The sequence below is a fragment of the Lynx rufus genome, unplaced genomic scaffold, assembly GCF_022079265.1.
Source record: "Lynx rufus isolate CCGP_SWC_20201006 ecotype Redwood Valley unplaced genomic scaffold, mLynRuf1.p SCAF_18, whole genome shotgun sequence".
In the NCBI taxonomy this organism is placed as follows: Eukaryota; Metazoa; Chordata; class Mammalia; order Carnivora; family Felidae; genus Lynx; species Lynx rufus.
The window spans coordinates 982,550-1,220,100 of record NW_025814832.1 but is presented as its reverse complement, the minus strand read 5'-3'; the positions used below and the strand labels follow the sequence as shown (position 1 = coordinate 1,220,100).

The window sequence follows — 237,551 nt, the reverse complement described above, 5'->3', positions numbered from 1 at the left end:
CCTGTCTTCCCTGAAGAAACCCCTGAGAAAGAAGCAGAAAGGCCAACACTGTCCTGCTTCTTAGTGCCTCTCTGTCCCTCTAAGGGCAGTATTCCTGGACTGTGTACTGTGTCGGTCTCCGGCAGGCCCATGGGTTCTGATGAACCATCAACTCATCAATGATTTCGACTGTCAACTCTGAGGAAATAACCCCTCAACTTCATGATGTACTGGTAAGAAGGATGAAAGATATGTTTAGTATCCCCCCAAAATGTGTGGTATGAAGGAGCTTGAAAACTTGGGCTCTCATACTAGCTCTGTTACTTACCATTTGAGTAATTCTGGGCAAATCTCAACCTCTCTGAGCTCTAATTTCTCCTTGGTGAAATGTGAAAAGTAACATTTGCTTTGCCAACAGGATCATTGTGAGGTTGTCAGGAGGAGAGGGTGAACGTATTTTGTGAAGGGCATGCACGCGGCATTGTTATGATCACATCCCATTGTTTTTCTCCTTGATCTTATCAAGATAGATCCTGGGACTTTGGCTTTTCATCAGCCAAAGCAAACAGTCCCGCCCCAGATGTTTGTCTGAGGGGTGGCCCTGCCTCATGGGAACTTCCGGCTTTGCCCCAAGACGCACTTCTTATAGAGTCCTGCACTGGGCTCTGCACAAGCTCCCAGCTGGGCATGGAAGACCTGGCCTCTAGGGCTGTCCTCAGGACACTTGCAACATCTTTGGCTGGACAACTATCCACATGTAGAACAACAAAAGATGTGTACAAAGCACCCATAAAACAACTGAAAGGGATGGGCCAGCAGAGCTGAGAGAGCACCATGTGAAGACAGAGCTAGGGCCTGGACTTGGGACAAGAGTACTTGGGGTGCCTCCTCAAGGAGGGTAACAATCATAAAGCCAGTATGCAGAGTAATACTGAGCAAAACTGACTGCGTGGCACTCTACCTTAGGTTGTAGGGAGACCCAGACATGTTATGAGATATGGAGATAATGACATTGGAATGATCATGTTGATAACAATGAACATTCATTAAGCACTTTCTATGTGCCAGGCAACCTACTAAATGCTGCTTAAAAATTGTTTTTATTGTTTTCAAAATTAAACTTTTTTTTTTCAAAGTAAACTCTACCCCTGACGGGTCTCAAACTCATGACCCCAACATCAAGAGTTGCCTGCTTTATGGACTGAGCCATCCAGGCACCCCTCAAAGTTAAAGTTGTAATGAAGTCTAAGGAAACTAAAATGTATTAAAAAAAAGGAGCACCTGCCTATTATGGTCGGTAGAGTGAGTGACTCTTGATCTTGGAGCTGTGAGTTTGAGCCCCACACTGGGAGTAGAGCTTACTTTAAAAAACCCCAAATCTTAAAAGCCTAAAAAAATGTGGACATCTCACCTCAGAAGTAACCATCTCACCTCAGGGTTTTGAGCTGAGCACTTTACCTACATAAACTCATTTAAACTGTAGAGAAATCTTATTGGAAAGATTTATCCCCATTTGCAGGTGGAGAAAACAAAACTCAAGAGAGGTTAAATTTAACACCACCCATGTGGTAAGCAGTGGAATGAGGCGGGACTCAAACTCTAGCCCAGTCAAGCCGGAGGTGACTTCCTGAGGTCTCTCAGTGAAGGGGATGGAGTCAGCTCTGGAAGAAGACACCCATAGTGGTCACGAGTTTTAGAGGAAGCTGCTAACCAGTTCAAAGAGTGAGGTGTGGGTAGCAGAGAAGGCCTAGAAGTTCCCTTCATCTCTTCATGACACCTTGGGATTCTGACTTTCTGAGTTCTGTTTGGGTAACAGCTCTGTATATGGGTCAGTGTCCTGGCAGGGAACAGACGGCACATTTAAAATGGATCATTTGAAAAGAGTTAAGGGACTATTTACAAAGCTGTGGACAGAGGTTAAGAGACAAGAGATAGAGCCATTACCATCCCTAGCACTGGAGGGACAAGAGAAGGGGAACTCAGAAAGGATGGATTTGGGGGCATCTGGGTGGCTCAGTTGTTTAAGCATCTGACTCTTGATTTCAGCTCAGGTCATGATCTCATGGTCTGAGGGTCTGATATCGAGCCCCGCATCAGGCTCTGTGCTGACAGCCTGGGATTCTTTCTCTCCTTCTTCCCCTGCCCCTCCCCTGCTCACGCTCTCAATTCTCTCTCAAGAAGAAGAAGAAGAAGAAGAAGAAGAAGAAGAAGAAGAAGAAAGGGAAGGAGAAGAAGAAGAAAAGAACTGAAGGATATGGGGAGAGTGCTGCCTAGCAGGAGCTGTAGCTTTCCTTAAATGGAATCCACTGACCCCCAGTGACCTGGAAGGGAGGAAGCTGAGGAATAAGTAGACTGACTTCACTCACCTCCTGCCTCCCAATACCCTGCTGGTGACTTTTTCAGCCAATTCCAATCAGCAGCCGGGAGTTAAGGGAGGCCATTGACATTGCCTGTACAGGTTGACTCCCCGGTGCCCAAGCAGGATGGAGAAAGATGGAGAAAGGTTCTGGATGGATGAGATATCTGGCACAGCCTTCCTTACCAGCTTGGGTCTTATTTGCTGTTCTTTGCCAGGCCACTGCCCACTGAGTGCCCTAGCACTGGTAGGAACCAACACCGCCTCTCCACGCAACAAGGCTGCAGGGGTAGCTCTTTTCTTCAAAGACTCTGATCATACTGTCCTTGCCTCCTGAGTTAAGAGCTTGGAGCCCCAAAGACCACCCAGCCTGGGTCCCTTAGAATTCTGTAGCCACAGGGATGGTGTGTGGGGAGTTCTGACATAGGAAAGCCAGCCAAAGGTCATGTGGGTAAGCCTCTTAGCCCACCTTCTCAATGAAAGATCAAACTGGAGCGAGGCTCCATTTTCTTCAGCGGTGAAATGTCTGATTTTGATAAAATGGTCCCTAAAGTCTCAGCCCTGAATTTCAGTCTTTGATTATTCTTTTTTTTAAATGTTTATTTATTATTTTGAGAGAGAGAGGGGGGGAAGGAGGGGCAGAGAGAGAGGGAGACACAGAAACCGAAGCGGGCTCCAGGCTCTGAGCTGTCAGCACAGAGCCCGATGCGGGGCTTGAACTCACAGACAGTGAGCTGAAGTTGGACATTTAACCAACTGAACCACCCAGGCGCCCCCTAAGTCTTCGATTATTCCTAAACCACTAGCATGGCAACAGGAATGAACCGTGTGTGTGTGTGTGTGTGTGTGTGTGTGTGTGTGTGTGTGTGTGTACCGGGCCACAATTTTGCCTCAGACACATCCCCTCTGCCTCAATCTTGCCTACATCTTCCTCCATCTAGGGCAGAGAGCTCAGGAGCTCACCCGATAGGTATCATTGAGGGGAACCCCAGGAGTTCTCCTACCTGTATCTCAAATCCATCCATTTTAGATCACTTTCCATGATCTTGGGCTACTAGCTCCCAAACTCTTTGGTGATCTGGTGTAACTGTGGCTCCTTTTTTCCTTTATTTTTCCCTAGCTTTATATTAGTTTTATCACACATGATGCTCCTCATTTTGCCTTATATGTACCACTTCCTACAGCCAGTTCTTTTCAATATGTTTTATTAGAGAAGTAGTAGAATTACACTTTAGAAAGATTGGGAAATAAGTACAGTAACAAAAAATGTGCCTGTAATCATATGGTCTTAATGCAACTACTGTCACTTTTGTGAATTATCTTCTAGTGTTTTCATACCCATGATGACTCACCTACTTGTTTTCATGCCATAACTGTCTGATATTTTCCACCACATTGGATCATAACTTTTCTTTCATGTTTCTAAAGGGTCTTTATTGTTTTGGAACCTCTTAAAGATAGTTGGCTATTTGTACTTAATTTTTGCCTTTTATTTGTTAGAAATAAATTATTACTTTAAAATGACTTTTTAGAGGGGCGCCTGGGTGGCTCAGTCATTTAAGCTTCCAACTCTTGACTTGGGCTCGGGTCTTGATCTCACAGTTCATGGGATGGAGCCCCTCGTCAGGCTCTGTGCTGACCATGCAGAGCCTACTTGGGATTCTCTCTCTCTCTCTTCTCTCTCTGCCCTTTCCCTGTGCATGCTCTCTCTCTCTCTCAAAATAAATACATAAACTTAAAACAAATAGGACATGTTGATGCTTAAAAAACCAAAAACCTCCTCCTCAACTTCTCTGTCCAAAGTTTTCCATCATTAACAAGTTCTATGTGTACACGCGCGCACACACACACACACACACACACAGTTTGTTATTTTTAAGACACTGATATCATCATATAGCACCATATCCTGCTTTGCATTTTGCTGTTTTCACTTGGAAATATCCTAAAGGTCAGGAAATGTTTTCATTTGCTACTCAATGCCTATGTATTTAAAAAAATTATGTTTTCTCATCATTCACTGTAGAATAATTAGGAATTCTAGATAAGCAAATATGTGAAAACAAATTTGTCCATTTATATCTCCCAGTCATAACAACTTTTAACATTTGGCATTACAAATTTTTTTTAATGTTCACTTATTTTTGAGACAGAGAGGGAGAGAGAGAGAGAGAGAGAGAGAGAGAGAGGAAGGGAGGGGCAGAGAGAGAGGGAGACACAGAATCTGAAGCAGGCTCCAGGCTCTGAGCTGTCAGCACAGAGCCCGACGTGGGGCTCAAACTCATGAACTGCAAGATTTACAGTACAGTGCATCCATTTTCTTATTGTTTGATAATCAGGTGGTTTTTACTTTTTAATGTTCTTTTTTTTTCTTTTTTTTTCTTCAGGGGAAAGCGCAAACGCAGTCCCCCACTACCACAAATCATGCACTCGAGTTTCCCACATTTGAGGAAATCTCAGGGGTCAGCACATCCCGAGTGCAAGGGGTCAGCACATCCCGAGTGCCCTGGGAAAACCACCTTCCTGATCATGGTATCTCCCCTGCCAGGTAAATATTACTTTTTAATGTTCTTAAACAGTAATGTGATGAATGTCCTGGTAGCTTAATCATTTGAAAAGTGACTTTCATGGGCTCTGCACTGACAGCAGAGAGCCTGCTTGGGATTCTCTCTCCCCCTCTCTGTCCTTCCCCTGCTCATGTGCAGTCTCTCTCTTTCTCTCTCCCTTAAAATAAATAAATGAACTTAAATTGACTTTGATTGCATTTTTTCTTATTGTACCTATTTATTTAGAAAAATAAGAATAGATGGATAAGAAAAAGAATAAAATAAAAATCATTATGACTTCACCTACCCATACATAAATCACCTTTTTTTCATTGTAGTGACACAATTTATTTATTATTTTATTTTATTATATTTTTATTTATTTACTTTCTATAATTTATGTATTTTTTATAATTTACATCCAAGCTAGCACATGGTGCAACGATGATTTCAGGAGTAGATTCCTTATGCCCCTTACCCATTTAGCCCATCCCCCTTCCCACAACTTCTCCGGCAACCCTCTGTTTGTTCTCTATATTTAAGAGTCTCTTATGTTTTGTTCCCCTCCCTGTTTTTATATTATTTTTGCTTCCTTTCCCTTATGTTCATCTGTTTTATATCCATAAATCACCTTTTTATTTGTTCTTATAGTTCTTATAGATGTTTCTAACAAATATATTAATATACTGGTTCTTTATGGTAACTTCTTTTTATCTTAAAAAAATTTTTTTAAATGTTTTATTCATTTTTGAGACAGAAAGAAACAGAGCGTGAGCAGGGGAGGGACAGAGAGAGAGCAAGACACAGAATCCGAAGCAGGCTCCAGGCTCTGAGCTGTCAGCACAGAGCCCGACGTGGGGTTTGAACTCACAAACTGCGAGATCATGACCTGAGCCGAAGTTGGACGCTCAGCCGACTGAGCCACCCAGGCTCCCCTCTTTTTATCTTTTTTTGAGAGAGAGAGGCAAAGGGGGAGAGAGGGAGAGAGAGAGAGAGAGAGAGAGAGAGACAGAGAGAGAGAGAGAGAGAGAACAAGAGAGAATCTCAAGCATGGAGAATTTTAGCATGGAGCCTGACTCAGGGCTCATGACACTGGGATCATGACCTGAGCTGAAATCAAGAGTCAGACGTTCAACCAACTGAGCCACTCAGGTGCCCTGATTTTTTCCTTTTAAAATATACATTGATTTTTTTATGTCAGTAAAAGTTTTCCTTAGTAGCTATATAATATCCCATCATATGGACACGCTTCTTAATTAACCTCCTTTTGAACTTTTGTGTTGTTTCTAGTTTTTCTCTACTGTAAACAATGCTGCCATGGACAGTCTTCTACAGAGGATCTTTTTTCCCCACCCACATTTTTAATTATCTCCTTAGGATGGATTCCAAAAAGAGAAATTATTGAGTTAAGAGACATGTACACTTGATGGCTTTTGATCATGCCGTCAAGTTGTCATGTTCCATAGTTGGACCAACTTGTACTCCTACTTCAGTCATGATTAGGACTGCCCTTCTCCATACAAACCCTGAGTGGGATAATTAAAAATAACAACAACCAGCTGTTCCAAATCTGACAAGTAAAAATGGTATCGGATTTAAATTTTTGAGTACGTAATTTCTAGCAGGATTCAATTTTTATATGCATCCACTAGCTATTTATATATCTTCCCTGAATTGTCTGTTCATGTCAACTTATTTTCCTACCAGAATGTTCATCATTCCTAATTGTTTTGTAATAAAAACTGTCAATATTTTAGTTTTCGATTGTAGTAAGGTACACATAATACAAAATCTGCTATCTTAACTGTTTTTAAATGTACAGTTCCGTGTTCAGTCACACTGTTGTGCAAACATCACCACTACCAATTTCCATAATTGTTTTCATCTTGCAAAACTGAATCTCTCTGTCCGTTAAACACTAACTTCCCATTCTTCCCCTCTTCAGCCCAAGACCCTAGCAACCACCACTCTACTCTCTGTCTCTATAAATGTGACTACTTTAGGTACCCCATATAAGTGGAATCATACAGTATTGTATTTTTGTGACTGGTTGCTTTCACTTAGCATAATGTCCTCAAGCATCATCCCTGCTGTAGCACATGTCAGAATTTCCTTCCTTTTTAAGGCTGAACACTATTCCATTATATGTCTATACCACATTTTGCTTATCTATTCATCCATCCATGGAAACTTGGGTTGTTTCCATCCCTCCACTATTGTGAACAATGCTGCTAATTATGAACGCATACAGGCATTTATTTTATTTTATTATTTTATTTTATTTTATTTTATTTTATTTTATTTTATTCTATTTTATTAACGCTTATTTAGTTTTGAGAGAGACGGAGCGCGAGTGGAGGAGGGGCAGAGAGAGGGAGACACAGAATCCGAAGCAGGCTCCAGGCTCTGAGCTGTCAGCACAGAACCCGACATGGGGCTTGAACTCACAAACAGTGAGATCATGACCTGAGCTGAAGTTGGACGCTTAACTGACTGAGCCATCCTGGTACCCCTATAGGCATATATATTAAAAACACTTAAATTTGGGGGCGCCTGGGTGGCTCAGTCGGTTAAGCATCCGACTTCGGCTCAGGTCATGATCTCACGGTCTGTGAGTTCGAGCCCCGCATCGGGCTCTGTGCTCACAGCTCAGAGCCTGGAGCCTGCTTCGGATTCTGTGTCTCCCTCTCTCTCTCTGCCCCTCCCCCGTTCATGCTCTGTCTCTCTCTGTCTTAAAAATAAATAAACATTAAAAAAAGAAAATATTAAAAATGAAAATATATATAAAAAACACTTAAATTTGACATTTTGCCTTTAAATTTTGCTTATTGTATTTTTGTGATTTGCTAAGGTTAAATATTTTTATTTTAGTCAAACCATTGATCTCTTTCTTTATAGCATCTGACATTGATATCAAGCTTAAAAAATCCATCCCTGGGGTGTCTGAGTGGCTCAGTCGGTTAAGCGTCAGACTCTAGATCTTGGCTCAGGTCATGACCTCATGGGTTGGTGAGACTGAGCCCGCTCAGAGTCCATGCTGCCAGCGGAGAGCCTGCTTGGGATTCTCTCTCTCCATCTCTCTCTGCCTTTACCCTACTCTCTCTCTCTCTCAAAATAAATAAATAAACTGAAAAATTATCCATCCCCACTTTAATACACAATGATGATACTATATATTTTTTTCTGGTCCTTTATATATATTAATACACACATTTATAATTCATTTGAACTATATTTTATGATTTGAAATAGAGACTTTACCCCCCATAAATGGTTAACTAATTGTCCCATCACTATTTCCCCCACCACTTTGAAATACATATGTCACACACACACCTTTGGGGATGTTTCTAGACCTTCTATTTGTTTCCTTGGTTTCTCTGTTAATTATGCTGGGGAAACTTAAAGAAGGAATGCTCAAAGGCAATTGCTAGGTTCATAGTACACTTGAAGGTCAAAGGCAAGCTGCCCACTTACCTTGTCTGTATTTCCTTCCCTGTTTTCTTTTACGTGATGCTTCTGTGTCGGTTACATTCTTCATCCCCTGTTGCTTCCTGTCACTTCTTCAGACAAGGCTGACAGTCCCTAAGAGGTAGGCAAGCTCCCAGGATCTTCACACTGGAGGCCGGGTGTTTTCCTCTCTGCCTGTTTCCCTCCTACACAGGCTGTGCGTTGTCCTGGTATAGGAGGCAGATGAATTAGGACGTGACATGTGCAGGCAGCCTCTACATTTATAAACATTTCTGAAACTCAGCTCTTTCAAACTAGCTTGAGAAGCATGCTTTTACCATGTTGTGGGCCAGACTGGTCTCTGCTCAACTCCAGGAATGAGGATCTCCAGGGGCGGAAGTAGCTTGAAGCCTGCGTGGAGCTGGTCCTGGAGCGGGGCAGCCTGCGGGCCAATGCCCTACTGTTTTAACTACTGTCACTTTATGTTGTGTGTGTGTGTGTGTGTGTGTGTGTGTGCGCGCGAACTACTGTCCCTTTAAAATATTTTAGTAATCTGTAGGGCACACCAGTTTTATGTGTGCAGAGTAATTTAATTTTTTATGCATAACTTTCTGGGAAGGTAGAGCAGGTGTCATACACGAGAGAGGCCTCGTCACGGCGATCCCGGTTTCCCTCGCAGAACTCTGAGAACCTGACTCCTCGCGCAGTGCTCCAAAGAAACCCGGCTCTTGGGCTCCGGCGGGCTGTGGCCTCCGCCGCTGCGGCGCAGGAGTGCGCAGCTCCAGCCCGAGTCGGCTCCAGGGGCGGGGCCGCGGGGCCGCACGGCCGGGGCTCCAGGCCGGGGCGCGTCTCGCCCGCCCCGCCCGCCGGGACCCGCGCCGCGCCCAGCGCCCCGCGCCCGAGAGCGCGCCCTCGGCACTGGCCTGCGGCAGCGGGAATCGCCTCCGCCCAGCGGCCCGCGGCGGGCAGGGAGCGGGCGGGCGGCCGGGCGGCCGGACGAGGCATGGCGGGCCGCCGGGCGCCGGGGGAGAAGCGCTGGCAGCTGGTGCGCTGGTGAGTGGTCGCCGGGGGCGGAGAGGGGCGCGGGGCCTGGTGCGGACGGGAACCCGCGCGCCCTGCGCCCCGAGGTCCGGCTGGGCGCGGGAAGGAATGGGGCGCCGGCCCAAAGTTTCTTCTCGAGCTGAGGCGGCGGGGCCGGGTTTACGGAGCGGCGCAAGGATTGCCCGCTCATAAGGATCCCGCGTCCCCGCGCGGGGTCTTTGCGGCTCTCCAGAGAGATGGGCGCTGGGACCGGGGACCCTGACCCTGACGTTAGGCTTTGGAGGGACCACGCTCTTCCTTCCACAGGCTCATAGGCAGGGTTTTCCTCCTTCCCTTTCCCCCACCTCTGCTTTCCGATTTGTGCAATGGGGGGTCCCCTGCCTGCCTCCATTTCCGCTGCTTTGGTCGGGTCGCGGAATTGGGCCCCAGGGGGCACAACGCACAGCCCTCAGCTCCCCTGTTCAAGGAGATGCCCCTGTCCACCTACACAGGGATCTCTGAGGGGGCGGCATTGGGGTTGGGGGCTTGGAGATGGGGGCGTCGGAGGTGAGGAACGAGATCCCTGTGTAGGTGGGTGGTTGCCCCTACCCTCACCGCAGTCCTGCCTAGGTCTTTGGGTATCAGGTTACCTGACTGCAGGCTGAGCGGGTTTCAGACGCATCACCGGGAGTCACCCGGGTTGGGCCTGTGTCCGAATGTTGACGGCTGCTGCTTCAGCCAGAGGCCCGACCTCTGCTTAGCGGGCGTTAGAATGCAAGGCAGCCTGCTCAGCCCACCCCTGCTCTGGGGAGGACTCGAGAAACAAAGGAGCGTGTCTGGCCGGGACCCTCCTCACCCCACATCATCCCACCCGCATCAGGACCAGGGCCATCTCTGAAGTAACGTTCTGACACATGGCACCCGGTATGTTTTGTAGCAGGAATACAAATAGCAATAATGTCACCAGCAATAACAACCTGGGCGTCCTAAACGCTTCCTGCTGGCTCCAGGACCCAGGTGTTGCAGTGACTCTTCACAGTGATACTCAGAGGAAGGTATTAGCACCCTCATTTCACAGATGAGGAAACTGAAGCTTGGAGAAGGAAAGTGGTTAGTCAAGACCACCCAGCAAACAAGCCCACGAGTCAGGGTTTGTATGCAGTTCTTGCCCAGGGGGTTAACCGCTCCTCTGTTTTGCTTATTTTCTGGATCACCCGTCCCACCCAGCCTGGCCATACATCCAAATTCACCTTGTCAGAAAATCCTAGCAGGTCCGGACGGGAGGGGGGCATTGGGTTTCCAGCCTGCTCAGGCCACCTCTGCTCGGGGAGGATTCTAAAAATCAAAGTCCAAATAGTCAAGATTATTATTTGGCAGTTTAATTTTCAAATGAAACCCCAATACATAAATCAAAGTAGAGTTAATCTGTTTGAAGAGTTGGTGGAAAGCTGGCAGTTACCCAGTGTCCTCTCCCTGGGAAAGAGGCACCACTCTAGAATTCCAGGGCCTCCCAGATCAGTTTGCTTAGTTTAATTCTTTCCCTGCTTCACCCAGGAGGAAATAGGAAGTTTAAAAGGGGCAGAGCTTGGGGGTGCCTGGGTGGCTCAGTCGGTTAAGCGGCCAACTTCGGCTCAGGTCATGATCTCATGGTCCGTGAGTTCAAGACCCGCGTCGGGCTCTGTGGTGACAGCTCAGAGCCTGGAGCCTGTTTCAGATTCTGTGTCTCCCTCTCTCTGACCCTCCCCTGTTCATGCTCTGTCTCTCTCTGTCTCAAAAATAAATAAACGTTAAAAAAAATTAAAAAAAAATAAATAAAAGGGGCAGAGCTTGGATTCCTGCTCTAAATCTCTTTGCTTCTCTGCCTTGGTACTGCTTGGTTGGGTTGGATCTTGGGCTGAACCTGATGATGCATTAATTATTGATTATTGTTAGTGCCCTAGTTAGGTTTTGGGTTGCCTTTCACCCCCAGGTAAAAGCTCATTGCCGTGAAAAGTTCCTGAAGATATGATTTGAATGGTCGTGCATCTTGGCAGGGAGCAAGCACTCTTAGGGGAAGACACACTCTGATCATCATGGCACGCTCCCAATATGGCCAGCCTTGGCCCCTGGTCCCAGGATTGAGTTAGTTTGCTCCACTCAAATAGGTTTAAGAGAAAAAGGGGATTTATTGGCTCAGAGAACTGAGAAGTCCAGGGACTTTTCACGTTTCAGGCACAACTGCTCTTAGGTGCTCAAATGTCACCAAATAATGCTCTATGCTCTTTGTTCCTCTGCTTTCCTCTGTTTTGCTTTTTTTCCCTTGTGGAGGGAAGTTGGCTATCAGCAGCTGTAGGCAGCTCTCAGGTTAGCAACCCTCATGGAAAAAGCTCTCCTTTCTCAGTAGTTCCAGCCAGAGTCTCAGGATGTCATTTCATTGGCCTGACTTTCCTTGCATGACCATCCCTGAGCCAATCACTGTCGGCAGGGAGATGGACTGCTCACATTAGCCGGGCTGGGTCGTGTGCCCACTTAGGGCACTGAGGGCTGGGGTCAGCTCTACCCCAACCACAGAATTTTGAGTGGTAGAGAGGGTGATGAATGGTTAATTATTGGGCAACAAAAACTCATGCAAACCCACAATAATGTTGAAAAGCAAACTAGAAACTGGATAGCAATATTTACACAAAACAGGCTAAATGTTAATATGTTAAATATAAGAAGTGCTCTTTTTAATTTATTTATAAATTTAACAAAAAAAAAAAAAAAAGAAAAGAAGAGAGGGAGAGAGAGAAAACACCACAGACTGGGTGGCTTAAACAATAGATATTTATTTTCTCAGAAGTCCAAGATCAGGGTGCCAGCATGGTCAGGCTCTGGTGAGAGCCCTCTTCCTGGCTCCCAGATGGCTGCCTTCTCACTGTGTCCTCAACATGATGAGAGAGCACACAAGCTCTCTGGTGTCTTTTCTTCTAAGGACTCGGATCCTATTGGATCAGGACCCTACTCAACCTTAGTTCCACAAAATTCCTATCCTTCATATAGTTTATTGGGGGGAAGGGCCTCAATATATGAATTTGAGGCAGGGGTGAGGGGATGGGGATGGGGACACAAACAGTCCATAATGCTTACCTAGAAAAACTTGGGAGTCTAAATAGTGAATGATTCAGACTCAACACCTGGAAGCTGGTGGATGCTGCTCAAGGTCTCACTGGGGGAATAACGTCTGAACATGAGCCAAGGGAGTCAACTTTGGAGCCCAAGTGTGGGACACCACTGCAGAAACAGCAGATAACAGAACAAAGACCTTCCCGCTGCAGTTTACTTGTCCATGGGGCTGTGCAGGACTGGCATTCAACAGTGCCACCTTGTGGTGCAGGGAGGAAGAGCAATAGAGAGCTGCTGACTATAGTTCTCTCTACATCTGGTATTTCAGAAGCAGAACTAAGTAAGGCTCTGGGGTTTTTGGAGCATTCAAAAGCAAGATATTAAACCTTATAATAACAGAGGTTAAGGAGGATTCAAACAACTAATTAGAAAAAAAAGAGATACAAACACATTCATATCCTAAGCTATTGGTATAGTCTTGTACCAGTTCCATAGGAAATAAATGCATCTGTAGAGCTGTTGAACAACTTGGTAATAAAATTTTTTCTGCTGTTCAGATTGGTTAATCTTTCCGTGTGTTCACGGGACATAAGAGTATAGACACACCTAAATAACCACAGAATATGGGGTGAGACTTTAGTGGTTCTTTAAAAAAATAAGATGCTTCAAATGCTTTTTAAAAATGAAAAGGTGGAATCACCGTTTAAGGTCTAACTGCGGTAAATTACCAAGTTCAGATTTGTGGGAGAATTAGAATCTTTTGAGAATTAGGATATTTAAAAAACCATATCAATAATCTGTTGAAATGTACGCTTTAAAAAAATAGTGGCTTAAATTGATATTACTGCTCAGTTTTTTTTTTTAAATTTTAAAAATGTTTATTTATTTTTGAGAGAAAGACACACAGAGCACAAGCTAGGAGGGGCAGAGAGAGAGGGAGACAGAGAATCCGGAGCAGGACCCAGGCTCTGAGCTGTCGGCACAGAGCCTGACGTGGGGCTCAAACTCACAAACCATGAGATCATGACCTGAGCTGAAGTCAGACGCTTAGCCCACTGAGCCACCCAGGCACCCCGTACTGCATACTTGTTAGGCTCACCAAATGCTGGAATATTTGTGACGCCAACCACTGGTGAGGATGAGGAGTAACAGGGAACCTCAAAAATTGCTGGTGGGAATGCAAGATGGGTACTTTGGAAGATGGTTTGGTGGTTTGTTACAAAATTAAGCATAGTCTTTTTTTTTTTTTTTTTTTGCCTGAGAATCAACTTTTTATTTTTATTTTTTTCCTTTTCTTTTTTTTAATTTTATTTTTAATTTTTTTAAAATTTACACCCAAATTAGTTAGCATATAGTGCAACAATGATTTCAGGAGTAGATTCCTTAGTGTCCTTTCCCCATTTAGCCCATCCTTCCTCCCACAACCCCTCCAGCAACCCCCTGTTTGTTCTCCACATTTATGAGTCTCTTCTGTTTTGTCTCCCTCCCTGTTTTAAAATTATTTTTGCTTCTCTTCCCTTATGTTCATCTGTTTTGTCTCTTAAAGTCCTCATATGAGTGAAGTCATATGATTTTGTCTTTCTCTAACTGACTAATTTCACTTAGCATAATATCCTCCAGTTCCATCCACGTAGTTGCAAATGGCAAGATTTCATTCTTTTTGATTGCCGACTAATACTCCATTGTGTGTGTGTGTGTGTGTGTGTGTGTGTGTGTGTATACACACACACACACACACACCACATTTTCTTTATCCATTCATCTATCGATGGACATTTGGACTCTTTCCATACTTTGGCTATTGTTGATAGTGCTGCTATAAACATGGGGGTGCATGTGTCCCTTCGAAATAGCACACCTGTATCCCTTGGATAAATGCCTAGTAGTGCAATTGCTGGGTTGTAGGTAGTTCGATTTTTAGTTTTTTGAGGAACCTCCATACTGTTTTCCAGAGTGGCTGCACCAGCTTGCATTCCCAAAGCGTAGTCTTACCGTATGATCGAACAATCACACTCCTCAGTATTTACCCAGAGGAGCTGAAAACTTATGTCCACACAAATACCTGTACATGGATCTTTATATCATCTTTATTCATAGTTGCTAAAACTTGGCTTCAACCAGGGTGTTCTTCAGTAGGTGAATGGATAAATGAACTGGTACAGCCAGACAATAGAACATCATTCTGCACTAAGGAGATATGAGCCATCAAGCCATGAAAAGACGTGGAGGGACCATAAATACATATAACTAAGGGAAAGCAGCTGCATGCTTTATGATTCCAACTCTGTGACATTCTAAGGCAAAACTGAAGAGACAGTAAAAAGATGAGTGGCTACCTGCGGTTTTGTGTGTGCAGTGTGGGTGGGTGGGGGGATGAGTGGCAGAGCACAGAGGATTTTTAGGGCAGTGAAAATACTCTGCATGATATTATAATGATCGGTATATATAAAAAAAATCCTCATGTTCATTTACCTTTTCAGAATAGCCCTCTTCCATTGGACTTTCCTCCAAACTCTCCATAAAGTACCAAAAATGAAATGAGAATTTGCTTGGGTTTATCAGCACAGGTTGTTAAATATGTATGCTTTTCAGCATTCCCATTATGTCTGAGGGCCTGTGCTGGGCCCTGCCCAGTTTCTGATGGTGGGGCCTTAGAGTCGGGGAGGGAGCTAAGCTTTGAGGCTAAGGCTGTGTAAGTCATTGAGAGGTGGTGCTGTGCGCACGGGCAATGTTCTTTGTACTGGCTGCAGAGTATTCCACTATAAATTGGACCATAATTTCTCTACCCAGCTTCTGTTGATGACCTTTTATGGTATTTTGAACATTTTGATATTAGACACTTTAAACCTATTCCGTAAAAACATGTGCAGAGGTAATGGTTGCATATACTTTTCAAAGTAAAATTTCAGGGGCACCTGGGTGGCTCCGTGGGTTAAGCATCCAGCTTCAGCTGAGGTGATGATCTCACAGTTCAGGAGTCCAAGCCCCCCATCGGGCTCTGTGCTGACAGCTCAGAGCTTGGAGCCTGCTTCCGATTCTGTCTCCCTCTCTCTCTGCCCCTCCCCCAGTTGTGCTCTGTCTCGCTCTCTCTCTCAAAAGTAAACGGTAAAAAGAAAAAAAATTAAAAAAAGTGAAATTACAGAATAGAAGCATGTACACATTGTGAAAGATCCTGCCAAGCTGACCTCCAAAGAAACTGCCATTTTATATTATCTGCAGTGATGTGTGAGATCCCACTTTCCGCACAACTTTGCTCACACTGGGAATTAACAGACTTTTAAGTCTTGGCTGGTCTCACCAGTGAAAGAATATTCTCTCTTGTTTTTGTACTTTTCATTGCTTTAAAATTCCTTTTTTTTTTCATGTTTATTGGCCTTTTGTGTTTCTACTCTTGTAAACATTCATTTCCTTGGCCCTTTTTTCCCCTTCTACTGGTTTGCTCATTAAATAATTTTTTTCATGTTGATCTGTAAAAGCTCTTTGTTTATCATGGGAATTAGGTTTTTTTTTTTTTGGCAAGTTTTATATTTTATTTATTTTTTATTTAAATTTTTTTTTTAACGTTTATTTATTTTTGAGACAGAGAGAGACAGAGCATGAACGGGGGAGGGTCAGAGAGAGGGAGACACAGAATCTGAAGCAGGCTCCAGGCTCTGAGCTGTCAGCACAGAGCCTGACGCGGGTCTTGAACTCACGGACCGCAAGACCATGACCTGAGCCGAAGTTGGCCGCTTAACCGACTGAGCCACCCAGGCGCCCCTGCAAGTTTTATATTTTAGCACAATTTTAGATTTACAGAAAAATTGAAAAGATGTACCGAGAGTTCCCATACACCCTACACTCAGTTTCCCCTGAGCATCTTACATGAGTGTGATACATTGTTACACTAATGAACCAATATTGATAGTATTATGAACTAAAATCCATAAATTATTCAGATTCCTTAGTTTTCCCTTAAGGTCCTTTTTCTGTTCTAGGGCCCCATCTGGACACTGCATTACCTTTACTTGTCATGTCTCCTTAAGCTCCTGTTGGCTGGGACAGTTTCTCAGACTCTCCTTGTTTTTGATGACCTTGGCAATTTTGGGAAGTACTGATCTTTTTGTAGAACGTCCTTCAATTGGAATTTGACTGATAGTTTTCTCATGATTAGAGAAAAACCTTCATAATTAGGGGTTATGAGTTTCTGGGAGAAGGACCACAGGGATGGGGTGCCATTTCATCACGTCGTATTAAGGGTACATACAATCAACATGATTTATCACTGTGGACATTGACTTTGGTCACCTGGCTGAGCTAGTGTTTGCTGGGCTTCGCTGCTGGAAGGTTACTGTTTCCCCTCCCCCTTCCCATAGAGTACGCTGGAAGGAAGTTACTATGTGAAGTTCACATTTAAGTAGAGTGGAGTTGTAGTCTGTTCCCTGGAGGGCTGAGTTTTTATGTATATTGTTTGGAATTCTTCTGCATGGAAGATTTGCCTCTTTCCCCCATTTATTTATTTATTTATTTATTTATTTATTTATTTATTAATCGTTTATGTCAGTGCACTCATGGATTTTTTTAATAAGATCTTTATTAAAATAGAATGCACATATCCTACAACTCACCCACTGAATGTGTAAAATTCAATGGTTTTTAGTATTTCACAGAATTGTGCAACCCTCACTATAGTCAGTTTTTAGAACATTTTCATCTCCCCGGAAAGAAACCCTCCAGCCATTAGCATTTCTCCATCATCTCCATCCCCTTCCAACTCCCGTCTCACCCCTTCTACCCACTCCCAGCCTTAAGCAACATGAATCTAGTTTCTGTTTCTATGGATTTGCTTATTCTGGACATTTCACATAAATGGAATCATACAGTCTGTGGTCTTTTGTGACTGGCTTCTTTCGCTTAGCCTCACGTCGGCAAGGCTCAGATTTCAATAGCTGCCTGACCTACCCGGGTGTTGAACTGAAAAAATAGGCTTAACCTGTAAGGTGCCTGACCTCTTTCTCTTTTGGTGATGGGTCACATCCTCTTGAAGGTGTCACCCCACCGCCACCACCCGGGGCCTGTTTCTCCCAGCCACTCTTACCCTTCCTCCTCTCATTCCCTTCCACTTGTCCCTGACTGTGCCCAGGGCTCTTGACTCTTACTCTCCCAGGGATAATCTGAGAAGCTGGTTCTTGCTCAAGTTTGAGCAACGGTTGAAAGTGACTTACAGGGTTGAGCCTCTGCAGTATTTAATCTCCTCCAGGATTCAGTTCAACAGAATTTCAGGTACATGGCAGCTTAATAGGGGATATATGTGGGGATGGGAGTGTTCTGTTTTTGCTTCTATTCAGTCAGTGTGGTCCAATACAGCAAATACGCTAAGTTAACAAATTGGATTCGTTAATAGAGATAATCCGTGTCCGAGCATTCTGTGAAGGAAGCTCCCCAAGGATGTAATGAGTCGATCACTGTTGCTGTTGTGACTTTGGCAGGCTTGGCTTTGGGGAGAGGATGTTACGGGAATTTCAGAGATGATCAGACACAGTCTTTACACTTAGCAGGAGACAGACAGGCACATAAATAATGCAGGTACAGGTGGGCAGAGAGCAGTGTTGTGATCGAGGTTAAGCAGGGCCTCCCTGGAGCCCTGGATCTTGCATTCTGGTTAGAGGACCGGGGACAGATCCTTAGAGGCAGTGTGGTGTGAGGAGTTGAGGCAAGGTGGGCAGGTCTGGGTTAGAGATGGAGGGAGGGCAGTTAAAGTCAGAGCACAGCCTGAGCCAAGGCTCTGAGGTAAGAACAGCCAGGACGGGGGCGCCTGTCGGTTAAGCGTCTGACTTTGGCTCAGGTCATGATCTCACAGTTCATGGGTTCGAGCCCCGCGTCGGGCTCTGTGCTGACAGCTCAGAGCCTGGAGCCTGCTTTGGATTCTGTGTCTCCCTCTCTCTCTGCCCCTCCCCTGCTCTCTCTCTCTCTCTCTCTCTCTCAAACAAATAAACATTAAAAAAAAAAAAAAAGAACAGGCAGGACATGTTTGGAGAAGAACAAACAGATGAAGAACGCGGAGGCCCATACATGTAAATGTGGGGGCGGTGGCATGATACAGTAGGAAAGACTGGAAGAGAACAAAGTGGGGGAGAGATTGGGCTCTTGGGTGAACAGTTTGGAAGATACCTGAATGCATTGGGGAGGCACTAACATTTTTGGGCGGGGAAAGAGCTAACAAGGTCTGTGTCGGGAAGTGGGGGCTGGTATGGGGGAGGGAGAGACCCTATGTACGTGGAAGGGACTGGTTAGGAGGACACTGGATGCCATGAGCTGACAAGGAAGGCCAGCCTCTGCTGCTTCCTGCATGTGTGACCTTGGGCAAGTTCACTTCTCTCCCCTGGCCTCTTCTTCCTTATCTCTAAAATGGGATCAACCCATTCCAAGGTTTTTTTTTTTTTAATTTTAAAAATTAATTTATTTCTTTTGAGGGAGGGAGGGAGAGAGAGAGAGAGAGAGAGAGAGAGAGAGAGAGAAATCCCACATGAACAGGGAAGGGACTGAGAGAGAGGGAGGACAGAATCCCAAGCAGGCTCCATGCTTTCAGTGCAGAGTCTGACACGGGGCTTGATCCCATGAACCTGAGATCATGACCTGAGCCCAGATCAAGTTGGATGCTTAACCCACTGAGCCACCCAGCTGCCCCCATTCCAAGGGGTTTGATGTGAGGCTTAGAGGGTGTGGGTTTGTCTGTCGTACGTAAAGCATGTAAGACCTGTGACTTGGTGACGGCCGATGAGGATAGTGGGGAGGGAAGGCGATAAAGACGATCACGTGACGAGGACTTCCCGAACATTTTTCATTTAATCTTTGCAACAACCCTTTAAAGTGGGTGTTATTGTTACTCCCATTTTATAGACGAGGCATCTGGGACTCGTGGTAGCTGAGGTGGTTTGTATTCCACATAGAGGCTCAGGCGAGTGGTGGGTGAGGAGAGAGCTTGGGTGGGGATGGGTCCTGAGTGGGTCTACTTCTCCCTCTGCCTGGGGACCTGTGTGTGCTTGGTGGGGTCAAGGACAGCCCTGTCATGGTCTATCAGCCTGGAAGTGAGGGGACGTCACCGAGGAGCCCAAGGGTGGGGAAAGGCACAGAAACTTGTCATCGGAATAGGATGGGATTAATCAGGGTGGGCTTCCTGGAGGAACCAAGTTTTGAACAGGTTTTATAAGAGGGGAGTCATCTTGGGGCAGGAAGCGTATCACCAAGGAAGGTCATGTTCCAAACTGATGTCATGATCTTCCCTCCCAAATCTGTTCTTGTTTAGTGCCAACTGCCTTCACAAACCCGGAACTGGGAACAACTGTGCTGCCTGTCCCCCACTTCACCCTTGTCCAGCCCGCCACCAGGCCCAGCCAACACTGCCTCCTTAGCTCACTGAAGGGTCCTCCCTCCGTTTCCAACACTGTGTCCCTGTACAAGCCACCACGGTCCCATCTGGACCTGACAGCCCTGCCATTTTCCACCCACCAGCCTGGATGATCTTCCCCAAATGCCCAACGGATCGTGTTGAAGAGAATGAAAGGAGACAGATGCTCTGATGTGGGAGGTCCAGGAGCAATACGAGCCCTCTGCTCTCCAGCACCCTGCCTTCTGGGGTCTCCCCTCCCCCAGCGAATAGCCTGTGTCCCATTCACTGGGCAGAATCACAGCAGCTGCACAATTGAGGTTTTTTTTTTTTTTTTTTTTTTTTTTTTTTTTTTAGAGGTGGGGAGAGACAGAGAGAGAGGGAATGGCTCCACCCAGTGTGGAGCCAGACCCGGAGCTCGATCCCACAATGGTGAGATCATCACCTGATCAGAAATCAAGAATTGGACCCTTGACTGACTGAGCCACCCAGGTGCCCCATGGTTGTTTTTTCATAGCACTTGGTGTAGTTTGTAGTTTCTCTCTCCCCCTCTCTCTCATACACACACACCCCATCTGGAATATGCCATACCTCTTCTGTATGAAAACGTACGTTGTTAAAAGTCACTCTCCCATGCCTGCATTTACCAAGTTCTCCCTCCTCCCCACTGAGGTAACTATTCTTATTAGCTCTTGTGTTTTCAGAGTTTCTACATATAAAGATAAACAGGGGCGCCTGGGTGGCTCAGTCGGTTGAGCGTCCGACTTCAGCTCAGGTCACGATCTCGCGGTCCGTGAGTTCGAGCCCCGCGTCAGGCTCTGGGCTGATGGCTCGGAGCCTGGAGCCTGTTTCCGATTCTGTGTCTCCCTCTCTCTCTGACCCTCCCCCGTTCATGCTCTGTCTCTCTCTGTCTCAAAAATAAATAAGCTTAAAAAAAATTTTAAAGATAAACAAATATGAATTCATATTTTATTCCCTCCCCACTTTTAACATAAATTATACATACTGCTATTTCTTTTTTTTTAAACTTTATTTATTAGAGAGAGAGAGAGAGAGGGAGAGCAGGGCAGAAAGAGAGGGAGAGAGAGAATCTGAAGCAGGCTCTGCACTCAGCAAGGAGCCAGATGCGGGACTCAAACTCATGAACCGTGAGATCATGACCTGAGCAGAAGATGCTTAACCACCTGAGCCACCCAGGTGCCCCCATACTGCTATTTCTGCACTTGATTTTGTCCTCTTCACCAGTATCTTGGGGCTCAGCTCATGATCTCACAGTTTGTGAGTTTGGGCCCTGCATTGGGCTCTGCCTGGACATCTCGGAGCCTGCTTGGTATTCTGTCTGTCTCTCTCTCTCTGCCCCTCCCCTCCTTATGTTCTCTCTCTCAAAATAAATACAAAAAAAAGTTAAAGAAAAAAAAGAAAATGTGGCGTCTCTGTGCAGCAAAAGAATTAAAAAATGCAACCTATAGGGCGCCTGGGTGGCTCAGTTGGTTAAATGTCCGATTTCAGCTCAGGTCATGGTCTTGCGATTCATCAGTTCGAGCCCCGCGTCGGGCTCTCTGCTGACAGCTTGGAGCCTGAAGCTTGCTTCAGATTCTGTGTCTCCCCCTCTCTCTTTCTTCCTCTCCCCCCACTCATGCTCTCTCTCTCTCTTTTTATTCTTGAGAGAGAGAGAGAGAGAGAGAGAGAGAGAGAGAGAGGCAGAGCGTGAACAGGGGAGGAGCAGAGAGAGACAGAGACACGGAATCTGAAGCAGGCTCCATGCTCTGAGCTGTCAGCGCAGAGCCTGACGCGGGGCTCAAACTCATGAACTGTGAGATCATGACCTGAGCCAAAATCGGATGCTTAACCAACTGAGTCACCCAGGTGCCCTCCCCACCTAGTTTTTTAAATGCAATCTATGGAATGAGAGAAAATATAAAAAGAAAAACAATGTACCTTGAAGATCTTTGCATGATAGTGCACAGCGGACGCCCTCATTTTTAATGACTGCACACTTTTTAAAAAATTTTTAATTTTTGAGAGACAGAGAGAGGCAGAGTATGAGCAGAGGAGGGGCATATATATATATATATATATATATATATATATATATATATATAAAATTTATTTATTTATTTTGAGAAAGAGAGAGAGATGGAGAGAGGAGCAGAAACAGGGAGAGACAGAATCCCAAGCAGGCTCCTACTATCAGCACAGAGCCGGATGGGGGGGCTTGATCCCAGGAACTGTGAGATCACGATCTGAGCCAAGATCAAGAGTTGTACGCTTAACTGACTGAGCCACTCGGGCACCCCGAGACAGCTAACTTTTATAAAGCTTTTCCATCTCTTAAGTTGAAGCCCCATAGCTCCTTCCTCTTCAGGGTATTCTAACAGTGGCCTTCTGGAAATAAAGCTTTCTGGCAGATGAACAGGGGGGAGATTTGGGGACAGGTGCCCTTTATCTGTCTTTTTCCAGCAAGCAGAGTCAACTTCCCCAAGAAGCTCTGTGGAGCCCTGCCTGCCCATCTCCTCACTCTCTCCTGTCCTGCCTGCAGGTACGTGCAGGAAGGTCGGTTCCGAATCGAGGAGAGGACACTGACGGCCTTCCAGTGGCTCTACAGCCCTCAGCAGCATCGCATCCTCAGCCGCGCTGACCTTGAGTCTCCCTCCAGGTAAAGGGACCACAGCCCTTGCCCTCACTCTGTGGCTGGGTCCAACCCCCCATCCCCGCCCCCAAAGGTGATACTTAGTGCAGCCAGCTCTACACTGGTCCATAAATCTGCAGTGGGGAACCACTGTCCTCAGTGGTAGAGAAGCCTCCCAGGGTTCTGGAAGGAGTTTGTCAGCCTGGGTGCTTGTTCAGCCTAGAAGGCACTGAGTGATTTCAGGCAGCTCACTGCCTCTGCTTTCTCCTCTGTAAAATGGGCATGATCCTGCATTCCCTGTCTTCTATCAGGAAGATCATGAGTCTCAAGTGAAATGATGTCTGCAGAGATTCCTAAGGCCTGGGGTCAGTGGGTTCCTGAGAGTGGTGGGCAATTTGCTGGGCTGCCTCCCCACCCCATCTCTGACCTGGGTGGGTGGAACCAGCCCTGCCTCCCTTGTCTCTTCCTTCCCCTTGTCAGGGCATCCAGCCAGGAGCCTGACTCTCGGCCAATAGGGCTTTTCCTGGTCCAGATTCCTGCTCCCAGGCCCCTGCCCACTCTTCACCGCACTGTGGACAGGTGTGACCAGCATTAGCAGTCTCAGCAGAGATCCTGGGTAGCCCTGCTGCAGCCTCACCCCTACCCAAGGCCTCTGGGAGACCCGATCCTGAGCCTTTCTTCCACTTTCCCCCTCAAGACCTCTTTGCGCTAGCTCCTTAATTCGCAGGACCCTCACAGTCAAGGGTGAGCAGGCCTCACCTCCCAGGGGTGGTTTAAGTGAAAGAGGAGTGGAGGTGATGTCTTTGGGGGGGCCTATCATGGGCTGGCTAACAAGAGAACAGGGGTGATGCTGTACGGCTGCTCTCCAGCCACCCCAGGAATAAGATTTAGTCCATGGAGACTTTGCCTCCCAGATATCTGCCAGGAATCCTATTCAGCTAAGTGCATCTGCTCCTTCTCGTCTCCTCGAGATTTCAGAAGGTTCAGGAAACAGTGAGGTGGCTGGGTACTCTGGATCTAGATCTGATACTCTGTAGGAAGAATTAATTGGATGATGATGTGAGAGTGACAGGAGCCCTGGGAAAGGGGAACTCTTGGTAGTCAGGGAACGGATAGTCAGACAAGTGCCCTGGACACCAGAGGGTGGATTTCAAATAATGTAGAGGAAAGACAGAACGTCCTCTAGAGCTTGAGGCAAGGCTGTTGGGAAGGGTGCCAAAATGAAATTCTGAGTGTGTCACTGTGAATGTTTGCAGGGAAAAAGAAAGAGGCTGGTGTGGCTGCCCTGGGAGCGTGCTAGTGACACGTGGACATGAAGGGCACATGGTCGGATTCACTTGTAGGCAACACGCAAAACCCTATCGCGTGCCATTCGCCATCTGACATGGGGTAGCTTCTCCCTCACCTTCTCACCTTTCCTTCAAAGCTCTTGCCGCCATCTGACATGATCTTCTTTGTCTGTTTGTTCCTTGTCCATGACCCCATCCCCCGGAATGTAAGCTTTATGGGGGCAGGGCCTTTTTCGGCTTGTTCTCCAACCCTATCCTGACGTCCTGTTTCAATCTTTTTCTTAATGCTTATTTTTGAGAGAGAAAGAGAGACGGAGCATGAGCAGGGAAGGGGCACAGAGAGAGGGAGACACAGAATCTGAAGCAGGCTCCAGGCTCTGAGCTGTCAGCACAGAGCCCCACGCGGGGCTTGAACCCACAAACCACGAGGTCATGACCTGAGCCGAAGGCGGACGCTTAACTGACTGAGCCACCCAGGCGCCCCCTTGACGTCCTGTTTCAGAGAAGGAGTTCATTAAACAGGCACTGGGGGGATGACAAATGAGCGCTATGCAGGCTCTGAGCCTGCAGGAAGGCTGGGAGAGGCCAGCCCCATGGCAGGTGGGCCAGCTGCACCTGCCCAAGGTAATAGCAAGGGAGGAAGTGGAGGGTGGGAGCGCCTGCCCATGCAGGTGGTCTGAAGCTGACAGAGCTGCTCCATCTGCTGAGCCAAAGAACAAGAATTCATTTGAGAGTCACAGGAGTAGAGCTGAGTCCTGGGAGGAGGGCAACAGTCATAAGACAGTATGAAGCCATTTGAAATAAATTCAGCTTTCATACTTGGGAAGCCTGCACCCCAGGGGCGTTGAAGAGGAGGCTGTCATACTCTGTGATTATACTAATTTTTGTGACAGAATATTAATAGTTAATTTTTTGAGTGCTTATTATGTGTCATGTTGTAAATGCTTTATAAGAATAAATTGGTTTTGTCTTCCTGACAATGCTAGGCTTTAAGTACCATTGTTCTCCCCATATTTCGGATGACAAAACTGAGGCACAGGGGTTAAATAACAGGTAGCAATTTGCAGTGCCTATAACCACTATGCACACTGCCTCTCAGAGAATAAGGCATGTGTCCCAAGGCAGGAGCTAGCTAAGGTAATTTCTATCTTTGCCAAGAGGAATTAAATCCAGAAACCATAAATAAGGAACTCGGCATCTGTCCTGGTCACATGTCAGAGTCTGTTTTTATTATTTATTTGTTTTTATTATTTATTTTTATTTAAAAATTTTAAATGTTTATTTTAAGAGAGAGAAAAAGAGAACACATGCGCATGTGCACATGCGAGCACACAAGCAGTGGGGGGGGGGGAGAGAGAGAGAGAGAGAGAGAGAGAGAGAGAGAGAGAGAAGCCCAAGCAGGCTCCGAGATGTCAGCATAGGACCTGATGTGGGGCTTGAACTCAAGAAAGGTGAGATGGCCTGAGTTGAAACCAAAACCAAAACTCAGACACTTAACTGACTGAGCCACCCAGGTGCCCCCCTCCCTGAGTCTGGTTTTTTTTTTTTTAATTTATTTTTATTTTTTTTTTGGGACAGAGAGAGACAGAGCATGAACGGGGGAGGGGCAGAGAGAGAGGGAGACACAGAATCGGAAACAGGCTCCAGGCTCCGAGCCATCAGCCCAGAGCCCGACGCGGGGCTCGAACTCACGGACCGCGAGATCGTGACCTGGCTGAAGTCGGACGCTTAACCGACTGCGCCACCCAGGCGCCCCCTGAGTCTGGTTTTAGAGAGATAGTTTGGGGGCAGCTGGGTCTCTCAGTTAGGTAAGCATCCGACTTCAGCTCAGGTCATGATCTCATGGTCCATGGGTTCGAGCTGCGTGTCGGGCTCTGTGCTGACCTACTTCGGATTCTGTGTCTCCCTCTCTCTCTGCCCTCACCCGCTTGCAGTCTGTTTGTCTGTCTGTCTCTCTCTCAAAAATAAATAAACATTTACAAAAATTATTAGAGAGATGGTTTGGTGGCTCTTGGAAGAAGAAGAGCAAATGAATTCCCTGGGAACCCATCCCGCTGGGGGAAGCTTATTCACTTTTCTGATTAGTTTTCTAGACTAGAAAGTAGGTTGGGTGGTGGAGTAGAAGACTGTAGTTCTGTGTTTGATGAGTGGGTTGCCATTGGCTGAGTCCTGCTCCACGTGTTACGAGTGGGTTGGTGAGGAAGGATGTGGAGAGGTGGTGACATTGCTGATGGCACGAACCCCAGGCACCATCCCAGCAGGCAAGATGGCAGAACTGGGACCCAAAATGCCCTGGAGGTTGGATTCTAGGTCCAAGGCTAGTAGGTACAGTTTAATAGGGATGAAGGAGAAATCCGTTTTGGCCTCCAATCTTGTCTATACTTGGGAGGGAGACATGGGAATCATGGTTCCAATTGACTAGAAGCTTGGATATGGCCCCATGATTTAGGTTTTAAGAAAATGCTTGCATCTGGGGGCTGCAAGAGCTCAGGGTAGAGTCCAGGGCAGGGGAGGGAATGTCCTGCTGTTCTGAGTCTCAGATGCTAGGAACAAGATTCCTTCATTTGTTCATTTGTTTGGTGGACAGCGACTGAGCATCTCCTCTGGTAACACTGTGCCCCATATTACCCTGGAATGGCCGAGCATGTTGCATCTCAGGGTGATGGATAAAACTGCTGAAGGGACTCAGCCCCTAGGCTGGCCACCTCTGCCTTCCTTTCTTCTTTCCACCTTGCTCTCGGTCAGGCGCTGGTGTTACAGGGCCTCGTCCCAAGGCAGAGAAGGATCCTGCCTCCATAGGGTACATGTTCTAGAGGGAAAAGCAGACCATAGACACACAGAGAGAATTTCTTAAGATGCTCAGTATACTGAAGGTGCTAAAACAGGGCATCGAGATAGGGTGACCAGTAGGTGTGTAGGGACTTTGGAAGAGGTGGAAGTGCTCTTTGAGAAGGGGACATTTGAGCTGAGTCCTGAAGGACACAAGGGGGCAGCCATATGGAGAAGCTGCTGGGGAATGGGGGGAAGGGGACACAGGAGACGGGATGGAAGAGTATTGCAGAAGGAACAGCAAGGACAAGGCCCTAGGTATATTCCAGAAGCAGAAAGCCATTATGGCTAGAGCAGAGTGATGCCATCCATGGTCAACAGACAGGAGGGGAGGCAGATTTCCATAAAACTGAAGAAATGGCTTTCTAGCCCTTAGATTCGCCTCAGGACGGCGTGGGCTGCCCCCTGAGGGAGTGAGCTTCTCATCAGTGAGGTGTACAAGCCATATTCCAGCCGCTTCCTGGTGTGGAGGTTACCCAGGAAAAGACTCAGGCATCCCAACCCCTTCAAGTTCAGGAGCATCCTTGGTTTGGCAAGAAGCTGGGAGGATGTCTGCGGAGTGAATGAAAGAAAGCTCCAGCCTGCGGATACAAAGCAGGGGCATTTCAGGGGTTTGGCAGTCCTAGAGGCCTTCTACTTCGGGGGCCAGGTAACACCATACCTCCCCCCTACATCCACTCCACGCAGAACTGGAGAGAGCCCCAGAGTGTCCACCTCCGTAGCCCAGGAACCCATGGTGGATCTTTCCACACCTCCCTTCGCCACCGCCCCGCGGCCCCATCCTCCAGAAACTTCTGCAGGCTGGTGGGCTGTTCCCTCTTCTCCCCCGGGTCCCTCGGGCGCGCGTGCCCCGCCTCGCGCCTTTGTTCCCGAGGAGCCGCCTGGGGCAGTTTCCTAGCGCCGGCGACGAGAGCTTCCCGGCCGCGGGCTCAGCGCTCGGGCCCCGGCGCGTCCCCAGTCCCCGCAGCGGGGCCGCGGCGTCGCAGGCGGCGGGAGGGCGGTGGGAGGGGGCGGGGGCGGGGGCGCGCGGCCCGGGCGGCGGGGGGCGCGCCCGCCAGGTGCGCGGGCGGCGGCGGCGGCGGCGGCGGCGGGGCGGAGGGCACAGCTTTGTGCGTTCGCGGCCGCCGGCCGGCCGTGCGCGTGTGCGCGCCGCGGTGACGGCGCACGCGGCTGGGCGGGCTGCGAGGGAAGCCCGCCGCCGGGAGGGGGCCCGGGTCCGGATGGCGATGGGAGGACGCTGCCGTTGCGGGCGCACGGGCGGGGTGAGCCGCCGCCGCTGACTGTTGACATTCGGTCCACGTCGAGGAGTGAGCTCTGCGCCGTGCGTCGGAGAAGGTCAGTGGGTCCGGGGCTGGGTGGTGATTCTATGCATAAACAGCCTGGATCAGGGCGCGAGTCCCGGGTGTGACTGAACGCGGAATCGGGGCGTATGTTGTGAGTGTAAATGCGTGTGTTCGCAAGGAGAAAGACAGCCCGTACGTGTGTGAGCTCTGTGCTGTGATCCCACAGGGTAATTAAGCGTAATGGGTTGTGTTTCGGAGATGGGGTGACTGTCCTCAGCAATCCATGCGGGTGGGGCATTGCGCACACACATCATGTATCAGGGTGTGTGTGTGTGTGCGTGAGTGAGATGTTGCTCAGACCCTGTCAAAGTCTCTGGCTAGAGAAGCTGACCGAGGTGGAGGTCAGAGGTGGGGTGTTTACAGGTGGTGGTAGAAGGAAACAGCCGGAACCCCAGGAGGACCTGTGACTAGGCTGGTTTTGTTTGTCTGTTTGTTTTGCCAAAAGGCCATAAACCCCACCCCATCCTCACTCCAACCTGTGCCTGTTGCGGAGAGGGGAGCTAGGATGACGGGGTGCTGGCAGAGAGGCCTTAATGGACCTCCTGGGCAGGGCCAGCCACCAGCCTGCTGCTCATTTCTGGAGGCCCTGGGTGAGTGAGTGAGGGGGGAGTCAGCCTTGGGTGGGGTTCCAGGGCAGGTGTGTGTTCAGGGGACCTCAGAACTGTGCAGAGTCCACTTGGCTTTGCCACCACCAGATACTGCGTGTCTGGACCTGGGAGCTGGCTGGGGGGACATCCTTCTTTCTCCTCATGTTTCCTGCAGCTCCCTCCACACCCTTAACAAGCCAAAGGGCATTTACATGCAAGTGGGGTTTGGGCTCTGAATGCCTGGGATCTGCCTCTGTTGAGTGGCCCCCTTCAGAGCAGCCTCCTTAGGGAATAATAGGGTTGTCCTGGGCTGGGCGCCAGGGCTCTTGGGTTCTTTTCATGATTTGTGATCCTGTGGCTGTACCTTAAGCTCGACAGGCCTCAGTTTCCCATGGAGAGGGAAGAACCCCCTCCCCCCCCCCCACCGTTTTTGCTGCAGGGTAAGGAGAGCTCAAACAGCTGTGTGTGGGGGCGGGGGCAGGGGGATAGGGGTGGGTTGGGTAGGGAAGCTGGGAGTGACTCAGGGCGTGTGAGGTCCCAAAAGTGATTTCCCCCAGGAAAGTCCCATCATATCTTTGTGACTTGGGTAGAAGTTGGGGGAGGCTCTGTCCTCACCTCCAAGGAGGTGTATGGGGTTTTCCGAGTCCAGGGGTGGGGCAGGGTGGCTGTCTGCTAGATCTGGCTGCTCAGGTTTCAAGAAACTACCTCAGGTCCCCTCTCCTTTCCAAGATGTTGAACAGTGGGGGTGAGCTTGGGGACCTGCTTGGGGGCTGGGATGGGGGACTGGAGCTGACGAGCCACAGAAGTTTCTGGGTAGAGGCAGACGCTAAACGTGGGTAGGACCAGGGCACATCTGGCTGGGATTCCTGCTCAACCCAGGGTGTTGAGGCAATTTGGTAGAGGTGGCTTCAGTTTCAGAGAGGACGTACCTGCTGCAGGTGCCCTCATACCCTCTGCTCCCTGTTTCCCATACCTCGTCTGGATCAAGTGTGGCTGAGCCACTGTGGTTCAGAATGACTTCAGCCTTGAGGAAAAGGGCCCCCTGGTGTGGATGGGCCCCCTGGTGGTGGCAGCATCTGGTTAAGCATAAAGGCTCTGTTGTTACTCAGACCTGGGTTTGAGTCCCAGCACCACCACTCTCTGTCTCCACCTGTGTTCCCCCAAAGCAGAGGCTGAGAGAAAGACTTGTATGTGGTGGTTTATTTGAGAAGTGGTCTTGGGGAACAAGGGTGGGGCAAAGGGCACGAAGGGGAAAAGACGAAAGATGGCTGGCTGGCTGATTCAGTGGAGCATGAAACTCTTGATCCCGGAGTCATGAATTCAAGACCCACGTTGGGCATGGTGCTTACTTTAAAAAAAAAAAAAAAAAAAAAGACAAGGATACATTATTTTTATTACCACCACTCTGCCCTGGGCAGTCTCCTGAGGAGCCTTAGGGAATGCGTTTCAGAACTGCCCTGCTGGGGAGAGAAATAGGGAAGCGTTCATCCGTCAGCTCTGTTCCCCACTGGACAGAGTGGTTTGGTGGACATTAACTCCCACCTGCTTGCAGGCTGCCCACGCGTGAGGCCCCAGTGGGTTCTCGTGGGCGCCCCACACTGCACCTCAAAGAAGGCCCCACGCCGCCCTAGGTGAAGTTTTGCCGGGTGGACCCAATGCCGCTGCTCAAAGTCTGCGGGGAGCTGGTCGTTGCTGACGTGGCTGGAGTAAGAAGTGGGGCAGAGAGGGCTGAAGTGGCATACGTCCAGCGCACCGCCTGACCTTGCGCAAATTACCTAACTTCTCAGAGCTTCAGTTTCCGTATCAGGGGTTGTAAATGTTAAATGAGACATTTATGAAAATTTTGAACATGGCGATGGGCCCTTAAACATTGTATTTCTGTATAATCGGGAAGACAGCACATTGTGGGTGGCTCGGATATTCATTCACTCAAGTGGAGGAGGAGGCAGGATTCAGTGACTTCTAATGACAGCCCCCCTCACCTTTGGCCGTAGGACCTGAGGCTCCAGGGCCAGACATTTGAGCTGGTCAGTTCCTCCTGGAGCTGTGGCCCAGTCTTCCACATCCCCTGAAACGTTGTGTTTCACGTTCTGTGAATTCGAGCCAGCAGTGCCTTGCCCCTGGGCGGGCTGCTCTTGCTTGTCTCTGGCAGTGAGGGGGGGGGTGGGTGGCGAGGGGAGCGGTGCTTGAAAGAGTAGTGGCGGAAGGGCGGGTGCTGGCATTTGGAGTTGGCAGATGGTTGTGGGCATTGGTCTGGGCCCCTGTCGGTGGGGAGGGAGTTCAGCGCAGGAGGTGGAGGAGGGCGAGAGAAAACGGAGGGCAGGAAGGGAAGGGAGAGTGGCCAAGAATGAGGAGGAACCACGGGCAAGGTAGGGCAAGGTGGGCAGCCTGGGTGGCTGGGGTGGCAGGGACAGGCTGGGCCCCTGGGAGAGTGATGGGGTGGCATGAGAGAAGGGGACGACCGTGTTTGAGGATGAGGTGGGGGTCCAAGGGCGTAGGCCCGGCCGGCTTCGTATGTCAGAGTACAGCATCGAGACTCGGGATCCTCGTTCTCCCTTTCTCCGGAGTGGCTACCAGCCCCTCCCAGGCCACCACCTGCTTTGGAGGGGAGATGCTGACTGCAAACACTTGGTCCTGTCGAGGATGTGCCTCTGCCGAGGCCTGTACCATGGTGGCCCTGGCCTCCCTACCCTCTGCCATCTCCAAGCAATGTGCTACCCCCTCAGGAGAGGTCACACCGTGGGGAAGTTGTCTAGCCGCCTCCTGCTCATGCACAGCCAGCTCAGGCTGGCAATAAAAGGTCACTGTGCCTGTCTGTTGCCTGTAGGCAAGGTCACACCAGCCTAGGCTGGTGCTGTTCAGCAGCCACTGTCTTCATTTACAGCCATTTCAAGATTCCTCTGACCTCTGCAATTTGGGACTCTTTTTGTTTTTAATAATTTTAGTAAAAAAACAGTGATGTCTATCCATCTCCTCCCTTTTTAAAGAGGAATTCTAAATGGAGTCAGATGACACTCTTCTGGTTCACACCTCTGTTTCAGTGCTTTGGTGCTTCTCCAGTGGGAAGTTCTGCTTCATGTCTGATCTTAGCCTGCCATGCTGCACTTAGTTTTTATTTTTATTTTTTTTCTTTTGCTCTGCCTGCCACAACCCTTCAGGGCTCCTTTCAACCTGCTCAAGATGTAAAGCAGCCATGGGGGCTCCCAAGGCAGATGGGACACCAAGGCAAGGCTTGTGCTTTTGGGGGACCTGGCCTGAAACCAGGCTGTGCTGAGTCCCTGGCCCTGCCCATGATAAGGTCTTGACTTGCAGCTTGCTCTGAGGGCCAGGTGGTTTCCCACCCCCTTCCCTAGGTCAGATCCAGGGCTGGCAGCCTCCTTCTGGATTATGCTGGGTGTGCCGACTGGGCCCTGAAAGGTCTGGGCCAGCAGATGGCAGCAGGCATGGGCACCTGGGGGACCCTGCTGACTAGATGACTGGTAGTGAGCAAGAGCAGGAGGGGAGTGACAGGCCGCCAGGCACAGTGAGATGTGCCTGTACATGTGTGCACATCTGTGGAGGGTGCACATCTGTGGAGGGTGTGGGTCCTCTGAGTATGTCCTGTGTGCATTGTTGTGTGCTGTTTGCTGGTGTTCTTTCCTCTGGGGATGTGTGTTGGCCACCCGCTAGGTGCTTTCCAGAGTCCTAAAGGGTGTGCCTGTCTGATGGCAGGTGATACTTGACCCCACTGGGATTTCCTGGCCCTACCTGGGGCCCCTGAGTCTTCTGCCCTCCCCAGTTCTGCCTTCTCTCCAAGCTTCCTGTCCCTGTCCCTCCCTCCCTCTGTTTTGAGGAAGTTGCCTCTCCCGCACTGGCTGTGTGGGTGCCCACTGCCTTTGGGGCAGGGCCTGGGGAGAGATAACCAGGGCCCCATCCTTTGAACTCTGAGCTCAGGGTGGCAGGTGGGTAAGCCCTAGTTTGAGGATATGAGTCAGGAATGGCCACAGGGGGTGGGCAGAAGCTTGGCTGTATGTGTCAGTGTGCTTCAGGGAAGTATGTGTGCACCCCTTACACTTGACTACCCCCTCAGAGGCCTGGGTATCAGTGCAGCCATGGGAGGGGCCCCCAACCCCCACTGTCCATGCTCTCTTCCCCGGTAGCTGTGGCTAGCAGTTTGCAACAGGGAGAAGAGTGGTCTCTGGGGGCTCTGGGCATTCCGCTTGGGGACCTTGGCCTCAAGTAATTCCTGTCACCACAGTCGCTTGTATATATGGAGTTCCTCCTGTGCCAGGCCCTGGACTGCACACTGTGCATGTATTAGCTCATGGCTCCTCAGAGCAATTCTGTGAGGTGGGTTCTGGAAGCATCCCCATTTTATGAGGAAGTGGAGGCTCAGAGAGGCTGGGTCACTTCCACAAGATCACACAGCTAGTAAGTAGTGGAGCCAGGATGTAACCCAGGTCTGTTCTTGATAGTTGCTGCCATTCTGTTCACTCTTCACAAAGCTGGATTTTCACATCCTTGCTGTTTCCCCTGCAGGGAGGCTGTCCCAGATCATGCTCTCCAGACAGGGCTCCCCACCCACCTGGTCGCCTTTGGATCATATCAACCTGTCGTAAATACCTGTGTAAAGTTGTCCCTCTTTTATCTTTCACCTCCTCCCTCCCAGGCCCCCCAGGGCAGGGATCTGTCTTGTTCATCGATATATCCTCAGCATTAGCAGAGAGCTTGGAACACAGTATGGATGTAAATTGCTTTTCTGACACCAGTTCTATTGTGTGTGTGTGTTAAGGGGGGGACGTGGTTTTTCCCACACGTGTAACCAAACAATTTTTGGACACCAATAGGGTGTCTGAGAATTCAGCTCAATTCTGATGCGATTTACCTGGAGATCACATCAGATTCCACTGGTGAGGATTCAGTCGGACAAGGTACTAGTCCCAAGCCCAGGTTGTTACCAGCGCTTCTGACCGACTGGCTATAAATCAGAGGTTCCCAGGACCTCCTCCTCCTCCCCCCGTTGGGGCAATTTGCTAGAGCGTCTCACAGCACTCAGAGAAACCTTTTACTTACCAGATCACTGGTTTATCATGAAAGGATGTAACTCAGGAGCAGGCAGATGGAAGAGGTGTGTGGGGCAGCATGTGGGGAGAGGGCGCCACTGTCCCCATTCTTCCACCAGCCTGGAAGCACTCCCAACCCGGTCCTGTGTGTTTTTATGGAGGCTTCATTACATAGCCCCAATTGATTAAATCATTAGCCATTGGCGATTGAATCAACCCCAGCCCCTCTTCCCTCTTTGGAGGTCTGAGAGAGAGGTCCGGCCTTCTAATCATGTGATTGGTTCTCTTGGCAACCGGCCTCCACCCCTAGGTGCTTCTAAAAGTCACCTCATTCACATAACAAGACACCTTATCAGGCTCCGCACTTCTGAAACTACAAGGGTTTGGGGAGCTGTGAGCCAGGAACTGTAGCTGAAGACCAAATGTGTATTTCCTATGAATCACAATATCCCAGGGTGCAATAAACAAGCACTGAGTGAATGAATGAATGAATGAATGAATGAATGAGTGAATATATGAAGATATGTGTGACTCAAGGCCCAAGCTCCAAACCCCTCCTCTGTTGCTGTCTCTCACACAGCAGACACCATGGCAGAGTGGCTCGGGGCACAGGCTCTGGAGCCAGCTCACTGGGTTCCAGCTCTGGCTCTATCACCCGCTATTCCGGTTATTTCTACTGCGTAATAAACTGCCCAGAAGCTTATGGCTTAAAACAGTGGTGACATTTATTTTGCTCAGGAATTTGCAGTTTGGGCGGGGCCTGGCAGGGATACTTCTGTCTGCTCTGCGGTCATCCTCTGGGGTGTTTCAAAGACTAGGGGATGGAATGGTCTGAAGGCTCGGTGGCTCATGTCTGGCATTTAAAGCTGGCTGTTGGCTTGAGGACTCAGTCCCTCACCACAGGGGCCTCTCCCTTTGCTCTGTCTTCTTGTCACCCAGGCCATCTCCCTGTGTGCTAGTTCGGGCTTCCTTACAGCATGGTGGTTGGATTAAGGGGCAAGGACCCCAAGAGAGAGCCAGCAGAAGCTAGTTTACCTTTTCTTTTTAATTAAAAAAAATTTTTGTTTTAAATTTTTTATATTTGAGAGAGAGTGAGAGAGCGAGCATGAGCAGGGGAGGGGCAGAGAGATGGAGACAGAATCTGAAGCAGGCTTCAGGCTCTGAGCTGTCAGCACAGAGCCTGATGCGGGGCTCGATCTCACTGTGAGATCATGACCTGAGCCAAAGTCGGACACTTAACCCACCAAGCCACCCAGGAACCCCTGTTTTACCTTTTCTTATCCAGCCTTGGAAACGATGCGGCATTGCTTCTGCCTGACTCACAGATCCACACAGATCCAGGAGGGCACGGAGATTCCATCTCTCAGTAGAGGGGTGTCCGTGTCACCTGGTAACAAGAGCATGTGGGACGCGGGATATATTATGGGATGGTGTGGCTGTCTTTGGAAAGTATAATAAATCTGCCACAGTTCCTTCCTAGGAGCGTGACCTTGAGCAAATTACTTAGTCTCTCTGTGCCCGATTTTTCCATCTGTCAAATGGGACAACGTTAGTATGTACTTCACTGGGTTGTTTCTTTAGCAGTGACTGTAGTCCCACCTACAGATCTCCCGGCCTCAGGTGAGGCGTTGGTGCAGGCTTTCACCAAGCTACAGGATCCAGCTCCAATTTCCCACCACTTGCATGGAATACGGGAGGCACCTCACTGTTCAGAGCCCTTTTGAGGTGGGGCTAGTAATGGGGAGAGAAGAGGGGACCTTGATGGAGTGTCTCCATTATTATGTCATTGTAAGTTAGCCTTGCTCCCTTCAAAGGGGCAAGGGACAAGTTTTGATGGAGATGTAACAAGGCTGGGACCCCAGCAGGATTTCTCTGTGCCTGGGAGGGCACACCCTGCTAGGGCCCCCATCTTCATTCAGGGGAGTCACGAGAGATGAATCATGAACATGTTGTGTTTGAGCTGCAGGGCTTTAAAAAAAAAAAGTGTTTAAGGGAGCTCCTTGCCTCTTCTCTGTCCTCCCAGCCTGCCTCCACCTGAGTCACTGTTCATCTGCCAGAAGGATCGCTCTCTTGCCCAGCTTGCCAAGGTTTGCTCATCCTGGCCCAGCTTGGGGCTGCTCCTTGGCTGGGCATGGGTGGGGGCCCAGCCTGGTGGTAGCTCACATCTAGTGCTGCCCTCATTCTCTATAGGAATGGCAGACTTGTTAAAAGCAGGGCCTCTGGTTTGAATTCTGCCATTGTCACCTACCAGCCCTGTGACCTTGGGCAAGTTCCTTAACCTCTCTGTGACTCCATTTCCTCACCGGAATAGAGGACACAGTTGAGGCCAGGATTAAATAAAGTAAAAAGTATGACATAACTGGTTCGTGGGAGATTCTTGAGAAATGGGTACAGTTATTTGTTACAGATGAAAAAAATGCAGAGGGCGTTAAAGTGGTTTCTCCATAGCTATTATTCAATGTCAGAACCAGGGCTGGAACCCACGGTTGTTGCTGATCTCCTGCAAGACATAGAAGTCCCCCACACGTGTCCCCCAATCCCTTATGCCAGGGGAAAGTATGGCTACCGTTCTAGAAATACAAGCAAGATGCTCTCTTTTCTTTTTCTTTTTTTAAAGTTTTATTTATTTATTTAGAGAGAGTGTGTATGTGAGCAGGAGAGCGACAGAGAGAGAGAAAGAGAGAGCATCCCAAGCAGGCCCCACACTGTCAGCGCAGAGCCTGATGTGGGGCTCGAACTCACAAACCGTGAGATCATGACCAGAGCCGAAATCAAAAGTTGGGACACAGCCGACTGAGCCACCCAGGCGCCCCAACACGCTCCCTTTTCTTCTTTGTGGTACCCAAAGTTGCCTGCAGAGGGTGCTGATGCCCACATTCCAGCCCATTCAGGAGAGGCTCTGCAGTAGGGGAGGGTCGGGAGTGACCCAGCTGGATGGAGTGAGAGCTAAGAGCTGGCTCCGTGATCTCCTTTAGCAAGATCTCCTTCAGACAGCTCCTAGTGCCCAAGACTTCCACAGGAAGCTCCAGGGACACCGAAGGTAATGGGAGTGTTGTAGTGGATGTGCTACCAGTGTTTCTCACTGGGCCAGAGTCATCAGGGGAGTTTGTTAAACATGCAGGTTCCCTGGACCCTCCCCAGAACAATGGAGTCAGAATTTGAGCAGTTGCATTGGCTAACACACCTATAGGTCTATGCCAGGCATTCCTCTGAAGGCTTCATGCATATTAGCTCATTTACCCCTCCCAACAGTCCGCTGAGGTAGATACTATTATTATCCCCATTTTATAGATGAGGGGTGTGGTCTGAGGCACAGAGAAGTTGAGGGACTTGCCCAAGGTCACACTGCTGGTAAGCAGCAGGGCTGGGGTTTGAACCCATGTTAGTTTAAACTGCAGGTGACTCTCACACCCAGTGCATTTGAAAACCACTAATATATAACCCTGGGCCTGTCCCCTTTTTTATCTCTTTTTGCTTCCTATTATTTGTTATTATTTTAAGTAGTGTTTATTGTGCTTTTCTAATTATAGAAGTAAGACTTGCTTATTTCAGAAAACAGAAAAGAAGAAAAGAAGAAAAAAATCATGATCCTTAATCTCACCCCTTAATAATATGGCCCTGAACATAATATTTAACCTATTTTATTCCACTCAGAAATATGCCGTAAGTGTCTTCCCTTGTCATTACATGTACTTCTATACCTACTTTATATTGGCGGGAACGTACTCTGTTGTTGGGAGATGCTATCTTTCTTGAACCTACCCTGTTGGTAATTTAGGTCATTTCCATTGTTCCGTAGTTATGGCAACAATGAGCTGGAGACTCTGGAAAGTACAACTTGTCGCATGGCTCTGATTTTTTTTCTTCTTGGGATGGTGTGGAATTGAGAACAGGGTTGCCAGGTCAAAAAGCATGCATATGAAAAAAACAAACCTCTGTATTGAAGGAAAATGTACATGTAGAGAAGTGCACAGATTTTAAGTGTAGGGGTGAATGTCCATAAACTTGACTCACCCGTCTAAAACCAACACCCAGTTCCAAAAACAGGCCTTGATGTGTACTTCGGAAGCCCCCTTGACGTGCATGTAAGGATTCTGATTTGTGTTGTTAAATTTCCTCCGGCAAAGTTGTATGTTGGTCTCCTCTGAGGTTTCTCAAGATTAAAGCACAAACTCTTTGCCTAAAAGCAGAATGGATGGAAGAACCATCTGGAGTCAGACAGGGAGAGAGAGATCTTGGCCTGCCCTTTCTGGGGCAAGACCTACTTCCCTTCAGGGTAGAAGAGATGGTCCCAGGACTTGGATCAGTGTCAGTGTGAGCCCCCGATAGTTTAAGGTTTTAAAGAAATGAGGCTTTGTAGCTGCTACCATTTCTGCTCTTGTTTGTTTGTTTATTTTTTAATTTTTATTAAAAAAACTTTTTTTTTTAGTGTTTATTTATTTTTGAGAGACAGAGACAGGATGCGAGTGGGTTGGGGCAGAGAGAGAGGGAGGCACAGAATCTGAAGCAGGCTCCAGGCTCTGAGCTGTCAGCACAGAGCCTGATGCAGGGTTCGAACTCACGAGCTATGAGATCAAGACCTGAGCCGAAGTCAGACGCTCAACCGACTGTGCCACCCAGGTGCCCCTGTTTGTTTATTTTTAAGAGCAAACCATTCATAGATTTAACATATTTTTCTTTAAATTATAACATGTTAATGGTTAAAAAAAATCAAGCAGCACACAGGACGTAAAGTGAAAGGTCCCCTCCCCCAAATTTCTAGTTCTGGTCCCTTCTTCAGAGGTAAACAGTCTTGGACCATTGCTTATATTCCATTCCAGAAATTGTCTAGGCATGCATAAGAATTTACGTATTTATTTAAACTAATGAGATCCTGTTAGATGAACTGTTCTTTTTTTTTTTCTTAAACTCTTTTTTTAGGTTATCTTTATATAGTAACACACATAAATTCTGCCTTCTTTTCAGTGGCTCCATTGTATCCCATTGTATGCTTTTTCTCCAGTATGGTGATGGTCATTCATGTTTTGTATTTGCTGTTTCAGACAGCGATAAAACTAACATCTGTATGCAAGGATCTTGTCAACTGGTGTGAGTTTATATGTGGACTAAGTCTCTAAAGACAAAATTGTTGGCCCGAAGGGTGTGTGCACTTGAAATTTTAATAGATACTGCCAAATCTCTACAGTAATGATGGGAGTGCCTGTTACCTTATATCCACATACGATTTTTTGGGTTTCTTTTAACCTTTACTATCTGATGGGCAAAAGTGATACCTTGTCGTTATTTAAGAGATTTAAAAAAAAACTTTGTTTTTTTACACTTACTTATTTTTGAGAGACAGAGAGAGACAGAGCACAAGTGGGGGAGGGGCAGACAGAGAAGGAGACACGGAATCCGAAGCAGGCTCCAGGCTCCGAGCTGACAGCACAGAGCCCGATGCGGGGCTCAAACCCACAGACCGCGAGATCATCACCTGAGCTGAAGTCGGACGCCCAACCGACTGAGCCACCCAGGAGCCCCAAGAAATTTTAAGCTGTGATACATTTGATAGCTTTTTAGTGTCCAGCCAGGTTCTGCTTGCAGTTCTCTTGGTAGGCTGGCAGCACTGAGCAGATCAGAATAAACCACATGGTCATGGCTCAGGGTCATGCTCTTGGAGTCTGCTTTTCACTAGCACTGCTCTTGCAATTTTTTTTGTCATCATCTTGCTTTTCAGAACTCATGCAATGGGAAATTCAGTCTGGCCCTAGAGATAGCGCACGTGGGGAAGTGATCAGTGCACCGTAAATCAAAGGGCAGATGTTAGATGTCATTTTGTCTCGATCCCCAAGTGTGGATTCCTAACTGATGCATGTTTGCTGGCTCTGAATGCCATTGCACCCTGTTTTCTGGAGACCAGAATGCCCTTCTCTGCCGCTGTTCATTGTCCTCACCTGGCTTATGAAGGAAGCAGGGGTGAATGTTACCTCTCCTTTGAGGAATGTTCCACCGAAGCCCCCCAAAAAGCCTGTGACCTGCTCAAGGTGGTTTAGTGGTGGAGGTGGGAGGAGAGCTGAGCCCCACCCCGCATGCTGGTAGTTCATGCTTCGTGTGGAGCGGGGGCGGATCTAGGCCAAATGATCTAGTGCCGGCTTCTCCAGGGGCATCTGTTTCCGGAGCTTCCTGTAACTGCTCGTCCCCAAGCCTGGGAAAGGAGCTTGTCTCCTCTTTCAGCTCCCACTAGCGGCTGTGAGGACAGAGCTGTCCAAGCAGAGGAAACCACACGGTCTCTCCCTTCCCTCCCGCCCCGGAGGGCCTGCAGATCGGGTGGAGGGGCAGGGGCTTGGGCTTCCTCCTCCTCCCACTCCAGCCGGCTTTCTCAACTCTACATTCCTCTAAAGCCCAGAGAGCTGGGTGGGTTCCCTGGAGCTCTGTCCTGAGCTTGGGGCTCTGGCTGGGACTTGTTCCCCAGCTGGACCAGGAACACCCACAGGCCTCCCCCACAGAAGCCAGGGCCTTGTGATTTGGTGACCCAGAGTTGGCTCTGTGGACGGGGCAAGGAGCGACCTCAGGACAGAAGGAGCCGGTCTAGCCTGGTGTTGGAAAGACTTGGGCACTCGTCTTTCCGACTTCATCCTTGTCTTCTCTTAGCTGTTGAGCTGTGCTTTTCTTTCAGGTGCTTAGGCTCCCTTGTCTGTAACATGGGCCCTGTGTGAATGGGGCATTTGTGCGGGTTCCAAAGGGGCAGTTTGATCTGGGGACCGGCACTTGCCGATGCAGACCATTTTATAGAACAGTGACTGTTAACTTGGTCTCTGGAATCAGACCTAGCTCTGCCACCATTGTGCCGGGCAAATTTTGTCAAGTTCCTTCACCTTTCTGTGCCTCAGCGTCCTCCTCTGTAAAATGAGGATAACAGTGTTACCATCTCAGAGGTGGTCGTGAGATCGAAAGGAGCTAAGCGGTGAGGTCGGCGCTGGCCCATAGTACGCTCACGGATACAGGCGCTGCCCTTGGCTCCTCTGTACCCATAGCTTGTCTCCACTCTGACTGCTCCGTAATCTGAGTCAGCGGAGGTCAGGGAGGAAGCTGGGCTGTGCTTGGTGGGGGTAGAAGGGCTGGGCCTGGCTCACAGGGTGCTTCTCTTTTCTCTTGACTCACAGTCCTTCCCAGAGAGCATTCAGACCCCTCGCTGCCCACCCCCACATGGAAGAGGAACTGAGGGGTCAGAGCAGGGGCGACAGGAAGCTGAGCGGGACCGGAGGAGGGGGCGGAATTGTAATAGATAATAATTATAATAGCTCCCATAATGGTGTGGGAGTCCTGTGCTAAGTGTTTACATTTATTTATAATCTTGTGAGCTTGGTGGCAGCCACCATATCATAGAGGAGTACACTGAGGCCTCGGAGGTTAGGTTATGTGTTGGCAGTCACATGGCTCCAAAGCTTGGGAGACTGGCGCTGAGGAAAAGAGAGTGGAAGCTTGCTCTAGAATGCCTCTCACCTCCCTCTAGAGCTCAGAGAGTAAAACATAAGCCATTTGGGAACCTCCCTCTCTTCCTCCAGGCCCTCACTCTGAGGATTGAGGAAGGCATGGGTCCATCTGGACTCTCCAAGGTTCCCAGATCTTAGTGGCTTCAGGGACATCCGGGATGCTGTGAGTCCTGCGCCCCTTCCTGCTGACACAGCCAGGCTATTGCCGCTCCTTGGCCAAGGATCTGAGTGTTGCATTACTCCTTGTCTTTTGTGTTACTATGCAAGAGACCAGAACTCCAGGTGGGAGATTCCAGCCTCTAGGTGGCAGCAGCTGGGACCTTGAAATGCTCCTCCCTGCCTGTTCCCCGGGGCGCCCTGCCGACCTCCAGATGCTGGCACCTGGGCCTGCATCCCTACTGGGTTGTGGCCTCCTACCTGGGTGTTCACCTGGGTATCTCTGTAGATTGAGAGGACCGGCATGAGAGCATCTCTCAGCGGCCTCTTCCCCTAGAATACGATGATGGACCACAGGAAAACAGGGTCACACGTGTGGACAGATAAGACTAGATGATGGGTACTCGGAAGTGCCCCAGCTTATTGGTATAACCCCACTTCATTGTCTCACACACTAAATCACGTGCTCCCATGATGGGTTCACTGTGAACTCCCTCTAATTGATGAAAAACTAAGTAATTTGCAACAGGAAATGTGTTGTTGGTTACCCGCATGACGGCCAGGCCCGTCTGCTTGGCCTGGAGTCAGAGTTGGTGAGGCAGCAGGCTGAGCAGCCACGGGTGTTTCTGACCTTCACTCTTACACACATCAGGCTCTCCCTCTTAGTTGGGACTTCCTCAGTGGAGAGTGAGAGAAATTCAATTCTATTTAAAAATTTTTAAAAAATATTTATTTAAGAAAGAGAGAGAGAGAGAGAGAGAGAGAGAGCGCGAGCGTGCAAGCTAGCAAGCATGAGTGGGGGAGGGGCAGGCAGAGAGGGAGACGCAGAATCTGTAACTGGCTCCAGGCTCTGAGCTGTCAGTGCAGAGCCTGACCCAGGGCTTGAACCCACGAATTGGGAGATCATGACCTGAGCCGAATCCGAGAGTCAGATGCCGAATGGACAGAGCCACCCAGGCACCCCGCCGGGAGATTTGATGATGTCCTGAAGACCTGACCTCTTCACTGGGTGGCAGTTCTTGCCCCTGCCCTCCTCTGTGTGGTGCTTCCATCCTGTGGTTTAGCAACCTAGGCAGGAGAAGGGGTGTGCTCTGGGAGTGAGTCTTGTTGGGTCCACTGACTTCTCCTGCCCCACTCCTGAGCTAGTTACTGTGGTTGCCCTGGTTGGTCAGGCTGGCCAGGTACTCCCTCTGGGGGTGGATGGAGCACAGAACTGTTTTACTCAGAGGGAGGCCAAGTGGATGCAGGGCGAGTAGGACACAAGGCGTCCATGGTGCCTGTTGAGCATCTGTGGGGTGGGTGCAGTGTGGGGAGAGGTCTGGGCACGGAGTGGACATCCAGCGGGAAGCCAGTGGTCTGACGCAAGCCCAGAGGGTGAACCACAGCATCCTTCCTTTCCTGGTGAAGGTGGGGGCGGAGGATTCGGCCTGAACTGAGGACCACCAGGCTTCTGCCGAGAGGCCTGCTGCCTTAGAGGAAAGGACCCCACCCTTGCCACTCCCAGACCTGAACTGAGCCTGCAGCCCATCCAGCGTGCCGCCGGCCGCCCATGCAGCCTTCCCTGCTTCAGCGGAGTCAAGAAAATAGAAATGCCTGTGCCCTTCGTCCATGACCTGGGGTGGCCCTCTGTTCCCACAACACAGATCCAGTGCCCAGAGTGGCAGTGGACCCCAACCAGGAAACTGTGGGGAGGGTGGGCCAGTGAGAGAGGCCAGTGGCAGCAGCCACGGTAGCTTTATTTCCCTTCCTCCACTGCTTGGGGGAGCAGGGCAGGGGCCTGGTCCCCACCTGTGTCCCCCCGACCTAGTCTGTGGTAGCATATGTGCCACACCCCTCCATGGGCTGTCATTAGTGAGCACCTACTGTATACCTGGCATGGTCGGCATTGGTGCATGCAGAGATGAGGGCTAGCTTTTTCTCCCCGCTAGAAAGAAACACACTTGCACACACATGCCACCTTCCCACTGCTGACCTCTGCTTGGGCACTTGAGGGCGTCTGAGAAGCACAGATCTGTGACTGTGCGTGTGTACATGTGAACGTACCTTGAGGGCGTGTGTGCAGTCTGAGTGTGTGCACGTGGGTCTGTGTCCACGTGTGAGCCTGTGTCACGGGGAGTTGTGTGTATATGAGATGTATGTGCAGGTATCTCTGTTGAGTCTATATGAACCGGCATGTGGATGTGCGGTACCTGTGCGCATGTGTGTGTGGGTGTGTAACGACACTTATGTGAGCATGCCTGTGCACCTGTGGGTCCTGTGCATCTATATGTGCACACGTGCGTGTGCCCCTGTGCTCATGGCAGTGCACGTGTACTCGTGTCCACAAGTGTGCGGGTGTCCTTACCTGTGTGGGGCTGATTTATCTGGTGCGTGCTGAGCCATGGTGGAGCAGGAAGGCAGAGGTCCCATCCTGGGCAGCTGCAGGGAGTGGGTGTGAGGAGCCATCTGAAGGGCTCCCCAGCCTTCCAGCAAGCTCTTTCCCTCACGGGTACGTCTGTGGGACTCCTCCGGCCTCTTTTGGGTTCTGAGAAGCCAGGGCTGTGTGGGACCGAGCTGCCAACTCGGGCTGTGGTGCAATCTGCCAGCCGAGCCCCTTCCGGAGCTGCGGGTTCCTCTGGGCATGGGGAAGCTGCCCTCTGCGACCTCCCCTGCCTCCTTGGTGCCTCCTGGAGGGCAGGACACACCTCCCAGCCCCGCGGCCTCGCCCACAGGAAGTGCTGGGGTTGGGGGCAGGCAGTGGGGGAGGTGCCACACCCAGTGTCCCGCCCTACGCCTGTGGCCCTGCTGACCCCACTGCACTGTCACCTTTTTGCCAACAGTCCTGAGGACATCGCTGGGTTCCGGGGCCCCACGGCCACAGCCATGTTTCGCAGGAAGCGCAGTGTCTCCTTTGGGGGCTTTGGATGGTGGGTGACAGATGGGACGGCGGTTGAAGGGATGGGAGCGAACCTAGCCGCGACGTCTTGCATCTGCTGGGGCTGCCTGTGTGAGCAGAGGGCTCAGGTTGTGCCTGAGATCCGGGTGGGTAGGAGGGTGCATTGCAGATACCGTGGCCGGATGGAGGTGGCCGGGGTATCAGACATTAAGCTTTCCCTCACTCACCCTGGAGTAGGATCTAGGGAGTCCGGAGGGTTGGAGCCGGAGCCAGTGTGAACGAGGCTGCGTGGCTGTGGCTGAATGTTGTGTCTGTGCCTGTTCCCATGTGTGTGTGGCATGTCTGCAGCTCCCAGTCTGTACAGCCAGGTATGAAGTGTGTGCCTGGCTGGGTGGGTGTGCTGTGTGTGTGACCACGTGTGCACTCGGCGCTTCTGAGCAGGTGTGTATGCACGTCTGGGCTTCTCTCGCTTTGAGTGCCCTTGTCTGGGCAGGTGTGCCACACACTCCTCCTGTGTCCGCTTTGTACGTGATGTTGTGATGGGGCGTCTCCTGCACAGGGGACCTCTGGGCTCAGTCCTCTCCATGGCAAAGGTGGAGAAGGCAGGGCACACCCATCTGCACAGGTCCCACCCCCCGCCCGGCCAGCCAATCCCGGCTCTGTCCCAGCCGGAGCAGCTGGGTTCGCGCTTCTCCCCTGGACCTCTGGGCCACCTTTTGCCACTAAGCTTCTGTCTGGGACAAGGGAGAAGCTCTTTCCTCCCTAGGGGGCCAGAAAACGGGGAGACCAAGGTCAAAGACTTGTCTATGGTTACCAGCTGCTGGCAGCTTCTCCTCAGCTGGGGAACGGGGTCAAGTGGTTTTCATTATCGGTTTCCTTTCAGCTTGTGGACCTGGGGCCTTGTCAAAGATTCCTGCTGCTGCGGGGAGGGTGGCCAGGGGTGCCCTGGTGTGGAGGCTGGCGGGCTAATTGGGGGGACACAGAGGCGAGGGACAGAGGGAGGGGGCCCAGGGTCTGGGAGGAGGTGGGTTCTGCTCCTCTGGCTGTTTACGCTTCTGTGTGTGTGCGGCTTTTGACTTCCCTTTTCCTCCTCTCTGGAGGCTCTTTGCCATCCACCCTCTGGCAGGAGGGGTTGTGGGTGCTCCATGTTTGGCAGTTGGGGACAGCGAGGATGACATGATGCTACAGGTGGCACAGTGTGGCCTAGTTCCTGCTCACAGGCCCTCCCTGATGGCGGGGCCAAGGGGTTCCTGTCCCGAGGGTGAGGTCTGGGTCCAAATCACCTAGTGTGCTTCCCAGTCAGGCTGGCTGGGATCGCTACAGGACAGGGCCCAGGCCATGAGAGGGTACCTCTGAGACCCACCCTCCTCTGGAAGGTGTGGAGCAGAACGAGGAACTGTGTGTGGCACGTTGTACGTGCTCAGTACACGCTTATGGAAGGACTAAGTGAAGTGTTTCTTGCCCACGACAGGCATTGGGTAGGGGCTCATTGAGTCTGAGGGGGCGCAGGGCTTCCTGGTGGGCTTGGCGGGTTAGAGCAGCCGTCATCTGGAGATGGCTGCCAGCTGGGAGGCTTGGAGACTAAAGTGCAGATTCCTGGAGCCCTGGTCCACTCCACACCGCGAACAGAATCTCAGGGGCCGGTATTTTGGAAGCTCCTTTGGATGCCAGGGTGGATAGCTAGTGGCATCAGCGGCAGACAAGGTGAAGAGAGAGAATGGGGTGGGGAGGAGAGAGAAGGCGCCAGGGAGAACCTTGGGAGTTTGGCTTTCTGAAAGAGAAAACCTCGGTTTCACGGCTACTGCCCTATCTCCTGTCTTGGCCCTGCAAAGGCCACAGGCCCTGCCCTCCCATGGCCACACCCTAGCGTGGGAACCCTGTGGATAGATTGCCGGGTAGGTGTGGATGTGGGTGCTGGGCCAGGGGTTGCTGTGACCCACTGGGTGCTGTGCCGGTTGGGTTGAGAGGGCGCCACACCAGAAGTCTGGGTTCTACTGCTGGCTCCACCTTGGCCTGTTGAGGAACTCAGACGGGACACTTCCCCTCTCTGGGTCTCAGTTTCCCCATGTGTACGTGGGGGATTTCCACCTTATGCACAGGATGTCGTAAGAACTAAAAAGGATTCCTTGAGAAAATATAAAATGTAAAGGCTTGTTGTTGGGGTCATAGTTAGGTAGCTCCGTAGCTCTGGGTTACAAATATTACAGCAGAATGGGAGGCTCTGCCTCCTGGATTCACCCTCCCCGCTCTGGTGGGCTGAATGGGAGAGGAGGCATGTCTGCATGCTAGAGGGTTTGGGGGCCCCATGAGACCCTTCAGGACCAGTTGTGGAGGCTCCGTGGAAGGGGCCCAGGATGCAGTGGGGAAGAAGCTGGGAGGGACCTGGGCCAGGAGCTTTGGGGTGTGGCTTGTTTTGCTGCTGGAAACTGAGATCCAAAGGTGCTGGGAGTTTACTCAGAGTGAAAGGATCCCACCTCCCAGCTCAGGGGCTTGGTGCTGACTTATGACAGCTCCGTGTCCTCCCTGTGTGGCCCCTGACACTGCTCCCATCCCCGTGCTGCCCTGGGAGTCGTGTGCAAGGAAGCTTGTGGCAAAGCTGAACATACAGGATAGGGCGGCTGAAAGATCTTTCCAGGGTTTCGAGCATCCTGGACGTGGTAGTGATTTGGGTGGCACTGATGGTGATGGTGACACAGGGGATGGTGGTGACACTGAGGGTAATGGTGACCTTTATAGTGATGGTGACACTGATGGTGATGCTGACATGGGGGTGTGGCGACACCGATGGTGATGGTGACAGTGGTGGTGTTGATGACATGGGGGTGGTGGTGGTGACACCGGTGGTTGTGACCCCTAAACAAGAGGAGATGCTGACAGTGGGAATCTCGCCCACCTTTCTGTCTGGAGAGAGGAAGGGGCCTCTTTTACCAGCCACGAGGGCTGGCATATGCACGGGGTAAAAATAGAAGCTTAGCAGCACTGCCTTGTCTTCCAGCAAGGGTGGGGTGGAGGAGCTGGCTGCCAGGACAGCCTGCTGTGCGTGTGATCTTCCCTGCTCTGAGCTCCGTGCCTGACAATTCCCACTTGTCCGTGCACCCTGGAGCCTGCTCTTGGGTTCTGTCTCAGGAGTGGGGTCTGCCTCCTTGCATGGACTGGCAGCTCCTAGAACAGGAGGGCCCTTGTTGCTGGGGTGCTGGGGTGCTGGTATCTTTCCAAAGCAGAAGCCTGGGAAATGTCGATGTGTTGAAGGTCCAGCTGCGGTGACTGATGCAGCTGGCTTGCAAATGCCTCTTGTGGAGTGGGGGCAATGAAGGGAGATGCTATATACAAAGGGATCTCTGGGTTTGGAGTCGGAACCTGGATTCAGACTGGGCCAGTGATGTTATCCTCCCGAGCCTCTGTTTCCTCATTTCTAAAATGGGAAGAATAACAGTACCTGCCTTGTAGGGTTATATGTGGCTCCAGCCCTCCCAGAGCTCACAGTCCTCTCTTCTTGGGCTGGAGGAGAGCTTCCGGCTGGAGCGGCTGTCCCCTCCAGGGCCCTGCCGGTCTGGTGGTCTAGACTGGCTAAGGGACCTGCCCTTCATTTGCTAGTTGGCAGCCTTCAGCCTCGGCACTGACCAAAGCCCTTGCTTTTCTCTTGGCAGGATCGACAAGACCATGCTGGCGAGCCTGAAGGTCAAGTAAGTAGCCACTTCCTGTTATGTAGCGATCAGAGATGATGGCAGGCCAGAGCTCCTGTGGGCCCCTCGTTTCCCCTGAGTTGTGGGGAACCAGAGTGGGGCTGTAGCATTTGTCAGATTCTCCGTCTCAGTGTTACGGGCTTTGGACTGGAGAGGTTGGACAGGGCTCTTGATTCCTGGGGTGTCTGGAGAAAAGCATGCTGGGATGGAAGCAGCAGGTGCCAGGTTGATGGTAATGCATACGGTGGTGTCTTTTAGGCCATAACTTGGACGTGAGAAAGATAATTTTATTTCCTATCCCCTTGATTATTATGTGAAGTCCCCGATCCATCAGTCTTTCTGACATTCCTACCTACCTGGAAAATTGTGCCACATAGTTCTAAAGCCTCATGAAACACCCCAGTGTGCATGTGGTCAGTTGGCCACTGAGTCATCTGTTACCAGACAAATGTCATCCTGATGAGCCCAGCCCTGCGGCTCTCTGAGGCTTCAACACCAGATTCGGGGGCTGGGAGTTGTCTGCCGCGGTTTGCCATATGTCTGCCCGTCTGTCTGGGAAGCCCTGCGCAGACACACCTCTCTCCCAGAACCTCCACCTGCTCCTCCCTCACCGTCGTTGCTCCTTTTCCATGTGTATTTCTCCCCAGCCATTGTGTTTGCATCCTGATTCCCCTCCCCGCTTCAGACTTTGAAAAAGTCATTCCATCTTCTTCCCTCCCTGGGCAATGAGTACTGACCAACCACCTGCTCCAATTGAGTGAATTGAAAAGGAGGGAAATTCTAGGAGGAAAAAATAGCATTGGTCACTAGCCCAAAATATTATCCTGCCATATGTGAGTTCGCTGGTGCGTGAGAAATTCCTCCAATGAGTGTCCTCCCTCAGAGGCAGCTCCTCCCCTCCCGCCTGTGACACCCCATCTCAGCTGAAAGGTTTTCCAGGCCGGCCTCCCTCTGCCATGCCATCTAGTTGCTAGCACTGGCTGTGTATGCCCTGGGTACAGGTCCCCGGGCAAAGCACAGCCGGTCTTGAGCGTCGGCAGATAGGGGTGAGAATAAGAGGCTTCCCACTTTGGTCTGTTTTGCTCAGAACGGTGAGGGTAAGCATTTAGCAGGGCCGGGATGAGTGGCAGACAGTCCCTGCCTTCTGAGAGCTTTCTGCCGTGGGAGTAGTCTTGGAAGACTGCCAGGAGGAGGCAGCTTCTCTAGCAGCTCTTAAAGATGGGGTGGGACAATAGGTGCACCTGGGCCTATGCCGGTTGGCGTGGGGTGTGCATCAGTGTGGCTCAGTGTTCAGGGCAAATCGTCACTCATGGGCAAGGCATTTAACTTCTCCAGACTTCAGTTTTTGCATCCTTTGTCTGAAGTCTAATTTTCCGAGAGCTTCTTATCTGCATATTGAATGAGAATTAGGCACGAAGCAGGGTTACTAAGCGGGGGTGGAGTGGTGGGAATGTTTCTTTTGGTGTTGTTTTGGGATGTTTAGTTCAATTTCACAGGCATTTATTGAGAGGCTGTTTAACGGGTAAAGATGATGTGTGTAACCTGGAAGGGAACTAGTTTCAAGGTGTAGTGAAGGGCTGGGGGCACTGGCCAGTGTTGGGATTGGGTATCTGGGGAACAGTTTGAGGGCTTTGGTCCTGGGGAGGTAGTGCTGAGCTGGCTGTTTGGGATGGTGTGTAGCACTGTGTTCTTACTTGTACTTGGTTAATATTCTTCTGATTGCAAGAAAGAAAAACTCAGTGTAATATGGTTAAGCAAAAGAGAATACAGAAAAGATCCCAGGGTGTCTCAGGGAACCCAGGGGAGAAAGTGGAGCTAGAGTTCAGGAGGGGTTGAGCTGGAACTGGAGAGCCTCCCCAACAAGATTCCTGCTGGCTTCCTTGCAGTAACTGCTAAACTGATCCTAAAATTCATACAGAAATTTAAGGGTTGTCTTTTCTTTCTTTTTTTGAAGATTATTTACTTATTTTGAGAGAGAGAAAAAGTCGGGGGGAAAGCGTACAAGCGGGGGAGGCACAAGAGAGAGAGAGAGGGAGGGAGAGAGAATCCCAAGCAGGCTCTGTGCTGTCAGCGCAGAGCCTGATGTGGGGCTTGATCCCAAGAAATGTGAGACTTTGACCTGAGCTGAGATCAAGAGTCAGACGCTGAACTGGCTGAGCCACCCAGGCACCCCTAAACTTATGGGTAGTCTTGAAAAAGAAGAACAAATTTTGAGGACTATACTTCCTGATTTTGAAATTTTCTACAAGGCTACAGTAATCAAGACCATTTGGTACTGGTGTAAGGATAGCCGTATAGATCAATGAAACAGAATTCAGAGTGCAGAAATAAATCCCTCACTTTTTTTTAAACCCCTCACTTTTGTGGTCAGTTGATTTTTCAACAAGTGTGCCAAGACAATTCAATAGAGAAAAATAGTCTTTCAACAAATGGTGCTGGTACAGCTATATCTACATCCAAAAGAATGAAATGGAACCCCTCTCTCATACCATATGTAAAAATTAACTTCAAATGGATCAAAGACCTAAATGTAAGAGCTAAACCTATAAAACTCTTAGAAGAAAACATAGGAGTAAATCTTTGTGACTTCAAATAAGGCAGTGGTTTCTTAGATATGACACCAAAAGCATAAGCAACAACAACAAATTGATAAATTGAACTTCATCCAAATCAAAAACTTCTGTGTTACAAAGGACACCATCAAGAAAGTGAAATGTCAATCCACAGAGTGGGAGAAAATATTTGCAAATCATATCTGATAAGGGACTTTTATCTAAAATACATAAAGAGCTCTCAACAATACAAAGACAACACAATTAGGAAATGTGCAAAGGATCTGAATAGACATTTCTCCAAAGAGGATACGTAAATGGACAATAAGCACGTGAAAAGGTGTTCAGCATCATTAGCCATCAGGGAAATATACACGAAAGCCACAGTGAGATACTACCTCACACCCATTAGAATGACTATAATCAGAAAGAAGATAATGGCAGGTATTGGTGTGGATGGGGAGAAACTGGAACCCTTGTTCACTGCTGCCTGCTGGGAATGTAAAATGGTGCAGCTGCTTTGGAAAACAATCTGGCAGTTTCTCAAAAGGTTAAACACAGAGTTACCATATGACCAGCAATTCCTCTCTTAAGTACATACCGAAGAGAAATGAAAATATATGTTGTTCATGTAGAAACTTGTAACACGAATGTTCATAGCGGCATGATTAATAATAGCCCAAAGTGGAGACAACCCAAATGTTTATCAACAGATGGATGGGTAAACAAAACGTGACACATCGATACAATGGCATACCATTTGGCCATCAAAAGAAACCAAGTACTGACACATGTTACAACATAGATGAACTTTGGAAACATTATGCTAAGTGAAAGTCACAACCACATATTGTGTGATTCCATTTATATGAGAAGTCTAGAGTAAGCAAATCCATAGAGACAGAAAATAGATTCGTGGTTTCCTAGGGCTGGGGAGGTTGTTAGGGGGAGTGAATGCTAAAGGATGCAGGTGTCTTTGTGGGGTGATGTAAATGTCCGAGGACCAGATAGTGGTGATGGTGGCACAACCTTGCGAATATACTAAAGCCATTGAATCGTGTACTTTAAAATGATGAATTGTATCATGTGTAAATTACATCTCAATAAAACTGTTGAAAAAGAGAGAGAATCTTACTGGCCCAGCTTGGGTCAGTTGTGTACCCCTGGTCCAATCAGTTTAGCTGGAGACATGAAGTTTTATGATAAAATATGGCTGCTGTGGTCACCTCTCTATGTGGGAGGGGTTAGTTCCCACGAAGAAAGGTGGCTTGTGGGCTGGACAGACACCATACGAGCTTTAAGCTAGCCACCCCCGCTACCCTGGGGACTAAAAGGGAGTTCAGTCCTTGTTTTTTCATTTGTCTTCCTCCCCTCCATTGATAGTACCTAATGTGGAGATCTGCCTAGATGCCCAGGATATGGCTCTGCTCGCTGATATGTCCATTAGATTAACATTTTTAAAGTTTATTGATTTATTTTGAGAGCGAGAGCAAGCAGGGTAGGGGCATTGAGAGAGGGAGAGAGAGAGAATCCCAAGTAGAATCTGCACTGTCAGCACAGAGCCTGATGTGGGGCTCGAACTCAAAAGTGAGACCATGACCTGACCCGAAATCAAGAGTCAGACGCTTAACCGACTGAGCCACCCAGGCGCCCCGCTGGTATGTCCCTTGGGAAGCCAACTACATGGGCTACAGCTCTCCTAGGCACCAGGGTGCCACCCTCCTTCTGCCTCCGCTGGGCGAGACCTCTTTCTCTCTACTAGTGTAGTCCGTTGACTTTGCTGAGCAGCAGACACCCCTGCGCTGTGGCCTGTGCTCCCAGTTGCTTTAGCTCTTTCTCTGGGGACCTAGCACTCTCCACACAAAGACAGTCAGCCGCGTATCTCCTGGAGGTGTCCCTGAGCCACCCAGCTCTGAAGGTGGGGGTTCTGGCCTCGCCACTGCTGAGCACTTACGGTGTGCTAAGTTGAAATGGCACAGTTTCCCTGAGGTTTCACAACCGCCTCCTGAAGCAGCTGCCGTCGCTCTCGGCGTGGTACAGCTGAGAAGATGGAGGCAGGACACTTGGTTAAGGTCATCGGTGAAGAAATCACGGGGCTGGGGTTTGAATCCCGGTCTGTACTTCATGGCTGGTTTCGTCCAGGCTGGAGCTGAGTCGTTCTCAGCACCTCCCTTGGCCATGTTGCTTTCTCACTCTTTTTACCCCCGCTCTGCTCGGGGGCCGTGCACCTAATCTGGGTGGCACAGAATATGCACCTCTGCCTTCACACCACATGCCCTTGCTGCAGGCCCAGGTCGAGTGGCATCTCTGGTGCCTGAATGATGAGGACTCTCACCGGCAAGGTGCAGGGGGCACGGAGCCACATGGGAACAGCGGAGAGGGAGGTGGTGGCCGTGCACACGGGAGGAGTTGGGAGGGCCAGGTTATAGCCCCAGGCTAACAGATGGGCAAATGGTTAACTTCTCCAAGACTCAGCTTCCCCATCTGTCAGACGGGATGGTTGGGCTACTGTCTAACCTGCTCTCTTGTAGCTTTGACATTCTAGGAGTTTACCTTCATGACCTTTGTCCTTTTGTATTTCTCTGAGGACCTCGATGATGGGAGGTACTCGCTGTTGAAAAAGTGAATGCATACATGCATGAACGAATGTCTTTGAAAACAGGGGCTCTGCACACTTCGTCTCTGGCACCCTAGAATCTAACATCGTGTTTGGCACATAGCAGGTTCTCAATCTAGATTTGGTGAATGATTCAGTTATGGGTCATTATGGTTAGCCTATCATGTGCAGGTGGAGGGAAGGAGAGAAAGAGGCAGAATCAGCAGATGGGGCCGAGGCCAGCTTAGGATAAGGTTATAAGAATCCTTCAGTACCACCAAGATGTTCTAGAACCTTCTGGGGACTGACCCTTCGTCAACTGCAGTAGTTGAGCCATAGACTAGATTCCCCCAGAGGAGAGCCCAGGCTGGCAAATCTAGGATTTGCTCATGGAGGTCCTTGAAGCAGCATCCAGGAGGTGAGGAGCTGAGCTGGGAGCCTCAGATAACCTTCCTCCATTCCTTTTTGCTGCCCCTGCCCCCCCCCTCACAGACCCCTGTTTCTTTGCTAAAGAAAGAGATGGGCATGCACACATGTGTGGGTACGTGTGTGTGTGTGTGTTTCTGCTGCACAGGCTGGTAAGCCATGCTCCAGCCATCTGAGATGACTGTCATACACAGTGACTGGCCATAATGGGACTGGGTGAGCATAGGGATGATTCAGTGCAGCCTGTCTCCACTGCTGGGGGCACATTAGCAAGCACACTCCTGATGGTGGGGAAATCTAGAACCCATTGCCTTGTAGGAAACAGAGTCCAACTTTCTTTTTTTATACAATTTTTTATGTTTATTTATTTTTGAGAGAGAGAGAGAGAGAGAGGGGTGGGGGGGGGGAGAGGGAGCAGGGAAGGGGCAGAGTGAGAGGGAGACACAGGATCCAAAGCAGGCTCCAGGCTCTGAGCTGTCAGCACAGAGCCCGACGGGGGGCTCGGCCCCACAAACTGTGAAATCATGACTGATGCTTAACTGACTGAGCCACCCAGGTGCCCCCCAAATCCTCCTTTCTAACTGATGGTCCCAGTTCTTGGTCACTAGAAATGGCTTCTCTGAATAGAGAGAAAGCATGTGATGAAGCCTGGAGGTGACTGTGTCCTCTTGTTTCTTCCTCAAGAGAGGGAGGGAGAGGGCCTGGAGGAGCATCTTCCCAGCAGCCCGGCCAAGAGCAGCATTTCAGCTGTCCTGTGGTTTGGCCAGAAGATACCACACGGCCATCCCTACTCTAGGTTCAGATTTCACCAGCTAAGAATTCAACATTTTATTAGAAGCAGGGTGACCACACAGGCCGGAGCAGACGCAGCGTATCTTCTCTTGGCCCCTAGGGTCCTTGATGGCAGCTGCTGGAGCCATGGCTCACGCAGGATGGGGGCTGTAAACTCAGGGCTTCGATCTCCAGTCAGTGAGAATTACACACAAAATCTAGGTGGTTACCTTTACAGACATCTGCTTCTCCTGGTTCTTGTGGTAGTGTTGGCAAGGCCACATGCTCATGTTGGGGAGAGAGCAGAGTCAGGGCCCAGGTGTCAGTGCATCAAGTCTCTGCCTCCAGCTTTCCAGCCTTCCTTCCAGAAAGCCTATGGCTCCACAGTCCACCCTTGATTCCAATTTCGTGGCTTTTTTCATGCATTGGCCGAAGGCCATGATCACCAGTTAATTTCCCCATTTTCCACCAGGACTTTGCTTACAGTGGATTACAAGAATCCTTCAGGAACCACTAAGATGTTCTAGAACCTTCTGGGGCTGCCCCCTTAGTCACTTCCTCTTACACACCCAGGGAATGTGCTGAGAGTATGCTGGGTTGTTAAGGGCAGGGGAGCTTGCTGTTCTGGGGGTTTGAATGCTGCATCAGTTCAGCTCATAATTACTGGGCACCCCCATTCCAAGCCCGGTGCCAGGCCCTGGGGTTGGTGGGAAAACAGAGATGAAAAAGACATGGTCTCTGCTCGTGAAAGCTTACAGCCCTGGAGGCAGGCAGATGTATAGTCAGACAACTGCAGGGGAGTGTGAGGAGGGCTGGCAGAGATGTCCTCTGAGAAGATGGAAGGGGTTTCCTGCAGACTTGGTGATGCCTGAGCCGTATCCGAGGGTGAGTAAGGTCAGTCCACAGAAGAGAGAGGCAGCAACAGTGCACAGACAGTGAGGTGAGAAACGCAGCGGGTGGGAGGGATCTGGGGGCGGTTACTACCACCAGATGGAATACTGGTGTGGGAGTATGGGGGCAGGCTGGGCAGCCTCTGGCAGTATGGGACAGCTGTGTGGAGGGCTGAGCTGTCTTCTCTGGGTGACCGGAGCCACTGCAGGGTTTTAAGGGGAGTAGGACCCAGATTTGAGTCAGAGGGTCCTCTGGCTGTCCTCTGCTGACTCACTGGAGAGGTTGGAGGCTGGGGCGGGGACAGTGGGGTTGGAGAGAGTGGACAGTTTGGAGAGTTATCGAAGAGGTGGTCTTCCCAGCCTGGATTGGTTTCGATGTGGGAGGTGAGAGCAAGGGAGGGGTCAAGGTGAAGACTTTCAAGTTTCTGGGTGAGCCCTTGGGTGGATGTTGGCCCCATTTATGGAGATGGGGGAGTAAGGCTCTGAATACATGATCCCTACTCTCCCCTCCCCCCTCTCCCCTCTCCATGTGGCCAGTTTAGATCCTGACCCTCATATCTACACTCCCCCCCGCCCCTGACCATAGAGGGGACAGAGGAGAGGAGCAACATGGGAAGGGTTGCAAGAGATGGTCTGTGGCCAGGAAACAGGCCAGGAAGTGCCCTCTCCCTGACCTTGCAGGCAGGCCTGGCAGTGACCTGGGCTGTGACCCCCAACCCTGCTCAGCTCCTAGGGTGCCTTTGGCAGGCGAGCTCCAGGTAAGCACCGGCTGGCGCCACTGCCCTTGTAATCAGCAGCTGGCTGGACCACGCATGCAGGGCACCCACTTCCCGACACCCTGTGGTCCTGAGCCTGAGCACAGTGTAGGCGTGTGTGGGTGTGTGTAGGTGTGTGTGTGCGCTTGCCTGTGCAGGTGGACATGAGCTTTGAGGGCCCATGTGGGTGACTGTGTGGTGCCTTTTTTGGCTTTAGCGAGTTCCTATGGTAACCACGAACATGTCTCTTTTGGGATCTGGAGTCTCAGGGCGTGAGTGGCTACAGGGAGAAGCAAGGCGGGCGGGTGTTCAGCTGGCAATTGGGCTGTGGCCTGATTTCATTGCCAGACACTGAGGATGCACCTGGAGGTGCCATTTGCCAGGCAGCAAGGTCTGCAAACTCCAGGGATTTGTGTGTTCCTGGCCCTCATCCCGGCTGGTCCCCGCCATGCCTAGGAAGCCCTGGTGAGTCCCTGTTCTGGATTCTTCGTGGACAGGCAGCTTCCTGGGTCTTGACCAGGTCCGGTGGGTGTCTCCTGTTGGGCAAACAGGGAGCTAGCTGGAAGCTCTGGCCAGTGGGCACTGGGCATCGGGCCCTTCTGAGATGGGTATGAGACTATGGGCAGGAGGGGTTTTGCTTATTCCTGGGGCCCTGTGGGGGTGTTTGCCAAGTGGCTGGGGAGCTGAGTGGTCCTTACTGATCCCATGGGACAGGGCTAAGTGTGTTACTGTGGGGGACCAGGGCAGGGAAACGGGAGAGTGGAATGCAGATGGGCAGCCTGGGGCCCACCAGCCTGGGCCCAGCTCTTCTTGGGGGAGCCTCCTCACCCCATTCAGCTCCCTGAAAGGGTCCTTCAGTCCTCAGGTCCCTGGCCATGTACTTGAGCTTCTTCACAGGTCTCCCCAGACTTAGAGGCCTGCTGGCCTGACTCGATGAGAAGACTCAGAATCCCATGGGGAGGAGGCCCTAGGGCTTTGCTTGGCTCACCAAGGGCTGGATTTGGCCAGGGCTGGGGAAGAATTGCTCTTATGGGCTTTGAAGAGAGGCTCTGACTCCCCACATTGTCCTTCCCACGTGCTTCCTGTCCATACATTGTGGACCCCGGGGTGTGTCAGGACCCCCGCTGCCCTCAGAGAGGCTCCTGCTGGACAGGGTGCCTGGGAATGTGGGGGGTGCTTGCTTCTATTTCCTTCCTTCTGCTGTCCCCTGTGGTGCTGGGAGCAGGGAGTGGGGATGGGAGTGTGGGGAGAGGATGTAGAGGGCCCTCTCCCAGGAGCTAGCTGTTCCCTCTCCCTCTGAGGGGGCCCTGGTGAGGCTCTGCTGGGATGGGGGCTGTGCAGCAGGGGTTGCTAGGTCTGGCTGTGTGGTTGTGGGGTTGCTGAAGAGCAAGGGGAGCAAGGAAGTGGACGTTCTGTGCTTTTTCCAGACCATCTAGGCCCTTCTTTTCTGGAAGGCAGAGTCCAGAGCCTGATCCCCAACAGCTTGCCCTGGGAGCATTGGGAGGTGTGGGAGCCTTTAAGGGAGATCTCCAGATCTCTGGAGCCCTTGAATCTCAGAACTTGAAATAAAAAAGTCAAATGAGCCACTACATAAATTCATTGTGCCCCTGAAACTAGTCACTGAACCTGAGCTTGGTTACCTCCAGCAACAGGGAGCTCATTACTTTGTAAGGATGCCTATTCTATTACAATACAGTTCTGATTGTTCAAAGATGACCATTCTTTTCATCTGGAATCTCTGTAGCTGCCATTCCTTGGTTTCTCATCCCTCCCCAAACAAGGCTAATCCCTTGTTTTCCTGACATTCCTTTAGATTTTGGAAGGTGGTTCTTGTTCCCAGTGTTCTTTTCCCCCCCGGCTGGTCATCCCTGGCCCCTTCAGCTGTAGTTGGGATTTCTCACTGCCTGGGGTAATCTGTGTTGGAAAGAATCAGGTTTTCTCTAGGCTTCATCTCAAAGCCTGGTCAGAAGGGTTGACCTGGGCAGCCTGCAGGAGCCCAGTGGACATGAGGGTGGGCAACTAGAGGTCATGGGCATCAGCCTCCTTGTTTACAGATCAGTATGTCAGGTCCCAAGTGGGGATGTTCCTAGCTTGAGGTGGGGGGTGGGGGACCAGGACAGAGCTGTCTGGCTCTGTGCAGCACCTGGCTCCTTTCCTCCTCCCCTAGCAGCCCCTCCATCATCACCGCTTTCTGGCTTAGCACGTTGTCTTGTCTCTTCTTTCTGAAGATAGGCCTGATGGCTGCAGGGATCTGGCAGGGCCGAAGACAACCACAGGAAGGGGTCTGGGGGCACATATCAGCGTCTGTGGGGATGCTTGCCTGTCTCGCCAGATCTTCCACTGTCCAAGAGAAGCTGGAAATCTGGAATTTTAGGAAAAGTCTTGAGAGCTAACTCAAGCCATGTGTGGCCTGCCCTGTAGGCCAGGTTCAGCGCAGAGGGTCACCAGTGGGCCACTTATGATCTGGGGCTGTCATCCCTCTCGGGTTCCAGCTCCCTGTGTCCCCATGGCTGACTCCCTAGTCCCTGTCCCAGGTCACCCCCTCCCAGGTGCTCTCATCTCTGCCTTCAGCCGCTGACTGATCACTTCCTGCTCTGTCCCCAGACCACACTCACTCTCAATTAACCTTTTCTGTCTTCCAATCCAGTTCTTTCTCTGTCACCGGGTTGTGAAGTCCCTGAGTCACGGGGCCCTCTCCCGCCCTCCTCCTGGTTCAGGCCCATTATCTCCTGTCCAGACAGTTGACAAAGGCTCTCTAATTAACCTCCTCCTCAGGCCTCTGCCAGCTCTGACTAATCCATCATGCCAAAGTCGTCTCTAGCTCTGCCCTCTGTGTGCCCGTGGCAGGCTTTGTTAGTGCTGACTGCACATAGTCTAGTTCCTGGGAGCCTGGTGTGGGGACCATCCCCGCCCCAAGCTGGTGGGGGGCTGGGCGGTTTTTGGTTGTGTTGACTTTCCAGTGTCCTCTCTTTCTGGCATTAGCATCCACTAACGGTCTCTGGTCCATAGCAGATAATTTGATCCTCCTCTCCCTCAAGGCAGTGGTTCCCAGATGTTTTGCACTTTGCTATCACCTGGGAGGCTTTAAAAGATTCTCATGCCCAGGTCACACCCAGTTCCAGAGTTGGAAATCAGAACGTCTGGGGTGGGTGGGTCCCATCATCAGTATTTTTTTTTTTTTTTAAAGATTTCCAGGTGATTCTTTTTTTTTTCATTCTTTTTTTTAGTGTTTATTTATTTTTGAGAGAGAGAAAGAGACAGACAGTGTGAGCAGGGGAGGGGCAGAGAGAGAGGGAGACACAGAATCTGAAGCAGGCTCTGGGCTCTGAGCTGTCAGCACCGAGCCTGATGCGGGGCTGGAACTCACGAACTGTGAGATCATGACCTGAGCCAAAGTCGGACGCTCAACCGACTGAGCCACCTAGGTGCCCTGATTTCCAGGTAATTCTAATGTGCAATAGTTTCTGGGAACCCCAGTCCCAAGGGATGAGCAGTGTGCTGATTGTCAATGGTTCAGGTCAGGTTGGATGTTAAAATGGGCTCCAGGTGGGTGGGTCACTCTAGGTTAAGGTTTCTGTTGACATTTGGGGCTGGATAAATCTTTGTTTCGGGGGCTGTCCTGTGCGTTGTAGATGTTGAGCAGCGTCTCTGGCCTTTGCTTACGAGACACTAGCAACCTGCCCCCTAGGAGTGACAGTCAAAAATGTGTCCGGGCATTGCTGAGTTTTCAGAGGGGAGGGAGTAGAAGCTTCCCCTCCCCAAAGAGGACCACTGCTCCAGGCCGAGCTGGGCTCACTTCACAGCATTGCAAGGTGTGCACGGAGGAAAAGGCTGCCAACCAGTGAACCCCGTCTTAGTGGTTATTCCGTGTGCTTCAGAGTCAGGCAGCCTATGTTTTAAATCCGGACTCCACCATCTGGATGAACTTGGGCAAGTTATTTAACTTCTCTGTGTCTCAGCACATTTCTAGGGTTTGGTGGGTTCCTCCCCCCCCCCCCTTTTCTTACAACCGTGCCTCCTCTTGATCTTCAGCTCCAAGCCAGACGGTGTGACTTGCTGTTTTCTGGCACTTTTTCGCCTTGATGCCTTTACTTCTTTGCTTATGTTGTTCCCTTAGCAGGAAATGCCTTTACTTCTTCCTGCTCTGCGGTGGTCCAGTGGTTTCTGCCTGCGTCCCTCTCCCCTTGAAATCTGAGGCTGTGGGAGCCTCTGGGGTGCCCAGCCCAGCTCCGTCACAGTTTGTTGTTTAGGTGAGGTGGTTGACCCCTCCCTGCCTCGGGCTGGGCTGTGAACCAGCAGGGTACCACAGTGTCATCTTCCGTCCCACGCCCTCCTCATTCTTCGAGGGTGGAGTGGGCGGAAATCCGTGCCTGGCAGGCCGCAAAGCCACATTACTGACTTCTGGAGCCCTGCCCTGAGGGGTGTGTGTGTGTGTGTGTGTGTGTGTGTGTGCGCGCGTGCGCATGCAACGGCAGCCATTGCCACTTTCCTGGTTGCCTTGCTGCCGGTAGACACATCTGGAATTGAGGGTCTCTGGGCTACAGGCTTTTCCAGGTGCGTTTCTGGGCCCAGAAAGAGGACTTGAAGGGACCTCACCCTGCCATGCCCTGTCCAGACCCTCCTGCCAGCTCAGCATAGGCTGGATCAGGGGTGCCCACCCCTGGCTGCTGTGCAGACCCACCCTGGGGAATCTGCTTCCTTAGGCCTGAGTGGGGCCTGGTAGACCTGGGCCTCATCAGGGCCAGAGGTGCTCCTTCTGGTGCAGCTGTGTTTGTGGCTCTTTGGGAACCAGTGACATTTAAAGCTCTTCTCCCCGTAATCTAGATTCAGTGGTTAGGTTCATGTGCTCTGGGTGACCTTGGGCAAGCCATACAACCTCTCTGTGCCTCATTTATGTGGGGATCACAAATGTGGGTCCTATTGTGTGGTTCCAAGGAGATGATCCAGGCACCCTGGAGCACCCTGCCCGGTACATAGCGGTTGGTACATGTTACCTGCCACAGTATTTCCGATATTAGTAATAATAGTCCTGGGCTGTGTGGACACAGGTGCCCGTGTGATATGCCCGCGTGCGTGCAGGCATACCCACAGGGGCAAACTGGACCCATATGCACCCAGACCCAGGCCTGCTGCTGACAGGTATGGGCAAGTGGTATCACTGCAGGCACATGGATGGACACACCTTCAGTAGGAAACCCACCAGGAGCGCAGACGTGTGTGTGTGTGTGTGTGTGTGTGTGTGTGTGTGTGTATGAGGCCCGGATGGTCGAGCTTTTGTTTTATTCATACTCTGACATTATTCCTGGAGTTAGCAGCACCTGGGCTGAGCTCTGGGAGCCCAAGGGGCCCTGTTTCCATAGCAACCATGATGCAGTAAAAGTAGGAGGGGGAGGGAAGAGATGGAAGGCCCTGAGCCAGCTGGGAGGGGTGTCCTGCCTGCAAGGGCCTTGCCTTCCACACCCTCTGCCATCCGGAGGTTCTGGTTTTGTTGGTTTGATTTTTTTTAAGTTTATTTCTTCATTCTGAGAGAGAGAATGCGTGCGCATGCACCAGAGAGGGGCAGAGAGAGAGACAGAGAGAGTCCCAAGCAGGTTCCATGCTCTCAGTGCAGAGCCTGATGCAGAGCTTGATCTCATGAACCGTGAGATCATGACCTGAGACGAAATCAAGAGTCGGATGCTTAACTGACTGAGACAATTCAGGCGCCCCGTGCTTGTTTGATTTTTTACAATAATGACATGGCCACCTCAGAGTACTGATGACCCGAACCTGACAGCTGTTAACATTTTGTTGCATTTTCACCAAACCTTATTAGACGTTGTGGTAAAATAAGGGTGCCTGCAAGGCTCAGTCTGTTGAGTGGCTGACTCTTGATTTCGGCTCAGGTCATGACCTGGCGGTTCGTGGGATTGAGCCCCGCCTCGGGCTCTGCGCTGACAGTGTGGAGCCTGCTTGGGATTCTCTTCTCTCTCTCTCTCTCTTCCCCTCCTCCCACTTGTGTTCTCTCTCTCAAAATAAATAAATAAACCTTTAAAAAACTGTGGTAAAATATACATAATATGAGATTTATTATTGTAACCATTTTTAAGGATAGCACTAAGTGACATTGAGTATATTTATAATGTACAACCCCCACCACTCACCATTTCTAGAACTTTTTCATTATCCCAAACTGAAACTCTGCACCCATCGAACACTAACTCTCCACTCCTCTCGCCCTCCCTCCAGCCCATGGCAACCACAGCAATCTACTTTCTGACTTTATGAATGTGGTCACTCTAAGTGGCCCTAGGTGAGTGTATCTGTACAGCATTGGCCCTTTTGTGTATGGCTTCTTTCGCTAGTGAAATGTCTTCAAGATTCATCCATGTTGTAGCGTGTCAGAATTTCCTTCCTCTTTAAGATTGAAGACTATTGTATGTATATTTTGTTTAGCCACATTTTGTTTATCCATTCATCTATGGATGAACACGTGGACCTTTTGGCCGATACGCTGCCATGAACAGGAGTCTCCAAATACCTGTTTGAGTCCCTGCTTTCAGTTCTTTCGGGTATATACCCGGAAGGTGAATTGTTGGATCATATGGTAATTCTATTTTAAACTTTTTGAGCTTTTTTTTTCTTTTTAAAGAAAAGAAATGACATCATAAAGTCAAATTCCTGTAATCATTCCTTCTTGGCCCCATTGCCTTGTCCCCCCCATCCATAGAGGCGAGTACTACCAGGAACGTGGTGTGTTTTTTCTCAGTCAGTGTTTTTAGCACTGTCACATCCATGGATAGGCATCTAGAGACATTATATACTTTTTCCTGTGTATTAAGAATCCACATGCATGATGTCCTTTCAAGCTTACGTGAATGTATCCTGGCCATGTTCTGGCCTCGGGCTGCTGGGGTACAGGTCTTGGCTCTGCCACTTACCAGCTTGTGAGACTCCAGGCAGGTGACTTAATTTCTCTGTGCCTAGTTTAGTCGTCTTAAAATGGGAATAATAGTAAAACCGAAAACCTTGCGGATTCCGTAAGCTTACGTACGCCAAGGGCTTAGAACGGCGTTCGTTGTTACCACTACAGTTCTGCATTTATGCCTCACTGCCATGTGGCATTTTTTGGGTACAAACATGTCATATCTTTTGTTTCCCCCTTTTATGTCCTGTTGGTGGGCTCTTGGGTCATTTCCATTTTCTTATATTGGAGACAGTACTGTAATGACTGTCCCCTCGTGTGACCCTCTGTGCATTTCTGTGAGGCTGGGTGTGTGTGTGGGGGGTTACCAGGAGGCAGGGCTGTTGGGTTGCAGCTCTTCCAGAGGTAGTCATACTGCCCTCAAGAGAGGTTTTATGTTCATGTCTTCTGCCCATTAATCGGATTATTTGTTTTTTGGGTGTTGGGTTGTATAAATTATTTTTGTATGTTTTTAATTTTATTTTTATTTTTTATTTTAAGTAGGCTGCATGCCCAATGTGGGGCTTGAACTCATGACTCCGAGATTAAGAGTCGTGTACTCTACCGACTGAGCCAGCTAGTTACCCCTATCTATAAGTTCTTTCTATATTCTGGATTCTGACCCTTTATTGGAAATATCATTTGCAAATATCTTCTCCCATTCAGTAGGTTGCCTTTTAGTTTTGTTGATTGTTTCCTTCACTGTGCAGAAGCCTTTTATTTTGATATAACACTGTAGGTTAACTATACTAGAATTTAAAGTAAAAAGAAAGACAGGTTTTATGATTTTACTTATGTGTGGAATCTACAAAACAAGGCAAACAAATAAAAAGCAGAAACAGACCATAAATACAGAGAACAAACTGTCAGAGGGGTGGAGAGTGGGAGGTATGGGCTTGCAGTTACGGAATGAGTAGGTCAGGGGTAAAAGGTACAGCATAAGGAATATAATCAGTTAGTAGTGTTGTGTGGTTTCAGATGGCAGCTGCACTTGTGAGCATATAGCATAATGTATACACTCAATCAATCACTATTGTACAGCTGAAGGTAATGTAACATTGTATTCCCTCCCCTCCCCTCCCCTCCCTTCCCCTCCCCTCCCTTCCCCTTCCCCTTCCTTCCCTTCCCTTCCCTTCCCTTCCCTTCCCTTCCCTTCCCTTCCCTCCCCTTCCCTCTCCTTCCCTTCCCTTCCCTTCCCTCCCCTTCCCTCTCCTCCCCCCCCCTCCCCTTCCCTCTCCTCCCCTCCCTTCCCCTCCTCTTCCCTCCCCTTCCCTCTCCTCCCCTCCCCTCCCCTCCCCTCCGCTCCCCTCCCCTTCTCTCTCCTCTCCTCCCCTCCCCTCCCCTCCCCTTCCCTTCCCTTCCCAAGGAGGTTTTACCATTAACACTCCTGTCAGGGGTATATGTGGATTCAATCCCCAAATCCTCATTGATATTTAACTTTTGCATTTATTTGATTGACAGAGTACATTTTATTTTATTCTCTATTACATCAGCACTACCGTAACTCTGAGTAAGTGAACAAAAGCCCCCATGGCCTCCTTGGGTCTTCTTTTCTCTGCATAGTGTAACAAGTATTTCCCCATATCAGTACAGTCTTTTTTTCCTTAAAAATTTTTTTTAATGTTTTTATTTATTTTTGAGACAGAGACAGAGCATGAACAGGGGAGGGGCGGAGAGAGAGGGAGACAGAATCTGAAACAGGCTCCAGGCTCTGAGCTGTCAGCACAGAGCCCGACGCGGGGCTCGAACTCAGGGACTGTGAGATTATGACCTGAGCTGAAGTCGGATGCTCAACCGACTGAGCCACCCAGGCGTCCTTTTTTAAAAATAGCCTTTTTCTTGATTATAAAAATAGTACATGCTCACTGTAGAAGATTTATAAATGCATACAAATATTGGGATGGGAAAATAAAAATCCATGCCCTGCCACCTGAAATGTTATTAGTTTGATGTTTCTTTTTAGTCTTTTTGTGCTTTTTAGCTTCCTTTTAAAAGTTATTATGTAATTACATTTTTGACACAATTAAATACTCTTTAAAAACATGGTTAAAAATATTGCATAACAATCCTATTATGATGTTTCATAATTTATTTAATCATTGCTTTATATTTTAGATATTAAGGTTGTCTTATACATTTTTAACTATTAATAAATAATGCTGCAAAAACATCCTTGAATATAAATCTTTGTGTCTTTGATTACTTTTTGGACTACCACTAAAGGTAACATATTTTCACAGATTGTTTCAAATTTTATTTTTTGGGAAAATATTTCTTAATGACTCTTGCCTGTTTTTCTGTTGGGATATTCATATATTTCCTGCTGACTCATTAGATCTCTTTGGTAAATAAAGTTGTGAACGCTTTGTCATTCATATTTTTATTTCCAAATAATCTTTCTCAGTTTACCCTTTGCCCTTAAATTTTATTCTTGTTTTTTAGTACGAAAGTTTAAAATTTTAAGATAGTAAAATCTGTCAAACTTTTCATTTGTGACTTCTTTGTTACTTTTATGCTTAGAAAGACCTTCTCCATCCAGAAAGTTGATGGTGCCATTTATTTATTTATTTATTTATTTATTTATTTATTTATTTCCTTTTCACATTAACTCTTTTCTTTTCACATTAATTCTTTAATCCATTTGGAATTTAGTTGGGATAAGATGAGAGATTAAATTATAATTTTATTTTCCCAAATAATCGGATATGTCATACCAGCTCTAGACTTCAATTTTTCACTTTCATTACTAAATTCTTATGTATCCAAAGTTATCTTTCTGGGTTTCTGTGTGATTCCTATGGCCTGTCTGTTGAATCTTATACTAGTTCAGAGGTGAAAAAGAGCGAGGTTTGCTCAAGTGAACGAGTGAGGCTGGAGCATTGGAAGAGGAATCAGGTCGAAAGCCTGGGTGGTCAGGCTTCAGAGTGTGCATTCAATTAGTTTAGCTACAGGGAGATAGTTGGAGGCTTTAAGTGGAGGCCTGGAGCTTTATAGGAAGGTCACTGTGACCGCCTGGGGAGACCCTGAGGGACTCCTTTGGAGCTGATGGACGCGAACCCACAATGGGTCAAGAGAAAGATGAAGGCGGGGGCGCCCGGGTGGCTCTGTCGGTTAAGCGTCTGACTTCAGCTCAGGTCATGATCTCACGGTTCTTGAGTTCAAGCCCCGCATCGGGCTCTGTGCTGACAGCTCGGAGCCTGGAGGCTGCTTTGGATTCTGTGTCTCCCTCCCTCTCTGCTCCTCCCCTACTCACACTCTGCCTCTCTCTCAAAAATAAATAAACATTAAAAAAATAAAAAAAAGAAAGATGAAGGCAGCTTCAGGTGTGTTCTCGAAATGGATGGCTAGCTGCAAGGTGCTACAGGGTGGGATCTGCAAGATGCGGAGGCTGGCTGGACTTGGTTGGAAGGAAAGGGGGGAGCCATGGCGCATGTCCTGGCGTGGCATCTGGATGACCCAGATAATTGTTCTATTAGTCAGGGATTGTTTTTTTTTTTTTTTTCAGTTTATAAAAACTTACATGATGATGGCTTAATATAAAGCTATATAGAATGAATAATAATTTAGCAAACATTGTGTGCTTATTCTGTGCAGCTGCACTGTAGGAGATGCTTTTATATGCATTATCTTGATCTTTACCCAGTCCTTAGGAGATTTGTACTCTGATTCCTATTTCACAGGCGAGGAAAATTATCCTCAGAGAGGCTGTCACTTGCCTAAGGTCACACAACTGGCAATCTGAGAACAGAACCAGGTTTATGTGTCTCTAAGTCCAAGCTTCTCTTTGCTCTTTGGAGGCTCTTCAGTCACGTGGGGCCCTAACTCTTCCAGGATTGGGATGTGCAGCATCCTAGAAGCATGGCGCACTGGCAACCCCGGGGACCCACTAGCAAGCCCAGGGGCCTGGTTCCTCTTGTCTTTCAGTAGCAGGTGTCCTTGCTTCCTTCTGCCTTCTTTGAGTGCCTCATGTACTTATATGCCCTAGGAGAGGAGATCCGATTGGTCGGTTGGTCATCATCTGATTGGTTAGGACCCTTTGGACATGGCCAGAGTCAAACCAGCCTTTGTGAAAAGGACTGCCTTGGTTCTTGTGGCTGGGAGGCCCAGGGAGTTGGTCTGTCTGGTTTGGGCATAGCTGGATACCAGGGCTCAGACAGTTCTTCAGACTAGTGTTGTCCTGTGTGTGGCAGTTTAAAATTAAATTAATTAAGAGGCGCCTGGGTGGCTCAGTCGGTTGAGCGTCCGACCTTGGCTCAGGTCATAATCTAAAGGTTTGTGGTTCGGGCCCCACGTGGGGCTCTGTGCTGACAGCTCAGAGCCTGGAGCCTGCTTCGGGTTCTGTGTCTCCCTCTCTTGCTCTGCCTCTCCCCCATCCATGGTCTGTCTCTGTCTCTCAAGAATAAATAAAAGTTAAAAAAATAAAAAAATAATTAAAATAAGTACAGTTAAAAATTCAGTTCCGTATTTGCACTAGCCACATTTCCAGTGCTCAATAAGCACATGTGGCTATTGGCTGCTGTACTGGATAGCACAGGTACGGAACATTTCCATCATTACAGAAAGTTCTGTTAGGCAGCTCTGGTTGAGACAGAAGGCTAGACTTCCCTTGGAGGTTTTCCAAGGGTTGAACAAGCCCAGAGGTTGTATAGCCTGTGACTTGTCACCTGCTGCAGTTATGTTCCTGGACTCCCAGGCCAGGTGTCTGAGCTTCACAAATCCAGTGCCACTAGGTGGCGCCAAGGAGGTGGCCAGGAGCAGTTTTCTTTGGCAGGAGGGAGTTGGCACACAGCTCCTGTCTCCTTGGGCCCGGGGACAGGAGCAGAGAGAAGCAGTTGATGTCCAGTTCATTAAGCCCACCTCAATAAGTCATGGGCTCCTGCATTCACACTCAGACACGCACACACAGGTACATGCATTTAGACAGGACCTCGCATGGAGTCATACACAGTCCCATCCACTCTCGGAAACACAATCCCTGAAAAGCACAGCATGTTTGATGCCACATTTCATTATAACAGCAATAAAAATAGCTACTGGTTCCAGAGCACTGGCTTCCTTCCTCATTTCGTCCTCACAACCGTCCCATGAAGTGGTTCTTCCCGTTCTTTCCTTTTTAAAATGGAAGAAGCCAAGGCTCAGGGTGGTAAAGTGACCTGCCCCAGTCATATAGGTGGCACAGGATGGAGCGGGATTCAACCAGGGTTGTCTGCCTCCGTAGGCTTTGTCATCCTCTTCTCTTGATCATGCTTAGTTCTGAGCGCAGGCCCGAAGGCAGACCCAGTGTCATGCTCAGACACAGGTTCGGGCATGGAAGGACGGAACTGTGCTCTGCACTCACACAGACACACATCGATGCTGCTGGTCCCACCAAGGGCACATGGAGTAATGGAGGGAGTTCATACTGGGAGGGAATGATGGTTGCTGCCTTCCAGGAGTATCAGGCACAGGTTCTAGAGTGTGCAGTAGACAGGGGTGGTTGTGCCTGGTTCCAGAGTATTTGGATGTTGTGGGGATGGAGGATGGGGGTAGGGCTGGCGTCCTGATACCTGGCCCCTGGCACTTTCTCTGTTCACGCCTGAACCCGGACTTCGAGGTACTGTTGTGGAAGCCGCATCAGCCAGGGGCTTGGATGTACTTCCTCTTTCCCTTCTGACCAAGTTGATTTCTGGGCTTATGGGTATAAGAGGGCTCTGTCTGTTCTAAGACAGCTTTGCCTTTCGCGTTTTGGTCTCCTGCTCTGGGAGAGTTCCTTGGAGTGAACTGGGACCCGGGCTTTGTCAGAGACGACAGCAGGTCCTGCCTCCCGAATGATGTGGGTTCAGGAATTTGTAAGTGTCTGAGAAAGAAAAGCTGTTGGGATGCTAATCCAGTCAAAAACCCGTGTTTGCCTTTATCTTTTTCTTGATGCTTCACAGTCTGCTCTTAGTCAACTGCAAGTCCTGAGCAGGTGCCATTGTACCTGCTGTGGTGGGTCTTGAGCATAGAGAATAATGTGGGCTGGCTGTGCACCACACACTTCCCCTTGGGTTAGCTGTCCAGAACTCACAGCTCACATACCCATTGAGTCAAGGTCAGAAGAGGCAGCCATGTCCCTGAGTGGCTGTGTAATAAATAAGGCAGTTGGAAAGAGTACAAAACAATACTAGAACAATTATTGATTAGACAGAGTGGGGAAACCACACAATTGAAATGGGAAACAGTGCATTGCAAATTCTGTATACAGTGCAGACGTAAGGAGGGTCAGCTACGGAAGAGGAAGAGGAGGTAGGTGTAGATGCCTGTGGCGATTCTGAAAGGTACACCTGGAAGCTTTGAGGCATGCCTCTGTATAGTGTCTAGTTTCTTTTTTATTATTTTTTAACTTTTTAATGTTTGTTTACTTTTGAGAGAGAGGGAGAGAACGTGAGTGCACGCAAGCAGGGGAGGGGGCAGAGAGAGAGACAGAATCCTAGCAGGCTCCAGGCTCTGAGCTGTCAACACAGAGCCCGATGCGGGGTTCGAACTCATGGACCCCGAGATCATGACCTGAGCTGAAGTCAGACGCTTAACTGACTGAGCCACCCAGGCACCCCATGTACAATGTCTAATTTAACCTACATGCCCTTTAAACGTAGACTTGTCAGTAGTCTTTCCCTCACCTGACATGGCAGGGTCCTTTGGCTCACAGGAGGGGGAAGGAGGGGAGAAGAGGAGAAACTTGGCTCATATAACTGGGTCAGAATTGGCACAGAGAAAGCAGGAACGCGGGGTGTTCATGCCTTAGGGCTGTAAACAGCACTGAGGTCTGATGCAGGAGAGAGAGAGGTGTTTGTTCAGCTCATGAATATTCACTGGGGACCTGCTTTGTGCCAGGCATTGATTTGGGTGATGGGGATCCTGGTTCTATCCCTCCCTAATGAGGTTCCTTGGATAAACCCCCAAATCCTCTCTGAGCTTCTGTTTTCCCATCTGGAAAGTGAAGATAATGAGAGTCCCTACCTCATAGGGATATTCGAGGACTGAATGAATTCACATGGAAAGTGCCAGCACAGCCTTTAGTGCTCATGTCCGTAGCCATTACTGAAGACACTGAGAGTGGTTAGGTGATCCTGGTCCCTGTGCCCAAGGAGCTCACATGTATGGGAGGAGAGAGACATTTAATAGCCAACTGCAAAGTGTGAGGCAATGCCAGTAAAGATGTGGGAGGAGCAGTGAATTCTTCCTTGTGGAATCAGGGAAGGCTTCCTAAAGGAGGCAACATTTGAAAGTTGAAAAGGAATCCCCCAGGAGGGGGATTATAGGGGGTGTTTCCGACTGAGGGCACAACAAGGCAAAGAGCCCAGGGTGGGCGAGTATATGGAGCTGTTTGAGAAACAGTGAGTCAGGTACTGGGGCAGGAGTGGGGTATGCTCAGGGAAGGTCTCCAGTATGGTGCTGAGGAGGTGGTGAGTGCCTGGGTGAGTGGCAGAGAGAGTCCCTGGGAAGGCAGCTTTGGCAGTCCTGGGAAGGGATCTGGGAGGTGAGGAACCTTGTTCCTGAGGAACCTGGAGGTGGGGGTGGGGGCTGGGGCTGGAGGGGAGGGGCCCGGCCATGGCCATGTGTAGGGGATCTTCAGATGAGGTGTGTGGTCCATGTGAGCAGTGTGACAGGAGAGCCCCATAGAAATGGGGGTTTCATGCCTAGAGAATTTGCAGACGAGGGTCACTGCACTGGGCATGCAGGAGGGAAACCCAGTTTGCAGGGGAAGATAATGACTGTGGGCTTGAATGGGGAGGAGCTTGTGGGTCATCCCTGTGGAGTTTGAAGCTGGGTTCTTGAGCTCAGCGTAGCTCAGCTGAGTGAATATTCAACCATTCATTCAAAAATGCTTGTTGCCAAGGCCTGTTCTGAGTACAGGTCATGCAAAAGTGGACTGTTAAGATCCAGACAGGCCTCGTGGTACTTTCTAATGAGGGAGGAAGACAAGAACCCAGGTAGTTTCAGATAATTCCCAGTCCTGGGAAGGAAACACGGTAGTGAGGTGATTAGAGGGCATGACAGGGGGCTACTTTAGGTGAGTAGTCAGGAATAGCCCCTCCATAGGAGTGACATTTAAGTGGAGACCCAAAGGAAGAGAAGGAGCCAGCCACGGGGATATCTGGGGGAAGAACATTCCAGGAAGTGGGAACAGAACGCGTGTGTTGAGGACGGACAGGCTTGGCAGGTGCAAAGATGCTGAAGGAGGGTCAGGAGTGGGATGAGACTTGTCTGGCTTGTCTGGGCGGTGGCAAATTGGAAACACACAGTTCTCCCCTGTGCCAGCAGATGGTGCTGTTGGCACAGGCTGCCTGCTCTCTGGGTGGCAGGCCAGGCAGATGGGGAACAGGTGCCTTGACCTCAGGTTTATAACCTGGGATGTGTGCTTTTGCTGTCTGGGGAGATGAGGTTCATGTGAGAGGGAGCCCTGGCCAGGGCCAGAAGAGCAGGTGACGGTTTCCTGACTGCTGTGCTCCCTCTGCTGTGCTCTTTTCAGTGTTTCTTTGCTCATCTCCTCTGTTGGGGATTGTTCCGTCCCTGTTTCTTGGTATCTGTGTCTTTCCCATCTCTCTTGGCTTCTCTGTTTTGCTCTCTCCCAGTCTCTTCTCCTCCCCTGTCCCATTGCTCCCTGGTGAAGCTGGTTCCTGTCTCAGAGATTAATTACTTGCTTTCCTGATGTAGCTCAGATAGAGGGAGTGGTGAATTAGGGTCAGGAAGGCACTGTGTTTTATCTCTGTGCCTACCCCTGTTTTTGGGGCTTCAGTTCTCCATGAAAGGAAAGGCCAGAGCTTGGGTAGTGACCCCCATCAACAGAGAATATTTCTGGGGACCCTTTACTCCAGGACCCCTTGGGCCCACCTCCCGGTACTTTGCCCAGTGCACCTGTATCACCTCCTTTGAGCAGCAACCTTACGTCATCCCTGACAGTGGGAACGTGGGCTAAGAAGGGAGAACTGGACAGCAGAACAGTTGGCATGAAACAGAAAAAGAGCTCGATATAGACTGTTAGGAAAAGGTCATTTTAGTCGACAGAGATAAAGCATCTACCCCACCTCACATTTAGGACATGCCCTTTGAGTGATTTCTCCGTGGAGACTGAACTGTCCCCAACCTGGTGTTGCCCTCTTGGCTGTCATCTGTCAGGATTAAGGCTGTTGGGTGAGCACAGTGCCGAAGAGCTTGGTTTCTTAAAGCCTCCTGCCCAGTGGGAAGTCCAGCTCTGTGCCTTAGGTCGAGACCCTGGGCACATTGCTTAACCTTTCTGTCTCTCAGCTTTTACATCTGTAAAATGGGAGTAATACCATAAAGGTGGTCCTGAGGGTTATTTGAGTCAACAAGTGTAAAGTGCCTCCGACAGTACGCATAGCAAATTAAGTGAAATTGCTTGTTATAATAACATTTATTAATAATAATGTGTGTATACTTATAGTACATTAGTGAATAGTTGAGATTAATATAATAACAGCAATAAATCGGTAATGTGTCATTAGTATAATATATAGAGCTTTCTGGTCTGTCTGGAAAATAGGACTGAGACATTTGCTTCCAGAAAACCTCACCTTCCCATCTTGTGCTTATATACAAAAATCATTATCCATGCGTGCAGGTCTGTGTATTTACTGGAAAGGTAACATGACATAACGTTAAAGAAAACATGAGAAGGAGCGCCTGGGTGGCTCAGTCGGTAGAGCATGCGACTCTTAATCTCAGGCTCGTGAGTTCAAGCCCCACGTTGGGCGTGGAGCCTACTTAAAAAAATAATAAAAAAAATAAAAGAACTGAAAGAAAACACAGAAAAGTGAAGCAGAAGGCTCCTGTAGTTAATCTTCTCTCCCTAACAGAAATTTTTTCCGGGTTTGCATTGACATAGGCCAGTGGTTATCAAAGCGGACCCCTGGGATACTTGTTAAAAATCGGATTCCTCGCCTTTGCCTCAGACTCGTTGAATTGGGATTTGGGGGGACCTGCAGCTCTCACGAGGCCAGTGACTTAGGCACACAGGGTGTGGGGCTCCTCCCCCTGGGAACCCTGAGTGTCAGTGCTTTCACCTGTGCTGTCAGCCATCCTGGTCACCGGAAGGCTGGTCACCAGCCCTCAATTGTCATTGTCCTGAGACCCATGTTTGGGACGGGTGTGGAGGAGCGTCCCGAGGGAGGCAGCCCATGGACTGCCCAGCAGCCTGGTCTCCAGGGCATCAATACGTGAACTGATCGCTTATTAGTGAGCATTTAGGTTGCTTCAAATTCTCTGTCCCCAGAAATGCCCATGGCACAACCATTTTGGTGCGTGTAGTTTCTTGCATGTTCAGAACTTATTTCCTTAGGATATATATTCCCAAGGATGGAATAACTGACCCAAAGGGTCTGGACCTCTGTTTTTATGACCGTTGCTGAGTGTTTCCACGATGCTGTCTAGAGTATCGTGGTTATCCTGGCTGGTGCTACGTAGTTAGTCATAAATATCTTTCGAATGGGAGATGTATTTACATGTATTTGGTTTAAAAACCAAATTGACACAAGAATATATATGGTGAGAAGTTTTGCTCTTACTCCAGGTGCACCTAGTCGCCTCCTTCCTGAATCCACTTAAGAGGTTCTTTCCCACGCTTCTGTTTATATTTTCTATATAATATGAACGTATATTCTTCGTACCCCTATTTTGTACATAAAAGGTAGTATTTGACACAACACTGGTTTACAGTCTTGCTTTTTTTTTCTTTTTTAAAGTTTATTGATTTATTTTGAGAGAGAGAGCACCCACAAATAGGGGAGGGGCAGAGAGAGAGAGAGAGAGAGAGAGAGAGAGAGAGAGAGAATCCCAAGTGCGCTGTTAGCATGGAGCCCGATGCGGGGCTCCATCTCATGAACCGTAAGATTGTGACGTGAGCTGAAAACAAGAGTCAGACACTTAAGCATCTGAGCCACCCAGGTGTTCCTGCGTCTTGCTTTTCTCACTGCAGCATATATCTTGTAGGTCTTTCCATAGCCTTCCATTGAAAGCTTCTTATCCCTCCTCCTCCTCCTCCTCCTCCTCCTCCTCCTCCTCCTCGCCCTCCTCCTCGTCCTCCTCCTCCTCCTTTTCTTATAACTGTGTGGTATTTCACTGTGTGGATTTACTTTTAGAAATTGGTGATTCTTCTTAGAAGCTTAATTTTATATTACACAAGTAATATAAGAACACATTAAAGAAAAGCCCAGACCATTACTCTGCTGTCCGGATCCTGTCTCACCTCTCTGCCCCTCTCCTGCTCATATGCAACCACATGCTCTCTCACTTGAAAATAATAAAAACAAAATCAAAAACAACCCCGGATAAATTAAACGTAAAATCTCCTGTTGCCAGCAATGCCACTCTCTTCCTCTCTTCCCCAGAGTAGCCGCTTTTCAGAATTTGGTACATGTTTTTTTACATATTAAATATTTTTATGTGCATCTTTTAAAAAAAATTTTTATTTATTTTTTAGAGAGAGAGAGAGAGAAAGTGTGAGTGGAGGAGGGGCAGAGAGCGAGGGAGACACAGAATTTGAAGCAGGCTCCAGGCTCCCAGCTGTCAGCACAGAGCTCAATGTGGGGCTCAACTCATGAACTGTGAGGTCATGACCTGAGCCGAAGTCGGACGCTCAACCGACTGAGCCACCCAGGTGCTCCTATGTGCATCTTAAGTAACCATAGATGTTCGTACATATAGACTTAGCTCTTTCTTGTATTTTGTTGTATAGTAGCTAGTTTGTGACTATATCACATCCTACTTACCTGTTTTGTCTCTAAATGTGAGAAATGTTTCTACTATTTTTTTTACTCTTACAGAAGGTGCTCCAGTGAACATTCTTGTACTTGTCTCTGGACACACCTGGGAATGTTTCTCTAGACCTGACCAAATCTTAGCTGGGGGTAGGCCAAATACTGCTGAGGGTAGGGCAGGTGACTTATTTTAAGCATACTGCTAGATTGCTGCCAGCTTCTACACCCACCGTTGGTAGGTTTTACTTGTCGCCAGTTTGTTGGGTTAGGCATCCTCTTTGTTATGACTGCATGTCTCTGGCTCACCCTCCAGTGTCTCTCCAGATGTTGGTTGCCCTCCATACCCGCCGCGCAGAGCAGCACAGTCCTGTCTCAGTCAGCGGACTGTTGCCTTCTGCAGTTCCTGCACCTGCCTGAGATCTTTGCAGGAAGGTCTTTTGCTGAGAACGTCCTCCACCTCTCTCTGTTCAGAAGCCCCAGGAATCCAGAAAGCTTTAGTGACGAGAGATGGCTAGCAAGTTGATGTGAACCTGAATGCAGTGACCTCCCAGCCAAGTTCAGGGGCGCTGGCCTTCGCTTTTCATTCCTTCACAGTTAGAAGGCACCAGTCCTGCCCTGTGGGTTCTTCGGGGAAGCTGAAGCCATAGCTCGGAGCCCGGATGCATTTCCTTTGCTGATTAAGCTGGGAGGCCAGTCCAGGGGTGTTGTCTGCCTATCTTAAGGTCACGTTCTAAGCACTGGGTCCCCTGAGAGGCCTAGAATCGTGCAACTGGGGAGAAAGGGGGTGACCTAGGAGACAGCTCGTGTCATCTCTGCCTTAGAAGAAGGACCTTCTCATCTTGGCCCTGTCTTCAGTTCTTAACCCCTTCACTATACTGTCCCATCCATCCAAATGCTCCTGCAGCATCTTGTGGGTGTATGTAGAAGCTTCAGTCCTCATCTTACCCCTGAGAAAACAGACTAGGGAAGGGACCTACAGATAATGAGAGGACAGATCTGGTCCGGAAGCTGGTTCTGCTGACTCTGGCCCAGTGCTCTTTGCACACCAGTCTGCTGTGTTGTAGAACGCATGCATGCATGTGTGTATACACGTGGTTGCTGCACATGCACACATATGTATGTGAAGATTTTTTTAAACTTATTTTTTATTGAGAGAGAGAGAGAGAGAGAGATTGAGGATCCCAAGCAGGCTCCACCCTGCCAGTGCAGAGCCCGACCAAATGTGAGATCATGACCTGAGCCCAAATCAAATATCGGACACTCTGGGGTGCCTGGGTGGCTCAGTTGGTTAAGTGGCCGACTTTGGCTCAGGTCATGATCTCACGGTCCGTGAGTTCGAGCCCCGCATCGGGCTCTGTGCTGACAGCTCAGAGCCTGGAGCCTGTTTCAGATTCTGTGTCTCCCTCTCTCTGACCCTCCCCTGTTCATGCTCTGTCTCTCTCTGTCTCAAAAATAAATAAACGTTAAAAAAAAGAATTAAAAAAAAAATCAGACGCTCAACCCACTGAGCCACCCAGGCGCCCCTGTGTGTGCAGATTTGAGGGCAGGGATAGGCAAGGGTGATGTGGATATTTTTTTTTTTTCAACATTTTGTTTAGAAGATTACCAGTCTATGCAAAGATCAGAAGAATAGTACAGTGAGCACCTGTATTCACCCCAGTTCTCCAGTTATTTACATTTGACAGTTGTTGTCTTTCTCTCTTTCTCTGCGTAATGAGGGTGAGAGGCAGAGACAAGTTGCAGACGTCATGACACCTTACATCTAAATACTCACCTAAAAACTCCCTGAAATAATACCATTCTCTGACATAAGCACAATACTATCATCACATGTAAACAAATTAATATTAACTTAATATATAGTCCATATCTAAATGTTTCCAGTTCTGAGTTTGAATATGGACTGCATATTAGGTTATATTATTGACCACTTCTTTTTCTTATTTTTTTATTCTTTAGAGAGAGAGACAGCACAGATGGAAGAGAGGGGCAGAGAGAGAGAGAGAGAGAGAGAGAGAGAGAGAATCTCAAGCAAGCTGTGTGTTCAATGCAGAGCCCAACATGGGGCTCAATCCCATGACCTTGGGAGCATGACCTGAACTGAAATGCAGAATTGGACGCTCCACTGACTGAGCCACCCAGGCACCCCTATCATTGACTTATTATTAATGGTCACTTACTGCATTTTGTTGTGACATCTTTTTAGTCTCTTTAAATATAGAACAGCAGACTTGGCAAGTTGTTTTATAGAATGTCCCACATTTTGGATTTGTCTGAATGTCCCCCACTCCCCTATTTTTTTTTCTTTTTACATTTTCCTTGAATAGTCCTTGATTTTATTGAAAAAAGATGACATGAGTGAACTGCGTGCTGACAGCAGAGGGAAGGGAGATATTTCTGTTTTATCTGCAGGGTCAGAATTGTGCCCATCTGCTTTCCCCTTGGTAGGGTCAAGAGGACTCTGCACAGACTGTCCCCAAGAGTGTCACTCATTGGGTGGGTTGGTGCATCCACGTGTGTCTGTATTGGAGAAGCAGCTCCAGGGGTTCCTCCTGGGAAGGCTTCTCCATGGCCCACCTTGCGGATACTCCCCTGGGGTGAGGGAGTGATGTGGCCTTCTTACTTTGCCTCCTCATGTGTTTCCTTACCTGTTAACTACAGATCTACGTTAATTAACTAGGTTATGAATTTCAAAAATCTAACTCAGATTGGCTTAAGAAAAAAAAACACACACAAAAAGGAAAAGCAAATAAGAAAACCATCTTGTAATGGATACCTTTACGAAAACTTGGCTTCAGGAATGGCTGTATCCAGGTGGGTCAGAAAATAGACAATCTGCTTGTCCCCATCTCTTGGCTCTGGTTTCCTCTACATTCACTTCATTCCTAGGCAACTTTCCTCTCATAAGACAGCCACCAACTTTGGAAACCCCAGGGGTTGGTAAGCTTCTTCTTCCTATGGAGCCAGCAAAAAAAATCAGGTGTTCACTCTGGACCAACTAGGTTTATGTGTCCATGCCTGAAGCAGTCACTGTGGCCTAGGGAGTGGAATACATGAATTGGTCAGGCCTGGCCCACATACCCACCTCAGAGTTCGGGATGGGTAGGTTGAGGGAGATAATCCCACCTGAATCACAAAAAGCAACAGTGGTGTCAAAGTGTTTTCCAAGGGAAAATCAATGTCTGTCAACCAGAAGAAGGGCCTGGGTACTGAGCAGGCAGAATGCTGGTGATAGGCATGGGGAGCCTCTGCCCTGTCATCTCATCTCCTGGGCTCTCCAGTACTCTTCATTTTGGATTTTGTGGGAGTCAGCGTCTATAGGGGGTGGGTCAGTATCCATTCGTGGCTAGGTCCCAGCTCTGCTTCTCAGTAGCCATGTAATCCTGGACAGAAGTAGTAACCTCTCTGGTCTTAGTTTACCCATCTAGCAAATGGGGAGGATATTAATATCCTTTCCGTGTAGAGCTGCGGGTATCCAGGGGAATAACAGGTGTGAAAACGCCTGCACCCAAGGGAATGGTGTTCATTACCCTCTGAGGTGGTTCTCCTGCTTGGAGTGGGCAACGCCTGCCCTCAAAACTTTCCTGAACAGCTGAGATGGTGGCCAGCCCCAGGCCATAGGCCCCTCAGGATGGGTGGGGTGATTTTCTCCACAGAGGACCATGGCGCTGTCCCACAAGGGGACCACGGCGCTGTCCCACAAGGGGACCATCCAAGCCCTTTGCTCATTCTCCGAGTTCCAGATGAAATAAGGAGGAAGGTGGGCATACGTGGAATGGCGCAGCTGTTCCAAAATTGGAACTGGGAAGGGTGACATTGGGTGGTACAAGGATACAGATTGCCTGACACTGGTCACCAGAGAGAAAGCCGTTCTCTTTTCAGTTCTCTTTCAGTGTTCCTTACAACCTCAAGGAGATAATCTAAGCTACGTGCTAAAATTTTTTTAATTAAAAAAAAATTTTTTTTGAAAGGGAGAGAGAGAGCGAGGTCATGAGCGGGGGAGGGGCGGAGAGACAGGGGACAGAGGATCAGAGGCAGGCTCCATGCTGACAGCAGTGAGCCTGATGTAGGGTTCAACCCAAGAACCACGAGATTATGACCTGAGCCGAAGTCAGATGCTCAACTGACTGAGCCGCCCAGGTGCCTTTGTTGAAATATTTTCCTTTGTAGTTCTTTTTTTTTTTTTTTTAATGTTTGTTTATTTTGAGAGAGAGAGAGCGAGCTAGAGCGAGCAAGTGGGAGATGGGCAGAGAAAGAGGGAGAGAAAATTTCAAGCAGGTTCCGAGCCGTCAGCACGGAGCCTGCCACAGGGCCTGAACTCCTGAACCGTGAGATTATGACCTGAGCCGAAATCAAGAGTCGGATGTTTAACGGACTGAACCGCCCAGGCGCTCCTCCTTTTGTGGTTCTTAACTAGCGGGGCATTCCACTGCACCACTGTTGATGTCATCTATGATGTCATGAGGGTGGCAGCCATCAACATTACAGCCCACAGATTGGGCAGTCCCCAGGCTCGCCCTAATGGTTCCATAGCCTTCTCTGGCTGAAGATTGATGCCACGTCTGTTGGGCGATGTTGACAGCCTCATCAAAAGTGATATTCCCACTGTGCTTAATGTTTTTCTGCTTCTTTCTGTCTCTTGGCGGATCCTTGAGGGCTTTGATCATCAGGGCAGAGGCAGAACGTATCACTTCAGTCTGGGCCTGTCTGTTCTGAATCATTTCACTGCACTTCTCAGACCCTTCCAATCATTGGTTGCCTTGGTGATGTCATCACCAACCCTTTTTGGAGACAGATCCAGGAGGCTGATTTTTGGGGCCACGGCAGATGGACATGGCACCGACTTCCCCACCGGTGTGTTACAGGTATACGGCTTTGATCCCATTGGGGTCGAACTTAGGCGGCAAAGTGGAGGCGGCTGGTGTCGCATGAACCTGGATTCAGGACAACCAGAGACACTTGCACCTTCGCCGCCTCTGAGCTGAAAGCCAAAAACCATCGTATTTACTTTTTTAAAAATAGACTTTGGGACAGTTTCCGATTTACCAGAAAATTGAGAGTTCTCATTTACCCCGTAACACCATTTCCCCTATTATTAATATCTTGGGTTAGTGTGGTACATTTGTTATAATTAATGAACCAATATTGATATATTATTAATTTAAAATTTGAGAGAGATAAAGAGACAGCGTGTCGGGGGGAGGGGCAGAGAGAGAGAGAGAGAGAGAGAGAGAGAGAGAGAGTGAGAGAGAGAATCTTAAGCAGACTCTTTGCTCAGTGTGGAGTCTGAAGTGGGACTCCCTCCCACGACCCTGGGATCATGACCTGAGCTGAAATCAAGATTCGGACCTCAACCCACTGAGCCACTCAGGCGCCCCTATATATTATTATTAACTGAAGTCCATAGGTTATTCAGATTTATCTTAGTTTTCCCTAATGTCCTTTTTCCTGTTCTAGCATCCCTTCCGGATACTATATTACATTTAGTCGTCATGTCTCCTTAGGTTCCTCTTGGTTATAGTAGTTTCTCAGACTTTGCTTGATTTTTGAGAGTTTTCAGGAATACAGGTTGGGTAGATTCTAGGGTGTCCCTAGGAAAAAAAATTGGGATTTGCTGGATGTTTTTCTCACGATTAAACTGTGGTTACAAGTTTTGGGGAGGTAGACTGCCATTTTCATCACAACATATCAAAGACACATGCTGTCAACGTGATTTATCACTGTTTTTCTTTTTTAAAAATTTTAATTCCGGTATAATCAACATACAGTGTTATATTAGTTTCAGGTATACAATATAGTGATTCAACAGTTCTATATGTTACTCAGTGCTCATCATGATAAGTGTACTCTTAATCCCCTTTATCTACTTCACTCATCTCCTTGCCCACCTCCCCTCTGGTAACCAATTTGTTCTGTATAATTAGGAGTCTGTTTCTTGGTTTCTCTCTTTTTCTCATTTGTTTTGTTTCTTAAATTCCATTTATGAGTGAAATCATATGGATTTGTCTTTCTCTGATTTATTTCACTTAGCATTTTACCCTCTGGATCGACCCGTGTTGTTGCAAATGGCAAGATTTCATTCTTTTTTAGGGCTGAATATTATTCCATTGTATCTACCACATCTTTTTCATCCATTCATCTCTCTGTGGACACTTAGGTAGCTTCCATATCTTGGCTGTTGTAGATAATGCTGCAGTAAACACAGGGGTGCATATATCCCTTTGAATTAGAGTTTTCATACTGTTTGGGTAAATATCCAGTAGTAGAATTACTGGATTGTATGATAATTCTATTTTGAATTAAAAAAAAATTTTTTTTAACGTTTATTTATTTTGAGACAGAGAGAGAGACAGAGCATGAATGGGGGAGGGGCAGAGAGAGAGGGAGACACAGAACCGGAAGCAGGCTCCAGGCTCTGAGCCATCAGCCCAGAGCCCAACATGGGGCTCGAACTCACGGAACGTGAGATTGTGACCTGAGCTGAAGTCGGACGCTTAACCGACGGAGCCACCCAGGCGCCCCTATTTTGAATTTTTTGAGGAACCTCCATACTCTTTTTCCACAGTGGCTGCACCAGTTTGGAGTCCCACCAATAGTGCATGAGGATTCCTTTTTCTCCACATCCTCACCAACACTTGCGGTTTCTTGTGTTTTTTGGTTTTAGCTGTTCTGTTCTGACAGGTGTGAGGTGGTATCTCATTGTGGTTTTGATTTTCATTTCCCTGATGATGGTTGATGTTGAGCATCTTTTTGTGTGTCTATTGGCTATCTGGATGTCTTCTTTGGAGAAATGTCTGTTCATGTCTTCTGCCTATTTCCTAATTGGATTATTTGTCTTTATGGTGTTGAGTTGTATAAGTTCTTTATATGTTTTGGATACTAACCCCTAATTGAGTATGTCATTTATAATACCTTTTCCCTTTCCGTAGGTTATCTTTTTATTTTGTTGATGGCTTCCTTTGCTGTGTAGAAGCTTTTTAAAAAAATTTTCTTTAATGTTTATTTTATTTTTGAGAGAGAGAGAGAGAGAGAGACAGAGCGTGAGCAGGGGAGGGGCAAAGAACGAGGGAGACACAGAATCCGAAGCAGGCTCCAGGCTCTGAGCTGTCAGTACAGAGCCTGACATGGGGCTCCAGCCCACAAGCCCCTGATCATGACCTGAGCTGAAGTCGGATGCTTAACTGACTGAGCCACCCAGGCACCCTGCTGTGTAGAAGCTTTTAATTTTGACATGGTCCCAATAGTTTATTTTTGCTTTTGTTTCACTTGCTTTAGGAGATAGATCTAGAAAAGTGTTGCTGTGACCTATGTCAGAGAAATTATTGCCTGTGTTCTCTTCTAGGATTGTTATAGTTTCTTGTCCCACATTTAGGTCTTTAATCCATTTTGAATGTATTTTTGTGTATGGTGTAAAAGTCCAGTTTCATTCTTTTGCATGTTGCTGTCCAGTTTCCCAACACCATTTGTTGAAGAGACTGTCTTTTGCCATTGCATATTCTTGCCTCCTTTATTGAAGATTAATTGACCATATAATCATGGGCTTATTTTTGGGTTCTCTGTTCCATTGATCTGTGTTTATTTTTGTGCCAGTACCATACTGTTTTGATGACTACTGCTTTGTAGTATATCTTGAAATCTGAGATTGTGATACTTCCGGTTTTGCTCTTCTTTTTCAAGATTGCTTTGGCTATTTGGGGTCGTTTGTGGTTCCATAGAAATTTTAGGATTCCTTTTTCTAGTTCTATGAAAAATGCTATTGGTATAAAAAAGATTTTGGGGGGTGTCTGGGTGGCACAGTTCGTGAAGCATCTGACTTCGGCTCAGGTCACAATCTCGAGTTTTTTTAATGTTTTTACTTTTTGAGAGAGAGAGAGAGCAAGCAAGCATGAGCGGGGAGGGGCAGAGAGAGAGAGAGGGAGAATCTGAAGCAGGCTCCAGGCTCTGAGCTGTCAGCACAGGTCCCTACGTGGGGCTCGAACTCACCAAGGGTGAGATCATGATCTGAAGTCGGACGCTTAACCCACTGAGCCACCCAGGCACCCTTGCTGTTGGTATTTTTGATAGGGATTGCATTAAAATCTGTAGATTGCTTTGAGTCGTTTGGACATTTTAACGATTTTTGTTCTCCAATCCTTGAGCATGGAATACCTTTCTATTTGTTTGTGTCGTCAGTTAACATTACTTATCACTGTTAATGCTGGCCATGATCACCTGGCAGAAGTAGTATTTGTCAAGGTTCTCCTCTGTAAAGTCACTCTTTACCCTCCCCGCCCCCATCCACAGTGTACTTTTTGGAAGGAAGTCACTATGCACAGCTCACACCTAAGGAGTAGGGTATTATATGTCCTTTATAGTTACTTCTGCTTCTGGGAAACAGTTATATCCAATTATGGTATTAGTATAAAGTCTTTTACAAATACTAATTTAAAAAGTAAGTTGGTTTCAAGAAAAGTATTAAGTAGATAAAAGTAATGAGAGGTATGTGAACGTTTCCAAAATCAGAAGAGCCATCCTTGAATGATGTTAGAGAAACTCTGGAGGTAGGAAGATATTGAGAGTATGATCTGGTAAGATACACAGGCCTCCTCATCTGTTCCCAAAGTCTCCTTAAGACAGAACTGGAAGCAGGTGTATATTCATGGGCAGTGACAGATGTGACTTCTGAGAAGTCCCAGCCCCAGCCCGGAAGAGCTACAGCTTCTCCAGGGCATGGGCACGGTGACTCCTTGGGGCACGACCTTTCCCGTCTCCCTTCTCTCCTGGCCCTCCTGCCCCCACCACATTTCTTAAAGCCCCCAGAGACTTGGGGGAGGGGCGGGGGGCCTGTGGCAGCACCCTGTACAGTTGGGCTCTGAACAGGTGTGACTGTCAAACCTCTCCCCAGCCTGAGGTCAGGAAGGCCCTGCTGTGAACATTCACTCCACAACCGGGTGGGGTGGTGGTGGTATTCGTATCCTTCCCGTTTTCACAGTTGGGGGAGGGACCTGTCTAGGTCGGCAGCTGGTCAGGGCCAACACTGAACAAACTCAGTCTGAATTTGGGGCCCACGTTTGGGTAACAGGTAGGGATTTGACTTCCCACGCTTGGGTGTGAAAGAAGTTACAGGTTTATTTTTCTAAAAATACTTAAAAAAAATCCCTCTGGGGTTGGCAGGAAATACAGTATTTTTGGAGCCCTCCCCTCCCTAGGGTTGTCTAAAAGCTGGGGTGGCTTTCAGGTGCTGTGAAAGAGACCTTGGAGTTGGAGCCACTGCTTTGCAGTTGCTAGACTCACAAGGCAGCACTAAGTTGGGGCAGGGCCCTAAGGAGACATCCTTTTAGCCACCCCTCCTGAGTTTTTGCACCTCATCTGAGTTTGTGAGGGGGGGAAGGGTGGGTTTCCATCCCTGGGACCTCAGGGCTCTGCCTTCCCCTATAGCCAAACCAGCTTTGTCAAGTCAAAAGCCTAAATAAAGGTCTTCTGGAGCCAAGGAAGCTCAGACTCCAGGATGCAGGATCCTCCTGGCGGGGTACCCTTCCTTACTTCCTTCTTAAACCCCTTCTTTTCCCCTTCCTCCCCTCCTTCCTCTGTTCCAATAATGTTTCCTGAGCGTTAGAGTGTGTCAGATGCCATTCTGGGTGCAGGGTGGGGTGAGGGGAAATGGTGGCGATGTCTGAGACATACACAGTGTCTGCCTCTCCAGGGTTTACATGCCGCTGGGACAAAAAGACCAAAAAACAAGTAAACAGACAAATCAATTAAAAAAAAAAAAAAACCAGCCAGATGCACAGTAACCGAGGGATGTGCTCTAGGTGAGTGCTCAAGGACGGCCTCTCTGGGGAGGGGGCATTCTTTTGGGGCAGATCAGCAGCTGAGAAAGCAGCTCTGTTAATTTCCCCATTGGATCCTTCGGTTACATTACACTCTCAATTAATTGTCCTGCCTGCACTTACTCTGGTGCATCTCCCTGCCTTGCGGGGACCGAGTGGGTTGCAACTGTTTCTGCTCCAGACCCCTGTTCTCCCAGCATCATGAAGGGAGTCATTCTCATATCTGACATGGGGCCACACGAAGGTCACTGACGGCTTTGCCTGAAGACTATCCTAGGACATGCTTCCCTACATGTTCCCTGCCATGACAGGCTTGATGGATGGTGTTCACACAAAGCTGGCTCTTGAGCTCGGGTCCCCATAACCTTGAAACTGCTCTAATCTATTAAGAAGAAGGGAATAATTGGGAAACTTTGGTCCTTCAGTTATTAGCTGCAACCCATCATTTGTGACCCATGCAGCCCCTGATCCTGCCTTGTGACTGACTGAGTGAAGGGGGCTGGGGCGGGGGGGGAGGGGGAAATGGATGGAAGCAAAGAATTTAGAGCCTCGGGTAAAAGGAACACGGCCGGTGCCCTGTTTTGAAAGCTGCTCTGGGACTTGGGGGGGTGAGGGTGAAGAGGGTGGGAACTAAGTGAGGTTCTCCTTAAGGGTGAAGGGGTGTTGAGTATCAAAAGAGCTTAGATGACAACAGGAGTAACAGGCTAGGCAGCTGGAAGGACTTTCCCAACGGAAAGAGTGGAAGGGCCCCAGAAAGCTGGCCTGGTAGAAAGTGTGCCAAGTGCAGACACAGCTGCTCAGCGGGACCCTCAGGGCTGGGCCCCAGTGGGGAGTGGGGGCGAAGCTCAGGGAATCTGTTTCAGCAAGGAAGATCAGCTTCGTGTTTGTCTTTCAACGTTTATTTATTTTTGGGACAGAGAGAGACAGAGCATGAACGGGGGAGGGGCAGAGAGAGGGAGACACAGAATCGGAAACAGGCTCCAGGCTCTGAGCAGTCAGCACAGAGCCCGACGCGGGGCTCGAACTCACGGACCGCGAGATCGTGACCTGGCTGAAGTCGGACGCTTAACCGACTGCGCCACCCAGGCGCCCCTTCGTGTTTGTCTTTGAGGCTAAGAGGACTTAATGTCAGAGTGGGAAAGAGCTGTTAACACGTCAGTGAGTTCCAGTCCTGGGTCCATTGTGAGGGAGCCGCCTTTCAGCTGAGCAGAAAAGCTTTGATTACACCCACCAATTGGGGCAATTTCCTCTAGAAAGGAGTATCCATCCCGGAGAAGCAAGAGATTAGTTCAGACAACAGAAACAAAAAGTGAAGATTTATCAGGAATCATGTAGACGGGGCCATAACCTATGAATTTTCTGGTTGACCGGGCGCGTGAGCTGTCTGCAGTCTGCACAGGGATCCTCCTGTTGTTGACCCAGAGGTGAAGTTGGTGCCCCTGCCTGGTCTGGTACCAGCTTGCACACTGTGCTTGGGCTGTCATCCCTGTACACGCACACGTGCACACACACACACACACACCCTGGTGGAGCGTGCAGGGAATGCAGACTGCGTGGGCACCTAAATTCTAGCATGAACCGAGGGTGTCTGTGTGTGTATCAGTTAAACAGTTGCCTGCTTGTACATAGCAGTGCCTCGGTCTTCTTAAAGACTCTTGCATCTGGTTGGGGCGCCTGGGTGGCGCAGTCGGTTAAGCGTCCGACTTCAGCCAGGTCACGATCTCGCGGTCCGTGAGTTCGAGCCCCGCGTCGGGCTCTGTGCTGACTGCTCAGAGCCTGGAGCCTGTTTCCGATTCTGTGTCTCCCTCTCTCTCTGCCCCTCCCCCGTTCATGCTCTGTCTCTCTCTGTCGCAAAAATAAATGAACGTTGAAAAAAAAAATTAAAAAAAAAAAGACTCTTGCATCTGGCAAATGAGTGCAAGTCAGAAGCAAAAACGGAGCCAAAGAGAGGTTCTAGAGTAAGTGTCAAAACATTTTAAAAAAATTAAAAAAAAAAGGGGCGCCTGGGTGGCTCAATCGGTTAAACGTGTCTGACTTCAGCTCCGGTCTTGATCTCACAGTCGTGAGTTCGAGCTCTGTGTTGGGCTCTGTGCTGACAGCTCAGAGCCCAGAGCCTGCTTTGGATTCTGTGTCTCCCTGTCTCTCCTCCTCTCCCCTGTTCGTTCTCTGTCTCTCTCCCCCTCTCTCTCAAAAATAAGTAAACATTAAAAAAAAATTAAAGTAAGGGTCAGAAAGAACACTCCTCAGGTGCTCACTGTTAGAAATAAGCCCATGGACCAATCAAAGGAGGGGCGTAGAGACTCGGAGCACAGTGAAGTGAGGCTTTAATCAATGTTCTTGCAGAAGCGGGTATCTGATGGACAGGCACACTCAGGGCAGTTACAGCAGACAGTTTATCTCCCAGCATGCAAATCCCTCCCCCGGTTCTTCATTGACTGAGTACTATGCCCATGTCAGGCAAAAAGTAGTCTGATTGGAACAAAGGTACATTTCCTGAGGTGATGCAGAGACTTTCAGTCCCTCCTTCCTTTGTTCTTTGGTGCATGCTCATTGCAAAGCCGCAAAAATAAGCCTGCAAAAATATGTCCTTGAAGCAGAAAGGGGAAGAAGAACCAGAAAGGAAGTGTCTAAGGGTTTGGGACTCCATTGTGTGTGTGTCGGGGAGTGATTTGTACCTATTTCCAATAGGTTGTAAACCTATTGTTAATTAGACAGCACAGCTTTTATTTGCTATTTCTCAGAATGAATCATCTCCCTTACTTCTCACACTCACACTCATCCTAATTTTTGTCAAGCTTAGTTATTTGCTTTCCCTGTGAACAGTCTCCAGGCGAGGACTCAAAGCAGTACAGTGCAGGGCACCGGGGTGGCTCTGTTGGTTGAGCGTCAGACTTTCGGTTTTGGCTCAGGTCATGATCCCAGGGGTGTGGGATTGAGCCCCATGTCGGGCTCAGTACTGAGCATGGAACCTGCTTAAGATTGATTCTCCCTTTCTCTCTGTCTCTGTCTCTTTCTCCCCTGCCTCTCTCCCCCACTTACAAGCTCTCTTTCTCTCTTGAAAATAAAATAAAAAATTGGGGCACCTAGGTGGCCCTGTTGGTTAAGCATCTGACTTGGGCTCAGGTCATGATCTCACGGTTTGTGAGTTCAAGCCCCACATGTGGCTGTCTGTTGTCAGCACCGAGCCAGCTTTGGATCCTCTGTCCCACTCTCTCTCTGCCCTTCCCACACTCACATGTACTCTCTCTCTCAAAAAAAGAAAAAATAAAAAAATAAAATTAATGCGTAGTCCTTATAAATTTGTAAATAGAAAAATACAAAGACAATAATAAAAACCATCATACCGGGGCGCTTGAGTGGCTCAGTTGGTTAAGTGTCCGACTCTTGATTTTGGCTCAGGTCATGACCTCATGGTTCATGAGATTGAACTCTGCCTCGGGCTCTGTGCTAGTGATGTGGAGCCTGCTTGAGATTCTGTCTCTCCCTCCCTCTCCTGCCCCCCCTGCACTCAATAAATAAACATTAAAAAAACCCCATCATACTCCCAGAGATAATCAATTAATCTTTATTTCCCGCCCACTATGAACATTTTCTTTTACTATTTTGTTACGGACAATGTCAAGCACATACAAAGTAAATAGAATAGTACCCCCAGCAGTTATCAACATTTTGCCCTCTTCTTGGTCATTGAGACCTCTCTATATTTTTGCTGTTCTCTCTGTATTTTACCACTCTATTATTATTGATGTTACTATTTTTTTTTAATATTTATTTTTGAGAGAGAGTGAGAGCATGTGCGTGCTCGTGGACACAGGGGGAAAAGCAAAGACAGAGGGAGACAGAGAATCCCAAGCAGACTCCATCCATGCTGCCAGTGCAGAGCCCAACACGGGGCTCAACCCCACAAACCATGAGATCATGACCTGAGCTGAAATGGAGTCAGACCCTTAACCGACTGAGCCACCCAGGCGCCCCTATTGCTGTTACTATTAATTTCAGTTTTTTGGGGGTAAAATTTACACATGTTGAAATGCACAAATTTCAATTATACATTTTGGACAAATGGATTCCACCACCCTATCCTGATATAGAACATTTCTGTCTCCAGAAAATCTCTTACCCCCAGAGGCAACTACTGTCCTAATTTTGGCACCTTAGATTGTTTTAGAGCTTCATATAAATGGAATCATACATTTTTTTTGGTACCTAGCTTTTTTAACTCAGCATAATGTTTTAGAAATTCATCCATGTTGTTGTATGTATTGGTATTCTGTTCCTTTTTATTACTAAGTGGTATTCCATGGTGTGAATATTTCACAGTTTGTAGATGGACTGTCCGTTTTGAAGTTTATGTCTTTATCTTCTAAAAAAAACTTTTAATGCTTTTTTTTAAAATTTATTTTTTGAAGGAGAGAGAGAGACAGAGCATGAGCGGGGGAGGTGCAGAGAGAGAGGGAGACACAGAATTTGAAGCAGGCTCCAGGCTCTATGCTGTCAGCACAGAGCCTGACACGGGGCTCGGACCCACGGACCGTGAGATCATGACCTGAGCCGAAGTCAGACGCTCAACCGACTGAGCCACCCAGGTGCCCCTAAAAAAAACTTTTAAAAGTTTATTCATTTATTTTGAGAGAGACAGAGACAACACAAGTTGGGGAGGGGCAGCGAGAGAGGGAGAGAGAGAGAATCCCAAGCAGGCTCTGTGCTGCCAGCACAGAGCCGAACTCGGGACTCAGACTCACGAAACCGTGAGATCATGACCTGAGCTGAAACCAAGAGTCGGACGCTTAACTGACTGAGCCACCCAGGCACACCAGTGTTTATTTATTTTTGAGAGAGAGAGAGAAAGGCAGGGAGGCAGGTAGAGAGAGAGGGAGACAGAGAATCTGAAGCAGGCTCTGTGCCGCCAGCCTGACATGGGGCTGGAACCCACGAACTGTGAGATCATGACCCGAGTGGAAGTCAGATGCTCAACCGATTGAGTCACCCAGGCACCCTGAAGTTTATGTATTTACTTGTAAGTAATCTCTACACCCAAGGTAGGGCTCGAACTCACAACCCAGAGATCAAGAGTCGCATGCTCTTCAGATTGAGCCAGCCAGGCACCCCGGACTGTCCATTTTGAATAAAGCTACTATGAACATTTTCATACAGGTCTTTGTGAGAACTATGTATGCTCTTTAATTCTTGCAGGAACCCTAAGAGGGTGGCACTGTTGTTATTCCCATTTTACAGATGACAGAACTGAGGCTCAGGTTAAATTTCTAGCCCACGGCCACACAGATAATAAAAGGTGTAGATTTTTCTGACTACGAGGACTTTGAGTTTTTATTCCTGCACTGTGGTATCTTTGTGCCATAGCTGTTTGGGGTCATTAATTATAGGGACAGATGAGCCCTCACCTTAGTGGATTGTTCAAAACTGAGTTTTAGCACAATACAGTGGTTACTATTGATAATAATGGCTCTGAGTCACCAAGAAAAGGTTATATTAAACGTGTTTTTAAAAAGGACAAAAGTCTTAAGACTTTTAGAGAAATTTCCGGTCAAGGTTATTACAATAAAAGCAAACCAGCAAACAACAAGTTTTGCTACTCAAAGCTATAGTTGTCTGGAAGTCTCAGTTAGGTGTAATACGTCATTTCCCAAGGAAGCCAGAGACAGAAGGCGTGACTGGGTATATAAAATAGTATATAAATAATACATGTATAAGAAACCACTCTGTTCTTTGTGGATTCAAACAGAATAGGTTTTTGGAGCGTCTGCCGGTTCTTGCTTGGAAAGATGTTGCTAAGCAGTGTTGCTAATATTATGGAAGGACAGCTTTCCTCCTTCTTTTCCACTCAGCCCCAGAAAACCCTAGAGCGGAAGTGGCTTCAGTGGTGGCCACAGCTGGGGAGGCTTGGTAATCTGTGAGGTGGGGACCAGGGGACCCCGGGTGTGAGAGGAGTGTGCCGCAGGCTACCCACTCCTCGTCCTCGTCCGCTCCTGATTCTCTGGAGTGACCCTTGGGCAGCCTCCATGAAAAATTTGCTTCTTCATGTTCATCAGAAGTATCACACACAGAAGAATCCTTTGAATGTTTCTACTGTGGGAAAAATTACTGTCATGCCACTTCGGTTCATGGGTTCAAATTCCATAAATGAACCCAAAAGAAGTATTTTAAATACCGTCGGTAACCCAAAGAATAAAGAACTTTCCTCATGCTTCTACCTGCCTTTTACCCCCCTTTCTGTAACCCCTGAACAAAAAAATCAGCAAAGGTCTGATTGACATCACGCGTGGCAGGCTCTAGGTACCAAATGATGTGCAGCCTGAGGGCTGGATCCCCGCCACTGAGTGGGATCTGTGGGTTTCCTCAGGCATGGTTTCCTTTCCCCGAAGCTTGGAAATGCCACACAAGTCACCAAGATCCGTTTCCAAAATCTGAGCCAGTTTCTAGGCAGATCCTCTGTTTTGTATGAAATGTGTGGCTCCAGGAAAGTGTGGCTGCGCCAGGGCTTCCACGGCTGGTCTTTGAGGCCTCCCAGCCTGGCCAGAGGATTACCTGTTGCTGTCACTGAAGGACCCTGTAGGGGTGACATGGGCCCTTTTAAGGGGCTGCTAGTGGGCTCTGAGAAGGGATGTTAGTAGTTGGGAGGAGAGTGTGTGTTAGGTGTTGGCTAAGACCCCTACTGCATCTCTTTTCCAAGTAGAAATGGCTTCCACACCTCAAATGACCTTCCCAGTCTTTCCCTCCTACCCTTCCTCTCTCTTTCCCTCTGTTGCTTTCCCTCTTGCCCCGCCCTCCAAATCCCCTTTCCTCTTCTGTTTTTGTCCTGTGGTGGTATCCCAGAGACGCAACTGTAACAAGGCCCAGCAGGGGGCGCTGGTGTACCTGCTAAGGATGAATGGCATCCCTTTGCCTAAAGAGCACAGGTGTGAGTGCTCTCTCTGCAGAAGTGAGACTTGAGAGGGGCTTCGGAGCGATGTCTCGAAGCTGCTGTATATATGGGTGCGCCCCAAAGGCATAAGAGAGTGGGGGTGCTGGCTTGTCCTGAGCAGGTCTAAGGTTGTGTGATCTGTAGGGAGGAAGGGGACGCTGTCCCCTGCAGAAGGGGAGGGGCAAGTCATCTGAAACAAGTCTGGTTTTCATGAAAGGCCCCACCCTGCTGGCTCCAAAGCCGCCTATCTGCTCCCGGTTCTAGCCAAGAAAGGTTGCAGTCATTTTGCAGAGCCCTGGAGGCACCAGAGCCGGAGGTGGAGTGTGGCACTGGCTGATCAGTGGGGCTGATTCCCAGGTTCACACGGATGTGTCTCCTGGAGCGGGTTCCCAGGCACAGAAGGCCCTTTTCTTCAGGACCAAGCATGCGTGTCTGTCTGTCTCACCCCACTGGCCCCTTAGGAACGGGCTGTGCAGCTGTCTGCCCTCTGTTCATGATTAACTTCTCTGTCGTGTCCTCCCCCTACTCCCACCCAGGCCTCCTCAGCCTTTGGGTTTCCCCAGATTGGGGCAGAGACCCAGGTTGGCAGCTGCCTGGCACTTTGTTCCCAGGGGCTGCAGGCTTGGGGGTGAGGTGGGGGTGGGCTGGAACAGACCTTTGAGGTCCTGTGAGCTGGGACACTGCTGGGAATAAACTGCTGAGTGGTGGAGATCGGGGAGGCTCCTTCTCTGCCCTGACTTCCAGTGCTGCGATCTGGGTGTCCATCCTCCTCTGCTCACCCCAGAGTGCCCCAAGGATGTGGCCTTAGAAGACCTCTGAGTCACTAATGTGAAGATTGTTTCCTTTCAGTTCTCTTTGCAACTTTGTGATTTCTTTAAGGACCACGTCTTTGTTCGGAGCAAGCATGTGGCCAACACCTGACACTTGCCTATTTTTCTCTTTTAACGAAGGTGCTTCAAGCTCAGAGCCTTTGTCAGGCAATGGTATTGAGCTAGAATTGAATAAGTTTGTATTTATTTTCATGGCATGAATGACAAGTGATAATAGATTTTCATTTAGGGTGGTAATGTTTTCTTTTAAAATTGATCAGGTAAAAAAGCGAGTTGATCTAATTAAAGCAAAATAATAACTAAATAACAGGGTATATGTATGATATTGAGTCAAAAAAATTGTGAAGGTGGTATGTGAATGGCCTAATCTGTGGTTTCATGTGTGTTAGCCCTGTTTGTTTTGGGCAAGGATGGTCTTCTATTTCTCACTTACCCTAGTCTCTCTGCACAAAGTATTTAATGAATGTTGGTGGAATGGGGAAGTCTAGCATAAATGGCCACTGCATTGTCTGCCATGGATGGGTTTCCGTATGCTTTGCTGTTTTGGTGTGGGGCATGGGCCGAAGGAAGGGCTCCCTCACCCTCGGGGAACTTCTGCCTCTAGGGCCTCAGAAATCAGATCAAGGTTTGGTCTTTTAGGGACAACCTTGCATTTTCAGCCACATCGGGGCTGGCAACATTGTGGTTGCAGAGGACCTGAGAATGCCTGGAACCCTAGAACAAGAGGGACAACTTGGTGCAAAGATTTTTTGCCTTCATCGCATCCCAGTGGCCCTGTTGCCCACTGATGCACTTGACCTGAAATAGCTCCCAGGCAGTGGCGGATGGGCCGGAGCCACCCATACTCACCTGCCTGGGAAGGGGTCAGGCCTTGCACTGAGATGCAGCTTTCTTCTGTGTGTGGGTGGATAGAGCACACACCCTATGCTGGGCTGGACCTATGGCTGGTGCCCCCAGCGCCCGCAGTGCCCTCTAGCTGAAATAGTCCATCAGCTAACGTGTCAGCTTGGTGTTCTGCCAGAGCCGAAGCCCTGAGCTGCGTGTGCTTGTGCTCTGCCCTCTTCCCCACTGAGGACACTCATTTCCCCATTCTTCCAGACTGATTCTCAGGTCCCCACTGGTGTTCTCCCAGCAGCAGGCCTAGCTTCGGTCCCAGGGGTGGGGCCTGGGTCACTCACTCTCTGGCTATAAATAGATGTCCAGGGCTATCTCTGTGATGCCCCACCAGCCAGGCAGGCCCAGGAGGGCCGAGGCCATCGCTAATGGATGCTTCATAAATAAAACAGGCACATTTTGGCACCACCCTGGTGCTTCTTCCTGTCCACTCCAACTCCAATGCCAGCAAGATACTGTGCCCACTGGAGAGGCAGGGTTGAGGCCTCAGGCCCAGGAATTCATTTGTAGCCCTGTCTCTCTCCAGCCAAGTCCCCTTCCCTGCCTGATTCTCTGTGCTTGCGTGAACACCAGACTATATTAAAAATAAAAACAAAACAACAAAACCTGCAACAAGGCAACTTGCCTCAGGGACCTTTCTGGCCCCAACAGGGCTGTGTCCCAAGAAGGACTAATGGCTTATTTTAATTCCCTCCAGCCCTCTGCCCGAAGTGAGAAGGGGCTAGGCTTCCAGGCAGTGCTTGGAAGTGAGTGAGTGGGGCTTTGGAGCTGCTCCGGCCTGCCCATATAAGGGACTCGGCCACGGCCCTTTCCCTGCGGCTGACCAGTGACCTTCTGTCTTTCGGTTCGGAAGCGAAGATGAAGCTTGCATGGGGTGTGCAGGAGACAGGGAAGAACTGTCGCGGGGTGTGCGGGGGGGCCAGGTGCTGGTGGGGTGTGGGCGCCCCTGGCAACCTGGGACGCGAGGCAGAGTGTAGCGGCTTTGACATTGATCATTGACCCCGTTTTGTGTCAAACTTCCAGGGCCGGGGAAACAAAGGTTAACCGAGGGACAGACCCCAGCCCAGGTAGGCGCCGATGCTGGATAGCCCCCTCCAGCCTCCCGCGACAGTCCTTTCCCCGGACTTGGGGAAAGGTAGGAGGTAGCATCCCGCTGGGTCAGACCGCCCGGGGGCCTCTCTCAGGCCGGGAGGGCGGGCACGGGGTGCGGGATGCCCTCTCTAACCGGTCCTGGGCCGGGGGAGGCCCGCGGCGGTCCCCGTGTACGGAGGCGGTTTCGAACGGACTGAGGACGCGCGTTTGGTCTCGGTGCATGTTTTTTCTCCCTGTGTTTTAAAGACAGTGACAGCATTGGAGAAGTATCCCGGCGGGCCGGGCTGGGAGAGCGCGTCAGCCGCCTTTGCCTGGGGAGGGAGCCCGGGGCCCCGCCAGCGGGGGCGGGGACGGGGGAGCGCAGAGGAGGGGACGGAGAGGGAGCGGCGAGAGAAGGGCGGGGGGCCCGGCTGCCCGCCCGGAGGGGAGGGGAGGGAGCCGGGGCGCGGAGCGGAGGGCGGTCGCGGCGCCGAGCCCCCGGGGGCGCTGAGCGCGAGCGGGCCGCCTGAACCACCCGCAGCCCGGGCGCCCGGGCCGGGGCACGGGAGGCGGGACCGGGGCGGGGTCCCGGCGCGGGCGGCGCGTCGGAGCCGGAGCCGGAGCCGGAGCCGGAGCCCCGGAGCCGCCCGTCCGGGCCGCGCCCGGAGCGAGCCTTGGAAATGCCTGCGCTGGGGGAGCGGGTGCCGGCTGCCCGGCGGGCTCCGAGGAGACGCTGAAGGTCGCCGGGAAGTGAGCGCCCGGTCACCTGACCCCCGGGGCGCACCTAGGCGGGGCGGGGCCCATGAGAGGCGGGCGGCCGGGGGCCGGGGCGCGGGCGCAGGGGCTGGGAGCGGGCGGCGCGGAGCGCGCGGAGCCGGGCCGACGGGGGCGCGCGGCGGGCGGGCGAGGGCGCGGCCGGGCACCGCCGGCGGCCTCGCCATGTCCCAGCCTGCGGGGAGGATGCATTGCCGAAAGGCAGGGATCCGCGCCGCCGTGGTGCTCATCGGACTCCTGCACAAATCCAGAAAACAGAATAAAGAGAAAAGGTAAAGCCTGGCAGTGCCGCCTCCCCTTTCTTCCACTCTCATGCTAAATCCCCGTTTTCTTTAGGGTGGACTTTTACAAAAGGGCTTTTGGCCCTGAGTTGGTTGGGAAAAACCTCTGCTCCGTGCGCCGTCGGGGGAGCGACTCAGGAGCGTCGCCCTGGACACTGGCTGTTGGGGGAAAGCCCAAGCAGGACATTGGCTGGGTCGGAGGGCGTCTGGGAGGGCCCTTCGGGCTCCATCATCCACAGAGGGGCACCCAGTATTTCGTCCCCATTCCCGGCATTGGGCGCCCTTCCGGAAGCCTGCAGTGAGTAGCACTGATCCGACCCGGGCGACAGCCCCTGGCTGAGCCCAAGTATCTCACCGCGCCATTTGGTTCTCTTGCAACTTGGCTGAGCCCACGAGGTGCCCGCCAGGCCAGGATCTGCTTGCCTTTTGCGCACAGTGCCGGCAGGCCAGGAGCAAGTTTGGAGGTTGCTTGACAGCCTCCTCCCCCCCCCCTTCTTTGGATTTTTCTCTTTGACTCGTCACCTTTCTTGAGTTTACTAATTGTTTGCTCCTGGATGTTGAAAATAGTTCTCTCGAGCTATTTCAGAGATACTCTGGATGACCTATGGGTTAAGAGGTGGCGTTTGGGGCAAAGGAGCTTCTGGGGCAGCTTCCTGGGCTCCAGTCCCTTGCTGCAGGCTTGATGCCCGCAAGACCTCAGGGAGGTGCTTACACAGTCTGGCACAGACTCCCTCCACTGTCCAAAGCTTCCCAGCAACTGGGGGTCATCAGAACTGACTGTCCATAGGAGTGTTGTGAGAATTTGGGGTGGCTCCAGTGGCTCTGCGGAGGAGTTTGGAGGGGTTAGTGCTGTGCTCTGCCGTTAGCCAAGGGGTGAGACAAGGGCAGTGGAGCCAGAGACACCTGGGTGGTGACAGGTGACCCTTGGGCTTGCCCAGAAGCCGGGTGTGCCTTGGGGTGGTGGTGGTGGGGGGCAATGGATTGGAGCACTCCCAGGAGCTGGCATTGGTTGCCCCCGTGATGTGGTTGACTCCTGTCCCTCTTGCCCCCCTTCCTACGATTCAGTCTAATTGGATGTTTCCCACAGGATAAGGTAGCTGTCCAGTGAGATGACTTTAGGTGGGCAGGCATGAGATAACATTGAGTCACCTAGTGAGAAGGATCTTCCCTTTTCAGTTCTCTACTAATCCGTGTGATTTCTTTAAGGGGAAACTTTCAGGTTGGTGCTAGTCTGGCTTTAACACCTTTTTAACACTTGCTAATCTCTGTTTCATAACAAAGGGAAAGCAGACCTCTGGCTCTGGGCCTCTAAGTGGGGAACAGTGCCTGCCTACAATTTAGGTTGTTTCTGTGCTATTTATTTTTAGGCTTCGCTCCCAGTTATGGTCAGTGGTACTGATTTTCTTCTTTGTGGTGGTGATATACGGCATCACTTTAAATTAAATGTATTAAGTCATAAGAACGAGTCCGTTTAATAGAAACAGCTATAGTACAAAGGGTATAGAATGTGGCAGAAATCCTGCAAGCGATGTAGGGAATGGCTGGTGTCTGGGATAAACCTGTCTAGCAGAAAAAGCTACCAGTGGGACTCTGGAGCCCAGTGCTCTAGGTCTGGGCCCCATTTCCCCCTACTTTGGTTCTCTTCCATTCCCTGTCTTTCAGCATTTTATATGTAATGGGGGGATGAATAAGCCAGCCTTCTAAAGTCAGAGGGATGCGGGATGGCTGTTCTGAGACAAGGGAGTCTGTTTGGAGGAATGAGAAGGATGATGTGCTTGATAGACAGGCAGCTGCATCAGACCATCAGGCCAGTTCCTATTTCTGAGTATAGAGCATGTGGTAGGGTGGAAAAGTGACTGCATGGTCCCCGCTTATCCACTGACGGTGACGTGTAGTATAGATGTAATCTCCCTGAGCCTGTTTCTGTGTCCATGCAAAAGGCTTAAGTGAGATAATGTGGGTGAAGGTGCATCTCAAAGGTATGAAGTGCTCCATGAGGATGAAGGGGTTTGAGCAGAACCGTTCCCATTTGCTTCTCTCTGGGCTTGTGCTCCTGGAAACCAAGGTAAGATGTCTGGTGGTGACAGCCCCACCAGTAGTCAAGGGCAGCCATGCATGGGCCCGGGGCAGGGGGGGGGTGGGCAGCCAGGTGCAGTGAGGCACAGGGAAGGACTGGCCAGGGGTGAGGATGCCTTAGGCTCATGGTATCTTGTCCTTCCTCTTGGATGCACTGTGCCCTTCCCTGCAATGCAGCAGACGTTGAGGCCCTCCCAGCCCTCGCCTTCGTCCTATTCTGCTGTTGCTTCTGTCATCCTGATTGCTTTGGCCACAGACTTAACTTACCCAAGGAGAGAGAGGGATTGATTTCGTGTTGGTGCTAAATGACCTTTGTTTCCCTTGCTGTAATCTGGAGTTTCTTTGTCTTTAAGCATCTGAAATCAGTGCAGTGCTCGCTATTGAACCTTGCTCTGTGGGCACCAGCCATGGGGGTGGGGGTGGGGGTGGGGTGGGCAGGGGGTGCGCTGGAACAGGCTGCAGCTGCCAACCTCTTATGTGCTCCCCAGACTCCAGGCTGGGTGTTTAATTGCTGAGTCCCTGATTCCTCTCTGCTCTCATCTAAGACCCCTTCTTCATCCTTCCCAGAAGGCTTGATCCATCCATCCATCGATCTTCCTAGCACCTTTAATTGACAGACTCATGCAGATAACACTCCTGGCTGTTGGCCTTAAGGGGTAGAGTGGTCCTGTGTGGCCTTGCAGTGATGGCCCCATCGTCTTTGTCATCTTCCTGCCCTCTGCAAGCTACCTGGAAATGTATTGCATATTGGGGGCAGCAGGTGCACCAGGGAAGAGGGTAATGACATAGGTATCCCAAATGGGCCCAGAACCAGGAGACTCCAGGTTACTCTTGGTAGGTCCCGAGAACTATGTTGAAAGCCCAGCCTCAGTTTGCCTCCTGGAGAAGTGGCTGTGGTGCTCATCAACCTTGACTTGACAACTCTCTATGGGGGTTGTGGGATAACCTGGAGGTTCTGCCTTTCTGACCATCTTCCAGGGACTCCATCCCCTGGGATCCTGCAAAGGCAATGGTGTGTTTTCGAGGGGTACTGATTTGAGCATGGTTCCAACGAGGCACCTGAATGAAGCCTTTCTTGCAGATGGCGTTTTTGGAGATCATTGTAGTGGAGAGCATCTTTAAAGTGCTTTGATTTTCAGATCCTGCTTTCTTGTGGTTGTGGCAGATCAGGGTAAGGTCCAGAGCACTGCCTTGGTCATAGAAGTGGATGGGCGGGGGGAATGCTTTCCTCTGAGGGGGAAAACAGGTATCTCTGATGGGAAGGATTAAGGTAGAAAAATAGAATCAAAATATATATGTTCCAAATGGTATGGATAAAGTTGTGTGGACTTGGGAGTGATATTCTGAACTGGAGAGAGGTCAGTTAGCATAAATGAAAAGGCATCTACTTCTGATGGGGGGGTAGTTATTTTGAGACAACTCCCACCATGGGGTTTGTGAGGAGGAAAACAGGAATTCCCTCATTATTCAGCAGACCACTCATGGCAGGCTCTGGGAGGCATAACAGGGAATCTAATGAATTTGATCCCTCTGTTGTGGGGTGTAATGTCTAGTGGGTTATTCCTGCTTAGGTTATTAGAGAAAAAGTTCTTCCCGAGATTGCTTTGGTACCACATATACTAAAACTGGACCGATACAGAGAAGATTAGCATGGCCTCCGCACAAGAAGTTCATACCTAGCTTTTTTTTTTTTTTTTTAACTTTTTATTGTGGGAATTTTCATGCATGCACAAAAGTAGAGAGAAAAGTAATACGATACCCATTTTGAGCCATCATGAACTCATGGCCAATCTTGTTTCATTTATTTGCCCCCCCTCCCAATCCCCCACAAGATTATTTTGAAATAAATCCCATCATGGTATCATTTCATTCTTAATTATTTCAGTATACATCTTAAAGATAAGAATTCTTGTAAGGAAATAGGGGTGCCTGGGTGGCTCAGTCGGTTGAGCGTCTGACTTTGGCTCAGGTCATGATCTCGTGGTCTGTGAGTTCAAGCCCCGTGTTGGTCTCTGTGCTGACAGCTAGGAGCCTGGAGCCTGCTTCAGATTCTTTGTCTCCCTCTCTCTCTCTCTCTGCCTCTCCCCTGCTCATGCTCTCTCTCTCAAAAATAAATAAACATTAAAAAAATTAAAAATTCTTGCAAGAAAACAAACACTACTATTATTGTATTCCCTAAGTTAACAGTAATTTCTTAAAAAAATTTTTATAATGTTTATTTTTGAAAGAGAGAGGGCGTGCATGCAAGTGGGGAGGGGCAGAGAGAGAGGGAGACACAGAATCCGAAGCAGGCTCCAGGCTCTGAGCTGTCAGCATGGAGCCCTATGTGGGGCTTGAACCCATGCACTGGCCAGATCATGACCTGAGCTGAAGTCGGATGCTTAACCAACTGAGCCACCCAGATGCCCCATCCAACAGTGATTCCTTAGTATCATATTGAATTAGTGCTCAGATTCCCCTATTTGTCTCATAAAAGTTTTTCAAAAATTTTTTGAGTCAGGATTGAAAAAATCCAGTGTAATTGGTGATATATCACTCTATAAGTTTTCTCTTCCAACTTGTTTTTCTTTATAATTTCTTTTTTTGGGGGGTTTTTAAAATATATTTATTTTTATTTTTGAGAAAGAGAGAGAGAGAGAGAGAGAGAAAGAGAAAGCAGAGAGAGAGGGAGACAGAGGATCCGAAGTGGGCTCCAAGTGGTCAGTGCAGAGCCTGATGCGGGGCTCTAACTCTTGAACCATGAGATCATGACCTGAGCTGAAGTTGGACGCTTAACCAACTGAGCCACCTAGGCACCACATCTTTATAATTTCTTTATTGGAGAAACTTAATTATTTTGGGGAGTCAGGATTTCGTGGATGGTATCTCCTGGTGTCATTTAACATGTTCTGCTGTTCCCTATGATACTGTAAGTCGATATTGAGTTTTAGAGGTTCTATCACATTTGTTTGTTTGTTTTTTGGGCAAGACCGCGCTTTGGAGTTTGTCTAATTGTCTGTTTTAGTGACGTTGGCAGCTGTTAATTGATTTTGTCTTTGGAGTTTGAAGGCTGGTGTGGAGGGTACTGTGTCTGCCATGGGAGAGTGTGTGACAGACCCACGAGCTGGCTGGATTTGGGGTCTGAGCCTGTGGAGTGTGTGGGAGTCCTGGCCTTGGAGTCCCAAAGTCCCAGAGCTGGAAGGGGCACAGGCGGGAGCCGATCTGCTCCCTGGCCCCAGAACAGATGGCTGCTTGTTCTCTTCTCAGGAGGTGGCTGGGTCCTGCCCTTTGTGGAAGGGCCTGTTACTTGCCCTCTCTTGTCTGATGTTTGAATGCCACTTGGTTGGCTGTTATTGCTTTAAAGAACAAACATCTCCCTTTACCAGCTTCCCATTTTAAGACTCACTGAGTGTGTGAGAAGTTAGACTCGTAGAGTTAAGGGAGAGAATTTGAGGCAGAAATCAGGTGGTTTTTTTTTTTTTAATGTTTAATTTTGAGAGAGAGAGCAAGCACGGGAGGGGCAGAGAGAGGGAGACAGAGAGTCTGAAACAGGCTGTCAGTGCAAAGCCCAACATGGGGCTCAAACTCAGGAACGGTGAGATCATGACTTGAGTCGAATTTGAATGCTCAACTGTTTGAGCCATCCAGACATCCCAAGGTTTTTAATTCCTTTGGAGCCACTGTTTTAATCTCCCATTTGGTGTCCCTGCTTCTTGTCCTCCTTATCCATTCTTATGGTGGCCAGAGTGGAGTTTTAAAACTTCAAGTAAAATCAAGTCTCTCAAGGTAGAAATCTCTCCATAGGCTTCTCATTATAATTTAAATGAAGTCCAAACTCTGAAGCTGGGCCTGCATCCCCTGCCTGGTTCTCTGATCTCACTACCAGTTTCCCTCTCACTCACGGCGGTCACTGTATTTCTGCTGCAAAGGCCTTTCTGTTTCTGGAACATGCCATGCTTGTTCCTACCTCAGGCCCTTTACACATGCTGTTTATGGTGATTTAATTGAGTGGTGCTTCCTCATTGTTGGGTGTCAGCTCAAATGTCATCTCTCTTTTTTTATATTTATTTTTGGGAGAGCACAAGTGGGGGAGGGGCAGAAAGAGGGGGACAGAGGATTCAAAGTGGGCTCTGTGCTGTCAGCAGCGAGCCCAATGTGGGGCTTGAACTCATGAACCGTGAGATCATGATCTGAGCCAAAGTTGGATGCTCAACTGACTGAGCCACCCAGGTGCCCCAAATGTCATCTCTTCTAAAAGGACTCCCCTGACCTTCCAATCTAAGCAGCTTACTCCAGCCATTATTGCTTTACTCTGATTTATTTCCTCCATGGCACTTATCATTAACTGATATTATGTAATAAACAATTTATTGACTATTCCCAGTCCTAGAATATGAGCTCTCTAACAGCAGGGACTTTGCCTTTTTCACCCCGGGGCCCCCATTGCCCCAATCGGAGGTGCTTAGTAAGTATTTGTGTATGAATGAATGGGTGCTTACGAGACTCACTGACTCCCCAGAAGAAATATGCCCATTGCCTATTCCCCGGGGTCCTCGTAGGACTGCAGTGTGCCCTCTGACACAGATTTCAAGATGCCTTCTCTTGGCTGAGATTGGGGAATGTCCTCTTCCCTCTCCTTCATTTCCCTTGGGAAGAGCGTTTGAACATAAATGTAACATTATGTGCACAGGAGGAGTGTTGTTACTCCTCTTTTCCTGCCCCTGCGTGGTTTGGGGACCCACAGATGCGAGGGTCCAGCCTCAGTCCTGAAGCTGGGTCCGGGCCCCGGGCCTGTCCTGACACTGAGTTCCTAGATCTCGGGTGCTGGAGCTGCTGTGTGGTAGGCAGAGGAGGGCTCCCTTCATTCATGCCAGAGAGGGGCCAGTGGGTGTCTGAATTAGTGAACACCCGCCATTAGTGAATATATATTTTTTCTAAATGCAGCTTTATCTCTTTGGAGCCCGTGTGGTACACAGATGGCTGGTTACCAGGATGTTGCCAAATACAGGGCCTGCCAAGCCCGTTTGGTTACACCAACGAAAATCACTTCTGTGCAGACGGGGGCTGCTGAAGGGCTCAGGAAATGTCTCAGTCGTTTTAAGCAGATGAGGCCCTCTTGCCCTCCCTACCCCACGTCCGCCCCACAAACTGAGTTTCCTTCCCTCTTGAATCCATAAAAAGTAAATGAGGTAGGCAAGATGATCTCAGGTGGACAAATGCTTTTTATTTTAATTGCTATTTTTAAAAAAAGTGAGTTCTGGCAAGTGATACTGGTTTTCCATGTATGATGGTTACATAACATTTTTAAAAAGTAAATTTGTTTAAGTAAAAAATTGCGATCAATTTGAAGAAAAGTGTTAAGAAAAGTAACAGTCAGGTGGTACATGGATCTGGGAGAAAATTGAGAAGATGCTGTGGAAATGCCTGCCGTTTGGGGAGCGCTGTTGGAAGGAAGCGGGCACATTTCTCAAATGTTCAAGTGGGCCCAAAACACCAGGGTCCTGGGGTGGTTGAAGGTTGAATGGTTGTAGCAAGCCAACATCTTTTGAGGCTTACTGTAGGCTAGGCTTACCTACCTGTCTTAATTGTACGAGTTATTCTCTTTATTTTCCGGCAGAGGGACAGAGGCTCAGAGTTTGAGGAGCAGGCTGGGGCCAGAATCAGAGGTGGAGGAACAGGGATTTTAACCCTGGTCTGTTGAGGTCCAGAGGCGGTGGTCTTCACTGCTGTGTTATTTGGAACCCGGGATGAGCACTACCGCAGTGCCTGGCTTCGGAGAGGTGCCTAACACGCACTGCCACGGCTGTTACTGTGAATGCATGCAAGTGTAACATACATACAGTGAGTGTACAGATCTCAGGGCACGGCTCAGTTAATTTCCACATATGTATTCACCTGTAGAGATACCACCCACGTGAAGCCGCCGAACTTCCCTGCACCCCAGCAGGCTCCTTCTTGCGTCCCCACAGTCCGCTTGTAATTAATGTGGAGTTAGGTCCATTGCCTTGTATGTGGGGTACCTGGGTAGCCTGGACACCCAGAATAAAGGGAAGAGCATATTTAGGATTTCCTGAGTTGGGATTTCTAAGTGGGGCGTCCTAGTTCAGCCCCGAAGAAGAAGGTGTCAGAGAATCCACTCTGATTTCTAGGGATGAGTAAGCTTGGTTTCACCTTCTCCTCCCCTTCTAGACACACTCAGTGGGAACCTGGAGCCGATGCTGTGTTTATTCACTGCCCTTGGAGCAAGGGTGGGTTGAAAAATTGTCACTTGCTTTTAAGCTTATCAGTTATGAACACACTGTTTCATGAAGGCTGGAACTCTAGCCAAGTCCTTCCCGGAGCCCTCCGGTGGGGGGGTGGGGGCGGTGCTGACCCTGCCAGGCCTCAGGGTTAGTCCACTTCTCCAAAGGCAGAAGGGAGCCCCTCTGTTGATTAGAGCCCCCCTCCCCTGCTTTTCTCTTTCTTTACTGTGAGGATCTTGACCAGCCACACTGAATGAGTGTGGTGGAGTCGGGGGGCTGGCTGTTGTCGTAAGTGTTTACTCTCAGGGTATGACGACTTGAAACGGCCCCCACACAAGGTACGACTCTCACCTGGTTTACAGGACAGATCCCTCCGAGGGGTGGAGTCAGGACCTCCCCTCATTTCTCACCGTCACGTGCTCTAAAACCACACTGTCTTGTCTACAGATAGCGGGACTGCACCCGTCAGGGACTCCACCCTGACGCCTGGAAGTTTGCCAGGTGCCTGAGGTAGAGGTTGGAAATGGCCCCTGCAGATTCCTTGAATCCTCATGAAGCCTCTACTGTGTGCCAGACACTGTTCTCGATGCTGGGGATACAGCAGGGCACAGCGCGGGTGCAAAGCCCCGCCCATTCTCCAGGGGCTCTGTTAGGCCCACATGTGTTTTTCCCTTTGAAGCTGATATTTTAAAATTGGAAGGTTCCATGTTGCACATTTTTTTTTTTTCAGTCTTCTCTGGAGAAATCAGAAGCTTTGGCAACATTGGTGGGCCTGCCTTCCTGCATCACAGCTAAACTGGCAGCAGCCTGCTCAGTATAGGGCTGGTCCCTTTCTGCTCACCTTTGTACCCATCCCTGGCCACACCTGTGCTACCTCCTCCACAGCTGAGGGATTCGATGTAGAGTGGGGGAGGCGGGAGGCTCAGGGGTGGGGGGCGGCTGGGGGCCATGTCCCAGCCCTGCATGCCCTTTGGGCTTCCTTTGGATTTGGGCAGGTCCAGTGTGATTGGAAATGAGGGTTCCTGCAGGAGATGGGCTGCAGAAAGGCCACTGTTCATTGTCTTAAATGTTCCTCCCCACCTTTCCCTCCCTAATTATCCCCAAATAAAGTGACAGCAATTATGGGAGGCTATGTATTACAGTGTAAAAACTCAGGAATCCTAAGAGAAGGGACTGGACCGGGAGCTCATGTTGCCTCTGCTCTGGGCATGGCACTAGGCTGGCACTGTGGGCCCACTTGTCGCATTTCATTCTTTGCAACACCCTTACTATCATCATCTCCGTTTTTCATAGAGAAGAAAGCTGAGGTTCCAAAGGGGTGACATCTCCAGTGTCACTCAGCTTGTACAGCAGAGCTGGGATTCCAGTCCAGAACTGCCTGATGCCAAATTCTATGCCTCTTCTCCTGTCACCAGTTTCACGGTGACCGTGGCTGAGTTACTTGACCCCTCCGCCCTTGACTTTCGCGGTGTATGAAGTGGACGGTGATACAGCTCAGGTGCACGAAATGCATTCCAGGTGTATGAAAATGCTTCAAAACGTGAAGAACTGTAGCACCTTCACACATTCTCATTAGTTTTTAAGGAAAAGACTGGATTGGTCTCTTGGGCAGCTGGGCACCTTTTGAATACTGGGCCTGAGCTGGGGCAAGGGAGGGGGCAGTGGAGCCCAGAGGGGGGAACTGATTTACCAGGCTTCACATAAGCTGAAAGGGCTCCTGGCTGCTGTCCCCACTAATTAGAACAGAGATTTCTGCTTCTCTATGAGAACGGGAAGGTCTGGGCTGGAGCCCGCGTTACCTGTTCCATCTGTATTTTAATAGAACATTTATTTTAATAGGATTTAATCTTGAGATGCAAAGATGGAAACAGAAACAGCGTGTAAATCAAGAGGTAACCAAAACAGGCTGTCTGAAAACTAGATCTTCAAAGGTGCCAGGAAGAGCTTTTGAGTGTGACATCAACAAAGGCCAGTTACTGATAGCTGAGAAGGTCCCTCAAGGGCATGACCGTGGAGAGGCAGGACACAGCCCGTGTTGCAAGTGATGGGAGCAGGGACACCTGGCTTCCACATTGCAGTTCCTCTGACCTTCCTTCCCCTTTTCTGGAAAGTGCCCCCACCTCCCCCCCCCCCCCCTGCAGCATTCACCCTGTCTTTCTCTTCCATGAGTACACAAACACAGGCAGCAGTCCTGATTATAAATGGATTGTGTTCCAAGCATTCATTTGTGCTGTTTCAAGTCACTTCCATCAATGTTTGTGGAAGGCCAGGTGTGTGCCAGGCATGGGACAACAGGATCCTGGAGGAGAATAAGATACTGTCCTTGCCTTAAGCTGCCTGTGCTCCAAGTAGAGACCAGACGTGTAGTGTGAACCCCATACAGAAGATGGTGGGTGCTGGAGGAGATGGTGGCCTCCATCCTGGAGGTCAAAAGAAGGAGGGACCACCCCAAGGAAGGCTTCATGGAGTTGGTGGCGTTTGAGGTGGGCCAGGGAGACTGGACAAAATTTCTGAAGGGAGAGATGGAGTAGGGAAGTACATTCTAGTTAAATGGGACAGGGTACACAAAGGAATGGAGGTAAGGAGAGCGGCGGACACGTTCAGAACTCAGTTGGACTGTGGTGTGGATTTCACATTGGGCAGTAGTGGGAAATGAGGCTGTCAGGGTCACCTCAGGCCATTTTTGTTGGTGTTAAATGCCAAGGAGTGAAGGGCAGGTTAGGCTTCTCTGTTCCCTGACTCCCCCAAACTCACATCGCAGTTTGGTGCCCTAGTTAGCTCAGAAACATAATTAGTATTACAGTTGAAATGGAGCTCTGTAACCTTTGTTTTATTGTAATGCTATTTATTGGGGTTTCGGGCTAGAGGGTCTTCCTATTGGAGGAGTGGTAGGTGGTACCTCCCAAATGACTCTTGATTGGCAGTTTAGCTAAGTGACTCAGGAATCTTTTGGTTGCAGGTGACAGACCCCAATTCTAATGAACTTGAAAGAGAAATGTATTGGTTTAGGTAATTGGAAAGTTCAAGGGGGACAGATTCAGGTATGGCCTGATCCAGGGCTAGAATAGTATTCTGGACACTGGTTCTCTCTTCCCGTGTCTAAGCTATGCTTTCTTTTGGGTTGGCTGCATCCTCAGGTTGTCCACAAAGAAAGATGATGGCTATTCCAGGCTTACATTCTGCCAGTGTAGCAATACCACCCAACAGGAAGAGCAAGTCTGTTTTCTGATGATTTTCGAGGGAGTCCCAGGGACCACTCATACTGGACACGGTGGGTCACGTGCCCACCTCTGAACTTTGGCCAGAGGGATGAGCTATGCTGATGATCCAATTCTAGGTGCCCCCACCTTGTTCTAGGGGTGGAGTCACCTGGACTGAGAAAATAGGAGGGTGGGTCACCTAAGGAAATTTGGTATGTTGCTGTCAGTAGACCAGGGAATGGAAGCTGGACAGGAGAAAACAGCAGCTGTCTGCTCTCCTGGCCCCGGTGGTTTAGTTGGTGTTGGTCTCTGTTCAGTCTTGTCTACTTTGCTGGTGGCTGCAGAGGCTGGTACTCTCCCAGATGCAGGTATGCCCCCTTCTGCCTCTGCTGGGTGAGGTGTTCTCTCTTCTTCCCTGATGCAGCATATTGGACCCCCCAGCCTTACTAAGCACGCTCCTTGGGCACCCCCTTCCCAGAGTCTATCCTGGACATTGGGGCAGTCCAGTGCGTGACTGTGTCAGACCTTGCTTGGGGTCGGCCCTCAACTCTGGGGTTCAGTGATACTTCCCCATCCTCTTTTGCTGGTGCGCTGTGGGGCTTATTTGCCTCTCCACCCAGAAAGTCTGGATTCCTTTCATTTAGATTGCTCCTTCCTCTGACCATCTAGCCATGGATGCTCTTGGTCACAAGGTCCTGTCTGAGAGTGGGGCAGGCTCTGTATGATCCATCCCCCTGCGGGAAGCTCAGGCCCAGCGGAGATCTCAGGGGTATGAGAGGTGGGGACCCCTAGACAGCAAGGAAGTAACTGCAGCAGGGCAGAGGGGCAGCCTGAAGCCCCACAGAAAAACCCAGGGAAAGTAGCACCATGTGTGATCCTGAATGTACATGGTGTTCAAACAGTGGCCCTCAGTTTCCCTATCTGTGAAATGGGACTAGTTCTAATGAATGACTTATTTTCACTTGTTCTTTAACTGGAATTATTTGTGTAAGCAAAGCTCTTATTCAGCAATTCCACTTCTAGGTGCATATGCCCAAAATAACTGAAAGCAGGCACTCAAACGGATATCTGCACACCCATGTTCATAGCAACATTATTCAGAACAGCCAAAAGTGGAAGCAACTCAGGTGTCCTTCAGCAGGTGACTAGATAAACAAAATGTGGTATATCCATACAAGATATTATTCAGTCATAAAATGGAATGGAATTCCGATACAACGTGGATGAACCTGAACACATTATGCTAAGTCACTAAGCCAGAAGGACAGAAATTTGCTTGATCTCACTTATGTGAGGTACTGAGAATAGGTAAAAGCAGAAAGCCAGAAAGTAGAATAGAGTTAACAGGGTTTGGGGTGGTGGTGGGGAAGAGTTATTGTTCAGTGGATCAGAATTTCTGTTTGGGATGATGGAAAAGATTCTGGAAATGGACAGCTGTGATGCTTGCATAATACTGAAAGCCTCTGGATTGCACACTTGAAAATGGCTAGAGGGGTAAGAGAACAAACATCTTATTCAGACCCTCATATGTAAAAAAAAGATAAAAGAGAGTGTTTCTCTGGTTGAAGATGGGGTGACCAGGTTGGGGGAGCTCTAGTCCTGTCTCCATGAGCACTGAAATACATTTGGGGCCAGAGTGCCTTGGGGAAGCCACAGCCCACCCTTCTCTACAGGTTCTGAAGTTGACGGTCCCCAAGACCTCTCTCTTGTCCAAGCCCATCCCCCTCCTCCAATGGTCATGTGTTGATGGGAAGGTCAGCTCAGGGAGAAGGCTGTGGAGAGACTGGGCCACCTTGTGTGAGCTCTCTTTTTATCCCAGCATTTTCCTTTCCTGTAGCTGTGGACTCCTGGACAGGCATTTGTCAGTGTCTTGTGGGGTTCTCCTTGGAGGCCAAGGGGACTGGTAGTGGGTGGGTGGGGACTTCTGGGGGCTCAGCATGGATTCCGGTAGGAGTGTGGAGAGAAGAGTCTTGACTCTGAGCTGACCTTTGGGCACAGATCAGAGCCTGTGGCCACACGACAGAAGGCTTGGGTTTGGTGCCCACAACATGGATGCCTTCGGTGACTGCCAGCCAGACGCGAGCTGGGCAGCAGCCATTCCAGGGGGTGCTGTCCATGGAGAGCAGGCTTCAGGGTGGACATCTCTGCTGTTCCTGACCACCACACAGGCTTAGAACCTTCTTCTGAGCGTTTTCTGGGCTGCTTCTTGCCAATCTGATTTTTTTAAAAGAAATGTTTATTATATTTTTAAAATCCATGTTCCTTGCAGAAAATTTGGAAAACACAGAAAAGTACAAAGACTAAAATAAAAATCATCTGCAATCCCAGATGGGGGATTGCAGAGATAACCACTATTAACATTTAATATATTTTTTTCTGGTCTTTTTCCCTCTAAACACATACCCTCCCACACAGTGTATTTACATCTGCATCTACATCTGTTTCTATATATTATAACAAACTAGGGATTATACTTTAGATATAATGTATTAGGACTCTTGGGGGCAAATGTCAGAAGCCCAGGTTGAATTAAACAAACAAAGTAGGGGGATGTATTGGCTGTCATAACCCATTTGTAGAAAGGGCTGGGCCTCAGGGACAGCTGGATCCAGGACCTTGAGCAATCTCTCTTCCTCTCTGTCTCTTGTGTCTGTGTCTCTTTTTTGTGTTGGCTTCATTCTCTTGGGCCATCTCTACCTCTGATGTTGAAACCATGGTTACAGACCACTGTGGGTTTAACATTTTAACGCTTTTTCCTCCAGAGAGGGGAAAAAAAATCTCCTTTCCACCAGCTCCATTTAGACAAACCCCAAGGAGTTCCAATTGGTTTGGATCACACGCCCATCTGTGCATTAATCTCTACATGGGTGTTGGGTGGGGATTTATGCTTGGCCCAGCCTGAGTCAGGCCTCATCCCTGTGGCTGGTGTGGGTATTGTGAGCATAAGAGTCCTTTCCATTGGGAGAAGAGCAGATCCCTAAAGTAAAGGTGGGGAGTTTCATTATCAGATGAAGGGGTAAAAGTGACTTGGGCCAGGCAGAAACCATAGACAAAAGTTGCTTTGGCATTGGTTCCAGCCCTGGGCCGGGGGGTGGGGGGTAGCACAGTGTTTTGAGTGAGCACGTGGGCCCTCATTCACATACCCATTTAATGAAAGATCAATTGATAGCATCCCATGAGCAGTACAGTTTGGCCACACCCATCACCATTACGCATATGTATAGTCCCTTTGACCCAGGGAACCCCCTTTGAGAATTTATCCCGCATCTATATTTGCACATGCGTGGAACGATATAGTACAAGGTCATTCACTGCAATATTGTTTGAAACAGCAAAACGCTGGAAACAAGCAAATGCCTATCAGTAGAGAACTGGGCACCTGGATTCATGCCCTGGAATGCCATGTGACTTAAAAAGGAATAGGGAAGCTTTCTAGGGTCCAATGTAAAGTTCTCCCAAGATATTCTGAGTAAAGAAAAGCAAGGTGCAGGATGGAGTGTACAATATATGCTGTTTTTTTTTTTTTGTATAAAAAAGGGTGAAAATAGGACTCCATCTTTGTGTTGGCTTATGTTTGCATAAAGAAACTGCAGAAGGATGTGTAGAAACCATTGCATGAGGTGGCTGGGGAGCTGCACGGGGACAAGGATAAGACAATGCCTTTCACCATATGTATATATGTGTATATATATATATATATGTGTGTGTGTGTGTGTGTGTGTGTGTATGTATATATAAACATTTTAACTGTTTATTTATTTATTTTGAGAGAGAGAGATAGTGAGCAGGGGAGGGTCAGACACACACACACACACACACACACACACACACACACACACACAGAATCCCAAACAGGCTCCACACTGTCAGCGCGGAGCCTGATGGTGGGGCTTGAACTCACAAACTGTGAGATCATGGCCTGAGCTGAAATCAAGAATCTGATGCTTAACCAACCAAGCCACCCAGGCGCCCCTCACCGTATACCTTCTAATACATTTCGCTTTTGAACTACATTAATGTATTATTAAAAAATCAACAGATCATTTCCTTTTGGAGTGATCAACAAGTTTGGGAGTCAGAAATCCTGTGTCAGTGTCTGTTGCACACAGTGCAAATGTACCTAAAGCTGCTGAATTGTAGTGTTTAAAAAAGATTTTTTTTTTAGTGTTTATTTCTTTGAGAGAGAGAGACAGAGAGAGAGAGAGTGCAAGTGGGGGAGGGGAAGAGAGAGAGGGAGACACAGAATCCAAAACAGGCTCCAGGCTCTGAGCTATCAGCACAGAACCTGATGTGGGGCTTGAACCTATGAACTGTGAGATCATGATCTGAGCCTAAGTCGGACGCTTAACCGACTGAGCTGCCCAGGCGCCCCTGAACTGTATTCTTTAAAATGGTCAAAATAGTACATTTTGTGTATGTTTTACCACCATTTTAGGAGTGAAAAAAAGTCAGCAGACCGAAAAAAAAGTGGAAAAACCAGAAAAATAACCAACCAGAAAAACTCCATGGAATGTGAGCTCTGAAGTCAAGTGGCCTGAGTTCAAATCCTGCCTTTGCGATTTTGTAGCCCTGGGACTGTGCATAAATTGTTTAATTTCTCAGAGATTCAGGATAGGCATTTGTGAAGTGTGGATAATAAAAGAATCTGTATTCTGAGGGTGAATGAGAGGTTGGGATGAAGTGTGGTGCCCAGGAAACATGGGCCTCCCTGTGAGTTTAGCTCTGCAGGAAAGGAGGATGGCCACAGGAGCCTTACCACCTCCCCTCTCGCTAGGTGGGACCTTTGCATTTTAATGAAGACTCTTGAAGACTGAAAACATCCTAGACTCAAAGGGAGGAATGGTCGGAATTTCAGAAAAATTTATAGCTCCTTTCTGGGGACAATGAGTTCTTATCATTTTCCAGGGAGAGTTTAACTTTCACCTTGGCCTCCCCCTTTGGCCCCCAGGTGGTTGAGCTGGAAGCTGGAGAACAAATGACCTGCCCGCGGAAAGGGGGTGAGCCAGGAGAAGGGAGAAAGGACAGCCGAGGTTCAGACCTGAGATGGACGGAGCCTGAGCTAGCTGAGAGGTCCAAGCGGGAAGGTTTGAAGCTGGAGAAAATGAGGAATTCATTGCAGACAAATGAGCCCCGACCTCCCTCAGCCCTTTATCTACCTCTAGCTATTGCTGTCTCCGCTCTCCTTTACAGCAGAACTTCCAGAAGACCACCTCTGGCTTTGCTCCCCACGACACCACATGGCTGCCTTTCTGCCCTCAGCTCAGAGTCATTTGACACAGCTCAGTGGTCCCTCCTTCTTAGAATGCTTTCTCCGTTTTGCTGGTGAAAGCTCCCGCTCCCGCTTCCCCTCTGTCTCCTGGCAAGTTCACCGCCTCCTCCTTCCCTGACTTCCAATGCATTGTGGAATTCTCTGTCTCCCTCCTGGTGTTCACCTGGGTGTCTGAAAGTCATTCCAGATGTAGCAGGTCCACAGTGAAATTCCTGTGCTCTCTCTAGCCCCCTACTCATTCCTTAGGTAGCCTTCACCATCTCACTTGTTTAGCCCAAATTCTTGGACTCACCCTTGACTTCTCTGTATTCTTATGGCCCACATTCAATCTCGCCCTGGGTTACTGAGGTGACTTTGTATTTTTTTATTTGTATTTATTTATTTTTAAAGTTTATTTACTTATTTTGAGAGAGAGAGAGAGAGAGAGCGAGAGCGAGAATGCAAGCAGGGGAGGGGGCAGAGAGAGAGAGAGAGAGAGAGAATCCCAGACAGACTCCATGCTGCCAGCACAGAGCCCGATGTGGGGCCCAAACTCACGAACCGTGAGATCATGACCTGAGCCGAAATCAAGAGTCAGATGCTTAACTGACTGAGCCACCCAGATGCCTCAAGGTGACTTTTTCACTGGCCTCCCTGCTCCCTGCCACTCTTTGCCCCCTTACGGTTCTTCAACACTGCAGTCTGAATGATCCTTTGAATCTGTCAGATCACATCTGTTCTGCTTACAACTGTGCCTTCTATGGCTTCCTGTTTCCTCATAGTAGAAGCCAAAGTTCTTACCATGGCCACGGGCCCTACATGATCTGTTCCCTGTGATTTCTTTCTTCCTTCCCTTCCTTCCTTCCTTCCTTCCTTCCTTCCTTCCTTCCTTCCTTCCTTTCCTTTTCCTTCCTTCCTTCCTTCCTTCCTTCCTTCCTTTCCTTTTCCTTCCTTCCTTCCTTCCTTCCTTCCTTCCTTCCTTCCTTCCTTCTTTCCTTCCTTCTCCTTCCTTCCTTCCTTCCTTCCTTCCTTCCTTCCTTCCTTCTTTCCTTCCTTCCCCTTCCTTCCTTCCTTCCTTCCTTCCTTCCTTCCTTCCTTCTTCTTTCTTTCTTTCTTTCTTTCTTTCTTTCTTTCTTTCTTTCTTTCTTTCTTTCTTTCTTCTGCCCATGATTTCTCTGCCCTCAGCCCCTGTTCTTTATTCTGGGCTCTGTCTGCACTGGCCACACTGGCCTCTTTGTGACTTCTTGACTAATTAAGGTATGCTTCTACTTAAGGACCGTTGCCCTTGCTGTTCTGTCTACATGGAATGCTTTTCCCTAGACACCCTCACCACTTGCTTCCTCACTCCCTTCAGGTCTTCTCTCAGATGTCATCTTCTCATCGAGGTCTTCTCTGAGGACCCTGTTTAAATTTGCAAACTGTTCTCTGCTTTATTTTTCTTCGTGGCATTTGCCATCACTTGATATACCTCATACTTAAACTTTTTATGTTATTAGGTGTTGATTATCTCTTTCCTCCACTAGAATATGAGCTCCAAGAGGGCAGAGGTTTTTGTCTGTTTTGTTCACTGTTCTCTCTCCGTGGCCTGGAACGGTGCCTGGCACATAGAAGATGCTCAGCAGGAATGAACGAATCACATTTGGTTTTCATAGGGAGGGTAATAGGATGACATTTCAAGGCTTTATGTGGTTCATATGATCAGATTTACATTTTGAAGGGTCGCTGGAGCTCCTGGGGAGAAATCATTGGAGTGGGACAAGAGTGGGATTGTGGAGATTGGTTAGGAAGATATCAGTGGCTTCGGGATGCTGGTGGAGGGGGATGGAAGGACATCGACGGACCTGGGAAAAATGTAGCAGGTAGAATGAAGGGATCATTGATTGTTGGAGCTGCGCTTCTCAAACTTTACTGTCTGTGCACGTCACCTGGGCATCTTGTCAAATTGCAGATTCCCATTGGCAGGTCTGGGGTAGGCCTGAGAAACTGCATTTAGACCAGCTTCCAGGGGACGTCCTGCTGCTGGTCCACGACACAGCTTGAGTAGTAGGGGTTGGATGTCAGGCATAAGGCAGGAGGAAGAGTCAGGGTGCTCAGTGCCTTTATTTGGGAGACAGAACTTGGGAGGAGGAACAGGTTGGGGGAAATGGGGTCACTTCTGGGCATGTTGATTTTGAGGTGCTGTGAGATCCCAAGTGTAGATGTTCAGTTGGCAGTGGGGTCTGTAGCTGACAGGAGAGAGGCCCGAGCAGGAGACAGACAATTGGGCGTCCTCATAGGGACAGCAAACGCAGCCCCAGTGTGGGTGAGACTGAGTGGGGAGAGGGTGCATTGAAGGTGGTCAGGGCTGTGGGGACCCCTACTCTCTGGAAGTTGTATTATTGCCATGAAAGATGGATTGCCAAGGCAAGGGCATTGGGTTAAGATACCTGATTGGATGTGGGGCAGATGTTTTTCTTCATTAGGCTCATTCAATACTGTCCTGACCTTGGGGGTTTAATAGCATCACAAAGAAAATGTGCAGGAGCCTTTTTCCTGAAGGCAGTGGCCAGTCCAGGGCACATGGAGGAAGCCAGACAGCTCTGGTTCTCAAGAAGGCAGGACATCCTCCAGTTTTGGTGCAGCTGTCCTGATGGGCCTGTCCTGGAACTTTGGGGGTTCTGCTGCCTTGGACCCCCAGCGTGGACTTTGGTGAACCTAGTCTCAGATCCCACTTAGCCAGGCGAACTGGAGCAAGGCACTGCACCTCTCTGGACCTGCATGATGGGGTAATAATAGCCATGGTTGTGAGGGTCAGTGAGATGTTGTGTATAACATGCCGAACCCAGAGGCTATAGAGTTGTAATAGTTCTCTCCAGAGGGTGTGCACAGTCAGGATGGGCACTGGACTTGCCCACTCCCTCCCTCCCCGCTCCCCTGCACGCGCCTGGCTTGGCCCCACTTCCAAACACTTCTCACGTTCATGGTCCTGCTTCCTCCTCCAGCCCTCTCCTTGGCTTGAGCCCTCTCCTGCCATTTAGATCAGTCCCCATGATCTCTCTTGCTCTGAATCACACCCCCACTGGTGCCCATACGTTCAAGCCGGTCTCTCATCCATTCACTTTTCCATTCTGAGCCTGGCTGTAAACCCCCTGGGGGTGTTGTCCATCTGTTCATCCATGTCCCCCATTGCACTTTGGTCCTTGAGGCTGGGTAGGTGCTGAGGACCCAGTGGGGATGAGGCAGGCCTGATCCCTCCCCTTACGGAGCGCTCAGTCGGGTGGGGAAGACAGGGATCCAGCGGGTGGTTGCGGTGGAGGGGCTGGGTGCTGTGACACGGGAGGCTGTGCTGTGGCAGCAGACAGCACAGGGGGCCTGACCCAGGGTGGGCATGCCATCTCCAGGAAGGGAGATTTTGGCAAGTCTGGAGAGGGGGTGTGGGCAAGGAGAAAGGTCTGGACGGAGGGCTGTGGTGGGAGTGACAGGTGGCTCAGTAGAGGAACGGACAGGTTTTGTGGGCTGGGGGGGCAGGTGAGGAGGGGACGTGAGAGGGATGAGATGAGGTTGGGTGGGTCCAAGACAAGGGGCTCTTGAGGGCATGTTAAAGAGTCGGGTTTGGTCCTAATGGTGGAGGGGAGCCATTGAAAGGAGGGTGCCGCCATTTACTTTGCACTAATTTTCCACTTTCATTTCTGTTCATTGTGGTGGATACACATAAAACTTACATTTTAGCCATTTTGATGTGTACAGTTCGGTGGCATTATTTTTTATCACCAAACAGAAAGTCTGTCCCCAGTAGCAGTCTCTCCCTTTCCCCTCTACACCCCTAACCACCCACCGATCTGCCCTCTGTCTCCAGATTTGCTTATTCTGGACATTTCACTTAGATGGAATCCTATAATATGTGGTCTTCTGTGATGGGCCTCTCTCACCTGGCATCGTGTTTTCTCTGTCTTTTAGCCTATGTTAGTACATCGTTCCTTTAAAAACATTTTTTTTTAAGTTTATTCATTTTGAGAGAGAGAGCGAGTGTGTGCATGTGAGCGGGGGAGAGGCAGAGAGAGAGGGAGAGAAAGAATCCCAAGCAGGCCGTGCACTGTCAGTGCAGACCCCAAAGTGGGGCTCGATCTCACGATCACGAGATCACGACCTGAGCTGACATCAAGAATCGGACGCTTAACCAACTGAGGCACCCAGGCGCCCCAGTACATCATTCCTTTTAAAGGCTTATTATACTAATGTCCTTTTAAAGGACATAGCGTATTTTATTTATCCATTCATCTGTGGTTGGTCGTTTGGGTCATTTGCACATTTTGGCTATTGTGAGTAGTGTTACTGGGAGCATTTGTGCACAAGTTTTTGTTTGAACCTGTGTTTTCACTTCTTCGGGGTATGTTCCTAGGAGTGGAATTGCTGGTTCGTGTGCTGACTCCGTGTTTAACTCTCGGAGGATATGCTCCCCGTTGTTTCCCAAAGAGGCTGCGCGGTTACACATTCCCACCGGCATTGTATAGGGTTCCAGTTTTTTCACGTCCTTGCCAACACTTGTTATTTAGTATTATTTTTTAAAATTATGGTTATCCTAGTGGGTGTGATCAGCTTTTCACTTTAGAAAGATCCTTGTGTCTGGAGCATAGATTGAGGGGTGTGGTGGACGGAGATGGGTTAGGATGGGGTGGCCGTTGTCCAGGTGAGAGATTGATAGGTGACCAGGTGACAGTGGGGTGGAGAGAAGAGATCAATTTGGGAGGTTGTGAGGACTCAGTGAGATGCACTGAGGCCTTGGGTGGGGAAGAGGGGGTCAGGCGTGACTTATTCACATCATGTCCCTGCAGGCTAGCTCTGCGCCAGCACATGATGGGTGCTTTATAAATACTCACTGAACACTAGATTCCCGAGGAGGAGAAATGGGACCTTTGGAGCTCTTTGTGCTCTTACGGATGGCCCTTCCCATGGCTGTGCCTGATATAATCCTCGGGCTTGGAGGGGAGGGTGAAGAGAGGTCTCAGGTAGCCCCTCTTCTGAGGGAGGCGCAGGGTTACGGAGCCCCCTGATCTGGATCACCTCCATCCTTCTTCATTTCCAGGTCTCCAGGAGACCACGTGGGTGGGGCTGGGGAGCTGGAGAGAATGGCTTTTTGGGGGAGGGTGTGAACCTGTGGGGACCAGTCCAGGACTGGACTGGCAGCTCTGAGGACGTGGAGCCTTTTCTGGGGTCCCCAGCTTCAGGGTAAAAGCACTTCCTGTGTATAGGTCACGCCACGCGAAATTCCCCGCTGCTCCTCCAGGGACACCCAGGGAGAGCTCACAGGTTTCCTCCATTCTTGACGCTTCCGTCAGGGTTCCGGAGGACCCAGAAAGACCTGGCCCAGCCCTTTGTGCGGTTCTCGTTGACGTTCTTGCCATAGGCCCCGCCTCTGGGTGTACCTGACCTACTGGGGTTTCTCCAGCTCTGCAGCCTTTTAATGATGGATTTTGGCCTAGATAGGGAGGGAAGTGTCTTTCGATCTAAAAGCTTGCAGCAGCTTCCCTTTTCTTTCTCCTCTCTCCTCCCTTTTCTCTCTTTTCTCTCTCCCTTTTCATCCTCTGCCCCTCTGCTGGGTTCCCCTGCCCCCAACCCCCTTCTGTAAATCTGTAAAACAAACACCTTAAAAAAAATCCCATTCATCTGTTCCGTGTGCAGCTCTAAGCAGGATAAAGCCTCTGCCTCCCTTGGGAGCTGGCTTTTGAGCTTTGGGCATTAGCTCTGTTTGTGTGGCTTGGGACAACTGGAGGAGAATCCCAGAGCACTGCCGTGTGGCCCGGGGCCTTGTCAGGCTTCAGAGGCTCTGACCCAGATACGTGGCTGGGTGGCCCTCTGCTCACCTTCCGGTCCAGAGAGGGACCGAGAAAGGACAGGCAGGGGGGGAGACCTGTAACCTTTGAGCGGTGGCAAAGCCAGACGGGCTGCTGCAGTCACCCCTGGCCTGTGGGCTTCTTGGCCGACTGGACCTCTGCCTGCTCTCCTCTCTCCAGGGAGAGCGTGGGGACTGGAGGTCAGATTTGCTGTGGGGCGGGGGGGCACCTCCGCCCAATGATGGCTCATTGTGTTCCCAGCTACCCAGGTGAACCTTGCAGCAGCAGCAGGTGCTACCCTAACAAGCACACGGCCATGTCCTTGGCCATGTCCTTTGCTCTGCTGAGGGAATTTATTGTTCAGCACCGTGGGAGGTGTGGGGGGATGCAAGGAGCACACTAGGTGCCCTCCTCAGGAGCTTGGAGTTTGCACTGCAAGTGAGAACCTTGCTCACAGGGCTGGACCCTGATGGAACAGGGAAGGTGAAGTTCAGTCAGTCCATGCTTTGCTGCCCAAAGGCGGAGGGGGCAGGGGGTGGTGGTGGTGCAAGAGGGGCTGCAGCTGTCTTCGCTTTTATTCTTTGCTTCGGTGGCATGTTCATTCACTCGGTGCATGAACGGGATAGCTCGGACCGCAGATTGTGGAGTCAGACTTCTTGAGTTTAGAGTTCTGGGTTCCCTCCAAGAACTGGCTGTGTTTCCCAAGCCTCAGCTGACTCATTTATGTAGATGAAAACATCTCCTTGTCCTGATCATCCTCACAGAATTGTGCTTGGCAGAGAAGGTGATAAGAAACCTCATCAGTGTAATTATTATGCAAATGTAAGGTCTTAGTTTTTGAGGGCCTGCAGTGAAGGAATGTGGCCCTGGGCCCCGTGGGCGTGGGCGTGGGCGGGCTGACGAAGTGGCCCCTGCCTTCAGAGCGCATATAGCCAGCCATGCCGGCCTGCAACTAGACACATTTCATGGAGGATCTGGCTGGAAGGTTCTTATCATGTTTTCTCATGGGGCACTGGCCCAGCATGGCCCTCAAGCTCTTCAATTCATTCAACAAATAGTGACTGAGTGGCCACGGGAGCCAGGCAATGTTTAGGCGCACGCTGGAGGCCAGCAAGGGGCCCGGGTGCCCCCCAAGTCTTGAAGCTGTGCCCGGCTCCTCCAGCAGAAGGAGGCTCTGTGTCCTCTACATCCTGCCACACGCTCTCAGGCTCTGAGTCCACGGGCTTCAGCGGCGCTCATTGGCTGGATGATTTTTGTGGCTGGCCTAGGTGTGGCCTCTTCCTGTCTGTCACTCTTTGGTCTGGCCAGCTGGGGCAGAGAGTAGATCTGGGAGGGGGTGACAGAGTCCCTGGGCAGGGGCCTTTAATTCTCAGTGGCCCCAGCTGCCTGTGGAGGCCGACCTCGTGCCTCCTGGGGAGAATAATGCCATTTCCGTGGACAGACCCTTCCAGTGTTACTGACGTTGATGCATCAGCTTGTCACTTAAGTGACCAGGGCAGCTGGAAATGATGCAGCAGGGGGGCCAAAGCAGCAGCCTCTCCTCAGCCCCGATTCCCTGTGGCAGGTGCTGGGCCTGCTCCCTGAGGCCTCGCGTGCTCTGACTTGATGGGTTGCAGGAAGCAGATGTGGCAAGGCCCTTCCCCACACCCAGACTCCTTCATTAGATGCCTCTGGATTCTTTGAATTTTTTTCCCCCAATGAGTATGTAATGATATTTATAATAAAAATGTACAATTCAGAAATAGAGTGATGGCCTCTCACTCAGTGATGTCCTTTTTAAAAAAAATATTTATTTTTGAAAGAGCACAAGTGGGGAAGGGGCAGAGAGAGGGGGACAGAGGATCTGAAGCCGGCTCTATGCTGACAGCAGTGAGCCTGATGCGGGGCTCGAACCCACGAACTGCAGGATCTTAACCCGAGCTGAAGTTAGATGCTCAACCGACTGAGCCGCCCAGGTGCCCCTCAGTAATGTCCTTTGAAATAATCCAGGATAGGTTATTTGTATTTAAAAGATATTTCTGTAGGGAGTTAGCAAATGAAAAGCAGCTTTCTCTTGAAAAAAACCCAAGAACCAAAATAACTCATGTCAGGCTCTCTTCCCAAGCAGCATATCTTTTGGGCATCACGTTGGTCTAGGAGGAAACCCTCAAGGCTCTTGAACTACCCTTTTCCCAACAGAGTTTAGCCAATGATTCCAGTGTCTGAGCCGCCAGCTCTCAGAGACCAGGGCTACTGCGGTGGGGAGCCATTTAGAACTTGCCACCCAGGGTCCCTTAGAATCCTAGCTTTGCCACTTACTTGCTGTAGGACCTTCCACTTAACCTCTCTAAGCCTCAGTTTTTTTATGTGTAAAATGGGAGCATGGTTCTGTACCTCCCTCATAGGGTTGTAGAAAAGATTAAATGAAATAATGCTTGTCAAGAGCTTTACATTGTACTACATGAATATTAGCTAGGATTATGATGAGGATGAGGAAATACGGATATTTTTATTATCTTTACCATCCATGTCCAGAGGAGTAATCCAAGATCAAGGGAGTGACATGAGCTTAGACCAAACTAGCAGGGAATGGGTTTACTCTGCCTCTGCCTCTTGAGCAGGAAGTTGAGGTCAAAGTAACAATCTGGCCTACTCAGCCAAATTGCAGTGGAGGTAACACTGGCCTGTCCCATGCTGCTCTTTTAGCCCTCCAGCTCTGAGGGTCTGTGAGCTCCTCATTTTGTTAATCCACCTTTTAGTTCATTCAGTACCGGTCACTATGCTGGGGGCTGGCCTGGCAGGCAGGGTTCATGTCAGAGACCAGGGAAGCGGCCTGGACAGAGGCAGCCCATCAAGGCCCTCTGTTCTCACTGAGTCAGGAGGTGAGCCTGGCCAGGGGAGTGAGTTTCTGCTCATTACTTGGAGATCTTGGTTATCCAGTGTGCTCTGGGTTGCCACGTTTTTTTTCTGAACCTTCCAGTCATACCACACTGCAAGGATCATGCCTGTTTTCCAGTGTGTTCCTGGAGGCATGCATAGTTATCTTGTCCTTCCTTTCCTAATGTCCCGGGGAAAGAAGCTAATGCTAGGAGGAGGCAAGAGGGCTGATATCACAGGTTTGGTTCATCGGCATTAGGTTCTGGAGGTTGGATTGGAGCATGCTGGTAAGGTGAGATCGCAGCCCTGACCCCCTGGGCTGAGTCAGCTATGCTTGGTTGCTTGGCTGCAGGTGGACCCCTTGCCCTGGCCATTCATCTCCCAGTGATGTACCATGGTCACACACAGGAAAGGGCGAGAATGAAAAGGGGCCACGTGCTCTGTCTCAGTGTTGGAAAACGGCTCTAAGCATTTGTCTTTCGAATGAACGAAGCTTTCAGACATCGGGAATAGCATTATTAATTGAAAAGACTACATATTTACCCTGAAATTCTGTGGTCTGTCTCCACCGAGACTCAGTTGTTTGAGCCAGTGATGAAACTCTATAACTGGCATGTTCCTCAGTAATAACATATTCAGAAGAGTTAAGAGTTTTAAGAGGCAGAGTCTGGGAGTGTGGTGGAGTGACAGCTTAGCGAGGTGAGCCCAAGTCCGGAAGATAGTTGGGTGGTTCCTTAATATGGATGGTTTAACACACACCTATGCTGGGCATGAGGATGTGGGGCTTTTTCTCTCCTGGGGTCTACTAGGAATTCTGCCAAGACTTGGGATCACGTAGTAAGCAGTGTATCCTTATGTTAGCCTCATTTTTTGGTTCAATAGTCGAGCTTTACTTACTATGATTGTGTAAGAATTGCTTATTGTTGAGCCAAGGAGGGCACTATAATTATGTTTCCTTTCTTGTAGAAGCTTTTATTTTTCCCAGAGTTAGTGATTAATGCGTTTCTTCCATTAGCATAGTTTTCTGTGTACTTATTTTTGTTTTTCTGTTTTACTATTTTTATTTATTGTCATAATTCCTTGAGTAGTCTTTTTTTTTTCCTACCAAGAGTTTGCACCTATTAGATATCCTGTCTGTCAGTTCCATTCTTTTCATCAGGAGGCTTCACTTCCAGAGCCCTCTATCCTCTACTGTTCCTGTTATGGTAAAAGGATAGCCATTTTATTAGGCACAAAATCTGTAGGTTAGAATTTCAGGTAGGGCACATCAAAGGTGGATGGCTCATCTCTGCTTCACAATGCCTGAGACCTCATCCTGGATGGCTCAGATGGCTGGAGATGGCTGGGATGCTCAGCTGGTGCCATACGTCTGGGGCCTCAGTTCTGGCTTGGTTCCTAGGTTTCTCTTGTCGCATCTGCTGCGGCTGAAATGTCCAAAATGGTTTCTTCACGTATGTGGTGTGGACTGGATGTCTGGAACATCTGGAATTTGGCTGGTATCTGTATCTCCATGTGGCTGGCCATAGGACGATAGTCTCAGGATAGTTGGACTTCTTACATGCTGGCTGTTTTCCCTAGAGTAAATGTTCCTAGAGATCGAGGTGGAAGCTTCAAGCGTTCCTGTGACTCAGCCTTGGAAGAAGTTAAGTAATGTTATTTCTGTCCCATTCTGTTGGTCCAAACTGAGTTACAGGGCCAGCACAGGTTCAAGGCAAGGGGAGGTACACGGGCATCCGCATCAAGAGATATGCTCATCAGGAAGCCAACTTTGGAGACTAGCTACCACAACTCTCTTTCTTATCCGTTACTTCTTCCTGGAACCATTTTTGGTCAGATATTGGATCCTCTCATGTTTTTATCTTTATCTTTTCTTTTTCATTTTCCACATCTTTGTCTTCTTGTTCTTTTTTGGGAACTTTGACTTAGTCTTCACATCATGTTTTTATTTTCTAAGATCTCTTTCTCTCCTGATCATTCCATTTTTTTATAGCATTCTCTCCTTGTGTCATGGATACAAAATCTTGTCTTATCTCTCTGGGGATATTACTTTATAGTAGCGTTTTGGGGTCCCCATTGGTTCCTTGCATTGTCTGTTACCTTCGGGTTCCTCTTGATTATTTTGACATCTCTCCCTGATGCTGGAGTCTTTCCTCAAATGTCTGGCCATCCTTGGCTGTCTCTCTGTACCCAAGAGTGAGGCACTAGGAACTGGATTGGGAACTGTGTGCTTGGGCTGGCGTGCCACCTGGGAGCTTCCATGCAGGGTGATGATTAGGTAGCAGACTGCCCTTTCCATTGGAGTCCAGATGTCTTTTCTCAGGGATTGTTGCTCAGTTTCTTATGGTGGTGAGGGTTGGGAAGGTCATCTGGCTGCTGAGGAAGTGACAGGTTGGGAGGCTGTCCAAAGGCTCCGCGTCTTAAGTATCAAACACTCTGCTGGGGTGATTCCAGCCCATCTTCCAGGCACAAGCCATCTTTTGTAGGCTGGATTTTCCTCTTCTGTTACATTTGCTCTTGTCATTTCACACTTAAAAAAAAAACTGTTATTTTAAGGGGCTTCAGAAGAAGCAAAATAAATGCAGGTAATCAGTCTGATATGTTCATCATGGAAGTTTCAACAGAGACAGATATAGTCTGTCTCTACTTCTATGTTCGTATCCATATCCATATTTTTATATCTATCTCTCCTAAAAGAAGTGAGAGAGAACTACTTAAAAATTACTTTTTGTTAGGGCACCTGGGTGGCTCAGTCAGTTAAGCATCCAACTTTGGCTCAGGTCATGATCTCATGATTCGTGGGTTCGAGCCCTGTGTCAGGCTCTGTGCTGACAGCTCAGAGCCTGGAGCCTGCTTCAGATTATGTATCTCCCTCTGTCTCTCTGCGCCTCCCCTGCTCACGCTCTGTCTCTCTGTGTCTTTCAAGAATAAACAAACATTAAAAAAAATATTTTTTGTTGTGATGCATGCCATACATCTAAACTGAATTATGCAGTAAGCACCCACGTACTTGGCATCCAGGTCATGAAATACTAACAGGCTGGGAAAATGCTGATATTCTGTGCTTTTGTGGCTCCATGGTTTGTGATTGTGGTTCTGAAGCTATCTGAGGCCGTGACCCTGTGAGCTGGCCATCTTTGCCCTGACCATGATGTGGCTCCTTCAACTGAGGCCAGACGGTGCCAAGCAGAGTGGCTGAGCGCTGAGGCTGAGCACGTGAGGGAAGCTGTTTCCAGGTGATACGGCGCGTTTAGGCTGGATGACACGCGTACCCGCACCTCTCTTCTCCTCACTCCTGACTCTCTGCTAAGGCTTCTGTACTTTACTGATCCCTCCTGGGTTTCCCAGGACCCCCTGACTTGCGGTGTGTCCAGAATGAACGCTTTATCATCTGCCTTTCGCAAACCTAGTTCTTCTCCTCAGATGTGTCATGTTCGAAGCACCCATCACTTGGTTTTCTGACACCCAGCCTTTTAGCTTCTCTTCTTCCTACTGTATCACTAAGTGACCTTTTTTTTTTTAAAGTTTATTTATTTTTGAGAGAGAGAGCGATCGAGCGAGCATGGGGGGAGGGGCAAAAAGAGAGGGGGGCTGAGGATCTGTGCTGACATCAGACAGCCCAATGTGGGGCTCGAATTCACAAACCGTGAAATCATGACCTGAGCTGAAGTCAGAAGCTTAACTGACTGAGCCACCCAGGTGTCCCCCAACACCCAAATTTCTGACTCCGTGACTCTTGGGCCCACACCACACCCCTCAGGGTCTGCACTTACTCATGTGTGAGCCGTACGGCGTCAGTCAGTCCTAAAAGTTGTCTGTTGGGTAAGGCTTTTCCCAGGAGTGTGGAGATGTGCCTGTGTGTGTAGGCTGGTCCATCAGCTCTGAGATGTAATACAGGAGGCTCACTTGTCCCTAACCGGGGGCCATAGCCGGGTCTCCAGGGCGGGGTCACCCTCCTGTCCTGTTCCTCCTGAGGCCTGTCCTTTCTCTTACCCCTGGCCCAGTCGAGGGATTCAGGGCCCTCTGTGCCATCCTCACCCAACACATCTGGAGAGAAGCCAGCGTGTTCTTTGAAGCTACAGGCACCAAGTATCACCCAGAACTCCCCTTGGTCCCATGTGTAGCCCCCTTTCATTGCCCAGGGTATGGCGTATTCACCTCCTGTGCTGCCCTGGGTTCTGCTGTCAGTGCATTCCTTATGGGGGACTCACAGACCCCGTGGATGGACCCCTGATGCTCATGCCTTTTTTTTTTTTTTTTTTTTAATAAGCTCTATGCCCAACATGGGGTTTGAACTTATGACTCCGAGATCAAGAGTTGCATGCTCTGGGACACCTGGCTGGCCCGGTTGGTAGACCGTGCAACTCTTGGTCTTGGGGTCTTGGGGTCATGAGTTCAAGCCCCACGTTGGCTGTGGAGATTTGTTTTAAATATCTTAAAAAAATAAAAAGAGTTGCATGCTCTACCAACTGAGCCAGCCAGGCACCCCGACATTCATGCTTTATAAATATGTGTCTCTAAACCAGCTGTGCCTCCTGATAGGTTCTTCCTGAGACGTGACCTGTTCACTTTTTGCACACTCGTGCTGAGGTGATTTGGGAACTGGGCTCTCTGGAGAACAGGAGAGAGGCTGCCTGTGGGATTTGGGCACCTCCCCTTGCCTCTCCAGGCCTCGATGTCCTTGTCTGTGTGATTAGGCTGTTGAATGGTTTCTAATGGTTTCTCCCAGGGCTGCTGGTCTGTGTCCATGAACCCCAGGATTGGGTGTGCATGGCGGGGGCGGGGGCTTGCCATTTTGCATCGTTGGGGAATTTTGAGTCATCAAAGGTCCAGAGTTGGGGTCCGAATCTCCAGGAACCAATTAGAGTGTGCACGGGGATGGGACATGACACCAGAGTCAACCGTGCCAGATGCTTCCAGGTGAGCAGTGCCTGCTCTTCTCAAGGGGAACCGGTGGGGCACTGGGACTCACTCCCTTCGCCTGCTGGCACCTCTCACTCCCGAATCCTGTGCCCCCTTGTGGCCCCTCGCCTCCCCGCCAGCCCCATGGGGCTCTGTTCTTCTCCACTTCCACATCGGCCCCAGCACAGGACCCCCTCACCTCTCCGTCTGTCCCTTTGGGGCTTGGAATCAAGCCATGTGCATGTGCCAAGAGCCTGGTGGCCCCCACACAGTGGCTGGGCTCTCCTGTCCCTGCCTCCTAAGCTTAGGGTCCAAAGTACGTGGGCATCCGAGTTCCCCCAGGTTCGAAGCTGTCCCTGCCTCCTCTCTGTGCTCGGATTCACTTTCTGCCTTGACCCCCCTCCCCTGCACCCACTCCCTTCCCCCTCATTTGATGGCCACCTTGGCAACAACGACAGTGGCCAGGTATCATGTTTTTGCTGTGTACCAGGCACTGTGCTAAGTGCTTTACAAGCTTATTCAGGCCACTGGTGAGGTGGGTATAGTTACGCCATTTTACAGATGTGGAAACTGAGGGGCATGGAGATGAAGTGACCTGACCAGGGTCACATAGCTAATCGGTAGGGCTGGAATTCAAATCCAGGCTTGTTGGGCCATAAAGCCGGTGCTTTTGATCTTACTGTACACACTGCCCACCTGCCTTGCTTGAGGCCAGAGCCTGGTTCTCTCTACTCCATCCAGACTGCTGCCCGGGTGACCGGCCATGCCTGCACGGAGCCTCTCAAGGTGCTTCCAACCATGGGGATGCCCCAGCACTGCTTGCTGCTAGAATGAGGGTTATGTGATTGTGTGCTGGGTCTGGGGTCTCTGTAGCCGGCAAGGCAGACTCCTCTGGGTATGGACCCTCAGCCTGCACCCAGCCTGGTGTCCCCTGCTCATCCGTCCCCCTGTCCCGCCTTACCCAGGGACCACATAAGTATCTGCCACCATAAAAACTGTCAAGACACTAGCCCTCGAGGAGTTGAACACAATTTTCTGAGTCCTGTTCGGGGAACGGGCGTTGGGAGTTAGCCCGCCCATTCTGCAGATGAGAAAGCAGAGAGACTGAGACTTTGAGGTTCAGCTCGTCAGGCTTCTAATTCTTCTTTCCTCTCATTGTGTCTGATTCTTACGATGATTTCTCATGAATCTTTTATATTATGTTATTTCCTATTGTTTATGGTTTAGTTGGTTGTATAGGATGGGGAAATGGGATCAGCTAGAACTCAGAAGATCTCTCCAAATCAGTGACAGTGCAGGTACTCCTGAGGGCTGGGAGTGGGGACGAAGGGCGTGGCTGGGATCCCAGTCAGTGTCTGAAGCATTGCCGCACAGCCAGAGCTTGCACAGCCCGGGGTCCTGCGGGCACCAAAGGGCAGCCGGAGAGGAGAGTAAGCAGAAGTGACAGAACTAGAGTCCAGTTAGCCCCTTCTCTCTTGTTCGTTTTTAAAAATTCAGTTTTAATTTACATGCCATAACATTCACCCTTTTATACCCAATGCTTTTTAGTGTATTGACAAAGTTGTGCAACTATCACCAGCATGTAGTTCCAGAACATTTCTATCACTTTGGAAAGAAACTCCCCATTCCTCTCCATTCTCTGTCTGCCCCTGGTGACTGCTAGTCTGCTTTCTGTCTCTGGATTTGCCTGTTTTGGACATTTCACGTAAATGGAATCATATAACATGTGGCCTCTTGTGTCTGGCGTCTTTTCACGTAGCGTAATGTTTCCGAAGTTCATCCACGCTGTGGCATAGGTCAGTACTTTGTTCCTTTTTATGGCTGAATAATACTCCATCCACAGACCACATTTTGTTTATTCATTCACTGCGTGCGGACACTGGGTTCTTTCCACCTTTTGGCTGTTGTGAATGGTATGCCTCATTCCTTTTTGGTTGCGTTTTCCCGGGAAGCTTCTTATAGTGGCCAACTGTCTGCATTCCTCTAGCTTGGCTATTTGGAAAACGGGAGAAAACCCAGCCAAGCATGGCTGGGTGGCTGGGGACCTGGTGGGGTGAGGGATGCAGAGGGGGTTTATGGGTTTGGGAGAACTCTCTTCCAGAGGAAGACTTAAACCTGGCCCCAGAGCCATCTGCTGATAGGTGAAAGGTTTTCCTGTTGTTGATTATTAACCAGTAGTTATGGTCCTGAGAGTAGTTCCCTGGGGCTAGCATGGGTGCTTATTTGAGATGCCAGAAATGTTTTCAGAGACATTAAACAGTCCTGGACCCTCACTTCTCTCTCTCTACTTGGAGACCAGATCACCATTTTCTGGGTTATAAGTAACAACAAATATGATGAAAATAACAATAGTCTACGTTTGTATAGGATTTTATGTTTTATTTCACGGCCATTACATTTAATTCCTCAGAACATCATCACCCCCATCTTTGCAGATGTGGAGAAGTGAGGTAACCTACCCAAGGTCATGCAGTGGGGTGGTGGGTGGAGCCAGACTGGAACCTGGGAGTCCCTTGATCCCTAGTATAGGGCACTTTCATAGAAGTGTGGGGGACATGGCGGCTGCGGTGGCCTCAAATGGTCTAGGGTAGAGAAATCGAAGCTGGATAGGGAGGAGCTGGAGGCCAGGGTACTGTAAGTAGGGCCCCCACCTGGGGTGTGTCCAGTGCCCTGTGAACAGTCCCATCTGGTGACCCATCTCCTGGCTTTCTCAGCTTCTCCCAAAGGCTCTCTGATCACTTCCTCCAGAGGTTTGCATTTGGCTAAAGCCAGCCAGGCCCTCTCCCAGCTGCCCCAGGATCGCCCATGCTTCTGGGGAAGGAATCCCAGAGCCGAGACCCTCAGTGGCAGATGGTTTTGGGGCAGAGGGATGCTGAGTGGGTAGCACCTCCAGGACCCCCGGGGGCTGGAGGAGGCCCCTGACCCTCCCATTCATGCGTGTTTTACCACCTTTCTCTTTTAGCTGTCTGTATGATCATCTTCCTCCCTTGTCTGCCACCTCTCTGTTCTCCCCGGCACCCCCCCGCCCCGTGGGTCCCATGTCATCAGAGCTGTGTATGAGCATTCAGCTGGCTTGGCCAGTGAGGCAGTTTCAGACTCAGTGCTGTGATAATGTCAGGATCGCCGTGGGTCACAAGAAAGTTGGTATAAGTAATAGTAAGGATACCACTCTGCTAATAATTTGCCTTATGCTTCTAATAAATGAGAGCAGACTGAAGGTTATCTCTTGGTGTAATCGTGTCACTTTCACCGGCTTATGTATCATTTGTTTGCCAGTTCTCTCGGCTGGAATGGCGCTGAGCACCGAAGTTCTTACTCGTCTTATCTCAGTACCAGCTGGTGACTGGGCTGGGCCTGGCTGTCCCTGGGAGGGTGGCTCCCAAACGAATGTCCTTGGTTGTGAGGGCGGGGGCAGGACGAGGTTGAGCCCAGCTGACCATGGCCGGGGTGATGACGCTGAAGCAGGGATTTCATCGTCTTTGTTTTTGGTCCTCCAATTACAAGGCCGAGGCTAGCACCTGGGACTTGGGTAGCACATTTGTCTCCCGGGGCTGCTGTAACCAAGTGCCACGGATCTGCACCTTAAGACAACAAACCTTTGTTGTCTCTATTCTGGAGGCTAGAGGTCCAAAATCAAGGTGTAAGAGGGGCCTGCTCCTTCTGCAGCCTCTGGGGTAGACTCCTTCCTTGCCTCCTACAGCTTCTGGCGGTGGCTGGCAACCCTCGGTGTTCCCGCCGCCTCTTTCCAGCCTCTGCCTCTATTGTCACGTGGCGTTCTCCCTGTGTCTGTGTCTTCACATGGCCGCCTTCTCCTCTCGTAAGGACACCAGCCAGATTGAATTAAGGGACGGCCATGATGATCTCTTGATTACACCTCCAAATAAGGACACATTCACGGGGCCTGGAGGTTAGGACTTCAGCATATTGTTTGGGGGGGATGTGATTCAACCCATAAGAGGCGGTTGGCTCTTGATTAAGTACCTTTGGCTCCTCGGAGTTGAGCGTGGGGGAGGGGACACACGTCCCCTCCCCTCCCATTGGCCACTTGAGCCGCCTATATATACCAATCAGTGAAGGGTCGATTTGCAGCCAAGGTCCTGGGTGTACTCTGAGTTCGGATCTTTCTGAGAGCAGCAGTCTTGCCTTCTACCTACCCAGGCATCGCATCTGGTATTTTGGAAGAGCCCAGAACTGGTGCGAAGCTGCTAGCCCCTGGTGCCCATTCCTGCTCCAGCACTTTCCAGGCTCCAGACATCATTCAGGAAATCCTTCTGTCTGGAAGATGCCCTGTGTTCCCCGCAAATTGTCCTCACCACTCCCTGGAGACTGGTCCCAGGGACTTATTCCAGCATCCAGGGAAAACGGGCTGGTGCAGGGAAGGGGGGCTCAGCCCAGGGAGCGTTGGGGGTAGTGGTCCTTTGCCTGAGACTCAGGGACCTTGAGTAATAATCACATCTGCTCTGGTCCCATGGGAGGGGACGTTGCGTACCTTAGGGAGAGAAGCGGACAGTGTGACTGTGTGTCTGAGCGTCCTTTGACCAGCTGACCTGCCAGCGTTGCCCTTCTCTGGGATTAGTGTGCCTGGAGAGCCAGGACTGCTGTCAGGCAAGTTTGCCACAGCTCCCTCCAGGGAACTAGTCCAGAGGTCCTCAGCTAACCCCCCGCACAGCCCTGTAGACTTTGGGTAGGGGGCTTGCCTCCTCTGCCCTCCCTGCATGCTTCTTCCTCCTTGGCTGCCAGCCCCCAAGGGGAGCAGCCCTTGTCCATTCTCACCTGAGGGGACCCGAGGGTGGTGCCCCCATCCTTGATCATCTCCCCCCTGCCACTCCCTTTCCCCCACCGTGGCTCTCAGAGGCTGGGCCCATTGAGGACGGAGCAGAGGCTGCAGGGGAAAAGGCAGAGTGACCGGAGGGGGTGAGTCTGTGCTGGGATGCAGCTCTGTGGGGTCCACAGGCAGGTGAGGGCCAGAGCAGCTGGGCTGGACCCCACACTGGTTCCAGGCCATAACGGGGAGGTGGTGGCTCTGAGAGGTGGAAGGAGCCTCATGCATTCCTCACGTGTGTGTGTGTGTGCGCGTGTGCATGCACACACACACGTGCTGAGTCGTGGCCCTGCTGGTTCTTGGGCCGGTTATAGTCTGGACTCGGAGGGAGGGGGTCCCCCACCTTTCCTGCCCCCAGAGTGAGACTGGGTTCAGGAAGACAGGAGGGGCAAGGCAGACGGAGGATCAGAAAGGGGGATTGGCAGGCTGAGGTCAATGGGGTCATATGGATCCTCTGCCAAGACGTTCACGCGGTCTCCTTCCCTGGTTGCCTAGGTGAGAATGAGGCATGGCCAGCTGCGGGGGCAGGCAGGGGTCGTGCCGGGGAGACAGGGCCCTGTGGCACCTAGCCTGTCTTCCTTTAGGTTGGGCCTGCCCTGTGGGCTGAGGGGAGCCAGGCTGGGGTGGTGTGTGGGTCTCAGGGCAAGGGCTGCCTCTGGAAAGGCAGGTAGGCCAGGCTTTGTGGGGAGGCCGGGTCTCTCTCATGAAGGAGGCTTGGGGTTGGGGCTGTGATCCCCGTTGGCGAGATGTGGGCTGCAAAGTACAAGAAGCATTCTGTCAAGGTGGCAGTGGGGGTCCTTTGGTCATTTAAATGTGACCCAGGTGTCAGGCTGACTCTCTTGGCTGCTTCAGGGTGGAGCTCTGGAGAAGGAGACGGCAGCAGAGTTGGGAGCTTTGATGGCTCAGCCTGGTCTTCTTGGGCTTGTCATATCCTCACCTCTCGCTGCTGTCCCGGGAGATAGCCAGGGCACGTCCAGGACACCATAGTCCCTCGTCTGGGGCTCCCCCAGGTTCTGCCCAGCTGGCCCTGTTGCATAATCAATCATTGCTCCCGAGACTTATCTCACTGCAAACATCGTGCCTGGTGATGAGACTGCGAACTAGCACTCCCTGGTCACCGGCAAGGGCCAGATGGCAAGTGGGGAGTGTGTGAGAGCAGTGAACTTGTCACAGTCATGTTGTCATGGTGACATAACTCTGTTTAGCTGCTTCTCCATGGTCCTAGCCCACGTGAACTAAAATAAGTTCTACCTGCAGCTAACACAGCAGGCAGCCCCATCCTCCCGAGGTCAGCTCTCTGGCCGCGGTGTGTGTGTGTGGTGGGGGGGGGGTGCGGGGGGAAGGGGGCAAAGGGTACCCAGGAAGGATGAATCACAAATGTTTATGCTCCTCTTCTGTCTCTGTCTTTTTGCTGGTCCTTAATTAAAATGTATTTTGAAATACATCTACTAAACGTATACATGAAGAGTATTTTGCTAACCCTTATAATTTTGACAAATGAAAAAACTTGAAGATAAACGGTAATTGCTACAGTTTCAGGGCCTAGTTATTTTCCACTGTGTCAAACTTTGCTGTTGTGGTAAAACAGTTAGTTTATTTTGATGCCTTGAAGCATTTGTTGGTGCCTTGGAGGCCCTTAGGTGTTGTGGGTCCCGTATGTCTTAAGAGTGGTGGCCCCGGTACATCAGTGGACATCATAGTCGCCTGGAGGGATTGTAAGACCCAGCTTCCTAGCCCCGTCGCTGGAGCTCTGGCGTGCACCTGGGCATTTACATTTCTAACAAGCTCCCAGGTGATGCCCATGTGGCTGGTGCAGGAACCACACGTGGAATAGCCCCACTGGAGGGTTTAGGACATCCCAGCAGAGGATGCATTCCACTCTGGTTTCACGCAGTGTGTGTTAGACCGGGTCCCCATGCCCAGCTGCTCTTGGCAGAGAGGGAATGGCTCAGGCCCTGACTCATGTCTTCTGTGTTCTGTGGCCTCTTCACAGGAAGCAGGAGCTGGCCAACAGCTCGGATGTGACCTTCCCAGACCGGCCGCTGTCCCCTCCTCTCACTGCGCCTCCCACCATGAAGGTAAGAGGCTTAGAGTTGGTGAGTGGGAAGGGGAGGTGGCTGTCCCTTCAGTCCCAGGCCCGGCTACTTCCATCCAGTGGGAGCCAGAGAGTGCCCTGACACCTCAGGAGGCAGTGTCCACTTGAGCTCACCAGTGTGGGAGGAAAGTGTGACTGAGACTTGGGGGTGTCAGGGGCAGTGAGGAAATAGACTGGGGCCGAATGGGGTTGCAAGAGGCCTTGGGGAGCTGTGGGGTCCAGCACAAGGGACTCAGGCAGGCGTAAGCGAGGAGACTTGGAATGCAGCCTGGTGCCTTAAGGGACCACTTCCCAGGAGGGCTGCCTTGCTCTGGGGCTGGGGGAGGTGGGGGTCCTGTGGGGTGGGACCCTCCTGGGACTTGAATGGCACTTGCATGCTGGTCTACCTGCCTCTGACTGGCCCTCCTGGGCTGGCCCTGCCATCCCCATGTGGGAGAGTTGCCCTGGAGCTTCTTGGGGTCAGTAATTCTTTTCCTATTCGCACTTCATTCACAAGTCTCTTTCCTGGGAGACTGTCTCCCAGAACCCCAGGCCATGACTACTCATTCCTGGAGAGGGCCTGAGGCAACCGTACCCTTCCCCCACCATGCCCTTCCCCCTTCATCTTTCAGCACTCCCCCTCCCGCCCCCCCCCCCCCCCCCCCCCAGAATGGTTACAGGGCTGAGCTGGCTCTCAGGGAGGACTTAGGCTCAGCCAGTATTCCTGCCTAGGCAGCAATGCACCTCCTTTCTTCCCTCCCTCCCTCCCTCCCACAGTTTGCCAGGTGAGGACTAGCTCTGAAGAGGTCACCTGCCTCCTGAGTCATCTGAAGGGACATCTATGCCAGCCTCTATCTCTGTCCAGGGGGCTCTGCTGTGAAATGACTCACAAGGAAATGATTAAGCATCTCTCCCCTGTTGCTTTCTGCTGTCCCCCCTCTCCCCTGACTGATCTGTTGCACAGTGATTACCCGCCCCCCCCCCCCCCCCGCCAAGAAGTGGATGAGAGCCACCGCTCCATTATCATCCCATACAGAATGCCCACCGCATGGAGAGCTGTAGGGTGTGCAACAAGGGGGAATATCCTGGGATGACAGCCAGAGCCTGCCCTGGTTGGAGTAGGTGGGGCACAGGGCTGAGTGAGGACACCCCTGCTTTCCACCTGGAGGAGTACCCAGGGGCATTGACAGCCAGACAGCCTCTGTCAGCCAGTTTGCACGGAGTAATGCCGAGAAGCGTTCTGAGTGTCAGCCCCTTGGTCTGCAAGTTTGGATGTGGGATGCTTGTCACTGTGCTCATGGGTGGTAGGAGTTTGTGGGGAGAACCCTGAAAGTCTCCGAGGAGGAATCCCTGAGTTCTCTTGGCAGGCTTTACTTACTCACATGCTTATTTAATTCATTCAGCACCCAGTATTTGCTCAAATGTTGTATTAGTCAGGACTCTTGGGTACCAGTGACAGAAACATAAACTCACTTTGGCTTAAGCATGAAAGGGAATTTCTTGCTTTCTAATGGCAACTATAGACTCCAGGCATGGCTGCATCTGAGATCTGTCTCTTTCCATCTCTCTTCTCTGTTGGTTTTATTCTTTGTCAAGCTCTGTCTCTGTGGTGGCAGGATGGTGACAGTAGCTCCTACCTGCTAAGTAACTTCAGTAGAAAGAAGAGTATCTTTCCCCCAGCAGTTCCAGCAAAAGTCTCAGGGAGGAAGCTTGAGGGCCTGGCTTAGGTCATCTGTCTGTCTCTGAACCAATCATTGCGGCCAGAATGACGGAGGCTCTGATTGGCCAGACCCAGGTCGCAGGCCCACTCTCTAAGCCCAAAGAACTGAGAGTGGAGGAAGGGTGGTTCCTCAAAGAAAAATTAGGGTGTCATGAGGAGAAGATGGGGAGGTGGATGCAGGGAAGGCAAGACCAAACAGCTTTCTACCGCAAGTGCTGACCATGTGCCAGCAAGGCCCGTTGCTGAGTGCTGGGGACCTGGTGGCGAACGAGGCATCGAAGTGCCCGCCCTCCTGGAGCTTGTAGTCTAGCTGGGGAGACGAAAGTTGAAAAACTAACTTTAAGATGCAGGATGGACTGTTGGGTGTGATCAGTGTTCCAAAGGAGAAGCCCAGCATAGCTTGGGGACAATACAAGGGACACGTGTGAGGGAATCCAACCTAACCTTGGAGAGGGTCAGGGAGGACTTCCTAGGAAAGGATGTTGAAGTTGAGCCCTGGGAGTTGAGTAGGACTTCGTCGGGCAAAGATGCAGTCAGAGTGGAGGAGAGTGTTCCAGGTGCTTGCTACTCAAAGTGAGGCCAAGGGACCGGCAAGGCCCGCATCATTTGGGAGCTCCTTAGGAGTGCAGACTCTCAGAATCAGCATTCCAGACTGTTACGCACAAGCACTGCTGCCAGCTCTGTAGGCCCTGGGACAGGAGGGACGGGGCCTGAGGCGGGAGGGACGGGGCCTGAGGCAGGACGGAGGGCAGAATGGTCAGAGCATCCAGTTAGGGATGGAGAGGCAGACCCTTGCAAGTTTTGTTTATTTTATTATTATTTTTTTAATTTGGTCTGAGAACATTTTTGTATGTTGAAGTATAGTTGACACACAGTGTTACACGAGTTTCAGGTGTACAGCATAGCAATTTGACAAGTCTCCATGTCACGCGGTGCCCCCCACGAGTGTAGCTGCCGCCTGTCACCACACGCTGTTACAGCACCATTGACTATCTTCCCTATACTGTGCCTTTCTTTTTTTTAATGTTTATTTTTGAGAGAAAGAGAGTGTGGGAGGGGTAGAGAAAGAGAGAGAGAGAGAGAGAGAGACAGAGGATCTGAAGCAGGCTTCAGGCTGAGAGCACACAGCCTGATGTGGGGCTTGAACTCATGAACCTCAAGGTCGCAACCTGAGCCAAAGTCAGATGCTTAACTGACTGAGCCACTAAGACGCTCCTGTGCTGTGCCTTTTATCCCCGTATTTATTTATTCTATAACTGGGAGCTTGTATCTTCTATCCCCTTCACTCAGTCTGCCCATCCTGCCCACCTCAACCCTTAGAATTTCGTTAAAGATTTTGCGCTTTATCCTAACTAAGGGCACTGATGTCATTGAAGATTTTAGTTAGAGCACTACCTAGATGATGCAACGTTTGGAAAATCACCCTGGCTCTTGGGTGGAGAATTTGTAGGAGGAGCAGAGTGGAAAGTGGGGTAGGGTTGGGAGGCCACCAAAGGAGTCCAGTGCAGAGGGGGTTAGGGAATGACGGTGGTCTGTCTCTGAGGGGTCTGTGGAGTTATTTGGAAGTGATCAGATCTTCGATTTCCTAGGAGGTAGATTGATGAGACAGGAGGATTTGCGGACAGGTAGGCGGCAAGGGCGGCCCCAGGTTGGGAACAACTGATACATGGTACAGCCATTCTCTGAGATGGTGGACTCAAGAGGGAGGGTGAGGGCTTAAGTTCTAAGTGCTGTGTTGCACATGCTTGAGACACAAATGGGGGTGTCAGTGAGCCTCTGAGTATTTGGAGGCCAGACTCAGAAGAAGGGTCTGGATTGGAGGCAGGAATCTAGACCCATTCTTCTAGAGGTGGGAATTAAAAGTTGGGGTGGAAGGTCAGGCAAGGGGCAGTGGGTGCTCCAGGGAGAGGGTGTGGTGAGAAGAGGAGAGATTCCTGGGGCGGCCCCTTGAGGGGCTCTCCCAGGCAAAGGCTGTTGTGGAGGAGGCTGGAGACCGGGTAGGAGGAGCATTTAACAAAGGAGGAATGGGCAGCTGTGTGAGCTGCTGCAGAGGCCAGGCGTGATGTGGAGCGTGCAGTGGCCTGGTGGCACTGCTGCTGTAACTCAGAACAGTTCCGGGGAGGGAGGACTGGACAGCAGGCAGGGGTGTGTTGAGGAGTGAGTGGAAATGTTGAAAGAGGGGAACCAGGAGGACGTGTGGATATAGGAGGGAAGGGGCTGATCACGAATCTGGAGCACAAGGAAGAGTTTATTAGTGAACGTAGTGATTCATTCAAAAAATTGCTTGTGACTGTACTCTGGGTACCTGACCCTGCTCTGTTCTGGCCAGCACAGGGCCCAGCAGGCTGGCAGGGGGTAAAGGAGGGCTGGCCTGATCGGGACCTCAGACAGCCTCAGAGCAGAGCAGCAACCTATGGGGCGACTGTACTGTCCAAAGCCCCAAGGCCAAGGTTAGAGCTGAGGACTCAGAGGAAGATGTCGGGGGTCACCCCGAGGACTCACAGTGGTGTCAAGGCCCTTCTGTGGTTGGTGTCAGTGTGTGTGTGTGTGTGTGTGTGTGTGTGTGTGTGTGTGTGTGCGCGTGTGGTGTACCTGGACTTAAAGGTCTCTTTATGACTGTTACTTGGATTTATTCTGTGGCAAGGACTTAGCCTGTGGCCGCGGGTAGGAGGCTGGCTGTGGCAAGGATATTTTTTGTCCTTTGGCAAAGCAGACTGACTCATGTGGTCACAACCACAAGCCTCACGCCAGCCTGCTCATCGCGAAGGGAGCGTCCCTTTTGTGATTGCACTTACCGAGTCATGTTGCTGGTCATCCTGACACCTCCCTGCATGGAACTCCTTGAGGGCTGCGACCGCCCTGTTCTCTGAGTCCCCTGGCTGGGGTGGTGCCTGGTGGATGTTTATGCCTTGTGGGCTGTACGGGACATCCAGGTCGGAAGAGCCTGTGTTTCATCTGCTGCTTCTCTGGTTTCGCTTGAATGTTACATCCCAGCAGACTCTTTGTCTCTAGGTAATGCTTTTCTAAATTAAGCCCTTGCACATGTGTTCTTAAAGATGCGGCCCGAGGTTCCCTCCTTCCTCGTCAGTCTTAGGTGGGGTCTCACCTGCACGGATTGGGTTGGTGCTTGTGATGTCCATGTCCGGGGGGCGGATCGGGCCTCCGCTTTGCTAATACTTTCCGACATCCCTAGGTTATTTATTGCACACTGAGCTCTGAGACATTCAGGGTGGGGCCGGATTCTCTCCAGGGTCTGCGGCCCTGGGGGCTCTGCGGCACTGCCCCTGCCCCACTCCCGGCATCTGGGCAGCGGGGGCGGGTCTCCCCTGGTTCCCTTGGCCCCACAGGCCTGGGGCAGGGGTGGCAGGCACATCCTTTTGGTGGATTAGCTTGGGAGTCACAGAATGTCAGGGATGGATGATGATTCATTTCTTTTGTAGGTAAATTGGGTGGGAAATTACACTCCCCCTGAAGATAGTTGTGTTTCTCCTGTGGTCCACATTCCAGGACCCAAACCAGTTTTGGGAAAGCGCTCCCCGCATCCGGCTCCTCACAGCCAGGACAGCCGCTGGTCTGGTCTGTCCTCCCACCAGAAGGGGACTTCCGGGACAGAGGAAGCCTCCAGCCTCCCCAGGCCAGGCCTCTGCCCCCGCTGGGTGCCTGATGCAACTGGTCTTCACTCCCCCTCCCCCGCCCCTTTGCTGTTTGTGTTTTTCAGGGTTTTTTTTCTTTTTCTTTTTTTTCTAATATGAAACTGAGAAAAAGCAACCAAAGAGATGCTAAGCAGATGGGCTGAACGAGAGCCCAGTTCCAGCCCGAACTCACACTGTGGATGGGCTGGGAGAGGGGTTTGGGGCTGTCTCCCTGGGAATGCTGTGGATTGCTTCCAGGTCCACAGTTTTTTGATCTGATTTCCGTGCCCAATGGATCAATAGGCGTTTGGAGACGGCCCACTGTGTGTGCCCAGCGCTACGCTGGGCTCTGTGGGGTCAAACCGAGGCCACAGTCCTCACCCCTCAAAGAACCTGCTGTCTACAGGGGGCCTTAACTGAGCAGAAGAAACCATATGGCTCAGCATGTGACAAGCTCAAATGTGTCATGTGGCTCCTCAGTGGGGTGGAGAGGAGTGAGGGTGGCTTCTTGGGGAGGCGGGGTGGGGGAGGCGGAAGGGCCCTGATGGCAAGTGTGGGGTTGGGCTAACCCCCTGGGACTGACCGGAGACGACAACCTTTCTGGGCTTCGTGAAGTGAAGGGTTGGGGTGGACCCTCCCAATTCTCTCCCAGCTCACAGTAAATGTGCTGGGCGTTTCGTTGAAGGTGACATTGCTGGGACTTCTTCTGACCTTGATCTGAACTGTTGTACTTGTCTCTGGGTCTCCACTAGGCCTGGAGTGGCCTGGGAAGCTGGGAGGTGACCTTTGCTCAGTCTCCTCCATCCTCCCTTGAGTGAGTCTGAGGGCAGCCCCTTCCCCACCTTCTCCAGCCCCCTTTGTGCAAATATCAGGGCAGCCCCCCACCTCCCTCACACCTTCTCCAGTCCCGTTTGTGCGAGTCTGAGGGCAGCCCCCTCTCACACTTTCTCCAGCCCCCTTTGTGCCAGTCTGAGGGCAGTCCCTCTCAGACCTTCTCTCTTCTAGAAGATGACAATGGGGGCCTGGGGTTCCTCCTGTGGAGATGAACAGGAAGTCTCATTCCTACATTGCTCCTGTGGTACTCTGCTCTCTATGACTCATTAATGCTCTCAAAACCTTCAAGGGTAGGTCAGGAGGGTATTAGTTTCCAGATGCCAGGGAAGAAAATAGAGTCCTAGGAGCCTTCTTCTCTGTACCCTTTTCATTCCCTTTGGGCAGAGCTGTGCAGGTTCCTCCTCACACCCTCCCAGGCTCATGCTTTAAGGTGTGAGAGGGACTGCCCTCAGACTGGCACAAAGGGGGCTGGAGAAGGTGTGAGAGGAACTTCCCTCAGACTGGCACAAAGGCTCCCATCAGCCATTCACTCCCCATGGGGGCAGGGCTGAGCTTTCCTCTTGGACTTGTAGCTGGCTCGTAGCTGGCCCCAGGCCCCAGGCCCAACTCCAGCCCTTTAGTTTGTTCCTGGTTCCTGCCTCCTCTCTTCTGTCCACGCTTGGAAGGGAGACTGCTCCCCACCTCCATTAGGGTTGGGTGAGGGGGTGTCAGCCCCCCGCTGAGATCTACCAATTTTGTATGGATGAGGTACAGAAGCATTTGTGGGAAGGATATTGGGGACCTTCTTGGGGCACAAGGGCTCAAGGACATAGCAGGAAGGTTTGGTTTCTCCCTTTCAAGCCCTGGAGGGGCATGTGAGAATTAGGAGACATATTTGTTCTCTCATTACTACTGCGGCAGAGGTTCTCGGTGATGCTCTGGGCCCTGGGAGGGCTGTCTCTGGTCCCCACACAGACCCCATTTATGTCACCTGTTCAGATATCATCCCCTTGGGAGCTACTTCCCAGGAGCCCAAGGACAGTGTGGCCACGAGAAAGGGCTTGCCTGCATCTGTGTCTGCGGGGATGCACCCCGGAGGCTTTAAGAACGTGGAGGTGTCTCTGTGTGCACCACCTGCAGAGAGCCATGCCTCATGTGTGCATATGTGCACACACGCATGTTGTCCTGCTTTTGTTCATGCTTTAAGGCCAACTAACTTACACTTCTTGCACATCACTTTAGGTGTAACTGCTTTTTAAAAAATTTACTTACGTTGAAATGCATAAATCTTAACTTTACACTTTTATTAATATGTTCATGTGACCTATACCAGATTCAGAGATAGGAAATTTCTGTGTCCCCAGAATGTTCTACTGTGTCCCTTTCTAGTCATCTTCCTCCCCACCCCGCGACTTGCCCCTGCCGCAGAAGCAACCAGGGCTCTGATTTTTTCCACTATCAGTTTATTTTGCCTGTTCTAGAGCTCATTTGAAAGGAATCCTGTAATATGTATTCCTTTGTGTCCAGCTCCGCCTAAGGTCTGTGAGGTCTGCTCGAGCTGCCAGTGTGTTGGTAGTTTGTTCCTTTTTATTGCCGTTGTATGAATGTGCCACAATTTGTTCATTCTCCTGTTGAGGGACATTTGGGTTATTTCTAAGTTTGGGCGGTAATGAATAGCCAAATGCTATGCACATTCTGATTTGCTTTGTTTTGTTTTGTTGTTTTTGTTTTTCGGAGATGTGTTTTCATTTCTCTCAGGTAAATATCTAGAGTGAAATTGCTGGGTCAACAGGTAGGTGAATGGTTAACCTTATACGTGCCTGCCAATTGCCAAATGGTTGTACCGTTTTACATTCCCACTGGCGACGTTATGAGAATTTCGATTGCTCCACATCCTCGCCAACATTTGCCATTGTCAGTCTATTTAATTTTAGCCACTTGAGTGGGCATGTAGGGGCATCTCATTGTGGTTTTAGTTTGCGTTTTCCTGATGACTAGTGATGCTGAACATTTTTTCACATGGTTGTGGACTGTCTCATAGTTCCTTTTGCCCTGTGTTCCCCCTTAAAGTCGGGTTGTCTTCTTGTAGCCATTCTTTACTTAGTAGGGATACAAGTTCATTACTTTTTTTTTTTTTTAGAGATTTTGTTTTTAAGTAATCTCTACACCCAGTATGGGTCTCAAACTCACAATGCTGAGATCAGGAGTCACACACTCCACTTACTGAGCCAGGCACGCACCCTAGTTCGTACCTGTTCTTAACAGTGCCTTTGATGAGCAGAAGTTTTAATTTTGGTGATGTCTGATTTTTCATTTTATATCTGTTGCTTTCAGTGTCCTAAGAAGTGCATGCTCAGTGCATATCACAAAGATTCCTTCTAGAAGCTTTATGGTTTTAGCTGTAGGTCTCAGACCCATCGCAATTTAATTGTGTATGGCATGATATGGAGTCTAGGTACATGTATTCCCATATATACATGGAAAGACTTTTCAGTTGCTCTGGTGCTTTAGTCAAAGGTCCGCTGGTCATATAAGTGTATTTGTATGGTTGTTTCTCCAAGCCGTGGTGCTTCTCTAGGCGTGGAATGGCAAATCCCTGACACTGGTGCTGTCACTCCACCCTCCTGGCCCACAGTGGATGTTAGTAATTGATCACAGTACTCTTTCCCATGAGTTTGGATGCCGTCTCAGAATCCTCTCCATCAAAGCACTGCAGGCAGCTGCCACCAGTCATTGGAGTTGACATTTGAGATGAATTACTTCTGGCATCTCTGATTGAAATTGTCAGAGGAGGTTAAGTTATTTGCTCAAGGTCCCATAGCTGGTGAGTGCAGAGCCAGGATATGGACTCAGGTCTGTCTGTGTGACTCTGGAGCCGGTGCTGTCTTAAACGCTATTCCAGACTCCTTTGTGTGAATCATTTGAGTGTGTTACTTAATCTCCCTAACCTGTAATTTCTTCTCCTGTAGTGGAGGGACAATGGCCATCTGACCTGGAGGAGAGGGTGTGAGAAGTAATGAGGTAATCCATGAGGTAGCTAGTAGAGTGCCTAACAACATAGTAGATGGTCAATAATTGGTTGTGATGATAATGATGGTAATTTTTAAAAAGATTTTCAGTAATTTCTATACTCACCATGGGGCTTGAACCCATAACCCTGAGATGAAGAGTCGTATGCTCCATGAACTGAGCCAGTCAGGCACTGATGATGGTGATGGTGATGGTGATGATGATAACAACTACGATGGCAATGATGTGGTTCTTGCCCTTGAGAAACATATAGTCAGGGCTTCTCTCTAGGGAACTGGGAGCCACCAGCACATGAGAGTCCGTGGCCTGTTCCCCTGTAGCCTTGGGATCCTGGCCTTTGAACTGGAGGCATCAGAGAGGAACCCTGCTTCCTAGACATTGCTAATTGGAGTCTACACCACAGGACTTGGACTAGCCACGTGGGCCACTTGGGCCTTGTTCCTTCTCTCCCTTATGTGGGGGGAATGGCTAGTCTTCCAGAATCCTTTCTCTGGGAACCCTCTTCCCCTGTCCTTTGAGTCTTTAGCCCATCCCCCTTTCCTTCTGACAGGCCGCATGGTCTCCCCCACCGTGAAGGCTAATCTCATTCCTTTGACCTGGACTTGGGCCCCTTTGAGGTTCTTTCTCAAAGATGTGAAGCAATATTGAGTAGTAGTTAAGAACACAGTTTCTGGAGCCAGTCTGCCTGGGCTTAGGGTTTTACCACTTCCTAGCTGTGTAACTTCTCTGTGCCTCAGTTTCCTCATTGGTAGAATAGAGACATAAGAGAACCTGCTTCGTGTGGTTGTGGTGGAGATGAATTGACATGATGTATGCTTATCACTTAGAACAGAGGCACTTAGCATGTTCTCCAGAAACGTTAGTCATTATGATTCCTTCAGAGAACAGCAATGCTTAGAGGGAAAGTCTAGAAGGAAGTATACTGATTTTTCTGTTAATATAGTTTCTTCTCAGTTTCTCCTGATTTCTTGCTCTACCTGGCGAGCATGGTTGAGGTGCCTCTCCCTGTCCAATGAACAAAACTGAAATTGCATTTTGTGTGATTGGCCCCACCTGAGCCCTGTGTATTAGACCCCAAACCCTTCCTGATAAATGTGGGTGACAGTGAGGGTCTTGGAAAAAGACCCAAACAAAGGGTCCTGCCCAGCAAACTCAGACTTGGGGAAGGGTCTTCGGGGAGGGATTATTCTCTGGATCATGTTTCCATCCCTTTTGGTTGGGCTGCCCAGAGCCAGTCAGGGGTTACAGGCGAGGCTGGTCCCCATGGTGACAGAAAGGACCTGCAAGGCCAGCATCTGCATAAAGGATTTTGGGATTGGACTGAGTGTAGACCCGGGCAGTTCAGGGCCTTGGAGAGTCCATGGTTGGCCTTGGAATGCATTTCACGATTTGTTTATCCCCCTTAGGAGTGTCCTTCCTAATTCCTATTGCCTGCAGCTAATACTAAAACGAGTCTATGCTTCTAGACAGGTCTTGTGCCCTAATAGAGCAGTTGGCATTTTGGGAGTCTCCCAAGGGATGCTTCCTTCACTGCTCCAGCCCTAGTCATGCCACCTGCCTTTGAAGGCTTGACCAGCTGTCCTAACCCCAACTCTGACATCCCTGCTTATTTTGGGTCCTGCCTCCTGTGATGAATGTGTGGGACAGAGCCTTGGGCCTGGAATTTAGTAAGTATGTGACATTGTGCAGTTCAGTGATCCGTGAATCTCAGTCCCTTCATTTGTAGACTGAGCCCACCCCACAGGGTTGCTGCGAGGATTACAGAAAGCAGTGGGTGAATGAGGGCTTCGCAAAGCACATGCTCGTGTTACGTGTTGGTATGTAATGGATGCCAGTGGTTATTATTGTGGGCAGTGAGCTGAATGCTTGTGGGGTGGTTTCATTGATGATCCCACTCTTCTTCTCTTCCAGCTGCCATAGACACTTACTCGAAGAGAGTGGCTCAGGAGGGGGCCCTCCCAGATTCCATGCCTTGCCTTTCTTCCCCACTCCCATGCATGTGTGTCATTTACCTGACACTTGCCTAGTGTGTCTGGTACTTTGGGAGTCAGTGGATGGTGGGTTCTTTTTTTGTTCCTAAAGAGGTAGCACCCCCACAGTTATGAGCCCAAGTAAGTACCTCCTGTGTGTGTCTCTCCCATTGGCTCCCCTACCCCGGCCCCTGGCAGATTCTCTGCTCCTAGATGAGTGTGGAAATGGAGTTTCAGGTCTTGGAGTATATATTCCTTACCTGGGGCTGCTGTAACAAAAAGCCACAAACTTGGTGGCTTAAAATGACAGAAATTTATTCTTTCGCAGTTCTGGAGGCCAGGAGTCTGAAACCAAGGCGTCGGTAGGATTGTGCTCCCTCCAGAGGCGCTAGGGGAGGAGAATCCTTGCTTTTGCTTTTTCCAGTTTCTGGTAGTTCCACACGTTCCTTCGGCCTGGGGCTACATGACAGGCAAGAGCATCTGACTCTGGCCCAGGTCATGATCTTGCGGTTGGTGGGTTTGAGCCCCGTGTTGGGCTCTGTGCTGATAGCCCAGAGCCTGGAACACGCTTCGGATTCTGTGTCTCCCTCTCTCTGCCCCACCCTGGCTCATGCTCTGTCTCTCTGTCTCTCTCTCAAGAATAAATAAACATTAAAAAAATATTCATAACAGATAGTTATGAGTCTTCATTGACCGATCCAGCCTTAAGAATGTGGCATTGAACAAAAAAGCTTAGTATTTTCTTGGAGGAGAATTTTCATAAGACTTTTTTGCAAGTGAAAAACCCAACAAAAACCAAACTATTTTTAATAAAATGATACATGTCTCTTATTTAAAAAACTGAGCGATTGTAAAGTGCAAAGAAAGTAGGAAAAAAGTCCTAATAATAATCCTACCATCCAGACATGTTCCTTCCTACCATTTGCTAAGGGTACAGACATCTCGGCATTGTACACCCAGACAGAGGCATAAATAAATGGGATCTCACCGTTTGTGCTCCTTTGTAATAAAAAGAGTTAAATTTGATTTTATTTGCATTTAACCACTGAGGAAAAAAACAGAAGCAGCTCAGAAGGATTTGCTGAAGTTTAGGTAAATGTTTCCTCTCTGTAGGAGATCCTAATTTCTGGAAGAGTCCTCTAAAGATGAAATAAAAGATTAAAACAAACAAGCAAACAAACAATGACAGATCTTTGTGGGTAGAGACATTATTATTATTTTGCTAAATTATTTCAACTTTATAACATAGAGGTTGGCTCTTTGGAGGGGAGGAGGCGACTCAAGTCTGTGAACTTGGCCCCTCAGCGGGCATGACACACTCTTTTGGATGGGAGCAGCCCTGCTAAGGAGCCGGAGGCTGGCCTGGCAGGGTGTCTGTGGAGGGAGCCCTTGGAGCCCCCCTGGCTTAGTTACACGCGGAAATGGAGCCCGTTTTGGGAGTGAATTGGGTTTGTTAGCAAATGATGTAGGCTGAACTGATTTGATTTTTTTTTCAATTTTTTTTTAACATTTATTCATTATTGAGAGACATAGAGAGACAGAGCACGGGCATGGGAGGGGCAGAGAAGAGGAGGAGACACAGAACCTGAAGCAGGCTCCAGGCTCGGAGCTGTCAGCACAGAGCCTGATGCGGGCTCAAACCCACGAGCAGTGAGATCATGACCTGAGCCGAAGTCGGACGCCCAACCGACTGAGCTACCCAGGTGCCCCTGAGCTGATTTGATTTGGCAGCAGGATAGAGAAGTTTCTGAAATGTCAGATGTTAATATGATGGCTGGTTAGCTCTAAATGGAAAGCCAGGAGTGAGGGGTGGATGACCGGGTGGCGTCATGTGCAGCAGAAGAGGAAAGGGAGACTGGCGAGAAGGGAAAGGGGGTGGGGAGGGGAGAAGAGGCAAGGAGAGGGTGGAGGGCGAGAAGATGGGAGAAAGGGTGGAAGGGGATGGGAGAGGTGAGGTGGAGGGCTGGTGGGCTTGGCCCCACCCAGTTAGTCCTCACATAGGCTTCCTTTGACCAACATGATGTTGGAAGATTCCTTTCAGTATTATTGGGAGGGACATGCTCTTCATATCCTCCCCAGCTCCTGAAAGTGGCTGGGTTTAAGACCTCTGCCAGATGTTCACCTGCTTTTTCTAGGGTTCTCCCTCTCAGGGGCTAGTCCTGGTGGGTGGCCCGGGCTCAGGAGACCCGAATTGCATCTCACCCCAGAGATGTATTGGGGATCAGGATGATTCTGAGAATCCAGTTGGATCCCCACCACTCCCTGCCTCCCTCCTAGCCTCCCCTTGGATGTCCAGATAGAGTTTGGGACAGCATCTGAGTGTCCTTTTGGGGTGGTCATTCTGTGGTCAGGAGAGTCAGGCCATGTGAAGCAGGAGGCAGGAGCTGTGACTTATTTTTCTCTGTCTCCTCATACTTGGTGACCTTTTGTTGAACTAGGAAGATACGATCTCTAGTCTTTGAGGGTGTGATGGCTGCAAGGAGGCAAAAGCCCCAGAAACTACCCCTGAGAGTGACCCAAGATGAGACATGACCTCCACTAAGGGGTCCAGTGGTCCCTGCTTGGGTGTGAAGACAAGGGCAGCCTGGGTAAACTCACAAAGGCAGGAAATCCTTGCATGATGCTCTCTCTGTAACTTCCCCATGAGGGGATGGATCCTGGGGGTCTGGGAACCCCAGAGCAAATCCTTCAAACACCAGAATAGTAAAGCAGAAAGTAGCTTAGGAACCACGGTCAGATCTGGGGAGCAGGAAGGTGGGTCTTCCAGCGCTGGAAGGGTCTAGTAAGTGTCAGGGTTGGGCCAGGTCGCCTAGAGAGCAGGGCTGATGCCAGGACCCAGAGCCCAAGGCCCCCGAGGTTAGTGCTGGCAGCATAGGTGGGAGCCAGGAGGCCCAGGCATCCCGGCTCATCAGACCAGCCTGAGTTGCCGTGGACAGGCAGGGCCCCAAGTCTTCTTTGCATGTCTGGGTTCTCTGCCACCTGCTCGGGCAGCCTTTCTTCTTGCTGCATGAGTCCCAGGCCCAGTGGCGGTCAGGAGTCCACACCTGGTTTCTTGGACGGTCGGCAAAGGGCTTCAAGGCGGATATCAAAATACCAAAGTAAAAGTTCACCCCAGGCCGCAGAGCATTTCAGTTTTGAGGAGCGAGGAGAGATTACCCAGTGAGAGGCGTGGTGCTCCTCCCTTCCATAAAATCTTCTTGGATGGTTCCTGTCAAGAGGTCAGTACTGGCTTCTTGTGGCTGCTGAAACTAACGACCACAAACTTAGCGGCTTAAGATAACACAGGTTTTTCATCATGTTTGGAGGTGAGAAGTCTGAGGTGGGTCTCACTGAGCTAAACAAGGTGTTGACGGGGCTCCTCCCTTCCATTCGGAGCAGCGACGTTGGGCTAAGTCCTCCCATTTTGCCGTCTCCCTGCTTCTCTCCGTCTGGCCTCCTGATTATCAGGACTCTTGATTACATCGGGCACACCTGTATGGTCTAGGACCTCTAAACATCTTAGGGTCAGCCGACTTAGCGGCCTTAATTCCATCCGTAACCCAATTCCCCTTATATTCGCCTCATATATTCACAGGTTCTGAGGGTCAGGACAAGAGCATCTTTTGGAGGGTCTTATTATTCAGCTGTGGCAAGGTCAGGCCACCTCCACGGTTCAGTGGGAGACACTGGGCTTTGTTAGACTTGAACTTCTCATCTGTAAGATGGAGGACTTTTCCCTACTTTCTAAGGAAATCCGAGAAGCCAACACACAGTAGGTCTTCCTCTTTTGGGGTTCCATGCTCGGTGGCTGATTGTCTGTCTGCCTGACTTCATTGCTTTGTGAGCCCATGACCAGTTATATGAGTTCAAATGTCCTTCCTCACTCTTGGGTTTTGAGGGTAGGCACGTCATTTGTCCCTAAGCTTTTCCGCAGAGCAAAGGCCACACAGCACTCATACTGTTGAGAGCTGAGATGTGACCTCAATTCTGTTACCTCGGGTCAGCAATTTGCTGATTCCCCCATCCAGGTGGAAATATATTACCCTGCCTTGAGGGCAGGAAAGTGACTTATGTGAGCTTCACTCAGCCCTGATTTGGAGCTGTCCAATCTTTTCTTGAAAGGAGGTGCCGTTGCCTGGCCTCTTACCACACACTGTCCTCTTCCTCCCATTTACTTTACTTCTTCTCATCAGAGTGGTCTGCTGTGGACCTGTGGGCCTGTGGCCCGGGATCATCTGAGGGTGAGGAAGGCAAGGTGTGGGAGCGGAGACAGGAGCTTCATTATGCTGAGACTGGCTGCACTTAGATAACCCTCCCCAGGTGACCTGCCTGGCACAGAAAGTCCCCCTCACGGTCCCCCAGGTCAGATAGTGTTGCCTGGCTACGGGGCGGACAGCAAAGCCCTGGCAGGGAGAGTAAACAGACACACATGTTTAAAACGCAATATCACAGGGCGTGCAAACACCCCGGCAGGGCCTTCCAGCTCACTGATAATCTCTAAATCTCCTTGATGCACGAGCGTGGGGGGTGCTGTGCACCGAGACCCAGATGGTCTCTTCTAGGAATTGGCTATCAGCTGTTGTCAGGGACACGGAGGGGGCGGGGGACTTTCGGCCTCAGCCCCAGGAGGACCATCACCCGGTCACCTGGGCTAGACTCTTGAGAGACCCTGGGGCTAGCCTGGACTCCTCAGCTGGATGGGGCTTCGAGCGCAGGAGCTGGTCGCCCGGCCTGGTTCAGGGCTCTGGGGCTGTGCGTCCAGATTGTGCCTTCAACTTCACAGAGAGCTCTATGGTGGGCATGGGCCCCATGGACTGTAGATCAGCAAAAGTGGAAGGAGGGAGATCAGATTGGGGTCTGCTGCTTTAGTCTGGGCAAAAAGTTGGAGGGGGATTGAGACTGGGGGTGGGTTCGTGGTGCAGATGAGGAGAAATGGATGGATTTGACTTATATTGAAGAGGTTGAGTGAAGAGGGGTGCTGTTGGGCTGGACGGGGGCGGGAGCTAGATGTCTAGTTGTCCTAGATGGGACTTGAGCAATGGGTGTTTTGGACCCATTTTTTTGAGATGGAAAGGCTTGGAAAGGTTCTGGGGGGAATATCAAGGGCCCAATTTTGAAGGTTCTGTGTTTGGATATTCATGAGGCAACGAAGTGGGAAAACAAATATGTATTTGGAAATGCTAATTTGGAAGCGGGAGTGGTGCTGAGAGATGATGATAAGGGCAAAAGTTCTTGGATTTGGCAACATGGGGGTCATTGGTGACCTTGAAAAGAGCAGTTTCAGGGGAGCTATGGGGCCAGATTGATTAGCCATGGGGACAGGAAGATTGTGTCACCTAAGGTGTACAGAATTCCCCAGAACGGACCAGATTGGCCAAGCATAGCTGAGCTGGAGGTGGGGTCTCTTATGCATGGCCAGACTATCCTGGTAGCTAAGACCCCATGACTGCCCAGCCTTGAGAAGGCAGTGGGCCCCTTTTGCATTCAGGGCACACTGTTTCCCAGGCGGGACAAATCCAGGCTGCCTGGTGGTGCTAGGAGAGGTCATATGGGTGAGTGCAAGCCTTCCAGCCCAAGCCTCGTGGCCAAAAGGAACTCCCAATTTAGTGACAGTGGGGCTGTGCCTTGGGGCTAGGGCACATCACCTGCCCGTTGGGGACCTGAAGAGGTCCTGGAAGTGTGTCCGAGTCTGTAAAAGGTCAGCCCTTTCTTTAGATAGACCTCTGGCATCACCTGTCTCCACTTCATCCCCTTCATCACAGGGAGTGACTTGGAGCCCAGCTGTGGGTCTGGACTCCCCATATGGCTCACCAGGCCCCCTTGTGGCCAGTACCGTCAACACTAGCGAGTGGCCTGGGGCTGGGGCTACTGGGGGCTGGGGAGCAAGTGACAAGCCACCAGCTGCAAAATCAGCTGGGCAGACCCGGGGGGTCAGGCTGCCAGACGCTAGGGCCCCACCACCATGTCCACTGCCTACCTCCCCAACTCAGGTGCTCCTGGAGACATCCTTAGGGAGACCGTGCCTAAGTGGGGACGGCGGCGGCCTCCTCAGTCAGAATGGGTGCATCTGCTACCGCGTCCCACGTTCCCTGCGTGGCCCGCTCATCTGCTGTGTCAGTCCTGCCCTGCGTGCAGCCTCAGTGTGAGGTCTGGAAGGTGGCACTAGCCCTCTGAGCCAGGCGCCCACACTGCTTCCAGCGTATCCACTGGATACACAGATCTTTTGGTAGAAAAGGAATTGGATTGTGAGAAGAAGGCTGAGGTCTTCGACTTGGTCCTCCTTCACTCTGCGTGCCTCCTTTGTTGTCTGCTTTTGAGGAGGGCACCACTGGGCAGGCAAATTAGAAACAGCAACAGATACAACTGTTTATTGCAGGAGGGTGTGTGCAGCTGGCTAATGGTCCTCACCTTGGGGGCCCACAAACCCCAGAGGACCAAGCCTGTGTGTGTTTGCATGAGTGAGTGTGTACCGTGTGTGTGTGTGTGTGTGTGTGTGTGTGTGTGTGTGTTGGGGGGTGGGTGTATGGCTGATGTGAACATTTGGGTTGTTCTTTGTTGTAGTTCCTTTGTTTGGGGCGTCTGTGTGGGAGGTGGATGCTGCAGGACCCCATGTGGGTGTGGTGTCTTTGTAGCCCGCTGCTGCCCCCCAGCCGGGACAGCTGGGCCTGAGGTGGGCAGCCCAACGGCCCCGCCCCGATCTTACAAGGGCCTGCATTTGCCCCAGTACCCGTTCATCAGCCTCAGCTGGCAAAAGCAGGCGGGACGATCGTGTAACTTGACATATGGTTTATGGGAAAGAGCTGTTCAGTGTCAACGTCCCCACGTGGTTGTGTGTGTATAATTAGGCTGTTGGAGCTCTGGGGCTGTTCGAGTCGCTCGGGACCGAAGCATTTATTTAGGTAATCATTAATTGGAAGATGGGGAAGGGAAAGAACATGCAATTTGCAGATGTCGCCTTCTTGCAGGTTAGCCTGAAACGAAACCCTCAGCAAGGAGGTGGGTGGAGCCCCCCAGACTTCCTTCTGCCTTCTCCCTCCGGGGAGGAGACAGTTGGGCCTTTTAGGGGCCACCAGGGCTGAGGTGAGATGACTCAGATGGCATCTCTCAGGCATACTGGGAGCACAAGCCCCCAAAGTTACCCATCTCCTATGACTTCTTTTCTGATACTGCCCTTCGCTTAGCCAAACCCAGCGGCACAAACACACGTATTGATTTATTCCGTTTTCAGTCCAGTGCATCTGATGAGAACCTGCTCTGTGCTAGGCAAGGGACTGACTTCAGCCAAATCCCAGGGATCTGTTGCCCTGGATGGAGGGCAGTGTTAACAGGAAGAGCCTGGATAATTGCAATTCTGACTTAGATAATCTCTAAACCTCGCTCTTGCCACTTAGTAACAGTGCTGGTGTGGGCATGGGGGGTGGAGAGCTTCTTTTTTCTTCTTGGTCTCAGAGCAGCGGTTGTACAGCTGGAAGCACCTCCCAGGGACGAGGGCTCTGGGAGCAGCCAGGTGCCTCTGGGGTGACCGCTTGGCCCCAGTGGCGGGGAGGGTGGCTCCTGTACACTCTGAGTGAGAGTGGAAACTGAGGCACAGAGCTAGGAGAGGCCTGTTGAGAAGGCTGGTTGGTGTGTGGTATATGTCGTGGTGGACGGTGCCTCCTACTTTAGAAATGGTGTGAAGTTGGTGTCCCTCAACTCGGTCTTGCCTCAAGCTTCAGAGTGACTTAGGGAGTGAGACCAGGAGGAGTCTTTATTTTGGAGATAAGTGAGCTGAGCTCTGGTCACAGCCAAGAGACCGGCAGGATGAGGACACTCTCCCTGGTGGTAGCTGGGTGTGTTCATGGTTCCCCGAGGTAGTGCTAGCCTGCCAGGAGGGCAGGGACACTCTCACGGGAGGGCAGGGGACAGCTCCTGAGATAAGTGAAGGGGAGCAGGGTCTGCTGGGGAGGGCGCAGGTCCCGTGTCGGGGCTGGGCTGGCTTCTCTCTGAATGGGTGAGCCCAGTGGCAGCCTCTGCAGCCTCTCCTTTCTCGCAGGTACGGGTCAAGGCCAGGACCGGGGGAGGCTGCCCGTTGGCACCAGGTCAGGAGTGCCTGGTTCTTAAAACTTACTCAGTGGAGGGCGAGGGGGAGAGGCAGGGTACAGAAGGCTTCCGCCGTCCTCTCTACAAACCCAGAGTCCAGGTGTGCTGGACAGCACGGCTGCAGTTTCTGCTCTCAGAGAGCCAGCAGGAAAGTGGGCAGGAGGGAGAGGGGAGAGAGGGAGAGGGGAGAGAGGGAGAGGGGAAGGAAGCGTACGGGGAGAGGGTGAGCTGGAAGGTGCCCTGGTTTGTGCAGGTACCTTGCCTGGGGAACAAAGACCACCAAAGAGTGATGGAGGGGGGAGCCACGTCTCTGACACCCAGCCAGACACCCACCCACCAGTGGCAATTGGGAGAGAGAAATGCCACGGAGCTCAGGACACTTTGCATTTCAGGGACAAGAAGACTTGGGGGGAAGCAGAGGTTTTCCTGGAGGCCAGTGCTGCCCTTTGCTCCCACCCTCTCAGCCTCAGGGCTGCTATATTTCCTATTCCTCAGGATAGACAGAAACAGAGGGCCACAGTGTGGCCACCGGTGAGACCACAGCCAGGCTGACTCCCTCACTTTCCTGCGTGTAGGCTGCTGCCTGACAGCCCGGCTCACCCTTTGCAGGCCTATAACTTGATAACCCGATGAGATTTACGCAGCTGTTTGCCCAGTCCCCCACTGGGAGCCTTGGACCTGAACCTGAGCCCACCTTTGTTCGGAAGCCTCAGAGTTTCAGGCCGCAGACTAGACCGGCACCCCAAAGGCTGGCTTGGAGAGCCTCTACTGTGTAGACTTCACAATTCCTTAACCGGTGCAGGCCTGGGAACAAGTGCCATGCCCTTGTTCCAAGGTAGGGACATCTTGGAAGCAGGAGCCTCAGTTGTTTCCTGGAAAATGGGCCTGGATTGCCCCAAGGCAGTGCCCCTTGCAAACACCCACAGGGCCTCCCCGCCTTGGTTGTAACCACTGATGGTGTTCATCATCCACTGTACATCCTGCTTATACTTTAGCTGGGACAGTGCTTTACAGTTTATGAAGCATTTTCTTGAACGCTTCTGGTTCTCACAACTACCCCGGAAGGGAAGAATTCTTTCCCCGACTTCATAGATGAGAAAATTGAATTTTAGAGAGGTACATGTGGCACTCCCCTTAGCCATCTGGTAAGACACTAACTTGAGGCTTGTGATTTCAAGTTTAGTATTCTTTCTGCTACCCCAAGAAATAATTACTGAGTACAAATAATTACTGTGCAGCTACTACTGTATTTCATCGCTTCTAAGATACACTCCCCTACAAACCCCCCGTTTCACGTCTGTGAAACCAGGCTGCATCTCACTACCAATGCATGCCAGAGTTTGTGGCCGGTGGTGTTTTTGCTTTGTTAGTGATACATAAAATAATGTGTATCTTACAATGGAGGTCATTTTTGGGTTTGATGAAATCTGGTGTATATAGACATAGCTTCTGCCTGCCAGGAGTTTTTAATTGAGAGGAAAGATCAGCCAGTCACCTAGCCATTAGGAGGAAACAGGATATGGTATGTACCCAAATCAAGTCGAGTGCTATGGGAATTCTGGCCGAGGGCTTTCAGAAAGATTTTAGGGAAGGACAGGTGGGATTTGGACCCCGAGCCTTCTGCTGCGTGTATACCCACCAGCTGATCCCAACAATGCCCCCGGGCCCTGTTAGAGTGCTGGTTCAGAACTTGGACTCTGGAGGCTGACTGTATTTGTCTCGCCGATGCTGGCTGTTGACCTAGTTATTTCTTCTCTCGGCCTCAGTTTCCACACATGTAGAGTGGGGATAATAATAGTGACGGCCTCCGAGGTGGTCATGAGGATTGGAGTCCAGGACCTGGCACATAAAACAAGAGCCCCGCAAATGTCAACTGCTCCCATCACGAAGGTAGTCTATAAACTCGACAGATTCAGAGTTGGCAGATGTTGTTGATCAGTTGCTGTCCTTGTGTTAGGCGCATGTACGTTTGTCATCTCATTTCATCAGAAGCACCCGGGAAGGTGGGGATCATCATTCCAGTTTTACAAATGAAGAAAATGGGGCTCAAGGTCACATAGCTGGCCAGTGGCTACGCTAGGATTTGGATGCTGGTCTGTCTGACTCCCACTCTGGTGCTCTTTCTCTGGGACCACAGCTGCTATTGAAAAATTCCAGGTAGGGAAGGAAAGTGTGCTGGTCCAGGTGAACTTGCTACAGGCAGGATATTTCATAATCAAATTATTACCATTGGACATCCTTTAAAAATTTTTTAAAAATGTTTATTTATTTTGAGAGAGAGAGAGAGAGAGAGACAGAGAGAATGAGTGGGGGAGTTGCACAGAGAGAGGGGGAGACAAAGAATCTGAAGCAGGCTCCAGGCTCTGAGCTTTCAGCACAGAGCCCAATGTGGGCTTGAACCCACGAACCATGAGATCATGACCTGAACTGAAGTTGGAAGCTTAACTGACTGAGCCACCTAGGTGCCCCCGTTGGGCATCCTTAATAGTGGATTTTCTGGTGTAGAAGGAAGAGAGGTCCCATTTCAAAGATACAGGGGGCTAATATGACAGAGGGGAGTTTTGCTCAGACCTTAATCTCCACACCCCCCCCCCCCCGCCCCGCCGACCTCCCCATGGTCAGTGGGTAGTTTTATTCCACCAGCATGGCTGTTTGTCTCCCTGGCCCTCGTTCCTTCTTCTGTGCTTTGCTGTCCTCAGGACTCATTGTCTCGGCCCTGCCTGTCCCTCTGGAGAGGCCACCAGGGTGTGGTCCTGTTGCCACCGCTGCTCATGATCCTGCCAGGCGCTGTGGGCCTCCTTGCCCACAGCCTCTTTCCTGCCCTCTCGAGTTTAGCAAAGGCAGACACCTTTCCCCCCACCCTTTCCCCTTCTTCCTCTCCATTCTCTCCCACCTTATCCCCTCTTTCACCTGGTACACTTGGCTCTGCTCCTCACACGCTGTGTGACCCTAAGCAGGTCAGTTAACCTCTCTGAGCTTCATTTTCCACCTCCTCCCCAACTAGATTATCGTAAGGGAAGATTATCAAATGGGAGGTAGTGGGAACGAATCCTAGGCCTGGATCTTGACTCCTGCTCTACCACTGTGCATCCTTAGGTTCAGGACTTGATTTTCTTGTATCGCTGTGGTCTTACTGCGAAATGGGGAGAGTAACTCCTTTCTGGAAAGTCTTTCCTTTGTAGCATAGCTGTTGCCCACTCCTCTGTGCATCCATGCAGGCATTGGCTTATCCCCATTACTGCCCCTCTTTTATTGGGTTGTGATTATTTACTTAGGTGATTCTCTTAGTCACTAGATGGAACTCAGTTCTTTTATTTGATTATTCATTCAGCAAGTATTTGTTGAGCACCTGTGTGCCAGGTGCTGAGATTACAGATGAATTCGGTGGGTGGGGGGGGTGATGGCGACAAACAAATTAAAATACAGAGCAAGAAGTGATTCCATAGGGCATATGCAGGATGCTGTGGGTGTACCATCTGGGGGAGGGGTAGAAGCCAGGAAGGCTTCCTAGAAGAGGTGATTTGCAAGCTAAGGCTTCAAGGGCAAGTAGGAGTCAACCAAATAGAGGGGAGCAGGTAAGAGAAGGGACTGAGGCTGACCTTCACTGGGTGCCCTGCCTGAAGCCAGTGCTTGGCTCAGAGGGGATCAGTTAGTTCCCTGTCTCCTTCCTCACTGCTGCTGCCTCTGAGTGCATTCCTGTGCAGAGGCAGGGGATTGGACCACGAGGCTCCCTGGGCGCTGGGGTGCTGTGGCAGGGGGGTTGCAGAAGTATTCTGGGGAGGGTGTCCTGGGGAGCTGGCCTGCAGGAGTGGGTGTGGCAGGGCGGGGTGAGGGCTCAGCTAAATGACTCATTGGCTCGAGCAGGAATGCAGATGAGCCGGAAGCAGGTGCAGGAGGGAGCAGGGAGGATGTTGAAGAGGCAGGAGCCTTACTCTGGGTACCTTTCCCCAGGGGCAGGGAGACTGGTTATCTATCAAAGTCTTAAGAGTTGGAAGGGACATTGGCAGCCTTCTCTGCAGCCAGGGCTCTCCCTAGCTCATGCCTCCTACAACTGTGTGCACATCCTAGAACTCTGCCCTTCTCCCCCCACCCCTTATGACTTCCAGTGTCACTTGAAGCCCCCAGGGATGGACCCATGCCAAGGCCTTCTCTGACCGCAACTGAGCTGTGCCCTCCTCCAGCCCCTGGGGACATTTCCTGAAGCTCAAGCAGGAGCATGGTGGGGCTGGGCTGGGGAAAGGAGATGGGTCTTGTGCCTGGTGGTGGGCTGGGTCAGGGGAGGGAAGGCAGGGACCAGATCAGCTTCTTGGGTGGGGCTGAGCAGGTGCTGGGGTACTTTTCATGCTATCAACTAAAAGGCTGAAGGTCTTTGTGTTTCGTCCTCCATGGGACAGAGTATATACACCCCAATCCTGTTCTTTTTTTTTTTTTTTTTTTAAATTTTTTTTTTTCAACGTTTATTTATTTTTGGGACAGAGAGAGACAGAGCATGAATGGGGGAGGGGCAGAAAGAGAGGGAGACACAGAATCGGAAACAGGCTCCAGGCTCTGAGCAGTCAGCACAGAGCCCGACGCGGGGCTCGAACTCACGGACCGCGAGATCGTGACCTGGCTGAAGTCGGACGCTTAACCGACTGCGCCACCCAGGCGCCCCTCACCCCAATCCTGTTCTAAAACACCTTGCCAAGTGGGTCAGATCTGTCCATTTTACAGATATGGACACTAAGGCTCAGAAGGTGAGTGACAGCTTATAGCAGCAGAGCCACGAGTTAGGACCTTGTCTGCCACACACCAAGTCCGGAGCTACCCCACACCACACCGCCTTTTTTGGAGGGATTAAAAAAATTCATTCTTCTCCTTCTGAGCCAGGGACATTGCTTTCTGCCCAAAGCTGGAATGGGACCGGGGTTGTGGGTGGATATTAAATGTAATATGTTTATTAGTATTAGAAAGAGACTCTGAGACCCAGGTGAGCCCTGGGCTGAGCTCCGGGGCCTGGCTCCTCGCTCCCCACCCTTGCGTTCTTATTAATGGCACAGCACTCTGGCGCCTCTGGGCCCTGAGCTGTGGAGGCCAAGTGTATCTGTCCAAGCCATTTGCTTTATTTGTTTTTAATTTTTCTTATGGGATAACCGTAGGTCATGAGGACTGCTCTCTTTTTGAAAGCACATTAAAATTTTTGTTTTTTTTTAAATTTTTTTTTTTTTCAACGTTTATTTATTTTTGGGACAGAGAGAGACAGAGCATGAACGGGGGAGGGGCAGAGAGAGAGGGAGACACAGAATCAGAAACAGGCTCCAGGCTCTGAGCCATCAGCCCAGAGCCTGACGCGGGGCTCGAACTCCCGGACCGCGAGATCGTGACCTGGTTGAAGTCGGACGCTTAACCGACTGCGCCACCCAGGCACCCCTAAAATTTTTGTTTTTTAACCGAAGAAATGCATGTAATGATTCTAAAAAAAAAAAAAAAAAAAAGCAAACCAACCCCTCAGGCTCTTTTTGAAAGAAAGCAGTTTGCTGTGCTTCTGCCCTCCTCGTACAAGCCCCATCTGGAAAGGAGCCACTTACTTTTTCAGGTGTGGCTTCAAACCTTTGAGTAGGACGACGTTTCAGGGTCTGTGGGGTTCACAAGAATGCCTTTAAAGTCGCAGACACCTGCTGTCTTTCTTTTACTTTGTTCTTACTCTCCTTATATATAGGGCTTCCCAGTTCACAGATGAGAACATTGAGGCCCCGTGCATGGGGGGGTCCTGCCTTCCATCCCCAGGCCCCCAAGTGGGCCTCCTCTTACAACCTGCTGGCAGGATGCATCCCTTGGGAGGCACCCCTTGCTCTTATGACACATGACCACCAGCCCTGGGTTCCCAGGAAAACGGCACTGGCAGAGGAGGGGTCAAAGGTCAGGGCTAGCCAATGTGGAATAACAGCTCCGGGCGGACACCCAAATCCTGCAGTTCCTTGTTTGATCTTAAGGAAGTTGTCCAACGTCAGCAGCCCAGCTGCTGGGGTTGTGGCAGCAACAGCCACAGTGGTGCTCAGGCAGACAGACAGGGCCCCTCCAACTTGCAGGGGAAGGCACGGGTAGAAGATGATGGATTTCTTGAAGAATCTTTTGGTGAGTGTCCCAGGCTGTGGAGGAGTGCCTGGCCAGGCCCTGCTGCCCGAGCAGCCAGACCCCCTTCTCCTTTTGCCTGGCAGGGAGCCCCTGGTGGCTCTTGGCCTACCATGGGGCATGGAAGCCACCTGTCACTCAGGGGGAGGGACAAAGATCAGGGACAGTGGGGACTATGTGTGTGGAGGGGGTTGTGGGAGGCCGCGGGACGGAGTTGGGGACAAGAGCCTTTCCTCCCTGGCCTGGAGATCTGAGATGGGGTCCCGACAGGGGACCGGGCGGGACTCATCTCTGTGCAAGTCTGACAAGGCTTGTAGGCGCTGTGCCGGAGCCTGAGGGGCCCCACGGCCGGCTGCAGGTCGGGTGCCCAGGTGAGGGAGGGAGGAGGGACTCTCTTGCTGGGCTTCTGCCTGGCTGTGCACACTCGGAGCTGGCCAGGCCTGCCCTGTAGGTCCAGCCCCCTCTCCCCTTCGTGCTGTGGTGCCCCGGATGGCCCTGGCAGGGGCTCTGCGTCCTGTCACGGAGCCCCTGAGCCGTGCAGTCAGTGTGCACTAGGTAGTGGCGTGTGTGCAATGTTCCTGGCTGGTGTGAGGAGTCAAGGTCCTCTCCTGCCAAAGCCAGATTGTCCTTGAAGGCTCCGTGGATCCCTTGTTTCTGCTGTGCCAGGACCTTTGTACCGTCCTAGGGAACATGGGGGTCCTAGATTGACTGGGTGAGAGCGGGACTGCTGGGCTCTTCCTCACTCACAGATCTGTCTGCTGTGGGCTGGAGTGGGCCGTGTTACCCTCCTTTCTCTAGGAGAGCTGAGGGTGACAGTTTAGGGATGAGTGTGGGCAGTGACAGGATGCTTGTTTGGGGGTAGGGCTAAGGCGTCCCCCAAGTCTGAGGCTGTGCCACTGCTAGCTCCAGGACAGGGGGTGAGCCTGGTGACCCTGTTACTAAACAGAAATGGCCTGAACCCCCTGCACCTTGGCAGGGGTGTGGAGTGGTATGTTGGAGTTTTTAAGTTTATTTATTTATTTTGAGAGAGAGAGAGAGAGAGAGACAGAGAGACAGAGAGAGAGAGAGAGACAGAGAGAGAGAGAGAGAGAGAGAGAGAATCCCAAGCAGGCTTCACTCTGTCAGCACAGAGCAGAATGTGGGGCTTGGTCTCATGAACCGTGAGATCATGACCTGAGCCCAAACCAAGAGTTGACAATTGACTGAGCCACCCAGGCACCCCTATTGGAGGGTTTTAAGCTGGGGACCAGTGTCGTCTGCTTTATCTTTCAGAAAGACCATGTGGCTATCACATGGGGAGCTGATTAGGGAGGCTCTGGTGTGGAGGCTGCTGCATGGTCCTGCTGAGGGACAGTGAGACCTGGTGGAGGCAGGGTGGATGTGGAGAAGTGCTCAGACTTGGGATGTATTTTGACAGTGGACTTGCAGTCAGATCGGGGGTGAGGGATGAGGCATAAAGAATCCAGTGATGACCCTGGAGATTTGTCCTGAGCTTCAGGATGGGTGGAGGAAGGCTTTCGAGGAAGAACATTAACAGGAGTTCCGTTGGGGCTTGTGAAGTCTGAGATGCCCATCGGACATGTGCGTGAGATGTGGAGTTGGCAAACCCAGATAGATCTGGACTTGAATCTGGGTTCTGCCTTTACTGGTGTTTACTCTGGGCAGGTCGCTTAACCGCTCTGACCCTCCCACCCTCTCACCCACTCCCTGAGCACTTGTGAGGCTTCTGTCGTGGCATTTGTGAAGTGCTTGGTTCAGTGCCTGGTGCATCATGGGTGCCCAACAGAGGACACCTTGGGGCTTGCTAAAATTTTGCCTACATCATCCCATTTTCCAGCTCAGGGACATTCCTGTTGGCTTCCTATTGTACAAGGCAGAGCTTGGAACTTATGTCTTGTGGGCTGATTTGGCCAAATCAGAGTTAATACCTGTATTCCTCAAACTATTCCAAAAAGTAGAAGAGGAAGGAAAGCTTCCAAATACATTGTACAAGGCCAGCCAGAGACACCACAAGAAATCCATAGGCCAGTACCCCCGGTAAACATAGATTCAAAAATCCTCAGCAAAATATTAGCAAACTGCATACAGCAATACGTTAAAAAGATCATTCGCCGCAATCAAGTGGGATTTATTCTGGAGATGCAAGGATAGTTCAATAATCGCAAATCAGTCAGTGTGATAAACCACATCAACAAAAAAAAGGATAAAAATCCCTCAATATAGTAGAGAAATATGAAAACCCACAGCTGACATCATGCTCAGTAGTGGAAAACTGAGAGGTTTTCCTTTACAACCAGGAATAAGACAAGGATGTCCTATCTTGACACTTTTATTTGACATAGTACTGGAAGTTCTAGCCATAGCAATCAGACAAAAAAAAAAAGTGTACAAAGTGGTAAAGAAGTTAAATTGTCACTATTTGCAGATGACATATTATACAAAGAAAATTCTAAAGACTCCACCAAAAAACTACTAGAAGTAATAAATGAATTCAGTAAAGTCACAGGATACAAAATTAATACCCAGAAATTGATAGCATTTCTATACTCTAATAACAAAGTAGCAGAGAATTTAAGTAAACAATCCCATTTACAATTGAACCAAAAGAATGAAATACCTAGGAATAAACTTAACCAAGGAGGTGAAAGTCCTCCAAAAACTATAAAACATTGGTGAAAGAAATTAAAGATGACATAAACAAATGGAAAGATATTCCATGCTTATGGATTGGAAGAATTAATATTGTTAAGATGTTGTTATTACCCAAAGGAATCTGCAGATTAAATTCAATCCCTACCAAAATACCAACGACATTCTTCACAAAGCTAGAACAAATAATTCTAAAATTTGTATGCAACCACAAAAGATTCCAAATAGCCAAAGCAATCTTGAAAAAGAAGAACATAACTAGAGGTATCACAATTCCAGATTTCAAGATATACTACAGAGCTGTAGTAATCAAAACAGTATGGTACTGGCACAAAAATTGACACATAGATCAATGGAACAGAAGAGAGTCCAGAAATAAACCCACACTTACATGGTCAATTAATCTATGATAAAGGAGGCAAGAATACACAACGGAGAAAAGACTGTCTCTTTAATAGTGTTGGGAAAATTGGACAGCTATATGTAAAAGAATGAAACTGGACCACTTTCTTACAGAATACACAAAAATAAACTCAAAATGGATTAAAGACCTACTGTGAGACCTGCAACCATAAAAAGCCTAGAAGAGTACACGGGCAGTAATTTCTCTGACGTTGACCATAGCAACATTTTTCTAGACATGTCTCCTATGGCAAGGGAAACAAAAGCAAAAATAAGCTATTGGGATGACATCAAAATAAAAAATCTTTTGCACAGCAAAGGAAACCATCAACAAAACAGAAAGACAATTTAGTGAATGAGAGAAGATAATTTTCAAATGATATATCTGATAAGGGGTTAATATCCAAAAGAACTTACACAACTCAACACCAAAAATTAAAAAAACCCACCCAGTGGTTCAGTCAGTTGAGTGTCTGGCTCTTGATTTCAGTTCAGGTCATGATCCCAGGGTTGTGGGATCGAACCCCATGTCTGGCCTGTGCTGAGCGTGGAGCTTGCTCGGGATTCTCTCTCCCTGTCCCTCTCCCCTAGTCATGCTTCCCCCACCCCAGCCTCTCAAATAAAAAAACAAACAGACAAACAAACAAACCACTCATATCCAACAGTCTGGTTAAAAAACAGGCAGAGAACCTGAACAGATATTTCTCCAAAGAACATATACAGATGGTCAGCAGACACATGAAAAGATGCTCAACTTCACTCATCATCAGGAAGATGCAAATTAAAACCACAATGAGATGTCACTTTACACATGCCAGAATGGCTAGAAATATTAAGTGTTGGCAAGGATGTGGGGAAAGATGAATCCTCATATACTGGTAGTGTGAATGTAAATTGGTGAGGCCACTGTGGAAAACAGTGGAAGTTCCTCAAAAAATTAAAAATAGAATTACCATATGATCCAGTAAATCCACTATGAAAAAGAATACGAGAACACTAATTTGAAACGATACATGCACCCCTGTGCTTATTGCCACATTAGCTACAATATAGCCAAGATGTGAAAACGGCATGTCTGTTAACAAATGGATAAGGAAGATGTGGTATATATGTATTCAGTGGAATATCACGTAGCCATAAGGATGAGATTGTGCCATTTGAGACAACATGGATGGACCTAGAGGGTATTGTGCTAAGTGAAATGTCAGACTGAGAAAGACAAATATATATGATTTTACTCATAAGTGGAATCTGAAAAATCCCAAATGAGTAAACAAAGGACAGAATCGGACTAATGAATACATAGAGCAAACTAATGGTTGCCATCAGTTTTGGGAGGGGTTTGGAGGATTGGGCAAAATGGGTGAAGGGGAGTGGGAGATACAGGCTTCTAGTTGTGGAATGAGTAGCTCATGGGGATAAAGGACAACAGCATAAAGAATACAGTCAGTGGCATTGTAGTAATAGTGAGGTATCAGGACAGGTGGTAGCTACTGTTGTTGGTGAACATAGCAAAATGTGCAAACTAGTCAAATCACTGTGGTACACCTGAAACTAATGTAACTCAATTGTACTACAAAAAAAAATGTTTTGGCAGAATGTTTTCCCTTGAGTTTCCAGATCAGCTGTAGGATCAGCTTTTCAATTTCTACAAAGAATCCAAGTGGGATTCTCATAGAGGTTGCATTCTAGATTGCTTTGGGTAGTATTGCTATTTTAAGAATATTATCTTCCAACCCATGAGCAAGGGATGTCGTACCATTTATTTATGTCTTTTTAAATTTCTTTCGTCACTGTTTTGTAGTTTTCAGGGTACAAATATTTCACCCCCTTGGTAAAATTATAGTAGATTTTTTTTAAACATTTATTTATTTTTGAGACAGAGAGAGACAGAGTATGAACGGGGGAGGGGCAGAGAGAGAGGGAGACACAGAATCTGAAACAGGCTCCAGGCTCTGGGCTGTCAGCACAGAGCCTGACACGGGGCTTGAACTCACGAACCGCGACATCACGACCTGAGCCGAAGTCGGACGCTTAACCGACTGAGCCACCCAGGCGCCCCTATAGTAGATTTTTAAAAATGCTATTGTAAATGGAATGGTTTTCTTAATTTTCTTTTCAGATTTCTCATTGCTCATATATAAAAACAACTGAATTTTGTTTGTTGAGCTTGTAACAAACGGTTTTAACTGTCCTTTATTAGCTTTAGTAACGTGCGCGCGTGTGTGTGTGTGTGTGTGTGTGTGTGTGTGTGTGTGTATTCTTTGGATTTTTCCATATTGGTTCATGTCATCTATAAATGGAGATTGTTTTATTTCTTCCTTTCCAATTTGGATGCCTTTTATTTCTTTCTCTTACCTAATTGCTTTGGCTAGAATTTTTAGTACACTGAATAGTAGTGGTGAGAGTGGGTATCCTTATTTGGTTCCTGGTCTTATGGATAAGTTTTCAGTATGCTTTCAGTGTCATTGAGCATGACTTGGGTTTATAAAAAAAAAAGTCCTTTATCATATTGAGGAGGTTTCTTTCTATTTTTAGTTTTCTGAGTATTTTTATTATTGGATTTTGTCAAGTGCTCTTTCTGTATTAGTTGAGATGATCATGTGTCCCTCCCCCCCCCCCATTCTATTAATATGATGTATTACATTGATTTTCTCATGTTGGACCAACCTTGCATTCCTGGGATAAATCCCATGTGGTCATGGCATATGGCACGCTGTTCAATTTGGTTTGCTACTGTTTTGTTCGGATTTTTGCGTCTGTATCCAGCAGGGATACTGGTCTGTAGTTTCCTACCCTTGTAGTTTCTTTGTATGGTTTTGATAATGAGTTAGGAAGTGTTCCCTCCTCTTATATATTCTGGAAGAGTTTATGAAGGATTGGTGGTAATTCTTCTACTTCCTCCTCCTCTCCTTCTTCCCCACTTCTCCCCCATTCTCCCCCTCCCCCTCCTTTTTTTTTTTTTTTTTTTAAGTAGGCTCTAAGCCCAGCATGGAGCCCAGGTGGTAATTCTTCTTGAAATGTTTGTTAGAATTTACCATGTTGCCATCTGATCCTGGACTTTTCTTTTTGGGAAGTTTTTTGATTATTGAATCAATCTTTTCACTTAGCCCTTCACTCTTAGGCTGCTTGCTTGGTACCTGTAGTCATTTGCATTTTCGAATCCTTGGAGATTTAAATAGAATTCTGCCTAATTTTTAAGATGTTCCATAAGAACCCAGCCATCTTCCCATTCTTCCTGATGCTGTTCCACCTCTGGTCTGGCCAGGTTGGTCCCTGTCACACATCACCTTCATTAAGTACAATGGATTCCACAAGTTAGTGGTTCTCAGTGTGGTCTCTAGACCAGGAGTATCAGTATCACCTGGCAACTTGTTATAAATGGAGCTTTTCTGGCCAGGAATTAGAAGCTTGGGGGGGGGGGGAGGTGGCTCGAAACCTGTTTTTCAACAAGCCCTTCAGGCAATTCTGTTGCATCACTGGTTGTCATAGTAAATAAAGACCCCTGGAGGCTCCTGGCCCAAGATGACACAGCTGAAGTAGTGTCTCCAGGCGCCAGCAGCCGAGGAGCTGTGCTCAATGTGAATTGGTGGGATTGGAGCCCAAAGAAGGGAAAGAGGAGCAAGAAGGTAGCATAAGAGAGAAGGGGAGGGAGGCTTGCATGGAGCACTCCCTGTGCCTGGATGCAACTTACTGGAGGTGCCAGTTGGGGGTAGGGTTGGCTGTCCAGGATGAGGGGTACAGTCTGTGGCCAAAGAGCAGACAGTACTTACTGGCATCAGCACTGACCTCTTTAGCCCAGACTCCTAAGCCGAAGACTCAGCCTCCACCGCCTGCTTCGTTCTTGGCTTGCTTGGCAGAGTAATCAGTCTCTCATTCAGCACGTGTTCCTGGAGCATCTCCTATGTGCCAGGCAATTCTAGGCCCAAGGACATAGCAGTGAACGAAATCAAGGGCCTGCCTATGAGGATCTCCTATTCTAGCGAACCTACCCTTTGTCTTCTTGTGGGGAACATCCCCAGCGTTTTCCGCAGGCTTTGGCAGCTAGGCTGGTGGCCAGCTGGCCCCCTCACTCTGCCTGCGCTGTGGAGGGGGACCTCTAGGCCAGCAGCAGAGTTAGAGCAGTGAGACTTGCGCTCTGGCTAGGCAGCCATGGGACATATCCTGTCTGGCTCCCCATGGGGGGTGTGCTCTGTGTTCCTTAGCTCTCCCAACCTTCCAAAAATCTCTTTACAAAACTCTCCAGAAATCCTTTTCTTTTGCAGTGTCTTCCTTGCCTATGGGGACAAGAAGCTTGCTCTGTTTCCCTCTTCCCCCAGCACCACCCAGCCCATGTCTCTCCATCCCATTTTCCTGGGAGCACCTTCTCCTCCATCCTTGTCTTGTTTCCATGTCTCTTGTTGCCGTCGACACACCTTTGCTTCTTTGGTGTGTCCTAGATTCAGATAGGCAGGGACAAGGAGACAATTGCTACCGTGCACGAGCATGCTGTGTTGGGTGCTCTGCCAGGCTCTGCAGACTGGCTCACGTTACCCCACCGCAGCCCCACTCCAAGGCGCAGGTGCTCAGACGACACCGTCCTGTGCTGTGAGCAGCGGGCGTGTGGTACCTCCTGGGCAGGGGTTGTAGAAAGGCCGTTCACATATAAACACATCCTGTCTCCAGGAGGGGAAGAAAGGAGCTCAAAGCTAGGGCAGGTTGCCTAGCAGGGACCCTATGGGCAGCAGGTGGGTGGCAGTGAGTGTCCCTTCTCCAAGTAGGGTCGGGGGGAGGATGAGGGAGAGGGGGCAGTGCTGGTGGAGATCTCCCCAGCTGAGATATAGCAAGAAGGAAAGAATAGGTGGCTGCTTGTCTGCAGGGAAAGGCCGCATCCAGATGTAGGGCTGCTGTGGACCAGATGGAGATAGGGCGCAGGGCAGCGAGATGGAGGTCTGTGGCCTCCCACACTGTGCTCCTTCATGGCTGCTTCTCCGTTGCCTGGGCAGGGGCTGACACCCAAGTGAACAAGGAGGGGCATCTGGAGGATTTCTTGAGGCTGACCTTGCAGGTTCTGTTCTCTTCTGCTCCTGCTGCCTTAGACCTCCTCCTGCGTTCACCCCCAAGGACTCGCTTTGCCCTTGTAGAGGAAGGCCTGATGTTTTCTATATTGGGAGGTGGAGAGGACAGGGGTGGAATCCAAACAAAAGCCTGGGGCCCAATCTGTGACTTCCTTGGTTGAGCGCTGGCTCTCTGTGATTATCTCATGGCTTACTTGACTGGCTGTTAAAGGGGAGCCCAAGGGGACACGCTGGCAGTGGCTGGGATTTGGGTGGCAACCGTTGCTGCTAATAATAAATGGGACAGCTGAGCGGATGCTATTGATGAGGAGGCTGAATTACATTTCTCTGTGACAATCCAATGCTGGCTTCCTGATGGAGGGGGAATTCCCTTCCTGAGGATGCCTCGGGCGGGACTTCATTCTGTCTTGAAGGGCCTACGGGACAGTGCTAGTGAGTCAGTAAGCATTTATTGAGTGCGTTCTGTGTGCTCTTGGCTGTGTGACGCAATCTCGGGGGTGTGGACGGCGGTAGGTGTGAGTGGCCGGAGCTGCTGTTCCGGGCTGGCCTGAGTCACCCTGCTTCTGGGTGGAAAAAGAGACTTGCTCTTTGCCATGGCTGGACTGTCCCATAGGAAAGTTCAATGAGTCACCGAGAAGTGGGGCCGGCACAGCTGAGGCCAAGTTGCCACTGTTCTCTGCTCTTGGGCGCTGTCCACGCAGGAGTCGCTGCCCAGTGCATTACTCAGGCCCGAGGCCGGATCTCAGCCCTCAGCCTCCCATCTGTGCCAGCCCCAGCATCCTCACTTGGGAAACGCAAACCCGTTTTTAACAGTAATCTAAACACACTGCCTCTGGGAAGACTGATAAAGCTGTGTTCTAAATCCGGAACTGTCCTAAAGCTTCCAGACCATCTCTCAAAAGGACACAGCTCACTTCCAGAGCAAGCTTTCTTTTTAACTTTTTTTTCTATGTTTGTTTATTTTTGAGAGACACAGAGAGACTGTGAGCGGGGCAGGGTAGAGAGAGAGAGGGAGACACAGAATCCGAAGCAGGCTCCAGGCTCTGAGCTGTCGGCACAGAGCCCGATGTGGGACTTGAACCTACAAACCGTGAGATCATGACCTGGGCCGAAGTTGGATGCTTAAACAAGGCTTAACCGACTGAGCCGGCAGGCGCCCCCCAGAGCAAGCTTTCTAAGTAGTAAATAGCAACTACCAGCAGAAACTGCGTGCTCGCCTTGGACCAGGTACTTCCTGGTCCACGTTCTCACTTCGCCCTCACGTGAGCCTTGAAAGGCCTGTCTGCCTTGTTGATCGACTCACTGTTCGTTGAGCACACATCATGCTTCTTCATCTGTCCACCTCTGTCCACACAGTAACCACTGCCTGTAATGACCTCTTCCCCCTCCCTAGCAAAGTGATTTCAAAGTGATTTCTGTTTATCCTTTAAGGTCTAGTGGGATCCCGCTTCTCGCCAGAAGCCTTCCTTGATGGGGTGGTGTTAAAATGTGTCCACACATTTTTTGATACTTCCCTCCTCAAGAGGTGGAAGCTAATTCCCCCCCCCCCTTGAGTGTGAGCTGGTTGTGTGGTTGTGGGCACTCGCATCCAATGAATAGGACAAGGGGGAAGGGATGGTGTGCAGTTTCACAGACGAGGTCGTAAGAGGTGCTGTAGCTTTGCCTCTCAGATCACTCACTCTGGGGGGAGTCAGCTGCAGTATTTTGAGGACATTCAAGCAGCCTCTGGAGAGGTGTGTGTGATGGAGGATGGGGCCTCCTGGCAGCAGCTTTGTGAGCAGATCCCTCAGCCCCAACCAGGTCTTCAGGTGATGCAGCCCCCGTTCATGTCCTGACTGTAGCCACCTGAGGAACTCTGAGCTGGAACCGTACAATGAAACCACTTCTGCATTCCTGAGCCAAAGAAATTTAGAGTCACTAAGTTTTGGAGTCATTTGTCACACAGGAGTAGAGAACTCATACACTTGACCTTCCAGCCAGAAGTGCTTCATGCCTCCTCTGAACCGCTCTGACACTGGTCATCTGTAACAATGCTGAGCAGCTTTGTCTAATAATTGAGATGAAATACCCTGGAGTCCTCGCCTGGCACTTGCAGTATCTAGTCCGTGCCTTGCAGGTGCTTAATCATTTGGGGTTAACAGATCAGGCAATACAAGGGCATTGTCTAAGAACACACAAATACGTATTTTTCCCCCACAAAAGATCTTTTGATTGCCACTTTTCATGGATAACAGAGAGCAAACTGGATAGGAGGGTCATTTGGGAGAGGCTCAGTCTGTAATCCACAGAGCCACGGTCAGAGCTGGGAATGAATTGGCCCGAATCCAGGGGCTTTCTGTGGACACCAAAGGCAGTGTACTTGTGTCCCTGGATACCCGGTAATGAAGACGAGAGAAGGGCCTGGGGCAGGGGCTGAGGGAAGCAAAGAAAGGAATGCCAGAGCTTCTGCTGTCGAAGCCTTAAAAACTATTGCTGGGTAACAAGTTACTCCAAAAATAATTTATAGTTGTTACAGATAATTTAAAAAATATGAAAAGAAAAAAGGAAAAAAAATATCCTTAACCTATAACTTAGTTTGACATTTATCCTTCAAGTTAGTATTTTTTGTCTGGATGAGTGATGTGTGTATGCACGTCAGACCTATCTATCTGTATCGATACCTACATACCTATGCATATCTATGTATTTTATACCTGTATATTGATATCTTTATGTGTATATCATATAGGGGATACACACACACAAATAGGTTTTTTATATCTAATTGAAAAAAAATGGGATCACCTAAATTCCATTTGTCTCACTTAGCAGTGCATCTTGAATCTTTTATTAAAATTTTCTTTTATTTTGGAGACTGCGAGTGGGGGAGAGGGGCAGATATATGGTTTGCAAATATTTCTCCTATTTTGTGAGGTTGTCTTTTCACTTGAGAGTGTCTGTTGAAGTACAAAAGTTTTTAATTTCGGTGAAATTAAATCTAAATTATTGTTTTTTGTTTTTGCTGCTTATGCTTTGGGTGTCATATCTAAGAATCCATTCCATATGCAGTGTCACAAAGACTTACTCCTATGTTTTATTCTAAGAGTTTTATTTATTTTATTTAAACATTTTTTTAAATGTTTACTTTTGAGACAGAGAGAGACAGAGAACATGAGTGGGGGAGGGGCAGAGAGAGAGAGAGGGAGACACAGAATCTGAAGCAGGCTCCAGGCTCTGAGCTGTTAGCACAGAGCCAGACGTGGGGCTTGAACTCATGCACCATGAGATCATGACATGAGCCAAAGTTAGACACTCAACTGACTGAGCCAACCCATATGTTCCTTCTTCTAAGAGTTTTATAATTTTAGCTCTTATATCTAGGTTGTTGATTCATTTTCAGTTCATTTCAGTAGATGGTGTGATCTAAGGGTCCAACCTCATTCTTTTGCACATGGCTATCTAGTTTTCCCAACATGATTTGTTGAAAAGACCCCGTTGAATAGTCTTGGCACCCTTGTTGAAGACCGATTGCCATAGATCTATGGATTTGTTTCTGAACTGTAACTTTCATTCCATGGACCTATAGGCCTATCCTGTGTCAGTACCACACTGTCTTGATTGTTTTGCTTTGCAGTAAGTTTGAAATTGGGAAGTATGAGTCCTCCAACTTTGTTCTTTTGGCCGTTCTGGGCCCCTTGAATTTCAGTGTCAATTTTAGGATTACTTTTTAATTTCTACAAAGGATTCAGCTAGGATTTTGATAGAGATTGCGTTGAATCTGTAGATCAGTTTGGAGGGTGTAGATCTCCTAATCATACCAACCCTTCTAGTTGTGATCATGGGATTTATCTCCATTTGTTTATAACTTCTTTAATTTCTGTCATCAATGTCTTGTGCTTTTCAGAGTATACGTTTTTCATTTATTTTGTTAAATCTACATGTAAGTATTTTATTCTCTTTGATGCTATTAAAATTGGAATTCTTAATTTTATTTTCATTGTCCATCAATAGTATATAGCAAAACAATTTTTTTTTGTAGGTTGATCTTGTGTCTTGCATCCTGAACTCATTTATTGTATTATTTTTAGTAAGTTTTGCTTAGTGAATTCCTTATTTCTCTGTATAAGATTATGTGAATAGAGAGAGTTTCAGTTCTTCCTTTCTAGTTCGGATGCCTTTTATATAGTTTTTTTGTGTGTTTTTTTTTTTTTTTCTTTTGCTCAACTGTTCAGGCTAGAATATCTAACACAATGATAAACAAAAATGATGACAGTGGATATTCTGGTCTTACACCTTCTTTTATGGACAAAGTATCTAGTTTCCCATTATTAAGAATATTATTACCTGTGATTTTTTTTTTTTTTGGTAAATGCCCTTTATCATGTTGAGGAATTTCCCTTCTATCTAGTTTGGGGTGTGTGTGTGTGTGTGTGTGTGTGTGTGTGTTTAATTTTACTCAAGAAAGGGTTTTGAATTTTGTCAAATGCTTTCTTTAGTCTTTGAGTTGATAATACGGTTTTTGTTTTTATTCCTCTGGTTTTTATATTCATTGATTTTTGGATGTTAAACCAACTTTGCATGACGGTAATAAGTCCCACCCAGTCATGGTGTATAATTCTTTTTAGAAGGTGCCGGATTCAGTTTGCTAATATTTTTGAGAATTTTTGTGTCTATATCCATGAACTATATTGGTCTGTAGTTTTCTTGTGATGACTTTGGTTTTGGTGTCGGGGTAATACTACTCTTTTAGAATAAGTTGGCAAGTGTTCCCTCTCCTATTTTAAGAGTTTCTGAGGAATTAGTATTACTTCTTCTTTAATGGCAGGATTTACAGCTGAAGCCATCTGGACCTGGGCTTTTCTTTGTGTAGCTTTTTGATTACTAATTCAATTTCTTTATTTATGAAATATATATATATTTTCATCAGCTCAGACTAAATATATATATATATATATATATATATATATATATATTTAGATTTGCCGTTTCTTTGAGTCAGTTTCAGTAGTTTGTGTATTGCTTGGAATTGTCCATTTCATCCAAGTTATTTAACGTATCGACACCTATTTGTGGTATTTGAACGTAGCTCATCGTAACCCAAAAAATGGTGCGGTGAACATTCATCCTCGTGTTCCCATGGAAGCGTGTTCACAGCCCAGATTCTTAGAAGAGGAATTGCTGGGTCAGAAGTCTGTGCGTGCAAATGTTGATGGTTTCTGCCCTTTCGTCCTCTTCCTGCTCATCTTTCTCCCCTTGTTGATTTATATAAATTCTTTCTGTCCAGGAATCTTGGTCTCCTGGAGGTTGGAGCTAAGAAGGATGCGCAGAATCAATGGGGAGGATAGATTTGGGAGTTGTGTGTTTGACAGCTCCTTCTGGTCAGGGGTGCTGATGTGCTGAAACTTGTCATCCACTCTGTATATTCACAGGTGGGGTTTCCAGACCCTTAAGCCCAAACTGCTGGTGGGTCAGAGACTCTTGCCTCTGACAGGCCAGCTTTGGTCTGGGACAGGTCATTTGAAGCCAGGTGACTCCTCAAGCGTTCTTCCCGCGGTGGTTCTCTCTGGGAATTCTGAGGGCCGGGGGGCTCCTGGTGATTCTGGCCCATTGGTGCCTGTGGAGGAAGGGAGGGATGCCCTACCTCTGCTTAAAGGAGTGACAAGATATCCTCGTTTTTCATTATCACTGCTTTTCTTTTCTTTTGTTTTCTTTTCTTTTCGTTTTGTCTTCTCTTCTCTTCTCTTCTCTTCTCTTCTCTTCTCTTCTCTTCTCTTCTCTTCTCTTCTCTTCTCTTCTCTTCTTTTCTTTCCCGTTCATCTGAGGACTATGTTCTGGGTGCTCATTAACTCACGGCTTGCCAGTGCCCCGATGTGGGCAGTGATGTTGTGACCAGACAGTGTAGCTGTTTCTATGGAGGGGAAGCTGCTGAGAACTCTCTGCATGCATTTTGTTAGGGCAGAGCTTTTAGCCACTCACCACCCCCCCCCCGCCCCCCTTTTCCACTTCCTGTTTCTCCTTTTTGCCTTTACCTGGAATTTACAAAGGCTGGCACCAAAGTGGGTTAAAGATTTGGATTTACATAGTTTGAGATTTAAAAAAAAAATCTCTCCAGGTCCCTGGAGGCTGCAGTTCGGTCGTTTTCAGGCTTTGCTCACAAGCTCCAGGGTCCCAAAGAGGTGCTCTGGGGGCAGGGGACAGGGGCAGGCACATTTGGAGCTCAAGCCCCCATGGCTGCCCTGGCCAGGGTCCCTGGAGGGCTGTGTTGCTACTAAAGTTGGAAAGCTACTTGTGTTGGACTCCTTGGCCTCACTGTTGGGTTGAAAATATTCCAAACATGACTCCTTCTGGAGGCTTCATCCTGGGGCTGACAGGTGCTTTAGGGAACTTGGCTTTTCCCAGGGGCCCTATAGACTCCTCTCTCTTGACAGAGACTGAGCGGCTGTCTCCCCAGGGCCATTCGCCAGCCTGCGCATGTTTCGTTTTTTCTTTTGTTGTATGGGGCATTCTGGCCCTCCAGCCTGCAAAAGCAAAATCAAATTACCTTCTCTCTTGATCCAAATGACTCTCATCCCCCGGGAAGCCCTGGGCTAAGTTTGCAGACAGTTGGTAAGGAGGCTTTCTCAGCAGACCTCCTGACTGATGTATCTTCTTTGTGTCTTTCAGTCTGCGGAGTTCTTTGAGATGCTGGAGAAAATGCAGGTGAGCCTCGCCAAAGTGGGGTAGCTGAGCCATGGGTGGCGGGCGTGCTGTAGTGTCCTTGGGGGATACGACACCAGGCAGAACTTGGGAGCCTTGGAGGGAAGGGAAGAGAAGAGAGAACTCATAGCCTGAACTACCTAAGGCCATTTTCATGCTGAGCAGCAGGAGGATTCTGGGAAGCTCCTGCCCGAAGGAAAAAACCAGAAAAATCTCCTCCGGTAGAACAGATGCAATACACAACCTCACAGATGTGGAGAGGGCTTGAAAGGGTCCGTTGTTCCTGGGAGGGGTTGGGAAGAAAGTCGGAAAAAGAAAGCCCTTTCCTAGGGGCGCATCTTGAGTCTGGGAGGCAGAGCTTCGGGTGAGAGACCCACCCGAGGTCAAACCTTGCACCTAACACTTGCTAGCACAAGTTCCTTCCTTTTTCTGAGCCTTCCGGCTCCTGTTTTCTATCTGTTCACAGCACTGTTTTCACCTCCCTCTGACACCAAATGTGTGGTTGTTTTCCCCCCACCGAACAATTCTGTGACACCAGCTTGGTGTCCTGCAGTTCAGCTCCATTCTGACACTGTCTCCCAGAGAGAGCGTCAGATCCCACAGGGTATGGGCTCTGCCCCGCAAGCCTGCCCCCTGCCCGCTTCAGATGCCGGCCACGAGTCTGTTGTCACCTGTGCTTCTGACCAACAGGCTATGAATTTGAGGGTCCCATGATTCCCTGCTCAGGTTCTATTCATTTGCTAGAGTGGCTCAGAGAACTCAGAACAGTTTACTTACTAGATTATCAATTGATTCATAAAGGGATATAACTCAGGAACAGCCTGATGGGAGAGTTGTGGAGGGCAAGGTATGCGGGAAGGCCGGGAAGAGCTTCTGTGTCCTCTGGATGTATCACTCTCCCAGCGCGGCCATGTACTCACCAACCCGGAAGCTCCCCGAACCCATCATTTGGGTTTTTTATAGAGGCTTTATTACTTAGGCATGATCGATTAAACCATTGGCCACTGGAGATTGATTCAGCCTCCAGCCCCTCTCCCCTCCTGCGAGGTTGGGGAGGTGGGACTGAAGGTTTGGAGCCTCTAGTGGTGGTTGGTTCCCCTGGCAACCAGCTCCATCCTTAGGGGTGTCCCAAAAGTCAACCTCATTAACAAACTTATAAATAACCTTCTTGCTTTCACCTTTATGGCTCTGGAGCTGTTTCAGGAACCAAGGACAAAAGACCAAATATTGTAGCAAAAGATGCTCCTGAATGCTCCCATTGCTCTCGTCACTTACGAGATTCAACAGGCTGTAGGAGTTCTGTGCCAGGAATGGGTGAAGACCAGAATATTTGTTGTTATAAATCATGCCGCAGCCCTTATAAATAATAACAGAAATACCCACTCACACGGTTGTTGGGATGAAATGAAATAATGTATGTAAATACTTGATAAGCATTGCATAAAAATCAGTGTTCAAAATGGATTTGGGGGGCACTTTATAATTATTCCTCACCAAGGGGCCAGGGTTCACAGGTAAGAACTGGTGCCCTGGGGGGTTTGGGGGGACGTCCAGAAGGCTTAACTGATATGGGTGGGAAGAAGACGCTGACAATAGCACATGTATTTAAAAATTAAAAAAAATTTTTTTTAATGTTTATTTTTGAGAGACAGAGAGAGCGTGAACAGAGCATGAACAGGGAAGGGGCAGAGAGAGAGGGAGACACAGAATCAGAAACAGGATCCAGGCTCTGAGCTGTCAGCATAGAGCCCGATGTGGGGCTCGAACCCACGAACCACAAGATCATGACCTGAGCCTAAGTAGGTCGCTTAACCGACTGAGTCACTCTGGGGCCCCTAAAATTAAAAAAAAAGTTTATTTTTGAGAGCCAGCACTAGTGGGGGAGGGGCAGGGAGGGCAACAGAGAATCCAAAGAGGGCTCTGTGCTGACAGCAAAGCGTCTGATGTGGGGCTTAGAACTCACAAACGAGCCATGAGATCATGACCTGAGCCACAGTCAGATGCTTAACCAACTGAGCCACCCAAGCGCCCCGGTAGCACATGTGTTTTAAGCACTTTTCTCGGCTCAGACAGTAACAAGTCTTAGCTCATTTCTTCCTGAAAAGTCCGCAGGAAGCAGCTGTACTATTATCATTATTTTCTTTTCACAGGTGGGAAAACTGAGGCACAGAGATCTTACTTAAAGCACTCAAGGGTTGTGGGTAGTAAGTAGCTTCAGAGTCAGAAGGCTTAGCCATTATGTTATGATGCTTTCTACCCTGAGTAGATGCTACAGGTGCAGGGAAAGATTCCATGGTAATGGTGTGGAAGCTCTGGAGGAGAGGCAGTTAGGGTGCCACTGCGGTCCTGTGATGCAGGTGGAGACACTGAGGTGCTCACAGGAAAGCCAGGTCTCCCTAATGATAGGGAAGGGGAGGGACCATTTGAGGGAGAAGTATTGTAGTGGTTGTGTCATTATCACCCAGAAGTTACAAAGATCCTCCAGCAGTGTGTGGACTGCAGACCGATTTTACATACATTTAGGGACTTACAGTCGGGTTGTGGAAACAGGGGTGGCATGTGCCTTGGCAGCGAGGGGTGGGAGACCGTGCGCAGCTACGTGCTCTGCTGCCTGGCGTAAAGCTGGGATTTTCACCGGAGCCCATGAGATCCTGGCACTCTGGGAAGCTGGCAGGGGATTTGCAGCTCCCCCTGCCTTCTCTTCGTTTGGTCCCACAATCCACCCATCCCTCCCTCACCCCCAGCTGGAGACCCCCGCCTCCCCTGCAAAGGGCTCTCCCAGTACATAATTCAGCCCTCCTTAACTGGCCTCCTGCTGGTCTGCCTTCTCTGTGTCCAGGCTGCGGGGCTTGACTTCTCAACTCGATTGGGACCCTCCTGAGGGCAGGGGTTTGGTTTTTATGCTCTGTACGTTTGTGGCAGCAGACACCCGAGGGCTTGCCTGTTCCATCTCCGTTGAGATGGCCAGGGGCTGAAATCCAACTGCCTGGGGTTTAGGTCCCTGCCCACTGGGCCCCGGCCTCCAAGGGGCCCACACTTTCCAGCTCTTCTGTATGTACAAAACTCATATATGGGGAAATAGTGGGAGTGAAGCAGGTGGCGTGGTGTGGCCAGATCCTGTCCTTGGGCGTGGGCCACCTCTTCTCATGCTGTGGTTCTGGAGACTGACTTTCAGAGCAGTCAGTGCCCAGGGCACTCTGCGAGTCATGGAGAGCTGGAACTCAGATCTGGGACTCCTGACCTCCCCTCCACCCCCTGCCATCCCCCGACAGTGGAGGAATTGGAAGAAGGGCACAATTCCTATGAAGCAACCGAGACTGAGGTCCATTTTGTCCTGGGTTCAAGTTTTAACCCTGGCACTGTGTAGCTGAGTGTCCTTGGTCAAGTCACTCTACCTGTCTGATCCTTGATTTCTTCATGGTGAGGAAAAAGGGGGGTTAATGATAATACTGATTGCAAAGGCAGATCCATGGAAAGGAGAGGAGAGGGCCCAGAGCTGGGTGATGGCTCTGTGTCATCGGGGAGGGGATGAGTGGGGAGGAGGTTTGCTTTCCTGCCCAGGGGCTGTTCCCAAGTAGGGGTGACTAATGCAGGACAAACAAAACAAACTTCTGACATCACCCCCCTCCCCATCTGCCCAGTTTGCCTCCCTGGACAGGGTCTGCAGGGCCACCCAGGTGGTTTTCTCCCTGTGTGGGGAGAGGAGCACCTGTCCGGTGGGAGGGGTCCTCCCACACCCTCCTGAGCAATGCTGCAGGGTGACTCAGCCCAGAGAAGTCCGGAGAAGCCGAAGTCTAAACCCAGCCAGTGAGCGGGAGCCTTGGGCTCCAAGGCCTATGGGATATGATTGTGTGCTTAGACAGACAGCCTGGCTTCAAATCCAGGCCCTGCCACTCAGTAGCTGTGCAACAGCAGAAGCAGCCGCCTCTCTGTGCCTCAGTTTCCCTTTGGCATAAAGATGCTGAGGGCTTCAAAGGAGACAACCGTGGGAGGGTGCTGAGGAAGCTTAAAATCCCCATGCATTATGTTACGATTAGGATGGTCTTCTCTCCAGAGGGGACCTGTTTGTCCTAGTTATCCCACCTTCTCATTCCCTTACTCAATTTATTCAAACAGTCTAATTTAACTATGTGCTCCTGTCTTGAAAAAACCCAGTGAAGTCAGATCTGGACCATAGGACCACAGGACAAGGCACTGCTTCCCAGAAATGAACGAGCTCCAGGCCCCCTGCCTGTCACCTGTGGGTCTGCCCCCCAAGGAGGGAGGGCAGCTGTGGGGGCACCAGGTCCAGAGTGCTGGCTTTGACACCATTTGGACGTGGGTTCCCATCCTTGCCCCGTACCTACTGGTCCTAAGAGCCTGGCAGAGAGATTTCAGTGCCGGCACGATATTGCTCCCTGGGAATGATGGTAATAATTATCTGTAGCCAAACCAGTCACTCTTTCAAGGGCTTAACCAACATCATCAACATTTAACCTTTACCACACTGGTAGCTGCTATTACCGTTTGGGTTCTACAGAAGGGAGCACTGTGCCACAGAGGTTTTGTGACTTGCCCAAGGTCCTAAGTGGCAGTGTTGGGATCTGAACCCTGGTGATCTAGCTCGAGCCTGTGCTCTTAGTTGCCTGCCCTACTGCCTTACTTGGAGCTGCTGTGGGGACTGAGTGTGACAAGGTGTGTGATGTGTAAGGACCGGGCACGATCAGCTGTAGCTATTATTACCAACCCCATCAAGGCAGGGGCTTGCGAATCTCAAGCGAACCCTCCATTTGTCCCCTTTTATGTGACCTTTGCTTTTTCATGAATCCTCTTTTCCGTGTTGCCATAGGGGATCAAGCTTGAAGAGCAGAAGCCGGGACCCCAGAAGAACAAGGTGGGCTGTGTGGATGAGGCGGCAGCCCTGTGGGCGCGACGAGGGGACAGCCGGCGTGCTGGGGTCTGCCATCGTCCACCTGACTTCCACCAAGAGCTACTTAAGTGGCTGCGCCTGTGTTGACTGGGCGCGGTGGATAGTAAGGGGGCCTTAGCTTGATGCCTATAGGGCAGCTTTAGGGGGTGGGGATGGAGGCCTTCAGCGAGACCTACGGCTTGTGGCTCAGCCTTGATCTTCTGTACCTGCTCCTGCAAAAGAACTGCACACGGCATTTAGGGGTATCAGGCTCTGGGCTCGAGGCTCTGCTCCTCCGCTACAGTTTCCTTTCCCAAGGCCCAGGGAAGCTCGTCACTTGGAAGTCAGCTCCCTTGCCTGAAGGCGGGGCTGGGTGAAATCAGGAGCCATCCTCCTGTTTTTGCCCTCATTCCCAAGGGGTGAAAGGTGAGAAGTTCAGAGCCTTTGTGCAGTGCACCTTCAGCTAGCCAGGTTTGCGTTCAGGTTCTGTCACTTTGGGGAAGCACTCAAGGGAAGCCGGATTCCCAGAGCTCCCTCTCTGCCGTTCTGCATCTGGTGTTCCCTTTGATGCTCTTAAAGCTCTCATGCAGCCTGCCAGGCAACCCCCACCCCTGACCCGGGAGAGGGGAATGGAAACAGCCATCACACTTCACGGGCACTGCTGGGGCTAACGGTCGCCTTGTCTGGTTTGTCTTGCAGGATGACTATATCCCATATCCCAGCATTGATGAGGTAGGAGCCCCCTGGCCACACTGCAGCCTGCGCTGGGTCTCAGCTCTGGGATGGCACTGGTGGGGGGGGGGTGGTGGCTGATGGCCCCTGCTCCGTCCCACGTGGGAGAGAACCTCAGGCCTGGAACTTCACCTTTGTGACCTCCGTTTTGCCACGTTGAGACTGGGGTGCTGATCACAGCCTTGCAACTTCGGTGCTCCAGGGTCGGCAAAGCTGAGAGGTTGTTGGGCTTAAATTTGGGGTTTGTGTTACTGTAAACACAGGCCTCAAATACAGGAGTCTCCACCATGGAACAGTTCAGAGGTGGGGGGGTGCCACCACTGGCACCCCACTCCTTTGCTCCCCCTGTAGAGCCAGGGCGGGCCACAGTGCAAGACTTTCTCTCTGCTTCCAGGTTGTGGAGAAGGGAGGCCCGTACCCCCTGATTGTCCTGCCCCAGTTTGGGGGCTATTGGATCGAAGACCCAGAGAATGTGGGGACACCGACCTCCCTTGGCAGCAGCATCTGTGAGGAGGAGGAAGAGGACAGTCTCAGCCCCAGCACATTTGGCTATAAGCTCGAGTGCAAGGGCGAAGCCAGGGCCTACCGCAGGCACTTCCTAGGGAAGGTGAGGCTGAGGGCCCCTGGGTGGAAATAGCTGCTGGTGCAGGCAGGGAAATGCACCTAGACCAGCCTCGTCCAGCGCCCCTTTCTCCCTGTCTCTTCTCCTTCCTGGGCCTGCCCCCTTCCTAGGGCCTGCCACTGTCCTGCTGTCCTGGCTGGGGAGGTCCGACTGGCTCTGCTCCTGGGCGAGGGTACAGGGGGTGTACAGAAGTCAGGAAGGCTCAGTGTGATGGGTCCTTGGGGGCACCACCCCCACCAAATGTTCACGGAGGTGACCGGATGGGGAGCGTTTGGGGGTGAAGGAGAAAATATGTTCTCACACCTTGGAAGTCTTTGTTTCTGTGTACATAGTACAAATCTCTCGTGTCCTCACTCCAGCAGGTCCCCAGGGTGATGTGCTGTGAGCCTCTGATTGTTTAAAAGTGACAAAGTTACATTTCTTTAAATATATTCTGCTCTTCAGACTTGCTTGGTTCGGAAGTCCCAAGGGCAGATTCTGGAAGTTTCCAGTCTAAGGCAGTTTTGCAGAGTTTCACAGGAGGAGGGAGCTGCATCAGAACCCCCATCCTAACTTGTTCAAATGCAGATTCCAGGGCCCCACCCTGATATGGCAGATCTAGGGTGGGCTCCCCGAGCCTGAGAGAGGCCCACTGTCCAGAGCAGCTCCCAGCTTCCCACGGGCGGAGGAGCCAGAGTTCCTCCTAGTTTTATTCCCACAAATAGTCGGAATCAGCAGGAGCTTCCTCCTGGGAGCAAGAAAGTGGATGTGGGGTCCTGTGGAGGGGAACTTGAGCTCCAGCGTTCAAGGTGGGCTTGAACACTGGATCTGTCCCTTACTAGTTGTGTGACCCTGGGCAGTTACTTAGCCTCTCTGGACACCGGTTTACATATCTATGAAATGGGGATGATGATGTCATCTTCCCATAAGGTTGTGGTCAGGATTTAAGAAGTCAGTGGGTGTTAAGTGCTTAGTCTAGTGCCTGGCACATCCCGATGACTGCGCAGTTGGAATCCCCTCCTGTGATCTTTCTCTTTCTCCTCCTCCTCCTCCTCCTCCTCCCCCTCCTCCTCCTCATCAACAGCAGCCACAACATCCTTGCCTTTCTTCCTCGTTGCTGTGGGCAAAAAAGGTGATTTGGGGGAGCCGTGTCTGGAAGGTCTCCTACTCTGTTAATACCTGATTTCTCTTTCTAGGATCACCTAAACTTTTACTGTACTGGCAGCAGCTTGGGGAACTTGCTCCTGTCCGTCAAGTATGAGGAGGCAGAGGGCATTGAGTACCTTCGGATCATTCTCAGGTGGGGCTGCTGCACCGTTGGAGGCCACGCCTCTAGTGGCAGGGACCCAGAAATACCAGTCTGACCAGTCTGGTCTGGGTGTGTGTGTGTGGGGGGGGGTGGTGGGGAACAGACTGGCTGGAATCCTGGGGCTCTGTTGAGTTGCTAAGCAAGGAGACCAGGTGTTTATGCCAGCCGGCCAACTGTGGGAGTCAGAGTGGTATCCTAGTCTCAAGGTCACCTAGACCATACCCCCGCCTGCCTTTCTGTCTGGCTGGGACCGTGGCTCTGAAGAATTTTGGAAGGGAAAATAGAGATGGCTCTTTCTGCTGAGATACAACTCCAAATCGCCCTGGGAGAGGGTTTGCCAGAGCACTGCTTGTGGCGTGCGTCCAGTCGGGAAGACAGATCCCAAAGCATCTGTGTGTGTGTGCAGGGTTCCCTGAGATGGAAAGTGGTCACAGCGGGAGCACTGATTTACAGCTAAGCCATGGTACCTCTCTCCTCAGGGGCAGGATCTGGGACTGGTTTCTGTTTTGTTCAACTGACATGTTTTGTAAAACCCCCTCTGTACTGGGGAGTGTGATAGGTGCCGGGATGCAATGATGGCTGAGTTGTGGTCTGTTTTCTGAAGGCTTACGGTCTAGTAGAAAAAAGCAGAGGATTTTACTGTGTGTCACAGGTATTATGCACAGGATGCTGTGGGAGCACAGAGAGTCTGTATCTTATTTATCTCTGCCCCTGGTGGACTGGTGGAGAAGCCTAGAAGGCCAAGTGTTAGTGCCTAGCAGAGTGCTGTGAACCTGTCAAGCTCCCAGTCCATATTCGTTGAATCTAATTGGAAGTCCTTGATGGCATTTGAAAGAAGCAGTAACATTTTTTTTTTTTCTGCCCAAATTTTGAGATAAATATGGGAGGGAGCAGGGGCACACAGTCGTGCTGTGGGAGAGGGGTGTGTGTGGGGGTGGTACAAGGGAGTTGTCAGCACCCATCCAGTCTTGGTTTTTTATTAAGGAAGGAAGCAGTTTTCTTTACGGAGGTTCACTTGGCTAGAAATCATATTTGCAAGGCAGGGAGAAGTTAACTAAATTGCTAGAGCAAATTTTTTGAGGGAGTAATATGTGGATCACCAACTCCAAATAGGATTTTGAACTAGGTGACTCTCTATAAAGAAAATTATTTTCTTTCTTAATAAAAATCAGACCTTGGGGTGGCTGCCTGGCTCAGTTGCTTAAGTGTCCGACTTCAGCTCAGGTCGTGATCTCGTGGTTTGTGAGTTTGAGCCGTCAGGCTCTGTGCTGACAGCTTGGAGCCTGGAGCCTGGAGCCTGCTTCGGATTCTGTGTCTCCTCCTCTCTCTGCCCCTCCTCTGCTCATGCTCTGTCTGTCAATAATAAATAAATGTTAAAAAAAGTTTAATAAAAAAAAATAGAAATCAGACCTCAACTGGATAGGATTTCTGAGTGAGATGACAATTGAACACAAGGATCTAACACCCTTTTTCCAATACTCCAATACTGTATCTTATTTGAAATGTTGCTTCAGAACTGAAAACATGAGAAAGATGTCAGGAACACACCACACACATTGAATATTTTTTTTTACATTGACTATTTTTAAAATAATCTATGGGGCAGTTAGGACTATAATGTGGATGGTATTGAGAGTTGAGCCCCAGCTCACCTTCCTTACAGAGCAGTGTAGCATTGGGATATATGAAATTAGGAATTCTGGGGGAGTCCTGTACTCTTTAAATGTTTATTTATTGATTTTGAGAGCAAGAGAGAGAGTATGAGCAGAGGGAGGGCAGAGGGAGAGAGAGAGAGAGAGAGAGAGAGAATCCCAAGTAGGCTCTGTGCTGTCAGTGCAGGGCCTGACTCAGGGCTCAATCCCACAAACTGTGATCATGACCTGAGGTGAAATCAAGAGTCAGGCGCTTAGCCACCTGAGCTACCCAGGCATCCCGAGTCCTATACTCTTTAGAAGTGAGCAGGAGCCTTGGAACAGTCAGGGGTCTTTCCACATGGAACCACTTTTGTTGTTGTAGGTCAGCAGCATTTGAAATCAATCCCCTGGGGAGCCCATCAGCAATCTCAAATGTGGCTTTCCCAAATAGAAAACCCTGGGGTGGCAGGGAGAAGCCGTACACCAGCTAGGAAGTTGGACAATCATTAATCTCACTTGGAGTGATGGCCAGGCCAAATTGAAAACCAGACATAAGAAAATTGGCCCTACAGCTTTAGAAGCTTTACCAGACACAAAGAAGAAATTATGCAGAGGTGACATTCCCCTGCTGGCAGTGACTCCTGTCCCAGCTTCTTCCTCATTCTTTGTAGGATTCTGGATTATTTAATTGATGTCTTAAAACAACTAGCTCTCCAGCCTAAAATCTGAGAAGTGTATTCTGACAGCTTCTGTATGTGCTATGAAGGTAGCCAAGAAGAATCTATCCACAATTGGAAATGAATAACAAGTCTGAGTCAATTTCTTCTTTTTTAAGTTTGGATGTAAAGAAGTAGGGGAGGAAAAAAACGCCTCACAGGTTGGTGAAAGGAAAGATTCTGCATCTAAAAAGGCATACTCTAGCATTTAGAAGGTAGGGACTAACTAAATTTTAGAAAGGATTATTTGCTACAGAAAGCCAACCAGATTTAGATATCTATTAACTTTGTATTTTCAGCAAACTTCCAGAAAAAATAAACCATATGAAAAAAATACAAAAGATATAGTAAGGTGACAGAATGAGATGAAAAAGTTGTTGGTAAATTAAAGAAAGAACATAAGAAAACTAAAAATGGCCAAAAATTTTTTAAATTTATTTTCTACATTTGTTTATTTTTGATAGAGAGAGATAGAGCATAAGTGAGGGAGGGGCAGAGAGAGAAGGAGACACAGAATCCAAAGCAGGCTCCAGGCTCTGAGCTGTCAGCACAGAGCCTGACGTGGGGCTTGAACTCACAAACCGTGAAATCATGACCTGAGCCGAAGTTGGACGCTTAACCGACTGAGCCACCCAGGCACCCCTGCCAAAAAGAATTCACCTGGGTGGCTCAGCTGGTTGAGCATCTGACTTCAGCTCAGGTCATGATCTCATGGTTCATAAGTTCAAGCCCCGCATTGGGCTCTGCGCTGACAGTGCAGAGCCTGCTTGGGATTCTCTCTCTCTTTCTCTCTTTCTCTCCTCCCTACCCCGCTTGCTCTGTCTCTCTTTCTCTCTCTCAAAATAAATAAACTTAACAAAAATTAAAAAGAATTTTAAATGATATTAGAAGCAGTAAAGAGAAGAATCTACTTTGTGGAAAACCCAGTTACTAATAGAGCAAGCTTTCACATAATTCAGAGGAAAACACAGAAACTCTAAAATGATGAGCAAATTATAATAAATGTGGGGAATAGTGAGCAGGAATTAAGTTTGTGGATAATTGATGTTCTTAAGCTAATTGAAGATTTAAATCTGCAGATTAAAATGGCTCACCCAATATCAGATGAAGTCAACGAAAGGAAACTAATAGCTGGACATATTTTGATGAAAATGTAATATTCCATGGATATAAAATCACTATTAGAATGAAAACATTCCAAAATAAAGGAAGATTAAACATTAACGTCTAGCAAAAGATAGAACATAAAGGAATATGAATAAATATAATAGAAGTCTGAATACATGTAATATATAATAAATATAAATGAGTTAAATTTCACAGCAAAGATTCTCAGTGTGAGTCATGCCTCCACCGCCCCCCCCCCACTAATGGATCAATCTATGTATCTTTATTTTATTAAAGAAAGTAATTCAGTATATTTAAAAAGAAAAGTGTTGAGAAAAAGTTATAACAAATACAAAAGGGTAGAGTTGCAATATTAATATGAAAAAGTAGAATTTGAGGCAAAAAAGCAGTCAGTATGACAAAAAGGGCTATTGCCTATTCATAAAAAATAAAGCCTTGTTTAATCAAGGCTTAATATGTGCCGGACATTCTCCAGGGGTAGGGCTAATGTAAGGAATAAGCTCATCTCTTATTACCTGGCTACAGAAAACATTCACTACATGTTAGGTATTCTTATTCTTGTTTTTATTCTCACTCATCTTCTTATGGATTGTTTTAGATCCAAAGATAGATGGTATGGCAGAACTGAAAAAAGTTTATAAGAGCTTGAATGTGGAGTGTGTGTCTGAATGTATATATGTGTGTGAGGGTGTGTAAGGTTGAGGGCTCATGCTAGAGAGGTAAGAAAAAGCTAAATCATGTATGGACTATGTCTAGGAACTTAGATTTTATTCTGTGAGCCAAAGGAGAGCTCCTGAAAGGAGAGTATCATGATATGATGTGCATTGTAGAGTGGTCACTGGCTAGATTAAGGGAATGTCTTGGAGGGAAGGCAAGGCTAGAAGCAGGAAGATGAATCAAGAGCGTGCTGTGATGAGTCAGGTGATTATCATGTGACTATACAGGCCACCTGGTTGCAGAATGTGAATGCTGCCTCCAGTACTGTGCAAACCAACAACCTGATGGAGCTGAACCAGGGTGACTTGCACTGAGGATAGAGGAAAACGGGTGGAAAGTTCCAAAACACCCAGAGAAATTGACATTAAGAAAGACAGCTGAACACATCAACAAATGAAAGCTGGATTTACTGCTGATGAAATGCAAGTAATGGTACACTTTCAAAATGACTTATATCTGAAAAAGGTAAAGAATGAATAGCATCTATAAACAGGATAATAAATTATGATATAGTCCATGAGTGGATACACATGGGTACAAAAAGAAAACAATTGGAATTATTGGAAAAAAAATAGTTGAAATAAAAAAAACTTAATACAGGAGAGCCTGGGTGGCTAAGTTGGTTAAGCATCTGACTCTTTTTTTTTTTTTAATGTTTATTTATTTCGGAGACAGAGAGAGACAGAGCATGAGTGGGGGAGGGGCAGAGAGAGAGGGGGACACAGAATCCGAAGCAGGCTCCAGGCTCTGAGCTGTCAGCACAGAGTCTGACGCGGGGCTCGAACTCACAGACCGTGAGATCATGACCTGAGCTGAAGTCGGACGCTCAACCGACTGAGCCACCCAGGCGCCCCAGCACCTGACTCTTGATTTTGGCTCAGGTCATGATCTTGCAGTTTGTGAGATTGAGCCCTGTGTCAGGTTCTGTGCTAACAGCTTGGGATTCTCTCTCTCCCTCTCTCTGCCCCTCCCCTGCTCGCTCTCATGTTCCCTCCCCCTCTCTCTCTCAAAATGAACCCTGAGAAACAAACAAAAAGTAAACCCCCAAAACAAAAAACTCAACACATGGGATAAAATCTGGTCTAATATAATGTATTCAGAATCAAAGAGTGAATCCATGAATTGGAAGATAGTCTTGAAGAATTCGTCCAGAGCGCAGCACAGCTCTAGGATAGAATATATGAAAAAGAAGGAAGCTATGTGGATAATAGACTGATAGGTCCCAGCATTTGTCTTAGAGTTTCAGAGGAAGGAATAGAGAAGCCAGTGGAGAAGAGATATCCAAAGAAATAATGGCTGAGAATATTTCAGAATTGAAGAAAGCACACACTGTGTTGCTGAGTATGATTTTAAAACAAAACAGTACTACTGGACACATTGAAGTGGAACATTGGAACATCGGAGAGAAAGAAAAAAAAATTAAGCTGCCTAAGGATAAAGACACTCATCTATGAAGTAGTGACAACCAGGTTGTGAGCAGACTTCCTATCAGTTCTGGGACTCTAGGACAGTATCTTTAAAACGTTGGAGGAAAAAAAGAAAGGAAAGAAAGAAAGAAAGAATCCTTTAATCTAAAGTTCTATATCGAGAAAAGCTATCTGCAAAGACAAAATAAAACTGTTTTCAGATTCCCCCGAAAGAATGACTAAAGGGTGTCCTTCAGCCAGAAGAAAAGAGAAACTGAAAGAAAAGATGCAACTAAAAAGTGGCAAGAAATAGGTAAACTGTGTCGATACATTTAATTACCGATGGGGGAAAAAAGAGGCTTGAACTAAATTAATAAACAAAAGTAGGAAAGACGATGGGGAGGGAAGAGTTCAATAGTTGCTGTTTCCTTTTCCCTCCTCAGGAGAGAGATAGTGAGGAAGTGCAGAGTTTGTTGGGAAAATGTATACATGTCTGTATTGGAAGTTATAGAAATAAAATCTGTAGCTCAAATTAGCAGAGGGATAAAAAGAGAATTAAAAATTTTTAAATTAAACTCAAGGCAGGAAAGGAGGAATTTTAAAAAGGAAAGAAAGCACAGAGTAATAGAAAACACAAAATAATAGAAATCATTCCAAGTACACTAGTGATCACAATAAATATAAATAGACTAAATTAGCATATGAATGTACTAGACTATCAGATTGGATGAAAAATACAGCTATATTTCTTTTTTTCCTCTGTGCCATCTTTTTTTAAATTCAGTTTTTAATTTTAATTCCAGTACTGTTAACATACAGTGTTCTATTAGTTTCAGGTGTATGATGCAGTGATTCAATAATGCTATACATTACTCGGTACTCATCATGATAAATGTACTTTTAATCCCCATCACCTATTTCACTCATCCCTGTACCCACCTTCCCTCTGGTAATCATCAGTTTGTTCTCTATAGTTAAGAGTCTCTTTCTTGGTTTCTCTCTCGTGCTCTCTCTTTTCCTCTTTGCTCAATTGTTTTATTTCTTAAATTCCATATGTGAGTGAAACATATGGTATTTGTCTTCCTCTGACTTATTTCACTTAGCATTATACTCTCCAGCTCCATCCATATTAACTACAAATGGCAAGAATCCATTTTTTTTATAGTTGAATAATATTCCTCTGTGTGTGTGTGTGTGCACGCGCGCGTGCATGTGTGCGCGCGCGCCACATCTTCTTTATCCATTCATCTATGGATGGACAGTTGGGCTGCTTCCATAATTTGGCTGTTGTAAATAATGCTGCAGTAAAATAAGGGTGCATCCCTTTGAATTAGCGTTTTTGTATTTTTTGGGTAAAAACCCAGTAATGCAATTGATTACTGGATTGTAGGGTAGTGGGTATATTTTCCTTTAAAAAATTTTTATTGTTATTATTTTTAGAGGGAGAGAGAGTGGGGGAGGGCAGAGGGAGGGAGAGAGAGAGAATCTTAAGCAGGCTTAGCAGGGAGAGAGAGAGAATCTTAAGCTCCAGGTATGGAGCCTGACATGGGGCTCAGTCTCACGATGGTGAGATCATGACCTAAGCCAAAATCAATAGTTGGTTGCCAACCAGCTGAGCCATCCAAGTGCACCCCCCCTTTTTTTTTTTAAAGTTTATTTATTTATTTTTGAGGGAGAGGGAGAGAGTATGTGCAAATGGGGAAGGGGTAAAGTGAGAGGGAGAGAGAGAGAGTCCGAAGCAGGCTCTGTGCTGTCATCGCAGAGCTGGACATGGGGTCACCCTCACAAAATGTGAGTTCATGATCTGAGCCAATACCAAGAGTTGGGCGCTTAACCAACTGAGCCACCCAGGTGCCCCAAGCTATATTTTTCTTATAAGAGACATACCTAAAGAAAAGCAATATTGAAAGATTTAAAATAAAGAAATGGAAAAAGATATGCTGGAAAAATACTAACCAAGAAAAGTGATGTAGCAACATTAAAATCAGACAAAATAGGGTTTCAGAAAAAAAAGCATTGGTAGGGATAAAGAGAGTGTACTCCTTTGTAACTTGTCCTGATGTTTCCTGCTGTGTGGAGGGAACATTTCTGTGTAACATCCCTGGCTCTCTCTGCCTTCTCTGATAGATGAGTTTGGGAACAAGAACTTGAAGTATGTAGCCCTGGTTTTTCCTTTTTCTCCTGCTCAGAGCTAGTTGCCCTCAGGGTGCTCCCTCTGCCCCTCTGTGCTGAAAGGCCCACCTGGGCAGGCCCCTACAGAGGAGGCTTGCCTCTTGTCCAGCACTGCCTGTGACCTGGTGGATAATCCTGGGGGTCATTTAGGAGACTCATTTCATCTTTACACTAAGCCGGGTGGCCTTTATCAGTAACAAAGGAGTTATTTTGACTTCCAGCTGCCTTACCCTTAATTTTTTTGTTTCTGAATCTGTTCATTACCTGGGCAGAGAAATATGCCCGTTCCTGGACCCATGGAGGGCTCAGCTCCCATGATGATAAAGAGAACAGTCCACCCAGAAGATCTAACAGTCATGAAGTTGTACTTAGCAATATAGTCTTGAATTTAGAAAGGCAAAAACTGATGGGAATATAAGGAATCAACAAATGTTCAGCTCTAGTGGGAAATTTCAGTAACATCTTCCACACTTCCATGGACCAAGCAGACAACAATTGTAAGGATATAGAAGATTTGAACAATGCAGTTAACAAATCTGATTTTGTAACATACATTCCCTAATTCAACCACAACAGCAAAAACAACACTGTTTTTAAGCCCAACGTAGAACCTGAAAAACGTCTGTGTATCAAGTTAACGAATTTAAAATAACATACAGATTATGTTCCGTGAATATAAGAAAATTAAGTTAGAAATCAACAATTAAAATACTGAAGGAAAATATCATACATTTAGAAAGTTAAAAAAAAGAAGAAAATCCTTTAAATAACTCATGGGCTAAAGAGGAAATCACAACAGAACTGACAAAATATTTAGAACTGAATGACAATGAAAATACTACCTATCAATGTGCGGGATGCAGTTCAAGTGGTACTTAGAGAAAGATGTATAGTTTTAACTGCATTTGTGAAAAAAGAAGAAAGATTAACTGTAGGCATGCAAATCAGGAAGTTAGAAAAAGAATAGTAGGGAAAAAAACCCCAAGAAAATAGGAGGCAGAAAATAAAAAAGACAAGAACAAGTTCAGCGAAGTAGAAAGCAACAATAAAAAGGAATAGAGACAACAAAACCCAAAGTTGTCTCTTTGAAAAGATTAATAAAATCGGTATACCCCATCAAGGGCTGATTAAGGGTGAAAAGATACAAACAATGTTACGGCAGTGAAGGAAGGGATGCAGTTTTAAGTACAGATAAAGTTCTAAGAGAATGCCAAAACCCCCTGTATATCAATGCATTGGATGGATAATTTATTTTTTATTAAAATTTTTTTTTTCAACGTTTATTTATTTTTGGGACAGAGAGAGACACAGCATGAACGGGGGAGGGGCAGAGAGAGAGGGAGACACAGAATCGGAAACAAGGCTCCAGGCTCCGAGCCATCAGCCCAGAGCCCGACGCGGGGCTCGAACTCACGGACCGCGAGATCGTGACCTGGCTGAAGTCGGACGCTTAACCGACTGCGCCACCCAGCCGCCCCGATAATTTATTTTTTAAGTGTTTATTTTGGAGAGAGCATGGGCAAGGGAAGGGGCACAGAGAGAGAGGGAGAGCGAGGGAGAGGGGCTGAGGATCCGAAGCAGGTTCTGCACTGACAGCAGAGAGCCTGATGTGGGGCTTGAGCTCACGAACCACAAGATCATGACCTGAGCCGAAGTTGGATGCTTAACCAACTGAGTCACCCAGTACCCCACATTGGATGGGTAATTATATAGAAAAACACAAATTGTCAAAATCGACTCAATCAGGAATGGAAAACCTAAATATTCACTGTTAAATAACAAAATTGGTAGCCAAAAGTATCCTCCTACCAAAACCCAGCAAGCCCAGAGATTTCACAGATGAGTTTTAGCAAAACTTTAAGGAAGAGAAAATCCCTATGGTATACAAACTATTTCAAAGGATCAGAAACTCCTCAGCAATTTACGAGGCTGGGATAACCCCTTGATATCAAAACCTGAGAAGGGAAGTAAAAAAAACAAAAAAACCAAAAACCAGTGTTGCTATTCATGTGAAACTCTCAATAAAATATTAGCAAATTAAAGTCAGCAGGATATGAAAAAAACAATGCATCATAAGCAAGTGAGTTTTACCCATGGAAGGAAAAGATGGCTCAACAGAAATATAATCTACCGGGTTAACAGATTAAAAACCATATGACTGTCTCAGCAGATGCAGAAAAGCATTCAGTAAAATTCAACACTTTCTTAATGTGCTAAATGAATCAGGGAACAGGCTAAATTTAGAGTCTTACGGTAAATCCCTTTATAAAGCAACTTTCATCCCATTTATATTTTGAGTAAATCCAGATTTTCAAATCTTAGATTTTCTTTTCATAAGAGGCTTTATCACATGTGAGAGCACACGTGTATCCAGAAGCTGTGCCCGGTTCTTTGGGAGAACACAAGCCCCACAACAACCCCCAAAATCATGGTGAATTTGAAGGCGACTATTTGCATTTCCCATATCTCAGGCAGGTTCTTTAAGTGTCCTCCTCCTCCAGGATAATGACAAGATTCCATTTTCCCACCATTTGGGTGTAGCACCCAACTCGTGGGTTGGGTGAAATGCAGCAGGTCTGACTGTAGGGAGACACCGAGCGAGTGTACCTTGTGGCCTGGTGTGATCTCAGGCACCATCTCAAGCCCCTTTCCTAATGGACGCCCTTTCTTGTGGACACATTTTTCTCACCCTCATTCACATGTGCAGGTCCAAAGTGAAGACTGTGCATGAGCGGATCCCCTTGGCTGGCCTGAGCAAGTTGCCCAGTGTCCCTCAGATTGCAAAGGTAAAAACCAACCCCTGTGAGAAGGTGGCTTCCTCTTTTAGCCCAGGGCTGGGGTGGGGGTGCAGGCTTGTCCTGAGAGGGCTCTGCCCTTAGGGGAAGGCCACTACACTCTTTGGCCCTTGACTGCATGGATGGCGTGGGGAAGTTTGTTGGCAGATGCCCTCATCTTCCCTGCAACCTCCCCATCTCATCCTCACAGCTGATGCTGCTCATGGTCTCTGCCCCCAAGTTCACAGCCAGTTCAGGGGACCAGAGAAATGGGAAGACAGGACTGGCTATGGAGAGTGCTGTAGGACTTGAGAGGAGGAAGGGGTGGAGTGGCCAGGTAGCCTTCCCAGAAGAGGAGAGATGGGCTGGAGGATAGCCAGGCTATTGGTCCAGATAGAGGACCCCCTCAAGGAAGGAGCTGTTAATCAGCTGGTGGCGGGGCCCATGTCACTATTCTGGAATACTGGGAACTTGAGAACTGAGTCAGCGAAGTGGAGTGAGAAGGATGATCAGTTGGGTTGGGTTGGGTTGGACCCACCCGATGAGAGTGGGAATGCCAGGCAGAATTGTGCCGAATGCCTTCTGTGGCCTCACTTCACTGGGAAATCTCAAGAAGGCTAGTCAAGTTTCCTGGCCACACGTTAGGGAGCAGAACCAGGACTCAACTCCAGGCCTTCTGACCCTGCAGGTCCTGCCCTCTTGTGCCCTTCCTCTTGGTGGGCGGAGGAACCCACATGTTTTCAGTGGAAGCGGCCCCTGAACTGTGTGTCTCTCTCTTCCTGCTTAGGCTTTCTGTGATGACGCAGTGGGGCTGAAATTCAACGCTGTCCTGTACCCCAAGGTGAGGATCTTCACCTCCTCCCCCTACCCAGGGCTCTAGAGCTTGGAACAGACTTTCACACCTGTGGCTCTGTGGGATGTTCTCTGCATGTTGGTGGGGTTTTGTTGGGGGTTTTCCAATAAACCTCCATGTCTCCCTCTCTCCCTGCTCACTCCTTTGCAAACTGGTCCACTGGGAACCAGTCCTCAGGCATGCCCGGGTAAAGACCCACCTGAATTGGTCCCCGTCTATTGTGGAGTGGTAGACCTCTCCACATTACTCTGGTCCTATTTCCTTGGGACCAGTACTGAGGTGGGGAGTGATTCTACCTATAGCTAGAGGGCTAGCACAGGTCTGGTCTGCCATCATGGAGGTTGAGGGTGGCAGATGGCAGAACCCCACTGAGAAATAAAAGGCCAGATCATGGCTCCCCATTGCCAGTGTTACTGCAGCTCTGAGGCCTTACAAGCCCCTGCCCGGCCCTAGTTAATAGACTGGCTGGTTCTCTGTTATCAGTTTCCTTAGGATTGGCCCGATCTTGACCCCAGTTATGATGTGGGGGTGGGAGTGGGCAGAGGAGCAATAATAACTTAACAAACCAACAAATCCACTCAAGAACAATTATGGCATGACAGGACTTAAATCACTCACGCACAGTGAATTGCTTTAAATTGGCCACAGGAAGAGAGCCAGTGTACTGAGCGCCTCTTCACGAGCCTGCAGGGCCCGGGAGTGGAAACAGAGCTGTGCAGTGAGTGCTGACACCAGGGCAGCTGAGGCTTACTGAGGCTGGTTCAGTCCATTCCCCGAGTCCCACTTCTGATAGCTAGGGACCATGAGGTGAGATGTTTGGCGGGGAAGAGAGGCCCTGTCCTGGCTGAGACCTCCAGAACGCCCTGGAACAAACGCCTTGAATGTTCACGGTTGGGCTTGACACCATTTATCCCTGTGCAGTGGCTGAGTTAATGACAGGGTCCTCTCCTGCCCAGAGAATGTGCCAGAGCCCTTCTCTCAGACACCTCTTGTTAGCCTGAGCATCTGCAGGCACTTACCAGTGCCCTCCACTGAACTCTGTCGCTCCGAGTGCCCTCCCTCTTGTAATTAAAGCTGAATTAGTGAGGTTTAACCACACATTAAAGCCCCATCCTAAAGGCCTAGCTTAACCACAAGTTTGGCAATTTTTGTCGTCGAATCCTATCCACTGAGAGAACCCAGCGACGCTCATGTGCACGGGTCTCTCTATAACTTGGAAAGCCTCCAGCTCTGGTGATCATGGAAGAGCCGCTGTATTTTCGTGTTTTCTATATTTGAAGCGCTGCTTGGTCCAGCTGCGGTGTTCATCTGGCCGAGATGTGTGCAAGGTTTTAAAATCCACAGGGTTGAGAATGTTCCTTGGAAGGTCTCCATGGCTGGATGCCTCTTCCCTGGCAGGACAGCTGCTCTTCACCTTTGACTCATTCCATGCGGGAGTGGGGTCCCCCTCTGGGCTTGGGCAGCAGCAGTGCTGTTCCACGGGGAGCTGTGAAGTGTCCATTTCCTCAGGCAGCTGAGAGCCTCAGTGGCTCACGTATGCTAGCCGACAGTCACGCCTTGTTCTTCCTGTTGTATAACACACGGTCAGTTCCCTCCTTTTTACTGCAGGGACTATCCCAGTAACTATCCCAGTAACACCCAGATCTCCCCTTTCCTAACAAGCTGGTTCAGCTCTAATCTTTCTGGAGGATTACGTGGATGGTGATGATGATAGCTGCTCTGTGCTCAGCACTTTATGTGCTTGGTCTGATTGAATCTTAACAACCACACGTCTCCATTTAATGGATGAGGAAACTGAGGCCCAGAGAAGTAAAGTGGCATGCTCAGGGCTATACAGGTAAAAGCAGCGGGTTCAAGATCTAGAGTTTTGTGCTTCTGAGCCCTGGATACCAACTCTGAAGCAAAACAGAAAATTAAATAGAACCAATGCTTGGGGTTCTTTTTTAAAAATTGTTCCCCACTCTTTGCAGATTGTAATAGGGCTGTATGTTCCTCCTTAGAGGCCTTTCATTTGATGGGTAAGAGGGATTGAAGTCTAGGCATAAGCAGGGCCTTGCTCAAAATCATACTGCTGATCAGAGGTGTAATTAGAGCCAGCGTCTTCCTCACTGACCACTTTTGGGGTCCTGGCTTCCCTTTTTATATCACAGCTAAGGCACTGGAGTAAGTCCCATTCCTTGAGTCCTGCTGGGTTCCCCGTGTGCCCAGATCTTGGCCTGCAGATCTGGATGGGAATGGAATGGTGATCCAGAAGTTTGGCCGCGCTGGGGGAAGCCTGGGTCTGGGAACTAGGTGTAACTTCTGGCTTCACCCTTTGTCTCCCTCCATATTCACGGATGTCTCACACTGGGGGGCGTATTCTCCACCAAAATGGGTGTTTCCCCATCTGTTTGCGTCCGAGTTAATAAACAATCTGATTTTTTTCTCCCCACATTTTCCCAGGCCTCCCAAATGATTGTGTCCTATGATGAGCACGATGTCAACAACACATTCAAATTTGGGGTCATTTATCAAAAAGCCAGGCAGGTAAGCACCACACATCTGTACTGGTCGCCATATGGCGTCGATTCTCCCTGGGGACGCTTCGCCTCCCCCCAAGCACAGGAGCCCTGCGGCAGGGTCTTACACGTGCCAGATACAGCAGCCACCTTTCACATAGGAATTAGGCTGGAGGTGACAGAATCACCAAGGCGGGCTGCTTCTCACAAGGAGGCCTGCAGATCCTTTAAACGGTAATATAGTTTTCCATACAGTAAATTTGACTTCTTCCTGGCGGCTCCCCTCAACTGGGGGCTGTGTTGTCACAAGAAAAATCAGACTGGGTCGGGGGGTACAGATCAACACGAGCTGCTTTCTCCTTGCTTGTCCTTCTCCCAGCTGGGAGTTAGCTTTTTCTCCCGGAACTTCCTTAGATTGCTGGGGCATGGCGTGCCTCTCTTCCCGCTCTGAGTTCAGCCATGTCAGGCTGGTTGCTGGAGATCAACCGCAGTGGAAGTATTTACGCCGTGGAAATCGGCAAACCAGGGCTTCCGTTTTCCCTCGCTGGAAAAGTGGTGATTGAAAAATATATCAGTACACCACTGCTCATGCCCCTCGGTCTCTTGTAGCACTTATATGCTGCCTTGGGGTTAGTTGATCAGAGCGATTCTCAAAGTACGTTCCGTGAGACACTAGCCTGGTGAGGTACTCTGTGAACAAATGACTCGTGGGGGTGGGGCAGTTGTGTGGGAACATTTTACAGGCTCTAAGAACCCCCAAGGTAAAGAGCTTTTATAAATTTGTTGAACTCAGTGTTTCCCATACTTATCTGACCACAAGACCACAAACTTCCCATCTTGTCTACCGTGAACATTTATTAACATCCTGAGCAGTGGTCTTTGAACACACCCGTGTTTCCTCACCTAGGTTGTATGAAAGAAGGTTCCACAGGTTCCAAGGTTCATCTTGGTATCATCTAAGGGCCTAGCATGGTGATTTTATAGAAATACTCATAACTTTTTTGCTGTGTGAAATAATGGACAAAAGTTTTGATGCTCTTATGGTACATTGATAGTATCTTTCAGTATTATCTGTGGGGTTTTTTTGTTGTGTGTGTGTGTGTGTGTGTGTGTGATGATGTCTTTCTTGCCTAGATGATAGCTGACTTCCTTGTGTGAGGCTATTAGAACACGAGAGACATGTGTTTGCTTAAAAACATTCTAATTAAGTAAAGAGTTTAGGAGCTGAAAGGCCAACACGGATGAATCTTATAATTGGAAGGAGATTATTCAGGTAGCTGCTCTAATTATTTTTCCATATTGCATATTTATTTTGTACAGCTCTGCTAATACACCCCCCCCCCCAATTAAAGTTCTTCACTTGTGAAATTTACCATAGCAGATCTCATCGGGTGATTACAATCCAGTGTTCCAGCAAAATTATAATTACTGAACATTAACCATCCACCTCTGAGAAGGAGTCTGTATATTGTTTATTTACCTGATGCTTCTGAGCCAAGGTGGAGGCATGTGGGGAGATAAAAGTCTTTTTTTTTTTTTAAGACTTTTTAAAAAGTTGTTTTGCAAACCTATATTTGCAGGGCAGTTAGTACAAACATTTGTTGCACGATAGCTCTGTGCTGTTCTTAGGATATAAGCAAGTCCCATCTGATTCTCCCTTCTGTCTGGCACTGTGCTAAGTGCATTGGGGGATACGGTGATGACTAACACCCCCTCCCTGAGTGCATGGTCAAACTCACAGCCAGGGTAAAAATGAAGACAATGCTAATACCAGGCTACCTGTAAATCCTACAGAGAGGTGCATCCCCCAAGTACATAAGCTGGATTGTTTTCCAGTACGAGATGTCTATTGCCTGGAAGCAGCTCTTCTCCCACATTCTGGCCTCAGGATGTGGGGTAGACAGCATGCTGAGTCAGAGTTTGATGCCTTGGCGGCATGCTATATAGATCAGGGGTCAGCACACTTTCTGTAAAGGGCCGGATAGTTAATGTTTTAGACTTCATGAGCCATACTGTCTCTGTTGCAACTACCCAGTCCTGCCTTTGTAGTGCAAAAGCAACCATCGACAAAACTAAATGAATTGTCCTGGCAGTGTTCCAGTAAAACTTTATTTATAAAAGCAGGCAGCAAGCTGGACATGGCCCAGAGGCCGTAGTTTGCTGACCCCTGCTAGAGAGCGGTATTTCCCCAGCTTCAGACATTCATAAATGACATTCAAGATCGTATTGTCTACCATATGCCTCGATTATCCTTTTTTCACGCCTATACTATTAACTGCTTAACATTTTCTTTAAAAAGTTTTTTTTTTCGCCTTAAATGTCTGTCTTGTTTAAAGGAAATGTGCCACTACTCTAATTAGAAAATCGGTATCCCTTGCATGAAATGAAGGCAGTTCTAAAAAGAAATACAGAATTGTTAAAACAGAGTTATTAAAATCTAGCTAGATTCTGTTGCTTATTGAGGGCATAGAACCTGAGGTCTGCTCTTTTTTGTTATAAAGCAGGTGTTGAGGAGGTGCGGAAGGATCACCTATTAGAGACTTTCTCCTTGAAGTGGTTGTGTGTACTAGAGTTTCCTCGTATCCTCTGCAGCTGTTCATTGCTGTCCGTGGACGTTTGCAGAACGTCAGCTGTTTGCCGATCCCGCCACGGTGGGCAGAACCTGTCGGTCAGGCAGGGCCATGTGGTGTCTTATGCCTGTCATAAGTACAGGGCTTTACTACTGTTTGTAGCTTTGCTTTCTATTTTTTAAAAATCATTAAACTTTTAATTTCTAGCTGTATGTAGATTGACATGCAGTTCTAAGAAATAATACAGAGAGCCCTTGTGTATCTCTGCTCAGTTTTCCCCAAAGGTAATGTCTCATAAAACTGTAGTGTAATATTACAGCCAGGATACTGACATTGATACAGTCTTCAGACCTTGTCTAGACTTCCACAGTTTTACGTGTGACCATCTGTCGGGTGTGTGTGTGTGTGTGTGTGTGTGTATTTTGTTGTATATAATTTTTTTAATGTTTATTTATTTTTGAGAGAGAGAGAGAGAGAGACACCATGCAAGTGGGGAAGGGGCAGAGAGAGGGAGACACAGAATCTGAAGCAGGCTCCAGGCTCTGAGTTGTCAGCATAGAGCCCGGCACGGGATTCAAACTCACAGAAGGTGAGATCATGACCTGAGCCCAAGTTGAATGCTTAACCACCTGAGCCACCCAGGCGCCCCTGTTGTATATAATTTTATCATGTGTGTAGGCTTCACGGTCAAGGTACAGGAGAAGTCCACCAACACAGGATTCCTGTGTGACCCCTTCATAACCCTGCCAGCCCCCCTTTCGCCTCCATGATCCCTTCCAACCTCCAGTCCTCAACCCCTGGCAACCACTAATCTATTCTCCAATTTCTAAAACTTTGTCATTTCACAAATGTTATATAAATGGAATCATATAATATATAACCTTTGGGGATTGGCTTTTTTTCCCTCAGTGAGATTCATCCAAATCCTTAAGTGTATCAATAGTGTTTATTTCTTTTCATGGCCGAATAGTATTCCATGGTATAAATATACCACAGTCTGTTTAACTGTTCACCCTTTGAGGGATAGCTGGGTGCTTTCCAGTTTGAGGCTATTATGGATAAAGCTGCTATGAACATTTGTATACAGGTTTTTGTGTGAACATAAATTTTTCATTTCTCTGGGGTAATGCTTAGGAGCATATGCTGGGTTATATGGTGATTACACATTCAGTTTTGTAAGAAGCTGCCAAACTGTTTTCTAGAGTGGTGGTTCCAGTCTGCATTCCTACCAGCAATGTATGAGTCATCCCTTTCCTCTACCTCCTTACCAGCATTTGGTGTTGTTACTATTTTTTAATTTTAGCCATTCTGATAGATGTGTAGTGATATCTCATAATGGTTTTAATTTGCATTTCCCTAATGGCGGCTAATGGTGTTGAACATCTTTTCATGTGCTTATTTGCCATCTGTGTATATCTCTTTGGGCGAAATGACTGTTTACGTCTTTTCACCATTTTCTTTTTCTTCTTTTTTTTTCATAAAGGTTTTATTTAAAAAAAATTTTTAATGTTTATTTTTGAGAGAGAGAGACAGAGCACATGCGAGGGAAGAGCAGAGAGAGAGGGAGACACAGAATCCGAAGCAGGTTCCAGGCTCTGAGCTGTCGGCACAGAGCCCAACGCGGGGCTTGAACCCACGAACCACAAGATCGTGTCCTGAGCCGAAGTTGGAGGCTTAACTGACTGAACCACCCAAGCGCCCCTATAAAGGTTTTATTTTTGAGTAATCTTTACGCCTAACATGGGACTCAAACTCACAACCCTGAGATCAAGAGTCTCATGCTCTACCAACTGAGCCAGCTAGGCATCCCTCTTTTGACCATTTCCTGATTGGATTATTATTGTTATTATTATTATTAATTATTTTACTGTTCAAAAACTTTTTATAACAGCTTTACTGAGGTATAACTCACAATACCGTTCACAGTGGTTTGAGAATTAATTCTCAATAAAGTGGTTTCGAGCATATTCACATGCTTGTGAAACCATCACCACTATCTAACTCCAGAAAATTTTCATTAATCCCCAGAGAAACTCCATGCCCATTAGCAGTCACTCTTCCCCATTCTCTCCAGCTCCTCTCACCACGAAGCTCCTTTCTGCCTCGAGGGATTTGCCTGTTCTGGACACTTCATGTAAATGGAATCATAACATGAGGCCTTTTATGTCTAGTTTCTTTTGCTTAACATGTTTTCAGAGTTCATCCATGTTTTGCATCCAGTACTGCGCTCCTTTGACAGAATTATGTGTTATTGTATGGACATACCACATTTCGTATATCCGTTTGTCCGCCGATGGACATTTTGGTTGTTCCCACTTTTGGGCTATTACGAAGAATGCTGCTATTAACATCCATGTACAAGTTTTTGTGTGGACTTATGTTTTCATTTTTCTTGGATATATTCTTAGGAGTAGAATTGCTGGGCCATATGGTAACTCTATGCTTAGCTTTTTGAAGAACTGCCCGACTGTTTTCCAGAGAGACAGCACCATGTTACATTCCCACCAGCAGTGTATGAGGCTTCTGATTTTTCTATATCCTCGCCAACATTTCTTGTCTTGCTTTTTGATGAGAGCCATCCAGTGGGTGTGAAGTGGTATCCCACTATAACTTTGATTACTGCTGAGTTTTGAGAGTTCTTTGTATATTCTAGATACTAGTCCTTTGTTAGAAGTCCAACCATTAATTTTTAACTTACGGATTGGCTTTTGGTATCAACTCTAAGAATTCTTTGCTTCAGCGTTGCCTTTTATGCTGACCAGCAGCATTTGTTGAAATAGAGAGACGTCAACCACCAGCCCCGAGAATCCAGCTCTGTTGATTGAGCCTTTATTGGTCCTTCCTCCAGTCAAGCAGACCCACTTGTTGGTGAATGTGGGGGGATGGGGAGGAAGGAAGAAAGGGACCAGGTAGCTGGACAGCCACATTCTGTCCTTTGGCATCAAGAAGCATCAGAGGTATCAAGAAGGCCTTTTCTAAACTCTTACAGCTGATTCTGTTTCTCTTTCAGACCCTGGAGGAGGAGCTATTTGGGAACAATGAGGAGAGCCCAGCTTTCAAGGAGTTCTTGGACCTGCTGGGGGACACGATCACACTGCAGGACTTCAAAGGGTGGGTTTCGGCCAAGTGATGGCTCTGCCTCCACTGATGACACCTTAGAGGAAGGGAGAGGGGAGACCGCTGAGTCTCAGAGGGTATGTGAGAGGTAAAAACATACACTAGAAACGTGGGATTATTTTTCAGCGAGTGATCAACGCTCATCTGCATTCCTGAGGAAACGGGTGATGTGGGGGATAATCCAGAAAGGCATGTTGTCTGAGAGGCACTGACATTGGCCTTCCGATAAATGATGAAACAGCTCCAGCCTCAGATTTGTCCTCCTAATTACATTTGGCTCTGACCAAGAGGGAAATGAATCCACCTACCCTGTCACTCACCTGCCAGGTCTTCTGGAGGCCTGATGAGCCTCAGGAAAGAGGGCCCTGTGTAATTTGGGGAGAAGTGGCCCATTTCAGATAATGTTTAAAAAGGTTGGATAGTTAAGAGTTGGTAGAAATACGGTAATCTCCCTGGCAAGACTCCATGCAACTGTCTCTGGTTCTGCAAGTGGACAGAAAGAATACTGGGGCTATTGCTTGGAAAACTCTGGCCCTTGATTTTCCTTGACAAAGGCAACGTTTGAGAAGGGCCTTCAGGCCTGGCCCTCCTGTTCTATGCTTCGTGGCTGGCACATGGCTGAGCCCCAAGAATTCCCCACGTCAGCAGCCAAATTAACAGGATCTCCTCTAACATGTGTGAAAGCACCCAGCTCTGGGCCCGGTGTGTAGTAGGTGTTCAGCAATCACTTTTTTCCTCCGCCCCCTTCTCTCCTCCTCTTCCATCTTCTTTTCGCCCCTCTTCCTCTGTCTTACTCCCCCTGCAAGGTCATCACTGCCATCTGGAATCAATCACACATGAGTTAAAATCCCACCTCCACCACTTATTGTCTCTGTGACTTTGAATAAGCTAATAACCTCCAGAAGCCTCGGTTTCCTCATCTGTAAAAGGGAGATAAAGATAGTACTGACCCCACCAGGTTGTTAAGGGATTAGAATGGATAACAGCGTGTGAAGCACTTTTTATGCCACCTTCCATTGACTCTGAGATGCCACCATTGCAAGATGCATCCTGATTTTCAGAGATGTTAAAATATGAAAAAATGTGTGCTTTAGAATAGATGAAATAGGGGTGCCTGGGTGGTTCAGTCGATTAAGCGTCCGACTTCGGCTCAGGTCATGATCCTGTGCTTTGTGGGTTCAGGCCCCGCGTCGGGCTCTGCGCTAACAGCTTGGAGCCGGGAGCCTGCTTTGCGTTCCATGTCTCCCTCTCTGTTTCTGCCCCACCCCCGCTCATGCTCTGTCCCACTCTGTCTCAAAAATAAACAAGCATTACAAAAACATTTTAGAATAGATGAAATAAAGTGTATTAAAGCCAGGAAGGACCCTAGAGATCATGTGCTTCTGTCCCCTTATTGTATAGAGAAAGGAAACTGAGACCTAGACAGGTTAAGTGGTGTGCCCAAGATCATGTGCTGACTTGGTGGCCGAAGAAGGTTTAGAACCTGGCGAGCCGGACTCCTGGCCTGGTGAGCTTTCCTCCATGCCAGGCTGAGCACATTTTCTGGTTTGTATTACAGCGCTTGTGGGGACTGACATCCAGGGTCTGTTTTATTTCATTTTCTTAAAGGAACCTACATCTTCCTCTCCTTGCTGAAGAGTATGATCCATGGCTAGAAGCCACATGTCTGTAAAGGAAGAAGGGGCAGTTCCTGGAAGCTGTTATATAAATGGGATCATACAATATATGGTGATATAAGTTCCTTAGTATTTTTCATTCCTGCCTTTGAGGAGATAAGCAGAGAGGGGCTCCTCGGACACCTCTAGGTTGGGTGCTGCTTTTCTGGGTCCCCACATCAGGGGCTGGCTGGGTAGGAATCCAGCATCTGTCATCTCTTCAGGCTCACTCTGGATGCTTCCAGTAGGATGGCTGGTTGCCCTGGCTCTGTGCTGAAGACTTTGGACATGCCTTGCAGGGAAGAAAGGCTTATGCACAGCCTTGAGGGCCACTGGCACCTGGATGACATTTGTCTTGGGATTGTGGATGGGCAGCCTCCCTTCCTATGTGACCATGTGGATGTTCTGCCTTTGTTTTCAATAATAGACTGACTTACGGTTAAAACTTTAGGACTCGTCTGCCCAGAAGCACAGAGCTCCCTGCGATGCCCATATCATTCTCTCTGTGCCCTCACTCTCACATGTCTTCTCATTCATTCTCCTACCCCCCCATATCCTCAGGGGAGGTTGTACCAAGAAGCCCACTTGTCCTCACCCTGTGCTCTTGCCCTGTTTTCCTGACAGTTTCCGAGGCGGCCTGGATGTGACCCACGGACAGACGGGGGTGGAATCTGTATACACGATATTCCGGGACAGGGAGATCATGTTTCACGTCTCCACAAAGCTGCCGTTTACTGAGGGAGACGCCCAGCAGGTAACCTGGTTCCAGAGGGCTTTGGGAGCATGGGGCATGTGAGGTGAAAGCCTGCTTCTGGTCTTAGATACTTGAGGGACTGTGGTCCCCTCCCCATTTTCTTAATCCAGAGGCTTGTTTAGCTGTTCTCATGGAAGTCTGTTCCATCGTGTTATCTCCCGCAGGCCTTGTGGGAGGACAGGGCCCCCGGTTGTTCCACTTTGACCGGTGGGGCACCTGCAGCTCCGCGTGGTTAAAAGACCATGTCCTGCTTGATGAGGGGCGGAGCTGGGAGCAGAGCCCAAGTGCCCTGCTCGAGTAGGGTGCTCGCGAACAGTACCCGATGGAGTTTGCAGATAGCAGCTTGACGCCAGCCCTGCCGCTTAGGGGTGTGTGATTCCAGGCAAGCTGGGTAACCTGGTGACCTCGTGGTCCTCAGCTGTAAAACGGGGATGATACCACCTAAATCAGGGGCTTGTTGCGGGCATCACAGAAGGTTCGGAGCGTAGCGCTTAGTATGCTGCCTGGCTTGTGGCAGGCTACCTTCCTGACGGCTGTCCAGTCTGCAGGCCGCTGGGCTGTTTGTCCTTCTTCCTGCCCCAGTGATGGATGGCAAGGTGCTCATTGCCTGAGACACCCCCCCGCCTTCCAGCCTTTCTAGTCTCATGGCCTCGTCTCTCACCACACCTGCCTGTGGGCAGGAATTCGGCCTTTACCTGAACCGGGGTGAGACTTCTGCCTCCAGTGTCTTCCCGTCTTCTCTCTCATTTGTGGCTTCTGATGGGCCCTGAGACCAGCAGCCGAGGCCTGGCCATTGCACCATCTGCCCCTTTCCACTCTTTATGCCTTTTCAGTCTCCAGGAAAATCAGAAAGGGAGGTAGGCTCTTCACCAGACCCTGACCCATTCCTTTCTGAGCAGGGAGCTGAGGAGGGAGCACAGATGTAATACTGTAAACATAGTGCCTGGCTTCTTAGGAAAAAGGGAAATTGGCAAACGAGACTGTGATTTGGCTCTAAAATAACCACTGAATGTTCCAGAAACAAATGGGAGCAGGATTCCTTTTGAATCCAAAGTAGGTTTTCTCTCCACATTTTTACCTTAGTCTCTGTTCCCTCATGGCCTCCTCACGCCCTGCCCCAGCCTGGGGCTCTCTTTCAGTCTCACCTGTATTCAGTGGGAAGTACACAGAGCCTTCTGCAAGGACTAAATAAGTATTAATTTTCTCTTCCCAAGAAATGGGAGGCAGTGGGTGGAATACGTGAGGCAATTTGTGTAAAAGTACCCAGCACGGGTTCAGTTTATAGTAAGTGAGAAATTCAATGTGGAACATAGGGCCTGCATTCAGTAAGTGCTTAATAAAGGAACAAATGTGTAGGTAAGCGCCTAGCCAGAACTTAGCGTACAGGAGGGCCCTAACTGTTGAAATCGTGTGTGAACAGCCCAGCATGGGTCCTCACACACAGGTGCTCAGTGATTGAGATCACCTGTGAAAGCACCTGGCACAGTTTGGGACTCTGAATCAGGGTTGTTTGCCCATGACCTCTGCCGAGCCAGGTTGCCCTCCTTCTCTGAGCATGGCTCTCCTTCCCTCTGCTATAGAATGATCCGTCCACTCATCCCTGCTCATCCACATTTCTGTCAAGCACTGTCTTCCCCCCCACCTCCTCTTCCAGGAAGCCTTCTCAGATTAGCATAAGGCCTCTGATTTTATTCTCCTCTCTGCCTCCATAATGTTGGACACTTTGTGTGTGGCAGCTGATTTAGCACATGCTGGCTGGTGCCTTTGTTACTGTTCTCAGGTAGCTTCATCTGAGTTTGTGTGTCTTCTGGATCAGTTACAGGCTTTACCAGCAAAACTCGTCCCTCACTTTTTTTTTTCTTTTTGATTTATTTTTTATTTTTTAAAATTTATATCCAAATTAGTATATAGTGAAGCAATGATTTCAGTAGATTCCTTAATGCCCCTTACCCATTTAGTCCATCCCCCCTCCCACAACCCCTCCAGCAACCCTCAGTTTGTTCTCCATATTTATGAGTCTCTTTTGTTTTGTCCCTCTCCCTGTTTTTATATTATTTTTGTTTCCCTTCCCTTGTGTTCATTTGCTTTGTCTCTTAAAGTCCTCATATGAGTGAAGTCATATGATTTTTGTCTTTCTCTGACTAATTTTACTGAGCATAATACCCTCCAGTTCCATCCACATAGTTGCAAATGGCAAGATTTCATTCTTTTTGATTGCTGAGTAATACTCCATTGTGTGTGTGTGTGTGTGTGTGTGTGTGTGTGTGTGTGTGTGTGTATGTGTGTGTGTGTGTATATATATACTACATTTTCTTTATCCATTCATCCATCAATGGACATTTGGGCTCTTTCCATACTTTGGCTATTGTTAATAGTGCTGCTATAAACATGGGAGTGCATGTGTCCCTTCAAAACAGCACACCTGTATCCCTTTGATAAATACCTAGTAGTGCAATTGCTGGGTCTAGGGTAGTTCTATTTTTAATTTTTTGAGGAACCTCCAAACTGTTTTCTAGAGTGGTTGCACCAGTTCGCATTCCCACCAACAATGCAAAAGTATTGCCCTTTCTCCACATCCTCTCCAACGTCTGTTGTTGCCTGAGTTGTTAATGTTAGCCATTCTGACAGGTGTAAGGTGGTATTTCATTGTGGTTTTGATTTGTATTTCCCTGATGATGAGTGTGATGAGTGATATTGAGCATTTTTTCATGTGTCTGTTGGCCATCTGGATGTCTTCTTTGGAGAAGTGTCTAATTCATGTCTTTTGCCCATTTCTTCACTGGATTATTTGTTTTTTTGGCTGTTGAGTTTGATAAGTTCTTTGTAGATTTTGGATATAACCCTTTATCTGATATGTCATTTGCAAATATCTTTTCCCATTCTATCGGTTGCCTTTTAGTTTTGCTGATTGTTTCCTTTGCTGTGCAGAAGCTTTTTATTTTGGTGAGGTCCCAGTAGTTCATTTTTGCTTTTGTTTCTCTTGTCTCTGGAGACATGTTGAGTAAGAAATTGCTGCAGACAAGATTAAAGAGGTTTTTGCCTGCTTTCTCCTTGAGGATTTTGATGGCTTCCTGTCTTACATTGAGGTCTTTCATCCACTTTGAGTTTATTTTTGTGTATGGTGTAAGAAAGTGGTCCAGGTTCATTCTTCTGCATGTTGCTGTCCAGTTTTCCCAGCACCACTTGCTGAAGAGACTGTCTTTATTCCATTGGATATTCTTTCCTGCTTTGTCAAAGATGAGTTGGCCATACATTTGTGGGTCCATTTCTGGGTTCTCTATTCTGTTCCATTGATCTGAGCGTCTGTTCTTGTGCCAGTACCATACTGTCTTGATGATTACAGCTTTTTAGTATAGATTGAAGTCTGGGATTGTGATGCCTCCTGCTTTGGTTTTCTTTTTCAAGATTGCTTTGGCTATTCGGGGGCTTTTCTGGTTCCATACAAATTTTAGGATTACTTGTTCTAGCTCTATGAAGAATGCTGGTGTTACTTTGATAGGATTGCATTGAATATGTAGATTGCTTTGGGTAGTATCGACATTTTATTTTATTTTTTTTCAACGTTTATTTTTTTTTGGGACAGAGAGAGACAGAGCATGAACGGGGGAGGGGCAGAGAGAGAGGGAGACACAGAATTGGAAACAGGCTCCAGGCTCCAAGCCATCAGCCCAGAGCCTGACGCGGGGCTCGAACTCACAGACCGCGAGATTGTGACCTGGCTGAAGTCGGACGCTTAACCGACTGCGCCACCCAGGCACCCCCATTGACATTTTAGTAAAATTTGTTCTTCCCATCCAGGAGCATGGAATCTTCTTCCATTTCTTTGTATCTTCTTCAATTTCTTTCATCAGCTTTCTATAGTTTTCAGTGTATAGATTTTTTACCTCTTTGGTTAGATTTATTCCCAGGTATTTTATGGTTTTTGGTGCAACTGTAAATGGGATCAATTCCTTGATTTCTCGTTCTGTCGCTTCATGGTTGGTGTATAGAAATGCAGCCGATTTCTGTGCACTGATTTTATATTCTGCAACTTTCCTGAATTTATGAATCAGTTCCAGCAGTTTTTTGGTGGAATCTTTTGGGTTTTCCATGTAGAGTATCATGTCATCTGTGAAGAGTGAAGGTTTGACCTCCTCCTGGCCGATTTGGATGCCTTTTATTTCTTTGTGTTGTCTGGTTGCAGAGGCTAAGACTTCCAATACCATGCTGAATAACAGTGGTGAGAGTAGACATCCCTGCCTTGTTCCTGACCTTAGGGGGAGTTGTCCCTCACCTTTTAACCATCCTCCACGAGCCCCAAGTCAGGGCTCTGCATGCTTTGGAGCTCAGTAAGATACGCTTGCTAGCCTCTACCTAATATCTTAGGTGTCTCCCCCAGTTTTTCTTTTTGGTGGCTTCTAAAGATTGAAAAAAAAAGCCCCTGGAGAGGTAGGTCTCAGAGTTTCAGGATTTATATATAAAGATAGAATAATGAGGAATTTCCTGTATAGATCTATCCTGTTTTCAGGATATTCCTTGCTGGCTTATAACAATGGAACACTTTTCTGTTTAGCTCCAGAGAAAGAGACACATTGGGAATGACATTGTGGCCATCATCTTCCAAGAAGAAAACACACCGTTTGTCCCAGATATGATTGCCTCCAACTTCTTACATGCCTACATTGTTGTGCAGGTCGAGAATCCGGGCACAGAGACCCCATCCTACAAGGTGAGGAGAACGTTGGAGGAAGTGGTGGGCCCAGGCACTTCACCACATCTTATGGATTTAGTGAAATCAAGGACCATTAGTTCTCAGTGGCTCCTCGGGTCATTCTCCAAAATGGTACTCCTAGTGTTGGTATGATCAGTTTTCTAGAAATCCTAGGTTTCTGTGATTTGGGAGCCAAGAGGCCTTCCTTATGAGGTCATATCCTCCATCTGGCTGCTTCCAGGTTCAATAGCATCCAACTCAAGGGTTGAGAAGCCCCCAGTGCCTCTGTTTGGAATCTGGTAATGCCATTGGCTGGACTAAGGCAGAGCCAGGGGAGAGGAACAAAAGAGAGGAGGGTGGGGAGGACTATCAGGAAAGGGAAGGGAAGAAAGGTGGTAACAAGGGGAAGAAAGGAAAGGAGAAATGTTCATGGTGACAGCGGTGGAGAGCAGGGGGTCCGGCAGACCCTGGCCATGGGGTGGGCTCTTCTTGTTTAGCTGTTCTAGAATAAACCATTGGTCTTAATTTGAAGACTCCCAGGGAGGGGGGGTTTCAAGCACCTGAGTCTAAGTCTGAATCTAAGCCTCCAGATCGATAAGTGGTCTTCCAGGTTGGCTCCGTGTCCTCCCCGATGCAGGGAGGCCCTGGCAGCCCTCACCCTGCCCGTTGCCGATGGCTGTGCCGCCAGCCCTCCGCTCCCCTCCCCTTCTCCGTGAGAAACAATTCTAACCTCTTGGGCAACAGTTTCTATCTCACCGGTGCTGGGGGCTGTGGGCTCCAAGGGAGATAGACTGAGGCAGGGTCTTTAAGGTGGATGTTAGTCTTTGAACCTCTTGTGGATATACGCAGAATGCTTATGTGCAAGATGTTGCGTTCATGTGCTTCTTTGCATATTAGGGGGAGAGAGATCAAAGGTCAGATTCTCAGAGGGCTCCCTGTTCCCCAGAAGTGTTAGGAACCACGGTTCTAAGGGAGAGGGAAATGAGCCTGTCGTTGCCAATGGGAACTTGGAATGATCTGAAAATGGAGTAACTGTGTAATAGCTTAGGCCAGTGCTGGTTCCTAGGGCTTACAAAGCCCAAGTGTTTCATGGCCATCTTCATGAAGTATCAACTTTGCTTGAAGATTTTGGAAAGGAAAATGATGTCGTATAATTATTACATCAGTAGAAACCCACATATTTGAGTGCAAAATGCACATCAACTTTAAAAGCAGATATGAGACTACAAACAAAACCCCACACTCTCTCCTACGAGGAAAGCTGACTCTTCTGTCCCCATGTTCATGTTGATGTCCATGCTCCTCCGTCATTGAGCACTTTCAGCTTTTCGGCTGAAAAGTTGCAGAAGCCATGTTTTGGGCATTTCCTTGGAGGATCACCTTCTTAACACCAAAATGGGCATTCCCTTCAAACAGCTGTTTGATTTGTTGATGGAAGCAAGTTTATTCATTCAGTGCCCCCTGTGTGCTGGGGGTGGGACACGTGGAAGTGACCTACAGGGAAGGGGGAGAGGGCCAGTGAGTGCAGTTCAGCCACCGGGCCACTCAGACAGCCAACTGACTCTCTTCACAGCCAGTGGAGGCAGAGAGCCGTTGGGTAGGATCCTTGAGGTAAAGCTGTGTGGTAGGAGGGCTCCCAGACGCTGCCAGGCAGTCATGTGCGAACGTGTGGCTTGTCTGCTGGGCCTCTGCTGGCAGAAGAGGCCTCTCGTGGAGGTTTAGTATTTGTTTTTAGCTCCTGATAGGAAATGGAACTCAGCTAACTGGCTTCTCCACTTTCTCAAGAGCTTAGTGGGGTGGGAAAATGCAGAGATCCAAAAAAAACACCACTCCCCTCCCCCCCACCTCCAGCTTTGATGCCTGAAGTCTTTACCAAGGCTTCTCAGCCAAAGCCCATGGTCCAGGGAGAAGCACTGTCCTCAGAGAGGGTGGCAATAAGCAGAGAAGCAGGACCCACAGGGAGAGCCGTGCTCTGTCCCCAGGCTTTGGGACTGTGTGGTCCACCTGCCGGGCAAACATCCAGGCTGGAAGGCAGACCTGTGAATGGGGCTGGGGATGCAGGGCGGGGGGAGGGAGGCCAGCCTTCCAACATGCTCCCCAGAGCTCTGTCCATTCATATTCCCAGCAGCACCCCAGGTGATGAGAAGACCTGGAGGACCTGGTCAGATTCCTCAGAGGGTCCAGGGTGAAATGGGACTTTCACTGACCTCTGCAGACTTAGGGGCTATGGCAAAGGAGGGTGAGATATCCCCAGGGGCTGAACAGTGTCCCAGGAGGCCTCCACTGGGGAGGATGAACAGGAAAGAAAAGGAAATAGAGGGAAGGACAGGGGTGGGAATGTGCAGGAAAGCCTCCCAGACCAAGAGGCTCAGGAGCTGACGGTTCTGGTCCCGGCCCTGCCTCTGACTACTGCATGACCTTGAGCCGGTTCCTTCCCTCTCTGGACCTCAGCTTCCATCTGTGTGAAATGAGGAAGTTGGACTAGACCAGCTGTGAGTTCCTTCCAGCCCTGACATGCTGCGGGAGGGGAAGCGGAGTCAGGGGTCGGGGGAGTTGAGGAAGAGGGGTGTGTGTGTGTGTGTGTGTGTGTGTGAGAGAGAGAGAGAGAGAGAGAGGGAGAGGGAGGGAGGGAGGGAGGGAGAGAGAAGGAAATGGTTGAGGGGAACTCTCTAGTATTTCAAGTGTCCTTTCTTAGGTGCAGGTCAGCAGGGGAAGTAAAAAAACAAAGCCCCAGGTAACAGGTTACCCCATACTGGGTGCTTGCTCTGCACCAGGCACTGTGCTAGGCCCTTAGAAGCACAGCCTCCTTGAACCTTCACGAGCCCCTGGTCAGGCAGGGTCTCTTGTTAGCCCTATTTTACAGGAAGGAAATTGAGGCTGAGAGCCTAAGCCACTTAAGGCTGGAGGCCACAGAGCCCGGAGGTGGGGAGCTGGAGTGTGTCCAGGTCTGCCAGTGGTCTTCACCACTGAGCCGTCAGAGCAGGTGGGAACTTGGCTCCAAAACTCAGGGGTGCATGAAAGGTGATGTCAGATGATTTTTCAGACGGGAATTTTGTCCCTGTCCTGCCCGGATAGAAGGGAACTCCGGCTGAACCGTTACTAGAACTCCCTCCTCTTCCTGTCTCAGGTCACCCTGCCCCTGATTCCTGAAGCCCGGCAGAGGTCTCAGGAATCCTATGGGAAGCACCCCACTGGGGAGGGGTGCTGCCTGTATACCCCCTTCCCCTCACTGCTGATCTGGTGCCTGGGCAGCCTTCCACGGTTCCCCAAGGCTTCCAGGCCACACTTGGCCGTGCATGTCAAGGTGGGAGCCCTTGGAGGCTCCCCGCCTCCCTGGTATATCCTTGAACTCACACGCTCCAAGCCTCCTTCTCTTTCCAGCCTTGAAAATTCTCTTCCCCACAGTACCTGCACCTCTCTCTCAGCCCTGCCCTGCCCCCTGCTGGGAGGCCCGCACTGAATTTAGAAACTGAGAAGGTGGGGCCGTGTTCTGGCGGCTTCTGCTTTCGGCCCAGCAACCCACCTGTCCTCAAGAGGAGGGAACAGCAAAGCCCCGGGCACTTTGTTGGAAAAGGGGTCAGGAGAGGGAACACAGTGGGGATAGAAGATGCATGGCCGTCACCCGGAAGGATCCTGTCCCCTGCTTTTCTGACATGGCTGCTGTGGTGGGCTTATCTGACCAAGAGACTCGGCAGGTTGAAGAGCATGTCTGAAGCGCCTTACCCAGTCAGCACAGACCACTCTAGAGCAAGCCTGAGAAGGAGGGCCATAGGGGTGGGAAGAGGGCGGAGGGCCTGACCTCTGCCCCCCCCCCCCACCTCAGTTCCTGTGCACAGTGGGTGGTGGTGGGGGACTGTGTTTGGCAGCTGGAACCAGCCAGAGATCATGTCAGCTGAACACACACCATTTCCTAATTCTGGGCACGCAGACAGCCTTGAGCTTGGGGAGAGAAAGCAGTACTGACCAGCTCTCTCCCGCTGTTTTCTTCCAGACCCTGGCAGGGCCTTCCCTTGGCCTGGCTCTGAGCTGCCTGCTCACCCGGTCTGGCAGACTCTCTGCATCTGCCCTGCTTCATAGGCCAGGGAGGCTGGCAGCACGCCAGGGCCAGGCTCATGCCAGCGGCAGTCTGGGAAAGGGAGAGGGCAGAGTCTCTAGAGAGGCCTGCAGCCTTCGGGCTGAGAGCAGGTGAAACCAGGGCACGTCCACGCAGGGAGGGCATCTGGATGTGCTGGGCCTGTCCTGAGGCTGGGACACCCCTAGGCAGAGCGCCTGGGTGCTCTCACTCCTAGTTCCTGCCTCCCCAGGCTGGCCGGAAGTGAACACCACACCCAGAGCCTGGGGCACCCTGTGCAAGAGCACCGTGATGTCCCCCTACCCACAATTCCCAGCCTGGGCCCTAGCGCTCTGTTGGTTCAGGGCTCACCCAGACAGACTGTCTAACCCTGTGGTGGGGCCAGGGCTCCCAAACACTAGTCCACCAACCGCACGAAAGCTTTGTGGAGTGTTTAACAGTTGCGGATTCCTGGCTCCGCCCCAGTGCTTGTGATTCAGTAAGTTTGGGGTGGAGCCCATGCAATCGGTATTTATTTTTTAAACACTTGAAGTGATTCAGGTTTGGGAGTCAGTGTTGTGGGAAAAGGACCACAGAGCAGGACCAGGAGGTCTGGATTCCCTGGTCATCTCTGTGGCTAATCACCTGTGTGCCTGAGGGGAGATGGCTCCCAGTCTCTGGGCATCTGTGTCCCCATCAGTAAGACAGGGTTAACGGTTCTCACTTTGTCTTCTCCGTGGGATTAATATCCATTCAAATGAGGCAACGAGATAAGTCCTCCTGGGCACTTGTACTGCGTTAGAAGCGGAGTCCCAGGCTACTCCTCAGTCCTGTCTGGTCATCTTGCCAAACTTGTTTCTGGCCTCCAGGAATGTAGATGAGAGCATGTGGATGGCTCTGTGCAGCCGGCCCCACTTCTAGGAACGACGACTTGGGCCATGCTGGTGATGGCTCATGGGAGTGTTGGATTTGAGTTCTGGGGAGGGGAGGGCAGAGGACTGCTCTGGGTGGTGGGCTTTCCTAGGGCCAGGGCTTGGAATGCATTATCCTCCTCAGCTTGGATCTCTTCCCTCCTGGCCCACACCGAGACTCTGTTTCAGGTGTCAGTCACCGCACGGGAAGATGTGCCCGCCTTTGGCCCACCTCTGCCCAGCCCTCCTGTTTTCCAGAAGGTAAGAAACCCCTTTCTGCTCTTCTCTTATTTCAGGCTCTAGGTTTCAGCATCTGAGTGGCCGTGGCTGGAGTGGGGCCGGATCTGTGCTGGGGACGTTAGAAGCGCCTTAGGCAGGCTTGGGAGAAACTCCTTACTTGGGGTCTCTCCCCTCCTCTCCTGGTGCCGCCAGCCTGGCCTAGTACAGTGCCTCTTCTCACAGTGTTTGACGCTGGCTTTGCCTTTCTGCTAGAAGAAACATTTTTGTACCTATGCCTCAGTCCCAGAAGCCTTGGACAAGAATTGCTTTCAGTCATGGAAATGCTGGGGCAAGGGGTTGATTTCCTGGGACCAGGAGAGCTGGTTTCCACATTGGCATCTTAGGTGGGCCTGGCCTGGGCTAGAAAATGACCGAATGTCAGAAGGAGGCCTTTTAGGGACTCTCCTCAGACCCTCTGTTCTGCTTACCTGTTGCTGTGGCTGAAAGCCCTTTCAGCAACAGCTGAGGCTGAGAGAATCCCAGAGCTTCATGTCTGTTCCAGGGCCCGGAGTTCAGGGAGTTTCTGCTCACCAAGCTCACCAACGCAGAGAACGCTTGCTGCAAGTCGGACAAGTTTGCAAAACTGGAGGTGAGAGCACTGTTTCTGGAAGTCTTCCTCCTGCCTTCCTGGCTGCTTTCAGCCAGCCTGTCCCGGGGGTCTTCTCCTGGGGGCTGCTCAAGTTGCGGAGCACTGTGTTTGCCCCTCTAAGCCTTCAGTCCTGCGTTGATTTAGGAACTCTTTCCTCTTGTGGAAACTTCATGCAAACTTCAGGTCTAACCAACCATGCACCAGTCATTTATTGAGCACCTACTGTATGGCAGGCTCTGTTCTATTCCCCGTGATACAGGGGTGAGACATAGTTTCTGCCTTACGGAGCTTTTGGGCTGGTGGGAAGGGGCCATTACTTAAGAGACAGGTATGATATAGTGTCCACACTGGGCCGTGATGGAGGCCAGCACAGGGGCTGTGACTGCTTCTGCCCATGCAGAACTGGGACGTGTTCAGGGAAGGCTTCTTGGAGGAGGTGGCCCTTGACCTGCTGAATCTGGGTATCTGACAAGGCTTCTGCCAGGAGGAAAGTTTGAGGAGGGTTATTCTAGGCATGGGAAATAGCGTGAGCAAAGGCCGGGCAGATCAGAGCATGACTTTTGAGGGAGCCCCAGAGGGTTTGACATGGCCTGAGAGAAGGACTCGTGTGGGGGTGGATACTCAGCTGGAGAGGTTGGTTGGGTCAGGTCAGGAAGGGCTTTTGCACTTTAGAGGTGATACAATACTTAGGAGAGTGATGGTTTGCTTTGCATATTAGAAGATGACCCTGATGTGACAAGAAGGGCAGGTTGCCAGGGAGGAGGGCAGGAAGGGTGGCAAGTCAGCTATTACAGGAGTCCAGGACACATGGTGACAGCTTGCTTGCACTGGCCACAGGAGGAAATGGTTTGGGGGCAGGGTTGGGAGGACTTGATGGAGTCCTGTATTTGGGTGGGACGAAGTGGAGTTCCAGGGCGGCTCTTGGGCCTTTGGCCTGGGCTCTTCACCTACCTGGGGATCATTGGAATGAGGTCTTTTAGGACCTGCTGACCTGGAAGTGCCTGCAAGGGTTGCTGCAAGGGCTAGTCCTGGTACGCGTGCACAGCGCCCCCTGGAGGTTGTATCCATGGCCCTGGTGCACGGTCCGGATGGAGAAGGGCAGTTGGGTACGTGGCTGTGGAGCTGGGGGCAGAGATCTGAGCTGGGACTCGGCAGGGTAGAGCTGTGGGATGGCTCGAGGAGAAGGGGCAGGGGAAGAGAGCAGAGGCCAGCCACAGAGCTTTGGTACTGACTGCAGTACTTGTGCACACGGAGCCTAGCCAGGCCCGAGGTCCACACTGTTAACTGAGATTCTGGCGGTCAGGTGTCTGGAGCCCTGGGGAGAGGGCGCATCTCTGTCCTCGGTGCCAGCTCCATCGTCCCCACCCTCTTTTCTTCTAGGACCGGACGAGGGCCGCCCTTCTGGACAACCTTCATGATGAGCTTCACACCCACACACAGGCCATGCTGGGACTGGGCCCAGAAGAGGACAAGTTTGAGAATGGGGGCCATGGGGGATTCTTGGAGTCTTTTAAGGTACAGCACAGGAGCGGCTGGGGATTGTGTATGGTGGAGGTGAGGGTGGGGCAAACAAAGGAAGGGGTCCAAGGTCTTTGGAGTCCTGACCCCGGAGCCCAAGTGCCAGGATTGCAGTGTTGGTAGAGGGCAGGGGCATCGGGAAGTGTGAGCGGGCAGAGCAGCCAGCAGTGTCTCTGGCGTCTTCTGCATCCTTCCTTGATTCGGATTTTGTCTCCTCCTGGCCCAGGAGTCTGAGAAACAGGGACAGGGAAAGAGTTGTCAGCAGGCAGCAGGAGAGGAGCCAGCACAAACCAGGAACATTACTGCCTTCAACTTCCTCCTTCTGTGGCTGAGGATGAGGAGTCCAGGACAGGATGATAAGAGCCAGGACATGCCTTAGGGGTCTGTAACAGCCAGTGTGTGGTACTGCGATGGTCCACCTGGCAGGGCGTTGGAGGACCCAGCCAGGGCCGGTGGGACGGAGTTACAGGCAAGTAAATCTCTGTGGACTTTGCAAAAGGAAGAACTTTCTAACGAGAACGAGCTGCTAAAAGAAGTAGTGAGCTCGCTGTCCCTGGAGGTATTCAAGTAGAGCTCGGGCAGCCACTGAGCTAGTGTGAGATACAGGAGGCTTATCATCACATGTTTACTGAGCGTTTTTGGTCCACACAGCTCTTACATCCAGCATCTAGCTTGACCCCGGCTGTATTCCTGTGTAGTCAACAGAACGAGTCTTGTTATTCCTACTCACACATGAGGGCACAGGCGAGAGGGGCCGCAGGACTGCTCAAAACCTTACACCTACTTAGAGGTAGAGAAACAAACTCAGCCTTTCTGGTTCTTAGGTTAACATTCTGCCGGATTGCCCGTTGCAGAATGACTTGTCGAGCTGCCGTTTTGGGGGCAGTATGTGTGGGGTCAGGGTGAGCCCTGCCTGCGTTAGAATCCCAGCTCGGTGTGATCGTGGGCACAGTCTTTAAAGTCTCTGAGCTGCAGTGTTCTCAACGACACACGGATGATCAATCGGACCTCTGGAGTTGCTGGAGGAATTCACTGAAATAATACGTGGAGAGTGCGCGTTGCCTGGAACACGGTAAATGCTTGGTGAAAGCGTTAGCTATTATTGCTGCGTAAGGTGAAAACTTACTGTGCGCCAACCCATCTAAAGCCTCACAAGTGCCCTCTGTGCCCTGTGAGGAAGGCTGTTATGATGGGGATAATAACTCATTTCCAGTTTTATTAATTGTGGGTGTAATTTTTCGTGTGAGGAAATTAAGGCTCAAAGAGACAAAGTAATTCGAATCCGAGTGTTGAGTTGAGTCTGCTGGATCGCAGAGCCCGTGTTCTACATGATGCTGCCTCTGGTTCCAGACTCGGTTAGGATTCCACCCACGCCAGCCTGGCCTGGGCAAGCCTGGGGTCTGTCCCTGGCGGCCTGGCGGGACCGCAGAGAGCAGGGCATGGCTCCGCTGGCCCTAGTCGAGGCAGCTGCCGAGATTCCTCGCAGGGGCGGGAGCGGGGGTGGGGGGGGGGGTGGGAGCCGAGCTGCTTGTCCAGGCTGGTGGGAGATTCCTGGGGCATCTGTTTCAGGCCTGATGGACAGCAGCAGCCAGGGTGAAATAGGAGAAATTGGAGATCAAGAGCAAAGGGGCATGAGGGAGAAGGGGGGCAGGGGAGGAAAGAGGGAGCTAGGTCGGCTAGCCCGGCAAGAGAAGGGGGAATGTGAAACCCAGGAAATAGGAAAATTTTTGTAGCACTGCCCCTTCATCATATCAAGCACATCACAATGCTCCCACATCCCGCAGTAAAATGTAATTTGTGTATGGCTTAAGCTGCAGGTGACTAGCTAACATAATGTGATATTTTGTAGCTTTTAATGAAGCGTTTGTTTTGCAAGTTTCTTTCTGTATTTTGAAGCTCACAGTCGGGTTTTTCAAGTTTCAACTGTTTTTATTACCTGGAAAAGCTTGTAGACTGTGCACACTGCCCACGGTGCCTTTGGATAAAATGGTCCAGCAGCTACATGCAGGTCGTGGGTCTAAAGGAGGGTGGCTCCAGGCCACTTGCCCAGTCACCTGCCTCTGGAGGAGTAGCAGTTGATCTGTGTTCGACTCTAGTGGGGCTGACTGAAGAGGTTTCCCACAGAGAGGAGGCTTCAAGATTTTAACCACTACTCACCTTTGATCGAGTAGTCCAGGATCTTTTTCTTTTCAACCCTTAATCCTTCCACCTGTGGGCTGGAGACATCTGCTTGTGCATTCTGCTTCCATGCCTGTCCCGGAGGCCGCGCTTATGGGGTATGGGAGGGGTTGTCACGATCGGTCACACAGAGTGAGCCTTCAGAGCTCTGACCATTATGATGAACTTTTTTTAAACCCTGAGTTGGGAACAGGAGCTCTTTTACTCTGTTCCTGCCACCATTATCCTCTTATCTCCCAGGCTGTGGAGGCTGGAGCTGGGGGCCAGCCAGGAGCAGCACGGAGCCCAGCGGCCTGGAGGTTTGTGATGTGTGGGCCAGGCCCACGGTCTGACCCAGCTCGGGAAACTGCCTCTCATTGTTGTGCTGTTTCTTCATGCACTCCTGGGGTGGTGCTGTGGCATCAGAATTATTGGCATTCCTCATGGAGTTCCTCACCTGCGCCTCTGGAAAGAAGTGGTGCACAAAATGATCCCAGAAAGAAAAGTTGTGTGTTTTATCTCCTTCTGGTCAAAGGTCTCATCTCGTGTGGAGACAGTTGAGAATTCTCAGGGCTAAAAGCAATCTCAACCACCCATCCCCTTGCCTCTCGGGACCATTCTCCCTTCCACCCCCCTATAGAGCAGTGGCCCTCTGTCCCTCTGCAGGGAAGCAGACCCATCGCTGCCCTAGGTCATGCTGCCTGGCACCTCACACCACGTAGAATAGTTCTCTCTTCTTACCTCGGTCCCACTGGCTGTACTTCAGGCTTTTCTTCCATGAGAAACAGAACAGTTGGTTTATGGATGTCCAGACCTGCTTCTCAAACTGAGTGCTGGGAGATAGTCTCAGGAATCTGCCAGTTCTACAAACACTTAAAAATTTTGCATTTTCACTTAGATGATAACCTAAAAATATACATATTTCCAATTATAGAGACCAAACTTTTGCAGCGAAACTCTCAATTAAAAGACATTTCTGTGGAATAAGAAAGTATATTGTATATGCGGTCCGTGGAACCACTGCTGTGGGGGTCTGTGGATGTATTCTGGGTCTTGCAAGAATATTTTTCTTTATAAAAGAGCTGTGGGACGCCTGGGGGTTAAGTGTCCAATTCTTGATTTCGGCTCAGGTCATGATCTCATGGTTCCTTAGATCAAGCCCCATGTTAGGCTCTGTGCTGACCATGCAGAGCCTGCTTCGGATTCTCTCTCTCCCTCTCTCTCTGCTCCTCCCCAGCTCATGCGTACGCTCTCTCTCTCAAAATAAATAAACTTAAAAAAAAAAAGAGAGTAGCATTAAAAATGAATAAAAATGAAAGAGCTGTACATTACTCAGCTTCCAAAAATATTGATCTCTGGACCATTGTTTCCAAATGCCATTCTCAGCCACTGCCAGCTGTTGATGAAGTTATTGGTCTGTAATGAAATGAAAAGAAAAAGTAACGCTCCTCGGAGGCACCTGGGTGGCTCAGTTGGTTAAGCATCCAACTCTTGATTTTGGCTCGGGTCACGGTGTCGCGGTTCGTGAGAGCGAGCCCCGCCTGGGGGCCCTCTGTGCCCCTCTCAAAATAAATGAAACTTAAAAAAAGAAAAGAAAAAGTAGCACTCCTTGATGTAGCTACGTGATATGTACACAAAATACACGTAAGCCACATTTTGAGAAACATTGAGCTGGCCCAACCACCCATTAACCTTGTCGTGCAGAAGGGAGAATGTGAGGACCAGAGAGGAGAGGGTCCAGTGGCAGAATGGGGACCACCCAAGCAGGGACAGCTGCTTTCTCCAGCCTTTGAGAGGTGGTGATAGTTAATGCACTGGTGTGATACGTATGACCCCTAGTGGCAGGAGAAGGGCAGGAGGCTGCAATTTCCCAGGCAGAGTACCCGCAAGCAGGGGCAGCCCGGGTGTTCGTGGATTGGAGCTCCGGTCTATGGAGGGGGGAGGGGTATTTCCTTCTCTTGTCAACCTGCATCCTTTATTTGCCCTGCTAGAAGGACAGAACACCCCATTCCAGTCCTCAGTGTACCTCCTGATGAGGAGTGTCTCAGGAGGCAAGCGCTTAGCATCTTTCTCTCCAAGCACCCCTCCCTTTGTTGCTTGCCTTGTGCAGCTAGGCATGTCCGCCTTAGCACTCATGTCTCTGCCTCGTGTCCCCTAAGTTTGTTGAACCAAAACAACTCGCAAATCCCATTTAGAATCATGAGGAAGCACAAACCCCTAAGGAAGCAAGGCTTGTGGTTGGCCCAGAAGAGACTTGCTCCGTGTATAACACTAACTGGTAGCTCAGTCCCCTGCCTAAATGAAGCGACATAAGCAGATAGAGAGAGAGTGCCACCACCTCCCCTCCCCCACGAAGGGAGAGCTTGTTCAAAAGTAAGCCGTGAGGTGAGCTCAGGGCTGGGAGACCGTGAGGAGGGACCCTGGAACCGGCAGTGGTTAGCTGGGAGGAGAGCACTCTCTGAGGGCACTCGTGTCCTCAGACAGTTGAGGGATGGTTGTGTGAAATATGGAACAGACTGGTCTGAGATTGAAGCACGAGTAAGATGCCAGCTCGGTGCACAGAAGGCCTTTCCAAGGGTCGGGCTGTCCGCCACTGGAGTAGGCAGTGCTGAAAGCAGTGAGCAGCCTGTCCCTGGGAGGATGCAGGCGGAGGGGGAGACTGTCTTTTCTCTTCTCTACCCTTTCCTCGCTCTCCTTCCTCCCCGGTTTGGGAAGGCTGTGCTTCCAGCTCCACATCAGATTGAAACGTAAAACACTTCAGACCACGTCACTGGATGATTTTGTCCAAATCCAGCTTTGTTTTAAAGTTTTGGGGCAACCGTCATGTCTCTGACCTTCCGTCCCCAAGAGCGGGGAAGGAGAGCTGGGCCTGAGCGAGCAGGTTGCACACCGGGTATTGGGCACCCACGGTCTCACGTCCTCCCCACGCAGGACCGTCACCACGTTGTGCGGACGAGGAGGCCATGTGTCAGAGAGGTTCATACACTGTGTTGGGAAGACCAGGATTCAGACCTCTTTCTGTTAGCTTCAAGCAGCAGATGGCCACCCTGCACATCCCTGGGGTTCCCTGTCAGCCCATTGTCTCCTCAGATTTATCTTGCGGACTCAGACAGCGGCACCAAGGGCATTTGAGGAGAAAACGTCTTTCCTGACATCGACCTTGGAGACTTTTTTTGAAGAGAGTTGAAAGCCCTTGGTTTCTGATCACCGTTAGTCCATCAGCCAGTTCCGTTATGTGTTCAATCTGGACAGCTCTTTGGGAGACCAGGACCCTTTCATCTGGAGCCCAGGGTCCTGGATTTGGGTCCCCACTCCATCTCCCACCTGCAGCGACCTTGGGTGATCGTTTGCCTTTTGGGACCTTTCCTATCAGTGCCTGTCCTGTCTGCATCTCAGAGTTGTAGGGATCCAGCAAGTTCATGTACACGAAGCCCAGTAGACCAGATCCCATCAAACCACATCAAATCTTTCTTGGAAAGAGACCCGTGAGGAGGGCATCAGAACATACACGATTAGCTGACACATCGTCGTTGATGACGGTGGTGGTGGCGGCAGACCCACAGGGGCCCCAGCGGGATGTCATGATGCTGAGATTTATGGAGCACTTGACTCACTTAGGGAGGTTTGCTGTTTATCCAGAGACACCTCAGTGTGGTGCCACACCATTCCTGCCCTCGGTTTTCCAGAGGGCGTGTGACTTAATGTTGTCTTTGGGCGATGGAATGAATAGAATGTACTGGCTGGAAACAGTTGCTAGGCGATTCTGTTCTGTGGTCTAGAAAGAGAGAGAGATGATGTCCCTCAGGCAGTGTCTTTGACTCACACAGGAGAGGCTAGATGACATCAGGGGTAAGAGTCTGGTGGGCTCTGTGCCTCATTTGCAGAAATGGTTCGTCTCCAGAGCATTCGTGTTTGCCAATGGCTGTCTTTCCTGAATCGGCTTCCTGCATCCATGCCTTTGTCCTTCTAAGTCAGTTTTCTGAAGCTAAGTTTCTGAGGACCTCAGCCTGCTCTCACAGTAAGGAAAACCCACGAGCCCACTTAGCAAGGGCTCTTGCGGGGACTCATGGCTCAGTGTGGTCCTTGGCATCTGTTATCCCGGCTTGTTGGCTTCGTCCCGCAGGCTTGGTCTCTCACGGCCCCAAGGTGGCTATGGCAGTTTCAGGTGCAGAATGTCACATCTCTTTTGGAAATCCTTTAAAAAAATTTTTTTTTTCAATGTTTATTTATTTTTGAGAGACAGAGAAACGCAGAGCATGAGCAGGGGAGGGGCAGAGAGAGAGGGAGACACAGGATTCAAAGCAGGCTCCAGTCTCTGGGCTGTCAGCACAGACACGGGGCTTGGACTCACAAACTGTGAGATCATGACCTGAGCCGAAGTCCGACGCTTAACCGATGGAGCCGCCCAGGCGCCGCTGGGAGTCCTTGAGGAGACCTTTCCCCACAGCTCCCATCAGACACCCCTCATGCCCCACTGGCAAGGGGATAGGTTATGTGACCACCTTAGACTGATCATGATACGCCCTTGTCCCGTGGAGGAAGAGGGGAAGTTGGACCAGACAGTGGCTCTGCACTGAGGAATATGCTAGGGATGGCATTTTTATGTGCATAACTCATCATATCTCCATTTGTGTATCTTGGCGTATGTTGGGGTTTATATCTAGGCCCTCCGTCCTACTACCTATTAGCTGGGTGCTCCTGGTCGGGTCACTGAGCCTCTCTGAGCCTTACCTGTGAAATGGAATGGAGGGCATCCATACGGTGGGCTTGTCGGGAGGATACATCTAAAGCTCTTAGAGAGCCTGGCGCGTCATAAGTCCCCAATAAACATGGCAGCTCTTCTGTTTGTGTGCTTCCTGTGTGCCCGTCCCTGTGCCAGAACCAGGAGAATTACAGGAGAGGAGTCGGAGAAGTGTCAGACCTGACCTCTGCCTCCAAGAAGTGTCCAAGTCGGCTAGGGAAACAAGACGTGTTTCTAAAATTAGGGCAACACTAAAAGACCCGGGGCCTGTGGGAGTGCTCCCTCTGTGTTAACTAGCGGTCCTCACTATGGCCACTTCTCTTGGTTCTGGTTCCAGAACAGCATAGACCTGCCGAGTGGTCTGAGGGAGCATTGTCACCTCCCAGGCCCGTCCCTGTCAAAGGCTTAACGGCCTTGATTTTACCTGTTCCTGTCTGTGCCACGCTGTGACAAGCCCCTGATCATCCTGGGTGTCCCCTCCTGGACCCTTCACTGTTTGCCAATGTGCCCTTTGCTCTTTGGTGGCCCTGAGTGGCCTGAGTGTGCACAAGTGTGCACAGGCTGAGGGCTCTGTCCACAGACCCCACCAGGAGGGCAGGGGCGTCCGGTGGGCAGGGCTCCAACTCTCAGGTCCCTGTCTCTTCTCCCCATAGAGAGCCATCCGTGTGCGTAGCCACTCCATGGAGACCATGGTGAGCAGCCAGAAGAAGCAGCACAGTGGGGGCATCCCTGGCAGCCTCAGTGGGGGCATCTCCCACAACAGCATGGATGTCACCAAGACCACCTTCTCGGTGAGTGCCACAGGCCCCTGGGGCAGCATGCGGTTCCTGCGGAGGGCGCCCCACCCCAGGCCTGTGAAGGATGATGTATTCACCCGGGCTTGGGCCAGGTGGCCTGAGCAGGGACGGGGCAGATTGAGGCTGTTTGGGGGTGACCCTAGGCCCTGCCTGTGAAATGGAGCCTCCATTTCAGTTTCAGTTTTGGGGCGCTTTTCTCTGCCCAGAGGCTGGGGACCCAGGAGGGGTGTCCTTGCTTTGTTATTAATGACGACGGTAGTCACCCTTGGCTTGCTGTGCACCAGGGACTGAACTAAGTGATTCATAGACCTTATCTCATCTGATCCCTCTAACAGCTCTTAGAGGTAGAAATTGATGTGTTCTCCATTTCGAATTTGAGGAAGGGAGGCCCAGAGGGGTTTAGTAACCTGCCACAGGTCACCTAGTTAAGCTGAAAAGCTGGGGTTTGAATGCGTGTCTCCCTGATCCAAAGTCTTGGCTGTTAATCACTGTGTATGCAGTTCCCAAGGAAAGAGCCTGGTGTGTCTGTGGGTTTGGGTCTGGTCTGTTTGCACCAGGGACTGGCCAGGCGAAAGAACCACATAGTTGGTCCTTTTAAAAAGCAAAGGGACTTTGCATTTGGATAGAGTAGGGTTTTCTTTTCTTTCCTTTTCTTTTTCTTTATTTTTTTTTTCCCAGATAGTTACCCACCATGATACTAAGGACTAGTATTGTAAGTGGTCTTACATAATTCATTTAACTTACCCAATATTTCATACTATTGTCTTGTCCCACCCAGAAGGTCTGTGAAATGAGCAGGGCAGGACAATTATCCCCATTCTGTGGGTGAGGAGACTGGGGCCCAGAGAGTTTGGCTACTCACCCAACGTTGCATAGGACTCAAATGGCAGAAGTCGGGGCCTGGATTAGAGGTCTGGAGGGCTCTAAAGGATGACTGCAGTCCCTGCTCCTCAGTCTCCCACCCCTTGCTCCTTCCCCCTGCATGTAGCTGAAGCAGAGCCACATTCTCGGCGGTTCCCTTGGCCTGTGGGTGCCTGTGGATCTGGGTCTGCCGCTCTCATTCTGTCTTGTTACTGAGACACTCAGCTTGGACCCCATTACTGTGAGGAATGGATGGAGAGTCAGAGCCGTGGGTTCTTGTCCTTGTCCTTATGGTGATTTGCTGTGTGACCCTAGGCCAGTCCCCTCACCCCTAGGCTCCTCAGCTTCCTCACTGGTAAAGCTAGTGGTTGGACCAGGTCATTCCCCGGGCTCTCTCAGCTTCCTGGTTCTCAGTCTGTGACCCCATGAATCATCCTGACCTTCTCAATGTGCTGGGCTCTCCTTATCATGGCCCTGACCCCTTGTTCCTCCAAGAATTGTGGTCTTTGGTGATTATTACCTGGGGCCACAAGGTCTGGCTTAAGAACACAGGAAAATGGGCTGCAAATGGCTTGAGTCTTGGGGTCTCAGCTCCTGTTACATAGGTCCTCGCCTTCCCAGCTGTCTTGCTGTTTTGTGGGATCCCCTCCAGACTGGTTGGGGGTTGCACAAGCTATTTGTAGACCAGAGATGGGTGGGGGGTGAAGGGAAGGAGACTGGGGTCTGGGGTGGGCCACGAACACTCATTTTGGTGGTTTCATCGGCAGCCTCCAGTGGCAGTGGCAGCAGCCGTGAAAAACCAGTCGCGGAGCCCCATCAAGCGGCGGTCGGGACTCTTCCCCCGTCTACACACGGGCGCTGAAGGCCAAGGCGACGGCCGGACACGATGGTAACTGTCCAGTGAGGGGTTTGTGGATCCTTCCACTGCTGCAGCTGCCAGATGGCCAACCTCAGGGAGGGCTTTGCGCTGCTTCGGGAGACGGCTTCCTTCTAACCTTGGTCCCCACTTCAGGCACCTGTCTCACTCTGCTGTGTCCACTGAGGCAGATTTGGCCAGTCTCTGTGTAGGACCTTCCAGAATTGTCCGTGTCGCATTTGGACCCAAACTAGAAATGTTGCTTGGATTCTTTCTTTGCCTCCTTTTCCAAAGCTCACTCAAATGTTCCCTCTTATGGAAGGCTTCCCTGCCAAGACAGTTAATTAACTTTCCTTAGGCTTCTAGAATGTTTTCTGTCTTTTTAAAAGCAGCTCTTATACTGCATGGTATTAACCTGTTCTTGCTCATTGTCTTTCTGATCCTTTAATGGTGAGCCCATTTGCCCTTTAATTCAGCAAGTAACATGTCTTGAGTGCTTGCTACATGCTGGGGTCAGTGCTCCAGCAAGAGCTACAGGAGGCACAAACCTGCCTTCCAGAAGCTTACAGTCTTGTGAGGGAAAAGGAGGCATTTAGGTTGTCTGCCTGTCACCCCGAATGGTGACCCCAGGACCTGAGCTTGGGCATGCAGGATGAGGGGTGGGTTTACAGAGGGGGATGAAAAACTCTGTTTGGAACCAGTACATGTGAGAGTCCTTGTGGCCTGCCCAGCAGAGAAGTGCAGAATTCTGAGTGGTCAGGATGAAAGTCTTAAGCTTAGGAGAGAGGCCTTGACTGCAGAAGGGAGTCAAAGATGGATCAATGAATATGGCCACTCAGGGGGGTGTATAGAATGCCTGGGGGACACCAGCATTTGAGGGCAAGGGGAGAAAGGGAGGGAAGATGAGGGAGAGAAAGCCCGGAGGGGAGGGATTCCAGGAGGGAGAGTCCACAGTGTCAGTGTGCAGAGAAGCCCTGCACTGTGACCCGAACCCCTGCTTGGGTGGACAATTGGGAGGTCATTAGCAACCTCATTAAAAGGGCATTGAGACATTCATGCTTCTTGGGTGGCTATAATCAAAGAGACACATAATAAGAAGTATTGGAGAGGATATGGAGAAACTAGAATCCCCAGGCATTGCTGGTAGGGATGTAAACTAATGCACCTGCTTTGTAAAATAGCTTGGCAGCTCTTCAGAGAGTTAAACTTGGGTTATCATCTGACTCGGCCGTTCCACTCCTAGGTAGAGACTCCAGAGAAAGAATACACATATCGACATAAAAACCAGCACACAGATGTTCCTGGCTATTCGTAATAGCTCAAGGTGGATAAATAAAATGTGGTATATCCATCAATGGGATACTTTTTTTTGCAATGAAAAGGAGTTGAACCACTGATATGTGCTACAACTTAGTTAACCTCGAAAAGACTATGCTAAGGGAAAGAAGCCAGTCACAAAACACAACACGTTGTGTGATTCCATCTCTATGACACGTCTGGAAGAGACAAATCCATAGAAACAGAAAGTAGATTAGTTGGTCGCCAGGGGCTGGGGGGAGGGGGGGATGGGGAGTGATTAGGAGTGGGTCTGGAGTTGCTTTATGGGGGTCTCAAATGTTCTCAACTTAGATCGTGGTGATGGTTGTACAACTCTGTGAATATGCTAAAAACCACTGAATTACACACTTTGAGTGGGTGTATTGTACGTGGATGGTATCTCAGTAAGGTTGCTGTAAAAATAAAAGTGCATTGAGGACGAGGCCAGCTTGTCCCCAACAGGGGGCGCAGTAGAAATCGTGGGTGTCAGTACATGGTCTTTGTTAAACTACAGGAGAAGGAAGCCCTCCTGCCCTTGGCCGAGAGTAGCCCGTTTACCAAGGTGCCATTCCCAGCATAAAAGGCCACCTTGTCACACGGATCCAGGGAGCTCATATTGTGGTCTGTGTGAAGGGTGTCCCCTGGACTTATGCACGGTGACCCTGCCCACACTGCCAAGGAGTCCACGTGCACTGGGTTATTTGCCTGCTGTGGGAGTGGATGTTGTAGACCTCACTCCATCCCGCCTGTGGCCTGTTCTTGACTTAGAGCTCTGCCAAGGTGGGATGGCCAGCAAAAGTGGGGAGTGGACTTGGGCTCAGGAGCATCAGCGAGTTCTCTTGCTTGATAGCGCTTGGCTCATCCAAGAGCCTAGAATAGCCTGATGCAGCAGAAAACCCCACTCTCCGTTGCTGTCTGAGTGGGGCTCAGGGAAGTGGCGGCTGTGCGCTGGTAGGCATGCTGTGACCCCTCAGGCCCTATGGGGCTGAGAGCCTGTTGGCTGTCCTAGGCCTGGGGGTGGGGTGGAGGCTTAGGGGCCAGTCCCATGGCCTCACCCCTCTTCATTCCTGTTTCCTTAGTGACAGTGCATCCAGCAACCCCAAGACCCCGGATGGTGCACACTCTTCTCAAGAGATAAAGTCTGAGGCCTCATCCAATCCCAGCTCTCCGGAAATCTGCCCCAACAAGGAGAAGTAAGAGAGTGAGGGTGGGGGAAGGGCTGACTTTAGCCACTCGGAGCCCTGGAATACGCTCTCTGCTGACAGCCAGCATTTTAGCCTTGAGAATTCTCTGGAAACGTGAAAGGCAACAGGCAGGGGCATGGGGAGGCACTGGCGGGCCAGCTCAGTCTCTGCCAGGTCTGCCCTGCCGGTGAAGGGGGTCTCGCTGAGTGACCGGGGCCTGCTCCACTCCTGTTCCCACAGGCCCTTCATAAAGTTGAAGGAGAACGGCCGAGCCAACATCTCCCGCTCCTCCTCCAGCACCAGCAGCTTCAGCAGCACGGCGGGGGAGGGCGAGGCTATGGAGGAGTGTGACAGCGGGGTAGGTGTACCTCCATCCCGCCCTGGGGAGCAGGGTGGGGGGCCCTGGGCCCAGCCAGACCCCTGCTGTATGCATCAAACTAACTGCTGTGGGAAGAGCCCCACCCAGGCCCTGTGGGTAAAAGGGAAGGTAGGGAAGCAAGAGGTGGGCCAGTCAGCCGTCTCTGCTCTCTGGGAGCAGTGGGTTGGGGGGGTCTCCGCAGAGTGGCACCAGAGCGGCAGCAGGGGGCCGGAGGCTGCACTGAATGGTCTGTGTCCGTGCCATGGGGCTCCTGGCTGGAGAGGAGAGGGCCGGTGCTCTGTGTGGCCAGACCATGGGCACTTTGGGGGCAGGGTTAGGGGCGGCAGAAAGAGCAGGTCCAAGTGTGCCAGTGGGAGGCAGTGACCGCCCTGAGCTTGCTGGGGACCTGTGGCAGGCCTGCCATGGCGCGGGTCACCCTGTGGTGCCGCTGAGGACAGAGCTGGCCCTGCTCACCCAGCCTCTCTCCCCAGAGCAGCCAGCCGTCCACAACCTCACCCTTCAAGCAGGAGGTGTTTGTGTACAGCCCGTCCCCGAGCAGCGAAAGCCCCAGCCTGGGGGCGGCCGCCACCCCCATCATCATGAGCCGGAGTCCTACAGGTCAGTGACGTCTGGGCATGTGCACCATGAGGCTGGCGGGGGGAGGGGGCAGGGGCTGTGTCCTGACCACTGTTCGTGGGCGTGAGCCCCAGCCACGCTCAGTCAGGCGGTTTCCGCTTCGGCCCCAAAGGGTGAGGCCCTTGAACTCTGCTAGCCCGCTTCATCTGTTCATCAGCCTTAAGACACCTGTGTTCTTATTGTCTCCTTACTTGTGGGGAAACTGAGGCTCCGAAAGTGCAGTGATTTTTTTTGGTAGAGAAGTTGGGATTTGAAAGTCGAGGCTCTCTTGCCCCACCCCCGTTACTGATGCCGGGTGCCTCTGCCACGCTGGTGACCTTGACAGTGCAAGGGTACGGAGCGGGAGGAGTGTGACAGGCGGAGGGGACCGCACATGGTTCCTTGGGCTGCGGTTCATCTAGGGGACAGGTGTGAGAGGAGACAGCACATAGGGTGCCAGGCTGCGGCTCCCATGGAGACCCTGGCAAGGAGCTGGGTGTCATCCTTCTGGCGAGGGGAGCCTTGGAGGGTCTTAAGTGGAGCAGTGCCTTCTGGACTAGTGAAAGACTGTTTTGGTGGCCGCAGCTGGCCGAGCAGACAGGATTGATGGGGAGTGGGCGCAGAGAGAGAGAGATCAGCAAGGGGTCACAGTGGGCAGTGAGGGGTGGCTGGGCTGTGGATCAGGGGTGTCTGGAGAAATGGGAGAAGGATGTGGGTTCAAGATGCTGATGGCAGAGTCTGCTTGGGATTCTATCTCTCCCTCTCTGCCCCTGCCCCCCCTTGTGTTTGCTGTCTTGCTGTCTCGAAATAAATAAATAAACTTAAAAAACCATTAAAAAGAAAAGAACTGTTAACCTCAATGTTTGTTAAATAACAGGAATAAAACAATAGTGAGAGGTTCTCAACCGGGGGGCACTCTTGCCTCCCCAGAGCATATTTAACGATATTGAGACATTTCTGATTTTCAGGATTGTGGGAGGAGAGTGTGCTGCTAGCGTCCAGTGGGTAGAGGTCAGGGATACTACTAAACATCCTACAAAGTGCAGGGGCAGCACCCCCCCCCCCCCGCAAAGAATTATCTGGCCCCAAATGTCAATGAGCTGAGGAGAAACTCTAGTCAAGTGATAGAAACACAGAAAGAGCTGGTTCATGCGCTTGCTCTAGTCCTGCCCCCTGTGCCGGGCCACTGCAGAGCCTGGTTCTTATCCTGGTTGTGGCATGGATAGGTCCATCTCTCTGAGCCTCAGTTTCTTCATCTATAAAGTGGGTAGTAATACAGATACTCTGATTTTCAAAAAATGACGCTTAATGAAATATTGAAGGAATGAATGAAACAATCTGTAACCAAGCTTGGCTCCTACTTGGTATTAGGTACATATCAAAATAAAGTTTTGAGTAATGGGAGGGTTAGAGAGTGTCTGCCACTTGCTGAAGGTCACCCAGGGCAGAAGGGGACCTCGAATGGGCCTGGTAACTCCATCTCCTCTTATCGTACCACATGGCATGTTGCTCTCAACCCCCTTCCCTGGCGCATTATGTAACCCCAGGGCTACTTCCTACTCCCAGCCTCGCAGAAGTTGTGCTGGGTACCTGCAGGAGCAGGGTCAGTTTGCAGAGATCTGGAAACTGTTTTGAACTGTTTGGCTGCGCCTGGGGAGAGACGGGGCCAGGGGGAGGGAGGTGCCCTCGGAGGACCTGACTTCCAGGCTTCTGTAGTCTCAGATGCCCCGACCGTTGGTCATGTCACACCTGGGCTCCCTGGGACCCTGAGAGGGGACTGGCAGGTCATAGTGACAGGTACTCATGGTGCTGGGTGGGACCCCTTGATTCGAAGCACCAGAAATAAGTCAGCAGCCTCTGAGTGGAGGGTACTGACTTGCCGATTCCCTGGGCCAGAGGAAAACCACAAAGCCAAGTGGCCCTCCTGCCAGCTGGGAAATGTTTAACAACTGGCTCTCCTGCTGTACACACACACACACACACACACACACACACACACACGTTTACTATAAACTTTACTGATACAGAGGATCTGAAGCACACAATTTATAAATAATAATCTTTATTATAAATCCCATATTCTTACTGATATTTGTCTAACCTTGGTATCTGTAGGCAACTAAAAGTTGCTGATGACCAACAGGTGTAGTTCTGACATGAATGATGATTGATATTTTGTCAGTGACACGTGCAACCTCTTTGCTGAATCAGATACCAGTTTTCAGATACTGGAAGGGTACGGACTCGGTTTTTGGTGCTGCTTATAATGTAATGGCTACAGACACAATGCATTTTCACATTTAATTGATATTTTTCGCGTTTTCTCAGGGGAAGCCTAGACAACAAAACAATAAGTCAAGCCCTGGTTTTGTAGCATTTGCTGATTCCTGAGGTGTAATGCTCAGAAATGTGGCTGATCTCAGGCTAGCGGTGAGCTGTGGAGTTGGGAAGGAGCACCAGACAGGCGCCGTGGACATAAATAGCCCGAGGAGAGTAGATCGTAATAAAATGCAGAGAAATAATTGGGAAGCGATGACTTCTGAGTGTTTATTACCTTTTGTAAAAAAATGTTTATTTATTTTGGGGGGGGGGAGGGGCAGAGAGAGAGGGACACAGAATCCCAAGCAGGCCCCGTGCTGTCAGCGCAGAGCCCCACATGAGGCTCGAGCTCACGAAAGTGAGATCATGACCTGAGCTGAGACCGAGAGTCTGATGCTTAATCGACTGAGTCACCCGGTCACTAAACAGGTGCCCCTATTTAGTACCTTTGACGAATATAATTTATGGAATTGTAAGCTTATATAGTTTGATTTTTAAAAAAATGACTGGGTTTACCAACTAGCTTGCATTTCTGAAAACTTATAAAGAGTTGGCTTTGACAAATTGCTGCAAGTCAGCCGGAGTGCTCCGGGGAGGGAGGAGGCCCTGCTCCTGCTCCTGCCCCCACCCCCACCCCCCGGGCGGCACCCCCGCCCCAGACACACAGCCCTGGTGACCTCTACAGCCTCACGGTCTTTTCATGGACGATTCTGTTTTTCCTAGATACCAAAAGCAGAAACTCCCCGAGGTCAAACCTGAAATTCCGCTTTGATAAGCTCAGCCATGCCAGCTCTAGTGCGGTAAGAATCCAGGGGGGTGAGGGTAGTGGGCGGAGCCTCCCGCATCCCGCATTCCAACCTCCTCCAAAACTCAGCTGTCCTTTCTGGGGGTCTGGGGAAGGGGGTGCCTCACACATCACAGGGGGTGGAGGAGGAAAACTCTGGTCAGGTCTAGGGGTGACGCTTCGGTCCCCGCATGGTGCAGGCATCAGCCTGGGGGGTGCCAGCCACCTCTGCCACACCTCCTGTGTTAGAGTCACACCCTTGGACACACACCAGGTGTGAGCTGGGAAATGCTGGCTCCTGGGGCCTCATGCCCCTTCCTGAGCTCACCAGGGAGTTGAAAGCTGGGTGCACAGAAGCTGTAGATTATGTTGTCTAGTTATTTAAAACTCTTACATGGGTTTCTCTTGAAACAGGGTCACTAATGTGAAAGAGGATTCCTTCGCTTGTCAAAGGTGGGTCGAGTGTTTGTCCTGCTTTGGCCATGTGGCAAAGAGTGTCCACTCTAAGACCAGGGAACTAGTGGCCTGATAACCTGAGAATGGCCAAAGAGATCCTGACAGCTGGAGAGGGCCGGTCGCTTCTTCCCCGAAGCTTCTGTGATGGGGCGCAGGTCTGGATGCGGAGGATTGCAGGTGGCCTCCGGTGTGGCTGGGGAGAGTTTCCTGATAGGATTGGGCCAGGCTTACCCAGTTGGTCTCCCTGCCCTGGGAGGAGCCTGGTTCCAGCAGGCAGGGGGCCCGTAGCCCAGAGCGGGCCTCCCTGCCCTGGACGGGGGATTCCGCAATTTGCCCCCCTTGCCTCCCTGTTCTTGGCAGCCTTTCCCTCCTTGTGTCTTTGGCCAGGGCTCTGGGCTGAAATGTGTCCCCCCATCATGTTCAGAGGTGCCCTAGCCCCCTAAACACTGTACTGGATGACCCCGGGGAGGACTTCCGTTCCAGCTGTGTGGTTTTCAGCAGAGCGGGGCATGGGTCCAGTTTGACAACACTGAGGCCTGACCTCCTGCTGGTAAAGTTACTGGAGACCCTTTTGAATGCCCATTCCTCTTCCTGCCTTGGGGCTCCCGGGGACAGGGGGTGTGAGTCACAGCTGGAACCAAGGCGGGGTGGGGGCACAGCTCCTCTCACTTTATATAAACCTGATCTATGAAAAGGCAGAAGGGACCGTGGGAATTCTGATGCTCACCTTTACCCCCCCTTCGTGTACATCCGATGCCTCTGTTCATCAAGTCCGTGTTTATTCCCAGCTTTTCAGGCTGCGTAACCTCCGGTCCCCTTGTGTTTGGCCCATCCTGTCACAAGCACATCAGTGGGCTATAGCCTTGGGCGCACGCTCTCCTCTTCCTTACCCACCGTTTGGTCACCATCTCCCTCCTTCTCTCCTCCAGGGAAGCCCCGATTCTGTCTTGGAGAAGGCTCCTGTTCCAGCAGTTTGGGGGTGCCATCCACTACTCTGACCGTCACAGTCCTGCTGCCCCACCGACCACCTGCCCACCAGACCAGTTATCTGTCCCAGTGTCCCGATCTGGCCACCGTCCTGCCTGTCCCCTTGCCGAGGCACCCTGCAAGCACTTCCCCTTCTCCGGACAAGGCCTCGTTCCTCCGGGCTCCCCCTGCGCCTGACTGCCCCATGTGATGTGTGTCTGGGTCCTTCGTCATCTTGTTTTGTCCGTAGAGGAAAGAGTCGGGCAAGGGAGGGAATGTGGGTCCTAGGGACTTGGTCACACAGACAGGAGAGGCAGAGAGGGTGGTGAGGTGGGGGGCGGAGGCCACCGGTGGGAAGCCGCACCCGGAGAGGGGCAGCACTGGATGTGACAGGTGCGGTGAATACACGTAGTTGTGGCGGAGGGACCACTTTCCCGGGAACAGAGATTTGTAGCAGCCCTCCAAGGTGTCCTGATCGAAACCAGCTGTGTTGCTCCCACAACCGTGTGCTTCTGTGCTAGAAACTTCTTCCTTGCCCACTTGCTGAGATCAGGCCCGGCGCTGCCTCTGTCCCTGCTGCTGTCAGCTGACCGAGACTGAGCTGGGCGTGTGTGAGGTGGCGCCGTGCTCTTCCTCAGCGGCAGCCCGGTGGCCGTTGCTGTGGGAGAAGCCCCGTGCCTACGTCTCCGCTCGGGGCAGGTGTTTTCCCCAAGGAGGGGCAGGCAGCCCGGAGCGGGAAGGAATTCGGGGAGAGCAAGCTGGCAAGTCGCGCACTGGGGCCTCGGCTGCGGGGGACCTTGGGGCCGCGGGCTGGGCTGGGTCTCTGCTGGCTGTAGAGGCTCGTGGAAGAGTTACTTCAGCCCACCGCCTGGGGCAGAGCCGGGGAGGTGACATGGGGCACGAGCTGTTAGGCTTGGCCAGGCCCGGGTGTGGGCACAGAATGTAGGTGTGAGGGAAGGGGCGACGTCCTTCTGCAGCTTGTCCTCCTGGCATCTGCGGGGGGCCCAGGGCTACCTTGGGGGCTCTTCTCAGCTGCTGTGCCCTCTGGCCATGTTGGCGCTTGGTCCCCCAATCTTCTTCTTCAGTCACGACTCTGCAGGCAGTGGTCCCGTTGGTGAGATTTGTACCACCTGGGCCCCGGCGGGGTGCACTTCAGACGCTGCCTGCCCCCTGCCCGCTCGGGCGGAGCCAGCCCACTCTCAGGAGCGGCCCCATATTCGTGCTTCTTGCCCTTCCCTGTCTGCGGTGCGAAAGGTCGTTTCCGCTGACTGGCCCTGCTGGGGGTTAAGGCGGGTGTGAAGTAAAATGAGTAAAACATGGAGTCTGAGGAGCAGAGCCTCGGAGGTGCTACGGCTTCAAGTGCACGTTGGGACACAGGACAGCCAGGGCGACTCAGGATGGCTTCCTACTTCAATGAGCAGACGACAAGGATTTCTATCAGATGTTTTCTTTGCGGTGGGATCTGGGCCTATTCCCAAGTCAAAGCAGCCCCAAGTCAATGTTCTACTTGTTTTTGACCGATGCCACAATTCCCCTGTTGCTTTTGCCATCAGAGCAAAACCTTGACCCTTCGTCTCTCACTCGTGTGGACGTTGTCGGGTCCTGTTTGCAAGCTGGGCGGGCCTCTCCCCTCACACTCTGGGAAACGTGTTTACTTAAAGTACTAGTCCGGTAAAATTTCTTCTAGTGAGAAGGTCAACAAATGTCTGTGTAGCTTTTATTAAAAGTCACTGTAGCGGCACCCGCTGCTGGCACGAGGTCTGCGGATTCTGGCAGCATTTTGTTGGCTGAGTTTCTGAAGGATCTTGGAAGGTCAAGCTGCATTTAAAAAAAAAAAAACGATTCCAGGTTCTGGTTTGCTTCTCTGGATAGCTGGTATTTGCAGCTGCTTGGTGGTTATGCTGTGTTGTGTTGTGGTCTGGGGGTCCTTTGGAGTTTCCAGGTTGTCCCCACCCTGTCCTACTTGGGAACCTCATACCCGCCTTCCTCCACTGCTCTGGCTGCTGCACCCGCAGCCCCCACTGCCTGGGAGGGCTTTGTCCCTGCCTCTGAGCCAGTGGCCAGGAAGGTGGGGCGTGTCCGGGGAAACAGAGGCATAGGCGTGCTCCCTACGAAGCAGGCCTGAGAAGTGGTTCTCTGCCTTCTTATGTTACTAGGGGTACGTTGGACTGGATCCAAAATGTCCTTCCTCTGGGTCCTGTCTTACCTTCTCTAGAAAGCCCATCCTATGGCTTCTAGAGTATACATGACCAGCCCCGCTGAGGCTGGTCCTAGGGCTGAGGGGGAGGAGGAGAGCAGGGAGTGGGCAGTCTTAACCTCACCCCTGTAGACCGTGGGGCAGGCAGCGTGGGTTCCTGGAGGCTCCTTCCCCCATATTCTCCTGCATCTGCTTGGCCCAAAACTTCCTTTCATTGCTGCGCCCGGTCTTGGGGCTCAAAGATTTGCTCAAGTCTCATTGGTCCCTGTGACCAGACTAATTCTGACGGTGCTCTGCTTGTGATCTGGACACAGGAGAGGTGTTTCCTGGACACCTCTCTGCTTCTGGGAACTGCCTGACTCATGGGAGAAATGATATTTGTCGGGCTCTGTAGGGTGTCCATTTGCCTCCACTCAGTTGATGCTTAAAAGCAGAGGCAGAAAGAGCTTGAGAGAGAAGATCTTAGCTAGAGTTTCTAATGAAGGGAAAATGATGAATGGATGGAAAATGAATGAAAAACATTCTGTGGTTCGCCTCGTTGGCATCATCTCCATGTCCCAGCCTCTTCCGGGCCCCTTTTGACGTCTAATCCATCCAGATCATCATCCAGCCGAGAAACCTCAGCCCCCGTGGGGAAGCAACTCGGTGGAGATCACACAACCAGTGAGCGGCAAAGCTGGGATTAGAACCCATGGCCCAGGGCCCTTTCGCCTGCTCCACCTACATGGTCCCTTCAACAAGTGGCTGCATTTGCCGCGGCCCTGAGTTTTGGAGGAGCCTTGCTGATGCCTGGGCACTGGTTGGGAGCTGTCAGCAGTCAGGGTGGGGCCTCAGTCTCTGTTCTTTTCATCAGGAGGGATAGTCTCTCAGTTTTTCAGTGAGGGCCCTGGGGTTTTGGATGCAGCTTGAGCAGAGAAAACCTGGAGGGCAAGAGATTTTAGTGGACTTTTCCGGGTAACGTCCATTCTTCGACTGCCCTGTAGGGGTGGGGGCCAGGGCAGAGATGGAGTTAACTAACGCTGTTTCCCCCCCTTAAGTTAAGGAAAATGGTAGAAGAAAACTCTCCTATTCTCCCCGACCCTTAAACAAAGGTGGTTAATAAAAATGTAGGCTCATGTGACGAGGTGGGATGAGAGCCACCGTCACTTCTTACCCTGGCTGTTTAAAGTGCCAATGCAAACACTACCTTCTTCATTTGATTCTGAGTCAACAGAGACAGGTCGTCGTGGGGGATAGTCAGGGGTCAAGTAGGTGGCTGGCAGGGACCCAGACGTACAGCCATGCTTGGGACCCCACGGCTTCTCCCCAGATCTCTAGCTCCCTTTCTCAAAAGTGAGGGTGGGTCAGTGGAGTTTGCCAAGGCTGCGAAGGAGCATTCTATAAGCCCTGATATCTGTTTTTACCACTAGCCCCTTGCCCACCCCAACCCCACATCTCCTTCCTTTCAGCTGGCCCATCTGCTCCTTTGGGAGGAAGGAGACCACCCGCACTAGGGCCAAGGACAGTGGAGCCCTGCCTAGTGAGAGGCTGTTGGGGCAGTGGCTCTGTCCTGTGCCTTACCAGCCCTGGAGAGAGGGTGTTTGTCTGAAAGACTGGAATTTAAATGCCATCATCTTTGATTTTGTGATATTTCCACTTGGAACGGTCAGTTCCTCCTTCCCACTTCCTTAGCATGTATGCCAACTCTCCCCTGTCATGGGCGTTCCCCTTCTACGCTCCAGCCCGGGGATTGCTGGTGTTCTAGTGTGAAGAGATTCCTTTGTGTGATAGAACCTCAGAAGTGTAGCTTGGAAATGATGATCCATGTGATGATGACTTTTCTTTCTTTCCTCTTCTTGAGGAGGTGATTCGTAGACCCCGACTGCCTATGTAATGTAAATAATGTACATTTAATTTATTGCTATGGTAGCACATTGTATTTGTTAATGTATAAAACAAATTCTAAAAGGTTGACAAATGTATATTTTGTTGCTTAAATGTGTCTTTGCAGAAATTGACAATAAATAACATATTTTGTGTCCATCATTGTTCAGACTTCTTTGCCTGGGGCCCCGAGCCCTGAGCATCGTCATTCATCAGAGCTTGAATACTGGCAGCCCGCGGGGCACATCTGGCCTGTAGATGTATTAGTTTGGCCTGAAACGTGTTTTTAAAATACTTGAATTCGTTGCCAATGTTTAGAAAACAGTTGATGTTTAGACCACAATTAAAATGAGAAAACAAAAAACCCAACCTAGAAATTTCATATAAAATGTAAATTTTCTGCTTCTCATAAAAACCAGTTGTTGGATCTTCCTAGGAGTGCCACAAAATTGGTCTGCACTCCTTAGTGGCTACCCCTTTGGTGAGACCTGAGGCCCTGCAGTCCCCACCATTCTCTATTGTTTACACCTGGAACGTTCCAATCATCCCTGTTGTTTGCTCGGCCCCTGTAGGCATCTGAGTTTGAGACCCCTGCTATCCACTGATTTGTCTCCATTCTGCAGTTTTCTTCCTTCTGCTCACTATTTTTCTACAGTCCCAATTTACCTCTTCAAGGATTCCTTTATGATTAAATGCCCTCTCTCCTCTCCACCTTTGACTCCCAAAGGGCCATGCTCTTATGTACGTTTTGCTCTCAGTGTTTGGATATAGGTTTAGAAGTAATATCTGTATCTTTTGTATCTTAAGAAATTTGAAGCAGGGAACAGGCCTTTTATCTGCTGGGACTTGGTTGTGTGATCTTGGGCAAGTGACTTCTCTGCGTTTGCATTTTCTTTTGTGTATAATCAGAAAAATAACCCACAAGCAAAGCATGAGGATGAAGTCAATTCATAATGGGGAAAGAACCTTGAAAAAAATGGCAAGTGTTATTCAAGCACGAGGTTCAATAATAATTGTTATTATAATAGCAGTAGATGACTCACTGGAGGCTTACCGTGAGCTGAGTGTTTTACGTGTGCATTCAGTCCTATAACATGACTGCTAGTTCCTAAAAATCACAATGCTGGGGCACCTGGGTGGCTCAGGTTGATTAAGTGTCCGACTTTGGCCCAGGTTGTGATCTCGCAGTTCACGGGTTTGAGCCCTGTGTTGGGCCTGGAGCCTGCTTCAGATTCTGTCTCCCTCTCTCTGCTCCTTCCCAGCTTGCGCTCCGTCTCTTCAAAAATAAACATTAAAAAAAAAAAAAAAAGATGATTGGAGAGGTCCTTAAAAAAAAATAAACATTAAAAAAATAAAAATCACAAGGCTAAGCAAAAACTATGCAAGCACAAGGCTTATGGAAAATGGGGCTTGGGACCCAACACTCAAGCACTTTGTCAGTGATACATAAAAAGGAGGTTGATGAAAATGGTAGCAAAGTTTTACATATGTTAAATGATTAAGAAATCAATACTACAATAAATACAGCTTTTTACTTTGAAACAGACCTGAAGTAGTTTGATTGTGGAGTCAGGCATTGGAAGGATCGCCGCGTGTGGGTTATTGTGGAGAGGCGGAATGAGAGTTTTCTGCAGTCGGACCGACAGTGGGAACACCAGATGTGTCTGGGTGTGGCTCCCAACACATGGTTCGCCAGGGTAGCTGGCAGCTGTGAGGTGGGTGCTGAGTGATTTGTGCGTTCCCATGCAGCTTGATTCAGCTGGGCGTGGTTTTCTCGGTTCACCTAGTATTTCTCATGGATGAGTTAGTTGTGCAATCAAATGTGAAGTTTGTGTTACACTCGAATTTTCCCCATGATATATCTATCAATTGCATTGGACCAAATTTCCATTTGCAAAACAAGTGTCAGCAGCAGAATGGACTGTATGATCTCATTTAGACATCCAGGCAACCCGTTCAGGCAGGCATATTATTATCCCCATTTCACTTACAGAATCAGAATCAAATTTCAGTTTGGAATCTAAATTTGATGCAGATTTAATGGATGTGCTGACGTCAACCTGAAGGCAAGTTTTGGACTGTGGGGTTCTAGACGCACAGGGATGCACCCGGGAGAGCATGTTCCAGCTCTCTGGTGTCCCTGCCCGGCTTGGAGTCCGCATCTGCTGTCCTGGAATCCGCATCTGCCGCTTCCCGGGCTGCTGTCGTCACGCCCTTGCCGTGTGGCGCCTCATCCGAGC

At 49.5% G+C, this 237,551-nt stretch overlaps 1 protein-coding gene, 1 long non-coding RNA gene, 2 other non-coding genes and 1 pseudogene across 5 annotated transcripts; 2 read left to right on the top strand and 3 right to left on the bottom strand.

Moving 5' to 3' along the window:
• Positions 1–4,719: 4,719 nt before the first annotated feature.
• LOC124513666 (U1 spliceosomal RNA) lies at positions 4,720–4,891 on the bottom strand. Its single transcript, XR_006962493.1, has one exon. It is a non-coding gene; the product is annotated as a U1 spliceosomal RNA (small nuclear RNA).
• A 24,769-nt stretch (positions 4,892–29,660) lies between these two features.
• Positions 29,661–43,771, bottom strand: LOC124512947 (uncharacterized). The gene is made up of 2 exons (XR_006962267.1): positions 43,493–43,771; positions 29,661–29,826 (listed from the first exon to the last, which is right to left on the bottom strand). It is a non-coding gene; the product is annotated as an uncharacterized LOC124512947 (long non-coding RNA).
• Positions 43,772–43,946: 175 nt separating this feature from the next.
• On the top strand, positions 43,947–234,615 carry RAP1GAP2 (RAP1 GTPase activating protein 2). 2 transcript variants are annotated; one of them, XM_047080602.1, is made up of 25 exons: positions 43,947–44,054; positions 47,671–47,706; positions 132,081–132,165; positions 172,246–172,281; positions 177,107–177,151; positions 177,866–177,898; positions 178,293–178,505; positions 179,696–179,799; positions 190,289–190,367; positions 191,143–191,196; positions 193,651–193,734; positions 199,287–199,387; positions 201,673–201,802; positions 206,355–206,510; positions 211,644–211,715; positions 212,236–212,322; positions 213,703–213,837; positions 221,392–221,529; positions 223,164–223,285; positions 225,649–225,762; positions 225,994–226,111; positions 226,603–226,729; positions 229,769–229,845; positions 230,244–230,282; positions 231,215–234,615. In XM_047080602.1, the coding sequence occupies exons 1-24, from the start codon at positions 44,011–44,013 to the stop codon at positions 230,250–230,252; spliced, it is 2,199 nt and encodes a 732-aa protein (XP_046936558.1). In that variant the 5' UTR covers positions 43,947–44,010; the 3' UTR covers positions 230,253–230,282; positions 231,215–234,615. The 2 variants fall into 2 exon arrangements, with proteins under 2 accessions (XP_046936558.1, XP_046936560.1); XM_047080604.1 differs by lacking the exons at positions 43,947–44,054; positions 47,671–47,706 and adding an exon at positions 111,433–111,449.
• On the top strand, positions 98,631–98,728 carry LOC124513713 (uncharacterized; annotated as a pseudogene).
• TRNAK-CUU (transfer RNA lysine (anticodon CUU)) lies at positions 198,009–198,081 on the bottom strand. The gene has a single exon. It is a non-coding gene; the product is annotated as a tRNA-Lys (tRNA).
• Positions 234,616–237,551: the final 2,936 nt, after the last annotated feature.

What these genes read in the sequence shown, in the direction of transcription:
- RAP1GAP2 (XM_047080602.1), top strand. Translation starts at nt 44,011, where the DNA reads ATGTTTCGCAGGAAGCGCAGTGTCTCCTTTGGGGGCTTTGGATG. An exon ending in TCCTTTGGGGGCTTTGGATG is followed by an intron (nt 44,055 to 47,670) that starts GTGGGTGACAGA and finishes TTCTCTTGGCAG; the next exon opens with GATCGACAAGACCATGCTGG. An exon ending in CATGAGCCGGAGTCCTACAG is followed by an intron (nt 226,730 to 229,768) that starts GTCAGTGACGTC and finishes TGTTTTTCCTAG; the next exon opens with ATACCAAAAGCAGAAACTCC.